At 34.3% G+C, this 288,358-nt stretch overlaps 19 protein-coding genes, 1 long non-coding RNA gene, 3 other non-coding genes and 2 pseudogenes across 35 annotated transcripts in view; 9 read left to right on the forward strand and 16 right to left on the reverse strand.

The window, feature by feature from the left end:
* The window catches only part of LOC132640173 (protein ALP1-like), a 7,972-nt gene extending 7,565 nt beyond the window's left edge, over positions 1-407 (forward strand). The window contains exon 2 of one of the 3 annotated variants that reach the window (XM_060356652.1): positions 1-407. This exon is cut by the window's left edge and continues 963 nt beyond it. In XM_060356652.1, coding sequence (XP_060212635.1) covers positions 1-83 — 83 coding nt within the window. In that variant the 3' untranslated portion in view covers positions 84-407. The other 2 variants (XM_060356651.1, XM_060356653.1) reach the window with 2 other exon arrangements.
* A 13,658-nt stretch (positions 408-14,065) lies between these two features.
* Positions 14,066-15,037, forward strand: LOC132642202 (zinc finger protein ZAT11-like). The gene has a single exon (XM_060359459.1). The coding sequence runs from the start codon at positions 14,176-14,178 to the stop codon at positions 14,677-14,679; it is 504 nt and encodes a 167-aa protein (XP_060215442.1). The 5' UTR covers positions 14,066-14,175; the 3' UTR covers positions 14,680-15,037.
* Positions 15,038-31,765: 16,728 nt separating this feature from the next.
* On the reverse strand, positions 31,766-32,868 carry LOC132640174 (zinc finger protein ZAT11-like). Its single transcript, XM_060356654.1, has one exon. It carries the CDS (start codon positions 32,766-32,768, stop codon positions 32,265-32,267), a length of 504 nt encoding a protein of 167 aa, XP_060212637.1. The 5' UTR covers positions 32,769-32,868; the 3' UTR covers positions 31,766-32,264.
* A 6,587-nt stretch (positions 32,869-39,455) lies between these two features.
* On the reverse strand, positions 39,456-39,615 carry LOC132642935 (U1 spliceosomal RNA). The gene has a single exon (XR_009583413.1). It is a non-coding gene; the product is annotated as a U1 spliceosomal RNA (small nuclear RNA).
* A 726-nt stretch (positions 39,616-40,341) lies between these two features.
* LOC132640175 (uncharacterized) lies at positions 40,342-48,624 on the reverse strand. Its single transcript, XM_060356655.1, has 9 exons — positions 48,467-48,624; positions 44,933-46,584; positions 44,512-44,738; positions 44,108-44,440; positions 42,600-42,846; positions 41,751-41,879; positions 41,457-41,672; positions 41,069-41,192; positions 40,342-40,816 (listed from the first exon to the last, which is right to left on the reverse strand). The coding sequence occupies exons 2-9, from the start codon at positions 46,478-46,480 to the stop codon at positions 40,578-40,580; spliced, it is 3,063 nt and encodes a 1,020-aa protein (XP_060212638.1). The 5' UTR covers positions 46,481-46,584; positions 48,467-48,624; the 3' UTR covers positions 40,342-40,577.
* A 3,124-nt stretch (positions 48,625-51,748) lies between these two features.
* On the reverse strand, positions 51,749-51,820 carry TRNAC-GCA (transfer RNA cysteine (anticodon GCA)). The gene has a single exon. It is a non-coding gene; the product is annotated as a tRNA-Cys (tRNA).
* A 721-nt stretch (positions 51,821-52,541) lies between these two features.
* Positions 52,542-59,341, reverse strand: LOC132640177 (elongator complex protein 1). Of its 2 annotated transcripts, XM_060356656.1 has the most exons (6): positions 59,028-59,341; positions 57,827-58,148; positions 53,898-56,931; positions 53,449-53,547; positions 53,042-53,360; positions 52,542-52,898 (listed from the first exon to the last, which is right to left on the reverse strand). In XM_060356656.1, the coding sequence occupies exons 1-5, from the start codon at positions 59,187-59,189 to the stop codon at positions 53,051-53,053; spliced, it is 3,927 nt and encodes a 1,308-aa protein (XP_060212639.1). In that variant the 5' UTR covers positions 59,190-59,341; the 3' UTR covers positions 52,542-52,898; positions 53,042-53,050. The 2 variants fall into 2 exon arrangements, with proteins under 2 accessions (XP_060212639.1, XP_060212640.1); XM_060356657.1 differs by lacking the exon at positions 59,028-59,341 and having other exon boundaries at positions 57,831-57,970.
* Positions 59,342-68,521: 9,180 nt separating this feature from the next.
* Positions 68,522-78,233, reverse strand: LOC132640178 (uncharacterized). 9 transcript variants are annotated; one of them, XR_009582176.1, is made up of 9 exons: positions 78,071-78,233; positions 76,744-76,799; positions 76,126-76,384; positions 71,799-71,908; positions 71,594-71,666; positions 71,088-71,494; positions 70,799-70,976; positions 70,400-70,521; positions 68,522-68,772 (listed from the first exon to the last, which is right to left on the reverse strand). XR_009582176.1 is itself a non-coding variant. In XM_060356658.1 (8 exons), exon 3 carries the CDS (start codon positions 74,680-74,682, stop codon positions 72,457-72,459), a length of 2,226 nt encoding a protein of 741 aa, XP_060212641.1. In that variant the 5' UTR covers positions 74,683-75,450; positions 76,744-76,799; positions 78,071-78,233; the 3' UTR covers positions 68,522-68,772; positions 70,400-70,521; positions 70,799-70,976; positions 71,088-71,494; positions 71,594-71,671; positions 71,799-72,456. The 9 variants fall into 9 exon arrangements, 1 of the variants encoding a protein (XP_060212641.1); XR_009582175.1 differs by having other exon boundaries at positions 71,594-71,671; XR_009582179.1 differs by lacking the exon at positions 76,126-76,384 and having other exon boundaries at positions 71,799-71,902.
* Positions 78,234-84,226: 5,993 nt separating this feature from the next.
* LOC132640179 (histone H4-like) lies at positions 84,227-84,817 on the forward strand. The gene has a single exon (XM_060356660.1). The coding sequence runs from the start codon at positions 84,295-84,297 to the stop codon at positions 84,604-84,606; it is 312 nt and encodes a 103-aa protein (XP_060212643.1). The 5' UTR covers positions 84,227-84,294; the 3' UTR covers positions 84,607-84,817.
* Positions 84,818-87,553: 2,736 nt separating this feature from the next.
* LOC132640180 (histone H4-like) lies at positions 87,554-88,083 on the forward strand. Its single transcript, XM_060356661.1, has one exon. It carries the CDS (start codon positions 87,628-87,630, stop codon positions 87,937-87,939), a length of 312 nt encoding a protein of 103 aa, XP_060212644.1. The 5' UTR covers positions 87,554-87,627; the 3' UTR covers positions 87,940-88,083.
* Positions 88,084-90,585: 2,502 nt separating this feature from the next.
* On the forward strand, positions 90,586-92,496 carry LOC132642203 (amino acid permease 6-like). Its single transcript, XM_060359461.1, has one exon. It carries the CDS (start codon positions 90,762-90,764, stop codon positions 92,205-92,207), a length of 1,446 nt encoding a protein of 481 aa, XP_060215444.1. The 5' UTR covers positions 90,586-90,761; the 3' UTR covers positions 92,208-92,496.
* A 12,718-nt stretch (positions 92,497-105,214) lies between these two features.
* Positions 105,215-110,210, forward strand: LOC132640181 (ACT domain-containing protein ACR9). The gene is made up of 6 exons (XM_060356662.1): positions 105,215-105,500; positions 106,346-106,564; positions 106,916-107,021; positions 108,190-108,538; positions 109,335-109,619; positions 109,697-110,210. The coding sequence occupies exons 1-6, from the start codon at positions 105,347-105,349 to the stop codon at positions 109,841-109,843; spliced, it is 1,260 nt and encodes a 419-aa protein (XP_060212645.1). The 5' UTR covers positions 105,215-105,346; the 3' UTR covers positions 109,844-110,210.
* A 2,838-nt stretch (positions 110,211-113,048) lies between these two features.
* LOC132642204 (amino acid permease 6-like) lies at positions 113,049-115,727 on the reverse strand (annotated as a pseudogene).
* A 1,801-nt stretch (positions 115,728-117,528) lies between these two features.
* Positions 117,529-118,046, reverse strand: LOC132640183 (histone H4-like). Its single transcript, XM_060356664.1, has one exon. The coding sequence runs from the start codon at positions 117,982-117,984 to the stop codon at positions 117,673-117,675; it is 312 nt and encodes a 103-aa protein (XP_060212647.1). The 5' UTR covers positions 117,985-118,046; the 3' UTR covers positions 117,529-117,672.
* Positions 118,047-121,882: 3,836 nt separating this feature from the next.
* LOC132640182 (histone H4-like) lies at positions 121,883-122,415 on the reverse strand. The gene has a single exon (XM_060356663.1). It carries the CDS (start codon positions 122,347-122,349, stop codon positions 122,038-122,040), a length of 312 nt encoding a protein of 103 aa, XP_060212646.1. The 5' UTR covers positions 122,350-122,415; the 3' UTR covers positions 121,883-122,037.
* A 5,328-nt stretch (positions 122,416-127,743) lies between these two features.
* On the forward strand, positions 127,744-143,359 carry LOC132640185 (methionine--tRNA ligase, chloroplastic/mitochondrial). The gene is made up of 12 exons (XM_060356665.1): positions 127,744-128,282; positions 132,601-132,744; positions 133,300-133,449; positions 133,947-134,114; positions 134,713-134,837; positions 135,259-135,352; positions 136,052-136,150; positions 136,769-136,949; positions 137,054-137,169; positions 142,020-142,175; positions 142,757-142,885; positions 142,983-143,359. Exons 1-12 carry the CDS (start codon positions 127,965-127,967, stop codon positions 143,145-143,147), a joined length of 1,845 nt encoding a protein of 614 aa, XP_060212648.1. The 5' UTR covers positions 127,744-127,964; the 3' UTR covers positions 143,148-143,359.
* Positions 143,360-144,525: 1,166 nt separating this feature from the next.
* LOC132640186 (UDP-glucuronic acid decarboxylase 6-like) lies at positions 144,526-149,744 on the reverse strand. 2 transcript variants are annotated; one of them, XM_060356667.1, is made up of 13 exons: positions 149,591-149,744; positions 148,435-148,534; positions 147,904-147,990; positions 147,736-147,823; positions 147,211-147,302; positions 147,030-147,094; positions 146,863-146,951; positions 146,124-146,201; positions 145,925-146,018; positions 145,760-145,826; positions 145,523-145,586; positions 145,345-145,385; positions 144,526-145,067 (listed from the first exon to the last, which is right to left on the reverse strand). In XM_060356667.1, the coding sequence occupies exons 2-13, from the start codon at positions 148,513-148,515 to the stop codon at positions 144,882-144,884; spliced, it is 1,032 nt and encodes a 343-aa protein (XP_060212650.1). In that variant the 5' UTR covers positions 148,516-148,534; positions 149,591-149,744; the 3' UTR covers positions 144,526-144,881. The 2 variants fall into 2 exon arrangements, with proteins under 2 accessions (XP_060212650.1, XP_060212649.1); XM_060356666.1 differs by lacking the exon at positions 149,591-149,744 and adding an exon at positions 149,008-149,063.
* A 7,620-nt stretch (positions 149,745-157,364) lies between these two features.
* On the forward strand, positions 157,365-157,436 carry TRNAH-GUG (transfer RNA histidin (anticodon GUG)). The gene has a single exon. It is a non-coding gene; the product is annotated as a tRNA-His (tRNA).
* Positions 157,437-158,166: 730 nt separating this feature from the next.
* Positions 158,167-166,751, reverse strand: LOC132640187 (uncharacterized). The gene is made up of 7 exons (XM_060356669.1): positions 166,593-166,751; positions 164,336-164,715; positions 163,292-163,404; positions 161,822-161,914; positions 160,889-161,145; positions 159,585-159,805; positions 158,167-158,833 (listed from the first exon to the last, which is right to left on the reverse strand). The coding sequence occupies exons 2-7, from the start codon at positions 164,684-164,686 to the stop codon at positions 158,435-158,437; spliced, it is 1,434 nt and encodes a 477-aa protein (XP_060212652.1). The 5' UTR covers positions 164,687-164,715; positions 166,593-166,751; the 3' UTR covers positions 158,167-158,434.
* A 16,978-nt stretch (positions 166,752-183,729) lies between these two features.
* Positions 183,730-186,184, reverse strand: LOC132640188 (CASP-like protein 4C2). The gene is made up of 3 exons (XM_060356670.1): positions 185,765-186,184; positions 184,621-184,756; positions 183,730-184,008 (listed from the first exon to the last, which is right to left on the reverse strand). The coding sequence occupies exons 1-3, from the start codon at positions 185,980-185,982 to the stop codon at positions 183,787-183,789; spliced, it is 576 nt and encodes a 191-aa protein (XP_060212653.1). The 5' UTR covers positions 185,983-186,184; the 3' UTR covers positions 183,730-183,786.
* Positions 186,185-187,979: 1,795 nt separating this feature from the next.
* LOC132640189 (ubiquitin-conjugating enzyme E2 7) lies at positions 187,980-193,269 on the reverse strand. The gene is made up of 6 exons (XM_060356671.1): positions 192,851-193,269; positions 191,725-191,827; positions 190,615-190,712; positions 190,404-190,504; positions 189,061-189,138; positions 187,980-188,384 (listed from the first exon to the last, which is right to left on the reverse strand). Exons 1-6 carry the CDS (start codon positions 192,903-192,905, stop codon positions 188,307-188,309), a joined length of 513 nt encoding a protein of 170 aa, XP_060212654.1. The 5' UTR covers positions 192,906-193,269; the 3' UTR covers positions 187,980-188,306.
* Positions 193,270-215,280: 22,011 nt separating this feature from the next.
* Positions 215,281-219,076, reverse strand: LOC132642129 (mitochondrial import inner membrane translocase subunit TIM44-2-like; annotated as a pseudogene).
* Positions 219,077-219,192: 116 nt separating this feature from the next.
* Positions 219,193-221,294, reverse strand: LOC132642205 (uncharacterized). Its single transcript, XR_009583067.1, has 3 exons — positions 221,109-221,294; positions 220,231-220,287; positions 219,193-219,482 (listed from the first exon to the last, which is right to left on the reverse strand). It is a non-coding gene; the product is annotated as an uncharacterized LOC132642205 (long non-coding RNA).
* Positions 221,295-228,408: 7,114 nt separating this feature from the next.
* On the forward strand, positions 228,409-229,938 carry LOC132640190 (uncharacterized). The gene has a single exon (XM_060356672.1). The coding sequence runs from the start codon at positions 228,791-228,793 to the stop codon at positions 229,748-229,750; it is 960 nt and encodes a 319-aa protein (XP_060212655.1). The 5' UTR covers positions 228,409-228,790; the 3' UTR covers positions 229,751-229,938.
* Positions 229,939-233,486: 3,548 nt separating this feature from the next.
* Positions 233,487-240,499, reverse strand: LOC132640191 (geranylgeranyl transferase type-1 subunit beta). The gene is made up of 11 exons (XM_060356673.1): positions 240,091-240,499; positions 238,673-238,748; positions 238,513-238,571; positions 238,263-238,402; positions 236,400-236,455; positions 236,242-236,318; positions 235,628-235,673; positions 234,617-234,741; positions 234,230-234,300; positions 234,064-234,151; positions 233,487-233,948 (listed from the first exon to the last, which is right to left on the reverse strand). The coding sequence occupies exons 1-11, from the start codon at positions 240,298-240,300 to the stop codon at positions 233,799-233,801; spliced, it is 1,098 nt and encodes a 365-aa protein (XP_060212656.1). The 5' UTR covers positions 240,301-240,499; the 3' UTR covers positions 233,487-233,798.
* Between the last annotated feature and the right edge of the window lie 47,859 nt (positions 240,500-288,358).

Raw genomic sequence — 288,358 nt, forward strand, 5'->3', positions numbered from 1 at the left:
AAATTGGCGATGCTACCGATAAATCTGCTTCAATTCAAAGAGAGAAACTTGCTCTCTATTTAGCTAACAAGCTGCCATCTTAAATATTAGCATGTCCTAGGATATGCTCAACAATTCTTTGTAGTTCCAAAAGCTGGCAGAATTAGTCAGTTTATGATCCATGTAGTTTTTAAGTCAAGAGAAAAGTACCATCTTATGAAAAGACACATACTGTTAACAACTGTGAATTTTCATTATCTTAGTTATACTGCCCAAGTTAATAGATCTTCTCTAGATACATGATAAGACCTCTGAAAAGGAGAAAAGACTAGATTTGCTCACTACTTCAACATATATGTTGGCCTTTCTTTGTCCTTCTAAAATGGTGTGTCATTTGCCACAGTCAATAAGGTGGGGAAGATGATTCTTTTTCTTCTTATACACTAATTATAAGGTGTGAATTTATGTTGTTTTAGTTCGATATAAGTTATTTCAGTTTGCGTCTATTAAGTTATATACACTGATAGTGTAAGCATTTAGGACAATTTTATTGGTTATAGCAGGTTTTCACCCTATTGTTAAGGTACCATATCATACTTGATACGAAAAGTTACCTATACAAAATTTGATCAGTGAATCCAAATATGTTCCTCTTTTCAGTTTATGCCTCTTTTGGGCTTCTATTAGTATTTTTTTTTCCTTACATTTGGACTACTAATTTTTTTTTCTTTTGGGATTTTATTTTCCCTCTTGTACTAAGGCGTTTGGCCATGAAAACCAAATATTTTTTACTTCATTTGGAATTTTGAAGTTGGAGTTGTAGTTGGGGATGAAGTTGTGTTTGATTATAGTTTTTGCAAAGAATATTCGGTTGTTTGAATGTATTAAAAGAGAAAAAAGTGAAAACATGATTTTAGGTGTTTTCAAATTTCAAATATAACTTCAGGTTGTATTTGGAATTTTCATGGCTAAACACAGATTTTCAAATAAAGTGAAAAAGATTCTCATGGCCAAACGGGTAAGTTTTTCCTTTTGGCCTTTTTATCTCCTAAATGCTTGGTTTGTTGAACTTGCACAACTGACAACCCCTATGCCAAATGGATACGTAGTAATGTGAACTTAAAAAGTATAAGATATATGAATTTAATTTATAGATATCGATAGTGTAATGAACTTTTTACATCATCAATGAAATTTAACTTATTACAACGAACATATTACTTACTATATTTAATTTATTGTAACGAATCAATGCTATTAAATAGAATTACTCATGACTACTTTTTAAGTTATCTAATTGTGTAAGTATCTTTTTATATTTTCAGTGCATAAAACTTGAACTTTAAATATGTACACATAGTTTCACATTGTTTAAATACATATATGTATGTAAGAGTTTGTCAAATTTTCCAGCGTACGCCACAACGCCTAAGTATATTTAAATTGGTCAACAAAGTATTATATTTGTAGAATTATGAACACATTCTAGACTTTAATTTCTCCATTGGTATTTGGTACAGCTACCAAATTGAAGTTTGCAACACTCATTTAAGAAATTACTACTACTACTACTTTTCTCGTCCAATTTTCAAAGTCTTTATCTTGCCAAAAATATTTTTCTCATGTGCCCTAAATCACATTCTAGAAAAGATATATCTGCATTACCATTATAAATTTTGTTTATATTATTAGTGTATTTTGACCTATTATAGAATATTACTTTTTCTTTTAGATTATCAATTAATTTTATATAGAGAATCATCTGTATTTACTAAAAATGATTTGTTGGTGTATTTTTTTTTTTTTTAAACATTGGTGAGGCATCAAATTTATATTCAGAAAGAAATCTACTCTTTTTATTTTGAACCAAAACACAATCTTCAAAGACATTTATAGTAATTGCCCTGCTGGGAAGTAAGGAAAATCCATGATCGAATATGACTTTTCTTTCTTTTGTGTCGTAATTGAGCTTGTAAAGTAAATCACGATTCATGTATATATTGACAAATAAATATTTATACACGTAAGAATGTTCATCGAGAAACCTTGAAAAATATACGATGTGTCTTGTCATAAAATCAGTGGTAGTTATAACTCCCCGCTCTTTGGAGCAGCTATTGAAGTCCCTTAAACATTTGATATCAAGTCAAAGAATCTTTACCTCATAAGTATAACATTGAACTAACTTAACAAAAATTAAGAAAAGGACCATATCTATTCTATGATTTGCACAATATTACTGACTTTAAGGTGAACATATCTTTGACTTCCAAGCTGATTGATGTTGTGTGTACTAGCAAGTCATGTCCATCTCCACCTCCTCACCCCCTCCCTCGTGCTTCCGATCCAACGAAAAAATTAAAATCTTTATTTATGTTCCGTGTTTATACTAAATTATATTAATTTATTATAGTAGAGTAATAAAATGAGATAAACATCCAAGAATATGGCCTAGTTTTGCCTAAGTCTTGACAAATGTGAAGTCAGGATTTAAACTATATATATTCTAAATTCTAGGATGGCTATGTACATCAGGTGTTAGTAACTCGATTTGATATGTTTTTAAACATATTTAGTAAATTTCTTAATGCAAATACAATATATGGATTTAAGTTATTGGGCTTACCCGAACCCGTACATAACCTTCTATCTCCGCCCCTAAAATTTTGGTGGACAGAGTTATAACCTTCTAACTCTGCTCCTGAGGCTTTGGTGAACTGATCGTTGTGCCGGCGTAAGAAGTATCCAACATAATAGTCGAGGTGTCCGCTAGCTGGCACGGACACCACCTTTAATTATAAAATTTAAACATCAAGTACGTGTAAATATTTTTAGGGCATATAGTCTCTAGTACACAAAGAAAGCTTCCTTCCTTTTTTTTTTTTTTTGGTTTCCGATTCGGTATTCAATACTCGCATTGGGTCCAAATTACAGCTGAATCCGTGTTAAAAGTCTTATATTAAGGGGTAAAACACTCGCTAACAAAAACGATTTCATGCTCAAAATTCAAACTCAAAACCCTTTAATTAAGATGAAGGGAATATATACTTACCACTTCACCACAGCCTTTGTCCTCTTTACTTGTTGATGAGGTGTAAGTAGAAGAAGAAAATGTGTAGGGGTGACATATTGATGCAATGATTCTGGCTCCGCACTCTTTTATCGTCTTTGTGCTTCCTAATGCTTATAATTAATTCAAATCACAAGAAAATAATTTTGTCAAATTTATTACATTCTCCGTCCCAATTTAATTGTCATATTTTGTTTCTTGACGGTCAAATTACGTTAATTTTGATCAATAATTTGATATGTATTTTTCATCATACTAACATGAGAATAATTTTAACTTGTAATACTTTTCATATAGTTTTTGAATATTTAAATTTTAAAAATATTGAGTTAATCTAATCCAATTTAGCATGACCGATTAGTGATATTGACTCTCAAGGAGCGAAATATGAAAACTAATTTGAGTTGAAATGAGTATCCGCTAAACATGAGATTAAAGTGACGAGGGGTGGCATTTGCAATACAAAAGTCGTATCTTAATTTTATTTAATCTTCACAAAAAGTCAGTATAATTAATATATGGGGAGCATTAATGTCAAATTGAAACAATATGTCGAGAGTGTGCTTTTCAACAATTAATGGCGTTGAAATAATTAAACCTGCCAAGAAACAAGACATTTTTCAGGTCTTGGTTCGTATAAGAAAAATTGGCAATCCCTTGATTGGATTTTTCTTATATACACCATTGTAAACCAATGGGGAAAGCCAAAAAAAAAACGATTTCATCGTTATGAATTCAAATTAAGCTCTAAATTATTTGAAAATATTGGTTTAAAACTATACGTACATACATTAATATTGTAAAATAATTTTTACTCTATCGATTACTTAAACGTTAATTATACGTAATTGTTCACAGTGGGATGAATAACTTAGATATCAAGTATGTTACTTATTAAAATATATTGATAGTGCAAAAAGATTCTCATTAATGAATATGAACTAAATCTAGAGAAAAAAGTCTTGTTGATGATCAAAACTTAAGCATGCTTGCATCCAAGTCAATGTCACGTAGGAATGGCTAAATAGAGATAACTATTTCTAAGTTGCTTCTTGAAGAACCAAAAATACAATTAATAAAGTTGAAACCTATATCATGTATTTATTTGACTAACTCCATAATTTGGATCTAATCTAATTTCTAAGCATATGACAACTAAAAAACCTACGACAATGACTTGTTCTTTTTCTAAGTACACATTAAGTGACGACTTAATCAATAGACTATGCTTTTAATGTGATCACTATTATTAGTCAAAGCACTTCAAAATCACACAAATACGTTCTTCCAACTACTTTTGGCTAAAAAAAAGAAACAGTCAAATTCAAGCAAGTTGAATAATAGCATCTTGTGTGAAAAAGATTGTGAAACGCAGAGCAATATCTTTCCTACTATGTAATAATGTCTTATGTCGCCCTGATACATTTTTATTTTTATGCGTCAAATACGTGAATATTTTTTTAAGTTGTTTTGTGGCGATGAAATTTTTGAATTCAAGACCTCTTGCCTGTTTTAATATATCGAATTGTGTGATCACCTTATCTGAAAACATGTATTTCTTACAATGGCAGAGCTTGAAGCTCGGATACGTGTCAGCCGAACTCAATAGTTTTTGCTCAACCAGTGTACTTGTGTTAGGAAGTTCTTGAAGTATATACAAATATTAAATTTAGAACCCAATTATTACCACTTGAAGTAGTCTTTCTAAAATTTGTAACCCGCAAAGTTGAAATCATAGCTCCGCCTTTGCTTTCGTATGTGAACCTGATTTATTTCATGGGTCAAACACATGATTTTTTTGCTTTTGTGACAGTAAAATTTCAATCCAGGCCTCTTGCCGGATTTAATACGATATTGAATCGTGTAATTATCTTATAAAGAAAAAGTTAAACCGTTAGAAATAACATACTTTCAATTAGTAGCTAAGTATATATATACATGCATGTCTTCAACATGTCGACATAGTTTCTCAAGTTTCCTTAGCTAATGCATAGGGATAAGGCATCATTACCCCCTCACCTAGTAGCGTTTTTGCTACGACACACCTTACCTAATTTTTGGTCCTATCACCCCCCTAAACTATTTAAAACCGTAATATTTTGCCCCCTTAAGGCTGACGTGGCAAGGAGAGGGTGTTTCACTTTCCTTGAGAGAGTGAGAAACATAAAAAACGGGAAAACTTAATTTTTTTCTTAAAAATTTGTATTTTCTTAAAATATGAATATAAATCTAGTTTTCCACATTTAAAAAAATAATTAATTTTTTCAAAATTTTATAAAAAATCAGTTTTTTTCAAATTTTGACAAGAAAAACACTTTTTCCGGATTTTATTTGAAAAATAAAAGTGTCCTAAGAAAATGAAATCATGAAAATCAAGATCTTTTAAGACATTTTAAAAAAAATAATCAAGCTTTCCATATTTTTAACAAATCCATTTTTCCATGTTTTTAAAAAAATAATGTTTTCAGTTTTGTTTTTTTAAAAAAAAAAAAAACGTATGGGTTTTAAAAAAAATCAAATTTTCAAAAAAAAATTAAAAAAAGGGTTTTAAATTTATTTTTTTAAAGAAAATTCAGTTTTTTAATTCGCGTTTTCAGTTTTTTTTTTTTTTTTTAAAAAACTGGTTTTAAAAATAAATTTTTTAAAAGAAAAATCAGTTTTTTAATTCCAGTTTTCAGTTTTTTTTTTTTTTAAATGGGTTTTAAAAATAAATTTTTTAAAAGAAAAATCAGTTTTTTAATTCGCGTTTTCAGTTTTTTTTTTATTTTTTAAAAACGGTTTTAAAAATAAATTTTTAAAAAAATCAGTTTTTTATTTTTTTTATTCTTAAAAATTGACACGTAAGCTGAATTTTAAAAAAAAAAAAAATGCACATGTGGCAAGGAGAGTGTATGTCACTCTCCCATATGAGAGTGGGCATCAACGTTTAGGGGGTAAAATATTACGATTTTAAATAGTTTAGGGGGGTGATATGACCAAAAATTAGATAAGGTGTGTCGTAGCAAAAACGCTACTAGGTGAGGGGGTAATGATGCCTTATCCCTAATGTAAACCTGGCAACCGGTTTAACCGGAACCGGACCGGTAACCGGTTAGGGAACCGGCCGGTTTCCGATTAAAAAACCGGAACCGTTTAACCGGTCCGGTTCAAAGTGTCCAAAACATGTTTTTTTTTTTGTTTTTTGTATTATATATATATATATATTATAGTATTTATTAGTATATTGTAGGTATATTTACATATGTTATACAAGTTTATAAGTAAAGTTTAAATATTTACTGACTAACAGGCTAACAGCAAGTCAGCAATACAGAATATACGTATACATATATATATATATACCTAAAATATAGTAAGAATATACTTATATATATATATATATATATCAATATATGTATCAATATACTTAGGTTATATAACTTAATATATATAAATATGTTTAAGTTATATATATATATATATATATATATATATGTATGTATTAATGTATATATGTTTAAGTTATACTTATAGTATACTATACATTACAAGTATATTTTAGTTATTTTTCAAATATATAACTTTTTAGTTTTTAATTTAAGTATATTCTTAGTATATTTTAGGTATATTCCTAACTTAATAAAAGTAAAAATATGAACACAAGTAAATAGAAGAAAGTTCAATGAGCCATATATTTTATTCATTCTTGGATAACATTTATTTGCAAGTTGTAGTTTTTTTTAACTTGCAAATAATACATGAGTTGTACAAAAATAGTAGAATAATAAAATCACCAATTTTGAACCATTTCGTTAATTTTCCCCCACATCATATTCGGTCATGGAAATATCTTCAAAGTCTTCCATTTGGTCCGGTCCACTAGCTATCAAATCTTCAATTACTTCCTCTTCGCCTTCCTCCGCTTCTAAGTTTTGGTTGCGTCGCTCCGATCTAATCCAATCGCGAATGCACACTAGTACTTGCAAGCTAAAGACGGATAATGAATGTCTATGGTCTCCAATTTGCTGTCTTCCTTGGCTAAATGCGCTCTCCGAAGCCACGATTGATACTTGAACCGTAAGGATATCTCGAGTCATTCTTGAAAGTACCGGATAGCTTGCCTTGTACTTCTTCCACCATGCTAAGACGTCCAAGTCATCCAGTTCCTTGATATCCACATTTGGCTGCATCAAATAAAAGTTATATTCATCAAAGTTTGCAGTAGAAGAAGAAGTTGGCTGTGAATGTAAAACTTTTAAACCTGACAAGCCCTTTTTGCTACTCTGAGAAGTAGTAGGGCGTGGAGCAACGGGTGTAGCACGTTCTTCCAAACTAGAATAATGTGTAAAACTTTTCTAAACTCATCATCAATAGTGAGTTCGGCTTCAGCTACAGATGGTTGAACTCCCTCTTCAATTTCTAAAAATGTATAAATTTGACTAATCAAATTTTTAGTATAAGACACTTTTAAACAAGGATTTAAAAGAGAACTCAATATAAATAAAGTTAGGATGGGAAAAAAATACTTCTTAAATTTGATTATCATTTCAAAAATAGCCACTTGATAACCGGGTTTATATTTATACTCTTGTAAAACTCTAGCTATTTCCGCTAAGTAGGCTAAAATTCCGATTACCGTGGGATAGAATTGTCTAGAAAAAGCAAGCGTTGCATTATAAAAAAATTCTAAGAGGTCAACACATTCTTTAACATCTTCCCAATGCATAAAAGTTAACCAATCCTCACTATTAATATTATATTTGTTGTGAACTTGTTGTATGAGAATCCTATACTCATATGCTTGTTGTAGCATAATGTAAGTGTAGTTCCACCTAGTCTCAATTTCTACTTGAATTTTCTTAGGTCTAAGGTTATTTTCCACACAAGCATTCTTAAAATCTCTAATTCTTCCCCTATTAGCATTACAAAAAAAAAAACGCAACCGCATCTCTAACTTTTTGAACAAAATCTTCAAAATGCACAAGACCATCTTTAACAATTAAGTTTAAAATGTGACAACTACATCTTACATGAAAAATATTTCTTAGCGGAGGGTTTAATTCTCTTTTTATAAGACCTATCGCCTTTGTATTATTAGAAGCATTATCTAAAGCAATACAAAGTGTTTTTCTATAAATGTTAAAAAATCTCATAATAGTAGACATTGAATCGGCTAAAAATTTTCCATCGTGACGACCTTTTCCTTCATCATATAAAAATGCTATAATTCTTTTTTGCATAACCTAGTTGTCATCAACCCAATGACATGTAATAGCAAAAAAATCTAACTTGTTAAGACTAAGACTCAAATCAGCGGTAAGACAAACATTATAATTTAAAAAAATAAATACATGGCGCAAATAAAATCTATATTTTTTAAACAAATCTATAACATCGGCTCTACAAGTACTTCTAGGAATACCCTCAAATAACGGATTATAACAACGTTGAATGTAAGTAACAAACCCCAAACCTGAGGGAAAGGAAAATGGTAAACAATCATAAGCTACCATTTTAGCTATTTCTACAGGCTCTTTTTTCTTGTCATACTTAAAATTTCTACCGGTTCGTGGGTCTATCGTCATTTGAATCCCCCCCACATTTGAACCCGTTTGCTCTCCCCAAACATCCATATGTTTAGTTCTCATATGAGCATTTAGTGTACCCGTTCCACCATCCTTACCAGTTCCTTGCTTAAAACTAAATACTTGTCCACATATGGTACATGTTGCTGATTGATTTTCCCTATTCTTAGTCATAAATTTCCAAACTTTAGTTGTTGGCTTACGAGTTCTAGGCGGTTTGTCTTGTGTATGTGATTGTGCAGGACATGTATCTCCTATAGGATTTTCGGAGGGTTGCGTTTCATCATCATCATCTAAGTCTTCATTAAAAGTGTCGGTAAAATGTTGTTGCATTTCCTCATGACCTAAAAGTGAATTATTTCCACCAACATCAATACCTAAATTAGGTGTTTCTTCCACAAATGTTTCCTCATTAAGCCTACCCCTAACAATACCACTACTACTACCGGCACCACGTCTTAATCTCTTTGACATTATTAAATAGAATTAATTTAAATCACAATCAAATAAATCACAAGAAAATAAATTACAACAAATTAAATTGCTAGAATTAAATTGCGTAAATTAAATTGCGAAAAATAAATTGCTAGAATTAAATTGCGAAAAATAAAGATAGAGTTGGAACGAAGGTACCAAATTGCCGGATTAATTTCCAACAAAGTGAAGGCGGCTAGAGTTGCAAATCCACCAAAGCTACTTCAGATTGTTGCAAAATCACCAATTCCACCAACAATATTATAATTGCAAAATTAATAATTGAAAGTTGAAACTATAATAAGACTATGTGGCTAATTATTGCAAAGTGACTATAATTGAGAGATTGAGAATTTGAGAGAAAGATGAAGAAGAGTGAATTGGTGTGAATTAAAATGAAAATGAAGAAGGGTTTATATAGGGGTGGGGGATGGGTTAAAGTGTTAAAAAAAAGTTTGAGGGGTTGGGGGGCCAAAAAATCATTTTATGACCGTTTGGCAACGGCCATTTTGCAAATGTACAGTTGCCAACGGTCCATTAACGGACAGGCCCAACCGCCCAACGGCTATTTTTTATTTTTTTTTAATTTCACCGGTTAAACCGGTCCGGTTCCGGTTTTACCGGTTTAATCGGTTCCGGTTTCAAAAATATCGGAACCGGACCGGTAACCTTTTAAACGGTTAATCGGAACCGGTTAATCGGAACCGGTTCTACCGGTTCCAGTTTTACCGGTCCGGTTACCGGTTTTAACCGGTTTAACCGAACCGGTTGACGGGTTTACCCTAATGTATATATCCTCTTTCAAACCTATTAAAAGGCACTTACAGAATATATTATGCATAATATATGAATTAAGAGATCGATACTTAAGAAATGAAGATTTATTTGAAAATGTGTATTTAGTTACATCACTGCACGCAAGCGATTGCATCATAATAGTTGACTATATGTGTTCAATCAAATCCTAACCCTTCTAGTATTGTCAAAATAAGGAGAATAATAAGACTTACATTAAAAAAAAAAAAAAAAAAAAAACTCTTCCATAAAATAATAATATTATAGTAATCCATCTCTGTACGGCAAGTACATGAACAAGTACGGATGACTACCCCAATTTTTAATTATATATACACAATAATTTTGCTGATTTAAAGTAAAAACAACCAAAATAATTAAAAATACATGAAAGGGCTCCATAAGAGCTTCAACACCAAAATATTGTTAGCGCTTACTGCATTTGTTTACAACATTTTAATTAATGTCAACAAGTATCATATACAAAATCTATGAGCGGCATTAAACACCCTACGTCTAATATATTTATTACATACAGTCAAAATTTACCCGCATGCAGTATTTATACTTAATTGTATTAATATATTGTGATTAATCATAAAGTAAAGTATAAATATGTATAAATTAATTATGATTTAGTGATGGATCAAAATATATATATATATATATATATATATATATATATAGACACGTGGCATGTACTCATTATACGTACTTGATATAAATACCGAGTATAGATAAATTGTTATTATTCAAAATATATAATAGCCACTCAATAATAGCTCTAACATATGTCCCCGTGGAATTGATGTGCTTAATTATGATTAATTGATTTTCTATTATATATAAGTGGCGAAGAAGGACCAACACAGCAATACTTATTTGTATTCAAAGCTTTATAAATTGTACATGCAATGAATGCTTGTACCAAAGCCTATATAACTTGTACACTTTAACCAACTGCATTTTTATTCCACGTGGACATATGTCATTGTGTTTAATATTTATTCCCTTCTCATGTATAGATGTGTGCACTTCAATTTTAATTCTCCGACACATTTATTTCCTCTGTGCACTTTTACTTGTTCACTTTTGACTTTTCACGTTCTTGCTGAATATTTATTCTTTTCTCATGTATAGATGTATGCAGTTCAATTTTAATTCTCCTACACAAATTTATTTTCTCTGTGCAAAACTTTTTCACTTTTAACTTTTTAGGTTCTTTAAGAATTAATAAATCTCACGTGGACATATGTCATAGTACTGAATATTTATTCTCTTCTCATGTATATACGTATGCACTTCAATTTTAATTCTCCGACACATATTTATTTCCTACGTGCACTTTGACTTGTTCACTTTTGACTTTTCACGTTCTTGCTGAATATTTACATATGTCATAGTACTTAATATTTATTCCCTTCTCATGTATAGACGTATGCACTTCAATTTTAATTCTCCGACACATTTATTTTCTCTGTGCACTTTTACTTGTTCACTTTTGACTTTTCACGTTCTTACTGAATATTTATTCTTTTCTCATGTATAGACGTATGCAGTTCAATTTTAATTCTCCTACACAAATTTATTTCCTCCGTGCACTTTTACTTGTTCACTTTTGATTTTTCACGTTCTTTAAGAATTAATAAATCTCACATGGACATATGTCATAGTACTAAATATTTATTCTCTTCTCATGTATACACGTATGCACTTCAATTTTAATTCTCCGACACATATTTATTTCCTCCGTGCACTTTTACTTGTTCACTTTTAACTTTTCACATTCTTGCTGGATATTTATTCTCTTCTCATGTATACATGTATGCACTTCAATTTTAATTCTCCGACACATATTTATTTCCTCCGTGCACTTTTACTTATTCATTTTTTACTTTTCACGTTCTTTAAGAATTAATAAATGAAGTACTCTCACCGTCCCATATTACTTAGCCACATTACTTGACTTTTCACGTTTTCAAGAATTAATAAATGAAGTACTCCCTTCGTCCCATATTACTTGGCCACATTACTATACTTGACTTGTCACGTTCTTTAAGAATTAATAAATGAAGTACTCCCTTTGTCCCATATTACTTGGCCACATTACTAAAAATATATGTCTATTTTTCTATTATATATTTTTCTTATATTTTTTTATATTTCTATTATATATAAACGCCCAAGGTGGACGAACACAATAACAATAAATTTTACAAAAAGTAACTGAAATTGTACTCTAAGTAGGGACTAACGTGTGTACATTTTAGAAGTTGAACATTAATTCTACCTGTTGTGTGTTTATTTTTTAAGTCCTAACGGGTTTGCAGTGTCTCAATTGTCCTTTCATTTCCTTCATTTGGTATATACTCCCTCTGTCTCAATTTAAGTGTCTGTATTTGACTAGATATAGAGTTTAAGAAATAACGATAGACTTTCAAATCTTGTGGTTTAAAAATATATATAATATAATAAAATATCCTTTGCATCTTGTGATTATAAACATGATATGTAGGATATTTAAATTGTCAACTTACTAAATATAAAAAGAGGCGGACATAATCAAAATAAGATAAATTTTAACAACAATTGAGAAATTAAGGGGAAAAATAGGAGGAAAAGAAAAAAAAAATGAAGACTCGCTAAGGAAAATCGCAGTATCTTTTGCAAAATATACAAACCATAAAGACTAACTAAATTAAGTAACTAAATTAATCATGTTGGGTCATGTGTATCGCACCCATAGTTTGCTAGTAATTTATAATAAGCCCTTACCGACCCCCAAGAGATGATTAGTGACAAGTGATTAGACTTATCAACTTTTATTTATTTTATTATTTTATCCAAGTAACTGATGAAACTGGCCAGGTCGGAAAGGATAAAAAGAAATATTCTAGAGGAATGAAAGCGCCACGAATTTACGTTAATATTAATGGCCAGTCACGACTCACGACCTTTACAACATGCAACTAGTATAGTTGATAACATAAATTTTTAATGAACATCTTAATAATTCTAAAATCATATACAAGATTTGAATTAATCGGACATATTCAATTGAAAGGAACTTAAAGGGCTGAAGTGATTTCTACCAAGAGGTTACTATTTTCAGGTTTCGAAAATAAATTTCTATTATGGATGGAGAAATTTCAATCATACAAGTTGGTACTCCATATAATAAGACAATGAATACATTCTCAGCAATTTATTTGTGAATCATATATAAGCTTTTAAACAAACACAAGACTAGTATTGATCATGTTCACATGGAGTCAATACATTCAAAAGAGAAAAGTTTTAGCTACGATGGTTCTAGCAGATTAGTTTTTTTTTTTTGGTCCAAGTACTAGATGAGTAGTAGTTATAAATAAAGAAATAATACTTGTAGTTTTTGAGAAGTCATACAGTCATGTTGCCTACTCCATGATGGCTCACCAAATTCACACTTCCAATTGCCCAAAAGACAATAATTATTCAAATTAGCAAATTTTCTATCCGTTTGCACCTACTTCCATCTAAATACACATCCATTTCTAGATAACAACAAAAAATTTAAAAAAGGATAAATCGTTTTAATATTAGCATAATTATTACCATATCATGGATCTAAATTTTCTTTTTTGTTTTATTAATCAATCAACTTTGTAGCTAAATGATGAGTTGCGATATATACACATGATGCAATAACCCTTTCCATTCAAAATAAACTGCTACAACTTGGCCAAACTCTTTTAGAATAGTTGTTTTGGTCTCTATATTTGAACTTGTTATATATTATAACATAATATTATATTAAGTTGGTAATGTAAAAAAGTTTTCCACTACCAGTGCGTATATAAAATGTTTAACTAAAATTCACCGTAGTGTAAAAAACTCATATTATTAGATTACTTTCATATTTTATAGCAGATAATATGCCTTATTTAAAGGATTATAAATCCATTTTTTATGAGGGTTACATGTAGATATTTTTTAGGTAACTTGATAATATAAAAGTTTCTTTACGGTTGTTGTGTATATAAATTAAACGCTAAGCTAACTAGTCCAAACAAAATAGATCTTACTTAAGCCACAAGAAATTAAATGTGTCCAATTTGATCATAACAAAAAAGTCAACTACTCATAGTCAAACTACCCAACTAGCAACCCTTATAAATAACCTAACCGCCATGAGATCCTCATTTTCATTCTTTCTTCTCCAACCAAACCTGAAATTAAACCAAACTCTCCCTTTTCACATCCAAATTCAACCAAAAAACAAAACATCCCATTTCTCAAACATTACAAGAAATCATGGTAGTTCTACCAATAAAGAGAGAAAGAGAAGGTGAATTTAAAACCATAACAACCATGGCAAATTACTTGATGTTGCTCTCACACCAAGAAAATCTTTCTGACGCAATCACAAACAGTTCTCCTGATCGTGTTTTTGAGTGCAAAACTTGCAATAGACAATTTTCTTCATTTCAAGCGCTTGGTGGTCATCGAGCAAGTCACAAGAAGCCAAGATTAATGGGAGAATTGAACTTTCAATTGCCAATTTCTCCTCCTAAACCAAAAACACATGAGTGTTCCATTTGTGGGCTTGAATTTCCTATAGGACAAGCTTTAGGTGGACATATGAGAAGGCATAGAGGTATTATGAATGAAAATAATAATATTCAAGTTCCTCATGTTGTGAAGAAATTAAAAAATACTCCAAGAGTTTTGTGTTTGGATTTGAACTTGACTCCATTGGAGAATGACTTAGAGTTCAAGATGAAGAAGCAAGCTCCAGTAGTTGATTTCTTCTTGTGATAATTGAATATACTGGACAAATAAATCCTATCTAGACCCCAAGTTCTTTTTTATCTTTTTCCTTCTTTTTTTCTTCTACTTATGGATCATGTTCTAGATAAGGAATTTTATTTGTTTATCTGATCGAAGCGGAGCTATAGTTGGTGAAGGATGACTAGTTGAACATTCTTTGCCAAAAAAATTATACTGTATATATACAGACTTTTTATATATACTTATTAAATCTTTAATGCACTCAGCGAAATTTCTTGTATAGGAGTCTTGTCTTGTGGATACTTTCTTTTGAAATTTCTTGTATAGGAGGCTTCCCTTGTGGAAACTTTCTATTGAATGATATGGATTTATTTTTTCATTTATACTTTCAACTTGGGCAAGTAGATTTTTTTTTTTTTTACCTTGGGCAAGTAGATCGAACATCAATAACTTTCAATCAGTTCTTCTGGTATCGAATTTTTCATTTTCCTATTTCCATTCATTAGTAGAACATCAATTGTGGTAATTAGATTGCTTTTGCTCGCTTGTTTACATAAATGGATTGAAAAAAAAAAAAAAAAAAAAGAGAGAGAAACACACACGTACATTAGAAAGAAAGTAGTATATGTTTCAAATTAACTAAACCAAGCATGTAGTAATATATTATATTGGACTTAGTTTATACTCTCTTTTTGTTCCATTTTATATGAAACGTTTGCTTGAGTACGAAAGTTAGAACTTAACGAAGACTTATTTTTGTCAAATTCTTTATAGTAATTCTAAACGATTATTAACGTGAGTTTGAGGTGACATTTAGGAATGACTTCTGCAATATGAAAGTCGTACCTTTTAGTTAATCTTCTTACAAGGTCAATAATTATTAAATGAGGAGTAATTTGTCAATTTTTTCGCAATTAATAAGTTTGCCAAGAAATAACAGGCATTTTCTAGGTCCTGGAGAAGCTGTTCATTGGAAAATTCAGCACTATCGTTTAATTTTAAAACCGAATGACGAACTGGACCAATTAAGTGTTAAATTAGAAATTTCGCCAATTATCCCTTTTTGGAACAACTATTAAATGACCCTATTTTTATTTCTTTTGTAACTTATAGATCTTATACTACGGTTTAAATATCTGTTTTGAGAAAACTGAAAATTTTATGGGAAAAAAAAAGTTAGAACATAGAGATTAACCCATTAGTGGGAGCAAATGAAATTATTGTACAGCAACATACTTAAAATACTTATATATTAAAATAAGATACAATTTAATTACTTTTTCATTTTTCCTTACTCTAATAAATGTGAAAAGAGATTAATGTCATAAAAGAAAAAATAATATTAAATGGAGATCAAATAATAATTAATAAGGTAAATTAGTGAAATTCTAATTCTAATTGACGTTTCCTTAAAAAACCGTGTAAAAAACAACATGTCAAGTAAAATGAGTTAACAAAAAATATTTACTAAAAATTTTTGCTCCTTTTTCGTCGTTCGTTGTGGGCCCCATAAAAAAATTGTGGGCCCCATATATATTAAACAACAACTAATATTAAAAAAAATGTGAGCCCCATATTAAACACCAACCAGTATTAAAAAAAAAAAAGTGGAACCGCCCCCATATTAAACACCAACCAGTATTAAAAAAAAACAAAAGTGGAACCCACCACATCCAAACTCACAGGAAAAAAAAAGTGGACCCCATATTAACAAAATCAAACAATGTTAAAAAAAAAGTGCTTAGAAAATCAAACAATTAAATCAATAATGATTGGCTCATTGCCACATGTGTATCAACCCATTAGTGGGAGCAAATGAAATTATTGTACAGCAACCTACTTAAAATACTTATATATTAAAATAAGATAAAATTTAATTACTTTTTTATTTTTTCCTTACTCTAATAAATGTGAAAAGAGATTAATGTCATAAAAGAAAAAAAATATTAAATGGAGATCAAATAATAATTAATAAGGTAAATTAGTGAAATTATAATTCTAATTGACGTTTCCTTAAAAAACCGTGTAAAAAACAACATGACAAGTAAAATGAGTTAAACAAAAAATATTTACTAAAAATTAAAAAATAGAAGTTCTTCATGGCCCCATATTAAACACCAACCAGTATGAAAAAAAAAATGTGGAACCCACCACATCCAAACTCACGGGAAAAAAAAGTGTACCCCATATTAACAAAATCAAGCAATATTAAAAAAAAAATGAATCCCATATTAAAAAAACAAACAATATTAAAAAAAAAAAAAAGTGCTTAGAAAATCAAACAATTAAATCAATAATGATGGATTCATTGCCACATGCGTATCAACCCATTAGTGGGAGCAAATGAAATTATTGTACAGCAACATACTTAAAATACTTATATATTAAAATAAGATAGAATTTAATTACTTTTTCATTTTTTTCTTACTCTAATAAATGTGAAAAGAGATCAAATAATTAATAAGGTAAATTAGTGAAATTAATAATTCTAATTGACGTTTCCTTAAAAAACCGTGTAAAAAACAACATGACAAGTAAAATGAGTTAAACAAAAAATATTTAAATAGAAAATCAAATTTCTACTTTGTTTTATTTTAAACATGTAAAATTAATATAATAATTTGAATTAGAATTATCCAAATCAAAATTTGATAAAAAAATTTTATATGTATTACTTTACTATTACTACTACTATATAGAAGAGCCGGTTTATAGAGGGAAGATCGTCGTCCGTGTTCGGTCCTACTTTTTTATTTAAGGGTAAAAAAATCCTTTGTGGTCCCACCCACTTTTTTATTTAAGGGCAAAAAAATAACGTTTATACTTTATATTACCAACTTTCTAAAAAGTAGATAGAAATATTTTATTATATTCTATTTTTCTACTATATAGAAGCATCGGTTTACCCATGCTTCGTCGACAGTCACTCTTAAAAAAAAAAGGTGGACCCCACCCTCTCCAAACTCATTAAAAAAAAAAGTGGACCCCAGATAAAAAAAAAAAAAAGGCAACGTCAAAAAAAAAAAAACGTGCACCCCATATATTAAAAAATCAAAAAATATTCATGTAATTCCCAAAGTATCCCCATCAAGTCAATAATAGTGGATTCATTGCCACATGCATATTAACCCATTAGTGAGAGCAAATGAAATTATTGCACAACAAAAAACATGGACCCCATATTATTACTTTTCTTCAAAATATTTAATTGTTGTATTTGTTATTCCGCCATGTCATTTATTTGTTATGTTTACTAAAATATATATATGTAAAAAATAAGATACAATTTAATAACTTTTTTATTTTTATTCTTACTCTAATAAATGTGAAAAGAGATTAATATCAAATGAAGATCAAATAATGAATAAGATAAATTAGTCAAATTATAATTCTAATTCACGTTTCCTTAAAAAACCATGCAAAAGACAGCATGACAAGTAAAATGAGTTAAACCGAGAATATTTACCAAAAATTAAAAAAATAGCATTTCTTCGTTTAAATAGAAAATTAATTTCTACTTTGTTTCTTTTTAAACATGTAAAATTAATTTAATAATTTGAATTAGAATTATCCAAATTAAAATTTGATAAAAAATAATAAGTATTTTACACTTTTAAATTAATCGAATTAAAATTGAAAGTATCAACTAATGCTTAAATATTGCTATTATTTTATCTCAAAGAGAGGAAAATAGTTTTCTTTTAAACAAGTCTTCTCTTTTAAAAAATATTACTAAATTTTCGTAGCAAACACGAATAAAATAAAGTTTTAGATACGGAGCACAAACTACAATGTTATATTAATCGTATTTTGAACATAGTATATATATATATATATATATATTATCATTATCTAAACACAATTACATATACATAAATACATTATAATCTGAAGTGTTGGGCCCGTACGCAGCACGGGCATAGGCCATCTAGTAATTAATAGAAAGGGTTTGCTCTTGCTCTTATCACTGTTATTAGTCAAGGCACTTTAATTATTTGATGAAAAATCACACAACTTCTTCCAACTAACTTTTGGCTAAATTCTAATAATTGAATTAAGCAAGTTGAAATTTACAATAATATATGTACGATCGTGGAACCCATACAGCTATTATATCTTTCTTACTCACTAAGAAAGAAACTGTTGTACACAATTGCACGGAATGACAATTCAAAAACATAATTAAGGTTTACTATGGAGGTGTGAGTTATAGTATAAACATTTATTAACATCTGCAGATTTTGAATTATCTAATTATATTCTGTCATTAATATATATATGTTACCTCACTTTTGGCATGATTTATCTTCATGGGTTAAACACGTGAAATATTTTTTTCTATGATGATAAGATTTGAACTCATGACCTCTTTGCATTTTATAATAAACTTGTATATTAGAAAGAGTACATTTCTAAATATCTAATTATATCACTCTTTAACAATACATAATTTCTCAAGAAATCTTTTAATTATATAATTATGTTGTCTTAGTAACAGTGATGGAAAGAAACTTTTATCAGTAATAATAATTTCAGTTACTTTCAGTTAAATAAAACATAAAAATATGCACCACTACAAAAACAATTAAAAAAAGGAAGAGTTGCTTGAAAATGCATGTTTATATTTAGTAACATCACTACTCGCAATGGATGGCATCATATTATAGTTGACAAGCCGCCTAATAGCTGTGCAATTTATATTTTATTGTTAAAATCACCCTACTAATTCAATATATACCAATGTACCTATCCAATAAAGCTGGCTCCATTCAATCCTATACTAATTAATCCTTCTAGTATTATCAAAGTAATTTTTAGAATAATATATGACTCTTCCATTAAAAAAATAAACTCCAGATAATATTATAAGAACCTATCTCCGTACGAACGAGTACGAATTGAGTATACCAATGTAGACGTGTTATTTTATTTCATATTTGTGAGAATATACTTCATATATTTGTGTTGATACCATTTAGTGTGAACTTATCCTCTACATAAGCAAATGTAGACATAATAAAGTTGTTGAGTTCCAAGATAACTCTATTTGATAACTACTTTTATTATGTCTCAACTCTCAACCTAACATAGATTATATTTTGAAGGGATAATAGCACTTTGGCCCCTCAGCGATCATGATAAATTTTAATTCCAATCTTTGTGATATTTATCTGATTAAGAATATTCAGTTTTCAATTAATTAAAATGTGTATTTTTTATCCTTTTTACGTAGGAGTTATGTTATATCTGGACTATTTTAGAACTATATTACCGTCAAAATATAGGGTAATAGTACAAACTTAATATAATACAAGAAATTAAGTGGTCAAACAACTGATAATTAGAGTAAATTTATGAATATTCACAATTAAAGAGATCAAAAGTGCACATTTCAATATTAACTAAAGGTAAAATGTATGTAGTCAGATATCACAAGGTCTAAAATATGAATTCATCAACAATTGAGAGACCAAAAATACTAATAACCTTGAAATTGAAGCTGGATATATACCATTCCTTTAGCACCTCTATCCTAACACATTGTCTATGTAATTTAAATGAGATGACACATTTATATGGTTAAATTAACTATTTAATAGACAAATAAAAATCACGAAAGGATGTGGTATAGCAGATGGGGTTGCTCCTCCCTTAACCTGATTTCTCGAATTCAAGTCCTGGGTATGAAAAATTATTCCTTGGTAGGGAGCGCTCCTCCCGAATGGAACCCTACGCGAAGCGAATTCCAATATAGTCGGGCTCCAATGCGGATGCCGGATACCGAATGAGAAATCAAAAAAACAAATAGACAAATAAAAAAGCACAAGAAAAAATTTCAAAATTTAAACTGAAAGTGACTAATAGGAATTGAGGTGTTCAATTTAAATATAGGTAGTATATAATGTCAAACAAGTGATTCATGAATGAAATGTGAATAGGAAGGCCCACGATGAATTAATGTGAATCACGGGGCCGAGGGGAACGCGTACGGTTTGCACACAAAGTTCAGATATAATTATTCACGGTTTTAATATCTTCTCCCAATAAATTAAGCTCACATAATATTTCCTTCGATACATAAAATCTATGAGTGGCAGTACTTAACAACAGCAGTCAAATATATTTACTGCACACACTCAACATCAATCAATATATGCCTCGTGCAGTATATAATTCGATGTGCTTCTTAATTTATTAGGCCCCGTTTGGACATAGTTTGAAATCATGATTTCAAATCATGTTTGGACATATAATTTAAATATTTTAAGTTGTATTTTTTTTATAGACATAAAAATCCTATAAATTGTGAAAACTATCAAAATATTCTCAATTCTTATATAATCTTACCAAATGAGGAAATCATAGTTTATAACAAAATTAGTACACTACTAAAATGCTTTTCTAAAAAATGCAGCATCAATTAATCAAACTTTAGTTCAATAAAAACGAAAATTTAACATGAATAGTAATGTAACTACTCTTTAATATAATCTTCCCACATAAATTAAAGTTTGGTAGATATAAATAAAGGTTGGTGAAAGTTAATGAGATTGGTAAATGATTTATGGGGGTAATTATTAAAAATATCTATCAACTTAAGAATTTTTTTTTACAAAATATAAACTTATGAGTTAAATTTTATATTTTTAAAAGTTGAAACCATGATTTCAAACCTCAAATCATGCCTTTTTGAATGATTTAGAGTTTGAAACCATAGTTTCAAACCATGGGCCGGCTAAACGCCTACTTAGTAGTGATAAACCATTTACGACCCCCCAACAAATGATTTATTGACAACTCATAAGACTTGTCAAGTTTTAATTATTATTTTTTTCCACGTAAAGAAAACCAGGTAAGAGGACCAAAAGAATTTCTAGAAGAAAGAAGGTGCCACGAATTTATGCTAATATCATGGCCAATCACGACTTTTTAATTTTCGGATAAGAATAGAGTCAGGAAAAGTTGGAAAATAGAAAAATGGAATTTCGGAGGTGTGTTTGGCACCGAGGAAAATATTTAACATGAAAAATATAATTTGAAAAATAAGTGATTTGTCTTTTCAAGTATTTGGTAAGTAAATAAAAAATATTGTCTCATAGATATTTATATATCACTCAGACTTAACACTATGAGAGTGCACGTGGCATGAGTGAGTTGGGGATGGGGTAGGGGATAAGGGGTGGGGTTGCGGGAGGGTGTGGTGGGACTGGAGTAGTGTTACGTTGAAGGATGAAAAGTAAACAATTAACGTGAAATGTCATTTATTAAACTTATTTCCCCGCAGAAGTTAAATTAATTCTTTCGTAAAAAATTATTTTATATTACATAATGGATAGGAGATTAGTAGTATTCATCAAAACACAAAATGACACTAGTATTGTTCGTTATATCACCAAATTCACACCTTCAATTACCCAAAAGACGCCAATATTCAAATTAGCAAATCTATCATTTTGCACCTACTTCCATCTACATATATTCATATTTACCTTCCTAAGAAAGGGATAATTCGATTTAATACAAATTATTTGCATTGCATGACCTCTTTTCTAGGCCTGCTCTTTAATTGTTTTGACTCCGTTAGCTCAATGAGTTAATTTTTTAACCCTTAAAAATAGTTTTAGTTGTAAACTAAATTCCTTTCATTAATTATCTCTGTTTTCAACGTGGCAATTACTCAAAAAATGTAACCTATTTTATCATTACAAAAAAGTCAACTAATCGTAGTCAAACTATACCCAACTAATAACCATACATCTATTATAAAAAATAAAAAAATAAAAAGAATCTATAAATAACCTACCTCCATGAGATCCTCATTTTCATTCTTTCTTCAACCAAAACCAACTATAACCAATTACTCTCCTTTTTCACACCAAAGAAAGAAAGAAACTCATAATTTTTCAACATACATTTTATGAAATTATTGGTCATTCTACCAATAAAGAGAGAACGTAACATCCATGGCAAATTACTTGATGCTACTGGTCGAGATGTGTATTTAGAGCGAGTTCTGCAAGTTTAGCTAATCTCATTAACTATTTGTTGTTCCGTGTTCAACTATGTAAAATATATAAAATAAAATTAAACGTGATTAATTACCATTTATTTTTTGTGAATATATACTTTCTCCTTATGTATTATATATGTATATAATATTGTGGAAAGATAATTATGTGATTTAACATACACCAATAACTTGAATGCAATATGACTGCAATTAACACACACACACACATATATATATATCTTAGTCGTTGAATTTTCAGATTATACGAGCGACTAGCGTCATAATAGTAGTATTTACTATAACAGATAATTTACTATGCAGTAAAGAGAATTGTTTTAGTTTATATAAATCATGTATATATGAATGTCAAAGCCAGTGTATATATGCTGTTATAATTTCTAATTAAGTCAAGCGTTACCTAGAATTGATGTTGACATTGTATTTGTTTGTGATATATTATTCACACTGTTGACACCCAATTTTGTCCCTCCTTAATCTTATTCACTCGGGCGTCTAAATTTATTAACGAGCTAAATACTTTATTTTCACTATTATTATTTTCGCTACTTTTTTTTTATTATGAGCATTACTTTATCACAAATTTTAAATGTTCATCATCGTTTTCGTTTCGGGTTCGGATTCGTTAAATCAATTACAAGACAACACCTTGTAAAATCCTTACTTTCTATATACTAATTACTATTTATCTTCACATAATAAAACATTGTACTATTTACTAAATTAAAAGCCCAGAAATAATTAAAATAGCGGAGGAAAGACCAATATTTGTTAGCCAAATTAATGGCCCAAAATACGAATACAATGTTAATTCCCCTACTCAAATGATCAGCCCACATTTTAAATACCAGCCCATACCTATTTTCTACACTAATGGACCAGCCCAATACCCGTTTAAAATTAACCCGACCCGGTCCAAGCCCATCCCTTTATTTTCTAAAATACCTAAACCTAATCTTTTTTTTTCTCTTCAGCCGAGCCGCCCCTGCCCTTTTCTCTCTCCCTTCCCTTTCTCCTCTCCCTACTCTCATCGCCACCCCCTTCTGCCGTCTTCCTTTTCCCCTCTCTCTCTTCCCTCTCTCTCTTCGTCATCGTTCTCTTCCTCCCCCTTCACCCTAAACCCTAGCCGCCGCACACACACCCCACTGTTTTTCTCCACCACGCTCCTCCATCCCACGCGTCTGACACCACCTCCACGTTATCCCCACTTCTCCTCCTCTCTGACACCTCCACACTCCTCTGCTCACCCACGCCTCTGTCGCTTCTGTCCTCTTGTTCCCCACGCCGATTGTCTCTCCCCCACGCTCCTCTCTTCACTTTAACACACACAAAACCCTATAAATAAGACGGGTCTTGAGACATTTTAAGGGGGAGATTGTTTAGAAGAGAGAGGATTTGATTAGCAAGAAACCCGAATCAACGAAGATTTGTGGAACCACAAAAAATTCCCTACAAAACCCAAGTTTAATCATCAAATATAGGGAGATTCCAAGAAAGCAGCCAACGATTACTCTATCTGTTGGTTGAAAACTTTAGTTTCTTTAGTCGATTTCGAGTTCGTCGCGTTCGAGTGTAGATTCGAGACATCGACACCTAGTTCACTGCACCAACAAAAGGTCAGTGCAATCCCTTCCTTCCACTTTTTGGTTCTCTTGATTTTCTGATGTGTGTTTGGATTCTCTGTTTGCATATTTGAAGTGATTTTAATTTCAAGTTGGTGCTGCGATAAAATTTGTATATCCGATGTCGTAAAATAGAAAGTTATATTTATCTTTTGATGATGGTTGACGCTCATTTAGTATATTCAGTGTTTCATTTGAAAACATGGTTTAAGATCTCTATCTGATGTTCATATGAATTATTTTCTATGGTTAGCTAAGCTTAGCTTAATTCTGTTCAGTGTAGCTCTATGCTTGTTTAGTGCATTAATCATGTTGTTTGTTGATAGGTTGGTTTAGATTGGGCATCAAACCTGCTTATATGTATGATCAAGTGCATCAGTTATTAACTAATAATGACAGTCTTAAGATCACATTATTAGTTTACGTGTGTGTCCTACTTTGAAGAGTATGATAAAATCATATTCAGTCAACAATGCTTTCACGAATGCAAATCTGGTTAAAGGAGCTGTTTGGTATGTTAATAATGTTATTATCCCAATTTAAGTATGCATATCTTGAATTTAGTCCTGTCCAGGTTTTGGTTTATTGAAAGGTCCAAATTTGTTGGCAAAAGGTTCTGTAGAGTCAATATATGATCATGATGACCTAAAAATGTGATTTTTGTGACCAAACTTATCCTGCATGCTTGAGAACTAAAATTGAAAGGGAGCTGTGAGTCATCATATTGGAAAAAATAGGATTTGCAAATAATGTATGCTCAGTGTGATATCCTGTAATTCCCCTCCTCATCTCAGTTTATCTATGCTTAACAAATCAGTCTTGAAATCCTTTAAAATGTTTCACACTTGGCTGTTGGTTTGTTGGCAATTATTTTTTGATTCTGCCCAGAGTTTGTTTGATTAAACACAAGCAGTGCGCTTAAATTTTAGTTCATGTTTCTATTTAGATAAGATCATATTGATGTTTATGCAAATATGCTACATGTGTCTTGCCTAGAATAAAATCAAGAACTGTCTGAACCTTGTCTGCTGTAGCTGTACATGTTTCTTCTTCAGAAAAATTCCCTTGTTTGCTGTCTTAAATACATTGAATGAACCTGCGAAGAGATCGTTTCCCTTTAAGTCATCAAAACCAAATTACTCAGCTCAGATTCATTCTAGAACTACAAACAGTAAAACTGAAGCCATATTCCTATCCAACCGAGCTGCACATTTGAAATTAACACCAACTGTGTTCCTTTATGTTAGCTCATGGGCTCTAGTCTATGTAAGTAAGGACTGCTGAGTTTAAAGGGATTTAATCACTTGTTGATCTGCTGTAAAAGAATACTTGTAAACACCAATAAGACCCAGGTCGACCTGCATTCTTAACATGAACTTGGCTTTTGTTATTTTTAGTTTGGGCTGCCACTGTTTTTACTCTTTGCTCAGACAGAGTGAGATTTTTGTGTTCTATATCTATTTTAACTACTTAATAGTCTTCTTCTTCGTAAACTGTAAATCTTTGTTTAACTCCTGAGTTGGGATTGTCTACTTTAAGGTTGAAATTCATTTAAATATGATCTTGCTTGATTGGCTAAGTTTGAGCTCAGACTGAGCCTTAAAAATGATCATTGAAGTTTGATAAATACTTAAGACCATATGAATGTGTGTAAGAACAATTAAATGGGCAACTGCTGCCTTATGAAAGATACTGTTGCTGCATTTTCAGATAAGCTGTCACTGCACTTTGAGGTAAATAGTTGATGCATTAAAATGAGGCATTTTGGTGAGAATAGGTGCAGTTGCTTTGGGCTGAATCCTGTCATGTTTTGATTCTAGATGATAGCATTAATAGAACGCCGCAGTTTAAGATTTAATTGCCTACTGATCCTTTGATGATACTCTTTATGTTTGGCTGCCATAATATGACATCAATACCATACTAAGTGAACCACTGACTTTAAAAGGAAGCAGATGCTTTCATTTGATGAGAACGCAATGTTAAGCCCAGCTGTTACTGTTTGAAATAATCATAAATTGAGTTTTTCTATGTTTAGCCTAATCAGCTGGTTAGAATGTTTTCAGTGCACCTACAATTGCTTCAATTTTTGTTAAAGTAGTGAGGCTGTATACCAATGCATACATGAGGTATACTTCAAATATACGTAAAATATATACGTTCTGTTTTTTTATTTGAGTTTATATCTCACATGTTTAACGTTATCCATTGATTGTATACTAATCCTTTCTTTTCATTTTTATGCATGAACATCGCATACGAGTCTAAGGGGACTCGTCCCCTTCCGCATTTTGACGTTGGCTAAAACCCAACAAAATCCTCCTCTCGAGTCAGCCTTCTGTCCGCAGCCCAAGTGGGAAACAAAATCTGGACCAAAGCCCAATAAACCAGGACAGCCCACAGCAGCAAAAATAAAGCAATTTACTGGGCCTAAGCCCAATAGCATAAACAGTTCGCAGCAATTGGGCCTTCATAAATGGGCCGTACCCATTTACTCTTTTCCTCTCTTCCTTATTTTATTATTGTGTGTTCTTTCTTGTTTTTTGTATGACTAACACTTTGTCCTATTCTTATTAACTTAGATGAATTCTAATAAATTAGTGGGTTTAATTTTAACATAAGGGATAGTTTAATTTAAAGGAGAGACTCACGATTAGCCCATAGATTTCATTCTCCTTCTATATTATAGTTATTTATGACATCTATAATATTTTTACATATTATAATTGATTCTTAAAAAAATAATATGACTACATTTTCTAGCTGAGGGAGTCATAATTTATTTTCATTATCTTAAAGAATTCAAACGTAATGAATAGACCAATATGAATTATAGCATACGTTTGTAAAAAATGCCCTTTTAGATTTATCCAAATTGCACATACTTTGATCGAGTATAGTTTCTAAGAAATGATAAAAGAGATAAAAGAAAACTCACATTAACTATTTTCGTACTTTATTCATACTCTTAAAATACAAAATCATTAATATCTCACCATTTGATTTTTTTTTTCAAATATTTATCAAAATGCTGCATTAATTCATATTTTTTTCTACTCATATGTATCTTTGGCGAGCTTTTTATTTTAAAATAACATCATTAGTTGGAATCTGAACAACATTTATAAGTCGTATTACGAAATAGCATTAAAGATACTCTTTTTATACAAATTATTATTTTTCTACAAGTTCTATTTTAAACGGCATTCTTACATGTCTATCTATAACTTTAGCCATATTTCAAAGCTACTTTCTTTTTTCCATAAATACTATATTTACACTTAGCCTAATTAATTGTAAGTCCGGTCGGTTAACCATTGTTAATGGGTCTTAAAGGGTGCCTCATACCTTCCCTTTAGACTAATTGAACCCTTACCTAGAATCTTAAGTTTCGCAGACCTTAAACAGAGTTAACTTTAAACATAACTATAATAAACTTTAGGTGTCCTAATTCACCATAAATAATTAGGTGGCGACTCCTTAAAACAAACAAAAAAAAAACAGGAATCTCCAATACGTCATACTTCTACTCTAACTTTAACTTAACTCCCGGGGTTAAAATGGGGTATGACACACACATAGACATTATATTTGTTTGTGATATATTATTCACACATACTGTTGGAATGCAAATGTTTCATGACCAGGGGCGATTTTATGTACTAATTTTGGGTCACGTGAACACATGGTCTCTCTATAAAACTAGGTATTTTATGTTTATATTTTTAAAAATTGGTATAATATTAACTGACACATGCTACAAGAAGGCTAAATGGTGCATTTGGTTAAATGTTGAGTTATTCACCTAGAGGTCTAGGGATCAATTCCCACATAATACATTTTTCCATTTTTTTTTTTTTTACTGGTGAACTCATGCTCTAGAAATCCTAGATTCGCCTATGTTCATGACCACCTGATCGAGCTATTGAAATGAAATACCTTATGATCTTCAGTTATTCAATCGGATACTTTAACATAAAGTTTGACAAATAATCTGCTTATATGTCAGGTAAATATTATTTCTTTGTATATAATTGTCAAAAAGGAATTGTTCTAAGTTCAACTTGCTTTTGTCACTTCCATTTTTTACGTGCAGAATCTCTAGTTTCTCCCTCCATGAAACTACCAAAAGAAAATCACATTGTTGACGTTCAATGTCTTTCTCTTGTGGCAAACGATCTTGTATTAACAGTCCATGGTTTTAATCCAATTCAAGATTTTTTTTTTTTCCCTGTCTGTGTTGTACCAAAACATAATTCAAAGACATTTAATATAGGGCAAAGGTGCAAATATAACCCTTAACTTTGCGATTTAGAGCAGATATACCCCTCGTTACAAAAGTGATGTATATATACCCCTGCCATTACAAAATGGTGCAAATATACCCCTGCCGTTACAAAATGGTGCAAATATATCCCTTTCGCTGACGGGAGTTTTTTTAAAAACCATTTAGGCTATTTTTTAATTAAAAAAAATGCCACGTGACTTTAAAAAAAAAAGTCTACCTATTTTTGTTTGAGTACACATACTTTTAAAGCCGCATAGTAATTTTTTTTTTTTATGGGTCGGTTCTGGTTCGTTTAAAAAAATATCCCGTGACTTTAAAAAAATAATTCTACCCATTTTTTTAAATGAACCAGAGTCGACCCATCAAAAAAAAAATACTAGGTGACTTTAGAAAAGTATGTCTACTCAAAAAAATAGACTTTTTTTTTTTTTAAAGTCACGTGGCATTTTTTTAATTAATAAATAACCTAAATGATTTTTTAAAAAGCCTCTCGTCAGCGAAAAGGGTATATTTGCATCATTTTGTAACGGCAGGGGTATATTTGTATCATTTTGTACCGGTAGGGGTATATTTGCACCATTTTGTAACGGCAAGGGTATATATACACTATTTTTGTAACGAGAAGTATATCTGCTCTAAATCGCAAAGTTGAGGGGTATATTTGCACCTTTACCCTTTAAGAAATACATTGTTTCTTCAACTTCCCACTTGTTTCTTGCTCCTTTAATTTTATAAGACTCAAAAGAAGTTAAAGTCACCGAGCATTAAGCATTAATCACGGGTCAAATTACTATACAAACCATAAGAAGGGGTTGTTGTGAACCACGTAAAGTATAGATAACAGCATACACTTGACTTGATGTTCACACGTGATATCTGAACTAATACAAATCTCATGTTTTTCACATACCAACAGTTCTAAATTGAAATTTATGAAGGAAATATGATCTAAAATAATCCGCATGCATTAACTAAATGACACCAAAAATGTAAAACAATCATCAAGTATATATCACACTAGTGAACTTGTCCGTGCTTCGCGCGGTCTTATGAGGCATATATAATAGTACAATTTATAAAAGAATATACAATCAAGCTAGAAGAAATAATCAGACAAAATAAATTTCTAGTAAATAAATGAATCACAAAAAAGAGTTATCGCAAGTAGAGCTAATTAAAAAGTCCGTTCGCAAAGACATATATCATTCAAAAATCAATTACCATGTTATCTTGCAATTATTTTTATGAAATATCTTTAAATTTTTTAAAAAGATTAACTAAATATGCATTCCACTTGGTATTTTTAGCAATATTCCATTAAACTTTTCTCCCGTTTTTGTAAAGGCATAGACATATAATATTGACCGGGCAAGTTGCTGTGCGGAGCTTGAATAAGGTGGATTTTTCACAACACAAGCACCCCTTTTCCATTCATTCTATCTAAGAAAAAGAATTTAGCATAGACCACGACCCCCACCATTTTCTCTCCAATTGAGGTCCCAAAACCTATTTGTTTCAACAGCATGGAATAAATCAATGTTTGTTTAAGTATAGCTGCAAAACAAAAAAAAAAAGGATTATCATTGTAATAAAGTATTGGAAAGTAGACCCAGAGAATAAACGTAACTCTATACAAATCTTTCTTGTTTAGTTCCAGTAAGTTATTGATCCCTTTTTTATCGTATCCTACTGGTAACCTGAATTTGTTCACGTTATTGAGAACAACATTTTATATATTTTTTGTATAAAATGATTTGATATTTTTATCCCGTGAGGGCTAGGCCGCCGCTCAAAACATCCTTAAATGCTAGCAATCATTCATCGAACAACTCTTAAAAATAGACACAAAAAAAAACTTTTTATTATAACAAAAATAAAAGTAAATACATAATGTAAGTAAATTAAGCTGACATCACACCAAAATAGAAGGAACATTAAAAAAATGCCAATAATACAAAAACAAAGTTACCAGCAGGTTACCTGCTCATTGTTAGAAACAAAGACCAATATCAAGAGAAAATTAATTAGAGAAGCAATAATAATAAATGCCCATGTATAAGAAAACTTTAAGAAGAGACCATAGGAGCTTCTACTACTATGTATAACCAGGAATCACACTTGAGTAAACCAAATCACTCTCCGAGCAACAACAATTTTGGAAGAACATTGACTTTAAAGAAAGTATATAATACTCACAGGCAAATCCTAACCTCAACTTCATAGATGTATGGAACCAACCAATTTGATTTAGTTCTATCAACGTCCGAAGAGATACATCTCAATATCTATCTCTCTCTTTTTTTTTTTTTTTTGCTTTTCCATATATAAAACGGCATTATTGGTTTAGGTGAGAATTGTGAGATAAAAGAATGAACTTCGAGTTGTGTGATATAGAAAAGCATAGAAGACTCCGAATATTGTTACCAATCTCCCCTGAAAAATCCAATAACGCTGCTCCACCACCTCTGCTTAAAATAAATGATTTTTGATATAATTCTAGGTACTATTGCATGTAATGTATGTTTAGCCATTTTAGAATCATCAATGATTAGTTAAAAAAACATAAAGAAATTTCACTAATTACCATAACTGATCAACATCCAAAACCATAAAATATTAATTAACAAAATAGTAGACTATAAAGAAGAAAAGCAATCAAAACTAATTTCGTCTAAATTATAAAATTAAATAAAAACTAATTACCTACCATCAGGTCTACAATTAACCAAGTCCATATCAACAGAGGCATTCAGGTGGCATTTTAAAAGGTGTGCGGGAGTTAAATTTGAACACGGGGATATATATATATATATATATATATATATATATATATTGGCTGCGTACATAGAACCTGAAGAGTGAAGCCTAAATATCTTCACTAAGAGATTAAGAAGTTACAACTGGAGAAAAATGGAGGTTTCTAAGTGAGAAAAAATTCTGAACAATATATAGCGAAACAAATAGCCTCAAATTGGTGGGACAAGGCACGATCTAAGAAGTTAAAAGCTGATGGTGGCTTTTCAATTCTCCATTAGTATATACAATAGTAATGAACGATGTATGCTGTAACTTATACCCAGCACACTATATACGTTGAATTATTACCGTGATTTATCTTTTGAAATGGTTTCTTTGCCTTTCCTTTTTCATTATGAAGCTGCAATTAATACCTCATTTTTTAATTTATAAGTGATATAGTGTTGTATTAAAATGACAAAAAACCCCAAAATCTGAAAATTTAGATAAATAGTTATCATAGCTTGTGAGAGTATCACGTCACCATTTTCATTCCCAGCTTTATATTATATATAGATTAAATATAGTATATGTTACATACAGGCTAGCTATGTATGAAATAATCACACATACTGCTTATTTTTTTACAATCTCAAATAATCTATCTGTAACCAAAAAGAAAACGCACATGAGGTGGGAGTCCTATCCCTCGTACAAACGAATGAATAAATGCATACCTATAGTACGAGATACATAACATGAAAATAGAAAGAGAAAAATAAACTAACAATAGTGTCTAGATAGGATATATATGTTCAGTACAGAGAAGAATCCAGAATCTAGAGTCATCAGCGAATTCAGCATGCCAAAAATAATAAATTCATTTGAACTAACAAAACCCGCCCTAAATTCACGATTTGGACCAATATTCAATAATTCACAAAAAGAAATCAACTATAGGAGTTGCCTTCTTCAACTTGAACTCTAAATCATTCTCTAATGGGGTCAAGTTCAGATCCAAACACAAAACTCTTGGACTATTTGATGATTTCTTCACAACATGAGGAACTTTAATATTATTATTTTCAGTCATCATACCTCTATGCCTTCTCATATGTCCACCTAAAGCTTGTCCTATAGGAAATTCAAGCCCACAAATGGAACACTCATGGGTTTTTGGTTTAGGAGGAGAAGTTGGCAAATGAAAGTTCAATTCTCCCATTAATCTTGGCTTCTTGTGACTTGCTCGATGACCGCCAAGTGCTTGAAATGAAGAAAATTGTCTATTGCAAGTTTTACACTCGAAAACTCGACTAGGAGAATTGTTCAGGATCGTGTCAAAATGATTTTCTTGACGTGAAAACAGCATCAAGTAATTTGCCATGGCTGTTATGCTATCAAACTCACTTTCTCTTTCTCTTTTCATTGGTAGAACCACCATAGTTTTCTGCAATGTTTGAGAAATCGTATGTTTTTTTGTTGAATTTTTGGTGTGGAAAAGGGGAGTTTGGTTAAATGGTCTTTGGGAGGAAGAAAGAAAAAAGAATGAACTATTTTTAGGTTCTTATGGTGGTATAGGTTATTTATTTATAAGGGTTTTTAGTTGGGTGGTTTGACTAAGATTAGTTGACCTTTTTGCCATGACGAAATTGAGCACGTTAATTTCATGTGGGATAAGTTAGATGCATTCACTTTCTCATTAGATGGAAATGACAGCGGGGTTTATTGCTATGATTGATTTAACTTTTTTGCTACTTAGGGTGCGTTTGACATGGAGAAAAATATTTGTTCGAAATTGTTTCTAATTTTCTCATATTTGGTCGGAAAAATATTTTCTCTAGGAAAAAATGATCCTTAAAAATCAAGAAAACGGCTTCTCTGTGGGAGGTCGAAAAACAAAATCCATAAGTGGCATTATGTGTTGATTGTCTCTTTTCCCCACCCCTTCGCCCTCGCAAGTAGAGGCGGAGTCAGAATTAGAAACTTATCGGTTCTAAATTGATAATTTGTACATATTCAACGGACTCTTTATAAATACAGGATTTAGACCAAATTAAAGCGACTCCGCCGAACCCATAAGTTATTAATTCTCTAGTTCCCTCTCTGCCCACAACCACCCCATCACCCCCAACCCCTGTAGCTTTCGTCTAGATTATGAATAAATGCTCGAGATAATATTTTTTTTCTTACATACCAAACACCAAACAATAAATAAGAAATCACTTATTTTTCTATCATTTACCAAACACGCCCTTAAATTGAGGTGCGAAAAAGTGAGGCGTCATGGAGCACGCAAGCGTGACAATATAATTAGCAAATACTACTTGTACTAGAAGTCTAAACTAGCAAAGTTGACTAGTTAACCAACATTAAGATATATATATAGATATATTACGTAAATTCTTGGCACTTCCATTTTTTCTAGAAATTCTACTAGTCCAATTCACACTCTGTTTCTGTAATTGGAAAGAATTAAAATGTATGTAAAATCAACAACTGTTGTTATCACTAGGGGTGTTCATGGATCGGTTTGGGTCGATTTCAAACCAATTTAGTCAGTTTTTTAATTAGTAAAACCAAATCAAACCAAATATAATATATATCCATCGGTTTGGTTATTGTCGGTTTAGGTCGGTTTGGATCGGTTTTTCGGTTCTTAAGAAGCCTAATGGTATTTCTCTCTTTCATTATTTTTCCCACGACTGGGAAAGACTTTTCCGTCCTTTTCTTTTAATCCGTTATTACCCTTTTATTGTGGAAGCTATAATTTTCCTGAATTATGGAGAAAATATCCTAAGATCTATAAATTTTAATCAAGTGAGTCTAGTTTATAAGAAAGACAACTTCTTTTTAGGTAAATTCTCATAGTTGTTTCTTTAGATAAATGAGTTTGGATCATGGATTATTACTAAGAAATGAGCTTAAGTGGTAAAGTTCATTAGCCTAAAAGAGATAAAAAAAAATTGATGAAAAAGTAAACAAAGTATTTAAAATTATTTATAAAACTAATATTATATATATATATATATATATATATATATAAATTGTGCATATTATTTTATCAGTTTGGTTCAATTTTTTCTTCGGCTTTTTCTAATAAAACCAAACCAAACCAAATATTGTCGATTTTTTAAAATTTAAAACTAAATCAAACCAAACCCAAACAATTATCAGTTTATTTAATCGGTTTACTGTTCGGATCAGTTTTTAACCAAACCGTGAAAACCCCTAGTTATCACTAGAAAGCATCTCTCATTTTTCTCGTGAGTGGGTGAGGGGGTGGGGGGAGACATAAAGATATTAGCATGGAGCCGGGCAGAAACACTACTAAAAAATTTCTATTTTTCCACTGAAAAATGTTCAGTGGCTATTTCCCACTGAACGTTGGTGGGAAAAAACTAAATAGTAGTGGTTTGTCCGAGAAAAATTAGGAAGTTTTTTAGCGTTTCCATGGAAACCTGTTTCCCACCATGCGTTTTCCCAGTGTGCTGGTTCGGTAGCAATGAGGTGGGAAAATCATTTTTATAGCACAAATTTCCCACTGAACGTTGATGGGAAAAACAAAACTACTATCACGATACAAGATCAAAATTATTTCACTTATTAAGATAAATTATATTGTATACTAATCTTAATGACAAGCTTTAAGTAGTAACTCGATAAAAAAAATACCTAAACTACTACCACGATTTAATTGACTATACTTATGCTGTAAAATATTTTTTACTCTGTCGATATTTTATGGGTGGGGCCAGGTGGAGCCTAGGGGTTCGAACCCCTTCAGCGAAAAATTACTCTGTTTATACAAGGTAAAAATTATGTTTTATGTATTTATAATAGATGTTGAACCCCCTTTGCTTCTTCGTGTGTTTACTTATTTATATTTTTGAACCCCCTTAGTGAAAACCCTGGTTCCGCTCATAATTGTATAGTAAAACTTAAATCCAATAGCGTTATATAGTCATTGCTTTTTTATGACAATGAGTGTGGATTTGGTTTTTTGGAAAGGTCACGCCCACAGCTCAAAATTGTTCATCCACCCATGTAAACATGATGAGTGTGGATATATATATTTGACTGTGTTTTTAAATACTCCGTAGATATTTGATGTATCAAACAAAAGATTACGTGAGATCATGGGAACATATTATCAATTAATTGATTGACTGAACTCTGTGTGCTTATCGCGTTTAGCATTCGTCTGTACCACAGTTTGATTGCCGACCTTCTAGTTTATTTTCAATAATATTTTATGTTTTCCAAAAATAATATACACAATTCATTTTTATTTGAATTATGAAACTTCCAAGAACCTACATATGTTAATTAAAAAAAAATGCAGCACTAGAAGATAACCTTATTGAGATATACTTATGTGAGTAGGTCTGAAATGTACTTTTGAGGGAACCTTTGGACTTATCTAAATCTAGAACGTTATTATTTCAAACATAATTAGTTCATGTACTTCAGTACTTGTTCGTACATCTTGAATTTTTAAATCATCAGTTGACAAAAGTACAAAAAATATCGTTGTGTGTTTGGAAGGGACAGAGATATGCCTTTCTAAAAACTATATTGTGTATAAAAAGGTCAAATTTGCCATTTTATTAGTTGAAACGGTCAAAATTTGTCCCTGAATCTTTCGAGATAATACAAAGTTAACCACCATGTTGCATCCCTCTAAGTTAATCGCCACCATATTTGGTTGTTGACAAGTTGAAAGATATATTAAATTGTGTAAGGATGAGAAAAGTAGCTCATGAAAACATAGTCCGTGCAATTTGCTTAAGTTTGAGCGAATTAATGACCCAATTATCCCTTCTATTGTTAATAAATCCCTGACTCATTTAAATGTTGTTATTTGGGCTAAATATGCATTCAAATTGTCTCACGAGAAACCTTGTCAAAATATTGTTAAAAGACATTTTCTGGTTTAATACGTTATATAGCCATAAAAAATTATTAAGTAATTAAATAAATTTTATAAAAAAATATATTTTGTAAGAGTTGGGCTATAATCATTATTTAGTTCATCTTGACCGAGCTCATCTCAAGCCAAGTAATCTTTGAGTGGGTTAATGATCCGTCCATTTACGAGTTTATTTCATTTTAACGGGTCCAAATTCTATTCAATCCGCTCATTAAACCTCCCTAAATTACGTGCACGTGTAGGGCAGATAAAAGTTCACGTAGGGTGGTAGCCACCCTAAAAAATATCCGAGATATTTGTGTTTTATGGTCTTCCTTAGGTTTTGGTTGAAGGAATAATTTTCAAAAGCTATAATTAATTTTAACATTAGCCTTTAGATCTTAGCCTATGCACATAATTTTCCACAAATATTCATGAAGATCTGAATTAAGATGCACCTTAATTATATTCCAGAATTTTTCTTCTTCTCTTTCTTTTTTGGGTGAAAATTTTCAAACTAAGAAAAAGTTTTTTGAGAATATCTTCATTTGTTTTCTACAAACGTTTCATAAGTATATTTCTCCAAAAACTTTTTGGGAAATTGCCAAAACTCCTTTTAGTACAATACAAGTGTGGATACGAACACATATCCATGGACTCATAGAGAAATTGTGGAAAGTGTCGTAGCCCCCCATGGTAATTTAATTTGTTTGAAAAGTACTTTCTTGTTATAAGAGTTCAACTATACCAACATTCTCACAAAGAGTTTAACTTCTATGCATGTGTTGAAATTAAGCGTACAAGATTCACACTATCGAATCACTTAAAAATTAATAATTTTAAGTAATAAAAATGTTCATGATAAATGTTACGAACAAAATAATTTGGTGATTTCTTCTCATCTGTCCAAGTATTGATGGACAAAGTTTTCTGGTACATGTGATGATGGGATCAGGTGGCAAGTGCCCCGTAAATTAATCGACTTGTGCACAAGTTAGTCTTAACTTCATGGTTATTACAAAAAAGATGTGATTAATGACTTTAAAAATGAGAAAGATAACATGCTACGACATGTAAAAATACATTAATAATATAATTTACAGGGTATATTCCTAAAATAAACCCAATCAAAGTTTTTTCATTATAGGTTGCTATATATGTTACGTGCAGTTATGTACAATAGTTTTATCTTTGACCTTATTGCCTAGTGGGGAAAGATTGTTTGTCTACGTTCCAAAATCTTTTTCAAACTACTTATACTGTTTCAACTTTGCTTCACTAATCACTAGTAACAAACTTTTAGCCATGCATTTGTTCAAATAACTTGTTTGTCTTTTCATCAATAATAGGATAGGTGTTTTGACTAACGGTATTGATCATATCATCAAGACTAAACTTTTTTTCAATTAAGTCCTCCCTGAATGTGTAATGGGCTTAACTTTTGTGTATTGCATATACAATTTTATAAAACGTGTATATCTTGATTCAATAACACACACACACATATATAGAAAATCAGCTAGCTAGTTAAAAAACAAAAAAAAGTTGGATTTTTCAACTTTATTACTCGTCGTCTTAATTTGTTGGTTCTTTTAGAAGCTACTTTGAGATGATTATCCCTACTTAGCTCTTCCTACGTAACACTGACCTGGATACACTTATATTTTTCTATGTTTCATCCTTAGCAAAATAACTACTATTATTTAATTTAATTTTTATTTTTTGTCTTTGAGAGTACCAACTACTAAGAGGCAAAAAACTAAACTATGAAAAGCACAATGTCTTATCTTTCGTTCAGTTGAACATTTTTAATGCTATTGACTTTGTTGTGAAGATTATCTATAAAAGGTGCGACTTTCTTAATCATTGGGCGGTCCATTAGAAAACTAATTAGTATAGTAAGACAAATGATTTTATTGAATCATTGAAGACAATACTCTAGTTTTGTTACTTTTGTAAGTGAACAAAGTTCCACTTATTATATAGGTAGAGAACTTAATAAACAATCAAAGAAAATATCATCTTTACTAAAGCCTTTAACTACTACTTGTGCCATTGCATTTGGGGCACTCTATCGGGTAGAAGAAATTTGGGCTTATCCATTAGTTCTAACCTCTCTCCACTTAAGTGGACGATTATTTTTCAAAGATAAGATCAAAAAGTGGTTGTTAGAAGTTATTTTTGTGATTGTTTTTCCATAATTCACTTTATAGTTAACTGTGAGGGGGACAAAAAAACTATGAGAAACATATATGAATTCCATATTTTACCTTTATCATGTTCACAAAATAAAATCTACCATCTTCTCAATAATTCATTTCATAACTATCAAACATATTTGATATTTACTTCCATATTTTTCCTTTCTTCTGCTCGCATAAACATGTGAGTATGTAACTTTGACAAATAAAAGATAAATGTCACGAGTAGAAAATATAGACCCTATTAGAGCAAGTAGTAAAATTAGCACTCCCCTTTAACTCATCAATACAACATTCTTTTCTTCTGGATACTGTTTAATTTACCAAATATAATATGCTTTTTCTTTTGGATAATGTTTCAAGATGTATGGCCTAATTTGTCACAACTAATGTTAGGTCACTAACAATCTATTCCGATTGTGAAAAAGTTAGTACATTTTCCCAAACCAATATTCTTAAATTATAAAACAAGTACAATTTAGTTGTCTTATTTCTCTGCAGGGCCTACATGATCCAAATTAATTAACATTAATTTCAAAAAAACCCGCAATTCACTGCATTATTTTCCTATTCAGAGTAACATTTTCCTTCGCCATATGGATGCACCTTTTGACACTTCTACCTTCTTTTTTATGCAAACGTTTTTTCCTTTATAAAATAGAGAACCCGCAGCCGCTATGCGTTGTGGGGTAAAACCCCGTTCCTAGTGCAATAGTCCGCAACTCCCACCACTTGGCTTCATGTCTTCCATTGGAATGTCAGCACTATGAATTATAAGTAACCAAATACAAGAACAAGCAACTATCTGGGGAAAAAAATTCAAATCAATAAGCAACATAAACCAAGACATACAAATAAAGGCCTATCAATTATTTCTCGTTATGTTTTAAGTCAATAACCACACAAGATCGTGCTTTCTTTAATTTTTCTTACTCTGTTGCCTCAAGCGGATCCCAGTGCGAGCTTTCCTTAACTTGGAAAGCCCAGATAACAAAAAAGGTTTGGATTAAGATTTGGATAGGGGCCGCGCGAACGCAGGCCCCCGCTGCCACAAATTATGACGTAGGCTCGACCACTTGGGTCGACCTTAGACGGGCACCCCTCCAAAGTGCAATGGAGGTCACCAACCTAGGCCGTGGGTCTTATTGATCGCCCATTGACCCCGTCCAGGTAAGTATGTTTCATTGTTGCTCCCTCCTATGGTTTTGTATCCTGCCAGCTCCTTGCTTTCTTTGTTTCCCCCGATGTGGGATCTTTTATCCACTTAAGCATTTCCCTCTTATATACTTTCTGAATGTATGCAGTCTCGTGTAAACAGAAATTTCTTTTTCCTTTTACTCTCTGAAACAAGTTACAAGCATTCTTAAATGCCATTCACCATACTCCTTTTGTTTTTATCCTTCTATTTTATTGGATGTGAGATACTTTTAGTTTCCATCCCGTGTCCAATATCTACACAGGGACCTCGACTCATTCAGGTTCGCACCCGGATATGATGTACGTTCTTTTTTTAAAAGTTTCCTACCCATTAAGGATGTAAGAGCTCCCTATTGGGATTTCTCTCATATACTCAGAGATCGAATCCGAGATCTCTGGTTAAGAAGGTAGAAATCTTGTTTATTGCACCACAAATCTTGATGGTATGATACATTCTTAAAAAACCGCCCCCACCACCCCCGGTTAGTGAATATGCGAGTCATTTTATATGAGATATAATTCTCTAATGTACAACCACCCCAATCCACCCACCCAACAACTCTATTTACTACTATTTGTTTTCCATATATATTGCAAAGAGAAAAACAAAATAAAAAGCACACGTGTACACATAACCCAGAAAGCTGAGGGAAAAACAAAAGATGAGTAAAAGAACATAGAAAGGAAGAGACAGCTGGACAAGTCTGTGAGCGAATTATCTTTACTGATCAAAATTGTCTAACCAACTGAAAACGTATACGTATAAAAGCATCAGTTTAACTGTTTAGCCAATCGAAAACTAGCACAAACAAAAAGGCCTTATTTTTTCCAAAGAGCAAATAAAAACTCCCACTGGCCTATACCAGGCACAGAGATAGCTAAAAATTCTAATATCCCGTCATATTTGGAGGCCAGTGCTATGGATACATGAACAGTTTCAGCTTCAGAATGGATAGTTAATTGGATCCTGTTGCAGCGCCTTGTGAACAAGCTCTGTCTGCTCTTTCACGTGAACCTGGAAGAAACCAGTGGCCGTGGCAGCAGAAGGAGCACGACCGACATACTTGATGTCATCCATGTTGCCTCTGCCAAGTGATTTCATGGCAGTACAAAGGCGTGGTGCAATGTAATGGAATGCACCCATGTTCATTGGCTCTTCTTGGCACCAAACTATCTCTGCATCTGAAAACATGAAAGTCGAATTACCAGAAATTAGTGCCACGACATTGCTAACTCTAACCAGATGACAGTTGGTCTGTCTCTCTCTATGCGGAGACCTGGTTAGATGTATGCATGCAATCAGATGCTGGTTGTGCATGTTGTGTGTTCATCGTTTTAGTTATGCAAATGCAATTTCTGGATAAACATACATAAACGTAGATTGTCATTTAATTTCACGAGCAAAAGGTAGACCAAATGTTTCAGAGAACATACTTGGATATCGCTTCAATTCACGCTGGATAAGGTCATACGGGAAAGGACAAAGCTGTTCCACCCGACAGAGAGCAACGTCTTTCCCATCAACTTTAGTTCTTTCTTCGTCGAGCTCGTAATAGACCTACAAAAACAGGCATGAAAGAATAACTTAACTCTGCCAACTTGTGTGAGTAAAAGAACAGTTTTATAATTTAGTCTTTTATATTGCATCTAAAGATGTTTGTATCTGCATGGTGAGAACGGAGAGAAATACAGCATGTCAATATCAATAGAAAATTTTAACTCATCCTGTATCAGTAATGTGTTTAAAATTCCATGACACAAACTTAGGAAGAACATGACCATAAAAATGGGAGCAGATCAAAAGAAAGAAATATGTACACACCTTTCCTGAGCAAAGGACCAGCCGTCTGATACCCTCTTCAAGATCTGAGTGGTCATTCTGATCTTTTATCAGGCGCTTAAATCTGGTACCTTGTTTGTCAAAACCTGGGTGTCCTTGGACATCGTCGAACTCAGATAGATTTGACTTGCAGTTTTTGTGACGGAGCAAGTTCTTTGGGGCCATCACAACAAGAGGCTTACGGAAATCTCTGTGAATCTGAGAAGGGAGTTACAAATGAGAAAACAAAGAAGGCAGAAAAGTTCAAAATTAATAACAAGTTTATAGTTGACTTACTTGACGCCGCAAAACATGGAAATAGTTTGCAGGAGTTGTTACATTCACCACCTGCCAATTACATTCCTGAATCTGCTTCCTTAGTGTAGGTTCCATCTCCGGGATAACAAAGGGGTTGTCATCACTCCCCTGCCATGGAAAATATCTCATTAGATTGAGCAAGATACGAAAGTAATCATATTTTGTTGAAGCAATAAAAGGAACACAAATATTTTGTTGAAGCAATAAAAGGAACACAACTTTCATAATGCCTTCCAGATCTAGTGATAATCCTCACCCATTTATTGGCGAAAAAAGTGAAGACACATAAGCAAATGAACCCGAAACTATCTAGGACCATGCAGTTAGAGTTCAATTGATTCAATGGTTAACTAACATGCAGCCAGTCAGAGAGAGACCAACAACCTCATTCTCATAACCGTTAAAGTAGAAGATGCAGGACCGTTTTGGAAATTGTTCACTTCAGTGTAGTACATAAATTGGACCGTACATCCTATACATTAACCTAGCACACTTCTAGGCACAATTCCGTTCATTAAATTTCACATGGTTACAACTTCTTGTATCTTTTCTTTCAACCATGTCATATCAATATTCACTTCACTTCACTGTAATGCATAAATTGGATCTCATATTCTATATTAACCTAGCACACTTCCTAAGCACAATGCCATTCATTAAATTTCACATGGTGGTTCCAACCTCTTGTATCTTATCTTTTCTTTCAACCATGTCATATCATATTCATATTCATGACTGAGTCAATGCTCCTTATTCAACATGGAAAGCGAAACTTCCTATATGTCACAAAGTTCAGCTTTCTATCAGTGAGAAGAATAGCTGATGTACCTGGAGGAAACGTTCCAAACGTCCACTGGAATGTTCAGGGCCCTGACCATCATAGCCATGGGGCAAAAGCAAAACCAGCCCAGTCTGGCGCAACCACTTTGCCTCTCCACTGCTCACGAACTGGTCAAATATTACTTGAGCTCCATTAGCAAAATCACCAAATTGAGCTTCCCAAATTACCAAAGAGTTTGGATTTTCCATTGAATAACCCAATTCAAATCCCAGAACACCAAATTCTGAAAGGGAGCTGCATAGAATACAAGAGCGAACACAGAGTTATTTACAGATCTGAAGGGCTCTTATATTATATATTGTTGATAAATAACCACATTCCAGAAACAAAATAATCCACAAATTTACTCTACAGATTGCTGGAACTAATCATATTCATGAAAGGGGATAAAAAGCTTCCCACTCTAAAAACTTAATAACTCTTCAAGAGTTACTCTACAGGCGTATTGAAACTTGGGAAAAGGCGCAAATACACCCCTCAACTTTGTGATTCAGAGCAGATATATCTCTCGTCAAAAAATGGTGCATTTATATCCTTTCAAATGGCCCAAATATATCTTTTCGCTGACGAAAATTTTTTAAAAAATCATTTAGCTTGTTCTTAAATTTAAAAAATGCCACGTGGCTCTAAAATAATAAGTCTGCCCATTTTTTAGTAGAATTATTTTTTTAAAGCCACGTTGTAATTTTTTTTTGGTGGTTTGGGTCTAGTTTGTTTAAAAGAATGGGTAGACTTATTTTTTTTAAACGAACCAAGCAACCCACTAGAGAAAAAAAAAAAATTGCCACGTGGCTTTAAAAAAATGGGTAGACTTATTTTTAAAGCCACGTGACATTTTTTTGATTAAAAAATAACCTGAGGGTATATTTGCACCATTTGTGTAACAGCATAGGTATATATGCACCACTTTTTAAACGGGGATTATATCTGCTCTAAATAGCAAAGTTGAGGGGTATATTTGCACCTTCGCCCTTGAAACTTGATCATACTCTTGAAAACATAAGAAAAGACCACTAACCTAGCTTCTGAGTGAAGGAACAAAGCATACTTTACACCATAAGAAAGCATAAGAGAAACCAAGACTTGAGAAAGGACGTAAGACAGACATGAGTGACTAGCTCAGAAAGAAACATGTACACACACACATTTTCTGTTGAATAAGTAAACTAAGGAGGTAAATGTTTGCTCCTAAAGTGAAGCTGGATATCAAATGTGAACTTTTGAGTAGATTGATCAAGTTCTTCGAAAGAAAAGCTTTCACTAACAAATACAAGAATCAAGTTAGGCATATTCTGACAGGCATTTGGAAGTAAATTTACTCAGCCAACAGACTATCTGCCACGGAACTAGCATCATTCAGCAGAGATCAAATGGAAATTCAATATCCCAACAAATAGAAAGAATATACATGGAAAGCTGACATACATACAGGTGAAACACCTCGAGAATGCAACCTTGTAAACTGGATTAGAAATAAAAAGCTATTAGAATATACCTGTTGCTCACAGTGAACATCTCCTCATTTTGGTTCATCATAACATGATCAAGAGGACAGTATTGTTCCCCTGTCTCCTGATCATGAATAACAGAATGTCTGTGACTGAAAGTACCTCTCTCTACATCCTGACCACTCAACCTAACATGATTACCTTCCACAAGCAATGTTGCAAAAGCAAGTGCTTCTCCAACCGCCCAGTCAACACCCTCCCCTGTCTCAATCATCTTTCTACGGTCATCAAAAACCCTTTTTAACGCCCTGTGAGGCTTAAAGCCCTCTGGAAACGTTGTGATTGCTTTCCCGACATTCTTCAAGATCTCAGGTTTGACACTGCAGAACAGCATCTATCTTGAGTCTCATGATTCAATCTTAAAAATAAACCATTTAAGGGAAAATCATACCCGGTGTTTCGAACACGTGAAAGCTGTGAAGGAGACTTAAAGCCAGACCAAAAAGCAGACAGCCAATCTCTCTTTTGAGGGACATAGTCTTTACTAGCAATGAACTCTTCATTAAGGATTCTATTGATCTTGCTATGTATCTTTTCCACATCATCTTTTGTCACCTGACCGGAACTTAGAAGTTTGTTTTGATAGATCTCCAACGAAGAAGGATGATTTTTGATGATCTATTGCAAGACATAGAACGACAAAGATATCAGTGCTTTCATACAGAATATAAGATCCCTGATTCAAGTAGAAGATAAATGGATTTCTATCGCACTTGGCCACAATTCGCAGTAGGAAGGTAAACAGAATTACTTGTGCCCCAAATCTAAAATTCTAAATACAGTAATAGTTATCTATAAAGCACAAAACTAACCTTATACATTTTAGGCTGGGTGAAGGATGGTTCATCAATTTCATTGTGTCCAAATCGACGATAACAGACAATATCAACCACAACATCAGAGTGGAATTTCTGGCGCCATTCTGCAGCAAGTTCACACACATGAGCAACAGCCTCAACGTCATCACCATTGACATGGAAAATTGGAATATTCAAAGCCTTTGCAACGTCAGTACAGTACTGAGATGATCTTCCAGCCGTTGGATCAGTAGTGAAGGCCACTTGATTATTCACCACAATGTGAATGGTCCCTCCGGTTGTGTAATTCGGAAGAGCACTCAGATGCAATGTCTCATATACAACACCCTGGCCTGCAAAGCTACCATCACCATGGAGCAAAATACCCAAGCTTTTTGTTCTATCCTCGTCATTAGTATAATATTGTTTTGCTCTGGTTTTTCCAATAACAACTGGATCCACAGCTTCCAAGTGACTTGGATTTGCAACCAAAGATAGATGAATTCTTTTCCCACCCCTAGTAGGCCGATCATAAGAAGTTCCCAAGTGATACTTGACATCACCAGTTCCAACATAACCAGCATCCTCCCCAGGTTTTATACCACCGCTAAACTCGCTGAAGATCTGCTTTAGTGGCTTTCTAACAACATTACCCAAAACATTTAATCTTCCTCTATGCGGCATTCCAATAACTATGCTCTCAACTCCAAGATCTGCTGCCCTATCGAACATCTCCTTCATGCCAGGAATCAAGGTCTCACAACCTTCAAGCCCAAATCTCTTGGCTGCCGCCCACTTTGTAGCCAAGAAGTTCTCAAACTGAGTACTCCACATCAACCGGTCAAGAATAACTTCCCGTCGCTCACGATTGTACTCCATAGATGTTGGAGTTTCAATCCGCTCTCTCAGCCAATTGCATTTATCACGATCAGATATATGCATGTACTCATACCCAATGCTTCCACAATAAGCCTGCTCGAGCCGTGTTAATATTGCCCTCAAAGTTTGCACAGGACGATTCTCAGACAAGAATCCAGACATCTTCCAAACACCAAGGAAGAACTCTCTATCAAGATCAGCTTCAGAGAACCCATATAATGCTGGATCCAAATCATCAGGTATTTCCCTCGCCTCCAAAGATAATGGATCCAGTTTTGCTTTCATATGACCATTAACCTGATAAGCTCTCACGAACAACAGAAGACGCATACTCTCTTGAATCGTCTGGCCTGAAATTCCGGGCGACGTGGCAGCTTGTCCAACAAAATTCCTGAAGAAGTTATCCCATGACTCATCAACGCTGTTTGGGTCTTGCTCCCAGGCTCGCTGAAGCTCCTCAAGGTAGACGCTGCTCGTCCCATCTAAGAAGCTGTCAGTCAACTTAGAAAGCGGTACTGGTCTAGGGACAGGAGCAGCTTGTGCCTTTGGCCTGACAACTGTGGTATGAAAATATCGACCCTGTGATGGAAGAACGCGAGTTCTTGGGACATAAGAATGACCCTGCGACAGAGCCCTTCTAATAGCAAGTTTTGCCACACTTGAGCCAGCTCTAAACCACGTCATTGCTGTGACTTAAATTCTGAAATCTAGATGAACTCTTCGAAAGCTTTAATAATCTCTTCACTTAATTCAAACCTCAACAACAATCATTATACATGGATAACAACCTAGAAAAAGAACATGGAAAATACTAGAATGAGTAATTATCACCAAACAGCACATGTAATCAATCAACATTTTTCGATTATAAAGCTTTCAATCAATCAACATATAAAATCAATTAGTAGAACTTCAAATAAACTCAACAGTATATTTATGGAAGAAACCAAAGCCCTTAGAGGTGACAATTTAGCAGTTCCTTTTCCCTGAAACAACAATTCAACTTCCATTGGATCGAACAAAATATGGCTGAGAAAGAAGAGATATCCAACAAGCAGCTACATTAATCGAAATTCAAATCCTCATATTGTAAGTCATTCAACTAAACCCCAATTCCATACTAGTTAGAGTCAACTACATAAATCCTATATATCCTTTCCGCTGCAAAATTAAGCATCTAACTATATTTATGCTAACCATCTCCCTTACACGTGCTATGTATTTGTCAAGTTCACATAGGCGGTTTAACACTGTATCACAAACGTAACACCAAATTTATACTGAATTGAAGAACAGCAGTGAAACTGAATTCTCCTAAATGAACAAAATACTTGGAAAAGACGAGAGATCCAATAAGCAGCTTCAAGTATAGAAACTCAAAATTACACCTCAATTTCATGCTAGCTGGAGTCGACTATATAAATCATATATATCCATTCAGCTGCAAAATTAAGCATTCGACTATACTAATGCTAACCATCTCATTTACACATGCTATGTGTTGTCAAGTTCACATTGTCGGTTTAACACTGTATTACAAACGGAACACCAAAATTATACTGAATTGAAGAACATCGACGAAATTCAAAAACCTTGTATTGTAAATCAATCAACCACACCTCAATCTCATACTAGTTGGAGTTTACTATATAAATCCTACTCCCTCCATCCCAAAAAGATTGTCTTAGTTTGACTTGGCACAGAATTTAAGAAATAAAGGAAAACTTTTGAAATGTGTGGTCCAAAACAAATCTTAGATATTTGTATGGCCGTAAATCATCTCATAAAGTTAAATTGTTTCTAAATATATAGAAAGGTGTCAATCTTTTTGGGACAGACTAAACAGGAAACGAAGATAATCTTTTTGGGACGGAGGGAGTATATATATAGTCCATTCAGCTGCAAAATTAAGCATTCAGCTATATTTATTACACACCCAAAACCATACTAAATTGAAGAACATCAAAGAAATTCAAAACCTCGTACTGTAAACCAACCAACTACACCTCAATATCATACTAGTTCGAATAGACTATATATATATATATCCATTCAGCTGAAAAAATTAAGCATTTTGACTATATTTATCCTAACCATCAACATACCACAACGCCTCTCCTTTACACGCGCTATGTGTTGCCATGTATTACACACCAAAATTATAATGAATTGATGAACATCAGCACAATCTCATACTACTTGGAGTAGACTATACAAATCCTATATATATATATATATATATATATATATATATATATACTCCCTTTGTCCCAATTTATGTGATACATTTTCCTTTTTACTCTGTCCCAAAATGAATAATACATTTCTATAAATATTTAACTTAAAACTTCCCCTTTTACCCTTAATGAAACGAATTACAGTCAAACAAATATCTATGACTTGTTTTAAACCACAAGTTTTTTTGTTTTTCGTAAACTCCGTGTCTAGTCAAACTATATCACATAAATTGGGAGACGGAGGGTGTATATACATATAGTATTTGTATAGGCGGTTATAGTACTAAATTAACGAACAGAATCGAAATCGAATACAAATAAATGAATATATACAGCTCAAAATATAACAGATCTATAAAAATAAAAAAGATATAATGTGTAAATTGAATGGTAAAATGAATTAATAGTAATGGATAAAGATATTTAATGATACCTTAGAGAAACCCTAGAGAGGACATGGCTAATGAATTATTTTTTTTGAAGGGGAAATGAAAGGATTTTCAATATTAAGTGGCCGCTATAAACGTGTTGATGAGGTGAAGAAATGTACTGTTTCCACTACCGTCACTATAGGACTAGGAATATTTTTTTATTATTATTTTTCCTTTAATGTAATAAGACCATATGGAAAGAAATTTATGAAAAAGTGCTATTAAAAAGTGCTCCCTCTGTTCAAAAAAATTATCCTGCTTTTTTTTTTTTTTTATTTTGTTTAAAAAAGATTGTCTGTTTTCTATATTTAGAAACAATTTAACTTTATGAGATGATTTACAGCCACACAAATACCTAAGGTTTGTTTTGGATCACAAATTTCAAAAATCTTTCTTTATTTGTTAAACTTTGTGTCAAGTCAAAAGAGGACGATCTTTTTGGGACGGAGGAAATATATTTAAGAATAGAAAAGCCTATAATCTTTGTTAAATTTATGCTAACTTTAAAAAAAAAATATTCAATAACAGTAAGAGATTATATTACTCCCTCCGGATCAAAAAAATAGTCCACTTAGCCTTTTTTTCTTTGATCAAAAAAAGAGTCCACTTAGCAAATCAAGAAAGAATTAAGCTTGCTTTTTCATATTTGCCCCTATTAAGTGTTATATGATTAAATCACAATGCCTATTTAATTATGGGTAGTTTAGTCAAATTACCTATTTTTGTCTAGGAGTTAGTATTTTCTTAAGGCGTGTGCAAATGGCTAAGTGGACTCTTTTTTTTTATCCGGAGGGAGTAACATATCAACTAGTTGAGATAAAGAGCCCGTTTGGCTTAGCTTATAAGTTGCTGAAAACAGCTTATAAGTTGTTTTCAATTTTTTTAGTGTTTGGCTGGTCAACTTATAAGTCATTATGTGCTTACAATACCCAACTTATTTTTTTAGCTTATACGTTATTTTCAGCTTATAAGCTATTTTTTTTAAGCTAAGCCAAACGGGCCCAAAGACTTATTAGTTGTGATTAGAGCTGTCAATATGGGCTTGGGTCGCGAGGCCGGCCCAACCCAACCCTTTATTTAAGTAGGGTTGGGCCTAGATTTCTTTGGCCCATATAGAAGTGAGGCTCAAAAGCCCAGCCTCTCTTAGCCCGCCGGCCTCAAGGGTGAGGCCAGAAAAGAATAATAAATTAATTAATTTTTAAAAAAATATAAGTAAATTAAACAAAAGGATAAAAAGTAATGATAAAAAAAATGTACTTAGTACTAAGTAGTAATTAGAAACTGGAGTAATACTTTTTAGTCTTAGAATTTATATTATGTTTAATTTCTTTTGAACGTGATATGAATTAGTGATTAAAAATAATAATTTATATTTGTTCTCTTGAATTTTTTTCTTCTATGATACGGATTCGCGCAAAAATGGGTGGTAGAAGATTCTATTTCATATTACAAAAGTTTCTTCTATTTCATATTGCAAAAGTTTCATGTTCAAATTGTATAAAAAATTACTTGTAAAATGTTATTTCGGAAGACGAAAAAACTTAAAGGGCTGGCCCGTCCTAGCCCGCGGCTCGCCTAGGGCTGGGTTGAGCTACCATTTTGCAGGCCCTTCAATTAAAATGGTCAGCACATCCTAACCCATTTAATTCTTTGGCCCTTTAGAGCTGGGTTGAGTTAGGCTGGGCCAGCCCATTTTGACACCTCTAGGTGTGATTGTACGTTCTCTTGAATTTGTTAACAATGTATATTGATAATGAAAGATTATGGAAAATTTTGTCTTTAATTTGTTTAAACAAGTATATTGATTATGAAAGATTAGGGAAAATTTTGAAGTGCTCCATTTATTGAATGTCGGCGCTTCGTACAATTATAAAGAGATTAATGTTACCAGGAAATTGAAATTTTTATGGAAAAGGCATATAGGGTATGTTTGGGATGGAGGAAATCTGGAAAATATTTTACATTTTTTAATGTTTGGTTGGTCAAAATATTTTGAAAAACATTTTATCTAGAAAAATAAATATTAAAATAAGGAATATGACATCCTAGGGGAAGCGAGGAAAATAAGTTTCATAAGTTACAATTTCATTGTCTCCACTCTCCTCCCCATCCCCGGCCCAACCCCCACCCTTCACAATCCCCGCTACCCCCAACCCCCCACCCCAAACTCCCCAACGCATCCACCCCCATAGTGTCTACATATAAATGTTCTTGGACAAAATTTCTTTGCTTACTTACCAAAAACTAAAAAAAAAAGTAAAAAAAAAAAAATTCACTTATTTTGCAAGAAAATGTTTTTCTGCGTACCACACACATAGAGTCTTTTAGACCTCATGCTACTTTACTAAAAATTAAATCCAATAATTGTAAAAGATTTATAGTGGCAAATCAACTAGTTGGGGGACTTGGGACTAACACTTTGTTTGAATGGTTGTTACATATTGTTTCATAATGTATAGTATTATATTGTAATGTGTTGTATTGTATCGTATTGTATTGTTTTGAATAACACAACGTTTGGATAGATTGTATCGTTTCTCATCGTTACATAATCTAAGACATCAGCAATTTGAAGGATAAACCTACGAGAAAATTAGGGTACAGGATAGAGCTGCCATAAAAAGGTAGGATAATGATAAATAAAATTATTAGATAATAAAAATGAGAAAAAAGGATAAGGTAACGATGCGATAACACCAAATCGGTCCTTACATAAAATGAGACTTTTTGTCATTACGTAACAATGAATTTAAGGATACGATAAATTTAAATAACAATCAAAGCAAATATTATATTTAAACTAACAATACAAATACAACAGGTAACAACCATCCAACCATCCAAATAGAATAGATATAATAAATAGAATTATATTGTAATGTGTTGTATTGTATCGTATTGTATTGTTTTGAATAGCACAACGTTTGGATAGATTGTATCGTTTCTCATCGTTACATAATCTAAGACATCAGCAATTTGAAGGATAAACCTACGAGAAAATTAGGGTACAGGATAGAGCTGCCATAAAAAGGTAGGATAATGATAAATAAAATTATTAGATAATAAAAATGAGAAAAAAGGATAAGGTAACGATGCGATAACACCAAATCGGTCCTTACATAAAATGAGACTTTTTGTCATTACGTAACAATGAATTTAAGGATACGATAAATTTAAATAACAATCAAAGCAAATATTATATTTAAACTAACAATACAAATACAACAGGTAACAACCATCCAACCATCCAAATAGAATAGATATAATAAATAGAATTAAAAAAGAGGGCCCAACCGGGTTCGAACCGGTGACCTCTTGATCTGCAGTCAAATGCTCTACCACTGAGCTATGGACCCTTTGATGTCAAGCTGACTAAATTTATTTTAATGAATACACTGTAAATAGTGACTTATCTTATTGAAAATACTAGTGAAGACTGAAGTTACGGTTGATTAAATATGATTGTTATCACTTTGAATGATTCTAAATATCAGTCGTGCTGATCTATATAGTATGATTATTGTTATTGGGGCGATAAAAGAAATCGATGTCAATTAAGAGTGAAAAAATACAACTATTTGTACTATAAAATGAAGAGAATGAAATGCAAAGATGCTTCAGGTGAGCTCTTCAGCCACAACATAAACCATTTCATTTCTTTAACCATCGTAGACTTGTCTTCATATGTATATCTGACCATGATACCATTCCAATCTGCAGCACTTGTTGAATTTAGATAACTAGATGCTCACCTTTTAAATTGGAACTTTAGGTGGTCCTTGAAAAAAGCTGAGCGATTTTTTTCTCTCTAGGATGTGTGTTTTGTAGAATAAATCATTTGAATGAATTAGGACCCCTTAGGCCAGTAGACAAGTTTTAATATGATTAACTGAATAATATCACTTCCAGACCCCACTTGTGGATTACACTGGGTATGTTGTCGTTTTTAACTGAACAATATAACAAGCATTAAAGCAAATTTCCAGTGATAATGCAGTCCAGGACGAATCGTTTGTATGGAAATGTCATATATTCTTCCCCTTTTTCTCATAACCGAGAAATCCGCAAGAACTGGTGTGACAAGGTCCAAACAATTTGCCTTATATTCTTCACAGTGATAATTAGCTGTATTTTTAAAACAGAGAACATATTACTTGCATTCCGCATGTTGAAAACCATAACCATTTAAAATAGTTAAGAAGAGCCATCACTCTGCTGAAATATGCAAGTACACAAGATACATAACTAAAATAAGTTGAAACCTACGATGTGAAAATAAGTAACTCATTCTGTTGGGAGACAAGACAATAACTTGGAACTCCTCGGCGATTACTGAGAAGAAACTTTTAAGAATTTCTGCCATCTCGTATGTTCACTAGTTACTTTCGAATCACATCAGCCATAGGATGACATCTCAGATTATCGACGACATGCCTGCTAACACAGTAAAGGTTGTGTTACTAAAATGTACCATCACCATAACAAACTACAGGCCCATTGTGAGCCCAAACCAGAACCGTACTCCCCACATTATTCTAACAAGTGTAATATAAATGAGAGACAACCAAAGGGCATACCTCTGCATTTCAAATCAATACTTTTGACTGCCAAGAGAAAAGCTCTGAGTGCTGCATTTCTTCCTTTATTTTCGGGATGTAATTCTCCAGAACATAGAAATGTTCATTGATTCTATCATTTGACATGGCCTCATCAGCTAATTTTACAGCTGCCATTTGAGACAGTTGAAAATTTGTAGCAACATGTTGCAGCTTCCTGGCAATATCTTCCTTTTGCAGCATTACAAGGCATATCAAGAGAGATTTAAGTTCACGCTTAGCTCCAGTAGTCAGAGACATACCCTTTAAATGATCTACCAAACCCATCTCCTCACCAGGACTAAGTTGCAAATTACAATAAGACAGGGATCAGGAACTAAAATAATCTTAGCATTAGAAAGAAATATGATATTTGCATGATAACATACCTGCCGGCACGTATTTTCCCTCTATTCCGTTGACGTCTCATTTCTCTCGCTTTTGTGCTAGCTTTGGAGTTTATAGATGCAGCTGATCCCTTTCTTGTCCTGCTTATGAAAGAGAGTAATTAGGAAGCTGAACTTAAAAAAGAAATACTTTCGTGGAAACAGAAGAAATTGGTTAGTCATTTCCTATTGACAAATTCCGGAACATTTTGCCCATCTTAGTATGTGATAGTTAGTAAAAGGTTGAAGGGCATAGTAGCTCCTACCCAGAGGACAACAGGAAGATGCAAGGAAACAACATGTCAGAGGGTTATCAGTTCATATATGAGAGTATATATCCACAAAATGAAAAAATGAGAAAAGTAATATTTGGAAAGGATGGCATGACATATGCTGTGACAACAACCAATTATTTAATAGAATAAAAATCCCTAGATTGTAAATTCACATACCCCAAGGTGTATGCACTCATTCCACTGAAATTGCTACTGGTTTCAGAAGCAGTATCATCATCAAGGTCATTTATTGATCGCTCCTCCGACTGTAGCGTTGCAGCAAGTAATAATCTCCTTTGTCGAACAGCTAAATAGCGAGTCAAGTACTTTCCCACTTTCTCCAAACCTTCCTCATATTCACTACCCAATGAGCTGGCACACTCAAGTGATGCAGTCGTCACTTCCAGGACCAGATCATCTCTCCTGTGAAGAAATACAATTCTCAAAGCTTCTTCCCATTCCCTTGCACTGACCAAGAAACTAATACCAGCACTAACATCTGTGCAATACTCCAAAGCTATTTTTGCAGCATCCCCTGGTTTACCAAGTGCTTGGAGTTCCTCACAAAGCTCCTGTGCTAGTTGCAATACTTCCTCCTTCCCAAGTTTAATGAGACCAGCTACTGTCAGAACCCCACCCCAATTACCACACTCACGATAAGCCTTCAAAGCTTTATCCAAACAAGAAGAACACAAATATGTTGCAGCAGCATCCTCGAAGCATTTTGTGAAACTAAGATGATCTCCCCAGGCCTCAAGTACTTGGTTTCTCTTGACAGAGTCGGTGACTAGTCGGAGTCCCGAGGGGAAAAGTTGAGGATTTTTCTTCATAAGGATCATCGAATCCTCAAAGTAAGCATCTCCTGCAGAAACAATGTGCTGAAGCGCAGCCTCGAACCTCTGCAATCTAAGGTCTATATTGTATCGCATTAATACTATAGGCATGTTTTCTAGTTCTTGCAGATAGGGAAGAAATTCTTTCGGATCCTTTTGTGAATTTAAGGCGACTATAGCTGCAAGGTTCAAATCATAAAGACCTAACGCAGCTTCAAAAACTGCCTCTGAATCCGACAACCACAAAAGATGTTTTAAAGCTTCCTCAGCAGAAGGGTAGAGTTCCCTTCTCAGCTCATCTGAACCCGACAATTCCTTTTCTCGGATATTTTTTATTCTCTCTAAAGCTTGTTCAAGAGCTGGAGGGTCACTTCGAGCTAAAGTGGTCAAAATGCAAAGTTCCCTTGCAGGACTTTCCGCTACATGCTCCTCGAGAGCCTTCCTTATGGCCAGCAGGACAGAGTGGATCTTGCTATCGCCATGTTCTAAAACTTTAGTTTCACTGTCATGAGGTAGGGATATATAGTTTCTGTACAGTGTCTCCATGATGTTTTCATTCTTTATTGAGCAGACAAATTCAGTTATATAACTTAGATTGTTCACCTGCTTGACAAACTCAGCAGCTGACTGAACAAAGTTTTGCCAACCACAATGGTCAATAATAACATTGAAATCAATTCTTTGCCTTCTTACCATGAGTAATGCATCTTTGTAACGCCCCTGGATCAAAGCATTGATTATTGAGGCTAGGACCAATTTTCTGGGGTAGATGCACTCAAGATTCCCTCGAACTGTTTGAATTATGATAGCAGACTCATCGCCGTGCAGAACACCTGCAATTCTGGCACCTCTTTCCCATATTTGAATATAGTTTCTTTCGTCATCTCCTTTTCTGTGCTTGAAAACAGGCAGGAAGTTCCCATACTTAACCTCCAGTTCTCCTTTCAGGATATCACTAATATCGATGATAAACAGTAAATCCTGCTTAGTTGCAAGAATCAAATGGGTGACAGTCTGATCAGCAGAATTCGAGTAGAAAGAGAAACTGCTGCAATTGTTGCACAATGTCCTTCCACCAACAACCAACCTACCACTGTCATCGAGACCAAAAAGCAAAGCTTTCTGCGGCAAGCAGCCTCCAATTTGCACAAGATTCATCCAGGGGCAAGATGAAGGAAAACTCATATCATCACGTTTCTGATGAAGCCCTCTGGCATCAGCCAACTTAAACGCATACTCAAACACTTTCCCGCCATCAAACTGGACATACGCTGAGTAGCCGTTTCCCTGGTCAGGAACTATACCTATTACAGTACCTTCAAGAGATAATCTATTCAAAACTTTAGCTTGCCAACCAGAGCATGTCACTGAACTAGGAATACGATCTTCAGAACACACAAGCTCAATTTCTTGAAGGCAATATACAGAAAGCTCATCCTTAGAGGACTCTTTTATTGCGTTGCTAATTTGATTATGGCTAACACCAAGAAGCTTATGTGAATCCAACCATGCAAGGTGAATGAAAGATTTATATCCTGAATCAAAAGAAGCAGCCTCAACATCAAACTCTTTACCTTCTAGCTCCTCCCAACAATCAATTGCAGGAAGCTCTATAACACATAATCTGCCATCTGCCAAGGATGCAGCCAGGTGATTCATAGAACTTTTAGAGCAAAATGCCATACTCTGAATGGCAGAGGGAAGATTCAAACAAAAGAGATACATAGGTGGTGGGATGAGAGATAGAGAAAGAGAGGATATTAGTATCTTGGAGTCATCAATTACAAGTGCCACTGAGTTATTCATGACAGCAGTATTCCAGACAAAGTTGTAGGTTGTGATATGCCCACCAATAGTCCAAGAAACCAACTGTAGAGGCTTTATCGGATCCCACATGAATCTGACTTTATCACCCTTCGTGTATCTGATATCTTGCTTTACGTACCAGTGATTGTTACTTAAGAACCAGATCTTCAGAGAGTCATACTTTTCACCTCTGACCACAGCAGCTAGAAGGTCTGAGTTACAATTCCACTTCACAGATTCTACAGTAGCACCAGTTTCTACGTTGATGCAAAATGAGCTTCTTTGTAAACCATTCCTCTCAAAGAAAACTATAGATGGGCATTTTCTGTCTTCCTTTCGGTCATAAACTGCAGCAATTTTGGCTCCACTGGGCATCCAATCCAAAGTTGATCCCATGAAAGGATTTGATTCTGAAACAGAATGGAGTGCTCCTGAGTCGCGTTCCCAGATTTTAAGCTTCTTATGCAAGAGCTGAGAATTATTCACCCTGCTTAATGTTGCAAAGTATTTGCCATCTCCCCGCCATGAAATTGGGCTCTCCGACGAATAATTGGAAGAGTAAGTATCTTCATCTGAATCAACAGCACAATTATTTTCAGTATTTTTCTTAACAGAAGCATAATTAGAAGTTCAAGCATCAAATGTGTGCAAACAAATATGACAAGGTACATTCAAGTTACACTCTTGAAAGAAAATATGTTTGCAATAACCCGAGAGGAGGCAAGACTTCAATAATGGCGTTAGTATACTTAGTGTTAGAAATAGGCTACTGATACTATCTTTTTCGAGAGGGAACTATAAATGGAGGACTTATTCACTTACTTGCAACTGAAAATCAAGAGTTAACACAGTGATCTTTGCCTGAGTCAACGTTCCATCCGAGTTAAAACAACATGCTAAGGTTTAATACCACAAGAGCTAATGTTTTCACATGCAAAAACCAGTGCATTTTAATAAGAAAACTAGCACATACATTGAAGAACTGGACATGACTACCAACCAATTAAAAATCCAGTAGAGATTCTTGTTACCTGCAACTACTGTACACGTTTATCATATTAAACAAAATTTCAAATACTGTCGGGAAAGTACACATCATTTTCAAATAATTTTGAACACTACCTGAAGTCCTAAACCATACTAGTATTATCAGTTTCCGCAGTTCAACTTTCTTCAAACATAAGAACATGGGTATACATTAAATACAACCCTCTTAACATTATAGCTTCCACCTAGAAAAGACAATAGTAAAATTATCTCAATGGAGGAAAATGTGCTAGTTTGTCATCATTCATGGGTATATAGCAAGCAAAAATGATGTTGTGCTTGTGATTTCAAAGAATTTGATCTTCAAAACTATTCCAGAAATGCAGACATAATCATCAAAAGGGCATTTTAAGAATGACAGAACTTCTTTGAAGAGGCAAACGCAATTATTAGTTCAGATATATGGAAAGAAGTCCTTACGTACGTCAATATCTTCAGGCAGATCATCAAGTGCCATCTCATATAAAACATCCCAGTCAGGTGTCATCATTAATATCTGTCCAAAACCAGTAATTACACCAAGAAGATCTCCATCTGGACTAGGTGAAATACACTTTACTCCACCCTCTAATCGGCCAACTATTTCTGTCATATTATCATCTGCAGTATACAGCAATAGCAGTCCATACGAAGTCCCAATAATCAATGCTTCTTTTTCCATTAAATAATCCATGGAAGTAATGAAATCCCCAGGCTCTAAATCAATAAGGTTATCTGATATGGAATTCCAAGCTCCTGCATTCTGCATGACACCAAGCTAGTCAGAAAAAAGATTTTTCTGTAAGGACAAACTTACATGCGAAGAACTCACTCAAAAATCCTGGATCCACTCAACAACAACATACCCAGTGTAATCCCACAAGTGGGGTCTAGGGAGGGTAGAGTGTATGCAGACCTTACCCCTACCTTGGGAGGTAGGGAGGCTGTTTTCGAAAGACCCTCGGCTCAAGAGAAAGCATGACAAAAAGGGGTCTGATAAGAAATGCCAAAAGAAAAGAAGCAATGACAAAATACTATAGCTAAGCATTATGAAGAAAGTAACAGTAACTGCAAACTAATACAATAAACGAAGTACAAGAGAAAGCAGATAGTCGAAATACTAGGATACTACTACAACTACTTGTATGAAAGGGCAAGTAGGACAACACTCAACTACATACTAACCATCTACCCTAATTTGTGTCCTCCATAAGCACCTATCTAAGGTGATGCTCTCGGTAAGCTACACCTGCGCCATATCCCGTCTAATCACCTCCCCCAAATACTTCTTCGGCCTACCTCTACCTCTCTTAAAACCGTCCGTAGCCAACCTCTCACACCTCCGCACTGGGGCATCAGTGCATCTCCCCCCGTACATGTCCTAACCATCTCAGCCTCGCTTCCCGCATCTTATCCACAACAGGATTATTTAGATTGTTTATCTTTTTTTTTTTTTTGGGTTGGGGGGGGGGGGGGGCAAAAAGGATTTCAGGTATTCAAACTTCGTTTTGGCTGTTTAAAAAAGCAATCTTTTCCCAAATTATTCACATAGTCTAAATCTTGAAAAGCGAAGAGTGTCACGTAAATTGGGACACAGGATTAATGATTATCAAATGCGTTCAATAATTTGGAAGAAACTTACATGAGAAGAAGATGGAAGGTGTAAAGTGTAGATGAAGTTTGAAGAGGAAGCTAAGAATAGGCGATTGCGTTCCATGTCAAATGCTGCAAAGCTGATAACTTCATCTTGGGAGTGTAATTGAAGCTTCGAGAATTCTTCTTTCAATATCTTCAAATTCTTCATCTTCTATTACCGCGTTTGTGTAGCAACTGAATCCAATAATTTGGGAAGAAAATTTATTGAGCAAAGATGAAGATGGAAGTGAGCTTTTTGGTTTTAGCGGTTGTTGAACCCTATGCAAAGTGTTTTAGGGTTTAAGTTCGACAGAGCTTTTTTCTTTTTTTCTTTCTTTAAAGAGAAAATTTTGAGTTCTTAATTATTATTTTTTTCCGGATAAAAAAAAAGTGTCCACTTAGGATGTGTTCGGTAAGGACAAAAAATGTTTTTCATGAAAAATGTGTTCTTGGAAAATAAGTCAATTTCTACTTATTTTCTTAAGTTCGGTTGGTTAGTAGAAAATAAGTAAATTTCTTATTAATTTTCTCATGTTCGGCTAATTGGTAAAAAACATTTTTTGAGAAATACACTCTTAAGCCCCACCATCCCATACCACACCCACCCATCTCATTTCTATCTTCACTCACCCCTACCTTACACCACCACCCACCCCATCCTAAAGAAAAAAAAATTCAAAAATTTTGACCAAACGAATATGAGAAAATTGGAAAATATTTTCCTTCATACCAAACACACCCTTAGTTATTTGCACACTCCTTAAAAAATACTAGCTCCTAAAAAAATAGGTAATTTGACTAAATTGCCCTAATTAAATAGGTATTGGGATTTGGAATTTGATCACATAGCACTTAATATGGACAAATTTGAAAAAATAAGGTTAATTCTTTCTTGATTTGATAAGTGTACTCTCTTTTTAACTCAAGAAAAAAAGGTTAAATAGACATTTTTTTTATCTGGAGGGATTAATAACTCAAATGACAAACTAATAGAAATGTCATACGTACCCAAAAAAATTAGGTGAGCGTTGTTGAATAAATTACTTGATATTTGTATTGGCAGAAGGTAATAAGTATTTTATGAAATTAATCGAGATGCGTGTAAGTTGATCCGAAGATTACAATTATAAAAAGAAGAAATAAAAATGTTATAGAGTATGTATTATTCCTTGCGCAAATGCTATATAACAATCATGATCAAGATCTTATGTTCAATTTCATTTTTTTCTCCAATCGTGACTTATTTTCATTTTCATTATTGATAGATGGGAATACTGCAATGATTTTCTTGTCGAAATTTATGTTTTTGTGTGACTAGCCACGTGAAAAAAACACGTGATATTTTCATTAGTTCAGATTCTGTTTTTGATGTTCCATCAGTTTGACTAAAAGTGCTCAAAATTTAAGAATTTGTAAGTACATGTAATACCCAATATAATATAATTGGACGAAAATAGACGTGGTATTAAACTTAAGGGACCATTTGAGTTAAACACGATAAAGATTAAACTGAAGCGGAAAAATCATTAAGGTATGCTTTTTCCTCTTCAGCAGGGGGCTCTTATCGGTCAGTTCGGTCCGATTTTATGTATTACCGATTCAATTTTTTGTAAACACGCTAAATCGATAATCAAACCAATAAGATATTCATTATCGTTTTATGATTAATCAGTTTTTATCCTCTAATTTTTTTTTGTTTTCATCTGTTCATATAATCTTCGATTTACTTTAAAGGGATATGTATGTTGAAGACCTAAAACACTCTTTATCATTTAACTTTCATAGCTTAGCAGCATGAAGGCAACATGTAACCATTGTACGTAACCAAGGATTAGATTGTAGAAGATGAGTAGTAAAGTACTGTCTAGTGATGTTTAGCAGGTGATACTGACTTGTGTTCTGGTCAATAGGCTTAATAGCTAATTAGTGTATATTGTTTGTATGTCAGCCATATAAATCCATTTGGGCATCACTTCAGTTTGAGAGACTGAACGAATGTAAGAATTTAGTAAACATGATTTGTATTTCAAATCCAAAGCCGCTATTATATAGTTAGAGATAAAAAAAAAAAAAAGTAAGTTTAATATAATCTTATTGGGTTATCGGTTTAATCATTAACTAAAACCTTAAAACCGGAAACTGAACTGATAGCCCAATTAAAAAATTTACAAACTGTTTAGAAACCGTTAACCAAGTAACTCGCTACCGATAAACCAATTGCATTTTTTCTTCAGTTTATCGATTAAACCGATTTTTGCACACCCCTACTCTTCAGTTCAAATTTATCTTATCAGTTTCAAAGTTCATTACTATCTAATTTGTTTCACATATACACAAGCAGCGGCGGAGCCAAGTGGTGGTCAGGGTGTTCACCCAAACCCCCTTCGGCGAAAAATTACCATGTACACACAAGGTTAAAATTATTTTTTATGTATAAATAGTGGATGTTGAATCTCCTTGGCTTCCTCGTTTCTTACTCTTTTATATGTTTTAACCCCCTGGTGAAAAATCTTGGCTCCGCCGTTGTACACAAGTAGGTTAAAAGGTACAAATTGTCTGAGCAATGATCCTCACAACACTACATATTCACATCAAATTAAATAATGGTTGAATCTATCGGAAAACATTTAAAGTTGGCACGATTTTTCACTTAGACACCTAAATTTAACGGTGTTCCTATAGAGCATTTACAGTACCCAAAATTTATTCCAATTAGACACTTTTTGCTTAAGATATTCTTCAAGTCACCGGCCACAGAGATGAATGGTCTCCCAAAACGGCGAGCATGTGAGCAGCTATCACCTTCATAGTTGTGTCGGAGTGAGAAGATGGTGCTTTGAATCTATCGAGGGAAAGAGTATAATAAACACATGATGGTTCAATATAAAGTTAGGGGTCGTTTGGTAGCTGGTTTGGAGGTGGTTCAATATCATACCACATTTGGTAGCTCGTTAGGAGTTAAGTTATTCATGTATAAAATTAATACGGTGTTTGGTTTGTAATTTAGAAACCCGCAGAACTGATACATGTATAGATTGTGAGTGAATCTATGTGTTATTTACGAAAAAGAGTCATATTTGCCCCTCTATTATAAAGAAATATGGTATATTTGTCCTCCGTTATATATTTTCACTAAATACCCTACAGTCAAACTTTAGAGATATGTTACCCCCTCACCCGTTAAAACTAGTTATATTTACCCTCACCTACTTATTTTTCAGCTTTTAAAAAGGCACGTGTCATATTTTAAGGACCTGTTTGGCCATAAGAATTTTTCATTTTTTTTTCCAGAAAACGTTTTCACTTTATTTGGAAATTAACGTTTGTCCATGGAAATTCCAAATATAACTTGAAATTGTATATGGAATTTGAAAAACACCAAAAAAATTGTTTTCACCTTTTTTCACTTTCAGCACATTCAAACAACCAAATATTTTTTGCAAAAACTATAACCAAACACAACTCCATCCTCAACTCCAACTTCAAAATTCCAAATAAAGTGAAAAATATTTGATTTTCATGGCCAAACGCCTACTTATTAAGCGAAAAAATCAACCTCATTTAACCCTAAATTGTCCTAACCCACTTTTTACCCACGTCCAATCACTCTCATTTCTCTAGCTATATCCAGAAGATGTTATTAAGCCTGCAAAATCAATTATTGGTCCAAATGTTAGACCCCGTATTTTATACGTCGAATTATTCGTGAAGAAATCGATGCGAGTTAAAGACGGAACCCTTTCCGGACCCGAAATAAGAACCCTTAATCCTAAATTTCGAAATTTGGACTAGGTGTTTATAGATTTTTACTTAGTACAAATATTAGTGGAAGACTTATTACACATTTTAATATTGGCAAAGCATGCTAGTGGTATACATTTTAATATTGACAACTCATTATTTTAAGAAGGCATGCTATTACATGTTGGAAGACTCATTACACACACTTAAATATTAATTCATCTAATGCACATGCAATTGTAAAATAGACAATTAAAATTGAGAAGTGGGAAAGTGAGTCTCGGCCATGTAGCCGAACTAGTGGGATATTTCTTGAAATTTTGCTCAAGACCATGTGATTGGCTCAAAGCCATGAGGGGGACATGTGGCCAACACATGTGCATCATATTTAAACCCATTTGTTGACCAAAAATCAGATTTTTCCTTCACTCCATCTTCAACACAACAAACTAGAGAGAGAGAGAAAGCACAAGCCATGGCATTCGGCCATGGCTAAAAAAAAAAATAGAAGCTTGAGTTGTTGATCCAAAAATCAGATTTTCAAGTTAATTCAACCCTTTAGAAGTCCCTAACAACGTGAAGGTGATCATTAGATAGCAAGAGCAAGAGTTAAGTTCAAGACTCAAACCCTAGCCAAGTGGAGAAGTCAAAGTGCCAAGGTAAGGTTTAGCTTCTTTTGCATGTGTTGAGGGTGGTGTAAAACGTGTACTTGAGGTGTAAATATAAGTTGCATGCATGAAACTATGTGTGTTGATATTGAATCATGGTTGTAACTTGGTAAACATGAATTGCATGCATGAGATTTCGAATGCCGGTGTTGGAATGTTGTTGAACCGTGTGGACTATTTTAGGACGAATTTTGAGGTGTTGTGAATATGTAAATGTACATTACATGTATAAAATTATGAATGTTGGTGTTGAAACATGGTAATAGCCGAAGGGGCTGTTTTAGAGGTGATTTGGATATGTTGTGCATATGTAAATGTGAATTGCATGTATGAAATTGTGTGTGTGTTGATGTTGAGGCCTTGTGGAAGTCGTAAGGGACTGTTTGGTGTGGGATAATGGACTAATTTTATTTATTAATTATGGTTGTGGCTATCCTAGATTGCATGGCAAAAGAGTGAAAAGAATTGGAAGGTTAATGGTGAAGTTGTGTTGATTTGAACTTGTTGTTGTTTTGTTGAATTATGGCTGGTGTAGTGGACTGTTTTGTGGAAGACAGTGAACTGATTTTACTTGGTATTTTGATGGTTTTTGTCATGAATTTTATGATGGGAATGAAGGTATTTGATGGTTAGAGTTGGAAGTAAAATTGTTTATAGGTTGTTGTAAGGTTATAGTGTCGACAATGTAGCTATTTGCGTACGAATTTGGTGATATATTTATCGTGTGACTGCTGGTCGTATTTTACTGAAATTATATGAAAAAAGAGACATGAAATAATGTGTAAGAATCATATGTGGTTTGCTTGGTATGTTCGTAAACGTTTGCAAGAATTCCGGGCACCTTTATGTTGTTGGTTAGGGACTGTTTTGGGGCGTGTTGTTGATTAGGGACTGTTTTGGACTTGTTGTGGCTAGGAACTGTTTTAGATATGTTGTCTTCTTTAAATTGGAAATACTAATGATAGTTAAGAATATATATTGTATTTACGTTGTTTGGGTTGTTGTAAAGTTGTTACACGAAAACGTTAAGGCTACGGATTATTAGGAGCAACTTGAGAATGTAGTAGCCATATGTGAATCGTTATGGAATGTTGTGAATGTGGGCTATTTGGAATGTTATGTGGGCTGTCCGGGTTGGTATTGAACATATGATTATTGATTTTGGAATTGGTTGTATGTAGTTGGGTTGCATATAAAGAAAACGTCGTCTAAACATCTAGAAAGGAGTTACTAACGTTAGAATACGTTTTAATCTCCCCGTAGCTTAACCATAATTCTTGACGTCTTAATATAGGTTGAGACTTTGGGCAGCGTATACGTGTTGTGTTACGAATAAACGCTAAAGGTATGTAAAGTTGTCCCTTCCTTCTTTTGGCATGTCTTAGATATAAGTGACATATGATATGAGCTTTGGAGTAATTCTATTCATAAGTTCGAGTGTGATTCAAGATTCTTATTCACTTCTTGATGTTAGAATTCTTAAGGTAATTGAGCTATTGCCTTTCAAGTCTTTTGTACGTTGGATAATAGTCGATATATATCAGCTTCTATTTGTAGTAACTCTATGATGACTCATGTCTTGACTTCACTACATATTCATACTGTACATCATATATGTTGTTATTGTTCCACCCGATCAGCTGGATTATGATATTCTTAAGCCGGAAGCGGCTGCCCGAAGGGGCCATCATTCTTATTAAGCCGGAAGCGGCTGCCCGAAGGGCCCATCATTATTATGCCGGAAGCGGCAATCCGAAGGGACTATTGTATTATTGTGTATATTCTATATTTATATTATGTATGCTAGAGTTGTGGAAGGGACCATAAGGCACGGTTCAAAATACTGTTCCAGGTTATCCCCGGGTTGCTTTCTAAACTTGTTTATTGTTACGTTTTTCCTTGTTTATGATTCAGTAAGGCTTTACATATTCAGTACATATTCCGTACTGACCCCCTTTCTTCAGGGGCTGCGTTTCATGCCCGCAGGTTCAGGGACGCGGTTCGACAATCCAGCCACCTAGGAGGAGTCAGCACTGAGAGTCAGACAGCTCCACTTGCTTCGGAGACTGTTCCTGTCTTGGTATGATTTTGTGTATATATTGTGGGCACGACGGGGCCCTGTCCCGTCGCTTATGCATGGTCATACTCTTCTAGTAGTCTGCGAACAGCGTGGGTGTCATGGTTACTGTTTGGCCTTGTCGGCCATTGTTTTGTTGTACAGAAGTATTGGTAGCCTCGTTGGTTTGCCTTGTCATACGTTACGTATATGTATCAATATGTTTTGGGATGTTTTAAGTTACAAGTCGACTTGGTTATTCTATTTACAGCTTTCAAACTTAGTTAAATAAACCCTATTGAATGCCATGAGTGAGTACAGGTAACATAAGTTGGGTTATCGGGCAGGTTAAGCTCGATCACTCGTCATGGCCCTAGGTTGGGTCGTGACACCAAAGCACCCTGATCTTTTTTGGGAGAATTAATTAAGGGTGACAAAAAAAAAAAATTCAAATTTAAATTGTAGTAACTCAAGTTATTTTTATTGAGTAGGGGTGACAAAAATTAGATTAGTGATTAACGAGTTTTCACTCATTTTCGGACGCGCCTCCAAGTTTTTGTTTTTCCACTTTGGCCCAACTTTATATAAAACCCTAAATACCTAATATGGGTGGAAAAATAAAAGCACTGTTTCTACCACCAACGACCTCTTCTCCTTCTTCAGTCATCTTCTTCATCTCCTGCTTCTTTCTTCTACTTCTTCTCTCCTCCTCCTCCTCCTGCTTCTTCTTCTTCTTCTTCTTCTTCTTCTTCTTCTTTTTCTTCTTCTTCTTCTTCTTTTTCCTCCTCCTTCTTTGTGTCTCCTCCTCCTCCTCCTCATTCTTCTTCTTCTTCTTCATCATTTAGAAAACATTTGCTCAAGAAAAAGAAAAAGAAAAAAACCCACTTGATTTACGTAATTTCTAAACCGAATTTCATTCGTGCAACACTAGCATTACTTCATAGGTGATTTTCGCTCATTTGGTAAGTAAAATAATAGTGTTTTATTTCAATTATTCGTCTGGGTATAGTTGCTAATTTTCCAACAATTTACAGTAGCAGTTATAGTTGTTACAACAAGTGCAAAAGATGTTGTATAAGAGCTTCTGAATTTATTGCAACAACTGTTGTATTTTTCTGCAACACTTGGAACAATTTATACAGTTGCAACTTTTGTACTAATCTGTTGCAACAACTGCTAAAAATGTGTATAAATAATTTAGAACAGTTGTCGTACTTTTGCGACAAGTAGTCCACTTGTTGCAACAACTGTGAAAGCTATTGGATAACTTCTACTCTTTCAAACAACTCACTGACTTGTTGCAACAGCTACATTAGTTGTTGGACATATTTTACAGTTGTTGGATGAAACCGAAACTAAAACTGAAGTTCAACAATTAAGTGAGTTGTTGCAGCAAGTGGCCTACTTGTTGCAACAACTCACTTGGTTGTTGGACATATTTTTACAGCTCAGACAAACTGAAGCAGTCTTCAACAACTAATGTGAGTTGTTGCAACAAGTAACCTACTTATTGCAACAAGTAGGCCACTTGTTGCAATAACTACATTAGTTGTTGGACATATTTTATAGCTGTTGGATGAAACAAGACTAAAACTGAAGCTGTCTCCAACAACTAAGTGAGTAGTTGCAACAAGTAGGCTACTTGTTGCAACGACCACTCCAGTAATTTCATTTTGTAACTATACTGTCATGACTAATTTTTTTAAAACAAATTATGTTCAGGTACCATTAATGGGGGACTAAAAAACAATAGGGGTTTGGTGAAGACTTTAGTAAAGACTTCGTTGAAACTTGTAGCGACTCGAGTCCAATATGGTGAATACTTTGGAAGGCGAATATATGAGTACTCATCTCCATATTATAATTCCAAGTCCAATCCGATTATTCGCGCCTATCCCCTATAAGGTGGAGAAATACATAATTGCATACTATGAATCATGCGTCTTCTGAAGAGTCTTGGGTAGTTCCTTTGGAGTTGTTAGAGAGAGAAATACCTCCTCCACATGTTGATCCGAGCAAAGCAGGAAGAAGGCAGACAAAGAGGAGACGTAAAATCGGGGAATCATTTCCAACGAGGAAAAATAAATGCTCCATATGTAAAATAGTTGGCCACAAAAAAATTACATGCCCAAACCGAAATACTCCATAGTAGTTAATCTTGCACTGTTTTATAATAATAATTACTGTTGTTGGTGTTATTGAACTTGGATTTCATGACATTTTAATTTTGTCCTTTCTTGCAATGGTAAATTATGTTGTTGTTGCTTGTTAACTTGATTTATATTAGATCTTGATCTTGCTTATATCACAAATGTATGTTATATTGTAAATTCTATTGTTAATAAATTGCTACACAATTTCCAATAAGTAAGAAATTTGTTGCAACAGCTTTATTACTTGTTGGTGTTTTTCCAGCAAGCGATGGGCCTTGTTGCAGAAACTAGTGAGTTGTTGAACATATTATAACAGATGGGAGTTTCTAAGAAGTACCAAATCTGTTACAGAAATTAGGTAGCGTGTTGTGTTTTATCCAACAAGTGGAGCGACTTACTGCAGAAACTAGGTAACTTGTTGTGTCGTGTCCAACAAGTGTAATGATTTGTTGCAGAAACTAGGTAACTTGTTGTGTTGTGTCCAACAAGTGTAATGATTTGTTGCAGAAACTAGGTAACTTGTTGTGTTTTATCCAACAAGTGGTATGACTTGTTGCACAACTATGTTAGTTACTGCAACAGATACTACTAGATTCACCCATATATAGTAATCAACAAAGGAAGTCAATTATATTTAGTAATAAACAAAGGAAATCAATGATATTTAGTGATCATTATATATACTTAATCAATTTGGTGGTATTTTGAGTCAGGACAGATGATTAACTAAGTCTCTATGCACTAAATCAATTGATCTTTAAAGTGTTTTGATGGGAACTACTTGATTCACCTATATTTAGTAACTAGATGGCCCGTGCCCGTGCTATGCACGGGCGTACGACTGACATCATTGTTTGTATTATTTGTGCAATTATTACAGGAATACTAAAAGGATCATAACACTAAGAAAATAATTCTACGTGTTTCAGGTTTTAATACTTCATAATATTTACGTGCACTAAGCAACAAAAGTATACAATATTGTGAAATCGTACATTCTTCATTTTCAATGAGGAAATCTGTTTACATTATGGAAAAAAGAAGCACCATGCCTTTTGAAATTTGACCACTCCATAAAGCTTTGTTGTCATAACTCATAAGCCTTTTTTCCCAAGTTGTCAAAGATATTAGAACCTGCCATTAGAAACCATAGGGATGAGTACTTGTCTACCAAAATAAAAGAAAGATTTTGGAAAGCGTAAGAAATGACGTGGACACAATGTGAAGTAGGATGCAAGTAAAATGTTTGTGTCCTGTTAAGGTAAAGAGAAATACTATGATGCTATTATAAAATCAATAGCTCTTGGAACTATAAGTTGGTAGAAGGAACCCATGGGTGCAAGTTGGCATAACTTTGAGTCTACTCTGTTACCGATGCATTAAGCAGCAATCAATGAAACAACAAGCTATATTGAGTGAGGAATGGCAGTTTGTTACTTGAAAGCCCTTCTAAGGCTAACTAGCACTTTAGTAAAAAACTAAGTAAGAAAACAACTTCACATCATTTGTGAGATTTTGCTTTGCAAATATATTCAGATGATGACAAAGGACTATAAAGGAAAAAATCAAACTTTTATTCTATTGTATTCTGCTTAACATAGTAGTCAAAAATCATGAGATGATAATTTTTAATCCAAACATAGTTTTCACCCGGATTGATCACGTCACAAACCTTATTCGCAAGGGGATCTTGTGCTGATACATAAGCCACCCACAAAGACTTATCAGACCAGAAATTGTGAGTTGGTGTCACAAGTAGCATGTAATGAAACAAAGGGCACAAGAAATGCTTGCAAAAGTCATGATAATACTTGTTTATCAATGATAAGATAGTTGGTACATACTTAAATTTCATTCATAAGAATTTTACTACTTGCTCTTGTTTATTGAATTCTAAATCTGATGCCTTCAAACACCCCACATAAATAATCTCCAAATCTAGTCTTTCAGCTGCAAAATTAGTGTATGTAAAGCATATTTGTCCCATTCAAAACACCACTTTTTTCCTCCTTATCCCTAAGCCTTCAGTTGATACTAATTTGCTACAATTACTTTCATTATAATAATTAGAGTAATCCGATCAACACCAGAACTGTCATCAATAATTCATCAAAGACCTTGATCAATTGTGTTTCTTTAGTTCCATGCAAGAGTGGTATTTCATTACACCACAGATGTGGTATCTTGAAAGTGTGATTTTTCATAAGATTGGAAGGAGAAACATCCAGCATAAACATTAGATATTTAACATTGCAACAAAGGATAGTTTTTTCTTACATGGCAAACAAATTGGTACTAACAAAAAGAGCAGCGAAAGCAACTCAACTTACATTGCAATCAACCTAGGTCAAGTCAAATTTCAAAAACCTCATCAGACAGAGGATGGTATTAAACTGTACACCTTTTCACCATTCCAAATGATATTAAAGGTAGTTGTTGGTTTTAAATATTTCGAAATGTACAGTGGAAGGGCTCTTATAAACATAATAATTAAGCTGCTCATTTTCTAAAAAAGTTAAAGAGTGAAGCAATGAAGGTTTGTCTAAGTTTGGATCAAACTATTATGTGTATTACTAAAGAATTACGAAGTTCTTGATTCCATGTTCAAATGCTAGCAACTGCATTTTTTTTAAAAAGGAAGAAGAAGATAGACTGCTCAATTTATAGATGAAAGTTGGTCAGTACATAACTTGGTATTTGTTATTATTTTTGGTATATATAGATCTCACGCAAGATAGCCAAGTAGGAGGTATCAGTTTACCGCTTTACAAATTTCTTCACCCTCATTTGATGACGATCTTAAAGATGCTGAAACTTGTCTTTAGCAGTTCCATAGGCTCTCATTACATTCACTTCCTTCAAGTTAAGCACCTTTCTACTGTCCTACAACCCAAAAGAATAAGGTCTAGTTTTCTATATCAGTGGGGAAATCTCTGCCAAATATTTTTGCTAGAATAGTTTTCAATCTATCTCCATGATGGAAACCAATTGTAATTCCTAAACAGACACAAGAAAGGAAAGATGTATTACATACACTATCCCTCATCTATCTTTCATTAATCACACTGTTAGCTGTTGGAGAAAATCAAAGGCACAGAGAAGAGCAATGAACAAAATATAAGAGAGATGAACAAATATTTTGCAGACATCGAAGACATACCTGAAGTTCGATTCACACGCCCAAATCAATTTGGAGCAAACCACATGCATCTACTTTTTGGAGAATAACAAGTTCAAATCTTTCTTCAGATTGAGTTGCAACCCGTGAACATCAATTCCTAAAGTATCAGCGAGACATGCTACCATAGCTGTATTTACACACTTATAAAGTGTAAAGCCTGCATATGGTAATGGAATTTTGACTTCGAAGTGAATAACATTTTCAAAAGTCTTATGCACAATGAATTAAATAAAAGAAAGAAACATAGGTGTGACATATGAATACTTACCTAGAGTGTACTCAAATACTACTTCAACTACCATAACAACCCACATAGTATTCCATCCAACAACTTCAGACAGAGGTCTCATGTAATAAAACACAGACACAAGGGAAAGAGCCAATCCTACTTTGAGGCAATGAACAACCTTTTTTTGGGAGAATTAGGTGCAAAAAAAATTGCCACTTAAGTGTATTGTTGAAATTTGTAGAATATGCAAAACAAATGCTTTTGGTTTCTCTGACATATATGTCGTCAGCTTCTTCATTGCAATGTTATCATACGACTAAGGAAAGGAAGCAAAGTTACTCTGGAAGCACTCTATCATTCAACTCCAGTTCTTGTTGGGCCCATGCTTCAGTAATTGAAGAAAAGATAATCACAGGCCAACCGAGTAATGCACTTACCTTTAAGATCTGACACATGAAAATGTTCAAAAAATAAGTTAAACAAGATGAAAGTCACATCATCCCCAAAGAGTAATTGAAAAATGAAAACGGAAAAACAGAATACACCTGCCACTAAGGTAAGAATCTAAGGCAGCCAAAGAGGTGTCATAGGTAAATTCACCAGATGTAGAAGCTCCCCCTGAACTACAATAACTATGATTAGCAGCCAAGTAACAATAAAAAACATTTGTTCATTGGTACTTTCAGTAAAGAATTCTTAATTGATAGAGCAAGCAAAGAACAAAGTATATGTTGAAGATGGAAGACTTACTTTCTCTATAGCGCCTTTTCTTCAATCAATGCATGTACGGAATTGGTTAAAAGAACAAATGCCACAGGAATTTCAAGAATAGCTAGACAAAATTTGGTAATTAACTTCTCCTTGAAAAATAATTAAAGTGGGTTAAACAATGGAATAGTATGATAAAGGAAGTAAGGTTGATGAAAAATGTAAATGAAAGTAATAACTTACATATGTTATATGAATAGTTAGTAGCTTTTTGAAAGTCCTAAGAGAATGCTTTACGGATAATTTCATTATATACTATATTGTAGGTAGAATGATCATCGGGATCGTCTACTGTTGCGGGTCGGATTAATATTTTTACACAGTCTGAACTTCTTGCTCTTGATAAAGCAACATAAAGTTGACCGTGTGAAAAGACAGGTTCACGTAAATAAATTCCTACGGAATCTAGTGTTTGACCTTGAGCTTTATTTATAGTCATAGCAAAACATAGTCGAATAGGAAATTGTGTTCTTTTAAATTGAATAGACAATTTTTCGTCTTGTGAACATAACAATGGTATTCGAGGAATAAAAACATGTTTGCCTTTAAAGTCACCACTTGCAATTTTAGAACTAATAATATGAGTTTTGAAATCAGAACAAATTAAGCGTGTACCATTGCATAAACCTTCAGAAGGATTTCAATTGCGTAGTAGTATAATTGGACAATTTTGCTTTAGAACTAACTTATAAAGAGGCAAACCAGTAGGATTCAAAGTATGGAGGAAGTCTTCAAATTGGCTTTGGTCTTTTGGCTCTATAGTTTCAACAATTCCAATGAATGTCACAGCAGTTGTGGGAAATTCATCTATGAACATCTGATTAATTTCGTTTACGAAATCATTTTTGGTCGTTAAGATAACACGTGATGTTACGGAGGATGTATCAGACATGAGCATCTGTAGATTGGGATAAACAGTTTTGAATAAAATATTTAATGAATCTTTCTCATTCGTAAAAGGAATAAGAAATGATTTTGGAACCTCAATTTTATCATGTTCATTAACTTCTTCTCTTCCATCTCCAATTCTTAGTAAATACTCACAAAATGTAGGATCTTTGCATGCACGCATATTTTGTGTCAAATGGAATTTTTGAAGATGATCCCAGATATTTGAATACAATAAACATTCACGTATGAAATCCTTTTTTGTTCCGCTTTTCACAACAAGTAAAGTCTGTCTAAAATCGCCTCCAAAAACTACGACTTTTCCACCAAATAGTGTATTTATACCCATAAGATCTCTCAAGAGTGAATCAAAAGTCTCAACAAGTTTTTTCCTAGCCAGTGATACCTCATCCCATACTATTAGCTTTGCATCTTGAATTAAAAATGCAAGTGAACTCTGTTTACTTATATTGCAACAGTAATTTTCGCCTACATCAATAGGAAGTTTAAAACGTGAGTGGGAAGTTCGTCCTCCAGGGAGTACTGAAGCTGCAACACCAGAAGTTGTTGTGGCTAAAGCTATAAATCCTTTTGATCGTACAGTAGCTAATAAAGCGCGGTATAAAAATGTTTTTCCTGTTCCTCCAGGCCCATCAATAAAGAATGCTCCTGGTTCATTTGAGAATATTTTATTAAGTATGGTGATGTACGCTTGTTCTTGTTCTTGTTCTTGTTCTTTATTTAGTTTTTTATATAGTAATAAATCTTCTTCAGTTACAATTATGTTTCTTTCTAAATGGGTGTCTCTAGCCTCTTGCATTATACTAGAAGATGTAAAAGATGTAATATTTTCTGATGTGAGTTTAAATTCATTGATATTCCGTCCAATTGAATGCAATATATCATTTATGTGGCTTAGAACTAAATAACGAATGTTTTTTGTTTGTATGTTTGGCATAGCTGTAAAGTCTTCAGACATGGAGCTTTCAAATCTTTCCCATAATTCTTTTGGATTAGCAGGACTACAATATACTAATAGTGTAGCAAATAAACGTCGTAGACTATAAGGAATTTGGTAATTTGAAGCTTCTAACATACATTCAATTAAGTTATTATCAGAAGCTAACAATCCTCTTTTTTCTGCAGATTCTCTAAATGTGTTATAGGATTTTCCGTTTACAGTCTTGAGATCTTCATATGATTTTGGTCCTCGTATGTTCATCAATAATAGTCGAAGGTAGTATCTTTCTCCTTCCGTTGGATGACAACTAATAATACGTCCAATAGCATAACCTTGTCTTCGACGTGACCACATTTTATCAGTCATCGACCAAACAAAATGTTCTGGGAATTCTTTGTACAATAAGTTAAGTTCTATGGCATGTTTATTTTTTTCGTTCATTGAAAAAAATTCTGTCAACATTGTTCTTCGATTTGTAGGATTTTTAAGTATTGAATTTAGATTTGTAGTCGTTTTAAAGGAGACAAATTGTTGATTTTTAAGATGTAGCTGAAGTTGGTATACATTGGGATTCATCTCATTGATATGAAACGCAAACAAACGCCACATAGCTTCTGGAGGTGATACCCATCTGCCTGATCTATATTCCTTTATTTCATCTATGTCTGTATTATTAGTGTTATTACTTTGTAGATTGAAAGCAATTTTATCATTCCCTTTACAAATGTATTTATAGAGATATTTAACAACTTTAATATCTGCACAAACTTCAACATTTATGTGACAATTAAACTTGCTTAGTAGATATGGATTGTAAGGAACTACCCATGAATTGTCAAGATATTGGGCTCTAATTTTTACAAATTTTCCAGTATCTCGTCTCCTATATATTGGATATGAATTTTGACCTTTGGATGTTTCATTGGCATAACTTTTGTGGTATTTAAATTTACAATATCCCTTTTTCTTCATGCACGAATTTGTAGGATTTAAAGTTCCACAAGGTCCATGCATCATATGCTTAATAACCAAAGAATGTAAATATTAATTTGTATCAGAATTTGGTAGTTCGGCACAAACAATTCTATCATAAGCCTCAGGTGTCAATAATTTATACTCATCTTCAAGTATAATAAGGAAATGTGCATGAGGAAGACCTCTTTTTTGAAATTCTATAGAGTACATAAAAGCAGCAACTTTACCGAATATACGTTTTTTAACTATATCAGATTTTAGTTCTTCTAGTTTGCTTTAAATACTCGGCTTATTAAATCGGGTCTATTTTGTATTTCATCAGTTGGTAGTAAGAAATCTTCTATTTCTGGCCATGAAGAATTACATGTCATGGTCAGAAAGATATCGGGTAAAACTGTTGGAATACTCTCCCAGAATGTAAAGTATCATTTTCTTCATCATCTCTAATTTGAAGTTTGTAACAGTAATATTCACGACAAGATACAGTGTTCTTTTTCTGTCTTTCTTTCTGCAAAATTTCTTGTTCAATATCAAGAAATCCATCAATTGAAGACATGTTGGATACACTTGGAATGTTCTGATGTTTGCAAGAAGAAGAATTTCTAGGGAAGTTTGATTTTTGTATAACTCTTTGAATACCACAATGCCAACCATTTTCACCATAGGGAAACAACAAAGGGTACTGTAATGCATCGTAACAACCATAGTAATAGTGAATCAGTTGGTTAGTGTTACTATGTGTGTAAACACGAATATGTGGTGTAGAAGCAGGGTTGTCTAATTCTTCATCAGTCCATATAGCTGCAACTTCTGAAACATTGGGTAAGTTGTATGTTTGTTGGTCCAAAGCAGAATCACATTTAAGTGCAATGTAGAAGTTGGATAAATCTGGAATATGTCTTAGAGATTTTAGAAAAACGGAGTATGGATTAATTTTTAGAATATTGACTAATTTCGCAATAACAGATCTATTGAGGTTTTCTGAAAAGGTCATTCTATTAGCTATATCATTCTCATTATCGTAAAAATAAAGTTGTAAATTTCTTGCATTGTTATCTGTAGTAGTGAGGCTATTAAGAAAATGATACATTTGTCATTGAACTTTAAATGTGTAGATTCCTTGAGTTCTTTGTGCCAATTCCTTATCGTACTTTACTCCAAGTGAAGTGAATGCAAACATATTATTGTATGTTCTAATATAAGTACAGAAATGATTGGATTCATCGGAGTTGCCATAGTAGAAACTTTTTAATTCAGGAGGTAGTTGGTGTGAAACTAATTTTACTGAACCATTACTACAGCAAAAGCTTGGGGTTTCATATTGAAATCTTTTGGCTTTGCAGAATCTACAATTTGGGACCTTTTTTAAAATAGTAGAATAGGAAGGTAGTGGATTGATATTCCAACAACCTACATGTGTTGATTTGCGGCCTGATCTAACATAAATAGAGCGGCGAAGTAAAAACGAAGTTTGATTTAACCAACCAATTCGAGAAGAAGAAGGTGTCTCTTGAATGAACAGAGCAGGTTGTCCCAGAGCAGGTTCTCCTGAAATCATGCTTTTCTGAGTAGAACAGTTAGGAGTAGAATTTTCTAAGAGAGTATGTCTTCTCGCAGCATATTCTACCCGACGCCGTTCTAGACGTGCTGCCTTTTGGTCAGGCGGCATTTCTTTATAGGCAATACGACGTCTAAGATTTTTTTCCATTTGGACGTTCTTCGTCTTTCTTTTTTTGTCAGACATCTGATTTCAAAGTACTCAGTTAGAACCCATTTTTTTTTGTCATAGTTAAAATTTAATATATTCTTACAACACACGCACACATATAATTAAAACCAAAAAATAGTAATAAAATATGAAGATAAACAGTTACAGAAATCAGATTGGTGGTATCTCTCCCCAAAAAATTATACTCACATTGATGGTATCTCTCCCTTGAGATGGCTTTTGACATGGAAGTTACTAAATAATTACTCTAATAAATCTAAATCAAATAGACTCTTAATCTCCTGACATCTTGTTAAATAAATAAACTGACGAAATTTGGATATATAGACCAACTCAGTAATTTAATAATAATGTGAAACCAAAGGCAAAATTACCTTTAAGTCGTAACAGTGTTCGTCTATGCCGCTGAAGCAACTTTACTTTACAAACACTGCGCAATCAAAATTGTAGGACCATTATATGCCAATTAAATGGATGGAAAAAGTAGGTGATTTTATATAATATAATGGATTAAATAAAATACAAATTCACGAAATACACGTTATAATCCCAATCATAACACCAGTCAATTTCTTTCTATGACAAGAAATTGTTATTAGGTGTGTATGTCTGCAAACTTAGGTGCAACAGATTTAGAAACAGAATTTCACAGCATCCTCAGAATTCATTTCAGTCATCAATTCAGTCTTACCTGTGCACTAAATTAATATTGCTGAAGAAGCTACAGGAAAAAATTGAAAGAAAATTAAAAAGGAAAGTTGTGGTCTGGTTTGATAACGTCTATGAAACTCTAGCCCAAGTTTAGGAGGTCTAAATAAGCTCAGCAACTATTTTCTTACTGATCATTGGAAATCAAAGCATATTATATTACCATTTCATGAAAGACCTCCAACAGGGAACACTATCTTTGAATTTCCACTACTAAATTGTTCACAGTTAAAAAGAGTGCTATTTAATAAAAGCAATGAAATTTTTAATATATCAACATATACAGGAAAATAAGGACAAAGGGAAAAAACCTAATTTCTTAAATTGGTGTTGCCCTTTCTTTCGTTCTCTTCATAAAATAAAATTGAAAAATTGGAAGAAACCAAATTGCTATGAACCCCAAATTGCAAGTATAAAATTGTAGATACTTTATTATAGCCATATAATTCAGAATTTAAATTGGGTATCTTTTAACTTTGAATTTTCCGGAGAAATTTATTGAAAGATGATGATGGGACAACTCACCAAACATAGAGATGGCAGTGAAGAAGAGAGGAGTTGAAGTGTAAAATAAACCTTACCTAGCGGATGCAGATGAGCATAAGAGAGAGTTGGTTGTGACCCTTTTTTTTTTTCTTTTCTCGTTAATAGAGATAGGCAGAAAGAGACATGGATATACAGGAAGAGAAAAAAAAAACGAAGCAGAGAGAATATAAGCACAAACCCAAAAGTGAAGGAGCACTTGAAAAATCCAGGATTCACTTTGAGTAGTTAACAGATGTCCATAAATAGAAGAGAAAAAACCCCCAAACACTCTTGACCCCCCGACCTTAATTTATCAACAGCGACAATCAAAGAATTGGAAACCATAATACAACCCTTGCATTTATACAGAGAGAAGCTAGAAAACCAATGAACAAATAACAATAAACTGGGTGTGCTCGGATTCATATATTCATACCAAAATTAAAAAGAGCGGAAAGAGGGACTTACCAGAAAACCACTAATAAAATGAGATGTAATTCCAAGTAGACAGATCTTGAACACTGGAGGAAGATTTTCAATGGAGTGTCTTTGATTTGGGGAATAAAGAAAGAAAGAGATGAGGAAGGAGGAAGAGTCAAATGGAACGAAGTAGAACCTTCTATGTGTGTTGAAAAAGTAAAGGAATGGAAGATGCAATGACAGATACACTAAAGTTTAGCCATAAAAGAGCACATATTTACGATAATACCCTTCGTCGTCCAACAAACCCTCACTTATTAATAGTAGAATAAACAATGGAAATCAATGATATTTACTGATCATTATATATACTTAATCAATTTGATGGTATTTTGAGTTAGGACAGATGATCAACTAAGTCACTATGCACTAAATCAACTGATCATTGGAGTGATTTGATGAGAACTACTTGATTCACCTATATTTAGTGATAAACAACGAAAATCAATGATATTTAGTGATCATTATGTATACTTAATCAATTTGATGGTATTTTGAGTAGGGTTGGGCGTTCGGTATTCGATTCGGTATTTTCAAAGTTCAGGTTCAGTAATTCGATAATCGGTAATTGAAAGTATATACCAAATACCGAACTTTCAAACTTCGGTTCGGTAATCGGTAAATCAAACTTCGGTTCGGTACGGTATTCAGTAATACCATATTAAAGTCGAAGTCCACTGTGAGATTTGCTTACCTAGGCAAGAGTCATACTGATACTTCACAAACATCACAATTTTGTTTGATGTCTCGTTTTCCTTATAGCATTAGTGTAGGACAAAAATGATTGTTTAATCACTAATTGGATTAAGGCAAGATGCACATTATTTTAGAAAACAAGACATAAAAACTTGACGTGATGCTACATAAAAACAATTTAATGCTAACTCAACATTACAACCAATTGCATTTCAGATAATCCAGCTATCTGTCTAATATACCCAACCGTATGCCAAAATTTCAAATCTCCTAATTAGCGTTGTCTGAAATATAAAAAGAAATAAAAGATTCTACTAGTATTTAAAATTGATATAATAGTCGAAAGTTACCTTTTCTCTGAATCATAACAGCATAGTTATCATATCCATCCAACTGCAGCAAAGAAAATTAATAAAGTTTATCAAGAAAGTTCCTAAGCAGCTCCATCCATCTCTCTTTCTGATCATTTCAAGTTTTAGCTAATAACATATTAGAAAACCAAAGGCATAATTCCTAAGCAACTCTTTAAACTTGCATCCTCTTTTAAAGTACCCCAACTCTCAAAGAAGAGTACCTAAACTGTTTATGCCAGTTGCTAACTCGAATAAATGAGGTGGAATATAGTAGTTGACAACCAAGTTAAAGATGAGCCATAATACAATGAATTGGAGAACCACTAATTATCAGTTCGATTAGAAGGGAATATATAATAGATGATTCACATGACCGACTACAACTAATTTTGCAAGAAACATAGTACATTAAACTATTAAAGCAAATAATCATTGGAGGTGTACCTTGAAATTGTAAAAGTGAGAATTAGGGTTGTTGGAGACTTGGAGCCAGAGGGATTAAGGATTTTGTGATTTTGTTAGAGCTTTTGTGTGTGTGTAATCTGTTAGGACTTAGGTCATTAGGGATTTTTAAGTGAAGTGAGTAGTGACAGTGTTGTTGTTGATTTTGTGATTTTAGCATTTTAGATTGAGTGATGGCAACCGGGTAGGCCTAGCCTATTGGGAATGGGCTGGACTAATAATTTAATTACAATGGGCCTTTAGGCTTTAAGTGTATTTATTTCGGTATTCGGTATTTACCGAATTACCGAACGGTATATTTTTAAATACCGAAACCGAAATACCGAATTTTATATTTTATTCTCGAAAACCGAACCGAATACTGAAATACCGAAATAGCCGGTTCGGTTCGGTAATTCGGTATTTTATGCCCAACCCTAATTTTGAGTTAGGACAGATGATCAATTAAGTCACTATGTAGTAAATCGATTGAGAATTAGAGTGATTTTACGAGAACTACTTGATTCACCCATATTTAGTGATAAACAAAGGAAATCAATGATATTTAGTGATTAATATAGTTAAACTTTTACAACAACTAGGTACATTGTTGCAACAAATACGTAATTATTGCAACAGTTGGGCCATCTGTTGCAACAAATGGGTAACTTGTTTCAACAACCGATCCATCTGTTGCAACAGATTAGTAACTTGTTGCGACATCTTCAGCAACTGTATGATTTGTTGCAACAGCTGATACATCTGTCGCAATAGATTACTCAGTTGTTGCAACAATTTACTCTGTTGTTTGATTTTTATCCAACAGTTACAGAAGCTGCTGCAATTGATAATGAATTTGTTGCAACAACTTTACTTTTCTAATCAAACATTTATAACAGTTGTTTTATTATTACCAACAGATGCAAGATCTGTTGCAACAGATTTGTGACTTGTTTGAAACTACTGAACATAATGTGAAAATCTAATGACATAACAAAAACTGTTTGATTTTTATCCAACAGTTGCAGAAGCTGTTGCAACAATTGTACTTATCTGTTGCAACATCTGCAGTAGTTGTTGATTTTTACTAACAGATTTGTGACTTGTTTGAAACTACTGAAATAACTTAAATACATACTGAACAAACAATATACTGCTACTGAACACCTAACACACACACACACACACACACACACACACACACACACACACACACACACATATATATATATATATATATATATATATATATCATAATTTCATCAACATCCACCATATTTCACCAACAACCAGAGGCGGATCCAGGATTTAAACTTTATGGGTTCAACCTTTTAAGATTCTTAGTTGAATTCATTGTCATTTTAAAACTTATGGGTTCATGCCTACTACTTAATGCAATTTTAATAAATTTTTATACATAAATTTATGCTCCACGTCGAAAGTTAGGGGTTCAATTGAACCCCCACCTTTAAGGCTGCATACGCTCCTGCCAACAACATAAACTAGAAACTTAAAAGAAATTATTCAACAGCCCATAGGGCTCCAAAAACACAAATTAAAGTTAATTGTTCCACAACAAATCCACCACCACCATAGTTGTGATGACCACCATCATTATTATCATCTCTTATTTTTTCACCGGCAAGACCTGCCACAATATCATTAACACCAACAACACCATCACTAACACCACCAGTTGATTCCCTTGTGATGACTGTCACTCCAATCAATTCTAATTTCAAGCTATCAATCAATCTATCAGGCACAAATTCTAAGGGTACGATGGAAACAAGACATGGCATCTCCAACTCTCATGCACCGGTCTCTGCAGGCAAATCTAAATACAACCTAAAATAGCTAGACCTAAACAAATCCTCCAACCCTTTTATTTTAAGTGTGATCCTAAACTTATCGAAGCTCCTGCCTATGCTTGATTTGACCACAATATCACCGATCAAATCACTGTGTACATCCATCGGCATGCTCACTCGGTACTTGTCAATTCTAAAACTTTTGACGACATCGTTGCTGGAAGGTCTGTTAGGATCTATGCCCATACTAGAACACTCAACGAGATTGGCTTAATTTTTCATTATAGTTGTTATGATTGTTTAGGATTCTCTGGAAGTCGTTGCTCTTATGAATATTCGTTTTTTTTTTGTGAAGTAATCGATTCTATTTAAGGCATCCATAAGATGCAAATAGTTACAAAAGAGTGAGCACAAAATTGTTAGCTCTTAGTTTCTAACTTCAGCTACAGTCGTCGACCTTTCATCTGTATTTTCAACTTCATCTTCTTCATTATCCTTTTCACTTTCTTCATCTACTTCATTTTCATCATTTTCTCCATTTTCTTCACTTTCTTGATTTTTATCTCCTGCTTCTCGGCCATCTTCATGCTGTTCATCATGGCCATCTCCAGAACTTCTACTTGAGAGGTTTCCTTGAACTCTGAGCCCTCCTCTCTATCTGAAGATTGTTTATCAGTAGGAGTATCACTTGGATCTACATTTGTTGATTCAGACATAACATGTTCAGCAAGTTCTTCTAATGGTGTTTGCCACTTAGACCTTTTATTATCTCTTGATGCCTCAGTTGATTTCTCTCTTTTCTTTTGGTTAGAGCCATTTTATCTGCACACATGAGATAAACAAAAAATAGTTTCAATTAATGTGTGCATCAATCAAAGTAAATAGGGAAAAAGAACTGCAGCAGTTGATCAAACAAATACAACAAGTAATGGATTTTTCCAACAACTTATTAATCTATTGCAACAACTGATTAAGCTGTTGCAACAGGTGTATAAGTTGTTGCAGCAGATTCTTAAGCTGTTGGAAAAAATCAAAACACAGGTAAAAAGAACTACAATAGTTGACCAAACAAATACAACAAGTAATAGATTTTTCCAACAACTTAGTAATATGTTGCAACAATTGATGAAGTTGTTGCAACATGTTTAAGTTGTTGCAGCAGATTCTTCAGCTATTGGAAAAAATCAAAACAGTTACACCATATTACTAAGCAACTATTTTGATTTTTTCCAACAGCTTGTGAATATGTTGCAACAGCTTCTTCAGTTGCTGCCACAACCTCAGCAACTGTTTTGATTTTTACCAACAAATGAGGAATATGTTGTAACAACTGACGAAGTTGTTAGATAAAATCAAAACAAATGCAAGACCCTTTTTCGTAAACCTTACAAGAATAACAACAAAAATATTTATTTCACTATCAGTATACGATATTTACAAACACACAACCATCACAAGTTAAACAAAATACACCAAATAAAGGTTTTTGAAGCATGCAACTTTAATAGATGTTTGCTTTTGTCAAACAAGTGCTCAAGCTGTTGCAACAACCACTGCAGTTGTTGGAAAATATAATGATAAAAATATTACTTAATTATTTTTAGACTAATAAAATATAGAAAAGTTAAATAGCTTGTCCTAAATAAAATCTAACTAAGAAAACTATTAAAAACACTAGCTTTTTATTAAAACCTAAATTAGAAGGAAACATATTTATTGTAATTTTTTTTTTCTTTTGAAAAATAAAGACAAATTTTTTCCTAAAGTGTGACTCTATTTTTGTAGCTTTCGATCTTTAAATGTAAGACTTAGTAAAAAATGAGATAAAAATTAAAATATCTAACTAAACCTAAAAGAAATATTTAAACGCTAAAAATGGTGTAAAAACTTATGTTCGGTCAAAAATTAGGTGTTCACACTGATGAAGTGGGTGAGCTTTGAATTTGAAGTTTGAAATGGGTTTTAATTTTGATATAAATGGGTTGGGGCTTTTTGTATTTTTTAAAAGTTTAACAAGTTTTAAAAATTACATTTTGAACCCAATTAACTCAATCAAATTTTTAAGTAGGTTTTGACCTTGGCTGGTCAAACTTGTCACTGTTTCTAATTTTGGGACTTGTTTGGTACCTTTAGTAAATCTTCTCATCTTTCCTCTCCCCCAACTCCTTCGTCTTGTTCTTGTGCAAAAAATAAAGTTTTATTAGATATAATTTACTAAATAAATATAAGGTATATTTTTTTGAGAATTGAGCAATATTAAAAATAATTGTCAATTTTATTCTTGAATTTCTTAGTTATAATTATGTTGCAACAGTTCTTTTGAGCTAAAATAGCTGAAATGGATGGAGGGAGTATAATGGTAAGCCCATATTTGTTGAAAATTTATAAAGAAAGACAAATATAGCTTATTTTCGATAGTAAATGGGTAAATATGACCCTTTTTCGATTATTTTATACCGGATAAAGATGGAAAAATTAATAAATGATAACTAAACCTTGTATAAAATAATACATTTAGATTTTTTCATAACTAATACTTGCATAATTATAACAACTGCCAAACACACTTTAGTACATTATTACTATTGCAGAAATTTCGAAATAAATGGTTTCTTTTTTGGCGAAAGAAGATGCTTCAACAGTCCACGTCACCGATCCGCGTGCTTCTGTCTACGCATCGATTCACGTTTAAGCAATAAATGATTCTCCACCGTAGATAGGCACTTCATCAAACGGCTCCCAGCAAAACAAAAATTTCATCCCCAAATAATTCAAATCCTACCGCCAAAACCAAAAAACCCCAAATCCCCAAACTCGGCCCCTTATAAAACCCTAACCCAATCCCCATTTCATTTCCATCACAAATCAATACAAATATTCTCTCTTCGTAGTTCAATTTAATCTCTCAAAAATGTCTGGACGTGGTAAGGGAGGCAAAGGTTTAGGAAAAGGAGGAGCAAAACGACACCGTAAAGTTCTCAGGGATAACATTCAGGGAATAACTAAGCCAGCAATAAGGAGATTAGCGAGGAGAGGCGGAGTTAAAAGAATAAGTGGGTTGATATATGAGGAGACACGTGGCGTGTTGAAGATATTCTTGGAGAATGTGATACGTGATGCTGTTACGTACACTGAGCATGCTAGGAGAAAGACTGTTACTGCTATGGATGTTGTTTATTCCTTGAAGAGACAAGGAAGAACCCTTTATGGATTTGGCGGTTAATTTTGCTGTGTTACTAAGTTGTTTCTATTGTTGGGTCAATGAATCGAGATGGTTTCGGTGGTTGATTTGGTATATTTTAATTTGTTCTGTTGTTGGGTTGATGAATCTAGATGGTGTTTTGGTTATAATATTATGTAGGTGAATGTTATGAGATCATTGTAATTGATGGGTTTGTGTTTAATGAAATGGATCTCATTAATTCTTCTGTTTATCTTCTATGAATGGTGCAGTTGTTTGTGTTTTGCTAGTATTTTCTTTGGCTTTGTTATATATGGACTTGTAACATGTCATAAACATGCAGTAAAAGAGTTTAAAATAAAATAACAAAATTCAATCTGTTAAAGCAACTAATAACTCAGATCTGTGATTGATTACACAAATTATATATTTAGAGTTTGAAGAGGAATTTCATTCTTCCATTTTATGACTGTAAATGACACTTTATTCTGTATCAGAAGCTTTATTTGTACATGTTTCTTGATTGGTAGTGTTATTACATTTGCAGTCTAGTTGTTTGAGAGAAAGTGAAGGTTCCTTAAATATCCTTACCAGTCCCCTAAGATTTTAAGAATGCTAGCAATGTAGCATACTCCCATCATGAAGGCTAAACGTCTTGGATTTTTGAGGGACAAAGTAAAGGAAACCAGGATTAAGCAAACTTCTTTTATGTTCACATGTTCTATTGGTAGTTGCTTTTGATGACATATAGGTTTTTATCCGGATGATGATTCTACCGGAAGTATTAGAAATGTTGCCTTTCTTGTCGGACTAACAGCTTGTGGTGGTACAATCATTCTTGTAGGAGATTCGGACCAATTTTTTTCTGATCCTTTGAGAAAAAGATTGATCCATAATGAAAGCACCTGTAGATAGAAGCCCTTTGTCGACCGGTGGACGTGTTTGCTTTCGTTCCACTCCTTTCCAACTCAGTTACTTTGTAACCTCAACCTACTTTTTTGCTTACTGTAACATAGGCCTTCGCCACTTCAAGATCGGACTTTCCAATAGTGGCTCTCAGAGAGAGTATTACCGATTACTATGGTCATAATCAACAGTTTAGAGTAATGAATTTCCTTTCACCAAAAAGGTTATCTGAGATAGTATGAGGAAGTAGATATAGCTGTTTGTAGATACAAGTTTAGTTTTATGGTGATTCTAGTAATACAATAATTCAATGTCAATTGTTAACTATATTAACACAATTTCAGGTAGTAGTAGTTGTTTGCTAGTACATTTTCTTGAACTTTGAGATGTTTTGTCACAATTTCATTATGTAAAAGCAACAAAACTGTCCTGCATCCTAAGATGAGATAGTGCAAGTAGACAATCATATTTTTTTTTTGTTGGTATAATCAGCTAGTATTCTGAATCCACTAGTTCAACTAATTCATATTTGTGCTGAGTAGAGTTCATCAAAGGAGGAAACACTCTTTCAAGAGTTTGTCCATCCACTGGCTCGACATGAGACCTTCAGTTAATGATAGCAAATCTCATTTCAATACTTTATTTATCAATGTTCTGAATATCACAAGCATTTGCTCACTAATCTAATAGTACCTCCCATTTGAATTTAGTATACAAAAATATCGGAGGAAAATTGAGTTTGACTCGGTCCATGGACTTGGAGATCGTAAAATGGGTAATAAAAGACGTGGAACCACGGTTATGGAATTTTAATTAAGTGAAATTTTACTCTGCTTAGTTGAAACATGAGATATAATTTGCAGGCCAAAAATACCACTCTGAACCCAATTGGCCTCATAGCTGCTACTGTCTTGTTGAACTAAGTAGGCGTTTGGACATGCGATTTCATCTCATGAGATGAAATCAGCGTTTGGACATGCGATTTCATCTCTGATTTCATCTCATGAGATGAAATTTGGGATTTGAAATCATGATTTCAAAAAATATAAATGTAAAATTTGATCCATACGTTTATATTTTGTAAAAAAGGACCTATAAGTTGGCAGATATATTACCAATCATGTTTACCAACCATTTGTATTAAATATTAATCTGCAAGTTGGTAAAATATATTTATCAATCATGTTTACCATGTGCGAAGATTATATTAAAGAGTAGTTACATAACTATTCATGTTAAATTTTCTTTTTTATTGAACGAAAGTTTGATCAATTGATGTTATATTTTTTAGAAAGGCCTTCTAGTAGCGTATTAATTTTATTATGAACTATGATTTACTCATTTGATAAGATTGTATAAGAATTGGAAATATTTTTTATGGTTTTTCACAACTTGTGGGGTTTTTATGTTTATAAAAAAAACTGCAACTTAAGAAATCCAAATTGCATGTCCAAACATGATTTCATCTCAATCATTTCCAAACGGCTCCTAAGAATATGTGAAAAATAATAATTCAACTAGGATATGAACTCTGATTTATATACAACAACAACAACCTAGTGAAATCCCACATCGTGGGGTCTGGGGAGGGTAGAGTTAGGATGACTGTTTCCGAAAGACCCATATATCAACTCTGATTTATATATTGGGTATCAAATTACGATCTTTTGACTAGGATTGATTAACCTAATGAAATTTTAAAAATTAATGTCAAACCATAGTTAAAAAAGCTGTTTAATATTATCTATAATCATAACGTGTTTTCTTACTAGTAACCGGAGTAACATAATACATACTTCACGAGTCAAGTACTAATTACATTTGGTGCAAATGGGCGGGCAGCAAAAAAATGTTCGGCCAAAAATTACAAAACACAGGGCATGTCATCAATCCGCTTAGAATACACAAATAACAACTATCCGTCGATTGTAGTGATCGACGGTCCACAATGAGCTAAGACAACTTACACGGATCGCAATCTTAAACCGTCCATTAAAATTTCATAAAATTCAATCAACCGCCAAAATCATCCACCCCAAAAATTCAAAAGCCCCTCCAAAATTTTCCATTATATAAACTCCCACCCCTCCACATTTCCTTTCACCATCACTTCAAATCCTAGAAACTCAATCTTTCTCAAATCAATTCATCAAAAAAATGTCTGGACGTGGTAAGGGAGGCAAAGGTTTAGGAAAAGGAGGAGCAAAACGACACCGTAAAGTTCTCAGGGATAACATTCAGGGAATAACTAAGCCAGCAATAAGGAGATTAGCGAGGAGAGGCGGAGTTAAAAGAATAAGTGGGTTGATATATGAGGAGACACGTGGCGTGTTGAAGATATTCTTGGAGAATGTGATACGTGATGCTGTTACGTACACTGAGCATGCTAGGAGAAAGACTGTTACTGCTATGGATGTTGTTTATTCCTTGAAGAGACAGGGAAGGACACTTTATGGGTTTGGCGGTTAATTTTGCTGTGTTTCTAAGTTGTTTCTATTGTTGGGTCAATGAATCGAGATGGTGTTTTGCTTATAATATTATGTAGGTGAAGATTGTGAGATCATTGTAATTGGTGGATTTGTGTTTAATGAAATGGATCTCATTAGTATATCAGATGTAATTCTTCTGTTTATCTTCTACATCTTATGTCCTAATTTATGATACACCGTTTGAATTTGGAGAGTCAAATTTCTTTAGACTGTTAATTCGGATATACAATAAGTTATTTTGAAAAATGATTTATTTATTGAGAAATTACATTAAAAGTACTATTATAAGTCACAATAATTAATAATTTAAAATATTTAAATGGCATATGAGTAAATAAAAAATTTCTTATTTGACTTTTGAAATTTGAATTGTATCACATAAATTGGGATAGAGGGAGTAATTTGAATTGTTCAATTGTTTGTGTTTTGCTATTTAAGAGCTCACTTCCTCATATATTTGATGTTTGAGATATAAGTATGTTGTTTATGACTTGAAGAGAGAAGGCAGGACACTTTATGAGTTTGGTGGTTGATTGGTATATTTGAATATGTTTTGTCGTTGGGTAATCAAAAGGGTTCTGTCAAGGGGATTGGAATCTAGCTTGTGTTTTTAATAGGTTAAGAGTATGAGGTCATTGTAATTGATGAGATTGTGTTAATGGAATGGATCTCATTAGTATCTCATTACAACAACAATCCAGTGAAATCCGACACTCATTAGTTTCTCATTAGTTAATGAAATTGGGTTCTGTTAAGGGGATTGGGATCTAGGTGGTGTTTTAATTATAGTATTAGTAGATGAAGATTATGAGGTCATTGTAATTGATGAATTTGTGTTTAATAAAATGGATCTCATTAGTATTTCAGATATAATTCTTCTGTGTATCTTCTATGATTTATTCAATTGCTTGTGCCTTAAAGAGCTTTACTTCCAGATATATTTAGTTATTTGTTTTTTAAAGAAAATATATAAATCTGTTGTTTATATACTGTAATGGATGTTGTCTATGCTCCGAAGAGACGAGGCAAGACCCGTTATTGTTGGGTTACTGAAATGGGTTTATTATGGTGAATTGAATCTAGTTGGTATTTACTTATATTTATCTGCAGGTGAAGATTATGAGGTCATTGTAATGGATGAATTTGTTTTAATGGAATTGATCTCATTAGTATTTCAGATATAATTTATTTATTTTTTACTTCTTTTGAATTGTTCAATTGATTGTGCTTTGTTATTTTAAGAGCTAATTTCCTATTTACACTTGTTCATTGGTATTTTTCAGAAATAATTCTGGGTTTTAGTTGTGATTGCTATTTGAAACCTCTTTATAATTTGTGATTTAAAATGGTTTTTTACCAATTGGCCTTGTCGTATATGGACTTCAGATTAGTCACTAGCATTACAGCAAATAAGTTTAAAATTGTAGACCTAATTCATCAACGTGTTAAAGCTATTAATGACTTAATCAGTAATGATTGCATAAATTATAGGAGTATGAAGAGTGTAAACTCAAAGTTTCATGTTCAAGACCTTGTAAGAAATTATGTGGAAACCTTCTAGTTGTAAATGTTTTTCTATTCTGTTATTAGAAGCTTTATGGTGTTGCTATATGGCTGTATGCTGTTATTTTGGAAATCAAGTTTATTTGTTAATGTTTACACAAGCGGACATCTCAACTTGTCTCTACTTTGTAAGTTGAACTCTCTAACTTACAAATTGATCATCTAGACACCTTCAAAATTTATGTGCCATGTTAGCATTTGTGTTCACGTGTTCAACTTTATACAAGTTGAGGTGACTACTTGTGCACATTCAAAATTGAAGGGTGTACTTATCAGCTGAGACTAAGTTTGAGGGCCTGTTAATTTTGCAGTAGGAAGCTCTTCCACTGTCTTATAGTTTGATTTTCTTGTCGGCCTTCCTGTCAAGTATCTTCGACATGCAAATTGTGCTAGTAAACTTTGTTATGAAATCATCTTCTTTCAGACGAACATATACAGCTGAAGTTTTCAATATTATTTCAGAAGAATGTTAGACTTGGGAAGGTTTCGTCCTTGCAAACAAAGCCAGGCAGGGGCGGCTCAAGCAATTTGGTAATATGAGGCCTTAATTTATTTTGTCACTTATTCCAATGACAAACGTAGATGACTCAAAAAAATCTATATTCAAATCTAATTTAGCTTTGAATTTGAATCAAATTGACTCTTGAAAAGTGAAAATACCAATTATTTTGAAATGGAGGGAGTAAATATTTCATAGTTTATACACTATACTTTTTAATAATTAAAAAAAAAATCTATATGGGGCCCCAAATTATGGGGGCCTAAAGCAATGGCCTTACCCTCTAGCCGGCCCTGATTATTACTATAATCCGTTGAATTTGGAAAAGCTTTGAAAATTTAACTTGAAACTGTAATATAATTTGGACGTAGGAACCTTGGATGTTTGTTTAGTTGTGCTATTAATCTGGACTGGAAAAGTTTCTTGGACTTGTGATTCAAATTATTTTCCTACAAGGATTGGGATGTGCTATTTTCCCTAGGAAAAGTCCATGAAGTTTATTTTTGGAATTAAACTTCTATTCCAAGTAATCCTTAATCAAATAGAAAAAGGTTTATAGGTGATGTTACAAGTAATTCTAATCCTTAACCAAATAGGAAAAAGTTTTATAGCTGATGTTATATAAAGGGTTCCATGGCAAGTATTATAATGTACTACACCAAACCAAGACTTCATAGTGTAAGAAATTCTGGATTTAAGACTCCTGTTACCAGACACAAACTTGGAAGAGCACTTTGAATATGACGCTTGAGTTTCAAAAGAACACCATGTACGTGCCAACAGAGCTCGAAAATGGAGACGTTCAAGAAAATTTTGACGATGATGGACGGGAAAAAAGAACAGGGACTTTATTGACTGCGAGTGCACATATTATTACGGCTGTGATTGGTTCTGGAGTGCTATCTCTAGCATGGGCAATAGCACAATTAGGATGGGTGGTTGGTCCTGTTGTTCTCTTTGCTTTTTCGTTCATCACTTACTTCACTTCTACACTTCTTGCTGATTGTTACCGCTCTCCGGGGCCTGTTTCTGGCGAGAGAAACTATACTTACATGGACGTCGTCCGATCTCACTTAGGAGGCGTGAAGGTGACACTCTGTGGAATTGCACAATATGCTAACCTCGTCGGAGTTACCATTGGATACACAATAACAGCATCTATAAGTATGGTGGCGGTAAATAGGTCAAACTGTTTTCACAAAAATGGCCATGAAGCTAGCTGCTCAATTGACAACTATCAATTTATGATCATATTTGCAGTGATTCAAATAATTCTTAGCCAAATACCAAACTTCCACAAGTTGTCATGGCTATCAATTCTTGCTGCTGTTATGTCTTTTGCTTACGCTTCTATTGGTCTTGGTCTCTCCATTGCGAAAGTTGCAGGTGTGGGGCACCATGTAAAGACAAGCCTAACAGGGGTGGTAGTTGGGGTGGATGTATCTGAATCAGAGAAGGCATGGAAAAGCTTCCAAGCCATTGGAGATATTGCATTTGCCTATGCTTATGCCACCGTTCTCATTGAAATACAGGACACACTTAGATCATCACCACCAGAAAGCAAGGTAATGAAGAGAGCATCACTAGCTGGAGTTTCCACCACAACCTTGTTCTATATACTATGCGGTACCATTGGCTATGCAGCCTTTGGAAACAAAGCTCCAGGAAATTTCCTCACTGGTTTTGGTTTCTATGAACCCTTTTGGCTTATTGACTTCGCCAACGTCTGCATTGCCATCCACCTTATCGGAGCTTACCAGGTTTTCTGCCAACCTTTATATGGGTTTGTGGAGGCTCGATGCAGCCAGCGATGGCCAGACAACAAATTCATCAACTCTGAACATGTTGTGCAAGTTCCATGCTGTGGTGCTTACAACGTCAACTTGTTCAGGTTGGTGTGGAGAACAACATATGTTGTAGTGACAACCGTGGTTGCCATGATATTCCCCTTCTTCAATGACTTCTTGGGTTTAATCGGGGCAGCATCGTTCTATCCATTAACTGTCTACTTCCCAATAGAGATGCACATTGCCCAGAGAAAGATACCGAAGTATTCTTTCAAATGGCTATGGCTGAAAATACTGAGCTGGACTTGCCTCATCGTATCACTTGTTGCAGCTGCTGGATCTATCAAGGGTCTTGCCACTGATGTCAAGCATTACAAGCCTTTCTCAACACAACAATAAGTTCTTAGAGCTGTTCAAATCAAATATGTAATGTTTTCAACAAGAAGTGTAACCCAAGCTGATTGGTTGTATTTTATGCTTTCCTTTGAGTATTTAGATTCTAGTTTTTAAATGTTGTTGAGCAGACTTATCGGGATTCCTGAGAATTGACTGAATATACAGCTTTAGTGGCATATGAATGAATATTGTTGATAATCTGCTTCTGCCTTCGATGAACAAAATTTAGAAGATCGAAGTTGCATGGCTAGAAGATAGTCCTTGCAATATTTTGTTCCCATCTATTTAGTATTGAAACCTGAAAGTTTGAGCACGAATCTGATTTGTATTTTTGTTTGTTTCGTTTCTTTATCCATCATTTGGATTTCTATTATAAGAAGAGAGCAGTTTTAGATATCCTTTATGTAGTAGGTCTTCAAAGGGTGTCTTAACTGTCAAATAGCACAGATGCAGAATTAGATTCATTGAGATCCCTTACTAGTTCAATTTACTGATCAGTTTATTTTCCCGAGTAATATAAGTTTTGTGAGAGCACGAAACAGTAAGCTTATTTGTTTCAACCTTCTTGTTTCTGACTTGGCACTTCGTTTACTCCTTTTATGTTCCAGCCAGCATTGTTATATATTGTTACAGCTGTAATTTGATTTTTGGTCGTGCACCGCATTTGGAACGGGGAAGTTAAGCCAGTAAAATTTTCATTTAACAATCTATAATTTCCTCACTCTATTTGCTTCTGTCTTACTGTTTATGGGCCATGAATGTTTGTTTACTCTTTACTCCAAATTATTGTGTACCACAGGGGATTATAGATATTTGAATTCAGTCCTTGGTGTTTCAGTCAAAAGAATAATACTCTAGTAGGTTAGTTTAGACTTACCTAGCACCACAATCAGAAATTGATGAGTGAGTGCATTACTTCAAATAACTAGATAGAAGGAAGCAACGAACCGACCTTCTGTTTCACTTTCCTGAAATCGAGCACGTGCAAGGACTTCAACTCGTAGATGACATAAAGGCGATAATTGAGTTTCTTTTCATTATTATTATCAAGCAGAATAAGGAAATGCATCTTCAGGAGAGATGCATGCGGATCAATTTCTACCAAATTTGTAAGTCTGTTGCTTATAAGAACCAAAGTATGGAACTCCGCCAGAAACTCCTGGAAATAAAGTCGTAGGAGACCTGCAGGGAGTTTTTAACTTAAATTGTTCCCCCTGTGCATTTGTCATCCTATTTTCTTCTTTGTTTTCATAATATGCTAATAGACTAAGGAATTAATAGCGCCAGCTGATTTTAAGGGGTATATATTGTATCAATGTGTAAACTTTTGTTTCATTCCTTTTAGAGTTGTGAATTCAGGATTTGTGGATATGTTTGAATATAATGGTTTTACAAAGTTCAGTTTCGTTTTTCTTTTTAAAATTCAATATGAGTGGTGTATGGGTGGAGCAGAACGACACCGTAAAGTGGATTAGCGAGGAGATTAACATTCAGGGAATAACTAAGCCAGCAATAAGGAGATTAGCGAGAAGAGGTGGAGTGAAGAGGATAAGTGGGTTGATATATGAGGAGACACGTGGCGTGCTGAAGATATTCTTGGAGAATGTGCTACGTGATGCTGTTACATACACTGAGCATGCTAGGAGAAAGACTGTTACTGCTATGGATGTTGTTTGAGCCCGTTTGGATTGACTTATAAGTTGCTTATAAGCTGTTTTCAGTTTTTTTGAGTATTTGACTGGCCAGCTTAAAGTCATTTTGTGCTTAAAATAAATTCAAAAAAATAATTGGGCCCATTTGACTTAGCTTATCTAAAGCAGCTTATAAGCTGTTTGCTTATAAGCTGAAAACAGCTTATAAGCCAAAAAAAATAAGTTAGACTATCCAACTTATTTTTTTTAGCTTATCTGCAAACAACTTATAGGCATAAGCCCATCCAAACAGGCTCTTTATTCCTTGAAGAGACAAGGCAGGACCCTCTATGGATTTGGTGGTTAAAATTTGTTAATTTTGTTGTTGTTTGTTTCGTGTTGTAAATGTAATTTACTGGATTGTCGTATCAATGAAATGGTTTGCTATCACTTGCATTCTTCTTTCTGCCCAATTTTGAATTCCAGTGATTCTTAGCTCCAATTATGCATATATATATATTTTTTGGAAATGCACCTAAATGTACCTTTTGACCATCTAGTTTACTAAACATAGTTGAAATATACATTACTTATATACACTTTGGCTGTATAGAGTGGCAGAGCCACATGCATTTAGTGGCGGAGTCAGGATATCCGCCGAGGGGGTTCAAAATATAAAAAAGTAAACATACGAAGAAGCCTAAGGGGGTTCAACATCTACTATACATACATAATAAATAATTTACCTTGTAAAAACAGTATTTTTTCCGCCAAGGGGGTTTGGATGAACACCCTCGGCTTTATGTGGCTCCGCCACTGCATGCATCCAAGGGGTGTCAACCGATACCTTTTTGCTGAAAAATTACACGGTGTAAATACTTAAAAGGAACTTTTTTATTTATATTTACTATGTATTGAACCTTCTTAATTTCATCGTACATTTATTTTTTTATATTTTGAAACTCCTTGGTATAAAAAGTAGTTCCGTCACTGGCTGTATAGGTAGTGTAAATGTATGTATATTATATGTATAGTATATGTATATTTAGTGTACTTTATATACTTCTTACACTATGTATGATTTTTGTAAACTAGATGACCAAATGGTGGTTGACCTTTTTTTTGGTGAGCTTGAGCAGTGTTTCTTCACAATTGCATATAAGAGAGTTGCTTCAAAAATTGGGAAAATCACATAAAACTTCTACTATTGTTTCGAATCTTTCAGTGATTACTATTTTTCCAGGATTTTTGCACTAGATTTTAATTTTTAATTTGAGTCTTATTGATTATAGTTATAATCCGTTCAAGCCAACTTTAGTGCCTATAATTTTTTTGAAAATGTGAAAGTCCCACTTATCAGGGCATTAGATTATTAGAATTTGTCTTGGTAATGCTAAAGGTTAAGTAACATGTTATCTATTGAATGATTCTGGAGATTATGGTTTGGGCAATTTCTCCATTTATTCGTGTTATCCTTTTCTACGAGTACTGTACTCTATAAAATATACTTCCTCCGTCCCATAATAAGTGTTACTTTAGCCAAAAATACGCATATTAAGAAACCAATAATGCATTGTGAAGCTTACCAAATTACCCTATATGATAAAAATAAACTATTTTTACCTTTTGATTAGAGCATGCACAAGAAGCTACCTTTTGACATTGAGAATTCAACAATACCAAGTTACTATATGACTTTTTCAATTATCATTTAAATGTTAATTTATTATCTAAGGATAGAATTGGAAAAAACTAATCAATTTATGTTTTGGTTTCCTAAGGTGACACTTATTATGAGACAAAAAAATTTGGCTAAGGTGACACTTATTATGGTACGGGAAGAGTAATAGATTGTTTCTATATTATGTCAGAATCGCTCACGTATACATAGAGTCATATGAGTGCCATTTACCTCTACTCATTTTTGTAAGATCCCTTTTAACTTATTTCCTTGCTTATGGGCGGAGCAAAACGACACTGTACAGTTCTTAATATTTCGAGCGTATGAGCATTTTGTTGCAAAATTGGGGAAATCCCATAATATTTAAAAACATTGTATTGAATCTTTTATCCTTTTTTTCATTTTTGGTTGTTAATGAAATCTTTTTGTCACACAAACATACACTGATTTTGAATTAGAGTCTTTATTGAATGTGAATTCCAGCGATTTACGCTCCTTTTTTTGCATTTTTGAGTGATTAATAACAGTGTTTCCTCACAATTCAAGCATATAAGCGGGTTGTTAAAAAATTGAAAAAATCCCACGACGTTATTAATAGTAGCTCAGTTGGTTGACTACCCGAACTTTCACCTTGTTAGTGAAGGTTCGAATCCTCACATTGTAATCTTTTTCCCATTTCCCCTTCCTCTACCCCTATGTAATAAAAACAATTTAAAAAATAAATAAAAATAATACTATTATTTTCCAGGCAATCTGCCTTAAATTTTCATTTTGAATTTGGGTACTGTAGTTCAGGGTTTTAAAAGGCGGGGGCGTAAGGCGGGGCGTTTTACATACGCCTCGACGAGGCGAAAGCCTCGAGGCACGGGGCGTAAGCCCCATGAATATTTAATTTTTAGTATTTCTTAAAATAATATAATTACAATAAATATTTTTAAATAGGTAAAATTACATTAAAAAATAAAAGAAAACTGTAAATAAATGAAATATATATACATACATACATATATATATATATATATATATATATATATATATATATATATATATATGTATATGTATGTGTGTGAGCGCGCGCGCTTGATCTTCACAAAAAAATGATCAAAGCCCATTATACACCGCTTATAACTTGTAATTATATATAACATAATTTTACAAGTATAAACAATACAATGAAATAAAAGCTATTATGAAATGCAAAACAATTCTAACATTTAACTTTCAAACACGGAAAAAAACACAGTTTCTTAAAACACTATTACTATCATACTATTCATTTTATCTCCCTATAAGCAAATAATCTATAAATTTTATCAATATTACAATTAAAACATAACTTCTTCATGAACAAAAAATAAAATTATATGATAATTCTAATACATAGGACTTATGACCAATGACAAGTGAAAATGTACAATTCCGCTATGTGTGTTTTTTTTTAAAATAAGTGATATTCACCCTCACGACGTTCTCAAATAGTAAATATCCAATACTACGACTTGTTATATGAGTTACACCCAATCTTCTATTTCTACAGATGAAAAACTATTAAGTATCATTATTTTGTTAATAATTATGAGGGTGAATGATTTTAATTAAGGAATTTAAAATATAATTTGTGTAAGAACTGTTAGGCGAGCCCTGGGCGTTAGGTGTGTTTAGGGCGTACGGTTGGGCGCTTAGGGCGTAAGCCTCATAAAAACTAAGCCCCGCACGTTAGCCCCAGGGCGTTTTGCCACTGCCCTGCCCCGAGGCGAGCCCCGGAGCGAATCCTGACACTGCCTTTTAAAACAATGTGTAGTTTCTATTTATTGTACATATCCAACAAATTAGTACAGTCCCATTAGGCCACCATTTTGTTAGATTTTGTCTTAATACTCTTTATGTCCCACAAAAATTATCCTCCGTTCTTTTTTAATCTGTTTCACAAAGATTGTCTTCTTTCTATATTTAGAAACAATTTAACTTTATGAGATAATTTATCGTCACAGAAATATCTAAGATTTATTTTGGACTATACATTTCAAAAAATTTCCTTTATTTTTTAAATTTTGTGCTAAATTAAAAAAAAAAAAAAATTGAGACGGAGGGAATATTTTATAGCGAAAGTAGTCGTCTTGAAAATCAAGTAGTTCAAATAGTAAAATCACGTGCCACTAATAAGCTTTAGTCAAATCAACTAGTACTACTCAATTCTTATAGACTCTATGCAATTTAAATAACTAGTACTTAATAGATATATGAAATCATGATTTTATATTTTAATTTTAAATCAGTATTGGTTTATATAATTTGCAGAAAACTTTAATTTTAACTTCATATTATCATTTTAAATTTTAAATTCTCCAAAAAGGTATTATTTGAAATTCCAGATCGTGATTTCATTTTTTTTTAAAGTAAAACTTGACCCATGGATTTATATTTTATAAAAAAAAATTATAATTTGATAGATATATTTACCAACCATATTTATCAAATATTAAAAGATCTGCAAGTTAGTAGTATATTTATAACAAACCTACTCTTACCAACAATGTGAGAAGATTATATTAGAGAGTAGTTAACTATAACTTATGTTCAATTTTTCCTTTTTATTGAATTAAAGTTCGATCAATTGATGGTGTATTTTTTAGAAAGGTCTTCTAGTAGCGTATCAACTTTGTTATGAACTATGATTTGTTCATTTTCACCATCCAAATAAAAATACAAAAAATAAATAAATCAAATTTGGGTTTGAATTTTAATTTGCCCAAACTATGCTCACCCCTTCCATGAAATAATTGAATTTTAATTTTGCCCAAACCATGCTCACCCTTCCGTGAAATAATCTATGACTAGTGTTGGAAGAGACCAGCACCACTTTTATTTTTATTTTTCACTAGATGTCTGATATCTGCTTTAGTATTCGACTAATACTAAAATTTCTAATTCTAACCCTGCAAAATGAGACTTCCCGACGCGCAAGACCAGTATCACATATTTGAATTGGTTATAACAATTTTTTTTTTGTTTCCCACTTGGTGAGGTATCCATATTGGAGCCTGACTATATTCTGATTCACGCCGTGTAAGGCTCCATGTGAAAAAAAACCGTTCCCAATTAAGAATTTTTTTATATTCAATGCTTGAACTCGAGAGCTCTAGTAAATGAAGGTATAACTCATCCGCCGCACCATATCCTTTCACGACAGTTATGACAAACTTATCCTTGTATCAGCATGATCTTTTCACGTTGCGTTGGATCCACTCAATTCATGTCACTTCATGTTTCTCCTTTTGCTAATTTATTTCTCCTTTTTTGTGTGCGTCTGTTTTTACATCAATCACTCATTAGGATAAGGTTCATATGAAGTCTGTAATGATCGAGATAAGTAGGTGTTCATATGAGACCGAAAAATCAATTTAAATTGGTGAATCGAATTAAATTGACTTAATAAATTAAAAATTAGCTTGTTTGACTTGATTTGGTGTTGAATGTAGTAGCTCAAGTGTGGAAAAGGACAAGTGCTCACATGTTTTCAACTTCACAATATCTTTATCTTGTTTTAAATTTTAAAAAACCGATAACATTTGGTTTGGTTTGGTGTTAAATTAAAAAAATTCGAACCAAAACCGAACCAAACCGATAGATACATATATATTTAAAATGTTATATATATATATATATATATATATATATATCTTCTTCAAAATTTTGGCTCAGACCAAGTCCAATATAAATTCAAATAATTAGAAAGAAAAGTGTAGCCCATTTAAGTTTAAGGTAAAATAAAATAAAAATTTGCTAAAGGTAAAATGAAAAATTTCCCCTTATCCAGTTTTACGGTTCCCTCTTTTACATGCCATCTGAATTACTACTAATAAACTAGCATTTTATCCGTAACAAAATAAAGGGAAGAAAATGACAATTGAAATTTAAAAAGATTTGGTAGATGACTTTGTCTTTCTGTTTATCATTTTCCGTTTTAACTTCTGTGCTTTCTTCTCAATGCTTCATAAACACGATGAGTCTAGATAACAAAACTTTCGGAGGGCTGCATAATATCAAAAGACTATATGTAGGGAGGTAACTAGAATCATGAAAAGTAAATGTTATGTTTCTGTAATTCCTATACCCATAGCCATAGGCCTATACCTAAATAAAGTTAATGGAATAATAAAGAAGATTCTTAGATTTGAATAGATCACGTCAAAGCTGTATTTGGTTACCATTTAATTCAAAGGGTCTTTGTATTAATACATTCATAAAATACGAAAAAACCGCAAAAATCGAACCAAACTGATAAAACTGACGGAACCGAAAAAGCCGAAACAGATAGAATTTATACTATAATGATTTGGTTTGGTTTGAATATTAAAAAAAACTGACTTAATTGGTTTGGTTTGGTTTTAACCAAAAATTGAGTCAAACCGAACCGTGAACACCCCTAAAGATAAGGGGTGAATAAATTTATTTACTTAATTTTAGAGATTTAAATGTTATATGTTAGATGTTACTCCTACAAATATCAGGTGACCTATAAATGGAAAAAACGGCAAAAAGAAAACTAAAAAAATGCCTAAACAACTTCTTAGATCACTTGTATATAAGAACATCAATGATTGTAGTTGGATGGATAGAGTCTATCTGTTTTTGCTCCGAGGTGTCGTGTTGGATTCTTAGAATAAGAAGATACTATCCAGATTAATTAGTATTGTAATGCAGACATCGAATATCAAATGAAAAACTTTAAGAACCCATAAATTTAGACATAAACACGAAAAACATATTAGAATTAAGAGTATTGTGTGTTTGTTTGGAGAAATGCTTTTCCTTGAGCTGCTTCTCTATTAAAAACAGTCTCTCTATCTTTCATGGTAGAGATAAGATCTGAATATAATTACTCTCTGGGGACTCCACTTGTGAGATTACACTGAATATATATGTTGTTGTTGTTGGGTGTATGTTTGGAAAATGCCTTAGGAAAACTTCTTTAAGAAAAATAAAAAATAAGGAGCACTAATCAAAATTGTGTTGAACAATTCTCCAAATAACTTGTTCATAATCTATTTTTAAAAAGAAATGCTGAAAACGCATGATAAAATAAGTAAGTAAAAGACACCCTTTCTTGAGACAACATAACTAAACAACTTTATAACGTAATTACCATATTAGGGACTCTAATAGTGTTTGGTGGCTCTCAGATTTGTCTAAAATCTTCTCCAGTGTCGTATTGGAATTGTTTACTACTTAGCAGCTGCCTAATACTTTTCCGGTTCCAGTTTGCGACACTTTTCTTTTAAGCCCGTTACAAAAGAAATTGCGTATTTTAAAATTTGAAAACAATTAAATTTATACTTCTCATTATAACTTTAATAAGAAGCTTTAGTAACAATGTTATGAAATAGCTACACATTTCAAAAGTTGTTGTAGCCATACAAATGCTATGCCATGTTTAATAATAACATTTTCAAAGGATAAATCTTTATATACCTAGCCGGTCGAATTTACATTTCTTTTTTTAGTTTGTACGCATAGATTATATGCTAATTATATACTGAATTATACATATGTTATACATCTGACGTTCATTTTTAGTTTAAATAATTGAGTGAGCCGCTATCTAGGTTTATTTTTTATTTTCTATTTTTCTTCTCTCTTTTAAAAGTTGTTGTATTTTAAAATTGGCCAAACCCATCGACAAACACATGTGGTCGTACACTTCTTTCACTTGAGCACCTAAAGTGACTTTTGTTCCATTTAGACACTTCAGGTAGGCCATTCTTATTCCACTTAGACACTTTTTGCACAGTTATCGGAGCAAAACCAACACCAGTCGTCTCCTACGTGGATTAAGTGACCAATTAAATTGTGTCAGCTCATTTAAATTGTGCCGACTCAATTAAATTGTGCCGACTCATTTTAATTGTAAATTCACTAATTTGTAAATTCGTGGATTTTTGAACATTAAAAATTGAGACTTTTGGGCTGGTTGGATGTGCAATGAGGTGGCGCCCCCTTTGGTGTTGGTTTTGCTCCGATAACGGTGCAAAAAGTATCTAAATAGAATAGGAACGACTCACTTGAAGTGTCTAAATGGAACAAGAATCACTTTAAGTGCTTAAGTGAAAAAAGTAAACGATCATAAATGTCTGTCGATGGATTTCGCCTTTAAAATTTTATGACACGTTATGTCACATTAATTAGAATAGAGTACCGTTTTTTATTGCCTTCAAACAAAGACAAGTTGCAAAATCAATCCAGGGCAAAGGACAGGTCAACTTCAATTATTGGATAAGATTGTACAACCAAATAGCAACTACATGTTGAAGTTTCTGGAAATTAAATTAATTAATATATTTGCTTATATTTTTGCACCATAAAAAATGTAAAAATTTCGTTAAATTCCATGCAAATATAACTACGTTGATTCTACTGAAAAAAAAAATTAGATTAATAAATTTCCGGGAAAATATTTTCCATTACATTTCTCATAGGTTAAGACAATTACCGAAAGTCCCTTCACATTTTATAGGAAATAATGAACTACCAAAACACGCCATCGACGATTATGTGGATATAAAATTATGTTATTAAAGTGAAATAAGAAGTTAAATTAAATTCTCTTTAACTATAAAAATGTCATTTTCTTGGGATAGGTTAAAAATTAAATAGTTCACATAAAATGAGACAAAGAAAGTAAATATTATTTATGTAGATAAGTTATTTAAGCAAATCCTCATTTTTTTAATTTTTTTTTAAAAGGATTCTTGAGTTTGCGTTAACATGTTCTTTTTTTTTTTTATGAAAATTATCAATGCCCCAATGGTTAGAATTATAATGATTTTTAGAGCACCTACCTCCAACTTTGTTATAGGTTGTTGTTGAATTGATGACACGCCCTCAATGATTTTAATAATTTATATGAGCAGGACAATTTTGTTGTACACAACCCGTGGAGATAATAAAAAGAATTGCATAATTCTCCCCATCACTTATTAGAAAAATCAAGTTTCCATATTGGATAAACAAATGTTGAATATAAATATTGACCTTGTACAACAAGTGGAAACATAATCGATTATCTATGAATTTAAAAATAATATCTTTCAAAACATGGCCCTTCCAATACAAATTAACAACATAAATAAATTTAAGTAGGTTCATGTAAAGTGTATCGGAATATAGTACAGTCAGCAGTACTTCCTTTTAATGGTGAAATGTTGCTGTCTCAAAATGAGCTTTACTTTAATTTTAATTATTTAACTTTTTTTTTTTTTTTTAATTTAGTGTCCAATATCACTCAAATTAGTGCTACTAATCAGGTCGTTCCTCTTTCTATAAAGTTAGCTTCTTGATTAAGGTGCCTAATTGTTGGTAATGACTGCTCTTCCTCAAAGGACTTATTTTAAGGCCCAAGTAATATGAGGAGTCTCATTTTGAAGTAAAAATACTCTATGGCAAAAACAAATTTTATTTCCACAACTCAAACTTGAATTAAATAGTTTTGAAATCAAATTTTTGTGTAAGTTGATTTGAAATTGATTAAATGTGTAATATATTACTTCAATTCTACACAAAGACACATTTCTTTAATGTGCTACGCTCTTTCTCTCTCCATAATTCGATTTAATGTAAACATTGTAACCAAATATAGTTAATCAATTACGCTTTAACTAATAGTAACCTAATTAGAGGTAGTAAATCATAATCTAGAATTTAGAAAAAGTTGGAGTACGTACATGAGCCCGTTTGGATTGACTTATAAGTTGCTTATAAGTTGCTTATAAGCTGTTTTCAGCTTTTTTGAGTGTTTGGTTGGCCAGCTTAAAGTCATTTTGTGCTTAAAATAAGCTCAAAAAAATAATTGGGCCCATTTGACTTAGTTTATCTAAAGCAGCTTATAAGCTGAAAACAGCTTATAAGCCAAAAAAAATAAGTTAGACTATCCCAACTTATTTTTTTTTACTTATAAGCTGCAAACAGCTTATAGACATAAGCCCATCCAAACAGGCTCCATATTTTAAAGAGCAAAATTCTTAAATATCATTGATAAATGATAACGGTCCGTTTTCACTTGCAAAGCTCATAATATTATAATCTTGTGTTTAAGACGGAATATGCTATAAGAAGAATCACTAATCACTATATATTTGAATAACAAAAACATATTAAAAATAATGATAACAAACTAAACAATGTAAAAATCACATGGTAATGATCTTCGAATCTTCATTAATTAAAAGATGGATCTAAGATGTAAAGGCCAAAAGTATACTTATTATACTCCTAATAAAGTACTACTGACAAACATATTTTTATATGGTTAATAGCATTTTCGATCACTGAATCATTTATAAATTTTAGCTTTAGCTCTTATAATATTTAACTAAACACAATTAATCTTCACGAAATGTGTGATTTTAGTCCTTTTGCTTGTGAATATTCATTTTTTTTTTAGAATTATTAACTTTTTCATCATTTAATCACTCATCTAGTAGCTTAGTTGATTGACTACCTGAACTTTCATCTTGTCGGTGAGAGTTGGAATCACATGTTGTAATCCTCTTCCTCTACCTCCTAAGTAATAAAAAAAAAAAAAAAAAGGGTCTGGTACATATAACGAATCCTGAAAATTATAATGTAATCGGAAATTTTGGATTTGAGATTTGAAACTAAAATTGCCTTTGCTAGAGAACTCTATACCTTTGAAACCGAGATCTTTTTCGATGTGAATGCGGATTGTTAGATCCAAAATCAAGGGTGGAGCTATAGCATTCATACCGACTAACCTAATAATTTTTGCTTAGATCTTCCATTTGTGTTAAAAAAGTTTATTAAGTATGCACAATTATTCAATTATGAATCCAATAACTAAATGAATTATGTATAGAACCATACACTTCAAATCTCGACTACTTCGTCTCTTTCCAAATCAAATACTTCCTCCGTTTCAAAATTTTTGTCTTGTTTTATCTTGGCACGAAGTTAAGAAAGTAAAGAAGTTTTTTGCATCTCGTGATATTAAATCAAAGATGTATAGAATTTATCAGAATGCCCTTCAATTTTGCGGTCTTAAACATGACCCGCGGAAAATTGAAACTAAAAATTGCCAGAAAAGGAAAGTGACATTCTTTTTAAATGGATCCAAAAAAAAAAAGTAAGACAGACGGAGGGAGTACTAGATACCGAGTAAGAGCCCGTTTGGATTGGCTTATAAGGTGCTCAAACCAGCTTATAAGTCATTTTTAACTTATTTGAGTATTTGGTAAAATAGAAAACTGCTTAAAATAAGTCAAAATCAAGAAGTTGTTCAACCTCATTTTTTTTTTTTTTTGCTTAATAACCATTTTGGTTTGACCAACAACTTAACCCGTTTATCTCTTATAATTTCTGTTAATTCCAATACTATCCTTACTTCTAAAACCCTTTAAGTACTTTTATCCAAACACATAACTGTTTATTTTAAAATAACTTTTAACACTTAAAAAAATACTTTAAACATTTAAAAGTCACTTTTTTTTTTCAACTAATTCAAACGGGCTCTAAATCTCACAATTCTTGTTCGTTCCACCAAAAAAACTACAAAATTATTTTATTTGCTAGTGAAAAAAGCCAAAACACATCTGACGTGTATACGATGTGTCTGTGGGTCCCATTTTCAAACAACATCTTCAACAGCAACAATTATAACATCACTGAAATATAACTAAAACCATCGAATTTGTTTACGGAACAGGGGGCGGCGATTTTTTTCTTAAAAACCCCCTCAAGGTTTCTTATATTATGTATTCGCCCGGATAAATTTTCTCAAAATTCCGGTACCGGAAAAAAAATCCAGTCGGGTCAAAATGGGTATTGCATGGGACGATGTCGTTTTGATTGAACATGCTGTGAAAACGGGTGACCCGACTGTTATAACCATAAATTGCCCCGATAAAACTGGCCTTGGATGTGATTTATGTAGAATTGTTCTTGAATTTGGACTTTATGTTACTCGTGGAGGTAAACAATTATTATAATTTTCTATTTTTTTATTTATTTTTAGATCTATCTTTTTTGTTTTGAATTTGTTGGCCCTTTTTTTTTGGTTTTTAATGATCTTGTTTTGGTTATATGGAATGTATTTGCTTGATAAGTTGATGGTTTGTGGTTGATTTGTAATTTTGTATGTGTGTTATATGTTGTAATAGCACGAGGGCGGAGCCAAGATTTCAACTTTATGGGTTCTGAATTTTAGAACGAGGATTTTAAGGATTAATAAATGGGTTCTAATTTAATGTGTACGTATTTATGATTTGTATGTATGTTATATGTTGTAATTGCAGGAGGGCGGAGCCAAGATTTCAACTTTATGGGTTCTGAATTTTAGAACGAGAGATTTCAAGTACAAATTTTATGTTATGTACATATTTTATGAATTTTTTTAATACAAATATACTGTTTGAGCAAAGGTTACTGGATTCGGACGAACCTGTATCTGGGCTTCTATCTCCGCCCCTGGTAATAGCAAGGTATTTCAATGTGTTGAAATGGTGGCTAAAAGTTGGTGCTTTTTGTGTAAATTTTGGATTTAGGTTGTTAATCTTCTGTACTATTAACAGAAAGTTGAAAATATGTTAATGGATAAGCTTTGATCTTCTTGTTTGCCTATCTTTGTTTAGTACTCAGTGTTAAGCTAAAGCTGTTAGTGGGAGAGGAAAGGGAAAAAAAAGATTAATGAACCATCGCGTTGCTTGCTTCCAACTTATGTGTTTTCAAGTTCTTGCATTTTCCTGATGGAATGTGTGTTAGTTCCATTATTTGCCGTCATTGAAATTAACGCCTTCATGATGAATAAATTAATGCAGATTTTGCCACCGATGGGAAATGGTGTTACATAGTACTATGGGTTGTCCCACGTCCAAGCTCACTAAAGGTTGATTGGGGAAGCTTGAAAAATAGGCTTGTGTCTACATGCCCCTCATGCATGATTTCATTTTACCTAAGTCAACAATCTACCGCTTCTCCACCTCCTACAGTTTACCTATTGAAGGTGTTTTGCCTAGACAGGAAAGGGTTGCTACATGGTAAGTATAATGCGTCTAAGAGTCTGTTTGGATGGGCTTATGCCCATAAGCTGTTTGCAGCTTATAAGCTAAAAAAAATAAGTTGGGATAGTCTAACTTATTTTTTTGGCTTATAAGTTGTTTTCAGCTTATAAGCTGCTTTAGATAAGCTAAGTCAAATGGGCTCAATTATTTTTTTGAGCTTATTTTAAGTACAAAATGACTTTAAGCTGGCCAGCCAAACACTCAAAAAAGCTGAAAACAGCTTATAAGCAACTTATAAGCCAATCCAAACGGGCTCTTAACTCTTTTTGCTTTTTTCACTCGCACATGGCTTTGTAAAGTTCTCATGTGGTTATTTTTGCTTTTTAGATATTACTAAGATCCTTTGCGAGCTTGAGCTAACAATTCAAAGAGTAAAAGTTATGACAACACCAGACGACAAAGTTTTGGATCTCTTCTTCATAACAGATGGCATGTAAGTCTCTTGAAGTTCTCAACAGGTTTACGCCGCGTTTGATCTTTAACCTAATTGGCTTATGGTGCTCTATTTAGTGTAAGATTGTTTTTTCTATGGCCTTGCTGCATCTTTATCGATGCTGCTAATGCCATAAGATGATAACATCTGTGATGGTCGAACGAGAGTCACAGTGATCCAGAGATGGATGTAGCCCTTTTGGTTACGGGTTCATGTGAATACATAACTACACGGAGTTTAAATGTATATGTAAAAACCTACTAAAATCTTAACATATATTGGGTCTGAACCATAATTTTAATAGTGCAATGAGTACAATGCTAAGAATCTTAAAAGTTGAACCCTTTTAAGTTTAAATTCTGAATCCACTTATGCACTTATCCGGCTATTAGATTGAAAAAAGTCGTTTTTAAACTGACCAGAATTAACTAAACCCAACAGCCATTAAGGTAAAACTATGATATCAAACTCAATTTCAAAGCATTATGTGTCCTTACACTTGTATATCGAACCAACACTGTAAGATCTTAAATGTTAACGACAAACGCGGATACCCTTTAGTGAATTCTCTACGAAAATGTAGTAGTAATTTTTTCTTGCCCCTATAGAGCAACTCGATATAGAGGAATCATATAGCCGACCCCAACTAGTTTGAGATTGAAGCTTAGTTGATTGGTTGGTCTTTTGTTCCTTTAGCATCAAATATATTCACCGGGTTATGCAATATTTTCAGCCAAAGTAGTTGTTAAATAAATCTTTCTTTTCCTTCTAATTATCGGAAGTATTTTATTCATTTTCGCAAGCCTCTATTGACTGGTAAACCAAACAGTTGACTGGGAACGGAATGCTTGATATTGTAGCCTAAGTTATGCTGCGACTCTTCGCCAATATTCACGTGTTTGTTGTAGAATACTACAATGTCTGTTGTTGATCCTTTTAGCAATTCAAACCTCATTTCCACCGTATGATTTAACCGTTGCCCATTGGACCATTACTAATGTGCTTGGGTGATATTCATCTTCTCTGATCAGATGAGAAAACTACTGTGGTTGGATGATATTCATCTTCTCTGATCAGATGAGAAAAAAACTAAGAATTAAAGGTTATCACTAATTTGACTGTTATATGGTAATATTTTTACATTTGTGCTTGCTATTCTTCATATCAGGGACTTGCTGCACACAAAACATAGACGAGATGAGACATGTGAACATCTAAGCGATGTTTTGGGAGAATATTGCATTAGCTGTGAACTTCAGTTGTCGGGGACTGAATGTGAAGTTCAGCAAGGATGTCCTTCTCTTCCACAAGAAGTTGCAGAAGAATTGTTTAGTTGTGAATTGTCCAAGGAAGCAGTTCCCATGTCATCTGCTTCTGATACGGCAAAATTAAAGAAGGCAACCATCACTGTGGATAACTTATTGAGCCCCGCCCATACGTTGCTTCAAATACAATGTGTTGATCAAAAGGGCCTCATCTATGACATTTTGAGGACTTCAAAGGACTGTGATATTCAGGTAAACATATATTTACTTAATGAATGCCCGTTCGCTGGAATCAATTTGTGTTGTGAGCAAAACACTTTCGATGTGGAGATGGATCTTAAATTTTCTGTCTTGTGAAATATTATGTGTTAAAGGGGTCTATTAATTACAAACACTGTGTGATTCCTTCCCATCTGTCCAAATCTATCCAAGCCTTGGTCGATTGAGTTACCCGGTACCTATGTTGGTGGGAAGGGAATTAGTCAAGGTGCGCACAAGCTGGTACAAACACCACAAGTATCAAAAAGAATAAGAAGTCTACTACTCCCTCCCTCCCAATGTATGTGGCTTCTTTCCTTTTTAGTCAGTCCAAAAAAGAACTCATTTCTATATTTAGTAACAATTTGACTTTAAGCTTCTAATTTATCGTAATGAGATGATTTATAGCCACATAAATATCTATGGCTAATTTTAGATCACAAGTTTCAAAAGTCTTCCTTTTTATTCATAAACTTCGTCCTAGTCAAACACAACAACAACATACCCAGTGTAGTCCCACAAGTGGGGTCTGGGGAGGTTAGGATGTACAGCTTACCTAACTTCATATCTAGTCAAACACCTTCGCATCAATTGGGATAGAGGGAGCATCTTATTTGAGCTGGAGTACTTGTCTAAATTGTCAACAAAGGGAAAAAAGAAGGTTGGGACTATCGAATGAATGTGATCATCTATACTTCACGTGTTCATTGGTGCTTTTAGTTCGGAAGTGCCTCTCGCATTGTCTTAATTCAAACATTAATACATATGTGCTTGTTACTTTGACGTCTAGATTGCTTTTGGAAGAATCCAGTCTACCGCCAAGGATTATCGCACTATAGACCTATTTATCCAGAGAACAGATGGGAAAAAGATTATCGATGATGAGAATATAAAATATTTGTGTTCTCGCTTGAAGGAAGAGATGCTTCATCCACTTCGAGTCACTGTTGCTAGTCGTGGCCCAGATACAGAACTACTGGTTGCCAATCCTGTTGAGTTATCTGGAAAGGGAAGGCCACGTGTTTTCTATGATGTCACATTTGCCTTAAAAAAGCTCGGGATCTGTATTTTCTCTGTAAGTAGCCGTATGCTCAATTTCTCCTCAGTACACGTTTTTGCTTCCATAGCTCTAAACGATACACGTTTTTGCAGGCTGCAATTGCAAGGCATTCAACAGCAGAGCGGCAGTGGGAAGTTTATAGGTTCCGTTTGGATGAAAGGCCAGAGTATCCGTTAGCCAGCAGGCGAGCTAGAACCGAAATCGTGGATAGAGTGAAAAAAACACTAATGGGCTGGTGAAAAGTCAAAATGTACCATGGCACCAAGTCTTTAAACTCAGTTCAGCAACGTCCAACGGTCACCATGTATATATATCTGCAAGAAAACTAACAGAAGCTTAAGGAGAACCCCGAGCCATCGGATAACCATCGCCTCTGAGAGCTGATTCTGTGACTTATCTAGGCTTCTTTGGGTTAACAGCTGTATGAGCTCTATGAGAGGTTGCAATATAATACCTCTGCTCTAATCTTATGTTTCTCTTACTATCTTGACATAATAGAATCTCCTTTATTTCACCATTTCTTTCCCTTTCTGCATATTCTGTGGTTATGGGTAGTGTGTATGGTTTATTCCGAGATAGAATGTATATATAGGTAATGTTTTTCTATAGTAGGTGCCTGATGAAATAGTCGACTTACACACGAGTTGACTCGTATGTCACAGTTATAATTTTTTCTTAAGAATGTTTTATAATAATTTTTAAGTAGGTAAGTCGTCAATGATCAAAAGAATTGTCCAATAAATAGATAAAATGGCAATAGTCAAAGTTGCCCTTGAACTATGCATAATAGCATGATTTTGCCCTCCGTTAATAGTTGGGGTTAATCATGTCTCATCGGTATGCAATTGCCACATGTTTCCCTTTTTATTGCGAAATGATTTAGTTGAAGTGCTCGGATTTGAGTTTTAGTATGCATAATAGATATTGAGGCTTCTAAATGAAAATCATGCCTCCATTACTAATTGAGTCCGATTCGAACTCGGTTTTTTTTTTTTTTTTTTCCTCCTCAAAAAGAATAAAATTGTAACGAAATAAAAAGAAGAAAGCTACTACCTAAAACCTGTGTTAGCGGAGTTGATACTGAGATAGGCCACTAGAAATCATTGAGAACAAGAAGAAAAAGCTGATCACTCATCACAAGATTCCATTTCTTAAGAGTTCGTCTTTTAGAAAATACCCTGCTAGGATATGAGAAATCAACAACCCATTTACTTCCCAATCTTATCCAATTTGATAATTGTACTAATAATACTTACTAAACTTGTTTTATAAAAATATAATTAGTCCCAGTAGTCGAATCACATTTTATGCCCTCGTCCTTCAGTGTGATGCCTCTAATCAGCACAGTGTATGTTGTCATGGTATTGGTCATTTCGACGAAATTTATAAAGATGACCAGGCCTTCAAATAATCGGATTATGTAATATATGCTGACCTGAAAACTTAGCAAGGATGACGATTTCATACCAAAGTTTACAAGCATAATTACAAGTCTGAAAAATGATGTGGAAGAGCTTCCGGTATAGCAGTATCGCAGAAATGTCAATGTCCAAACTTGCATATATGTAAACATGAACAAATATAGTTTACGTCAAGACAAACAGTTCACATCCACGTGGAAAATACCAAACAACTTTGAGTTTATACTCTTCATAACAAAGTATAATTTTTGTAATCATTTCATATTTAATTCATTAATTACTTAACATATTGATGAATTAGGTCTACAGTTTTAAACTTCTTTGCTGTATGTTTATGACCAGTTGCAGTTAGAAGTCCATATATAACGAGTCAAACAACATTGAATCACCAATAATAGACACTAATATAGCTAACTAAAACCCCAACCAATTTAACCATTCACAGAACCAAGGGAGGAAATAGAAGGCATTTCATAATACAGACAAACACCAGCGTATAAATGGGAAGTGAGCTCTTAAAGTACTAGCAAAACAAACAATTGGACCATTCATAGAAAATAAACAGAAGAACCATATCTGAAATACTAATGAGATCCATTTCATTAACAAAACTACTCAGTTACAGTGACCTCATAAGCTTTCCTCTACTGATAATACACTTCACAGTTTTTCTCCTAGTGTGCTCAGTATATGTCACAGCATCACGAATCACATTCTCCAAAATATCTTCCAAACCCCTTTTGTCTCTTCATAAATCAGCCCCCTGATTCTCTTCACTCCACTTATTCTCGCCAACCTCATAATCGCCGGCTTGGTGATTCCCTGAATGTTATCCCAGAGAACTTTACGGTGTCGTTCTGCTCCACCCATACACATAACTCATATTGAATTGAAAAAAAAAAAAAAAAAAAGGAAACTGAACTTCCTAAAACCATTATATGCAAACATATCCACAAATCCTGAATTCACAACTCCAAAAGGAATGAAACAAAAGTTTACACATTGATACAACATATACCCCTTAAAATCAGCTCGCGGTATTAATTCCTTAGTCTACTAGCATATTATGAAAACAAAGAAGAAAATAGGATGACAAATGCACAGGGGGAACAATTTAAGTTAAAAACTCCTTGCAGGTCATCCTATGACTTTATTTCCAGGAGTTTCTGGCGGAGTTCCATACTTTGGTTCTTATAAGCAACAGACTTACAAATTTGGTAGAAATTGATCCGCATGCATCTCTCCTGAAGCTGCATTTCCTTATTCTGCTTTATAATAATAATGAAAAGAAACTCAATTATCGCCTTTATGTCATCCACAAGTTGAAGTCCTTGCACATGCTCGATTTCAGGAAAGTGAAACAGAAGGTCGGTTCGTTGCTTCCTTCTATATAGTTATTTGAAATAATGCACTCACTCTTCAATTTCTGATTGTGGTTCTAGGTAAGTCAAAACTAACCTACTAGAGTATTATTATTTTGACTGAAACACCAAGGACTGAATTCAAATATCTATAATCCCCTGTGGTACACAATAATTTGGAGTAAAGAATAAACAAACATTCATGGCCCATAAACAGTAAGACAGAAGCAAATAGAGTGAGGAAATTATAGATTGTTAAATGAAAATTTTACTGGCTTAACATCCCCGTTCCAAATGCAGTGCACTACCAAAAATCCAATTACAGCTGTAACAATATATAACAATGCTGGCTGGAACATAAAAGGAGTAAACGAAGTGCCAAGTCAGAAACAAGAAGGTTGAAACAAACAAGCTTACTGTTTCGTGCTCTCACAAAACTTATATTACTCGTGAAAATAAACTGATCAGTCAATTGAACTAGTAAGGGATCTCAATGAATCTAATTCTGCATCTGTGCTATTTGACAGTTAAGACACCCTTTGAAGACCCACTACATAAAGGATATCTAAAACTGCTCTCTTATAATAGAAATCCAAATGATGGATAAAGAAACGAAACAAACAAAATACAAATCAGATTCGTGCTCAAACTTTCAGGTTTCAATACTAAATAGATGGGAACATAATATTGCAAGGACTATCTTCTAGCCATGCAACTTCGATCTTCTAAATTTTGTTCATCGAAGGCAGAAGCAGATTATCAACAATATTCATTCATATGCCACTAAAGCTGTATATTCAGTCAATTCTCAGGAATCCCGATAAGTCTGCTCAACAACATTTAAAAACTAGAGTCTAAATACTCAAAGGAAAGCATAAAATACAACCAATCAGCTTGGGTTACACTTCTTGTTGAAAACATTACATATTTGATTTGAACAGCTCTAAGAACTTATTGTTGTGTTGAGAAAGGCTTGTAATGCTTGACATCAGTGGCAAGACCCTTGATAGATCCAGCAGCTGCAACAAGTGATACGATGAGGCAAGTCCAGCTCAGTATTTTCAGCCATAGCCATTTGAAAGAATACTTCGGTATCTTTCTCTGGGCAATGTGCATCTCTATTGGGAAGTAGACAGTTAATGGATAGAACGATGCTGCCCCGATTAAACCCAAGAAGTCATTGAAGAAGGGGAATATCATGGCAACCACGGTTGTAACTACAACATATGTTGTTCTCCACACCAACCTGAACAAGTTGACGTTGCAAGCGCCACAGCATGGAACTTGCACAACATGTTCAGAGTTGATGAATTTGTTGTCTGGCCATCGCTGGCTGCATCGAGCCTCCACAAATCCATATAAAGGTTGGCAGAAAACCTGGTAAGCTCCGATAAGGTGGATGGCAATGCAGACGTTGGCGAAGTCAATAAGCCAAAAGGGTTCATAGAAACCAAAACCAGTGAGGAAATTTCCTGGAGCTTTGTTTCCAAAGGCTGCATAGCCAATGGTACCACATATTATATAGAACAAGGTTGTGGTGGAAACTCCAGCTAGTGATGCTCTCTTCATTACCTTGCTTTCTAGTGGTGATGATCTAAGTGTATCCTGTATTTCAATGAGAACGGTGGAATAAGCATAGGCAAATGCAATATCTCCAATGGCTTGGAAGCTTTTCCATACTTTCTCTGATTCAGATACATCCACCCCAACTACCACCCCTGTTAGGCTTGTCTTTACATGGTGCCCCACACCCACAACTTTCGCTATGGAGAGACCAAGACCAATAGAAGCGTAAGCAAAAGACATAACAGCAGCAAGAATTGAAAGCCATGACAACTTGTGGAAGTTTGGTATTTGGCTAAGAATTATTTGAATCACTGCAAATATGATCATGTATTGATAGTTGTCAATTGAGCAGCTAGCTTCGTGGCCATTTTTGTGAAAACAGTTTGACCTCTTTACCGCCACCATACTTATAGATGCTGTTATTGTGTATCCAATGGCAACTCCGACGACGTTAGCATATTGTGCAATTCCACAGAGTGTCACCTTCACACCTCCTAAGTGAGATCGGACAACGTCCATGTAAGTATAGTTTCTCTCGCCAGAAACAGGCCCCGGAGAGCGGTAACAATCAGCAAGAAGTGTAGAAGTGAAGTGATGAACGAAAAAGCAAAGAGAACAACAGGACCAACCACCCATCCTAATTGAGCTATTGCCCATGCTAGAGATAGCACTCCAGAACCAATCACAGCAGTAATAATATGTGCACTCGCAGTCAATAAAGTCCCTGTTCTTTTTTCCCGTCCATCATCATCGAAGTTTTCTTTAACGTCTCCATTTTCGAGCTCTGTTGGCACGTACATGGTGTTCTTTTGAAACTCAGGCGTCATATTCAAAGTGTTCTTCCAAGTTTGTGTCTGGTAACAAGAGTCTTAAATCCAGAATTTCTTACACTATGAAGTCTTGGTTTGGTGTAGTACATTATAATACTTGCCATGGAACCCTTTATATAACATCAGCTATAAAACTTTTTCCTATTTGGTTAAGGATTAGAATTACTTGTAACATCACCTATAAACCTTTTTCTATTTGATTAAGGATTAGAATTACTTGGGATAGAAGTTTAATTCCAAAAATAAACTTCATGGTCTTTTCCTAAGGAAAATAGCAAATCCCAATCCTGGTAGGAAAATAATTTGAATCATAAGTCCAAGAAACTTTTCCAATCCAGATTAATAGCACAACTAAACAAACTTCCAAGGTTCCTACGTCCAAATTATATTACAGTTTCAAGTTAAATTTCAAAGCTTTTCCAAATTCAACGGATTATAGTAATAATCAGGGCCGGCTAGAGGGTAAGGCCTATAAGGCCATTGCTTTAGGCCCCCATAATTGGGACCCCATATAAGTTTTTTTTTTTTTTTAAAGTATAGTGTATAAACTATGAAATATTTACTCCCTCCATTCCAAAATAATTGGTATTTTCACTTCTCAAAGAGTCAATTTGATTCAAATTCAAAGCTAAATTAGATTTGATTAATTCAATATATTAAAAGTTAGATATTCAAAAGTTATACGAAAAAGTATTGTAAGTAGTAATTTTTCTAAAAATACATCTTAAAAATATTGATCAAAATGTATACAATTTGACTCTTTAGAAACGAAATATGACAAGTATGTTGGGATGAAACAAGTATAAAAAGGAAACTTTTTGAAATTATGATCGATATTAGTGTTGAAATAAAAAACTAGGTAATACGAATAACTCATATAGATCCTTACATTACCTTTGAATATAGATCTTTTTGGGTCATCTACGTTTGTCATTGAAATAAGTGACAAAATAAATTAAGGCCTCATATTGCAGTTTGGCTTTAGGCCACCAAATTGCTTGAGCCGCCCCTACCTGGCTTTGTTTGCAAGGACGGAACCTTCCCAAGTCTAGCATTCTTCTGAAATAATATTGAAAACTTCAGCTGTATATGTTCGTCTGAAAGAAGATAATTTCATAACAAAGTTTACTAGCACAATTTGCATGTCAAAGATACTTGACAGGAAGCCTGACAAGAAAATCAAACTGTAAGATAGTGGAAGAGCTTCCTACTGCAACATGAACAGGCCCTCAAACGTACGCCCTCCAGTTTGAATGTGCACAAGTAGTCACCTCAACTTGTATAAAGTTGAACACGTGAACACAAATGCTAACATGGCACATAAATTTTGGATATGTCTAGATGATCAATTTGTAAGTTGGAGAGTTCAACTTACAAAGTAGAGACAAGTTGAGATGTCCGCTTGTGTAAACATCAACAAATAAACTTGATTTCCAAAATAACAGCTTACAGCCATATAGCAACACCATAAAGCTTCTAATAACAGAATAGAAAAACATTTACAACTAGAAGGTTTCCACATAATTTCTTACAAGGTCTTGAACTTTGAGTTTACACTCTTCATACTCCTATAATTTATGCAATCATTACTGATTAAGTCATTAATACATTTAACACGTTGATGAATTAGGTCTACAATTTTAAGCTTATTTGCTGTAGTGCTAGTGACTAATCTGAAGTCCATATACGACACGGCCAATTGGTAAAAAACCATTTTAAATCACAAATTATAAAGAGGTTTCAAATAGCAATCACAACTAAAACCCAGAATTATATCTGAAAAATACCAATGAACAAGTGTAAATAGGAAATTAGCTCTTAAAATAACAAAGCACAATCAATTGACCAATTCAAAAGAAGTAAAAAATACATAAATTATATCTGAAATACTAATGAGATCAATTCCATTAAAACAAATTCATCCATTACAATGACCTCATAATCTTCATCTACAGATAAATATAAGTAAATACCAACTAGATTCAAATCACCAGAATAAACACATTTCAGTAACCCAATAATAACGGGTCTTGCCTCGTCTCTTCAGAGCATAAACAACATCCATTACAGTAGATAAACAACAGATTTATATATTTTCTTTAACAAACAAATAACCAAATATATCTGGAAGTAAAGCTCTTTAAGACACAAGCAATTGAATAAATCATCGAAGATACACAGAAGAATTATATCTGAAATACTAATGAGATCCATTTCATTAAAGACAAATTCATCAATTACAATGACCTCATAATCTTCGTCTACTAATACTATAATTAAAACACCACCAAGATACCAATCCCCTTAACAAAACCCTATTTCATTAACTAATGAGTGGGATTTCACTAGGTTGTTATTGTTGTAATGAGATACTAATGAGATTCATTCCATTAACACAATCTCATCAATTACAATGACCTCATACTCTTAACCTATTAAAAACACAAGCTAGAGGAAGTGAACTCTCCTTCTATCCCAATTTATATGATACAATTCAAATTTCAAGAGTCAAATAAGAAAAAAAAATTACCACGACTTACTCATATGTTATTTAAATATTTTAAATTATTAATTATTATGACTCATAATAGTACTTTTAATGTAATTTCTCAATAAATAAATCATTTTTCAAAATAACTTATTGTATATCCAAAATGACAATCTAAAGAAATTTGACTTTCAAAATCTGAATCGTATATCATAAATTAGGACATAAGATGTAGAAGATAAACAGAAGAATTACATCTGATATACTAATGAGATCCATTTCATTAAACACAAATCCACCAATTACAATGATCTCACAATCTTCACCTACATAATATTATAAGCAAAACACCATCTCGATTCATTGACCCAACAATAGAAACAACTTAGAAACACAGCAAAATTAACCGCCAAACCCATAAAGTGTCCTTCCCTGTCTCTTCAAGGAATAAACAACATCCATAGCAGTAACAGTCTTTCTCCTAGCATGCTCAGTGTACGTAACAGCATCACGTATCACATTCTCCAAGAATATCTTCAACACGCCACGTGTCTCCTCATATATCAACCCACTTATTCTCTTAACTCCACCTCTTCTCGCTAATCTCCTTATTGCTGGCTTAGTTATTCCTTGAATGTTATCCCTGAGAACTTTACGGTGTCGTTTTGCTCCTCCTTTTCCTAAACCTTTGCCTCCCTTACCACGTCCAGACATTTTTTTGATGAATTGATTTGAGAAAGATTGAGTTCCTAGGATTTGAAGTGATGGTGAAAGGAAATGTGGAGGGGTGGGAGTTTATATAATGGAAAATTTGGAGGGGCTTTTGAATTTTAGGGTGGATGATTTTGGCGGTTGATTGAATTTTATGAAATTTTAATGGACGGTTTCAGATTGCGATCTGTGTGCATTGTTTTAGCTCATTGTGGACCGTCGATCAATTAGCAATCGGCTGATAATGTTGTTTGTGTATTCTAAGCGGATTGATGACGTGGCAATTATTTTTAATACTCCGCTGTTTGCTGGTTGTCACATGTAACCATCAGCTAAAATATTGTGCTTCCCGCCTATTTGTGCTAGATGTAATTACTACTGTACTATTTAATTCGTGAAATATGCAGTATATGGAGTAGTATTCAACAACAAAAAACATTATGCTCGGAGAATACTCTTTCCGTCCCATAATAAGTGTTATCTTAATCAAAAACACGCATATTAAGAAATCAATAATGTAATGTGAAGTTAACTAAAATACCCTTATATAATAAAAATAAATTACCTTTTTCTCTTGATTAGAACATGCACAAGTAGTAATCCTTTTGACATTGAAAATCCAACAATATCAAGTTATTATGTGACTTTTTCAATCATCATTTAGATGTTACTTTAACTTGCTATTTTTTGTCTAAGGATAGAGTTGGAAAAAACTAGTCAATTTATGTCTTGGTTTCCTAAGATGACACTTATTATGGGACAAATTTTTTTGTCTAAGGTGACACTTGGACGGAGAGTATTAAACAGCTTTTTAAGAAGGTGGTACTTTTTTTAGCTGTGGTTCGATATTAATTTTTAGAATTTCAAATGTTGAATCAATCCTTAGTAGTATTAGTTTTTAATGTACAAAACATGATGCGAGTAATACATTTGGTTTGTTTAGCAACATTCGTATCAAGTTTTCCATTCAATTAGTAGGGGAATTATATTCTTAACCAAAATATCATAAATTGAAAACCGAAAGATCTTCTATTAACCATTCGACAATCTCCAAGTCCATGAAGTCAAGGGCAAAGCTAGGGGAGCGAAAGGGTTCATCTAAATTCTCTTTGCGGAATATCATATTATATATATAAGGTCAAGAAAAAACTATATTGTATACACGCATAGTAGATGCTGAACATCCTAAATGAAAATCATGTCTCCACTACTGATGGAGTGCTATGTACACTCAATTTTTTTTCTCAAAAAGAATAATATTGTAACGAACTAAAAATCAAGAAAGGTACTAATTAGAACTTGTGTTAGTGGAGTTGATACTGAGATATGCCACTAGAAATCATGGAGAACAAGAAGAAACACTGATCACTTATAATGAGGATTACATTTCTTAAAGTGTTATTCTGTTAGAAAATATCCTGCTAGGATATGAGAAATCAAAAACCCATTTACTTCCCAATCTATCCAATTTGATACTTGTACTAATACTTACTACTAAACTTGCTGTATAAAAATCTAATAACTCATGGTATCCCAGATGACACTCTTGGTGAAAGGCGATTCGTGAATCATGACTGTAAAGTTTGAACTGTTGACATGTCTAATTAAATATCGAAAGCTTCAAGGTTATGTTCATTTGATCATAATACAACAATTTTTGTGACATTCTATATCACCCGCTACTTCTGAGCATGGTCTAATAGGACTTGCATATTCTTTTAGAAAAAGGTCTTTTGGTCACACTATTTTAGCCACAATGGCCCAAATGGGATAAATTCATATGATTATTTAGGTCAATTTAATAATTTATGCTTACTTAATGTCATTTCTATTTTTTCTTCTCAAGGTTTATCTTAATTTAAAATTGTATAATAGAGGTTATGGTGATTTTTACATAAGTGTGGCCAAATTTGGGTCAAATTGATGTGGCAATTTAGCAATTCCCATTCTTTTACCACCATCAGAACCTAAATTACATTGGCCACCTTGTACTTAAGAAGCATTTGCATTTTATAGATTCAGGAAAACCGATGTGACCAACTTTAGACGTTATAATTTAATAAAAAATCTTTACCAAGAGGGGACTGGTAGGGACATTTAAGGAGCCTTCACTTTCTCTCAATCGAATAGACGGCAAATGTAACAATAACATACGCTGCAGAAAACGCTGTTTAAGCACCACAAGAACAATGTTATGGTCATTTTCCGAAATCCATCAAGATTACTAGGTCTTCTATCGTATGAAATATATGCATCCCTGTAAACATAGCAAGGAAGATGATTTCATAACAAAGTTTACTAGCACAATTTTGCATGTCAAAGATACTTGTAGGGCTGAACACAAAAAATTGAACCAAATCGTAAAAAAAAATCGACATTTATTTGGTTTGGTTTTTAAATTTAAAAACCGACTATATTTGGTTTGGTTTTGGTTTCAAGTATAAAAAAACCGAACCAAACCGACTTTATATATACATATTTTAAAAATTATATTTGTATATATATGTGTGCGTATTTTAATTTTTTTTATGGAAAAATTACAATTTATATTATGTTTTTATACTCTTCGACCATGCTTTTGAAAAAAATTACTTTGGCATATTTCCATGTTTATAGCAAGCTCTGACAAGGAGTATTATATCTATGGACCAATGAGTCACTAGTACTATTAGCTGCTTTGGCATGTTTCCATAGTAAAGATGTGGCAAGTTTTTATTTTTACAAAAGTAATAACTAGTAAAGATGTGGCAAGCTTTTGTGGCAATATTCAGTTTTCTATTTCAGATGAGTTTAGTTTCAAATAGTGACTACACTGTATTTTAACAGATAAAAACCAACAAAAACCGATATAGTTTGGTTTGATAATTTGAATAATCAACTTAATTGGTTTGATTATTTTTTAAATAAAAACCGATCCAAACCGAACCGTGAACACCCTAAATACTTGATAGGAAGCTTGGAAGAAATCAAACTAAAGAGCACATAGAAAACTTCTGCTTCTACTCAATGTTTGTTTCTGTCACTTATAGCACAAATTTACTGACAACAAAACTACTCTTTCCCTCTTACCAGTAATCTATGCGATTTACAACAACAAGAAAAAAAACTTATTTACAATCCCAAAAAAGTGAATGCTCAAACTTGTATATCTGTACACATCAATAAATTAATTTTACTTCCACAAAACAGCTCTCAACCACACAGCAAACACCAAACATTAGTGGAGCTTCTAATAAAAGTGCAATTTATTCCAAGTAGGTTTCCACATAATTCTAACAAGCTCTTGCACATGAAATGGAAGGATGAATTTATCTTCATAGTCAAAATTATAATCCGTGTAGGCAATTACAGATCTTAAGCATAAATTGCTTTAACACGTTGAAATTGGCTATTTTATTTTAAACTCCTTTACTATATGTTTGTGACTTGTTAGAAGTTAATATGTATAAAAAGGCCAAATGGAAAAGAAACAAGTTTGAATCACAAAATATATCTTAAATAGATCACAACCAGAATATATCTGGAAAAAAAAAATACAAACAATTGAACAATTCATAGACAAAAAACAGAAGAACCGTGTCCAAAATACTAATGAGATCTATTTAATTAAACACAAATTCATCAATTACAATGACCTCATAATCTTCATCTACTAATACTATAATTAAAACACCACCTAGATCCCAATCCCCTTAACATAACCCAATTTCATTAACCCAACAAAAAACAATTAAAAAAAAAATCAACCACCAAACCCATAAACGGTCCTACCTTGTCTCTTCAATGCATAAACAACAAAATTATATCAAAAACACCAAATATATCCTGAAGTAAGCTCTTAACATAGCAAAAAACAATTCATAATTGAACAATTCATATAAGATAAACAGAAGAATTAATATCTGAAGTACTAATGAGATCCATTTCATTAACAAAAAACTACTCAAGTTACAAGAGTTAATCTACTGATACTATAATTAAAACACCACCTAGACTCCACTTCCCTTAATAAACCCATTTCATTAACCCAAAAGTAAACAAGTAACTATATTTCAATCAACCACCAAATCCGTAAAGGGTCCTGCCTTGTCTCTTCAAGGAATAAACAACATCCATAGCAGTAACAGTCTTTCTCCTAGCATGCTCAGTGTACGTAACAGCATCACGTATCACATTCTCCAAGAATATCTTCAGCACGCCACGTGTCTCCTCATATATCAACCCACTTATCCTCTTCACTCCACCTCTTCTCGCTAATCTCCTTATTGCTGGCTTAGTTATTCCCTGAATGTTATCCCTGAGAACTTTACGGTGTCGTTTTGCTCCTCCCTTTCCTAAACCCTTTCCTCCCTTCCCACGGCCAGACATTTTTGATAGGCAGAATTGAAATGAGAAGAGTGAATATTTGTTTTGATTTGTGATGGAAATGAAATGGGGACTGGGTTAGTTTTTTATAAGGGGTCGAATTTGGGGATTTGGGGTTTTTTGGCGGTAGGATTTGAATTTTTGTTTCGAGAAATTTGGGGATGAAATTTTTGCTTTGCTGGGAGCCGTTTGATGAAGTGCCTATCTACGGTGGAAATTAACTGTTGCTTTAAACGTGGATCGATGCGTAGACAGAAGCACGCGGATAGGTGACGTGGATTGTGGAAGCATTGAGTTCCAACTTAAGAACCTAATGGGATTATTTCTTTCGAGTTTCGACTAAAAACAAAAACAAAAAACCATAATTTTTATTTCATTATTTGTGCTCCTATTCAGAAATTACAAAATTCAGATTAATTCTCTTTTAAGGCGAGATTTAAATGTTCTAATTCTAAAGCAAAATATAAATATATAGAATTTAGCTCCTAAATAATTCGCAACACTATTATAGCGGTTAAGGCGTGATTTTATAGTAATTTGGTTGAGGTGAAATGGTGATTGAAGAAAGTGGTACAAATAAACATGTGAGAGAGGCAGTTTGAATTGGGCGATTTGATATTGAGTATTGTGTGTTTTTTTTTTGTGAGTGTTGTGGGGGTGGGGTGAGGCGGGGAGGGGGGAGAGTGATTGAGGTTATAACGCTCCTAAAAATAATTGCTAAACTTAATACTTTAAAATGTGCTAACGAATATATAATTATCGTCTTACGTGGTAAGGATAATCACATTTGAGGAAAACATTATATGAGCATGGTATAACCTATATTGTAATGTTTGAGCAAGCTAACATGTGACCCATCTTTAAAATATCACAACTCCTAATATATAAGGAATTTGTCTATGTTGTGTTGCATTGCTGATAAATATGAATTTACATATGTAAATTAAAGTGGTTGAGTGTCGTGGGATGAACAACGACACTTTTAGCTATTTTATAACGACTTTGAAATATGCCGGGCTTTACGCTAACTTACTGTTACACCTCATAAATTTTCGAGTCATTTGTGTCATAAGTAAACTAACGTAAGTCCGGAGAGGCCATGGAACCCCTATAAGGTTAAGAAAGACTTTTAACAAAATTAAGCATGTACCATAACGTTTTAGGGTTAAACGAATCAAAATGTGTTATAACCCGTACTTTCGGGGTTAAACTAGGAGTGCTTAATATGCTAAGGAGGTTGCGTTTTAAGGTACTTAAATCATATACTATTCGTATGTTAAGTTTTGAAGTCAAGAAAGTTGTAAAATAAAAGTCGGCGAAAAGCATTGCAAGTCACGTTCATAAATTTTGCTGAAATTTGGGTCTAATGTCATTGTGCTTTTCTCCCAATATACTTGGAGTTACGAGAGTTCCAAACACCAAATTGAAGGGCGACGAGTCTAATTTCCAACGCATTAAACCGTTCATCGATGCGACATCGGAGTAGAGAGATATTCGCATTTTTGTGAAACTGCAATGGCAGCCCCTTTTGGGACCCACTATGCCAATGGCCGACCTTTGAGGGTAGAATGTTGATTTTAAGTCATTTTAGCCTCAAATCAGTCCCTATACTTCCTAAACAATCTCCTAAAGGTTCTATAAGGGTTTCAAGGGTTGCCAAAAAGATTACACCATAATTCCACATCAAAGTTGAAGTAAAAAAAGGATATGCTCTCTTATGGTATTGTAATGGTATCAAGGCATCAAGGGTGATTGAGAGCTTAAATAAGCTTAGGATTCGAGATGTAGTTGATGTATAAGGTGAGTATATTATCTTCTTGGTTGTGCTTAAGGTTATTTTGGTGTTGGTTATGTTGTTTGAGTAAAGAATTGCAACTCAACACTTGGAAATGGTATGAAGTGTTGTTGTTCTTGTTGGACTGTGTTGGAAGCTATATTTATGAATAGTTGTGGTTGGAAAATGAAGAGAACAACTTGAATATGGCATGCTTGATATTGTTATGTACGTCTAGGTATTTATGAAGGGGATTGATGGAAAAAATATGTATAAACTTAGAGTAGAAAGTAAAGATTAAGGTGCGGTGCATATGGGCTTTTTTGAAAGGATTTATGAACTAGTTTTGGTCTGATTTAATTGTGGTGACTTATATATATTATTGTTGATGTTGTTCTGATTGTTCTTATGATAGATAGAGTTGGAGAAGTCAATGATATAGGGGAGATGCTGCCCAAATTTGCTTAGACGAGTTACTAACGTAATCTCTATTTGGTATTAATCATGAGCCTCATTGTGCTATTGTAAATTGAATTGTTTTGTGGGCTGCTTAAGAGGTATTGAGGATTCAAGGAGATTAAGGTATGTAATGGCTATCCTTTATTTTCTTGGCGTGATCTGTAGATAATAAGCGTTTATCGAATCCTAAAGAAAGAGAACTATTGTTTAGAGCTGTCATAGAGGTGTAACACTTCTAGATGTGATATTGTATCTTCCGAGGGATTCCTATCCGCTCCTTAGTCCATTGTTAGTAGAAGAGTTACTAAGAGACATGTTGACGTCTTCATAAATGTCAGTTTACACATGATATATATATATATATATATATATATACACACACACATTTTCTTTAGCCTGGCCACTTGGTCAGCTGGCCACGGGTCAGTGAGATAGACATGCCTGGCCTCCGGGTCAGTGAAACATATTGGCTGGCCTGATGGTCAGTAATATTACACACACACACACACACACACATATATATATATATATATATATATATATATATATATATATATATATATATATATATATTACAGTTGTCTGGCCACTTAGTCAGTGAGATATATGATATTATTATATTGCATTTCATATGAGTCAGATCAGGTGAGATGTTCGGGGCATTCTTTAGCCTCCAGATTGTTATGTTTTCGGTTCAGTCTCAGTTTCATTTATCTATTGCCTTACATACTCAATACATTATTTCTTACTAACATCCCTTTTGCTAGGGTGCTGCATTCATCCCTGCAAGTACAAATAGGCAGACGGTCAAACATCCACAGTAGACAGGATCTAGTATCAGCTAATTAGTGAACTCCCTTTGTTCGGAGTTGCCAAGTCTTTTGGTGTCTTTCTTTGTATTTACAGTCTTGATGGGTAGGCTAGGGCCCTGTCCTGACCATGTTATACTTATGTTTTCCTTAGAGGCTTGCATACGAGTCATGTATATAGTATGTCAGTGTTGCAACCTTGCCGTCCTTATGTATGCCTATTTTGATATGGTGGATTGAGTAAGGTTATAGCAGCCTCGACGGCTTGCTCAGTTGTATATATATGTTTGGGGTGTGTGCGCCCAGTTCAGACGAGATAGCCAATGTTTAAGTATATCCAGATTGTGGCCTTACCGGTTTGTTGGTATTGTCTGTGTGCAGGTAGGCCCTATTGGCATAAGTTGAGGGTTACCCTCCAGAGTCACAGATTCAGAGTGCTTCGCTCGGCCCGAATGTGGCATTAGGTACCTGGTCACGCCTCTCTAGATTTGGGGTGTGACACTTACAAGCTTTCAAATTACTCCACACTTTTGAACTACGTATCAAAAGAGATTTTATGAACATGCATGACAAGTTTACATGATTTGCTTTGTGGTTTGACTTAAAATGATGAAATCACACTAAAAGGCTGAGTCTTGAACTTTATAAAATGTTTATAACTCATATGCAACCATTGTGTTAATTGTGTGACATGTCATATTAGTTAAGTATCTTTTCTGTATTTGTTGATTGTGAAATTCATGGAATGCTTTCAAATGATGAAACAATGATTCTTCATCTCTTGATTTTTATTAAAGAAATGAAGGAGCCTTTACTATTATTTTAGATAAATATATATTAAATTTAATTAAAATATCAAGACTCTGAAATAAAACACATTTGTGAAGTAATTTATAGTTGGCCTAATTGGTTGGGAGAATGGGCAATCTCATGAGTTATTACTCCAGTGTATTGCCTTTGCCTAACTGGTCTGGAGGATTGCTAGTTTCGTGAGTTTTACTTTGGCGTATTGCCTATTGTTTGAGGAGGCACGACGATCGTCAAGGATGACCTCATGATGTATTATGAGGAAAAAATGATACGTTAATATTGGGGTATTGAACTACATTTTCATTTTGCGTTATGGCATTTTCCCTCTATAAACACAGGCTCACGTATTGGGTATGTGGCATTGCTAGGAGCTAGACATTTTCATTAGATATTAAACTTGTTTCGTGATGAATAAAGGCAAATCTAGTTCATTTATACAATCACGAAAGTAAATTTGATCTCAATTATTGCCGGAGAACACAAGTATGAACCATTATGATAGTATATTAGTCTTTATTACAGTAAAATTTTTTAGTTTACATACAAAACATCACACAAAAATTCAAATAGTTAAACAATTTTCCTTGTTTTTTATGTTTCCCATCCCGCATCATTTTTTTGCGCGGATTGCCCTTCTTTTGGGGTGGTCTTTAAATTTTGGCCCTCATATTTGTGGTCTTTAAATTATGCCCCTCATATTGCTGGTCTTTAATTTTTGCCCTTCGCATTGCAACTCTGAGCGTTCACGCAGAAATCATGAGGTTCTGAGTTCGAACTCCCGCTCAAGCATAAATTAAAAAAAAATTTGCAAGGCAAGGTTTGGGTCGCGTGTATGCCGGACCCGACATACTCTTGTTAAGGAATTACCAAATTTATGCCGGACCCGGCATACTCATGCCTTATGGGTAGAATTGGCATGAGTATGCCGGGTCCGACATAACTTTGGTAATTCCTTAACAAGTTTATGCCGGTGGGGGCATGCTTTTATGCTGGACCCGGCATAAACTTGTGAAGAAATTACCAAAGTTATGCCGGACCCGGCATACTCATGCCAAGTCTGCCCATAAGGCATAAGTATGCCGGGTCCGGCATAACTTTGGTAATTCCTTCACAAGTGTATGCCGGTGGGGGCATAGCGAAATTTAAACTCTGCCTTGCGATTTTTTTTAAAAATTTTAACTGTGTGGAGGTTCGAACCTGAAACTCATGAATTTTAGTCAAAGGGTAAAATTTAAAGATTTCAAATATAAGGGACAAAATTTAAAGACCACCCAAAAGAAGAAAATTTAAAGACCATCCCGCATTGGAGTCCGATAAATCCGGATTCGTGCTGTATAGGGTTCATTTTTGCTAAAAGATTTTTCATATTCACAGCTCAAACCCCAGAGTTCTATTAAGGGCCATGTGGTGTCAAAGAACTTTTAAAATTAACAAATTTATGTAATTAACACATATACTATATTAATTATTAATAAAATATATCAAAATAGTCCACTTTTTTTTTTTTTTTTTAAAATTCCTTTTTTTAGGTTTTTTTTTTTTTTTTTTTATCGCAGAGAAAATCCATCCCTAATCTCTGGCTCGTCTCCTTCCTCTTCACCTCTGCTAAAAACTGGAGCTCACCCCAAATAAAAACACTAAAATTATTCTAATTTCTACATTACATACACCTTAGTGAACTCAAATTAAAAAATACCCAGAACCACAAATATCCACTACACTTCACACACAGTCATTTTTTTTTTTTTAAAAAAAAGAAGAAAAAAATGGCGTGTAGAGTTCAACATTCAATTCAAAACAGTATTTACTTCTTATCTTCAACCCCTTTACTCAATTCTTTAAACCCAACAACGAAGTCTTATTTCAAGAATCAAATTAGTTTTGGTAAAAAATTGTTTTCATCTTCTTCAAGAACTGCCCTTTACTGCACTTGTAGTACCAGTAACAGTGGTAATAAAAATAGTTTTTCTTCAAATGGGGTTGATGAATTTGTACTCACAACTCCACTTTATTACGTTAATGCCCCTCCTCATATGGGCAGTGCTTATTCTACTATTGCTGCTGATGCTATTGCTCGTTTTCAGGTTACACCCTTTTTTAAGATTTTAATTGTTGGTCTTAAAGATTTGACCTTTATGCCCTTTTATTGAGTCCTTTTTAGTTTTGTTTTAAACTTGTATGTTATACTTTTGGATGGTTGTTACGTATTGTTTCATAATGTATCGTATTATATCGTATTGTGTTGGTATTGAAGATTTGACCTTTATGCTTAAATCTTATAGTTTTATGGAGTATTTTTAGTTTGATTATAGACTAGTATGTTGTATGCAGGGAGAAGTGTAGTTTTACATGCTCTAGTTTGTGTAGTATTATAATGAAATGGGACCGAACGAAGAGAAAGAAATATAGTTCTTGTAGTTTTATGGAGTGTTTTTAGTTTGATTATAGACTTGTATGTTGTATGTAGGGAGAAATCTAGTTTTACATGCTCTAATTTGCATTAAAGACAAAAATTATAGTAGTATTAGAATGAAATAGGACCGAACGGAGAGAAAGAAAAATATAAGATTCACATCAAATAAGTTGAGATTGAGGGTGTAGTTGATTGATTATCTAAATTACACCCTTTTAAGATTGTAATTTTTGTCTCAAAGATTTCACCTTTATGTTTAAATCTTGCAGTTTTATGGAGTCTTTTTAGTTTGATTATAGACTAGTATGTTGTATGCAGGGAGAAGTGTGTGAATTTAGAGAATCTTCAGTTTTACATGCGCTAATTTGCATTAAAGACAACAGTTTTAGTAGTATTAGAATGAAAAGGGACCGAATGGAGAGAAAGAAGTATATATAAGATTCATATAGCTAACCCCAATGTATGTTTGTACAGGGAGAAGTGTGTGAATTTAGAGAATATTTAGTTTTACACATCCCTAATTTGCATTAAAGACAACATTTTTAATAGTATTAGAATGAAATGGGACCGAATCGAGAGAAAGAAGTATATATAAGATTCAAATAGCTGACCCCAACTAAGTTGAGATTGAGATATAGTTGATTGATTATCTAATTTTAAAGTTTTTGGTTCTTATCCTCAACCCCTTTACGCAATTCATTGAACCCAACAAGGTCTCTTTTCAAGAATCAAATTAGTTTTAGTAAAACAGTGTTGTCATCTACTTCAAGAACTGCCCTTTACTGTACTTGTAGTAGCAGTAAAAGTGGTAATAAAGATAGTTTTTCTTCAAATGGGGTTGACGAATTTGTACTCACAACTCCACTTTATTATGTTAATGCCCCTCCTCATATGGGTAGTGCTTATACTACCATTGCTGCTGATGCTATTGCTCGTTTTCAGGTACACCCTTCTTAAGATATTAATTTATTGTCTCAAAGATTTGACTTTTATGTTTAAATCTTGTAGTTTTATGGAGTCTTTTTAGTTTGATTATAGACTAGTATGTTGTATGCAGAGAGAAGTGTGTGAAAGTGTGTGAATTTAGATAATATTTAGTTTTGCACATCCCCTAATTTGCATTAAAGACAACATTTTTAGTAGTATTAGAATGAAATGGACCCAAACGGAGATGAACGGATATAGATGATTCATATTGCTGACCTCAACTAGGTTGATATTGAGGTGTAGTTGATTGATTATCTAATTTGACGGAGTCACCATTGCTCGTTTTCAGGTTACATAAGATTCATATAGCTGACCCTAATTAAGTTGATATTGAGGTATAGTTGATTGATTATCTAATTTTACAGTTTTTGGTTCTTATCTTCAACCCCTTTACACAATTCTTTGAACCCAACGAGGTCTTATTTCAAGAACTGAATCAGTTTTGGTAAAAAAAATGTTTTCATCTTCTTTAAGAACTGCCCTTTACTGCACTTGTAGTAGTAACAGTGGTAATAAAGATAGTTTTTCTTCAAATGGGGATGATGAATTTGTACTCACAACTCCACTTTATTACGTTAATACCCCTCCTCATATGGGTAGTGCTTATACTACCATTGCTGCTGATGCTATTGCTCATTTTCAGGTTACACCCTTTTTAAGATTGTAACTTTTGTCTCAAAGATTTCACCTTTATGTTTAAATCTTATGGAGGATTTTAAAATTTTAACTTTGTATGGAGTATTTTTAGTTTGGTTGTAGACTTGTATGTTAGTGCAGGGAGAAGTATGAGATTTTAGAGAGTTTCTAGTTTTACAAATTCTCTAATTTGCATTAAATACAACATTTTAAATAGTATTTGGCCTTTATGTTTAAATCTTAGGGAGGATTTTAAGTTCTCAGTGTAATTTTATGGAGTCTTTTTAGGTTTGGTCATAGACTTGTATGTTAGTGCAGGGAGAAGTGTGAGATTCTATAGAATCTTTAGTTTTATAAATTATCTAGTTTGCATTAAAGACGACATTTTTAATAGTATTAGAATGAAATGGGCCTGAATGGAGAGGAACAGATCTAAAGGATTCATATAGCAGACTCCAACTAGGTTGAGATTGAGGTGTAGTTGATTGGTTATCTAATTTTACGGAGTGAAGTTATCTTTGCAATACCTCTTTAGGGCAGTGCATACACCACTATTGCTGTTGACACCATAGCTTGCTTTTAGGTTAGACCATTTTTAAGATTGTAAGTTTTGGGCTCAAGATATGACCTTCATGGAGGATTTTAAATTCTTAGTGTAATTTGTGGAGTCCTTTTGAGTTTGGCTATGAAACTTGTATGTTAGTGCAGGGGAAAGTGTGAGATTTGAGAGAATCTCAAGTTCTACAAATCCTCTAATTTGCATTAAAGACCGTAGTTTTAGTAGTATTAGAATGAAATGGGCCCGAAAGAAGAGGAACAAATAGAGAGGATCCATATAGCGGACCCACCTAGGTTGAGATTGAGGTATAGTTGATCGATTATCTAATTTTACGGAGTGAGGTTATCTTTGCACTACCTCTTTAGGGTAGTGCTTACACTACCATTGCTGCCGACGCAATTGCTCGTTTTCAGGTTACACATTTTAAGATTGTAATTTTTGGTCTCAAAGATTTGACCTTTATGGAGGATTTTAAATTCTTAGTTAATTTTATGGAGTCTTTTTAGTTTGGTTATAGACTTATATGTTAATGCAGGAGAAGTGAGAGATTTTAGAGAACCTCTAGTTTTATAAATCCTCTAATTTGCATTTAAGACAGTTTTTAGTAGTATTAGAATGAAATGGGCCCAAACGGTGACGAATGTATATGGAGGATTCATATAGCTAATCCCGAATAGGTTGAGACTGAGGTGTAGTTGATTGATATCTAATTTGACCAGTGAAGTTATCTCCGTACCACCTCTTTAGGGTAGTGCTTCCAGCATTGCCGCTGACGCCATTGCTCGTTTTCGGGTTACACCCTTTTAATATTGTAATTTTTGGTCTCAAAGATTTGACCTTTATGTTATGTTCTCAGTATAATTTTATGGAATCCTTTTAGTTTGGTTATAGACTGGTTGTACGTTAGTGCAGGAAGAAGTGTGAGATTTTACAGAATCTCTAGCTTTACAAATCCTCTTATTTGCATTAAAGACAATGTTTCTAACAATATTAGAATGAAATGGGCCCAAACAGAGACGAATGGATATGGAGGATTCATATAGCTGACTCCAACTAGTTTGAGATTGAGGTGTAGTTGATTAATCATCTAATTTGACGGAGTAAAGTTATTTTCGCACTACCTCTTTAGGGTATCTTAAATTCATTGTCGGTTTTGTTCCTACTATGGACTCACGTATATTTGCTTGTCTTTCTTTGGGCCACAAGGTTATAGCCTTTTTTATGTGTGATATCTTATCACAATCTGTAGGGCCGGATGACATAGTTGACCTAAGCCATCTCTATTTATGTTTTTGGTTGTCTATTCGAATATGAATTCAAGAGTCTTGTACTCTTTCATATACTTTGTTTGTTAGGCATAGATGCTAATTGGAGCCTCCTTTTTCACTTTAGCATAGAACTTCCTTGTAGTTATGATGTGATTTCCATGCCTGAAAAAAGAATTCAAATATATTTGTTTTCTTGCATCCATTTTCTAAGACCCCTTTAAGTTCTGAGATCAAAATTATTTTGTGGATCGGTAGTCCTACTATGAAATGGACAAATGGAGAGGATGCATATGCCGACCCTAGCTACTTTAGGATTTAAGTGTAGTAGCACATGTTGTTGTTGGTAGTCCTAGTATGAAATTTAGAAGCACTTAAACTTTGAAAATATGCCTCTTCGAGTAAACTGCCACAGTATATGGCTTTAGCTTTTTAAGGAGAAGGGAGGACATATTTAAGACAAAATAATGTGAGCCTCCTCTAAATATGCTCTGGTGTGCAATTTTTATAGGCTGATGCTTCTAGAGTTCTTTTTCTTGCAGAGGCTACTTGAGAAGAAGGTTATATTCATCACTGGTACAGATGAACATGGAGAGAAGATTGCTACTGCAGCTGCAACTAATGGTTCTAGCCCAAGTGAACACTGTGACGTTGTTTCACAAGCTTATAAAGCTCTCTGGAAAGATGTATATTCTTCACCTAGTGCTTATTCATTTGTTTTTACTCTCAAGTACAACATCTGGGATGATCTTTTTTGATTGGGCCGGGAGGGAGAATAAAGAAGGTTAGGGGTCAGAATTAATAGCCTGTTTGGCTAAGCTTATCCAAGTTCAAAAGTGCTTTTTCTTTTTATAAGAAGGCTGAGGTGTTTGGCCAAGCTTTTAGGAGAAGAAAAAGTGCTTTTGAGTAGAAGCCGAAGCTGTTTTTGAGAAGCTAAAAAATAGCCTCCCCTCAAAGTACTGTTTTGAAAATCACTTCTTGAGAAAATACATTTAGAAGCATATTAAAAGCTTGGTCAAACACTAATTGCTACTCAAAAGTGCTTTTGAAATTGAATAGCCAAAACACAAAATGCTTCTCAGCAGAAGTACTTTTTGAAACACTTTTGAAAAAGTACTTCTCAAAATAAGCCAATTTTAGAAGCTTGGCCAAACAGGCTATAAGACTTTAGTTCTTGTAGGAGGAGCCCTCATCAATTGAGCTAACCTCATGCTTTTTTATTTCTTTAATTGTTACTGCAGTTAGACATAAGTTATGACAAGTTTATCAGAACAACTGATCCAAAGCATGAAGCTGTTGTGAAGGAATTTTACTCTCGGGTTCTTGCCAATGGTGACATATACAGGGCTGGTTATGAGGGACTTTATTGTGTCAATTGTGAGGAGTACAAGGTGAGAACTCAATTGTTAATGTTTCAAAGATATCTTGAACTTTCCCTTCATATGACGTGCTTGTCCACACAGTCTATTAACCAGGATTATAAAATTTTACTATTTTTCCTATGCCTCAGTAGTCATTCTAGGCACGAGGCATTAAAGTGATTATTGGTTCTTTCATATAAAATTTCATGCATGGGGGAATATGTTAACCTAGTTACATAGTTTCTGTTGAGAATATAATTAAGTAAATAAAAGTGTGCTCTTATGAGATGGTCACACACTTCAGCAGTTTCTATAAGAATAGTCCATTACTTACCAAAAAGAAAAAGAAGATTGTGGATAATAGAGACAAGATAAAGTATGCATGATTTTATGAGAATGTCCAATAACTCGAAGAATTCGAATTATGCAATATCCAACTAAATACATGCTTCTTTGGCATTTATGCATGGCTGAATCTAGTTTGTTTATTATTGGACAGTCCATTTGTAACATTGGAAGAGTTGCAGGACGAGAAGGATTTGCTGGATAATAACTGTTGTCCTACGCACTTAAAGCCATGTGTTAGAAGAAAAGAAGATAATTACTTCTTTGCCTTGTCAAAGTATCAACAACAATTGGAAGAAGTTTTAAGGCAAAACCCTGGTTTTGTGCAGCCTTCTTATCGTCTAAATGAGGTAAGCAGATTAGAATATCTATTTGGGTTTTTATTTTACACTCTGCACCGTATTGGTTCATCTGTGGCATTCTTCGCTTCTCGAAATTAAAATTGTGTGAACTTTGACTGACATTATAAACTATATTTTTTCACTCTATTGACATGCAAAGAATTGCAACTTATAGTACTAATCATATAGCTTTTGAATATCTAAATTTATATTTAAAATATTGAGATGATCTAATCCAATTTAGCAGCAAAGATAGTCAAATTGACTCTCGAGAAGCGAAAAATGGTACATAAATTGGGACGAGGGAGTAAATAATATGAGCACTAGCTAAGTTTTCCAAAGCATCAATTTACCTGAAGGTGAAAATTCATTTTTTTTCACTGATATGACATTAATTCAGTCAAACTAAGTCCACTAGAGATGAATTATATTATTCAATAAATGAGCACTGCACTATTGTCATTTGCTCTATGTGATTACTGTTTTCTGAAATATTATTCATATTTGTTGTCTTAGTTTACACCCTCGTAATCCTTGTATTACTCACAGGACATGTTTGTTTTGTTTAGAAACAATATGAAATAAAACTGATATAGGCTATTTAAAGGTCCAAGGTTGGATTAAAAGTGGCCTGAAAGATTTCTCCATTTCCCGAGCGTCAGTAGATTGGGGTATTGCTGTTCCTAATGATTCAAAGCAAACTATATATGTGTGGTTTGATGCTTTGTTGGGGTAAGTCTTCTACTTCTTTAGCACTTGGAGCAAATATTTTCTTTTTTGAATTCAGTTCAATATTTCAATAGTGTTTGTATCATTTCCCTTTGTGAGAGTGCCTGTGTAGTTCTTTATTACTTTCTCTATCCAATTTATGTGGAACACTTTCCTTGTTAGTCTGTCCCAAAAAGATTGTCATTTTTCTATATTTAAAAACAGTTTAACTTTAAAATTTCCATTCATGGTTAATGAGATGATTCATAGCCACCCACACAAATATCTAAAGGTTGATTTAGAGCACAAGTCTCAAAAGACTTCCGTTATTTCTTAAATTCTGTGCCGAGTCAAACAGTGCCACATGAATTGACGGATGTTTCATTCTTCCGCTGTCTTATGTTAATCTCCGTCGTCACTTTTTTCTCTTTTCTGGGTCAAACAGGTATGTATCTGCACTTTTGGAGGATAATGAGCTAGCTAGTTTAGAAACTGCAATTTCATCTGGATGGCCTGCCTCGCTCCACTTAATTGGCAAGGTATGCTGTGCTTTACCGTCACATTTCAAATTCGGATGAGCTAATGCTTAATTGTGTTCTTTTTTTTTTTGGGGGTGGGGGGGTGGGGGTGGGGGGGTGGGGGTGGGGGGGTGGGGGTGGGGGTGGGTTTGGTTGTTATGGATCTTGTTTGGACTTATCTTAATTCCGTAGTAGTTTCTTACAAGAACTAGTGACATCAACAGATAATGAGATTACGTGTATAAAAGGGAAAACTAAGGACATAGTTGGGCACATAAATTACTTTCTTATGCTATTTCAAGTTTCAATTCTGAGGCTAAGTAGTAAGTGGCGCTGGTGCTGTGCGATTCTCTTTTGGTGTATTCCAATTAGTATCTTCTCGATCGTTGATCTTAGTTGTTGTTCCTCGGTTAACCATGAAAAAACTCAAATGTTTGATATTAATATCTTTTTTATACGTTCAAAGTTTTAATTTGGATGCTTCTTTGGTTACACCTAAAAGTATCTTGTTTTCATGACTTAGCAGCCTTGGCAAGCTAAAGTTCCTTTACGTTTAAATGAAATAAAATGAAAAAGTTTATATAATTCCTGTACTTTTGTTGCTAGAGAACTTTCTCAAAATCCTTTTATTGATGAAAAAGTAGTAGTACTAGTATGCATATTCCTTTTTGTTTAGTTGAATTTCATCTAATCGATGTGTCTCCTTAACAATTTTGACAGGATATATTAAGATTTCATGCTGTTTATTGGCCAGCGATGTTAATGTCAGCAGGAATTGGCCTCCCTAAGATGGTATTTGGCCATGGATTCTTGACCAAGGTATTCACATTCAGTTGAAATTTTCTCTTTATTTGTCTTGATCCATCTCCTTACCAACCACCCGTCCAAGAAAAAGGAAAGGAAAAAGCACTAGAAAAAGGAAAAAATAGTAGATGAAGTTTTTATATGTTTGAGGAGTTTCTTACTGCTATACCAATATTATATCTGCTAACATAGCTCTAATTCTTCCTTCATATGAAGAAGCATGCAGCAAAATGTTTCTATGACTGATAAAAAATCTGTTCAAATGCAGAAGTCTTCTTCAATCGAGATAATATTGTAATTTTCTCTCTGGCTGCATTAACATTAGAAAAATTGACATAAATATCCTCCCACCAAAATAATAGCCAGCAAAGGTATATTTTTTGTGGATTAATTTATAATATACTTTGATGATACATAATAGTGTATATTATCTTGTATATTTGGCTTGCGAATATAATTATTTTTGGCCAAACGACCAAATGCATAACTTGCCCTTAACATCATTCCATACTTATACTATTTTAAGCTATATAACTTTGATTAAAACATACAGGCAAGCATGCAGTTATGCTAATCAATCTTCTAGACCTATTTTTATATTTGATGCAGCTGTTTTTATTTTTGAATTCTTAGGATGGCATGAAGATGGGTAAGTCACTAGGAAATACACTCGAGCCAACAGACTTGGTTCAGAGGTTTGGACCTGATGCAGTGAGGTACTTTTTCCTCAGGGAGGTAGAATTTGGTAATGACGGTGACTACTCAGAGGAACGGTTCATCAGAATCATAAACGCACATTTAGCTAATACAATTGGTACTTAATTTGTTTTGAATACGTTGCATTGTCATTTCTTTCTCTTATAACTTTTGGAGCTTTAGGCATGGATATTAAGTCTGACCTTAGGATTATTAATGCAGGTAATCTTCTAAATCGCACACTTGGACTTCTGAAAAAGAACTGCCAATCAACTCTGGCGGTTGATTCATATGTTGCGGCAGAAGGAAACAAATTGAAGGCTGCAGTGGAAAAACTGGTAAACACATTTCTCCTTTCATGCATTGAAATGTATACAACAACAACAACAACAACAACCCAGTGAAATCCCACATCATGGGGTCTGGGGAGGGTAGAGTGTACGCAGACCTTACTCCTACCAAGGTAGGACGGCTGTTTCCGAAAGACCCTCGGCTCAAGAAAAGCATAAAAGCATAAAAAAAGTCAGATAAGGCTAAGAAATTCAAAGCGACATGGAAAAGCAATAATATAAAATAAAATAATGCAATCGGCACAGATACCACAGGATAATCAAAGCACAGGAAATAGCAGATAATAGCATAAATCCGAGCATACGAAATTATATTGCGATACTGCGACTACTAATAAGAACGGATAACGAGACTATCTACTAATTTTCTACCCTAATTTGGGTCCTCCAAACCCTCCTATCTAAGGTCATGTCCTCGGTAAGCTGTAATTGCGCCATGTCGTGTCTAATTATCTCTCCCCAATACTTCTTCGGCCTACCCCTACCTCGTCTGAAACCATCCATGGCCAACCTCTCACACCTCCGCACTGGGGCATTTGTGTCTCTCCTCTTCACATGCCCAAACCATCTCAATCTCGCTTCTCGCATCTTGTCTTCCACCGAGGCCACCCCCACCTTATCCCGAATATCCTCATTCCTAATCCTGTCGCTCCTGGTGTGGCCACACATCCATCTCAACATTCTCATCTCGGCAACTTCATCTTTTGAACGTGAGAGATCTTAACTGGCCAGTACTCCGCCCCATACAACATAGTCGGTCTAACCACCGCTTTGTAGAACTTGCCCTTAAGTTTTGGTGGCACCTTCTTGTCACATAGCACTCCGGAAGCAAGCCTCCATTTCATCCACCCTGCCCTAATACGATGTGTGACATCATCGTCAATCTCCCCGCTGCCTTGCACAATAGACCCAAGGTACTTAAAACTACTTTTCTTCTGGATGGCCTGGGTACCAAGCCTCACTTCCACGCCAGCCTCCTGAGGTGCTTCACTGAACTTACACTCCAAGTACTCTGTCTTGGTCCTACTCAGCTTAAACCCTTTAGCCTCCAGAGTATGTCTCCAACCCTCCAGCTTAGCGTTAACTCCGCTACGAGTCTCGTCGATCAGGACTATGTCGTCCGCGAAAAGCATACACCATGGCACCTCACCTTGAATTTGCCGTGTCAATCCATCCATCACTAAGGCAAATAGAAACGGACTAAGAGCTGATCCTTGATGCAACCCCATCACAACTGGAAAGTGCTCTGAGTCTCCTCCTACTGTCCTTACTTTGGTTTTGGCTCCCTCATACATGTCCTTGATCACCCTAATGTACGCCACAGGTACACTTTTAGCCTCCAAGCATTTCCATAGGATCTCTCTAGGAACTTTGTCATAAGCTTTTTCTAGGTCGATGAATACCATGTGTAAGTCTCTCTTCCTCTCCCTATACTGCTCCACTAATCTTCTCACAAGATGGATGGCTTCTGTAGTTGAGCGTCCCGGCATGAATCCGAACTGGTTCTCTGAAATAGACACACCTCTCCTCACCCTCATCTCCACCACCCTTTCCCACACTTTCATAGTATGGCTTAGCAGTTTGATACCTCTATAGTTGTTACAACTCTGGATATCTCCCTTATTCTTGTACAGAGGGATCATTACACTCGCCCTCCATTCTTCGGGCATCAATGCCGTCTTAAAGATGACATTAAATAACCTAGTCAGCCACTCCAGACCTGTCGGCCCCGCGCTCTTCCAAAATTCCCCAGGAATCCCGTCAGGTCCGATCGCTCTTCCCCTGCGCATCCTACGAACAGCACCCCTAACCTCCTCAACCTTAATACTTCTGCAATACCCAAAATCACGCCGCCTTCCTGTATGTTCTAAATCTCCCAACACAATGTCTCTGTCCCCTTCTTCATTCAAGAGTTTGTAGAAGTATGACTGCCATTTCCGTCTAATGAGAGTCTCCTCTACCAATACTTTGCCATGCTTGTCCTTGATGCACTTTACTTGATCCGCATCACGTGCCTTTCTCTCCCTCGCCTTGGCTAGCCTGAACAATTTCTGGTCCCCTCCTTTCTCTTCTAGTTCAGCATACATGCGTTCAAAAGCTGCCGCTTTTGCCGTCGAAACCGCCAACTTCGCCTCCTTCCTCGCCATCTTATAAAGCTCCGTGTTTGTCCACTTCTCCACTTCATCCTTGCTTTCTATCAACTTCGCATACACCACCTTCTTTGCTTCCACTTTCCCTTGAACTTCTCCATTCCACCACCAGTTTCCTTTATGCTGGCCACGACTACCTGTCGAGACCCCCAACACTTCCCTTGCTACCACCCTAATGTAACTAGCCGTCTTGTCCCACATACTGGTCGCATCCCCACTACTATCCCAGGCCCCAATATCCTTCAATTTCTCTCCCATCTCCAGTGCACTAATCGTGGTCAAACTACCCCATCTGATCCTAGGTCGGTCATCCACGACCCTCTACTTCCTCGTCCTCTTGATCCCTAAATCCATCACCAAGAGCTTATGTCGGGTTGTAAGATAGTCGCTCGGAATGACCTTACAATCTTTGCACAGACCTTTATCATCCTTCCGAAGGAGTAAAAAGTCTATCTGAGTTTTAGCCACCGAACTACGGAAGGTTACCAAGTGTTCCTCCTTCTTTGGAAAACTCGAATTGGCTATCACCAACTCAAAAGCTCTTGCAAAATCCAAAAGTGAGACTCCTCCTCCATTTCTGTCCCCGAAGCCAAAGCCTCCATGCACATCATCATAACCTCCCGAAATAGGCCCGATGTGTCCATTGAAATCGCCTCCCACGAATAGCTTCTCAGTAGGCGGTATGCCTCCCACTAACTCGTCCAAATCCTCCCAAAAGCGCCTCTTCTCCTCCTCACCTAAGCCCGCTTGCGGCGCATATGCACTAATAATGTTCAAAGTGAGTCCTTCAACGACCACCTTAATCGACATCATCCTATCAGTGGCCCTCCTAACCTCTACCACCTGATCCCTTAATTCACTATCCACTAAAATGCCCACCCCATTTCTATACTTCGACCTACCAGAGAACCATAGCTTATACCCGTCTACCTCCTTAGCTTTAGGACCTACCCATTTGGTCTCTTGGATACAAGCTATATTAATGTTCCTCTTCTTAAGAATCTTAACTAGCTCTATGGACTTCCCCGTTAACGTCCCAATGTTCCAAGAACCTACTCTCAACCTAGACGCTCCTTTAACCCACTTACCCCTCCTAACCCTCGCCCCCGTCCCCGAACGAGAACATGACCCTAGTCTACCATCACTAAGCAAAGCCACAAGAAAGAGTATGAACTAATAAATTCAAAAGTCTAAAGTTAGCAAAATGTTACTACAAATGTATGGACAAATAATGGATATAGCAACCGGAGGTACTAACTCCAGTTGAACTGAACCTGGTCGCCGCCGGAAAACACTGTTCAACGTTCGAGTTACTGTTCACTGTTGAAATTCTGTTCCCAAATACCTGGAACAGGAGAAGAGAAGAGGGGGGCGAAAGAAAAAAAAAATGAACAGGAAAAGAAAAAAAAGGAAAAAAAAAAAACAGTAGGGAAAAAGAGGGGGCTGCCGGAAAATTCTCCGGCGATGGCGCGACTGAGTTCTTGCAGCGCCAACAGCAGCTAGGAAAGAAAAAAGGAGAGAAGGGGAAAAAAGGAGAAGAGAAGAAGAATAGGAGATGAAGAAAAGGGAAGGAGAAAAAGTAAACTTGGCCGGAAAAGTGGCCGGCGTTACCTGATCGCCGGAGTTACCTGGTCTCCGGACGCGGTCTGGTCGCCGGACGTGGTGGCAGGTGGGGTGGGGGGGGGGAGAGGCAATGTTACCGTTGAGGGTAGAGGGGGAGAGGAGAGAGAAGAGAAGAGAGAGAAAGCAGATCAGATCCAAAAGCTAGGTCTTGTCCAATTGCCATGCATTGAAATGTATATGATAGTTTAATTTACATTGTTCATCTTGTACGTTATGTCATACTAGCTCCTCTTACTGCGTGCCTCTTAACCTCTAGCTCTACATAGACTTCTATTCACGTAAGGCCCTTGTGGCTTAGACTAAATCCATTATTATAATTAATATTATGGGGAGGAGGTTATTCCCTGCAGCTCCTTCATCTCTTTAAACAAGGAATAGTAATGCCATCTATGCGAGGATGATTGTACATAGCCATTTTTCCCATGAAGAATTTATCTCGCTGCATGGGTTTAGTTTCTCAGTTCTGCAATATAAGAGATGATACATTGGTGGTCAGTACATTTCTATTCAACTGGTCATGCTGGTCAGCTGATTGTGCTGGCGTGCTGTTCCATTTAGCTTCTTGCCTGTTAGGAGAAGAATATAAGTCACCTTTAATTTGTGTAAAATCCTAAGATGAGAAATCTTGAGACTTGAAAAATGTCTCTTGGAACCTTCTCAAAAAGAAAAAATGTCTCTTGCATGATCTGTTGCTGAAAATTCCATTGCTGACTAGTCCTTTTCTTGGCTTTGCTGGATCGCTTTCGACTATCATGTTTTAAAGCAGATATTTATTATCTTCAGGAAAAGTCCCTTGAGATATTATGCATGGTGGCAATCAAAATGTTGCCTGAACTGTGAAAAGTGTTGTGGTCTATGCTGGTTGCATTAACAGTCGGTATACCGAGCTAAATCTATCAAAATCTAGAACAGCACCGCAAAATCTTCGATGAAGCTAGACGATTATATGCAGTTCTTACTTCTTAGGACTTCTATTCCTCGAATTTGAAGTAAAATGAAAGCAAAGAACAACAAAGAAACCTCCTTTTTCTTCAATTTTGATGATGTAATGTTTTGTCTTTATAGGTTGAGAAGGCACGTGTGCACTATCAAAATTTGGAATTATCAGCAGCTTGTGAGACCGTGCTGGAGATTGGTAATGCTGGAAATTTATACATAGATGAACAAGCACCATGGAGTCTTTTCAAGCAAGGGGAGGCAGCCTTTGAAACTGCAGCAAAGGTATTTCTCCAAGTGTTTTTGGTCTTGGAATTCATCTTTGGTGTAGTTTTAAAAAGCGCAATCTATTTTTTCTTTAGTACAATCACAAGGAAATATGAGTTCCTTGTGTGGCACTAGGCGATTTCTTCCCATCCGTCCTATCCTTGGTGGACAGAGCTACCTAGTACCTGTTGCTGGTGGGAGGTGGCAGGATACCTGTGAAAGTAGTCGAGGTGCACCCAAGCTGGCCCAAGGTCTAGTTTCCTTTTTCTGTTTTGTTGGGATAAGGTAGTATTCAAGTTAACTTGCATGCACTTATCTCCCACCAACACAGGTGCCGAGTAACTCTACCCACCAAGGATTTCAAAAAATTAGAGAAAATCACCCAGTCTGTTTTGTCTCTTCAGAATTTGGATCCTATTTTTCCATTAACCGCTATGTCACATCCTTGGGCACTAAAGAAGGGCTAGTTTCCGGTGATTGTTATGTGTCCATTTCCTTCAAGTTTTTTCCTTAAATTTCTTTGGTATAGAACTCATTGAAGTTATCGTCATTGCATTCTAAGATGCTTATTCTTCTTCTTCCCTTTGATTATTCATTAGGATCTCGTAATCGTATTGGAAGCAATGAGAATCATATCGGTCGCGCTATCCCCAATTACACCAGGCTTGAGCTTGAGTATATATTCCCAACTTGGCTTCACCGAGGAACAATTCAACGCTATTAGCTGGGTACATCGATCTTTCTTTTGTTATTTCTTGCTGATTTTCTAGCTAAACCCGTTTTTTTTTTTTTTTTTTTGAGAGTGATCGATTATCTTGTTTTCAGAGTGATACAAAATGGGGCGGGCTGAAAGCCGGTCAAGTAATGGCGCAGGCAACGCCTATCTTTGCCAGAATAGATGATGGAACTGAAGCTGAGACCAAAAGTGCAGCAACAAAGAAAGTTAAGAAGGAGAAGGCACCTAAAAATAAGAGTCCTGTGGAAGCTTAGAACTTTTTCATGGTAGTTTTTTTAATGCCTTTTTACTCCCCCCCTCTCCTGGAATGTAACATATTGATTCTTTACTACCAATAAGTATTTTGTCATATTCATTTGCATAATTTTTTATGTGAAGCTGTTATTCTAAGATGTGTTGAGTTTTAACCAACTATTGAATCCAAGAATCTTACTGATGATTAATAGATGAGTACATTACTTTCAAATGGTACGTTGAGTGGCATATTTATGACGATTCCTTTAAATTGTTTGGAACTGAAAGCACATATGGATGTGATCTAACGGTCAATGAAGTTGGATGAAAATCATGGGAGATAAAGAGTTACAAATCCAAGCAGAGGCAAGAAGTTAGGTGATTTCTTCTCATCTGCTTAAGCCTGATGTGAGAGTTACACAGTTTCTGTCCTGAAGGAAGATAACCGATACCCGTTGATATTGTCGGGGTGTGCATAATGTAGTCCGGACACCACCATCATAAAAAGAATGGAAGTGCATCAACATTGCACGTGTTCTTACGGGAAAGAGTAGCTTTACCAGCAAATTAAGAGAAAATTTGGATAGATAACTTGCAATGTAATTCGAGTCAAACTTGCATCTTAATGTAATTTGAACTACAGACAATTTTGAAGTATCTTACAGAAGGAAACTTATATATCAACGTTGAAGCTTCTGCTTTAGGCTGCTGTTAGACAATACTGCTTGCAACTCCGCACTTATATTATCACAATACTGTTTGCAAATTTCGGATTCATCAGAACCTAGTATTTTTGACACGGTATATTAGTACAAGAAATATTACAATCTGAACCCAAAATTTAAAAGTACAATTAACTCAACCAGGGGCGATTCTAGGTACTATATTTGGGGCACGTGAACACATGGTCTCTTTGGGAAATTAGGTATTTTATATATATACTTTCGAAAATTAGTATAATACTATCTACTGGAACCCGTACTATGACAAGGCTAAATGGTGCATTTGGTTGAAAGTTTAGTTATTTACCTAGAGGACTAGCGATCAATTCCCACTCAATACATTTTTTTCTTCTTTTTTTAGTGGTGAAATCATGTTTTAGAAATTTTAGATTCGCCACTGAACTCAACAACAAGTACCTTAAAAGTTTAAATTTAGCATGTTTAATTCCTCTTGTGAGCCCCTGCGTGTGGTGCCCCCTTACGTACACATCTCTTTTTGATCATCAAACAAATGAGGTACTTGACAAGTGAACTGAGAAGTACATTATCACCACTCAACCTGTATATGTACGTTTGTTGGAACTATAGATTCTAGAGCTTTACTTCGCATTATTTTTAAGAGGTAACAAAATGATAAAGAGTGCACCGCTGCAGATACACTTCCGTACCAAGAAAATAGTTAAGAAGGCCCAAGTCATTCATATTTTCATAAGCATACAAGAACAAAAGAAAAACAGGTGTTTTTGACAATATTTCAACGAAGTAGTGTCGGATGACACCTCTTGTTCTAGTGGAACACAGAAAACCAAGCATCGACCAATCAAAAACATGGGAAAAAACAAATATAATAATAATACAAATAAGCAAAAAGACAATGCCGGACAAAGTTTATTCTCCATTCGAAAAGACAAAGCAACAAAATTTAAGAAACAAAAGCTGATATCTCATGTATAAAATGAAGCCAAGATGCAAAACATGTATATTTGAACTCTCATTATCCACCACTTTCAACCATGGAAGCTTTTTCTGTTTTTACTTCTTTCTTGAAATTCCAAGCCTGCCACGGAAATCTTCCTCCATGAGAGGAAGACCATCGCGCAACTTGACCTTTGGTTCCCAGCCTAGCAACTCTTTTGCCTTTGTGATATCGGGTTTTCTCTGTCGAGGATCATCTGGAGTGTTCTCCACAGTAATAATTTTCACATCCGGATTGATGAGCTGCAGGATAACAAAATTTCTGTCAAATTCCATCCGATCCACATTATCCGTCTTTCAAAGTTTTTCACAAGGGCAATTCATAGCCTTAATCATAAGAGTATTTGTCTAAATTATTCTTTATCTCTCCTTAAGTACTTCCCTAATTGGAACGATGAGAGTCAATCTTAACCGTCAACTATTTTAATACAAATTCACTTAGATCGAAGGTAGTACTAATTAGTATGAAGTGCAAATTTTGTCGACATGGCCCTATAAATCGTGGAAATAGAAAGATTACCTCCTTCACATTCTCCGCGAGTTCAAGCATTGTGAATTCACCTGACGATAGGGAATCAAATTAGTAACGACCGATAAAGTATAATTTTTTTAACGTTCTCAAAAATTAACCGGAAAGGAATTGGAAGAATGGTTTAATTTACTTGACAAGAAAGAACAAAAAAAAAAAAGAAACCAACCTGGATTTCCAATGTTAATTGGTCCAGTATTATCTCCCTCCATAAGCCGAATAAGGCCATCAACCTACTCATCAAGAACGGATGGTAAGGCAAAAGGCAACAATTTTGATTACCAACTTCAAATCAAATGGCTCAGAGAACGCTATAGGTGATTTTTTTCCATCTGCCTAAATATAGAAGTAGGCTTGGACATAATCTCTATAAAAATATTCAAATCGCTCAAAGATTATTTCTTACCATGTCAGAAACGTAACAAAAGCTGCGTGTTTGTGTTCCTGGCAACTGGACAGTCAAGGGTTCATCACTGCAAGTATGCACAATTAAGGTTGGCCCCTTATTATCAAACTAAATTAAGGTAACAAAGTTGAAGGGAGCTGTTAATAAAAACATTCGGAGCATTACCGAATTGCCTGGGCAATGAAGTTGCTGACAACACGACCATCATCAATGTTCATTCGGGGACCATACGTGTTGAAGATCCTAGCAATCCTTATTTCTGTGATGAAACAAATGCATAAAGTAAAGTTTCAAAAGCACAAAAAATGCAATAACTTTGATGGAGAAGCAACACAAACATATGCTAATGGAAGAAAAGTTTTACCTATTCCATGCTGCCTGTGATAATCAAACATCAAAGTCTCGGCCACTCTTTTGCCTTCATCATAACAACTTCTAACTCCTGAAATTTGCATACAATTGTGAGCACACGAAATGCTTGCAATATTATACGCTTCGGAAAAATAACACTAACAATGTATCGTGCTGAAAAGGTAAATAATAATAAGTAACCAGTAAACTAAAGAAACATATCTCTTTCATTTGTCTAACTCTTAATTGGCATAAATGTCAAGCACATGTGGCACGGTGGACCTTATTATCTTATCTCAGTTAAAGAATGATACCATATCAATTTTTCAGTTACATCTTTATGAATTTCTCAGAGAAGAAACAGCTCTATTTTAGATGTAGTTTCAGACAAATGCAACTTGACCTTCAGTTGAAGCCTTTTGAATGAAGAGGTTCAGTGTTAGATTAAAAAATCTGATGATGCAATATCATAAACGGGTGGGTCAGATCGGATATGGGCGGGTAAAAAACAGGTAAACAAAACGGATAAAATATCCGACCCGCCAAATAAGCCTGGACTCCCAGAAAGCAACTCATGAAAAATAACAAGCACACAAATGAGTATTAATAATATGGATATCCATATTTTAGTGGATAATATCCATAGTTGATCCATTTTAAAATGGTTAATTATCCAACCCATATTTAATGGGTCGGATTGGATGGTTACTGTTTTTTTAAACCGTTTTGCCAGACCTAAGTTAAAAGCTTACCAATTGGGTTAACATTGCCCCAATAGGTCTCATCTTGAGGGTGCATGAGTGGATCTCCATAAACCTCGGAAGTTGAGGTGAGTAAAATCCTGTTTTGCACAATGCACATATGGTGAGATGAGGATCTACATTACCAAGAACAAGTACTAAGAGAAGCTAATTCCGACCTTGCCCCAGTTCGCTTGGCAAGTCCCAACATGTTCAGCGTTCCGATTACATTTGTCTTAATCGTCTGCAAATAAACCAACAGAAACCATAAATGTACTTCTTCGAGCAATCTAACTTCACAGGAATGTAACAACTAACAAAGGGAACTTTTGCAACAGAATAATAATGTCGATTACTAACCTTAACAGGATTATACTTGTAAAAAATGGGGGAAGCAGGGCAAGCAAGGTGAAAAATTTGGTCAACTTCAATCAACAATGGATCAGTAACATCTGGATAAGAAGAAAAATGACACAAGGATATAAACAAGATGGTTCATGAAAAAGCCAAAGCGATAAGCACTATGCTTATAAAAGAGAGTCGACAGCAATTTAGACTGTATTAAACTACCGGCCTCAATACAGCCCGGTAATCTTCATAGCTGTTGTTCCCAGCAACCAAATTCATAGTAGAAGTTACTCAAATATACAGTCAAACCTCTTCATAACAACATCATTTGTTCCGATATCTTTTTGCTGCTATAGCTAAATGTTGTTATAGAGAACATATAGTAATTAAATAACATGAAAGATTGGTTCCACAAAAAACATGATTGTTATAGTGAAATGTTGTTATAGCGGATGACTGTTATAGAGAAGTCTGACTAATCCGAAAACAAGTTTGGATAAACAAAATTCGAAACATATCTACAGAAATAGACTATACCGTGGCGAATTAGCTCAAATCTTGGATGACCTATCCATTGCTTTAGATTATCCTTTGATCCGGTGAAGTAATTATCTACAACAATCACCTGAACATATTGCAAATAAAGTCACATTTCAACTCTCCAGGCCAAAACATACAACACTAAACGAGGCCAAAACTCTGTACCTCATTCTTCTCATTTTGCATCAGTCTGTCAACAAGGTGAGAGCCTATAAATCCAGCACCACCAGTCACCAGAATCCTCATGTTAGCCTGTGATTCAGGCAGAGTTAAATAATATTAAAAAAATCGATCTTTTTCTTTTCATGTTTAACCATCCAGTAAATGAAACCCACTAAAGGTCAACCCGGTGCACGAAGCATCCCACATTCACGCAAGCTCTGGGGAAGGGCCGTACCCCAAGGAGGTGTAATGTGGGCAGCCTACCCTAATGCTAGTATCAGTGACTGATTTCATGGCTCGATCTCGTGACCTATGGGTCACACACAGGAGACAATTTACCATTGCTCCAAGGCTCCCCTTCTATCCAAAATCCTCGGACTCAACTAACCCCGAACTAGTAAAAAATTATCGACCAATAGCAATAAACAAAAGAAGTCCACCATAAACAGGAGATGTAAAGCTAATTGAGATCCAATTGAACACCATCCTACACTAACTGGATTACCACATTACAATGAGGCTTATCTATAATACCTGGAAAAATTTCGCCTTTCGCAACGGTGAAGGCTCTGGTGGTTGTTTTGTGGATGCATGATTGTTCCCATTGGAAGCCATTTCTCAGATCACTTCGATTCTGTATACAAAATCATACAAACAATAAGATTCGAAAGAGAATCTACTCTAAGCTGAATTAAAGTCAAGTGAAGTAAGGACTATACAAGCATTTAAAGCAAACCATATCAACTCCTTCACACAAACCAAAAAAACCATAAAAAGTTTAATTTTTTAAATATAGGCAGATTTTACAAAACCAAACTAAAACCCATTTTCCCGAAAAACGCGCGCAAAAACGATGTTGCTCGGACTCATAAAAAATGACGATGGGTGCGTGTCGGATCCTCCAAAAATATTGCCTTTTTTGAGAATCCGAAACGAGTACTGCAGCATTTTTGTAGAATCCGAGCAACATAGTGAAAAAAGTCCTTTTCAAGATTGGCAACATGCACAAACAAATTTCTAAAGCAGAAAAAGAAAAAGCTGATATCTTGATTCACTAATTGAGAAGAGGAACAAAACTAAAATTCAACTAAATTAAACTCCAATCACCTAATAGTTTAAAAATATTGTAATAGAAGCAATTGCAAAAGGGAAAAGGCTGAATACAAATATGTCAAAAAAAAAACAACACAAATATATAGAACATGAAAATGCAAAACCCCACAATCCACATCACACCAAACATTACCAGCAAGAGAGAGAAACTGAAAAAAACTCAATTTTTTTAATTAAAAAAGCAATCTTTAAACACACTCCAAAAAAAAAAAAAAAAAAAAAGACAGAGAGACAAACAAGGTGAAACTGATAATGAAATCAAACCTTCTTAGACACAACAAAACAGACCCACAAATAATTATTACAGATCTGAATCTAATTTTTTTGAAGATCAAACTATTACTGCCAATCAAAAATAGCAAATAATTAATAAATTGAGCAGAAACAAAGCAAAAAAGAATAAAAAAAAGGATCTTTTTAATACCCATTACCTCAACAAACATATCAAACAATTTTATTTGCTAATACTTAATGAATTCAGTAACAAAAAAAAAAAAGATCTTTTTCTTATACCCATTACCTATTATAAAATTTGAAACTGAAATCTTTTACAATACAAAAAGAAAAAGGGAGGTACCTGTAAATATATATATATATATACACACACAGAGAGTGTAAGGAGTAATTAGAATCCAAGATTATGTTAGGATTTTTTGGATTATAAAAATGTGGGGTTTTATAATAAAGTTGAGATCTTGAAATTAATTACTTAGTCTTTTTGGATTGATTTGTTTTGAGTAAATAGTTATATGTGCTACGTAGGTCACAGGTCAGCTGTTTCCTACTAGGAGAAATTTACGGTACTAATCCTATATGCTAACGTAGTACTAATACGTAACGTAGACGGCATCTTATTGGTCAAAATCTATATCTATATATATAAAAGGAGAGGTACAACCAATGTGATTAAGTTAAGTGGTAAGCTAATAACAAGCCATTTGGTAATTTTAAGACAAAGTTAATGAGAATTAGGACAAAGGTTTTTATAATTATTATCAAATTCCTTAATTGATGAATTAATTTTATAACTGAAAATAAATTTTAATTTTTTAATATAAAGCTAGCATAATTACCTAAAACAACTACTCATCTTTATCATTAGCATCGTAATTTTAGGACTTTTCAAATTCAAACTATCTCTTTTAAAAACAATTATTTATTATCCAATGAAATTCTGTTCTTTTTTTTTGTTTGTTTTTTTTGTTTTTTTTGCTATTGGTATAGTAGAATACGTAAATATATATTTTCACGGATATGGAGACAACTGTGATAGAAATAAATACCAAATTTATGGCTTTTACGTTTATAACTAAATAAATATTTGCTTGAGCTATGTGATTGAAAATTTAATCTTAAGCAATTCAAAATATTTACTGTAAGTATCAAATGTATTTCAATAAGCCAATTAATGATATTTTATAAATAAGGAAAAAAGGTAAAGACAAAATAAATAGAGTGGAGAAAATTCACACTTCATAGTTAAGTTGGTCTTTCAACGGAAAGACATAATTAATATAACGGACAATGATAAGGAAGAGTGGAGAAAGATAATGATCATTGTTTAAAAGATAAGTTTGAATAGATAGGAAAAAGAATCAGTTTTCAATAAGAGTGTTTCTCTATTCAAATTCAAAAAAATTGGATGTTTATATCTTTTTCTTTTTGCCGTTACCTTTTTTCAAACCATCATTTAATAATAATTCAAAATTAATATTAATAATGTAATAATGTGTGTGTGTGTTAGGCATCACATAAATCATATATGTTATTTAATCAAACTTTTTGTAAAAACTACTACTTACAAAATTAAATATTTATGAAGCTACTGTCTAAATATTTGTAAGACATACGAGTATTTTGATTTGATTTAAATCCATCCAAATAGTATCTCCAACATAATTTGCACAATTGTTTTAGAGAGAATAAATTTACGTATACTTCTAGAATTATGGTTTATTACTAGATGAATGTAAATTAAAAAAAAAATTAAGATATTATCTGAAGTCAAAGTATATCAAGTACTCCGCATACATAAGTTACGAAAAATCTGGCAGCACTCCGTGCGTGTTAATATATTCCGTATTTGAATAGTCAAATATGAAACTTTTGTTAATCTTAACAGGTTTGCTCTACCTATCTAAAACTTATTTGCTATCTAAGTTTGAGCTGAGAAATAAATCTTTTGTGAATTTAAATTGCAAATTTAAATCTTTTTAAATTATTCATCATTATTGTACTTATATCAATTTGAATTTAATTTAAAAGTAACTTTGTTCCTTTTAAATTGAAGATAAATATATTTTCTTGATCCTTTATCATACTTATATGCAATTTAAATTTGAGTTGGAATTTTAATTGAAGATGAATATCTTTTAAATTCTTTATCATTATCGGACTTATCTATAATTTGAATTTGAATTGAAAAATAAATCATTTATTGATAAACCTACTCTTTTTTCCTCCACTATTTAAGAGTGAATACATTTTCGATTTTGAATTTTTTTTTTTTTTTGAAGGAAGACTCGCTGGAAACTCATTTAGCCAAACTAATATTTTGTTTTTTGTGATTAGACATTATGTTGTGGAAAAATGAGTTTAACATGAGGTCACCCTCCATTCTTTTACTGAGATTTAGCTATCATCTAATTTTAGTTTAGTGTATTTAGTGAATAGCATATAATCTGCTTCCTTTCTACAGCTCAATTCCAAATGCAAATTTATAACTGCAGTGCTTGAATTGTAATACAATATTTTTAACAGTTACAATAAATTATATGTACCGTGTTTTGATTTCAGGAAGTAGCCGATCGGAAAGGCAAAATAATTACATGTTAGATGTACAAACAATCTCTTTTGCTTCTGCCCAAAATTTGAAATATTGCGGAAGTTAGGTTACCCTACATGAAGAGTAAGATTATGATGATTGCTCTAATTATTTTTGTGATTTATGCAAAAATTGATATCACCGTATGCACATAATTTTCAATATTTGTTTTTCTTCATTTAGAAATTGTGTTTATATAAATCAACTGCATTAGCTTAAAAGTGTAACACTAACATATTTATGAATACAAAATACTCGAATAATTTATATGGTTTCACAATGTTAATAATTACTCCTTATACCAAAAAAATAAATATGAGAGTTTGTGAGCCGTGGTAATGTTTAATGGCACAAGCAAGGTGGATAGATCGGTGTAAATTAATATGCATCAAATTCAAGTAAGTTTTAAAATTTCATCTTCCCTCTTCAATTTTTTTCACCTTGCTATATTGACAACTTTTTCAATGTAATCTTCATTTAATAAAAATTAAAAAAAAAAAATTGGATCAACTTCGATTCTTAATAGGAAACTCAATTTATATATTAATTGTTTCCTCAAAAGCTCTTATTACTTTGCTATAACAATGACTTACTTCTAAAAATATATTTTTTCATAAAAATGTACTTAATTAATTAAAATTGAAAAATAAAAGGATTACGTATCATAAAAAATGATGATCTTTCAAGAGTGAAAATGCCTTGAATTGAGCAGTACATCCAAGCACGTTTATATGGTAAATTCTTAATCTTTAACATCTTTAATATTTAGTTTAACAAGTATATTGGTAATTATTTAGGAAAATAGTAGGATAATTAGCTCGATTCATACTTATAAGTTTTCCACATTGAATGAGTTATTACTAGCCGTGGTATAAGAAGGGGTTTTTTTTTTTTTCTTTCTAGCCGTGGTATATCTTATTTTTTGTTTCATTTTATTTGTTGTAATCTTCTCTCTATAATGCTAATATTTGTATGCATCTTACAAGTGTATGCATGTCTTTTCCTTTATTATTACTTTAAATAAGTTTTTTCCTAAAATAAATTGTATTTGCTTTGGTAAATATGACGTGATTTTAAAAAAAAAAGTAAAAGAAGAAGAATTGCATGCAATTAAAACCTATGTGTTCTTGAATGTACACGAGTATATATGAATTAAAAAATGGTAATGGTGATAATAATTTGATGAAAAATATGTCTTGCACGTATGAATATGTTTGTGTGGATTTAAAATCAAGTTCAATCCGTCATTTTGCTTTCAATTCCTATCACTCTATTAAAATTACAAAATGAAAATGCCAAATTAGAAATGTGAAGGACTTATACCGTCATTTACAAGGGGAAGTGACATAAAATAAAATCCATGACTATTTGCTGGTCCATTATTGTTGCAGTCCATTATTGTTGCAAGAGAATAAGCGAATAAGTAAATGTTCGGAGATCATGCAAACTGGAGGAGGGGGATGCGGGGTGGGGGGTGAGGGTGTGGGAGTTGGATTAAATGATGTTATTTATTGAGAAAATGCGTTAAAGAGATATATATATATATATATATATATATATATATATATATATATATATATAGAGAGAGAGAGAGAGAGAGAGAGAGAGAGAGAGAGAGAGAGAGAGAGTGTGAGAGAGTGAGAATGAGTTATTACTCAAAAAAACTATATTATGAATAAGACCGCGTAACGGAAGACTCAATAAATAGAGCCAAAATTTAAAACATGGAGTATAAAGAAATTCAATTACCACATTAAAAATTTAGAATATAAATAATTAAATTTCTCATGTGGGTAACTCTAAAACATAACAGTAATAAGTTCTTTGCTGTTCAAATAATTATATAAAATAAAACTTTTTTTTAATAATCAGATGATTTTTTTATATGTCATATAACAATAATTAATTAGGATTGTGTAATGAACAAGGTTAATCATCACAAGATGATAATTAACTTTTGTTAAATTAATATAATCTAATGTGTTCAAATAAGTAAAATTCTAATTTAATATTTCAAAAATTTATTAATTTTAAATATGTCAGTGATATATGATAATTTTTTATTATAACTAACAAATAAGCAAATAATTTTCTATGATTAACTTCATTCGATACCAGACGCGCATCGCGCGAGTACGAATACTAGTATTATATAAAGAAAAAGGTTTATTTTTTTTGAAATAATTACTTGACATAGCTAACTCTAAGATGTAATTATTGATAATAACTGCCTTTTAATTTATTTATATTTAGTAGCTACAATAATTTTGTAAATTATCATTTATAGATATACCAAAATATATCAAACGGTTGTGGTTGGAGTGGTTATTGGGTGTGGGCTCCGCTCCTGCCAGCCCAGGTTCGAACCCAGCCAACCACATTATTTTTATGAATGGTTATTTATGTAAATTGTCACCCGGTGTGTGGTACACGCATTGGAGCCCGACTACATCCGGATTCGCGCCCCCGTAGGGCCCCATTCGGGAGAAGCGTTCGCTACCAAGTATTTTTTCATACCTAAGGCTCGAACCAAAGACCTCTGATTAACAGAGGAGCAGCCTCATTACATTAATGATATATATAATTATTTTATTTTTATTTTATTACTTGAGATTGTTTACCCTCAAAAGAGAGCAACAATTGAATTTGGACGCGGTTTAAAGGATCTGTGACCAAGCTTATTAACAAAGATAAAATGGACGAGCAAACAGTACAGGATCAGCGGAAAATAAATGAGATATAGCCTGAGAATATGGAACGGCTGGCCCGACTGGAGAAGCTGCTTGTTCGGACTGTGCCTAATGGGTCCGACTGTGAGAAACTTATTCTTTGGACTGCTTAAACGAAGATGATGAACGGACTTAAATGAAGATAAACTTATAATAAACGGGGTTTCGCTATTTAGAGAATTTAACAAGTAGATACAACTGAGTTGAAGTTGATTCTGATGCCCTCTAATGGGGCTGATACATATGCTTTTATAGTGTTAGTATCCTACTCTCACTAGAAGACATGAACTCCCACATAGGTGAAACGATTCCTATAATATCGGACACGTCCGTTGATGGCGTGATCTTCGGTGATGAATCTGTGGAAGATAACCTTCCACTGATTTGGGCTTATCTTCTCGAACCCACCTCGAACGTATCTTCTCGGACTCATTTTCTCGGACACATCTCGAAGGTTCGCTTGTCGGACTTATTTCTCGGACCATCATTGATAACACCACACGCTCCTTCGATGAACCGGAGAGAACTTTTCCAATTTCTCATCGTACACAGAGATTAAAAAAAAAATGCTCAGTTGGGATTGGCATGATTTAACTTATGTATATCGATGATGTAAATAATTTTTGCATTACCAGTATCTAATTTAATATGTCATGTGCAACATGTAAATTGCCTTAACTTCTAAAGAGATGCCCATTGGATTTAAATCTTACGGGTTCAAAATTCTACGACAAAGACATCAACCTATTAATTGGGATCTTTTTTTAAACTTTTTTTTTTTTTTTACATATTTTAATAAATTTCTAATACGCATATAAATTTTAGGCAAACTTTCTGGATTTTGTCAAACTCGTAAATTAAGGCCTACATCCATCCTTGTTTCTAGATAGATAATTGAATATTATGTAGAATTATTTATTGTTATCTAGTACTCCCTCCCGATAAAAAAAAAAAGTTCACTTAGTCATTTGCACACCCTTTAAAAAACTACTCACTCCAAGAAAAAATATGTAAATTGACTAAACTACCTTATTAAATAGGCATGAGGATTGATCACATAACACTTAATAGGGGCAAATCTGAAAAAATAAGGTTAATTGTTTCTTAATTTAATAAGTGGACACACTTTTAATTCGGAGGGAGTAACTGACTTGATACTACAATTATACACTATATATAAGGTAAACTCAATTTGAAAAAAAAAATCATTCCGCATCTAATATCAAATCAATACAATAATATATTATGTGTCATATTTTTAAGTAAATCTGTACACCGTGGTTAATTATGGACTATATATCTTTTGGAGATAATGTTAAATGAAATCGTAAATATAAAACCTTTTATTGTTTATTAATCATATTTATTTTATGACTAGATGCAGTGTCATCATACAATCATAACAACATACCCAGTATAATTCAATAACTGGGGAAAGAGGATAAATACCCTTTTTTTTTTTGTTAAAATTTTAGAAATATCATTAATTCAGATTACCGACAATTGTAAATTTATTTAATAGTTGATTCAAATTTAACGTGAAAAAGGAATTTGTTGTTACTAGAATTATAATGCATCTACTTTTGGACCAAATTTTGTATCAGTCAAAGAAAAGAGAGGTCAAGTGAAAGTGAATAATCTAATTGAGTTTGGTTCAAAACAAAATTGTTAATCAACACGAGATTGTATTATAATCCCCTTTTATAATTCAATCCAAAGATTATTTTAATATTCAATTCTCTATGCTAACTACTCTATTAAGTATTTTTAATAGCTTTCCAGGCATATGGAGGTGTTTAAATATTTCATAATCGTCTACATATATATTTCTATAACCTTTTTAGACAGATATTTTTGCGAAATATGACACTTCAATTCTTTTAAAGAAAAATATCTAAGCCCTACGATATTATAGTAAGTAATTTATTTAGTCCGTGAATCTTTTATTTTTTATTTTTTTTATTTACATTTTGAGATACAACACTCAATCTCAAACTATATAAACAAATTTTAGAGGCATTTTAATTAGAACGTAGAAGTATAGGATTATCATTAAAATACTATGGAAACGTCCACATTAATATGCAATAATTCTTGTTTCCAACCTATTGGCTTAATTTTTAATAGTTCTTTTAGATAACGTTGAAACTTCTCGATCAATAGTTGGTACTCTCATAATTTCTCCTTCCAACTTAATTAGTTAACGCATTTTATCGAGCACATGCATGAATAATAGGTCGTTAAGACTTAGTATCTGTCATAATTAGTTATTGCAACCAAACATATAACTTGGTTTAATTTAGACGTAGACAAAAAGGCATGCTTGTTTTTTATTCAATGCTAGGTTCATCAACTTTCTTCTTTTATTGCTTACATTTTGTAGATAATGCCCTTCTAACTCAATAAACCTTAGAGAATATAGAACATATGTGAAACTCATAAATTATATGTCTAGCAGATCAAAGACAACATATGATATAATTGTGTAATATATATTGCGTTTCACTTTATACTTAAAAATATTCTTAATCATCAAATATAATAAATATAACAACTGAACTGAAATATAAAGGTTATATGCTATATCTACACTCGACTTGATGAATGTACATACGTACGCCTATTGAGTTGTTATATTTTGATCCTTATAACAAAAAAAAAATCATATAAGAACACAACAACAAAAAGCTTTAAGACAAGTTTCAATATGTTCCCACATGAAAGTTTAAGCAAAAAACAGCATGATAAATTATGCGATTGCGCAATAAATAATAAAGATAGGCCAACCAGGACATCTTGTGGCTGTAGTTTAGTGGTAAGAATTCCACGTTGTGGCCGTGGAGACCTGGGCTCGAATCCCAGCAGCCACATTCAAGCTTTTTTGTTTTTTCTATAGCAATCCTATTTTTTAAGTATTTTTATCCATTTCTGATTTTTGTCCTTTTCTCCTCTGTTTATTAGTAATGCTTTTTTTTTTTGGTTTTTCTGCTTGGTTCTAAAAGTTCAGTGCTTTTCATTTTTTGTTCCTTGTGAGTGGGATTTTATAACTTCATTTGCATCCTATATCACTGTGGAACTTGTTAATGTAATTTGACAAAATGTAGTGATTTTCATTTGGTTCTAACTCATTTGGGTTCAATTTTGTTGTTGCAGATAATAGATGATGAGAATTGGTACTCTTTGCTAATTTTCATGGCATCTTTGTTTTAATAGTTCTCCTTACTCATCCTTATGTCATAAAACAACAATTACGCCTCAAATCAAACAAGTGAGAGTCGGCTATATGAATAGGTAACTGTCTATAGTAATCTAATTTGGAACCTAAGAATGAAGAAAATAACTTGTTATAACAGGTTAATATACACGGATAGATGCAGATATCCGGAATTTGTTCCTAAAGAATATCATTGGCAAATCTTAGCAAACATAGCATTAGAGGTAACAACATCAGATAAAGGACATTAACTCCCATCTTTATCCTCTCCTACGGACCAGACTCGGTACTAGCACATAATTCTAAGAATTTCTTCCCCAACCCCAATTACAATAAACGGAGGAAAAAATTAACCACACCTCAATCCCAAATAGGTAAGGGTCAGCTATATGAATCTTCACTGCTTTATTGACAAATATTCATGTAAATCCTCTACGAACACCATGTGGAAATCTATCATGCCAGTGCTTTCCAAATACAGTACTATACATTGATAAGTAACTACGCAAATCCTCTACGAAAAATACTACTGTATAATGTATACCGATGTCTAACTAGAAAGTACTAATATGACATTACAAAGCTAACGACAAATCTATTGCCTGAGTGCAGATTTATGATTCTGCATAGGAAGCACACATTTTATTATCTAAGTCAATGCAAAAGAGGCAATCTTTCTGGATAATGCATTGCCACAATCACAGCAACAAATATCCACACCATCAGTATACCAATGATGATGATCTTTATCAGTTCTCCCTTGTATCCATTCGTGTGGGAAACACTATGTTGATTAAACTCGGGGCTATCATTCATATGATCAGGGGCTAGTTCTGTCCGAGTGAGCTCATCGGATTTATTCACATGATCACGTGTTGGTTCTGTCCTCGTGGCTTCCTCGGATTTACCTTCTCCATTGCTCCGGCCTGAGCATTTTGAGCACGAGCAGTTTCCACCAAGAAACGGAGGGACTGAATCGAGGTGATTGGATAGAAACTCTAGATGGTTTCTCCCAATAATCCTCACTTTTTGGCGTGTGGCGGGTTTAAGCACCTGCAAGCACAATGTTAGTTTGATGTTGATGACAATGCAGCCATACATTTTTTTTTTTTTTTTCATGTGCCTAATGTGGACCCAACATTTGTACACATTTGGGTTCACTTTTTTGTGAGACAGAAAGGTGCCTCACACAACTAGTATCGGTTGTATGAGACACATAATGTAGTTTTTCCACCAATACATACAAATCAATGAAATTATGCAGTTCTGACAAGTCAATTTTTATTTCCGCACTATTATTAGCAATTATGATTAGGGAGCTCAATTAGAACCTGCAAAGGTGCACATTAATCAAATGTATTAATGACTAACCAACCAAAATCCAAACCACGAGATAATAATCCGGGCAGTACCAACAAGCAAAATTCTTAAGAGGTCATTTGCTATGAAGATGAGATTAGATGAGATAGCCCTCCCCTTCATGTTGGATTGGACGAAAGGATTAGTTAGTCGAGAGAAATTATTGTGTGGTTACTATAGTGGATTATGTACCGGATAAATGAACATTTGACTTTTGATTCCCAAGTACCCAACTGAGTTTACAAATAATTACCCCACAAACTATAAGCAACCCATTTTTTTTTTTTAATTAAAATGTTAAAGCAAAAAACAAATTGCTAAAAGGGAGAAAAGTGAAAGGAAAAAAAAATTAAACCAAATTCCATGAAAATAAACAAAAAGAAAGAAAGAAGTCTTTTTCTTAGGCTAGGCGCAAGATCTTTCAGTGCATCAAAAATGGATTTACCTGAAGGAAAGTTTGCATTAGAAATTGGGCAACTTGAGGGAGCCGTACTATAATCAAAGAGCTCAGACGATTAGGATAATGATCTTGCAATAACACAGCGCAAGATCTCATCATGTTTATGGGAAAACCAAATGGAGAGAGTCCTTCACAGTCCATCAAGACAGTAATTTGAGGATGTTCCACATTGACCAATCTCAGAATACCGTGCTCAATCTGCGAAACTGTGGAATCAAAACCTCAATAAGCATTCTATCCAAAACCAGCATGCAAAATGAAGAAGTCTACTTGAGAAACTGAAACCAAAAGGCCGACAATGAAAGAGCAAAAATTAGACGTCCGAATAGCAGACCACAAAAAATCAGTGTTTTCATGCCATATTGCCATGCAAATTTGACAAATAACTCAAAGAGCAGTAATAGAGCTGCTTAACAGAAAATCCTGCAACGAAATTCTCATTGAAGCAGCTTTTACTTGGGTACCATGAATGATGAAACTAGCAACATAATTAAAACTCAAGATTGGTTAACCCAGCGATACCCTAGACCCTGATTCCCAAGCTAACAAAGCATATTCAGGTTTCTTATATTGGCGTAGACCAAAGAGGTCTATTCCGGGTCAACCCAGTTTAATTAACGGAAAAAGTTCAAAATTTTCTGTAACGATAACATACCGACAGCAAAGAGGATAGATTCTCTCTGAGTACAAATTAAATTTTCTATGACAACTCCAAGGGGCCATTTGGTAGGGTGTATTAGGTAGAATAATGCTGGTATAAAATTGTCAAATCTCACATTTGTACAACTAATACCAGTATTACTTCAACGCCCTATACAAAACTATTAAACCATGGCATTAACAATACCAGTACTACTCTTATACTTATACACCCTATTCAGTACTGTTCTTGATAATGCAATGCATATTATTTTTAATACAACAAACCAAACAGTCGATAAGAAATAATGTCAGCATAACTAATCGCAGCATTACTAATTCCAGCATAACTTGTCTTTGGACCAAACGACCCCTAACTCATAGGTTTCATTTGCTTACTTACAAAATTATGCACCATCCAAAATTATGCACCATCTGTTAGGACATAAGTTTCTTGCATGATCTCTGACAAGAGACAACTTCTTTGCATGAAACCTGAGTTATGACATCACTTGCGCGGTTATACTATTCTAGCCTGATGAAACTTTCCTCAGCCTCTTATAGCATACTTGACTAAGATTAAAACTTAATATGATATTTTCGAGTTATCAGTGACACAGTGTTACATGCACTCCTGATGTATAACATACCAACTGCTTTTATCAAGAGAGATTTGCCATTGAATCTCAGGTTGGAGCAAGCAAGTCCAAGGCGAATGATGAGGCAAGGCCGTCGATTGGCATCGTGGCCGTGCCAAAAAATGAAAGGAGACCAAGCCTCAAGCTCTTCTGGCGAAAGAATCGTGTCACCCTGCCTCCATTTAATGGTCTTCTTAACTGATGAAAGCAACTTTGCAAAATCACCATTTGCAGCAGCATAAAATTGGCGAAGCTCATCATCATTCAACCTGTTGGCAGGTTACACAGAACATCGAATTCCAATGTGACATGAAAGTATCAGTGACAAATTAGTCAAATAGTATTTGAAATTGTTAAAGAAAAGGAATACTTACTAGTGCATCAAAAGAGCAACAAATTTGTAGATAAATGGAAGTCTGACTTAGAGCATGTTTGGCCAAGCTTTTGGGAAACCAATTTTTTTCCCAAAAAGGGCTTATTTTAGAAAAATGAGGTGTTTGGCCAAGCTTTTTTTAACAAAAAAAGTACTTGTGTAGTAGTAGAAGAAGTTGTTTTCCAGAAGCTAAAAAGAGTAGCTTTTCCCCAGAAGCATTTTTGGAACATTGATCAAGCACAAAGTACTGCTCTACTATTGGCAAAAGAGTTTTTCAAATTGATCAGTCAAACACAAACACAAACTGCTACTCTTCAAAAGTACTTTTTCGAAAAGCACTTCTAACAAAAAGTACTTTCAAAATAAGCAGATATTGGAAGCTTGGCCAAACAGGCTATTAGAAAGCTTTATTATTTTTTAAGGCTCTCTTTTTCTTGCTTACTTCCTTTTTTGGCAAGCATAACTAAATAAAACCTACTAAAGTAAAAATATGGGACATCGAAGCAACATTCCCCCCACCAGTACTACCAATCTAGCATTGAAACAGCTAAAAACGAGGGGAGTCATCTCACCTCTCAGGTACACTAATACCCTCATCCCTGAGTTCCTTATGGAGTTCTAGCAACCATCTTTCAGGTTGACCATCCTGTACTTCATCATGAGATCTGTAAGGCAAACCATGTTGAATATATTAAAAGTAATAACCGTAATAAGAGCCCAGAGAGCAGAATTTTCAAAAAGAAACAACGAAAATCAATTTCACGAAGAAATCATGATCACACAAGCAAAATTGCTAGGCCTCATATCTTTTAATTTATTGATGTTGTTGTTAACAGCACATTTCAATACTTACATTTAAAGCTGAGTAAAAATTTTGAATTTGAGAACAGCCCAAGAAAAGTAAAAAATAAAAATTTCTGTTGAATCTCATGAATGACCTTCTTTCACGTTGTCATTGTTTGTTTTTTCTTTTTAAAGTTTCACGTGGTTATTGTTGGGAAATTCATATTTATTACAGTTCCCATACATCACAACAAAATTGGACAATAAAATGAATTAGGTTTCAGTATTGGACTAGCTAAGATTGTAATCCTCACTCTTATTATAGCTTTAATTTCATAAATCCTAATAAATTATTTTATCTGTTTTGTGGTTGAACAAATAGAAGCTTAAGATGTTATTATGACTTGCATATTATATCGTTTAGAGGAGAAAATTAATATAGCGTCTGAAAAGTTAGTTTGATAGAGAACATTATATCAGGTTTAAAATTTTCATACTTAAATATATGAAAAATTATGAAAGTTGAATAGAATATTATTAGTGGTGGTGTCAAACATTTTGAGACCTCCCAAATTGAAACAATGTGATATAAATTGCAGCGAAGGGAGGAAATTAATATTTTGTTTTTTATAAGTAGCGAAGGGAGTAAATGAATCACTAATTAATGAAAGCAAATTGAGCAAGGATATAATTTGAGTATTATAGAATGCTCACAAAGATTTAGAACTTAGTAGGATATTAGTAGAAAAATTTGGACTGTCTGTCCTGAAAGGGAATAGAAAAATATCTAAAGGAGTTAAGAAGACCCACAGAGAAGGAATAATAGAACATTCAATGGAGCAGAAAGGTTCATCTGAAGTGTTAAGATCTCTCCCTTTTTTTTTCCTTTTTTTTTTCTGTACTTTGGTGTACATAGAAAATATACATTTTTGTATAAAGAGAGATTCGAGAACAGAAAAAATATTTACATATTTTTTGTCTAGATAGCTGACTAAATATTTTTGGAAGCTAAATGCTAACATCTATCACCATCTTGGAGTAACTATAACATCAACAGAATCACTTTTGACTAATCCAACAAAGTTTCAATGACTTAAAAGTCCATAATGGATGAAATTTGGAGTTATTGGCGCTTTTTTTCTTTTCTTTGGGTGCCATACCAGGTAGTATGAGCAATATTCGGCTATATTTTAAACAACCACAGTGGTCCAGGAAAGGAAAAACTTCCGAAGAAAATATACTTCGAGCGGTAGACCTACCTTGTTTGTGGATATGCTTGAGAATCATCATTTGGTGTTGTTTCTCCCGCAGATGATGACTGATCAGAGAAAACTGTTGCAATTGAGAGCAATAGCATTGGCCTAGACAATTTCTACCAGAATAAATACAGTCATTATGATAGACACAACCAATCAATTTGAAGGAAAAAAAAAAAGAAGAAGATTAAACAAAAGTGTAGAAAATTAATCAAGCATGCTAGATCTTATAGCAAATAGCCAACTAAACTAATCTTGGCTGCCAACTGTTTATCTTCTATGAAGTGCTGCAGCAATAAAACATATACATCTTTTCTCAAACCAAAAGAAAAAATTTCATCTACCATTATCATAAAATATTCCTTGTATTAAAAACCTTCAAAGATCACATCTAGAGTCCAACATTTAAGGTGATCTTAAGTGAGCAATGACAACTTACAATTGCAAGGAAGCGTAAGTGCCAGAAGAAATTCGCTTTCTATGCACTAAATCAAATAAGAAGTGCTTTCCGAAAATCAGAAAACAGTAACCACGAATAATATAATCTAATAAAAGAGAAACATATTCGCGCAGAAAACCACAACCTGGATTTAGTGGCCAAGATGGTTACAACTTACACTAAAGAATTAGCATCTGAACTCACAAATATCTTTTGCTTGATATTGTGGCCAAGATGGTTACAACTTACAACCATGCTTATAATGAATCCAAAACCTTATGCAGCATTTTTAACTCAGGCGAATGTTTAGAATCATCCTGTAATTTTGTGGAATGTAAAACACAGATAGGTTGTTCGCTGTGTAATCTTCAGAAAAAAAAAAAAAACCAGAAAAGAAAAGATAGATAGCCAATGCAAATGCCACACTCCTCGCATAATTTATGGAAAAACAGAAGACATTGCTTGTTTTCACCAATGTTGTCAAGCAGACAAGCCCCAGAAAAACTGTTTTTTTTTTTTTTCATTTTCACACCAAGAGGTATATAACAAAGTCAAAATGTGAATGCAAGTATTGCCAGAATTGCAAGCAAAGATGAACAGAAACTCACTTGCAACTGTTTGACCAGTGGCTTCAAAGGGGCCCACTTCTGGATCCACTTAAACGGTGGAAAACAAAAAACTTGCAGGGCCTGCAAACCGCTCCAAATAAAAGGACATCTAGCTTTGCTCAGCCTACGCACAATCTCTAGAACAGCAGTGGTAGCCAAAAATATGACAGCATCACCAGCAAAACCACTAGTCTGTACACTTTGTTTCACTTTAGTTATACATTTCAAAGTCTTTGCAGAGAAGTGCTTTGTAGCAGACGCAACTAAACAAATCTTCGGTAGCTTTTCCCTGCTAATTATCCGCGCCTCCAATCTTTGGTTAGGATATGGTGGACATGGCAAGTCTCCCATATTGATGGACTCATAAATCTCGGTCACATCTTGAATCAAAATAAAAGAAATGCAGAAAGTCAGAACACACACCAGTGTTCCTCAAATGAATAGCTTAATTCTTGGAATGTTTACTTTCACATAAGGCAATCAGGTAACTCAAATGGATACAACATTCCAGTCACAAAAAATAAAGGCTATGGATATCTAAAGCGACGATATCATTATTGAAGAAGATAAATGGGATGAGGAAGACCTAAAATTACATGAAAGAAAGTTTTCTTAAAAGACTAAAACCTCCCTATCAATGCAGTCTTTAGGCATAACAAAAGACAATGGACGCAAAGTATCTATAGATGATACCAACCAGTTGGGATTAAAGCATAGTCATTACATCTAAATCGGTTGTGATGTTTGTCAGGAGTCCTTACATTTTTATTCTATTTAGATATTTATATTTTCGGGCTGGGACAAATATGATATTTAGATAATACCTAGTTTTAGAAAAGGGAAAATTACGCTCTATGTCTTTTTTTGAAAATATTTACGCCACTTAACCCAAACTAACTTTGAGTTTGTTACCCGATTTAGCTCATATAAACACCTTTTATACACTTTATAAAAGGTTGATACATTATGTATAATGCTTTTCCCCCCAGGTGTAATGTTGTATAATATTGTATGTTGGGCTACATGGTGTAATATTTTTCAAAAGCTATATAGCATTTGTTTAGTATTGCAATAAAATGAACATATACAGTTTATTCATATAACAGATCCTAACTAATTTTGAATTCTAGCGTAATCAATTGATATATACCTGGCCAGGTGAATATCAACCAGTTTTTAGACTTGCTAGTAGGACAAACTTATAAAGAAACTGCCAATATAAAACAAAATTCAGCTCAATAATCAGGATTAGTTAACTCACAGCTCCTAAAGTAAATATTTCTAGTCACAAATTTCTTTGTATATTCTCTAACCACTATGATTGCAAGCTAATTTCTCGTCATGTATTCACGAATTAAGCGGCATAAATGCCTAAATGAACTCATAATCATCATCTAAAACACAGTAAGCAAGTGAGAAACAAGAGAGAAAACACCAGCAAATGAAATGCTCAATTAGTATCAACAAAAATATTCTTAAATTCCAAACTAATTAGAGCCGGCCTTATGAATCCATATGCATTCCACTCGCTAAATTTGCACTTGTTTCAGTACAGTACCAAAATGAAAAAGTGCCTTCCAGGCTATATGTTCTATAACCTTTACGATTGTAAGCTAATTGGCCTCAACTAAAAACTCCATCTTTTATAATGCACATCTAGACACCTAAACTCGTCCCCACTATGTCACGTGGTACACCCGACGCTGACGTGACACATAAATTTTGAAGGTTTTGGAAGACACAGATTAGAGTAGAAGAGCAGTAGGTAGTTGAGTATTGTCCGACTTATCCTTTCATCCTAGTGGTCGTAGTATTACTCTTGCAGTTTCTTGCCCTTCCATTTCTGTTACTATTTGTTGTTTCTTGTCCTTTGACTGTATGGTGTATTCGTTATTTCTGTTTCATCCTGCTTTGAATTGCTTGTTTCTTATGCCGAGATCTACCGGAAACAGCCTCCCTATCTTGGAGGTAGGAGTAAGGTCTGCGTAACACTCTACCCTCCCCAGACCCCACTTTGCGGGATTTCACCAGGTAAGTTGTTGTTGTCGTCGTCCTCGTGTTTAACTAAGTTTAAGTGTCTATATAATATGTATTATGCCTTTCAGGAATTATAAGCAGCTTAAATGCGAAAATGAAATCATAATAATTATCTAAAACAGATTAAGCAAAATGAGAAGAAGAGAGACAAAACACCAAAAAATGAAGCGCTCAATTAATAACAACTAGTTAGGGCCGGCCACATAAGTCAATTAATTACCTGGAAAATAAAAATCGAGCAGGATCACCAACGTATATAATATCCCGTAGAATTTAACGGCGACAAAGTTAGGTGAATTGTGTGTGATATAATAATAGGGGGTTTATACTTTGCTTGAGGAAGGGGCACGTGATATTCACGCTCTTCCTAATCTGGTTTCCCCTAGAAGATGCATACATTACATGCCCACTGGCTGGGTGGGTCCCACTGGATACTCAATGGTTTTCCTATTGGATTGGATTGCGACCTTGTCAGGCCCAGGCCCATTCATTTCCTTAATTTTCGTCGTTTACCCCGTTGTAATCCCCTATCTCATTTCTTCTTTCCTCTGTACTTATGTAATAAAAAAAAGAAGAAGGAATAATCTTCTATGAATGACAATTTTTTAATTCCTCTTCAATTTATCAATATTTAAAGGGAAAAGAATACAAATGGTCATCCGGTCCAAACTACTGATCGGATGGCTCAAGAAGCTTAAAAGATATTTTTAGCCTTTTTAAATAATTCTATTTTTAGCCTTTTTTATCAACTAATTTGAGTATATGTATGGAAATTGTATCATTGTTGTATAGAAATATCTATCATATGTATAGAAATTGTATTATTGTTGTATAGAATATGTATTCTTACAATATGTGTTTAGAAATGTATCATTGTTGTATACGTTATGTTTAATAAGTGTATACTTACTAATTAAACACACTTACTAATTATACATGTTTTGGGTACTTCTTGAAGGCTCAAACAACGTATACGTACTATTTACACACATATTATACATTTTTTTTGATATTTTTTGAAGGCTCAATATGAATTTTTGTCAACCTTTAGTAGCGACTTTTTGATCTTTCACAAAAAAAGTCTCATCTTTTTGTAGTGAACCTTTAGTGGTGATTTTTTTATCTTAAAGTCGCCACAAAAAGGTCTGATCTTTTTGTAATGAACCTTTAGTGGCGACTTGTTGATCTTTTATGGCGACTTTAGTCACCAACAAAAAAAGTCATGATTTTTTTATAGTGAATCGGCTGTTGCGCTAGCGCATGAAAATAGTTTGGGCTAAAAGACCAAATCACAGTATTAAGCCCAAACATGGGCCAAAACAAATTCCTAATGGCTAGGTAGTGTCGTTTTCCCTATTTTTAAAGTAATGCTTTTGAACAAGCCTACTCTTAATGGCTAGGTAGTGTCGGTTTCCCTATTTTTAAAGTAATGCTTTTGAACAAGCCTACTCTTAATGGCTAGGTAGTGTCGGTTTCCCTATTTTTAAAGTAATGCTTTTGAGCAAGCCTACTCTTAATGGCTAGGTAGTGTCGGTTTCCCTATTTTTAAAGTAATGCTTTTGAACAAGCCTACTCTTAATGGCTAGGTAGTGTCGGTTTCCCTATTTTTAAAGTAATGCTTTTGAACAAGCTGAGTAGGCATTTGGCTAAGAACTTTAAAGATTGAACCCATAAAATTTAAATTTGAATAGAGAATGTAGTAATAAAAGAAAAAATAAAGTAGTCACCTCACTTTGTCCGACAAAGTTATAGTTAAACTTATTAGAGTCCGGAACCAAAATAACTCCAAAAAAAGGGGTATGAACCAAAATACCCCAGGAAAAAAGAGAGGTACAAAAGTACCTTTAACGCATGAAAATCATGCGTTATTGGATGGTCTTTTTCTTTCTTTCTTTCTTTCTTTTTTTCTTCCTTTCTTTCACACTTTTTTACATACTTTAGCCATAGATTAATCATGCTTCGAGACTCCAAAACTTGAATATTTTATATAGAACCCTATTTATTTTTGTGCGATTAATAAGGTAGGCTCAACACATCAAGGATACACAAAACTTCGGATTGTCGTTTTAGTGGTTGAAAAGTGCTCGAAGTCCATTTTTGTTTGAAGACTTGTTGTCATTAGCTTTAAGTTATTTATGTTTTAGGGTTTCACGTTATTTTTATATTAATGCGTAACTTTATTTTTAGTGATTATAACTTTATTTTTATAATCAATTAACAAAATATCAATTCATGATCAATTATTTATGTGTTTTTTTTTTTTTTTTTTTTTTGCGTTATACCCTTCAACCCCCAACTAATTGGAGTCTGCAACTTAAATAACCCATTAACAAACCTTTTGCGCACTAATTTATTTGTAAGTTGGTGAAATTTTAAATGGTCATAACTTTGCGCTCGGATGTCCATTTGATGTGTTTTTTTTTTTTTGGGTATTTTTTCGAGATCTATGCGTCTGAACTATCGCAAGGTTGTTCGCCCACCCCAAATTTTCCAAAAACGTCTGTTATCCCATTCAATTTCAATTTTCCCCAAATTCGTGCGCAATTTTCATTTATTTCTTTTTTTAAATCTAATGGCGAAAAATATATTTCAATTCCATAATCCCGTGATAATGATGTTTTCAATGTCAATTTCAAGGTTCCAAATTCAATTTAAGAAAACAAGTTAGTTAGCATTAGTGAACATACAAAATAATAAAAAGTGTCTACATTGTTACTTTGACCAACTTGGCTTGGTGGTAAAGCCTTTGGCTTTTGACCTTTTTTTTTTTTATCTCATCCACCAGGGATCAAACCTCGGCGGGAGCGTTGAGAAGATATTATTAGTGAAAAAACGAACTAATTTATTTAACGATTAACATGGGATAAACAAGTAATTAACATGGGAAAAACAATTTCAGAAATAAATATATTAGCAATGCCATAATTAACAAATAATTAACGGAGATCCATGGAGGTGTCGTATTTGTAAATACTAAATTATTCATTATTCTTGAAATTAACTAAATTTTTTTCTCTAATTAGAACTTACTTAACTAGGATAAATTATGGAGGATTTAATTAGTTATTTTGAATAATCCATGATATTGTATTGTTGATTATAATTTACTTAACTCATGTAGTTAAAGTAATAACGAACAAAATTTTATATTAACTAACTAATCCTTCATCAAAAAATTATGTTAACTAACTAATCCTTTTCGGAAATTCTGTTAATGATGTTCAATCCAAAACTAAGGATTTAGCTTATCGTTTGTTATTCAGGATTTAGTTTATCGTTCGTTATTCGGGATTTAGTTTATTATTCGTTATTCAGGATTTAGATTATTGTTCGTTATTCGGGATTTAACTTATTGTTCGTTATTCGGGTTTTAGTTTATTATTCGGGATTTAGCTTATTGTTTGTTATTCGTTAATGGATTATTTTGGTACCCAAACCCACTTTTGAAGTTATTTAAGTTGCGGACTCCAATTAGTTGGGTGTTGAAGGGTCTAACGCAAAAAAAAAAAAAAAATTACACAGAAATAATTGATTATGAATTAATATTTTGTTAATTGATTATGGATTATTAATTTGTTAATTTTTTATTTATTGTTAATTTATTTATTTGGTAAATTGTCAAAATAAAGTTACGCATTATTATAAAAATAACACGAAACCCTAAAACATAAATAACTTAAAGCTAATGACAATAAGTCTTCAAACAAAAATGGACTTCGAGCACTTTTCAACCACTAAAACGACAATCCGAAGTTTTGTGTATCCTTGATGTGTTGAGCCTGCCTTATTAATCGCACAAAAATAAATAGGGTTCTATATAAAATATTCAAGTTTTGGAGTCTCAAGCATGATTAATCTACGGCTAAAGTATGTAAAAAAGTGTGAAAGAAAGAAAGAAAAAAAAGAAAAAAAAGACCATCCAATAACGCATGAAAATCATGCGTTAAAGGTACTTTTGTATCTCTTTTTTTTCCCGGGGTATTTTGGTTCATACCCTTTTTTTTTGGGTTATTTTGGTTCTGGACTCAACCTATTACTACTTATCTCAGATTTAAGCTACTATGTTGAGATGATACCTTCATGAATCCCAAAAGTTAAACATGAATATTCAACCATCCACAAAATGTAGTAAAAAATATGGTCCTCTCACAAAAAGAAGTATATTTTTGTCGACAAAATATATGAAAATTCGCCTAGCTAGAATTATCTTCAAGCATAAGTATCTTGACATAATAAAGTTTTTTCTTCTAGGAAAAAGAGAACATTTTCCTTGTTGTGTGTTGTAGTTTTTTGTTTATCAACTTCATCTTCTTCTTTCATTTATTGGAATAGACTCAAATATGTCATCGAACTATCGGAAATGACTCATTAATGCCACTCGTCAATAATTTGGCTCATTTATGCCATCGAACTATAGGAGATGACTCATTTATGTCATCGAACTATAGAAAATGGCTCATTTATGCCACTCATCAATAGTTTGACTCATTTATGCCATATTTCATTAAAACTAGTTTTACAATACCATTTATAACACGTGGCCTCCAACTAGATTATGGTTATGGGTAGTCAGGGTGTATGGGTCGGATTTTTTCTTAATTTCATATTTAAAATTGGGCTGGTTTAATTAAACGACGTAGACCTCTAATTGGAGGCCTCGTGTCATATCTTGTATTATAAAACCGGCGTTAATGAAAAATGGCATAGATGAGTCATTTTGGTAACGAGTAATGGCATAAATGAGTCAAACTATTGATGAGTGGCATAAATGAGCCATTTCCTATAGTTCGATGGCATAAATGAGTCATTTCCTATAGTTCGATGGCATAAATGAGCCAAACTATTGACGAGTGGCATAAATGAGCCATTTCCGATAGTTCGATGGCAAATTTGAGCCTTTTCCGTTCATTTATTTATCCTCCCTGTCATTGATGTTGCTTTCTCAGATGGTAGATTCTGATTTACTCTTGATTCATTAAAACATGATAGACAACACCTTTAAAGTTCTCAGATCCAATCTTCATAGTAATAATATATCCACCATGAAATGTGTCATCAATAAAACCAGATACTGGGGATGGTGTTTCAGGAAATGTTATTTTTGTCCTCTGTAGTTGTGGCATGACCAGGGGTGGATCTATAGCCCATTGAGGGTGTTCGACCTTCGGCAAAAAATTACACTGTATATATAAGGTATTTTTATATGTTTTATGTACATATATAGCTTTTGAACACCCTGAACACAAGAGTAGGGGTTGGTTCAGTGGTTTAGGGGGTTCAAAATTCATCTTGAGGTTCCAAGTTCAAGCCTCAGGATGGACGCACGGAACCATGATGAGGTGGACGTGAGACTTGCTGCAGCACATGATTATAAGGCGAAGGAGTCCAATACTTTCCCTTCAAATAGTAGACTTTTTCGTAGTGGAACAACAATGAATTATAATGTTTGTGAAGGAGAAATGAAGCATTTTTGGCTGAAGAAGGAAAGCTAAAAGCCAATTTTACTTTCTTCCATCTTTTCTCCCCTCTAACCTTTTCGATACCACCACGAGTAGTTACCTCGACAAAGAGGCGATGCAAATCTAACAGTTCTCCCCGCATAATAGGGATCACGAACTTGGACCTCATGGCAGCATGGAACTCCTGCAAAGTATCCATGAACACTTGAGGAGAGGCCACAAGATTCGCATATATGGCCATGGGAGGTGGATATAGATATTAATGACTTGGGGGTGCTACTCTCAGTGGCACTGCACTGTTTCGATCAGCAGACACCATTTTCTCAAGAATCTCTAATTAAGCTGCAGACGAAGCAGAGAAAAAGAAGTGAGTGAGTGAGGGTTGAGGGGTAGTGTATTTGTATCAGCATGAAAATGCCACTGTAAAAATTGAATGAGGAACTTGTTTACCTCGAGAAAATACTTTTACAGCAATTTGACCAACCAAACATGAAAAAATTGAAAAAATTAAATTCCTCCATACCAAACACAGGACTCTTAATTATAGTATATCTTTTCATCTTGGTAAGAGTAAAAGTTACTTCGTCAAAGAGCTAGTACGAAATCTCCCGTAAAATTCACATGAATGAATATTCCGTTTATAAATTGGATAAAGTCAACGTTTATAATGGAAAATCGACAAAGCAAACACCTACTTATATTGCTCTTTGTTTTGTTACTTTTTAGGGATAAAATTTAGAGTGGCCTAAAAGAGTATATATATCGATGAATGTGATGAACCATTCCGTTAAAGAACAAAAGTTTAATCAGTATAACATCACTTTTATGGAGAAATCACATTGATGGTAGATTAGAACAACACATTGATGTTTTCAAGTGCAATTATGAAAGGAGAGAAAACCAAACCTACAGTATTTAGATTATTTGAATCTTCCGTTCTTATGTTAAAAAAGGTATAAAACTAAAGGATCCTTGTTATTTAATACATGAAAAAAGAAGTATATAGTTGAAAGAATATTTAGATTAATTAATTAACAGCAAACCCCCTACTTCATAGTCACATCACAATGGTTTTTTTTTTTGTTTTGGTTATACATCACAATGGTTATACATGAACAGCTACCTTAATGTGGTGGCACATGTGTCTCCTCTTTGAAGTGATTTAAGTAATATACCTTGTCTTTTCTCTACTTTTTAACGCTGGCACCCCCTTGACTCTAGTTATAAGAAATTATACTAATGACTTGAAAATGAGTGGTCTTATACTTTTGATCCCCCGCTTGCCTCATAGACAAACTTTGAAGGTGAAAAGTCAAAACTTGTTAAACTTGATAGTTTGTCCATCGAGCAAGCGGGGTCAAAAGTTCCCGACCACTCACCTCCAAGGCCATTCTTGTAAATCCCCCCCCCCCCCCCCCCTCCCCTCCCCAGTTAGGGTGTCAATTATTTTTTGTAATACCAACCAAGCTGAACCTAATATTTAAATGATCTTTTAGGGTTGTATAAACAAATGTATAGGTTTAAGCATAAGTTTATGATTGTACGGAATAATCAAATTAGCTCATTAATTTCATATAAAAACAATCAAATAAAATTCAATTTAACTAATATATGTATAGAAATATTACATATATATATATTAAGCATATAACAAATTAGTATTTGATAATTTCATAAAACAATGAGAATGTTAGTAAAATTAGTATTATTATTTGACATCTTAACATAAAGTATCGAAATAACTAGACAAAAATCGAAGAAAAATTGAGATGATAATTGGAACTATTTTGAAATATTTAATTTGTGCTATACATGATAAATTAGTTGAATTATCGATTTTTTTAATAAACAGACGAATCGATCTATTGCCACCTAGATCTAGCCCAAGCCATCTAAAAAACTAAGAAATAACATAAAAAATAAAAAAAAATGGAAAGTTTTGTCCCTAAGACGATATGGGTCATGCTACAGAAATCAAATCGATATTCTTCAAGCTATTAGAAAGGAGAGACAACATTTTTTATATCTCCATCTATTTAAAATAAAAATTCACGAAAACATTAAAGGAGAATTTAATCTATACTAGACATGATTATCTCGATACATTTTCCAAGCATTCATCTATTTCAACATCATCAAAAAATAGAAAATCGAAACATCAGATAATCAAAAGAGAGAAAAACAAATACAAGTAGCCTTAGATATATTGAGTAATTCTACAAAATGAAATTCCAAAGATTTAAAGAAAAAAAAAATCCTTACGTATCTCGGCTCCACCAGATACTAAGTTGAGTTTCAATGAAAATCAGTATTCTGCTGATAAAAAAAATTGTAAATAATAATGAAGTTGAGAAATGGGGAAATGTAAGTAACACCAACGCTATTTATATTGTTGTGTCAACTTTTTATTTTTGGTCAGGAATTCAGTGAATTTAACAAATAATTCAGATTATGGTAATCACTTATTTAATGTGATTTCTTCTACATTTGACAATTTTGTAAAGATTTTTTGTTAGTTCTTTCATCGGTGCAATAATAGAAAATAATATCGTTTTTGAATATCTCAAAAATAAATAAATACACTACCTAATCAATGGATTAAACCCTAAGTATTTACACATCGCTCCGTATTTGGTGTTGATATTGTAGCCATTTGGAGAACATTGTTGTAACTCTTGTTGATTATTAGTGGAGCTTTTGTGGGCCAGAGCTTTTCGTGGATGTTTCCTCTTTACTTTGAAGGGGTTTTACCACGTAAATTTAGTGTCTCTTGCATTTGATTTATTTTTGCTTGCTTTGCTATTTTATTGCTGGTATAGTTGCTGCCCGAATTTCTATTTGCGCTAGTGTTTATTGTCTTCTCTTGATTCAAATAGTGCGAGAAGTTTTGACTTGGGTATTTCTTCCGATGTTACCTTGTCGTGCAATTTGGTATTTGCTTGTTTCTTCCCAAAAAGGTGGTATCAGAGCCTGTGGTTATATTTGGTTGTGTTGATTGTCTATTTAAATGATGGAGGCAAATATGAGCAAGATAACAACAACAACAACAACAACAACATACCCAGTGAATCCCACAACGTGCAGTCTGGGAGAGTAGAGTGCACGCAGACCTTACCCCTACCTTAGGTAGGGAGGCTGTTTCCGGGAGATCCTCGGCTCAAGAAAAGGCATATGAAAGGTCAGATACGGGCAAACAAATCATGAAAATGAAAACAATGAAAGTAAATAAGCCATTATAAACCAACAGATACTCGCAGAAATCAAGAGACAAGAAACTATAGAGCAATATAGCTACTCGTAAGAAAGGATAAACGCGACTACCTACTAGACTTCTACCCTAATATGAGTCTTCCATACCCTCCTATCTAAGGTCATGTCCTCGGTAAGTAGGAAATGCGCCATGTCATGTCTAATCACCTCTCCCTAATACTTCTTCGGCCTACCTCTACCTCTTCTGAAACCGTCACTAGCCAGCCTCTAGCACCTCCGCACTGGGGCATTTGCATCTCTCCGCATCACATGCCCAAACCATCTCAGCTTCGATTCCCGCACCTTGTCTTCCACTGAGGCTACTCCAACCTTGTCTTGGATGACTTCATTCCTAATCCTATCGCTCCTAGTGTGCCCACACATCCATCACAACATTCTCATTTCTGCCACTTTCATCTTCTGAACATGAGATTTCTTGACTGGCCAACACTCCGCCCCATACAACATAGTTGGTCTAACCACCACTTTGTAGAACTTGCCTTTAAGTTTTGGTGGCACCTTCTTGTCACACAACACTCCGGAGGCAAGCCTCCATTTCATCCACCCTGCACCAATACGGTGTGTGACGTCATCATCAATCTCCCAATTTCCTTGTATAATAGACCCAAGAAACTATCTCTCTTCTATATGACCTGGGTGCCAAGCTTCACTTCCACGTCAGCCTCATGCACTATATCACTGAACTTGCACTCCAAGTACTCTGTCTTGGTCCTACTCAACTTGAACCCTTTAGACTCCAGAGTTTGTTTCCAAACATCCAGTTTAGCGTTAACTCCACTGCGAGACTCGTCAATCAGGACTATGTCATCCGTAAATAACATACACCATGGCACCTCACCTTGAATTTGCCGCGTCAATCCATCCATCACCAAGGAAAATAAAAATGGGCTAAGAGCTGATTCCTGGTGCAACCCCATCACCACTGGAAAGTGCACTGAGTCTCCTCCCATAGTCCTTACCCTGGTCTTGGCCCCATCATACATGTCCTTGATCGCCCTAATGTACGTCACAGGTACACCTCTAGCCTCCAAGCGTCTCCATAGAACCTCTCTCGGCACTTTGTCGTATGCCTTTTCTAGGTCGATGAATACCATATTTTAAATGACAGTAATTACCTCACTACAAGAAAGTATAGAAATGGCAACAAAAAATTTAATATTTGGTAACAACTTAGTTTTATTGTTGGCAAAGAACTTTTTTGTTGCCAAAGAATTTAATTTTGTTATCATAGTATTGATTATTGTTGCAAAAAGTACTTTTGGCAACAAAAAAAAAGGTTGTTTCACGTTGTTGCAATAACAGCCGTTAGAAAAAGTCTATGCAACAAAAAAAAATTGTTGCCAAAAGTACTTTTTGCAACAATAATCAATGTATGACAACAAAAATAATTTTGTTGCCAATTTTTTTTTTCTTGTAGTGCATATTTGAAAAAGCAAAAATGAAAGATCTTCTATTTGTCAAGAAATTACATTTACATATGTTTGCTTCTAAGAAACCCGAGTCTATTGAAGATGAGGATTGGGAAATTGAGCACTTACAAGCTTGTGGCTATATTAGGCAATGGGTTGAAGATAATGTTCGAAATCATATTGTGAATGAGACAAATGCTAAAAGCTTGTGGAAAAAGCTCGAGACACTTTATGCTTTGAAGACTGGCAATAATAAGTTGTTCCTGCTGAAACAATTGATGGATATTAGATACAAAGAGGGGAGTTCTATTTTTGATCATATAAATGATTTTCAGGGTGTCCTTGATCAGCTATCTGGAATAGGTGTCAAGTTTGATGAAGAAATACAGAGACTTTGGCTTCTTAATACTCTGCCAGACTCTTAGGAAACTCTTCGAGTTTCTTTGACTAATTTTGCTTCCAATGATGGTGTAAGTATGGAGTATGCTAAAAGTGGTGTTTTGAATGAAGAGATGAGAAGAAGATCTCAAGCTTCGTCTTCTTCTGCTTCACATTCCGATGTTTTAGTTACTGAAGACAGGGGGAGAAGCAATTTCAGAGGTCAAAATGACAGAGGCAAAAATAGAAGCAAGTCAAGATCCTCCAGGTACAAGAATCTTACATGTGACTACTGTCGCTTGAAAGGTGACATCAAGAAACATTGCTCTAAGTTTAAAAGAGACCAGAAAAAGCAAAAGAAAGAAAGCGATAATGAAAATCGTGTTGCTGAAAATGATCTTCTTGTTGCTTGTGGTAAAAATGATATCAATCTTATTTGTGGATTCAAGTGCCACTTCTCATGTCACACCAAAGAAGGAATTATTTTCTTCTTATACTCCAGGTAATTTTGGAATGTTATGAATGAGCAATGATAGTGAGGTTGAGGTATTTGGCATCGGCACAATTTGCTTGAAAAGTAAGAATGATTCGAGGTTGGTTCTTAACATTGTCAAGCATGCTCCAGATGTTCGTCTGAATTTAATTTTTGTAGGAAAGTTTGATGATGAGGGTTATGATCAAACCATTAGTGGTGGCCAGTGGAAGCTTCTTAGAGGTTTAATGGTTGTGGCTCGAGGTAATAAATAAATACACTACCTAATCAATGGATTTTATACCCTAAGTATTTACACATCACTCCGTATTTGGCGTTGATGTTGTAGCCATTTGAAGAACATTGTTGTAACTCTTGTTGATTATTAGTGGGGCTTTTGTGGGCCGGAGGTCCCGTGGATGTTTCCTCTTCACCTTGAAGAGGTTTTACCATGTAAATTTGGTGTCTCTTATATTTGATTTATTTTTGTTTGCTTTGCTATTTTATTGCTGGTATAGTTTCTGCCTGGATTTTCATCTGTGCTAGTGTTTATTGTCTTCTCTTGATTCAAATAGTGCGGGAAGTTTTGACTTGGGTATTTCTTCTGATGTTACCTTGTCGTGCAATTTGATTGTTTCTTCCCTATGGCAGCTGGTTAGCTTCAAGGACAGGTGTGGTTATTGTCATAAAAGAATTCATTTTTTCTGACTATAAAAGGAAATACAACACTAAGGGTTCATTTGGTAAGAGGTCTTAGCTAAAATCGTCATGGAATTAGATGTGGTATTATTTTATACCATGTTTGGTTGACATTTTGAGGCATGTATAACTAATACATGGATTATCTTATCCCACCACCACCATTGGATAACTTATCAATGGATAGATTATTCATGGATAAAAAATTAAAAGGCTTAATACCTAGATGGACCCTTAAACTTGGCATGTTTTGTAAGATAAGCATATAAACTTATAAGGTGACCAGATAGACACTTAAACTTACTCAAAGTGTATTTTTCAAGTTTTTCAGTTGTTTTGAAAACAAAAACTATATTTTTCAAACACTCACAATTTTCATGGCCAAACAAGCCCTAAATATATCACAAAATATATTTTTTAAAATGCAAAAATAAGGCAAACGCATATACATGAGACTATAAATGTGCACTTAAACCAATAAATACTCGCTAATCGCAATTTTGCAGCTTTCAATTAACTCGGATTTGTTTTTACACTTGAATAATTAAAAAACAATAACTTTAACCAATAAAAATCCTTAAAAAAAGAAATTTCAAATTAAGAAATTTCTAAGTTCAGTATTTCAAGTGTAAAAGAAATTTCAAATTAAGAAAACTGTAAAGCCGAGAAGAAAATCCTTAAAAAAAAGAAATTTCTTAATTTGAAATTTCTTTTTTTAAGGATTTTTATTGGTTAAAGTTATTATTTTTTAATTATTCAAGTGTAAAAAAAAATCCGAGTTAATTGAAAGCTGCAAAATTGCGATTAGCGAGTATTTATTGGTTTAAGTGCACATTTATAGTCTCATGTATATGCGTTTGCCTTATTTTTGCATTTTAAAAAAAATATTTTGTGATATATTTAGGGCTTGTTTGGCCATGAAAATTGTGAGTGTTTGAAAAATATAGTTTTTGTTTTCAAAACAACTGAAAAACTTGAAAAATACACTTTGAGTAAGTTTAAGTGTCTATCTGGTCACCTTATAAGTTTATATGCCTATCTTACAAAACATGTCAAGTTTAAGGGTCCATCTGAGTATTAAGCCAAATTAAAATGACAAAATTAGCCTTGTTTTTTTTCCAAGAAACCTATAAAGGTCAAGCATCCAAGTCTATAATTATAACAAATTATTTTTAAAGTTTTAAAAATGAATAAATATTCAAATGGTATCTTTTGTGTCCAATTTTAGTGCAATGAACCTAACACCCAACAAAAATGATCCCTGTATTACTAATCTCTATATTACTAATCCCTGCATTATTAATCCATGTATAACTTGTCTTTGAACCAAACGACCCCTAAGAGCCTAGTTGTACAAGCTGATAGTGCTAACATTAAGGTGAAGCCCTAAAATACCCTTGACCAAGTTTAAATAAAGAGCTCAACTATCTTTTCTATATAGGTAGTAATAGTTCATTTTTTTAAAGCGAGACGGTACAAAGTGCAGAATTTTTAAAATACACGGTTTAACACAATACTTTGCACCCAGTAATCATATTATTCAGTTTACATTCGTATGACAAATATTTTCTTGCAATAGTATTAATATAACCTTATGTTATAAAACTAAGCTAAAATAGTAACAATATTAAAGGATGAAAACAATAGAAATAGGGACAAGAGAAGAGAACATCTCTTATTTCTTCCAAGTATATATATCTCAAGTTTAGGCACCTCACCTATCATACCCCTATTTAACTACTACATAGAGGGTAGTCAAAAGCTGGCCATAAACATGGCAATAACTATGAGAATGTGGGGAAGAATATGGGGTTGTGAGAGATCAATGAGGAGGTAGTGGAGGTGTGGGTACAAACGCGAATTCAGGATTTCAAGAGGATGAATTCATCATTTTAAGATAAATTATATTGTGATATTAATTGGCTAGCAAAAAATAATTAATTACATTTTTATGAAGTAAGTTATTTAATAATCACAACGGCATCAATGGCAATTGAGCATTTATTTTTCAGGGTCCCACTGTCTGTTGCAATCTGGGAAAAGTTGCTTCAATGGCAAGGGTACACAAGACCAATCCTGGCATGGAAGGATGAGCAAGAATGTCAAAGATTATATGCTAATGGCAAGAACTCCAAAGATGAGATGTATAGGGTGACATTGGCTGGCTACATTTATATGTTACGGCACGAAAGGAATTGCAGAATCTTTCAGCAGAAAATGAGGACAGTAGATGTGCTAACAAAGTTGATAATCCAGAAAGTTATATGTCGAGGAACCGCGAAGCCTAAGTTAGCTAGTATAGTTATGCAATTGAATACTTACTTGTAATGTGCTAGCTTTGTTCTGTTCATAGGTTACTGATATCATGGGGCTCTCTGTCCATGAATCAGTCTGAGTTTTGTACATACAACACATTTGGTAAATAATAATACAATTAGTTATCCAAAAAAAAAAAAAAAAAGCATCAAAGAGATTCATAGTTATAAAAGAGGAGGAAATATGTCTAAAGAGCTAACAAATTCAAGGGCCTATCATAAGACTAAAAAGTAATTAGAAATAATAGAAGAAAAAGAGTTTAGAACTGATATAAAAAAGGAAAGTTAAAGGCTGCTTTAGAAATAAAACAAAAAAAGTTCAAAAAGTCGGGTGCGATCTCTTGAGGAATTAAACTTAGTCCTAACCAGTGCTTCACTCGACCTGATTTGACCATGTGTTCCTTCAGTTAACATTAGATATATTTTTTAAATTATACACATTATATATTGAGTTTAGTTGAGTGACCATGAATTCACGTGACCCAATTTTAATACATAAGTTCGCCTTTGTGTGGATATTACTACACATAATGGTGGGAATTACACCTACGAGTTATGAACATCCACATAATAATATTTACAACACCTTATATATTATTATAGTAGCAGTATTTATATACCTATCAAACAATGTGTCTATACCTTGTATAAAATGTTTAAAAATGTATCTACTTTGTAAAAAATGTATACAAGTATATAACATGTTGTTAGCTATAGAAACAATTTTTTTTTCCTACGATTTTCAACTGCAAATTCTTGTTCAAAACCAATCCGAATATCCAACATAGACGACCTCCTTAGGCCAACACTTCAAAATTCTCATAAAAATCATATTTGAAATTCAAACAACTTCTTCAAACTTGTTCAACAATAGTGGGTTATCTTTTCGAATATAATTTTCATCATCCAAATCTTACAAATCAGCACTCTAACCACCATTTAAGCTCCAAACACAACAACAGATCGAATTTCTCAAATAATAATCAAGAGGCAACTTAATTGAATGTCCACATCTTTTATCATCATCTTGAAAGTATTAGTATCACCTTGTTTATAATGAAAATTGTGAAACATTCATTTTTGGATTTATCTCATTAACTTGCAAATTTATTGTTAATATCGTGATGCAATTCATGGCTTTTAAATTGCAACTACAAATTAGTCCATCTTGAGGGTAATTGCACTGAGAAATGCAATTAACAAAGATCTCTGCATCAAGAGGAAATTTAGATGCAAAACTATCATGCCATGAGGAGCCTTAAAGCACAACAATAAAAGGTTATTGATGCTTCGATTAAACTATTTGATTTTAGTGTTCAATAGACGAGATTAGGATGAAAGAACTTTTTACATTAACATTCATTTAAATCGCATAGCTTCTCTAAATGCCTCATTGATTGACTATTATATCCTGTCTACTCAATATCCTTGTACGAGTCCACAATGGCTACATGATATGAACCTTGGTTTGGTGAATTGAAGTTGGACTTAGGTCTAATAGGACTCTCAGTTACTGCGCACGATCGTAGGGACGAGAATAATCCTGAATTGCTTTGCTAGGACGCGACAGAGGAGCTTCACGCGAGGTACTCTTTCTATGCTCTTTCAATTATAAGTTACTCGATGCTCGTTCTACCTTTCGCTTTGCCCCGTGCTATTTTTAGAATAAACGATGTGTATTATCTTGTTTTTCAATATATGAAATTCACTGAACCAACTAATTTGAATTCACGCCGTGTATCGATATGATCTATTTAAGAGGAAAATGCTCTCTACCAGAAGTTTCTCCGTTCACAAGACTTAAATCTGAAACTTTTGGTTAATGATGGACAAATTTCAACTAATTCACCCCATACGTTGGTGATGCTTCAAAGATAGTTAGTGCATTCTTCATTCTTCACTTGAAATGGGGATAAAGATCATGAAGGGTAATAGCTCATTATATTTATTTGGTACATATGAAACACATAGAACATATTCCCTAAATAGAAATTGTATAAGTATTTTTTTACTTATTTTTTCCTCTCAAAAGGTCACTATAAAGGAGTGTGACCTTTAAGATTTTCACTTCATTTGTCTCGATTAGAAGTTTTGCTTTCAATAGAGTAATTGTTTTGGTTTTAAATAGAAAGCCTGTAAGGTCATAAATTATTCTTTGATTATTATTAAAGAAATTATAAAAAAAAAGGTATAAATTTACTTGATATAAAATATAATATCATAATATAGTAGAGGTGAGCATTCAATACTTTCAGTCGATTCTGAATTAATTTCAGGTTTAGTTCACTTTTATATTAGTTCTCTACTTTTGTTAGAGAGGACAAAAGTGGAGTCAATTTTTCTGGAAGAATAAGGAAAAGGAAAAAATGTGCAAGACATGCCAAGATATTTTTGCCAAAAGGGTACCAAATCAACTAACAATCAATCACTCAATGTTCAGCTATTTTTTTTTTCTTAAAAAAAAAAAAAAGTTCAGTGTATATATTCGATAAAATCGAACAAATGCAAAGAATCATAGCATATAATTGCTATCTTAACGTAACCATGAAGCAACATCATTGAGGAATAAGAAACTATCTAATCTGAATTGCTTTGAGATCCAATTGATTCAGATTTGCATGGTAAAATCTCACATTGATGGTAAGTTATTTCTTATTAAAGACAACTTCATTTTTAAGTTCGAATCCGAGACCTCTGATTAAGGATGAAAGGATACTTACCATCCGACGACAATCTTTGATAATTCAAAATCCATATTTAAAATTTAACTTATTATTAAAGATAGTTTAATAAAAGGGATGTTGTATATTTGGTCTCTCAATTGTTACTTAACCAAGATTTTGGTCCCTTTAATATCTACCTGAACATATTGAACCTGTGTGTTCTTTATTCATTTACGTAGAAATTATATTATATTTACACTATTTTTAAGACTATATTACCATCAAATAAAATTACACATCGATAATTAAACATTGTAGACTTGTAATGGCTGATAATTCAGTAAATCTTAGTCGCAAGCAGCAGGACAAAAAATGCACCACTTCAATTAAGTGAAGGTCTACTCTTAGTCAGATACACTACTCATTGATTCACATTGGACCATTTGACTGTTTCATATTATATTACTCCCTCCATCCCAATTTATGTGAAACTTTCATTTTTTAAGAGTCGATTTGACTAAACTTTAAGACTAAGCTGAATTAGATTAATTTAATATTTTAAGATTAAATTTAAAAGCATCACTTCAGTTAAGTGAAAGTCTAATATGCTTAGTCAGATATTAGAAGAATAAAATTAAAATTAACTTATATGAATAATTGGTTGTATTTAAATTTAAATGATGCGATATTGTAAAGACTTTTATATTTGTGCAATGAAAGCTAAACTCACAAATGATTACTATAGTTTATTACATATGAAAACGAGACCCGTTAAGTATGAAACAGACAACCCGAAAACCCGACAACAAAGAAGAAAAGCCCAAGAACATAAAACCCACAAAGCCCAATGCGATTGAGATATCTGATTGTATACAGAATGCATTATTAGCCGTACACGTGTCCCTCTCTCTTAACGTCCGAGCTAAAGCCGCTCCCGCCGAATCTGCCGACAATAACATGTATGCAAAAACCTACACACAGAAACAATGTCTGTTTTTACACACTCTTTGTCTCCGACATTCCGTACTATTACAATGAACATTGAAATTGAAACACAACTGGAGTATCCTTTACTTTAACCTTTTTAATTGAATTATATATATAGATCGTCGTGATAATTCAGATAAAAAAAGGAAACAACTAATAATTTGGGTATGAATTTACACAAAAATGATTGTTCAATGTGTTTTTGACCATTAACTATTGAATAACTTAGGTGTTTGAACAAGATTCAACTGCATTTTGAAAAAAGTGTTTAAAAGTAAAAACTTAAACATTAACTTCACGTGAAAAGACGAAGTTTTGTGAGTAATAATTCGATCTACTTTATGAGCTTATTCTATCATGTACCTATTATCTCTATCTCCACCAATACATATATCGGGTAATTTGGCTTATCAAGACTTTGAACAGATAGAAAAATCACCTAATATTTTTTGCCGCCGTAAGAATATGAACTTTGAACCTCACGATTCTCCTCCCACTATATTAACTACTAATCTACACCCTTCGTGTAGAACTTTTTTTTAAAAAAGAACCTTTAAACAAACAATGGAGTAACTGGAAACTGAATAATTTAGAACCTGATCATGGCTAAAATCGAACCAAACTTGGACAACTTCGGGAAAAACAGTGGCGCCTCTTGAAATTTCCCAAACCGAAGCTCCAACTTCAAACAGTGAATACAATGCCACAATAGCAGCAGCAATAGCCACAAACCTATCCAAAAAAAAATAAAAAATCTTACTATACTTTCCAAAGATTCTTACAGCAAGAGATTGAGACATAATTGATTGTCTATTCATAATTCAACCCAAGCCAGCTGCTAAAATTAGATTTAGACATTTAAATGTATTTTTCTGTATTCGATATTTATCAACTATTTTTAATTAGCTAATCACAAAGAATTTTGGCTGAAAACGAAGAGGAAAGAAGAAATTTCATCCAGAAGACTCAAATTAAGGTCGTTTATAGCCTTTTTTGGCCTAGTTTCTGAAAGTTAAAAGTGCTTGTTTTAGAAAGTTAATGTGTTTGACCAAATTTTTTAATAAAAAGTTTTAAGTGTTTTTGAGCAATAAAAGAAACTATTTTTCAAATGTTGCAAAAATTAAATTTTGTAACATTGACTACAAATTATTCCTCAATATTAATAAAAGTGATTTTCAACCAATTAACCAAACACAAATCCAATACTTTCTAAAAGTACTTTTTCAAACAAATAATAACATTCAAAATAAGCAAATTTTAAAAGTTCGGCCAAACAAACTATTAATCAGCTAATCCAAACAAGCTCTATTTTAGCTAAAAGTGAAGGGAAAAGAAGAAGAAGAAAATGATGATGAACAACGTAACAAAGTTCATCCGAAACTCTCAAATTAAGGTCTTTTTATCAGCTAATTGAACTAGAAATTACTCCTGATTAAGTTCAAGTGAAAATTTGTCACCTTGATAATAAGACAAATTACTTGTTACAACATATAAAAATATTTATATCAATGGTATATATAACTTTAAACTCGTTCACAAACTCAAGCCAGCTGCTAAAACTAAATTGGTTTTCCAGCACTTAATGCTTATCAATTACTTTTAATCAGCTAATCTTAATGGGCTCTATTTTGGCTCATATTTAGGTAGTTTTATCAGTTAATTAAACTGCAAAATTACTCCTAATTAAGTTACACTTGATACATTTTCTCAAGAAAAACAGAAAGCTTATAATAGTAGTACCTGAACGCATCAAAGTGGTACCACCAAAGTGAACCGGAACCCGAACCGGAATCAGAACCGTGAGAGTTAGCAAACATGAAAATAGCAGAAGCAAAAGAGAAACAAAAAGCAGCGAACCGGAAAATAAGTATTAAAACATTGAACCGCCGGTTTTTTTGCAATGAAACGGTTGAGTGGAACTGAGATTGATTTCTAGACCGGGGTGATGGAGTCATCATTTAATTTCTTAGAGAGTTGAGAAAATAATGAGGAATTAAAGTTAGGTAAATTTATTTATTGTTTTGGAAAATTTGTTTTCTTGGGGAGTTTGAAGTCACGGCACATGACATGATTCTCATGAGAGGGATATAATGGAGGAAGAGAAGAGAGAACTTATTATAGTTGGAAAAATAATGACAGATGTTGTTTTTTTGTAACTATTGTGTTGGGTAGTACTTTATTGGAAAAAAGTATTTAACTGAATTCAGAGTGTATGCAATTAAATTAAATCAGTCTCACCATCAAAGATTATACTCTGCAATTGAGATGGACGGGTAGTTGGGATACCATTTCAGAAGCGGATTTAGAATTTAAATTTTATATATTTGATTTTATAAATTTTTTGTATCAAACTTGCTATATTTTTAAAGTTATTAACTTATGTCTACTATTTATTGCAAGTTTAATAAATATTTATATATAGATTTATGCTCTGTATCGAAAATTATGAGTTGAATTGAAAGTGTGGTGATGTGCGGATGTATGAGATCCGTCAATCCTTAATTGGAGCTAGGTAATAATGACTTTTCCTTTACAAAGTTGTTTCTTTAAGCCATAGGAGGAACTAGGTAATAGATAAGGGTTCAATTCAATCTCCTTCGTTAGAAAATTATATCGTACAATTAAGGCAAAAAAAAAAAAGACTTTTTTCTGTGTAACTATTCAAATTTTAGTGAAATAGTAAAGGCATAAAAAAGTTAATCTAAGCCGCAAGTTTGGACCCTAATTATGATATTTTTGAATCCCATCGCATAATTCTTTGGAACTATTGTACATATTGCATTCAACAAGAATGGCCATGAGTCAACTCCAGTCTTCGTTATTGTATGTATTGATCAGCTGTCTATATTAGACAACATTATTGTCATGGGCAATTTGCAGGATTGGCCTTCGCTGGGTGGTCTTTAATTTTTGACCCTCTAATTGGTGGTCTTTAACTTTATGTAAAACTAAGGTGCAGTGGACGTGACTGCTCCTCCCTCAACTGTAGGTCTCGAGTTTGAGTTCAGAATATAGAAAAAACTTTGGCAAGGAACCACTCCCCTGAATGGACCCTACACGATGCAAATCCGGATTGATCGAGCTCCAATACGGGTAGTGGACACCATATGGAAATCAAAAAAAAAAAAAAAAACCGAAAAAGTAAAAGAAGAGAAGAAGACATCAAAATATTTGTTTTCAAAACAGCAAATTTCATCCTTCTTTCCCACTTCTGTTTCCTCTTAAATTCATTTTTTCTTTCTCTTTCATAACTTGTTCTTTCTGCATAGCTTCTTGTGCACCCCTTCCCTCTTATTTTTTTCAAAAAGAATTAATGATCTTAAATAGACAAGTGAAGATTCATATCTGATTTGAAATGACATAGTTATTAGTATTATTTTTTTGAAAGAATTGCTGACCCTACTTTTATTTGTTGTGCGCTTACTTTAATACATTACTCATATTCTTCCTGGAAACAAATACTACTCATAACATTATTTTGGAGAGTTACAATACCAAGATTGCTACAGAAAAGTTACATTCTGTTATCCATTTAAGAAGAAGCCCTCTCCTACAAGTCCTCCAAATTTATGGTTTAAAAAAGATTTAAAAAAATAAAATAAAAAATCTTTTACCTTTGGGAGGAGGCGCGAAGGGAGAGGGGAGGGGCACATTTATGAATATATTCATGATTAGTATCGGAGGAGAATATCTGATTATAATATAGGTTCAACAAAGAGTTGTCTAAATTCACTTTAGTATGGACAGTTTAAAGGGCAGCCTGATGATGAAGCATTCACGTGCACGCCGGGTTCAAGGAAGGGCGACCCTTAAAGGGGTGTGATGTAAATAGTCTACCCTGACGCAAACATTAGTGGCTAATTTCATTACTCGAACCAGTAACCTATAGGTCACACACATACAACTTTACTGTTGCAAGGTTTCCTTTGACACTTCCTCAACAAAAGTGGAAAGCTGTGAGCAAACCTATGAGCTAGTATGAGTTGTAAAAATCAGCTCATGTTCAAGAACTGTACATTGTGCAGTTAACATAGTAGGCTACCAAGAAAATACAGAGAGGCCAGAAAGATCATAATGTCCAGCAGTCAACACCTTTACTGTAATCAAATAAATCTCACTTAATGCTAAGAACCTCATAAGTAAGTTTAACAAAAATGTAAACAATGACCGAACACAAAACAAAGGGCGTAATAATACAGAAGGTATGACCTAGACAGAAATTCCACATTTGTATCGATCAGCAGCTGATGATGAAAGAAGTCTGTTTTTGGCATTCGCGCCTTTACGTCCATTCTTGAGACCTTCTTACACAACGACTAACCTTTTTTTTGAATTCATCTCTATTGTCTCTCCATTCCTTCTGCAATATGCCAGAAAAAAGAGATGTAAAAAAAGGCGTTAAGAAGGTGCTCACAGCAGAAAATTAAATTATAGGCACATGCTGGCCATGGTCTCTTCTAATATCAGTTTGAACACTCAATCGGTATTTGGGCTTGGACAAAATTTCGAGTGAGTTTGTGGCATGAGATCTATATATCCTTGAGTTGAAAACCAAAACATAAGAAACATCGTAAAACACCTTAGAGGTTCAGAAAGTAGAGAATATAATGATCTTCCTCAGTGCACTTAATATTCATCAGTTAGACAATCAAAGGAACCATAAGATGTTTGCATGAGTTCATTTTGGTATGTCCCTATTCATTCTTTTTAATAACTGTGGTTTCCGGGATAGCTTGCGCACATGTCGACTAATTCCACGGTGTACCTGCTACATCTTACCAGTACAAATAGCCGGTAACTCTATCCACCAAGCCTTGGACAAATGAGAAGAAATCATCTAGTATTCTTTGCCTCTGCTAGGATTTGAACCTGATACCTCATGGTGGTACGACCCTATTGTTTTTTAGTTTTATGGGTTGGTTTGGGGAGGGCTCAATATCAAATAGCGTCTTAGCTTTAAAGAGTCTCCAGGGATATTGCTAAGCAGAAAGCTAACTCAGAAACCACATAAGAAGTCGATAAATTGGATTACTTACAGCTGCTTCGACATTAGCAGGAGACTCATCATTAGGACTTGAAAGCATTGATATGATGCTCAACATTATGCTCTCCACCTGCATATCACACAGACATTTAAATTTGATCATAGAGAAGTTGTGTTGAAAGAAAAGTAGCTTACAGCAAACGAACTTAAGCCAAACAATCAGGAGCAACAATCACAGAGGAAACATGGTTGGAACACGGAAGTGTAAAGAAAAGTAAAAAAGGTAATAGTTGTCACTTGTCAAAGCTCGTGAATTGCATTAATCACCACTCAGGACTGTTAGCAATGTCGGTCAAAAGTAAGTAAATTATCCATAAGATGATTGTCAAACGTCGATGATATTCTAATGCACTTGAAAATGTAGTTTGCACCTACATATGTTGCCTCTTACAATTAACCATGGCTGTAATGGCTGTGCATTAGAAAACATGTTACCTTATTTTTTAATAACCGTGGCGTCCAAGCCAGCTTGCGCGCACCTCGACTAATTCCACGGAGTACCTGCTACTTCCACTAGCACAGGTACCTGGTAGGTCTATTATTTGTGCCTCTTTAATAATCTTTTCGGCAGATCTTATGATCCAGTTAAAATTCACTGAAAGGCCTTTGCTTGCAACTAGGTGTCATAAAGAAAGCTTCATTGATCTTAATTTATGGACCTATGTTTCAATTTTGACAAAGATGTTGATATATTCAAAGTCAAGTTAAAACCAATTTATTGTTGTTTAAATTTCAAAAAGGTGTCCAACTTGTACTAGTAATTGGATATTTTTTTAGTTGTAGGACACCAATCACTTTTGGAATTGCTACTATAGATCTACAACTTATATTACCATAGATCTTCATTTTTGTAAAGTTAGCTTGAACCACAAGATAAGTTTATGAGAACCAGCTCCACAACCATTTTACCAAATGAAGTGGAACATCTACTTTATCAATAAAAAGGAAAAGAAGACGGGAACATATTTTATGTATATATGTAGGGAAGAAGGCAATGAACATGCTGGTTCTTCAAAATGGACTTAAAGTCGACGTCATCCTAAAATTCCATGAGATTCTGAAATGGAAAAGTACCAGATGTTTCGAAAAAGTTGAAAATCAACTGGAGTATCATAGAAGAGAAGGCCAGCAAATGGTACAAAATAAAACTAAAATTGAGATCCTAGGTTCTCAAGATCTATGTTGCCCGGACTCTTCAAAAATACCGCCTCCTCAAAAAGTAGTGTATTTTTGAGGATCCTACACGGGTGTAACAACATTTTGGAGAGTACGAGCAACATAGCTCATGATTATTTTCTTTTCATTGGTACTTGAAATAATGAAATATTTGCATACCGTATGGACGGGAGACCAACGCTCACTAGCAAGCTCATACCCATTCGGATCATCACCAGGCGGGTGAAGAATTGAGATGCAAACCTTTCCATCAGAGTAAACTGTATATCAAACCAGAATTTCAACATAGAGCCAAAATTAATGAGACGATGTTGGTACTGAAGATCAATCACTTCACCAATTCTCCAAAATATTTATGTAGCTTACACACCATTAGGATGCCACACCTCCGAGGTAAATCTAACAGTTGGCGGACTGTTGGGATAATTTTGAGGAAAGCTCATGATAGCATTAAAGAAACCCCCGTCACTGCACTCACAACAGTTACACATGGTTAGGAGTTTTTTCAAACCCAACCTACAGTATAAGAAAACATCGGAGATGATTAAATCTCCTCTTAACTAAAAGGAAATATATATATATATATATATATATATAATTACTAAACCGCTGATTCAACCAAGAATGAGCATTGATTTTCAGTTCGGCATTCTAAGGAAAGGATAGGGTAAAATCACTTCAATCATCAGAGGTTCAGAGCTACATCAACCACAGATAAAAGAGGAAACAAATGTGATTGGAAACTTTTGGGACAAGGAAAAAAGTGGTGAATATACTTAAAAACCAGAAACAGGATAAAGGTAATGTACACAATATCCAATCCTGTAAGAAACTTCAGTGATTTTTATGCTGTCAATAGAGCGGAATGTATATAGAGAATATAGCCAATCACAACTAGTTTGGGTCCTTGGGACTAAGGTGTAAGTAGATTGATTTATTCTTATCTCACAATTCACATAGGTTCTAAACATAACAGTGCAGGAAAAGACAAACACAACAGTGCCTCATTTCCAAACAAGTTTGGGTCGGCTATAAGAATTCTCACTAACCATCTCGCTCCATTTAGCTCATAATGACCAATATTACAAAATAAAAGATAAATCTACAAATATGAAGTACTTGAAGTTCTCTACTAAGGTTCTAAACATAACCCAGAACACAAAAATGCTATATAGCCTACGACACAAACTGGATCAAGATTACAACTTTTCCCAGTTAGACCTACAATCATCCACAAAAAAGTTGTCAGACCTTAAATCACACATCTAATCAGAATTATAGCATCCACAGAATCTGGGCAATTCAAGACCCAAAATTTGCATAAAAGGTAGCAAACACAACTTATTCAATCGATCATACATCCAATCAAAGACAAGACCATCAACAACCAAATTAAATTCAAAAAAGGAAAGAGCTTTCAGATCAAATTAAAACGAAAAAAAATACAATCTTTAGACTAATAGTATTAGTAAACACTTACTATAAAGTTTCCGGGGGTCCAATAATGGTGACACTCCATTCGAATAAGTTGCTTTCATCAACCAAACCAGCTGAAAATCCATCAACTGGTTTTTTACAGAGATCTGAAAAGCAGAGAGAAAAAGAAAGGATCTTTACATTCACATTAGAGCAAACAACAAAAATGAAGAACGCCCAATTAAGCAAACAGTCCATAGAATGAATATTAGTACAAAAAAGGAAGAAAAAGCAAGGATCTTTACATTCAAATTAAAGAAAACAACAAAAATCAAGAACACCCAATTAAGGAAACAGTCCATAGATTGAATATGAGTACAAAATGAAGTAAAAGCAAGGATCTTTACATTCAAATTAAGGAAAACAACAATTAAACAAACAATCCACAGAATCAATATGATTATATGAATACAAGAAAAAGAAAAAAGCAAGGATCTTTACATTCAGATTAAAGGAAACCACATAAATCAAGAACACCCAATTAAGCAAACAGTTCTTAGATGAATATGAGTACAAAATGAAGAAAAAGCAAGGATCTTTACATTCAAATTAAGGAAAACAACAAAAATGAAGAACATCCAATGAAGCAAACAGTCCATAGAATGAATATCAGTACAAAAAATTAAGAAAAAGCAAGGATCTTTACATTCAAATTAAAGGAAACAATAAAAATAAGGAACACCCAATTAAGCAAACAGTCCATAGACTCAACAGGAGTGCAAAAAAATGAAAAAGCAAGGATCTTTACATTCAAATTAAATAAAACAATAAAAATTAAGCAAACAGTTCATAGAATGAATATTAGTACAAGAAAAAGCAAGGATCTTTACACTCAAATTAAAGGAAACAATAAAAATAAGGAACACCCAATTAAGCAAACAGTCCATAGACTCAACAGGAGTACAAAAAAATGAAAAAGCAAGGATCTTTACATTCAAATTAAATAAAACAATAAAAATTAAGCAAACAGTTCATAGAATGAATATTAGTACAAGAAAAAGCAAGGATCTTTACATTCAAATATAAGAATCAATCCATAAAATGAATATGAGTACAAGAAAAAGAAAAAGCAAGGATCTTTCCAAAACAAGAATAAATTATGAGTACCAAAACAAGAAAAAAAATCTTACCTTTGAGTTGTTTCTGAAGTAAGAGACTACCTTGCGAAGGAGAAGCTGAAGCCATAGACTTCAAAGAGATTCTTGAAAGAGAAATTAAAAAACAAAAAACAGAATAGTAGACTTATACTAAGATGTTTTGTAAGTATCAAATTTATACAAACTGTTCAGTGCAGAGGTTTCAATTTGGAAGTCAAATAAGTACTAATTTTTCAGACCGACAATAGTTGTGATAAAGTGCTAAGAATTCATTTCTACTTAATTAGAGAATTTGAAAACTAGAATGTTAATATTTAATTAGAGATTAGTGTTCAAGCTCGAGCTATGAAATTTTGTTTGTTAAAGAGTAGTTTAATCCAGCATATGAAACTTAATAATATAAAGTCAAATTAATTGGATCCTAACACAAGTACTGAATGCTAAATGTGAAATTAAAAACAAGTACTCACTCTGTTGCCTCTGTCCCAATTTATAAGATACATTTTTTTATTCGATTTTGAAAAAAATGATATATTTTTTATTTGATAATAATTTAATTTTAAATTTTATATTTTACGCTTAACGAGATGATTTATAATTTTAAACTTATTTTGAGACCAAATCTTCTTTTATTTTTTAAATTACGTGTCCAATTAAACTATATTACATAAATTGAAACGGAAGGAGTAGTCATATTTAGACAACTGTTATATGTAAAGTACAGTATACATGATCAAGTTGGAGAAAGATTGAAGATTGAGACTTTGGGAGCAATCCAAAGGCAAAAGTTTGTGGATGAGATTGGATTTGAAGAGTTTTGATGTTTTTTTTCAATTGTTATTAACGGTTGAAAATGATAATAATATACAACATAGTGGTCCTTCATATATTTCTTTTCGGAGATTCTCTAATGCATATAATTAGGCTTTTTATGACAGTTGTTGTCGGATTCTATATAGGTTCACCTCGACTAATTGATCTAGGCCCGTTTGACTTAGCTTAAAAAGAGTAGCTTATAAGCTAAAAGCAGCTTATAACAACTTATAAGTTAAAAAAAAAAATTGGGCTATCTTAATTTTTTTTTAGCTTATTTTAAGCACACAATGGCTTATAAACTGGTCAGCTAAACACTCAAAAAACCTGAAAACAGCTTATAAGCTAAGCCAAATGGGCTCCTAGTATGTTGTAATCATATACTCTCTTGTCTCAATTTATGTGATACAGTTTGAATTTAGAGAGTCAAACTTCTTTATTTTAATCATGAATTCAGACATAATTTTTAAGTTTTTCAAAAAATAATTTATATATTTAGAAATTACATAAAAAGTACTTTAAGTCATAATAAGTAACAACTCAAAATATTTAAACGGCATACGAATGAATCGCGATAAAAAAATTTCTTGTTTGACTCTCGAAATCATAAATTGGGACAGAGGACGTAGGTGTTATAGACAAATATAAATTTTAAATTTTATGTGTTTAATTTGAAATTTTATTTAGTTTATTGAATTTAAAATTTATTATTTGGTATTTATTATTGAATTCTCACATTCGTGTGAAGATAAAAAGTTCGTTTTCTTATATGGTTTTGTACAGTCTCATCTCACGAGTCACGAGCTAGGTTATGGAGTTAAGTTAAGCTTAATCTCTAGTTATTTTTATCATGGATCAAAAATGGATACATCCGGTCCTAGGCATGCAAGTCTTCACAACAATTCTTGCCTTAAGAACTAACTTTTGAGATTGCCCAATATCTATCTTATTAAGTGGTTTAGTGAATATTTTTAACACATAAAGAGGAGCTAAGCTAAAATAATTGAATTTAGATGAACCTGTAATTTATTCCCAAGATTCATCCTGGGGTAAATTTGTCGAAGAAAACTTGGCCACTTGCTAATGCATACATGATACAACTATTGCCCCAAGCACAAGTGTTGAATAAACTTGTCTACTAAGACTAGCAAATGCGTTCACATTATTTGTTATAGCTGTGATTTGAACATGTGGGATATTCATGTTGTTCTTCTTTGCCTCTATCACTCAACTGTCTCCTTGGGACTCTAATGTATAATTGAGAGAATAAAAGTCTTTAAAATATTAGATGTGGGTGCATGGGCTAGAAGTCACTACCTGCCATACTATTTTAAAACGAAAAGAATAAAATTACAATTGGTTTTAATTTTACATGTTATTTCATCATCGGAGATCCAAATGAGCACTTGCAAAGATCTCTTGATTCCTCATAATTAGGTCGGCTTAGGACAAGTTACCTCTTGATTGTCTTAATTACGTCTTACCTTCAGTTGGTGAAAACCTCGTTTTTTTAAAATCATCCCTTGTATTTTTCATTTGATACTAAAGAGGGCTATATATAGCAGAAAAATATTTATACTCTAATTTGGTAAGATCTACTCTATATCGATTAATGAGTTACGAAAAAACTTAATGCAAGGTGAAACAATATTTAGGTGATATGAGCAATCGTCTATAAGAGCTAGTGGAAGTGAAACCTACTCATCATAAGTAAGATCAAGTGTCATTTTTAACACAATTATAATATATGTTTTAATTTGAAATTGGAACTTATCTTCTTGTTTGGAATATAATTACTTAGACCACGTGAAATTTCAATAGAAAGAACATTAGCTTTTGAAACTAGGTCATACTTCAACATGAAATGAGTTAAGTAATAAAAATTTGAAAATTGAATCCATTAAATTTAAATTATGAATCCGTCTATGTGCCTGACCAATCTCTCTTATGGAGAATATAAGCTCAAATAATAGGATGGTCTAGAGAACCAAATTCTAGCATATATCTTCATGGGCCATATAAATCTGCAGACTTATATTGGGACGTCTTTATTCCACTCTTTAAAGCTATTTATAAAAAGAAGCCATTTTGACCAATATTCTGGTTCAATAATATCGTATTCCAACATTGCAATTGTCTCTTTCTTGCATACCTACAAAAGGAAACTGAATCATATTCAGAATTAGAAATAGATTAAGATGCAAAGACCATACTCTTAACTTCGACCATATATGACCTAAATTGAAGTCTTAGTATATATTGTTGCGTAATGATTCCACTACTCTTCCGTTGAGTTTCCTTAATTTAAGAAAGAAAAAAGAGATAATGGTCAAAAACACACTTGAACTATCACTTTTTCGTGAGTTTCTATCTAAACTATCAGGTGTGCGAGTCTCCGAATTATCACCAACTATTTATCATAACACGCCTTAACGATTGGTTATTCCCTTTTCCTACTTGAACATAACTATCATATGCTTGTTGTAAACTTAAACTTCATGTCTTGTAAAATCATTATTATTATAAATAATAACATTATTATGTGAAGTTCAGGGCTCTTTTTCTGTTAAGTATAATATATTAATACACAAGTATGAAAAAAGAAAACGATATTGGTAATGACGCAGGAATGACTGGTGATAACACAACAACAGAGGCGAACAATAATGTTACTCTTGCTAACACGGGACTCGAATGCAATCAGAATATCTGATATACTAATTTCACACAGCTGCCGAGACAAGCTAAGGGGAGCTCAACTTGGATAAACTCAGCCTCCCCTCTTTTAGGACTAAACAGATCAAAAACTCTTTTATCATAGATAGACAACTACAAAGACTTTATCTTTTTGATGTCCCTTAGGGAAGTGTATAGTCGTCTATCTTTTTATCATAGATAGACAACTACAAAGACTTTATCTTTTTGATGTCCCTTAGGGAAGTGTATAGTTTCTACTAGGCCTGTGCACGAATCGGTTCGGTTCGATTTTGGCCATCATCGAGTTGAAATTTCGAATTTCGACTTTCTAAAATTTTCAATCAAACTCGATCCATTCTAGGTTCAATTCGATTCGTTTTTTATTATTTCGGTTCGATTACAAAAATCGATTTGTTCGGTTTATTCGAAATTTAAACAAGTAACTATTTCATTTCAATTTTAGAGTAAACATAACAAAAACTCATGAGATCCTAAATTTGCAGCCGTATAACCAAGATATTAACCAAGAAAAAATCATAAACTTGCAAGCATAATAGCATATAAATAGCAAAACAAGAGCTTGAAAACTTGTGCAAGCATACAAATCCGCCAACACCACATTACATATACCAAATTAGTCATATTAGTCACTTGTGGCATATAAATTCGGTTTGTTCGGATCGGTTCGGTTGATAATTGCAGCCAACCGTATCCGAACCGTTAAACCGTAATATTTTACAATTGCATTTGTAAATTGAAATCGAATTGTATTATCCAAATTGAATTATCCGAATTGTTTCGAATCGGTTTGAAAATTCGAATTGAACCGATTTGTGCACAGGCCTAGTTTCTACTGGGGAGTTTGTGTATAAATTACCATCTCCCCTTTAGTTGACCTATTTTTGTGAACTTAATTGCTAATCTACTACCATGGATAGGTTGGAGGCTGTTCCACCTTCCGTAGGAAAAGGAGTATATGGGGAAATCTTAACTCCCCTCTTTGTATGAAGTTTCAATAAATATATGCGGGTCCACGCTCAATGAGCACAGATGGACAGATTTTCTTAAAAAAAAAAAAAAAAAAAAAAAAAAAAAAAAAAAAAAAAAGGGGGGCAAAAGGTGACATGTATTCCACCGTACACATACTTTGATTTGCAATATATGACAATAGGCGCTTATCCACCTAATGTGGTTCTACTTCTAGAACCAGTCCCACGTATGTCAAGAGGAGAAGTAGTACCAAATGCTGTCCAGAAAAGTCGAGCGACATGACAATATCATCCTACTTTTAGGATCCCCTTGATCCTCGGAGGAAGAAGATTTGCACACTTCCAGCCACAGTGAATGGGTGTAGTCCATAACCTCAACTGTGGATAAAGGAGTGAAAGCACTGTCAGGAAGGGTGTTGTCCATGGGATCAGCTATGAAGGACGGGGATCAATTATGTAGGAATGGGTTGAGAAGGGTTGCCCACTGGATGTAAAACACCACCTCAATCGTGGATAAACGAGTGAAAGCACTATGAGGAAGGTTGGAGTCCATGGGATCAGCTATCAAGGAGGGGGGATCAGCTATTGAAGGGATGGGTTGAGAAGGGTTTCCCACTGGATGTAAAACACCACCACCGTCCTTGGTGAAAATAATTAGAAACTATATAGATATAATTTCTATGTTTGGTTATTTACCACAGTAACTTTCTTTGGTGAAAAAAAATAATTAGAAACTTTGTAGTTGTAATTTCTATGTTTGGTAATTTACCCCCATAACTTTCTTAGGTAGTATTTGAAATATATTAAAGGCAAGTAGAGTAGTATTGATACTCTAATTTAGAAAAGGAAAAAAATAGTAGAAGACAACTTGGACTCTACATTTATTCGGCCATCTGTGTTTACCAAATATACAAAGAAAAAATCATGTCTTTTTCGTTTTATTCTAATTCTTCAACTCTAACAATCTGCAACCTACACCATTAAGAAATCCAGCTCTATTCTATAGGTATGCATTAATATGTAATAAAGTACTACTGTATTATTATTATTATTATTATTATTATTATTATTATTATTATTATTATTGTAGTTAAGTCTTAAGAAGAAATGTCCCACCACGTAAAAATCCAAAGTTTTATGCACTCGAGGTTGTGGCTCAGTGGTCAATGAAATGGGTTGGCGAATGCAAAAACACTAGGCGGTTTCTTAGTTACCCTGTACGGCTGTATGTGTGTTGGTGGGATAGCATAACATGTTTTTAGAATTCAAGGAAAGTTTTTTTTTCTTCTTTTTTAACAGTAGAAATATTTTAGAACTTGAATTAAAGTACTCATATTAGTAAATAAAGTTTCTTACAACAAATTCAAAGTAGTATATCAAATACATGCTAACATCTTATTAATTTGAATTAACCTCCCCTTATAAATAATAAGCCTACTCTGCATGTAGGCGTCGTCTCCAATCAAGCTGCAAGATAATAAGAGCAGTTTCAGCATGGTTCATAATACAAGGTTCCTAACATGTGAAAATCTATGAGCTTCATACTTTCATATGAGCAACCTGGCCACTAACAGCTCAAGGCAAGAGAGATGCAGTACACACAACCTAGAGACTACAGGGGGCAGAGACATCTATCCTATTTTCTAGACACAAAGAAAGCAAACCATAACAATTTAAGGGACAAAACATCAACATTTAGGTATTTAAAAGTGTGGCAAATTCAGGAAGAAGTGCATTATCTACGCAATGGTGTATTTTGATTTATTATAGCAATTACTTTCAAGCACAAAGACCAAATAAGGGCATGATATGGTCATATTGACACTAACCGAGCCCTGAGAAAGGTTAAACATGACCAATTGATCCATGAGCCACAGAACAGAATCAAGTACCAGTCCAAGCGCAATAGAAACAAAGGCATACATGATATTCAGAACTAGAGAGCTACAACCGAGTAAGAACATAGACCTTATCGTATCATTTTAGAGCAGGGTTTATAGTTAACCAGGTTTGATTCACATAGAAGGAGGCAATTCAGGAGGAGTTTAAAAGAGGGAAACAGAATCCAAACTAGGTGGGCTTTTAAAGAAAACTTGATACAAGCAAATTCAAACTTTAAATCTAGGTATATTCTGTTGACATATGATCATTATTTAATCTTATGTGGTAGAATTTAACAAGCACTAATACGACTTATATCTGACGAACACTAGCTCAACCATACAGGGAACCCATTTGCTGAACTTTTAAAACTCTTATGAGCTCATTAAGAGTGTCACGACCCAACCCCATGGGCCGCGACCAGTGCCCGAGCTGGGCACCTATACATACCCGATACCCCAAATTAGCATATTAACAGAATAATAATATAATAATAATATTAGTGGTCGCTACAGAACTTAGCAGAAAAGCAGACTTGGCACACATAGGCCGATAAGGCCATCACAGAACAGAATATCCCAAACATATGTACAGAACCCACACAGTTGTATCCACAGACCTCTACAGAACATATCATAATCATAAGACGGGACAGGGCCCCGTCATACCCTGAACAAAGTACATATCCAGATAGCAGTGACAGACTGTACCAAAAGATGGGCTATGTAGAAGAGAGCGCCCCAAATAGCAGAAATAGGATCCTAAACGTGTGGATCAGCGAACCTGTCGTCAGTACCTGCGCGGCATGAAAACGCAGCCCCCGAAGAAAGGGGGTCAGTACGAAATATGTACTGAATATGTAAAGCGGAATCACAGAAGTCAAATCATAATGGTTACAGAAAATGAGTACAGAATCCAGAGTGTCAAATGCATATTTCCAAAACAGACAGAATGCGTACAGAAACATATGTCATATCATATCATATCCGGTCCCTGACACGGGACTCGGCAGACAGAATGTGGCCACCCTCCCGACGCTGGTGCCACTATACAGAGGAATCAGAAAAAGGGGCGTGGCCCCGTATCATATAATGTCATATCAAAATGGCCATACAGATCAGATCAGAATAGGCGAACATGGCACATCATACTCCACAGACCCATGTACGCGTATACCTGCCCCCTCACATCGGGACGCGGCGAACAATGCAGAGAATTACGCTTGACAACATATCCTGGCCCCGGGCTCAGTGTGGGAAACATTGGGACATCCACGAGTGGAGTAGTGAGAGACTAATGCAATTTAAAAATATAATAAATGTTTTCAAAGACTCGATGAAGCGTATCGAAGACAAACAAATCCAATGGGGTCGGACGGAATCATAATAAATGTATTTCGGATATCATAATAAATTACAGAAGTATAACTTTCCCGAAGTCATTCCGAGTGTCAAAATAATTTATAATATTTAACAGAATATTTAAAATAATATTCGTTAAGCGATTAGTAGGGTAATAAATCGCTTAAAAAGGAAGCTTTAACACATTAGGGGCAAAACCGTAAATAGCGGGCCCGCCTTGGGACAAACAAGGCGGCGGGCTCAAATTGTGCCATCTAAGCATATAGTATCACCTAAAAAGGTTATACAAACATTCTATGATTTTCTGAATAATTTAGAGCAAAATTGCATAATTTCAGAAAAAGCGTATCAAAATGGTTCAATTCTACTGAAGGAAAAACTGAAATTTTGTCTTGCGGATTCCGAGGGCCAAGAGGTCCTTCGAGGCCCGGATCCGACCCTAACACACTAGGGGCATGCCAAGGGAAGAATTGGGGTTGCTTTACATACCTTTCGCGCTCCTTAAGCCTTTCCAAACTCACTTCCCGTTTCGTCGAAAAACTGCAATTGGTCAAGTTTACCAATTGTGAATTATTAATGCCATTATTTCAACTTTAAGCATATTTGGCTACCGAAATTTCGGCAGCACTTCCCCTATACATATGACACCCCGAGAATTCAACTCGGCTATAAATCATCAACAACAACCCAAACGACAACAACAATATCAACAATGAACATTAAAAACACAAATATCCTTCAACTAGTCATTTTTCTCACAAGTTGACATAATCTTCAATTCAACCCAACTTTCAACTAAGATCAATAATTTCATATTCAACAACCATCATGATCATCACCATATAGTTCTAGAAACATTTCATATCGTTTTCCTTAAGATATACACTCGATATACATGATATACAATCTTCCGCCAAAATCATAACTTATGCAAAACATCAAATCTTTGGCATACAACTTCATAACAAGTTTCCAACTTCCAAATTCATCAACCATAATCATAATTCACATCTTAACAACTTCATTTCCATAATATCACAAAATTATTCTAAAGTGACATAATCATCTACATTCCAACTTCAACCAAAATTCATTCAACTTTCATTCCCAATATAATTTCCATCATAACCACAACTAGAATGCAACATAAAATTCAACTCATATATGTATACAACATATATACACCCATGGCTACATATATATATATACATACCCACTTTGCAAACTTCCTTATTTCCATAATTTCTACTCATTTCCACATACCACAACATAAACAAACCTTCATAACATAAGAAAAAGGAATTGATTCTTACCTTTTTCTACAAACTTCTTCACTTGAACAAGTTGTCAACTTGAAGAAATAAGTGCTCCTTCTTCCAAAACAATTACACCAAGTTGTAGAGGACACTTAATTTAGTAGGAATTCAACAAGAAAATAATTTTAGAGGCAAGATTTTGAGGGGTGATTTTTCTATGGCCAAACCCGAAATGCCCTCTTTTTGTTCTTGTTTTTCTCTTGTTTTTCCTCCTATTCTTTCTCTTGAAAGTTCTATGGAATTTGGATGATTAAGTGGTCTTTTATTCATTGACCACATGACTTAATTCCATGGGCTTGGATCCTTTTTATGGACCATGGCCGAATGGCTCCTCACTTGGGCCTGAATTTTTTTTCATTTTTTTTTTGGGCCAACTCGGTTGGTCCCGAGTTGGGCCTAGCCCACTGACCTTTCGACCTTAAAACGTTCATATCTCCTTGTACCGACGTCACCTGGGAACCCACGACCTATGGATGGAAAGCTAATTCAATTATCTACAACTTCTATTTCAAGGTATTTTCGAAATTCCAAACTTACAATACAGTTTTTGCCCCCCAAAGTCAGGTCACCCGAAAACGTTTTCTTAAAAATATTCGTTTGGAGGGTTTCCACTTTGATTTGGTCCAAAGGTACTTCATGAGTTGTGTTTAACTTTACATATGTGATTCATATGACTTTTCAGATGTTCCAAAAAAAATCTCGGTATGTGGGCCCCACCCCAGCAGATGCTCCGAGGTTCAAAAATACGGGATATAACAAAGAGGGCAGACAGTTAGATACCTAAAGAAATCATGACCAAATATACTTCTAAAACATGCCAATGAGGGGCTTAGGAAAATAAGACTAAACATGGAAAAACTACAGAACAGAGTATTTTTGTTGTCGAATTCCTATATGCAACATCTAAACCCCAAAACGAACCCTGAATACAGTCATATTATACTACTAACACATAACAGAGACCATTAGAGCTAAAATAGGTATTGACAGATTTATTTCATGAATTTTTATAAACAAAATACTCGGATATGACTGGTATCATGGTCTAAGATATGTTTATTTTCATATAAACATACTAATCAAACAAAAAATAGAACTAGGTCTAATACATGATTGCTCAACAACCAACATCGACATATCATATAATCATTTCATCGTATCTACTCAAACAGATCACATTCATGACAGGGTATATTCTTGAACAAATAGAGTACAAGAGAGACAGTGCCGACCTGTTTTGAGTGCAGTGAATGGGTCTCCGATCTGCACTCGATCTCAAAGTAACAGCAGAATTGAAAGAGTAAAACTGCTTAATATTTCAAATGGGTATATCCAGATATAGTGATTAAAAATATACGTATTTCAAGTGGGGTTTGAGGCGACTGACCGAACTGTCTTTGTGGGTCAAGAAAGTGAGTATTTATAGTAGAATCCCTAGGGTTTTGCTATGGTTCGAATTTTAGGCGGGATTTGAAATCAAATTTGTTTAAAAAAATCAGCACGTTAGGGGGGGTATTTGATAACGTCCAAATCCACCCTATTAATTGGAATGGGCACGGTCGTATGCAAATATAATTTACCCAACTATGAGTCGGGGTCGAATCCCACAGAGAACAATATGTAGGCGATTAGGAAAAGTAGGAATTTTCACCAACTACGCTAAAGCCAAACGATAGATAATGTTTTGGTTTTGTTTGAGAGAATTATAACTAATGCAAAAATGTAAACTAACCTAGAAAGCAAGTAAAATGATCAATGGCCACAAGCATGGATACAAGGGAAACTACGCTCAAGTAACGATCCAATGTACTTCATGATTTACAAATAATGGTGAGTTTATATTACTTAGCCTCGGATAATGACTCTAAATTAGCTTCTTCCGAAGACTAACTAGACTACCTAATTGAATATCCCTAAAGCAATTAGGAGCATTAAGAACACCCGAATATGGCTACAAGTGGTGTCGCCTATTCCTAGGTCGATTTCCATTAGATGAGGGTTAACGCCCCAAATTCTTGTTAATTAATCTTTCCCAATCCCAAGTTTGCCTCTTCCAAGTTTAAACCGAAATAAATGGGCAAGTCTTAGGGTTAGCTACTCCCTTAAGAATCATTCAAAATGAGATTAATTAAAGAAACAATAACTCACTTCATTAGGAATAAAATCATTCAACACATAAGCAAAACAAGAGATTCAATCCAAACTTTAATCAAGAATATTTCCATAAACGAAATTCAAGTATTGAAATGAAATACTACACACATAAATATTCAATACATAGCAAGAGTAGAAGAAATGGGTAAAGAATTTCTCATTGGTGTCTCCAAATCTTCTCTTCCAAGGTGTTGGTGATGAACCCTAGGCTCCAAGAACTTGTGTGTTGTGCCAAAGATGTCTCATGTTTTGCCCTAATTTTCTATTTATATGTACTGGAATGGAAGAAATCGTCAAAATCCGAGTTCTGGTCGAAATTGCCGAAAATCCTTCATCGCGATCGCGCCATGTGTCTGCGCGATCGCGTGAATGACGTCAGCTTCCACTGCTCCCTTCATCGCGATCGCGTGTCGATACTGTGCGATCGCGTGGAATTAACAACGCGCGTAGGCGCGATCGCGTTAAATTCCAGCGCGATCGCGTGGAGTACATTTCCCGCGTGGGCGCGATCGCGTGGCTACTCTGCGCGATAGCGCAGAGTATTTTTCCACGATATTTTCCAGAACCTCCAGTAAATTCCAGTTTTGCAACTTTTTTGCTTGTTTTCCACACTTAGGCTCTAGGGACCTCGTATTACCTGAAACATGACAAAAACTACGTAAAATGACATAGACTTGCTTAAAAACAAGTAAAACTTATAGTTAAAAAGCATCGATTGTGGCGTAAAATCACGCCACATCAGTATTCTGACCTTAATCAGAAACAAGAAGACGGAGACAAAAATTCCTTTGAAGAACTTGTACTCAAGAAATCAGAAAGGCTGATAAAAGCGAGATTTTCCTTTCACAAATGGACGAAAATCATTAAAGTTGTTTCGGATCGGGGGTAGATGACAGTGAAAGAAAACAACACCCGAATCCTTCAACTGTTGAAACGCTGCAGAAAAAGGGCCGTCCATTGATTCCTTTTCCTCAAATGGCCATGCATGGCCTGGTTTTTGCGAAAATGATCTTTGATTTTACCACAATCGTCGGTTGAGCAATGGTGATGGGCTGGATCGTTTGGAAAGGATAATGGGCTACTCTGTTTGGGCAATTTATTTGGCTGAAATTCCTCTTCCATATTAATTATTTTTTGGGCTTCTAATTTAATAACTAGTACAATATATACTATGATAATTAGTGATTAATATGTAGAAAATAAAGACTTAATTTAACGAGTCCGAATCCGAAAATGAAATGATGACGAAACAACGTACTGCTAGTAATAAAAGTAACAATATTAATAGTAGCAAAAAATAAAAATAGTAGCGAAAATAAAATATTTAGTTCGTTAATAAATTTAGAAGCCTAAAGAAATACATAGGAATAAAGGAGGAACGAAATTAGGTGTCAACATATTGTACGTGACACTATGCTTTGTTGATCAATGCGGATCCATTGAGTGACATTGCCATTATTCACATCAAGGGTCCAATTTTGCAATTAAAACCCGCCAAACTCAGAAAAGCCGCCAACTTAGCCATTGGCGAAAAACCTTAATTCCATTGGAAATCCTGTAATAGCTTTTACTTTTCTTTTATGTTTATGAATAACAACTTGTTTCTAATATATATATATATTTGGCAGCATGGATCGACCCATTCTTTCAGTTGCGGAATAGTTAGGTGTTAATATATATGTATTTTCATTATCAATTAATTATATCATAGAGTTAGTAGTTTAGCCATATGTCTTAATTTCATTTAAAGTTTTACAATAATATATTTGATCATTTTATAGAGTTGTGGAGTTATTTAAGATATTTAAAACTTTTTTTCTTTAGGGGTCTTAATAGAAGAATTGACACCAATTTTTTTAGTGGTTTTAATGGAACAACTGAAAGATTGAATGGCCAAAGAATGCATAATTTAATCCAGACAGACCGTGCAAGGAACGAGGGCAGCAGTGGCAAATGCATTGGCATGTGCCAATCTATTCGTACCCTCATCAATGGGCTATGCATGTCCAATAGAGTTGGCATGTTCGAAAAAAATGTTACGCGTCTCAACTTGTGTGTAATTTTTTAGCCAAAATAATTACTTATTAGATGCAATTTAATGGCTGATGCTGGGGTCTTTGTTACTCTAAAATCTTCTTTCTTTGGCATCTGACTTCTGATCTTTGTTAGTGCATTTTGGCTTTCATTTGTTGCATTTGCAGTCAACATGGTTTACTAGTGCATTTTGGCTTTCATTTGTTGCATTTGCAGTCAACATGGTTTACTAGTCATGAATATTTACTTTTGCATCACTTTTCATAGAGAACATAAATGTTCAGTGGCTGTCAAGAAACATGTTTCTGTCTGCATTTGCATATGCTTCTCGTCTAGAATAGTTGTTTTCTGCTTTTCGTCTTTAAAAGACCTTGGAGTTTGTTGACCTCAAGGGTGGATGCACATTGAATGAATTTGTTAGGAATTTTTACTAAATATATAAACTAATATTGTGCTAAAATTAATAGATAAAAAAAAATGACGCTACTTGACAAAGAGTACTTCCTGGCCTGTTGGTTAAGTGCCTAGTTTTGCTCATAGAGGTCGGAGGTTCAAACTTCAATTTGGACTTTCTTTTTGGAAAATATTTGACACTGCGGTCCTTTGTTGTATACAAAAGTGGTAATAAATATAATTTATTTTCTTCTTCTTTAAATATCGATACCTTTTATGATAATCTTGCGTACGTCACTGATTGACCTGTAGGTAGTGATGTATGTATGCATTTGTATAACAAGACACAAATGACACCATTATTGAAATTCAGACTAGAGTTTTTATGTTGGCTTTCTTTAGCTTGATTTGACTTTTTTTTTAAAACTTCTCTTTTCAGTGGAGGAGTTCTTTGTCAATGTTGATGTCGCGCCAAGGCCAATGTCCTCAATCGGATGAAGAGACGTTCTAGTTCAAACTTAGATAATTAAGATCACATTGTATTTGAAGTTAGAATTAAGTCTGTCCTAAAATGCTTATAGACTGATAGAGCTGAATGTTGGAAATTTGGGAGAGCAAGACAATACAAACACTCAAAAACTCACTAGAAGAGAAATAAAGGAAATGTGATTTTCTATTTCAACTTGACTTAAACCAAATGCCTAGATTACATGACTATTTATAGGTGAATTCATTCATGTATCTAGCCTACCATACATATATTACTATTAATAAGTTCGCACTTCTCATCTTCCAAGTACATGAATAAGAACTCACTAGACTAATCTAGAATTTTCCACCAATTCATGTATCTCCTTATACATTAATCTACTACTTTATAAACTAAATTAAATATAATGTCAACAACTTAAATAATGTGAACAAGTTTATTTTTTCAACATCCCCCTTAAACTTGATTCACTAGTCCAAGAGCCATTTGCATCTTCTGAATAATATCAATCTTCAACGGCTTGGTGAAAATGTCTGCAACTTGGTCTTGCGATTTCACGAACTCAAGCTTTACCTCCTTCTTGGATATGCAATCCCTAATGAAATGATACTCAGCATCAACATTGATTTTTAGTATCAAATATGCTTGCTCCCTTAATGAAACACCGGGTTTTTGGAAAATGCAATGGCCGATTTGTTATCAATAAAAATCTTAGTTGCATCTTCTTGTGGTTGGTGAAGTTCTTCTAACAAGCTCCCTAGCCAAATTGCATCACAAACACAAGAAGAAGCTGCTACATACTCCGCTTCACAAGTTGACAAAGTCACAATTGGTTGATTTTTGAAATTCCATGTAAATGTAGAATTTCCAAAAAAGAAAACAAACTGGTAGTACTTTTTCGGTCATCAACATCACCAGCCCAATCACTATCACACTAGCCAACAAGATTGAAGTCTTTGGAAGTTGAATAAAAAATTTCACAATCAAGTGTACCTTTGATGTACCGAAGTATTCTTTTGGCTGCTTTTAAATGAGAAGTTGTTGGAGTTTCCATAAAACGACTGACATGTCCAACACCAAAAAGAATATCAGGTCTCGTACAAGTTAAGTACCTTAAGCTTCCATCAAGACTCTTGAAATATGTGGAATTGATATTTTCTCCATCTTCACGCCTTGACAGTTTACTCCACAGTCCACGGGGTTGCTAACAGGTTTGCAATTCTCCATCTCAAATTTCTTGAGAATCTCCTTTGCATGTTCTCCTTGAGAAATAAAAATGTCATCCTTCTTTTTCTCCACTTTAATGCCAAGATAATATGACATTAGGCCAATGTCCGTCATCTCAAATTCTCTTGTCATTGCTTTCTTGAATTCTTCAATATCTTTGGATTATTTCCTGTCAAGATCAAATCATCCACATACAAATAAACAAGTAACTTGTCACCATTTTCCTTAATTTTTACATAAAGTGCATGCTCATGTGGACACTTTAATAAATCATTTGCCTTGAAATATTTATCAATTCTACAATTCCAATCCCGTGGAGCTTGTTTCAAGCCATAGAGAGCCTTCTTCAATTTCAACACTTTATTTCATGTCCTTTGACCTTATAGCTCAAAGGTTGGCCAATGTGTACTTCTTCCTCTAAAGTCCCATTCAAAAAAGCTAACTTCACATCCATTTGATGGATTTTCCATTGGTTCTGAGCTGCTAAAAAAATAATTAAGTGGATTGTCTCCAAACGAGTAACTGGTGCAAACACCTCATTATAATCAATACCGGCTTTTTGCTTGTACCTCTTTCCTACTAATCTTGTTTTGTACCACTCTACTTCTCTTTTGGAATTTTTCTTTAGCTTGTAAACCCATTTGACTCCAATAATGCTTTTCTCATTTGGAAGTTTGGCCAAGTCCCAAGTGTTATTCTTCTTGATTGCCTTGATTTCTTCATCCATGGCACCTTTCCATTTTGGATTGCGGGCAGCATCTTCATAACTTAAAGGCTCACTGTCAACCAATAAACAAAAGTGAGTTAAATCACTTAAATTTTTTGTTACCTCTTCTGTTGCATCATATAATTCACGAAGACTTTTAGTCTTTTGAGGTACGCTGCTTGAACTTGATTCCCTAACTTCTTGAACTTGCGGTGGACTTGTTGTGTTACACCCCGTATCTTGGAACTAAGGTTAGACTCATATCATTAGAGTTTTAGTGGAAAAACTGAAGATTTGAACGTTTTGCGAAAATGGTTGATAGGCCTACTTCGGGCAGTGATAACTCCTTGATTAGTTGGGAATTTGGGAAAGTACCCTCAATGAAAGTTGTAGTATGTAGAAATACCTTTCTAACGATATAAGGACCAAGCCAATCAGAGATCGGAGCAAGGAGATATGATCGTCTCAATATGGCTAATAGTAAGGCACTTAAAATTCGATAGAATCGGCTAAATTTTTTATACGTCTGTCTTCCAGTCAAATTTGGTGAAAATCCGTTGGTAATTTGAGGAACCCTAAAACATGAAAGTTGTAGCCCTTTGAAATATATTTCCAACGGTATATTATGGAGCCCAAACAGAGCTCTGTACAAGCAGTTATGTCCATTTTACCGAACCCTGTGCAGAACCGACACCCGTCGCTCTTTCAGGCGCGTGGGGGCGCGTGCGATGGCCTCGCATCGCGGGCCGATCGCGCAAGTCTGAGTATTGAGCTACAGAACATTGCGCGATGGTCCCGCATCGCGGACCCATAGCGAATCAGGTCAGATTCGGGTCAAAAAGTCGGGTTACGCGTTTTTAGTTATATCTAAGGTTTGGGGTTTATTTCCCCAGCACCCCATTCACGAAAAATTACCTTAAAGTCAATAAGAACAAGTCCCAAGCCTCAATAACCACACAAGGTAAGTGTTATCATGATTCTAGGTTGAATTCAAGTCCCTAATCTCTTTCTAACTTGAGTAAACCCTTCTAATCAATAGATTTGTGAGTGGAACATTATTGTTGGGCATGGAAACCCTAGAACTTGAATTCAAGAGGATTGAACGTCAAAAAGGTAATGTTTCTACACTCTAATCATTCATAATAGTGAATTGATGAGTTCTTGGGAGAATAGTAAATGGGTTTAGTAAAGAGAATTACACGAACTATAGTAGGGTTTTGAATTGTTGACTTGAGATTGTTATAATGATATGGGTGATGGAGAATGATGTTAATTACATCTAATTGAGATTGTAGAATCACCTAGAAGTAATAGACTGGGAATTGGGTGAAGAAACACCATTAATGGAGATTGTGGAGCTTTATGCCCACTAAGTGTTTGATAAAATGCTTAGATGACCAAAGCATGAATATTATTGCTAATATAGAATCCCTTTGGCTTGTATTGATATAGATCAAAGTTGAAAGGGGTGACGAACATTGTATTACGCTCAAAGGCTGGAATTAAGGTATGTGAGGCTAACTATCTACGTTAGGGAATGTTCATGATTCTCCCTACGCCTCATTCTTCATACTTGTCAGTAATTTGACTCAAAGTAGAGTTTAGCCCTAGTTTTATGATATGTTGTAGAACTGTTATCTTCTAGGTTTGCAGTTACAGAATTCATTCATGGTTATCAATTTGAATATCATGAACTCAGCACGTAATCTTTATAGACTTATGTATTGTTACCACGTGAGTCTCAGTCTAGAAATTCAGTATGCTCAGAAACAGTCAGTGTTTTCAATTCAGTCCAGCATGTCTATTTCAGTTAAGCATTGTTCATTGTTGTTATGGTCTCAGTCCTTATTAATTAACCATAATTATACATATGTGATTTTTCCCGAGGGCACAGCACAGTCTTGTGTATACGTATACATGGCCGAGGCCATTGACTGACGCACTACTAGGCCGAGGCCATAGCGTGCATTTATTATTGGGCTGAGGCCCCACATATACAAACACAGATAATACAGATGATTCAGATACAGTGCAGGGAGTATTCATATCTCTACTTCCTTGCTATTACAGTTACAGTTATCGGTTTCAGTTTCAGTTTCAGTATTTTATTGCTTCAGTTGCTTTACATACCAGTACAATTCAAATGTGTTGATGTCTCTTTTTATTGCTTGGGGGCCTGCATCTCGCGATGCAGGCAACGATATACAGGTTGACGACTCAGCTATTTAGGAGTGCACGTATCAGCTACTGGTGAGCCCCTAATTCCTTCGGGGCGTTGTCAGCTATCTTGTTAATTCAGTTTATAGACAATTTTATTATTCAGTACTCTTAGAGGCTTCATAGACACAGTTCAGACAGTCAGATATTTGTTATGTTAGCCTTGTAGACAGTTATACTCAGTCGTTCAGTTGTTTTGGTTTAGCCATGTTGGCTACTTTCAGATATATTTCAGATTGTCTAAGTATTTCCGCATTATGATTTCAGTCAGACCTTTAGTATATCAGCATGTGTTTAGTTGTTACCACATTCAGTTATGTTTTGATATCACATGTTGATTCAGTCAGCCAGTTGGTTCGCTCGGTCACATGCAGTCAGGCACCGGGTGCCGTGTTACGTCCAGGCCCAGGTTCGGGGCGTGACATGTTGCAGGTGGTGTAGTAGGTTGATCCACAACTTCTTCATATCTTCATCATCAAGGTGTGGACTAAAAGAGTAATCTTGCTCTTTAAGTTTCCATTCCCAAGTACTGTCTTCATCAACTTCAATATCTTTGCTTATGGTAACCTTGTCATTTCTTGGATTATATAACTTATAACCATTAGATCTTTGATCATAACCAATCAAAACATACCTCTCACTCTTGTCATCAAGCTTAGATCTCTTCTCATCCGGCACATGTGCACAATGCTTCCAGACACTCGCAAGTGAGCAACTTTTGGTTTGAAACAGCTTCAAGCCTCTTACGGTGTTTTGCCACAAACATTTTTTGTGTGATGCCGATTTGATAAATACACCGCACAAGCAACTGATTCAGCCCAAAATTCCTTTGGCATATTTTTGATCTTCAACATACTTCTTGCCGTGTTGAGAATAGTCCGATTCTTCCTCTTCATCTCGCCATTTTGTTGAGGCGATCTTGGAACAGTAAAAAAATGACGAATTCCAGTTTTTCCACAAAACACCTTGAATTCATTTAAAGTGAATTTCCCACTATTATCGGACCGAGGTGACTTAATTTGGTAGCCACTTTGTTTCTTCACCATGCTCTTAAAATTCTTGAAGTTTTCAAAAACCCCGTATTTTTCCTTCAAAAAATAAACCCAAGTTTTCCGAGAATAATCATCAATAAAGAGAAGGAAATAATTACTTTTACCAAGTAAGGCTGGCTTGACAGGTCCGCACACATCCATATGAATCAATTCCAAAGGGAACTGTGCTCTTATCAATTACTCTTTGAGAAAGCTTTTTCTTGATTGCTTTCCAAAAAGACATCCTTCGCAAAGTTGATTAGGATGGTTAATGGTTGACAACTCTTTCACCTTATTTTCCTTTTTCATCAACCTTAGACTATCAAAATTCAAATGGCCAAATCTCATATGCCAAAGCCAAGATGAATCTTTGACATCACTTTGAAGAATCAAAACAAACAATTTATTTTTATCCATAGGAACTTTGGCTAACAATCTCCCATCCCCAACGTCAACCTCATTGACTATCACCACCCCTGGACCCCGACTCTCCACCACATTCTACCCCCATAGTGTTTTGCTAGATCACATATAATTGCTCTTGAAAAATATTTTTTTGCTTACAGAGGCGGATCCAGGATTTAAGCTCTATGGGTTCAACTTCTTAAGATTCTTAATTGAATTCATTATATTTTTAAAATTATGGGTTCATGTTTTCTTGTTGTTACAATTTTAGTAAACTTTTACACATAAATTTATACTCTGCATCGAAAATTATGGGTTCAATCGAACCCATAGGTATAATGGTGCATATGCCCCTATTTGTTTGCTTACCAAGCACTAGAAAGTAAGTAAGAAACTCACTTGTTTTCCAAGAAAATATTTCCTAAAAAAAATATTTTCTACCAAACACGAGAAAAAGACATAAATTGTCCTTTAGCTATGAGGGTAGGTTCAAAATAGTACCATAACTATGCACTTTAACAGTTTTGGTCCTTTAAGTTTAATTTGCCACAAGTTAACAAAAATAGTCCATTAACTATGAGGGTAGGTTAAAATAGTCCCTTAAGTATACACTTAACAGTTTTGGTCCTTTAAGTTCGCCAAAAGTTAACAGTTTTAGTCTCCGACAAAATATTTATCAAACTCTGTTTGTTAGATTTGACGAGAACTGTGGAAAAAAAAAAAGGAAAATTAGCGAAAAGTCACATTTAGAGGTACACAATATTATTAAAAAAAATGTCAAATATCTCGGAACAAAACCGACGACGTCCATTGGTTATAGGACGTAAAATACAAAGAGAAAGCTCATGTGGCACCTTCCAATGACCAACAATTAGAAAATTAACATTAAAAACAAAATACGTCAACGGTCTCCTTTCATGACTGTAAGTGCTTTAATCTTCACAAGGCTGAGGATTCTAGCAAATAATGAAAACAATATAGTTGGTAGAGGCAAACACCGGAGGCAATAACGTCATAGATGGTACGTATGTCGTTGTGTGTTGTTAGTACAACTTTTTATTTTCTTCTCTCTTGGTTGATTCTTAGAAACGGCATAATTAGGCATCATCCGACCTTTTTCATGGAGTTCTTGGTTATGGGGTATAAAATTTGTCTGCAATTAACCTTTACAATTTGATTTGCTTCCATGCATGATGAGGAGTCCGGAACCAAAATGCCCCAAAAAAAACACTTTGAACCAAAATACCTCAACAAAAAAAAAATGTTGCAAAACTACCTTTAGCGCAGTAATTTACTGCGCTAAAGCAGTTCACGGAGACGAAGCCGTTAACTGCTTTAGCACAGTATTTTACTGCGTTATAGAAGCAGTTAAAAAAAAAAAAAACTATAACGCAGTAAAATACTGCGTTATAGAAACAGTACAAAAAAAAAAAATGGCCAACTTTATTTTTTGCAACACTTAGTGTTTTTTCCATACTTTGACCAATGATTAGTCGTGTGTCAAGACTCCGAAACGTCAATATTTTAAATAGAACCTGATATTTTTTTCTGCGTTACAATAATGTAGGCTCAATACATCAAGGATACGTAAACGTTCGGATCGTCATTTTAGGGGTTGAAAAGGTGCCCCAAGTAAGTTTTATTTGTAAACTTTAGGTTTAAGTGTTCTATATACATAGACATCCATTTTTGTTTGAAGACTTGTTGTCATTAGCTTAAGATTTTTTATTTTTAGGGTTTAGATTTATTGAAAATAAAGTCGTTGCCAAAAGGTTTTTTACTTCTTTAGCGCAGTATTTTACTGCGCTAAAGTTTTTTTTTTTTTTGTTTGTATAGCGCAGTAAAATAGCGAGCACTAAAAAAAAAATTTGGCAAATTTCTTTTTTTTTTTTGCAACACTTAGTGTGTTTTTTCATACTTTGACCAACGATTAGTCGTGTGTCAAGACTTCGAAACGTCAAAATTTTATATAGAACCTGATATTTTTTTCTGCGTACAATAATGTAGGCTCAAACATCAAAGATACATATACGTTCGGATCGTCATTTTAGGGGTTGAAAAGGTGCCCGAAGTAAGTTTTGTTTGAAAAAACTTAGTGTTTGACTGTAAGGTTATTTTAGTCAACTTTATATGTCGAGAAAATTAGTCAGCTTTATTTTCAAAAATTGAAACCGCAGAAGTGAAATTGACATTCACAGCTACATTACCCCGGGATTTTTACGTTGAAATCTATTGCTTATCATCATCTTATAAGTAAATAAAACTGAAAATTTCACGCCAATTTGGGGGAAAATTGAAATTGAATGGGATAAAAGGTGTTTTTTTTAAAATCGGCTCGGCCAAACCGCCTTCCGGCCGTTTGTCCGCATACGCAAGTTAAAAAAAAACACGTAAATCAGACGTCCGAGCGCAAAGTTATGACCATCTAAAGTTTGACCACTTTACAACTAGTTTTTCTCCCTATATTTTTTAGAATTATATTTATATTCAAAATAAAGTTAGGTCTTGATTAAAAAATAACACGCTAAAATCAAAACCTTAAAAAATAAAACATTTAAACCTTAAACAAAACTTACTTCGGGTACCTTTTCAACCCCTAAAACGACGATCCGAACGTTTATGTATCCTTGATGTATTGAGGCTACATTATAGTACGCAAAAAAAAATAAAAAATTAGGTTCTATATAAAATATTGACGTTTCGGAGTCTTGACACACGACTAATCGTTGGTCAAAGTATGAAAAAAATACTAAGCGCTACAAAAAAAAGATTTATTAAAATAAGATGTTGCAATCTTTTTATGAAAAAAAACACTAAGTTCCTTAAGTGTGTTATTTTTTAATGCGTAACTTTCTTTCGAATATGTTGCAAAAAAAAAATCGCGCAAATCGAATGTCCGAGCGCAAAAAATCGCGTATATTCGAAATAGTGATCTTGGAATTTGTGAACAACGGGACTATCACTCGTTTCCAATTTCTCACGAACATCTTCTGTAAACTGTCATCCAGAACATAAGTATTTAACATAACTTGACATTAAACGCATTCCAGATCCAGCCATGTATATCCTCATAGGATTAAACATAAACAGTGGGAAAAAGTTGAAAATGAAAATCTATTACTAGCACAAAAGATAAAATTACGTTGAGAATCAGATAGTACCTACTCGAACTTTGTTGCAAAAGGTTCATACATTGCAATGAAGCGCTTAGAAAGAGGGTGACCCTGCATTTGAGAATAAAAAAAAATCAGTGCAGATTAGTAATATGCGAAAATACAATTTCACTCGCATCTCAACAGGCTCTAATAAGCAAGAAATTACTTTTTCCTTGAAGGCTTCCCATTACTTAGTCCATTTCGATTGCTTTGATGGTAAGACAAAAACATCAGTTCTTGTGCTCCTCTCAAAGTTTGATGAAGTTTCTTGTGTGGGGGCAGAATACTCGAGGTGCTTTCTCTTAACAGAGGTACCTTTCAACTCGTCCAATATGATGTCATAGCCCTTCTTTGCAAAGTCAACAGGCTTTGCTTCTTTTATTTTCTGAAAGAATGGTGAGACTTTCGATGAAGCAGCAGATTTAACCTTGCTAAAAACTGTTTCCGCACTATCACTGGAACCAGATTGGTGTTCCTGTTGATTTTTTGCAGAGGCAGACTCACTACTTTCTTTGGTATTTGGACTAGAAGTGTCAAGGTGACTGCTTGATCCTGGAGGTTCTTGCTTCCCCACTCCAAAGCTTTCTTTGACCTAAATAGGAATCAGAGTTAACTGTCATCTCCTTAAAGAGTTCACCATAATTGGGCACTTTGCCAAAATGAGTTAGGTACAAAATTACCAACCTCCTCTTTTGTAACAGATATTTTTCCCTCCACATTGGCATAAACCTACAAGACAAATTACACTAACTCAAAAGGAAGTGACTAAAACTTGACAATTTTGAAGGAATTTTCAAGATTTGAAGATTGAAAGATCAATATCTTTATTAGAATTCTATGAAAAGAACTCAGAAAACACAAGATGAAGATACAATTAAATGGAATACTAACAGGATAAAGCTCTACTGCAAAGCAGTGTTATATGAGGCGCTGAAAGTGTTTACGCTCCATAAACCTGAATTTCTACTTAATCCAACTTGTTGCTGCAATTTAAAGTATGTAAATATGTCATGCCTGGACTTCCCTAGCTCCCTTCACTTTTGTACTAATTGCACAGCATGATAATCTCATTCTCAAATATTAGACCAGCACCAGAGAAACTGACAGAGGTTGCACTAATACCTTTTTTGCTGTAGCTTCAGCCTCCGTCCAAACACCATTCACATGTTTGTAAAGCGTCCCAGTTGTCTGCTTCGTTCTGCATTAGGCAGTTCACCATTTCAGGGCCCCCATTGGAAGGTCTGCCAGCCTTGACATACAACAACATGTCTCGGCCCTTTAAGGAAAAGGCTAAAACCGCCTTAAATTTATATTAACAGGATATCTATAAGGCACCTTGTTTTAAAATCTTCTTTCACCCCTTTCAACTCCTCAGCTTTCTCCTTCAGTTGCTTGACAGACTGTTGGAATTCTTGATTTCTGCAGCCATAAGCATTGATGAATAAACCCAATCGCACTAACAAAACCCCAGAGCATATAGATGGAGAGGGAGACACAAACAGCTTAATATTTACTAGTAACGTTGAGAAGTAGTTGAACTCTCTCCCTTCTCGCTTCAAAAGATACCAACATGTCCCCATACCAAGTTACCAACTACCCCCGAAGGAAAAAATGAAATGCTCAGAATCAAGTATGCTGATACTGCATTTCCAAAGATCTTATCACACTATCCCTTTCATCCTTTCAAAGAAATTCTCATCTCCAAAGGCATTCTGGATTGGGAACTAGTAATCAATGTCATTTCTTTGCTTACCGCTACATACTATTTTAAAAGTTTTGTAAATCCATTTCCTACGTGAATAACATGTTAACTACTCATTATTATGAAGATTTTTAATAAAAAAACTAATTATAACAGGTTCTTTCTAAACAGTATTACTAATTCTAAAGTGACATGTATATGCCTTTTTTCTGTAATTTGATGCTTAAAAGCACTTTTTTCTGGAAAGATACACCAAACACCAACTATTTTTTATTAATACTAACAAAATCATTTCTCAGTTTGGCTGAACACCAACTGTTACAGCTCCAACATACTTTCACCAGAGCACTTAAGCAAATTTTAATGTCTTGGCCAAAATGTTAATTAATATTGCGATGGTACCTGCTAAATGCAACAAAATACTAAAAAATAGCGACTCCTCAATCTACGGACTTTGAGCTAGACACAACAAACCTGACATTCATACCCGGAAAAATTGGGGGATAAAACGAACTAAATATCAGAATCAAATTTCACAGCTAGCATAAAATATTTTTTCGTCTTCACTACCATTACAACAACATACCCAGTGAAATCCCACAAGGTGGGGTCTGGGGAGGGTAGAGTGTACGCAGACCTTACGTCTAACTTGGGAGCAGTTGCGGATTCAAGATTTACACTCAGGGGTTCGAAAAAGAAAAAAAAACAAAAGCTAAACATAAAAAAACATTGTCCCTAGGAATCGAATCTTGGACGCTGGAGATAATTTTGAAGACCAACCACTTGAGCTAACCTTTTACATTTGTTCAAAATATTCAAAACATATATATGTATATAAACACAAAGAATCTACCCTCTATATATAGTGAAATTTTTTGCCGAGGCGAACACCCTCCCTCCCCCTTAAATCCTCCCATGCTTGGAAGGCAAAGAGGTTGTTTCCGATAGACCCTCGGCATAAGGAAAAATAGTGCAAAGCAGTATGAAAAAGAAATAACGGGCGCGAATAAGCCATGGCAGAATACTATGCAAGTATGAATAAAGCAGTCTGAAAAAAGAGCAGTAACTACCAAATTAGACGATAAATGAAGTACAAACAAAAAAGTGGTAAAGCTAGAGTCTTTCACACTATAAAATGAAATATAAGTACTGATGCGTTTTCATTTGTCCTTGAGATGGGGGGTGTATCGGAAGCCTCCCTACCCGTCAAAAGGTAGGGGTAAGGTCTGCGTACACTCTACTCTTTCCAGACCCCACTTGTGGGATTACACTGAGTATGTTGTTGCTGTTACCGTTGTCCAAGCAAAAAAAGTGGTAAAGCTAGAGTCTTTCAACTAAAAAAAGAAATATAAGTACTGATGCTTTTTCATCTCTCCTTAAGCCGGGGTCTATCGGAAACAGTCTCCTTACGCGTCAAATGATAAGGGTAAGTTTTGCTTACACTCTATTCTCCCTAGACCCCACCTGTGGGATTACACTGGGTATGTTGTTGTTGTTACCATTGTCCAAGCAAAAAAAGTGGTAAAGCTAGAGTCTTTCAACTAAAAAAAGAATTAAGTAAGAAACTAGAGCACTTTGCATGAAATAGCAAATACATACCTGTCGACTTGGCCTCTAACCTGCTTGGAAAACTCATTGAATACACTATAAGGACGACAAATACCCACGTACCTCTCTACTCCAACCACCTATTGTCACGACCCAGCTAGGGGCCGGACGGGTACCCGGGACTAGCCACCGAGCACCACTCGTTCTAATACTCATCTTACTCATTTAATGCCTTTTTACCAATTTTATACACGAATTGTAGGAAAATCATATTTTATATAAAAACATAAATACTTATATACATTTGCCTCTCGGCCATCAAAATAACATATACATAATAATAACATCTTGCGAGACCATCTGACCCACACTGCGTATCTACGAGCCTCTACTGACATACTAAACATATAGACGGAACAAGACTCCGTCATGCCCAAAATATGCATATATACCAAAAGAAGAACCATAAGCACCTCCGGACAATGGAGTACTCTCGATCAGTTGACAGCTACTAAGGGTCTGGACCAAGCTCACCTTCCTGTCTACCTGTGGGCATGAACACAACGTCCAAAGAAAACAGACGTCAGTACGAACATTGTACTGAGTATGAGAGGCATAAACAATGAAGAAAGACAGTGATAATATAATGTGAACATCAATATGAAACATCTGAATCTGAATGACAATCATAAAAGAAGTAATGCATGCTGTCTTACTCATACTCATCATAATCTCATATATGCATAATATGCAAGCTGCCCGTCCATATCGGAACGGTGTAATAATCAATAACATTAGCCCGCGTCCAGGCCTCCCGCGTCCGGGGTACCATCTCATGCCGCCCACTAGTGGTGTCTGCCCATGCCAAAAGGTCATGGTGTATCCGTATAGCTGCCCGCCTTGGCGGTGACTGCCCGGCCAATTAGGCGCGGTGTAATATGATCATGACATGCTCATAAAAAAATACTTGTAATAATATGCTTATCATAGTACATGCATAAGACTCAAGATCAACTATACTCTATCGGGGTGACGTAAGGTCGTGATCCCCCGATTTCATTATGGAGCAATTATTGACATTCTGCCTCACCTTGAAGGAATTAGTACATAAGGTGAGTGTAAGCAATAAATAGCATCATTATCAATATGGCATCATCATATCATATCTCTTATCTTATATAGACATTTATGGACTTAGGCTTCTAGCTTTCCGGAAAATAGGAACTCATGAAGAGGAAAAGAACTTATGCTATAGGATTCATGCCATTTGAAAGAAAGGACTAGCCTCACATACCTTTGTCGTTTAGCTATGTTATCGTTCACTTGCTCTCCTCCAATGTCACGTCGTTACCTTAACGAGAGAATTCATATTAACACTAGTTAATAGATTATAAAGACGCGTCGTAAATTCTAGAGAAAATTGGGCAGCATTTCCCCTGTAAACTTAACAATCCTCGAAATTCCAACTTAGCCAAACATCAATCAAAATACCAACAACAACAATACCAACAATTTCATATCAAACTAGACTTAAATTCATTCTTAAATTACTCCCAAAACAGCTCAATATACATTCGGATGCCAATGCTTGTATACACTTCTTTATTTCCGTATATCCATAATATAACAACAACAACTACAGCCAATCCCCCGATATTCCAGCCTACAAAACAGTCCATAACGACCATAAAACAGTCCCCAAAATATCATCGCAAAACAGCCACAAATATTATACCAAACAGCTCCAAAATATAGTCACAAAACAGCCACAAAAATTACATAAAACAGCCCCAAAATTTTGTCATAAAACAGCCACGAAAATTATATAAAACAGCCCAAAAATATTGTCAATAAACAGTCACGAAAATTACATAAAACAGCCCCAAATATCGGCACAAAACAGCCCGGTATACGCTTTGTATACAATATCTTTATACGCTTTATTCTCCCAAATTCAAGAACAACAACTTATCAACAACTTCAACAACAATGTCAACAATTATTATACATCATAACTCAGCTAATTCCATCAATTTAATCCACCTAAAACAGCCCCTTAATCCATAAATCCCAACAAAACAACAAACGAGTTTATAATGCTATTTTCTCCGTTCTAATCCGCTAAAACTCTAAATAAACTTGCTAACAATGAAAAATGGACCTTAATCTTACCTTAATTATGCAGCAACCACTTCCACCCTCTCTTTCTTGGCTGATTTTTAGCTCAAATTGAAGGCAACGCGACGTACAACACTTTTCTCTTCAGGAGCTTCGCGATTCGGGGCTTAGATTGTGGTCAAAATTTGGTTTCTTTCTCTATCTCTCCTCTCTCTCTCTACCTCTGAAATTTCTGGGTTTTTTGAGGTCTGAAAATGAAAGAGAAGGCCGAATTTTTTCATTAAATGGCAAAGAAAATGGGCTGACCCGACTTGGAATCGGATTGGGCCGAATTTATTGCCCAGCTTGACCTTTCTGCCTTAAAATGTTCATATCTCCTTATCCCGATGTCACATGAAGACCCACGACCTATGGTTGGAAAGCTATTTCAATTATCTACAACTTTCATTCTGGGAGTTTTCCCAAATTCCCAAAGGACGATAAGGTTATGACCTCCCGAAATCAAATCACCCGAAAACGTATCTTAAAAATATTATTTTGGAGGGCTTTCACTTTGATTTGGCTCAAGGGTCCTTCTTGGGTTGTGTTTAACTTCGCATATATTATTCATATAACTTGTCATATGTTCTAAAAAAAAAAAATCTCGACATGTGGACCCCACCTCAGCTTATGAATAATTCATCGTACGAAAATACGGGATATAACACCTATGCAAACACAAAAAATGTTACAGTACATTACAAAAAGAATAAGCAAAAGCCATTAAATAACCACAAATTCAAGAACCTGTTGTTGTGGTGGAGTTAATATCAGCCTGAAAGTAGGATCTTTATATATAAACCAATCCCTTACAAGCTTTCTGCTAACCATTGGAACCTTTTGTTTCTGACAAAAAGAATATCAAAGATCTTGCTTTATTTAGGGTTAACTAGTAACTGAGAATATTAATCCAACAGGTAACTTTGTTTTAAAAATTAAATTACCCCTCAACTTTAAATAATAGACTTTATTCTAGGAGCCGGTTTGGAATGACTTATAAGCTGCCTATAAGCTGCTTTCAGTTTTTTTGAGTGTTTGACTGACCAACTTAAAGCCATTTTGTGCTTAAAATAAGCCCAAAAAATTAATTGAGCCCATTTGGTTTAGCTTATCTAAAGTAAGAGCCCAACTTATTTTTTTTGGCTTATAAGCTGTTTCCAGTTTATAAGTTGTTTTTTTTTAAGCTCATCCAAACGGGTTAACTTTTCTAAATATATATATATTTTTTTTTTATTTTTTTTTTCGTCTTTCTTAGTAACTGTAAACGGTTTGTCCTTGAAAGTGGGACACAAATTTGTCCATTTGTCAAGTAAAGAGGTGTCTCACGCAAGTATGACTTGGCATGTGAGGCACATAGTAAAACTTTTCATAAACCTATAGCCGGGGCGGAGCTAGGTAGGCTCGAGGGGGTTCAACCTCCTTAGCGAAAAATTACACAATATATACAAGATTAAAATTATTTTCTTATGTATATATAGTAGATGCTGAACCCCCTTCGCTTCTTCGTGTATTTACTTCTTCATATTTTAGAACCCTTAGGTGAAAATTCTGATTCCGTCACTGTCTATAGCTTGTTGTACCATTCTTTATAAAATCATTTCAAAGATCCTTGCTAATAGGGTCTAGAAGGTGATTGCTTTCATCCCTGAAAGAAAGATAGCTGATAACATTATTATCCTTGCACATGAACTTGTGAAGTGGTACTAGGAAGTACATTTCCCCTTGGTGTATGATTAAGATAGACTTGCAAAAAGCCTACTTGGATTCTAGCCAAAATTATTTCTGTAACCAAATTATTTCCTTTTCCAAAGTAATATGTGTGTGTTAATTGGCAACTTATGCCTGTGTAGTAATGTGTCTCTGTTAATTTTTCTTATTTATACAACCCTCATGTTTGGGTAGCCTTGCGTGCGACTAATTTTACACCTCTCATCGGTACATGTACCGTGTAAGTTTATTCACTAATATTTAAACAAATGAAAAGATATTACGCAGTATTTTTGGATCATTTGCACTTTTGCTCCTATTTTGTGCTGGTTTTTAATTTTTGTCCCTCGAGACAAATAATTTTTTTCGCAAGGCATAAATTTATATTTTTGCATTGTAATATCTCACAAATTCTTTAATAACATAGTTGAGTTATAAAAGGAATTTTTTTAAAATACTTCGATTCTACAATGATTTTGTTGGGTAATACACAATGACTATTTGTTTATTTAAAAAAAAAATATATATACATATATATATATAAGTTCTCAATCAAATAAAAGTGCGTTGGTTTGTTCAATGACTAGGTATTTGTTACAAAGTGCGTTGGTTTATTCAATGACTAGGTATTTGTTACAAACCAATCCTAGACATTCTGGAAATTTTCTCAATTATGAGCCCGTTTGGATTGGCTTATAAGTTGCTTATAAGTTACTTATAAGCTGTTTTCAGCTTTTTTGAGTATTTGGCTGGCCAGCTTAAAGTCATTTTGTGCTTAAAATAAGCTCAAAAAAATAATTGGCCCCATTTGACTTAGCTTATCTAAAGCAGCTTATAAGCTGAAAACAGCTTATAAGTAAAAAAAAATAAGTTAGATTACCCCAACTTATTTTTTTTAGCTTATAAGCTGCAAACAGCTTATAGGCATAAGCCCATCCAAACAGGCTCTACATATTGTTGTTCAGTTACTCCTTTTATGTAGTCATTATCTTCGTTTTATAGGCTTCATAGATAGTCTTAGAATTTGATTATGAATTCACATTATGCATATATTGGATAATGATATGATAAGAAAGTGCATGAACGCATCTATAATTTTCCAGAATGTTTACTTGAATTGAGATCCAAATATTATACTACTGTTTAAAGAATTGAATTGAGTCACACGTTTTACTTGAGTAAGAATATATTAAAAAGTCAAGATGGTCCGTTTGGTCAAGTTAAGGCAAGGCACTGAATGCCACTAGTAATATTGTTGGCTTTAGGTCTAAGCCTGCACGGCTTTAAAATGCATCAACTAGGATGTAAGACTTGCTTATCTATATACCCAATATCTCTCCTATGTTTTGTTGATATGGGACTCTTATCCTAAGCTAAGGTGTCACATATATTTCTTATTTGTTGTACGTGATTTAATTTGAAAAGAAAAAAGCATGACCATATTGTCCACAACTGTAAAGCTTGGTTCAGGAGTTGACTTCGGAATTTGTTGAATACTATTATTTGAGTATTGCTAAAAGTTGTCGAAACTAATTAAGTGAAGCTAAATCAGATATTTGGAAGCCTTTGGAGCCAATTTAAGGAGAGTTGATCAAGAATTGAAGCCATAGAAAAATGATATACGACCAACTTTACACATTTTTGTGAAACTCCAGACATTTAGTTGAAACTTAAAGCGAATACTTCATACATTTTGTCTGAAGTTTGATTTCAACAAGCCAAACTTCAGATTTATATGTTTGAAGCTAATCTTAAAACGACTAAACGTACAAAAATCATACTTTTTGGCTATGTTTTAAATAAGGATCCTCAAAGTGGCTATCTGTGTACAAATATACACATGAAGCTCTGGGCCTTTCAAGGCTACTGTTGGCCCTAGTGAAAAGCCCATTACTAGTGTGGGCCAGATGACATTCTAACTACATTAAAGGACCGCTCGTTCCAATCAAATTGCCAACAAACTTCCCATTTGATGAATATTGACATATGTGGGCCTGATAATTGATAAGACTGACTACATTAAGGGCCCACTTGTTTCCCCACAAACTTCTTCTTATCCTTTGTCAAAATCATTGGATTCTTCCACCTACACTTTTTCCTTTAATTGACTTCAATTTAGTTTATAACACTTTGGAGAATATCTATAGGCTAACTTGCATTAAAAAATTGTTTTCTAATTCCATGGGACATTGATTGATTAAGAGTATGTCTTGCAAACATGATAAGAGGGCCCAATTTTGAGAAGAAATTGCACGATTTGTTCTTCAAATGAGCTGGTTTTTAATTTTGGTCCTTCAGGTGGCTGATCTTCAATTTTTGCTCTTTAAAATCGAACTTATGCCTCGCGGCGCATAAATTCTTTAAGGGCGCAGGAGATAACTTGTGGAATTATGATGCGAAAATTTAAACTCATGCTGTAACCCCCCCACCCCCACCCCCCCGACAAAGAAATTGAACGGTTTGTTCTTCAAATGAGCTGGTTTTTAATTTTGTCCTTCAGATGGGCTGATCTTCAATTTTTGTTCTTTAAAATCGAATTTATGCCTAGCGGCGCGTAAATTCTTTAAGGGTGCAACAGATAACTTGTGGAATATTATGATGTTCAAATTTAAACTCATGTTGCGCCCCCCCCCCCCCCCCCCCCCCAAAAAAAAAAGTTATTTGTCTTGAGGGATAAAAAATTAAAGACCAACACTTAATAGGGGAAAAAGTGCAAAGGACCTCAATTTTGAGGGTCCAAATAAGAGCCCATCTAAGTCCGTTTCTCCCGTGAGATAGTCTTCACTTGTCACTTTTCGATCATATCTTTGAAAAATAGTTATTTCATAAAGTTTTAAATTCTGCATGTGAAATTCCATGATAATGTCATGAAGTTCCACCCGTGAAATTTGATATTCCGTGACAGTGACTATTTTTCAATTACAAGAACCGAAAATAGCTATTTGTGAATTTTTACCATTTAGTTTAGATAAAAACAGAATGATCAAAATACACTAAATATCATCTTAAAAATTATTAAATTATTAATTTTGTAATAATCCAAATGGGACAAAACTGACCTAGAAAATTCACCAAGATGATTTAGGTTTAGTTGATTAATTGATTGAAATAAGATGACAGTCACGAGGCTTTAGATGCATGAAGTTAAGTGAGTCATTCCTAGGTATGAAGTTATGCTAATCTTAGTAACAGGAGTTTGGCTTCTAACAAGACCTAATAAAGTGAGCATTTTTTAAGAAAGTAGATCTTTCAATGTAAGACTTTAAAATAGATGATACGATCAAGAAATAACAATGATAGACATGATAAAAGTGAAAATTAGGAAAAATAAATCAATGCAAAATAGAAGATAGACGACAAGATAGCTGGCATAAGGCTTTTCATAAATTTGATTGGTGTAATTAAGCATGTTACTGTATTAATTAGTCTTTGACCGGATTAAAAAAAAAAAACTTTTTGAGGCTACTTACAACTTACAAGCCCCAAATTGAAACTAAAACAGAGGCAGTTAAAGTATTAAAAAATTGTTGGGGTTGAAAGTTGAAAGCTCTGTGCACGTGAAAATGTTGTTCATAAGACGATGTAAATGAGCCAAATGTGTAAATGGCATGTATGTGAAAGCAAAATAAGGTACAAATTAGAAAGAAAAACAGCTAGATCGTGTGGCCCATTTTAATGAGTGTTATAAATGGTGCAACACTAAAGTAACAGCCCCTACCTAAAGTATCTTATGTAGGTCTAATAGGTCTAGAAATAAACGGGTAATTTGAGATTTAAGGTTTGTCCGGGATCTTAACATTTTTAGCCAGCTAGCTAGAAAAACTTTTACCTGTCTAATTATAATGATTTGCAATTGTCGTTGATATATGCTTGGTATATAACAAGTGTATAATATATATAGATTTAGTAATTAGTAATCCCTATTTTGGGAACATCCAGTACAAATGTCATTGAATGAAGTCACCAATTACTAAATTATGTAATACACTTTATTTATTGGGTTACATACAAATATTTCTCTAGAGGTTTATAATTTGCCGTTTGGGAACATTTCAGCCTGATGCATGTAATAGGATCGAGTACTGTACTTTTTTCGAGGCGGGCTTAATAAAAGAACACTAGAAAGCTACGTCTGAGGTAAAGTTGGAGATGAATGGCATTCCATAGCGCGCTAACTAGTAGTTTAGCGGAAAATTTTATCCATCGCTAAATACTCTTCTTTTCATGTGATAAAGCAATCCTCACATATTCAGACCTATCCATTCTATAAATCCTCTTTCAGGTAGAGCCCAGTAAAGAGAACCTTGTACCCTACTTCACTCTTACGATCCTTTTCTATCCCATTTTTTAGCTTTCAAGTATATACTAGTGTGTGTTTTTTGCAATACAAGTTGAACATTTGTCAGAAATCCTTGCATGCTTACCTATAACTTACCCCCATTATTTTTTCAAACACTACGCAAATGAGCTAGGATAACTACTCCCACTAAAAGGGTGGCAATAGGATAAGGAAAAGACCGATTATAGCGAAATAGTAAATATTTCTTTATTTTTAACTAACTCTCGGGTTCAAACTGAAAATGAAGTTGCCTTCGATAGAAAACAATTTATCCTTAAACTGGAATTTCTCGATGCAAATTCGAATTAGACGAATTTCAAAACAGATCTCAACACCCAAAAAAAAAAAAAAGGATAAGGAAAAGGAATGGGTAAAAAAATCAGAAAAGGAAAGGGTAAAGAAAGTAGCAAAAGGAAAGGGGAAGAGAGAGACCATTGATGAAAGACAGGGCACTTTTCTAAGTGATCCCATGTGAACATCTCTAGAGAGATGTGACCTTACTATTATAAAGTATAACTTAGACAATTTATTCAAATGTACCAACAAAAAAAAAACTAGACAATGGTTTTTACCTACTTTTCCCCCCAACTCTGTCTCCAATCCTCACTCTGTCTCCAACTAGTGGTATCAGCAAAGCTCCTCATTCTGAAAAACAATATTAGATAAAAAAAAAATATTATCCACTTAAATTTTGGTGAAAAAATTACTCGATACATGTGCTGATAAAAAATAGCAAGTAATCGATAAAGTAATTTTGATTCACACAAATTAGTTTAGACTGTTATCAACAACAACTATGACTCAATTCTAACCAAATTGGGATTGACTATGTGAATCACACTGACAATATTGTTTCCTTTAAGCGCATCTCAAACCAATACATTTTCTATTGGTATATAAAACTTTAATAGAAATAAAAGACTCTTAGAAGATATAGGACCGAAATAAACGTATTAACAAGATTAAAACACAAGCGCAACTGAAAATATGTATTAGAAGTTCTCTCAATTTTCTGTTGACATATAAATCTCTAACAGCATAGTTATAAAAAAGGCCCCTCATTGTAACAGTGACTGACATGTACTGTTCTTTAGTTAAGTGTTACCTTCACATAAAAACGTTTTAAATAAACCCCCAAAATCAGATTTATTTAGTTCTCTAATTAAAAACTAAAGTTAAAAGAGTTAAAAGAGTGTCCACATCTGCTCACTTAGATTCTATTGGAGTTTTTTTTTTCTTTCCTTTTTTGTCCATGGGTGTTTTAGTAATACCAAAGCTGTTTCTCTATATAGTATCATCATTTAGCAAGTTGATTATCAGCAAAAAGGCAAGATCTTTTTCTTACTTTTAGTCATTTTCTTTATAGTTGGTTTGAATTTTTTAGTAGTATATGCTTTCTCTACAGTTTCAACTCCAAATAAAGATTAAAGACAACTTGCTAACTCTATCTTGTTCTTCCCTCTGAACTATTGTTCTCTTCTTCTTTAGGCTGCCACTCAAAGTATCCATTTCTAGTAATTTTGGAAGATGCTATTCAAGAACCTGAGGCAATTTTGAGGTGAAATATTGGATTTTTATTTGTCAATTTGAGGTGAAAGATTGGATTTTTATCAGTCTTAGTTTCTTGATTTTGGTTCAAATAGATGTAAAGATGAAATCTTTGAGCACTGTTGGACTTGCTCTAAGTATAGTATTTGGTTGTCTTTTATTAGCTCTTGTTGCTGAGCTATACTACTTGTTATGGTGGAAAAATAGGATTGTTAAAACAAATCTTGAAGATGGTAAAGTAAGAGAGTTTTGCTATATGTTTTGTGGGAAATCAAGAACTTCTTTGAATCCCAATGCCTTAAAATCCCAAGAAATTTGTTCATCTGATACACAACTAGTACATGAACCAACTCAACTTCAAGTTCAAGTTCAATCTAATGTGGATTCAAATACTGATTTTTGGTTCAAACCCTTTGGAGATGAAGCAATGGATAATGAATTTATGGGACTTTGTGGACCACCAAGATTTTTGTTTCCTATCAAAGAGGAAACAAAAGAAGATTTGGAGAGTGAAGATGGAAAATCCAAAAGTGAAAATAAGAGTAGAAAAGGATCAAGAACTAGAAGTTTGAGTGATTTGTGTCTAAATATTGAAACTCCTTTTTTAACTCCACTTTCTTCACCTTCTTGTTTTACACCTCCTTTAAGTCCTATTGTTATGCAAAAAAATAGTTTCAATTTCAATAACCCTTTTCTTGAATCAGCAAGTGATGCTGAGTTCAACAAGTTTATAAGGTCTAATTCACCTCCACCAACTTTTCAATTCTTGAGGGATGCTGAGGACAAATTTTGTAGAAGATTTGTGGAGGAAAAAATCATCAAGAATGATGATCATGATGTGTCATTTCAAGTTAATCAAAATCTTGAAGTTTCTTCAAGTTCAAAGTTGTGTAAAGATGAGGAAAATAGTGGTCCATTTATCACACTGATTTTCCCTAAGAACAGAGAGGTACAACCTGATCAGCATCACGTACAACACTCAAGCTCTTCACAAGTACTCCCTTTAGCTTCTTCACCTCCAATAATGAAGTTGCCAATCCAACAGGTGAACCAACAAGAGTAAATTTTGTTTCATCCCCACCCCAACCATCCATTTGATTGTATTTAAAAATGACTCATTTTTCTTTGTTTGATTAGTGTATGGTTTTAGAGCTTATTTTGCTTGCATCATTTTGACTTGGTGATTTTGGAGGTGAAGTTAATGACTAAAAGCCAAGTCATAGTGCAATATTATTGGAACTTCTTAGTTTAGTTTCTTTTTTTTTTTTTTTTGGCTGACATGAAATTTATAGAGTGGCAAAGCGATAACGTGACGAATGGCAAGTCATAACCTGATGCCGGAAAGTAGACCTCCCGATCATCTGTATTTTCTGACCGATTCATGCATAGTTCAACTACTTTAATGTGGTAAAGAATAAGTAGTTCTTTCACTTAACGATTATAGCGAATAAAGTTTTGTGATCATACTTGAAGTAAGTTGAAGGCTATATTATTCGGATTCATTAAAAATATAGTTCAACATGTGTCAAATTCTCCAAAATAGTATATTTAAGAGTATATACTGATATGACAATATTTTTAAAGAATTCAAGCAAAGATCAGTTGTGAAGTTAATGACCAAAGTCTATAGACTCATAGTGCAATGTTTTCTGAAATTTTCTAAGGGGGAACAACATTCTTTGCAGACTGCCACACTGCAAGTGATGACTAGATTCCACTGTGTGTCTGAAGCAAGTGGTTATTTGGGGTGGGGGATGGAGGAGGAGGTTGGTTTGTTTCTATTTAATTTCTGTCTAAATACACCTGTAATCATTCAAGTGGATAATGACAACACAAACTGAGACAAAAGAAGTTGAAAACAAAATATTATTCCACTCTTTTAGATATTGTCTAGTCTAAAGTCACATTTTCAGATTCTTTGAAAATTTGTTAGATTCTTTTAAAGTAATGCATTTCTAATGTATCCAATATGAATGCGGTAATATTTTTGAAAAATCCGAACAACATAAGTCTAAGGCATAGACAAATTCAGAGTACAATATATGAATTTATTAGAACTCAATAAATTTTAATCAGATCTTTTATATATATTAAGATATTTACTAAATATTATATATTTAGACGTGAACCGGATTATTGCTATATATTAGCTTAAAATTCTTATAAGAACTTATCTTTGTAAAGGCACCATAATATGGAGTTATGGAAGTATCAGCAAAGAGAATGAAGCCTCATTTACAAGTCATGATCTTCCCATCTTTTTATGCATGCTCTTGAATCATAATGATCTTTCACTAATTTCTTTTCTTTAACACATGTAACATTTTCATTTGAAAATTGATTGACCCACCACAAAGCAGTCCCTTTTACCCAGACAAAGAGATCACCAAAAGCCTTCCTTTTAACTTTTTAGAATTTTGCCCACTAGTAAAAAATCTTTAAAATGGGAGTGCTTTTTTTTTTTCTTTGAATATCCGATATTCAGGATCGAATAATTTGAATTTGAATCAATAAGTTCACTGTGTGCTAAAGTACCTAGAGGACTTCTTTGTTGCAGAAGTCAAACTCGAAACCTCCGATCAAACTTAAAAAAATTTCAAGTATTATTACATCACTACTCGATGCTAAACAAGCATTTATCTACTTTAAATTCGGGAAGTTCCTAGGTGATTATGATGGGAAAACTTTTTTTCCTCTGATACTCGGTTTTCTAAAGTCTACTTGCGTTGAATAATCTTACTTAGGAGTAAATACTCTCTATCAAAAGATCCTTTATTTTCCAAGCTCAAGCACAATATTTATAGCTAACGATAAAAAAATATTACTATGTTTAGGAATGTTATATCTTTTTCAATAATCCCGACATATTTCAAATGCTTGAATTCTTTTTTTTACTGATGGTGATTGGTCATGATATTGACGACTTTCTTCTTTTTCGACCAAATTCTGATTTCATTTTGCTTTTCCCGATCGTCGAATGCCTCGACTCTTTTCATCACTCCTCTCCATGGATTCATGTGTATCAAAATTTGGAATTGTCGTTTCTTTAAGTTCCCTTCTTAGTGATTATATAAAGTTGGACCAAAGAAAAGGTACCAACAAAAAATAATGACAAAAGCAGGAGAGGTATAAATAAATTTGTGGAGTGTGTGTGATGAAAATTGGCGTTTTCAGTAAAGAACAAACATGTACACTTGTGACTTGCCCGTGATTATATCTCGTGTTGCAGGCCGAAAGGTAAATATCACCTTAAAGAATCATTTGCTCCATTTGCCTTTACATACGAGCCTCTTTTACTTTTTCTAGATTGAAAATATATTATATAGTATCAAAAGAAAATGAAATAAATGGTCAACTGAGTACTGACCATAAAAAATTCTAAGATAAAAGTAATAGATCTCGAGTAACAAAGGGTTGGGGAAAAAGTTTACACCGCCAAACAGGGGCGGAGCTAGCCCTTCCGGTGTGGGTTCGACCAAACCCTGTAGCTTTTATCCGAATCATATATTTATATTAATTTTTTTGTTAAATATGTACAAATTATTAATTAAGAACCCAGTAACTTTAAAGAATTAGAACCCCGAACCCACTAGCTTTGAATCCTGACTCTGCCTCTGCTACCAAAGATCGTGGTAGAATGAATACGAGCACTCTACTCTTAATGAAAGGTCTGCCATTTGGGCCTTGGATATGAAAAGGTCCTAGTGCTTTTCGCCTTAATGATTTCTACACGATCATAAATTGAATTAGTCTAAATGGGTACAGGACATCGGATGAAAATAAAAAATAAAAGATAAATTTCCCCAAAGACCTCCAAATCTTGGAAGAAAATTTTTGAACCCAAGGGTGTGATTTAGTGGTCAACGAAGTGGAGGAGGACGGTGGGTGAGGGAAACAATGAGATCTCAAGTTTAGTGATTTCTTTTCATTTGCCTAAGCTTTCAGGGGCGGAGTTATTCGATGTCTTTACCAGTAGGAGGTAACAAATACCAAGTAAATTAGTCAAAGTGTGCACAAGATACCCAGACACTTACATCATCAAAAACAAAAAAAACAAAAAAAAAGGGGCCTCCCGGTTTAGAAAGATAAACCAACTAGAGACATGACTGCCGGTGTAATTTCCAGCTCTTTTTACACCTTCATGATAATTGCTAAAAGAAACCATATAAAAAGTTTCTAGTACTTTTATTTTATACGATATTGGCTTGACATGAATTTTAAATGGAGAAACATGATTATTGAGGATTCATAGCCGGCATTAATTTGTTTGAAATTGAAGTATAAAAATTGTTGTTATTAAGTAGTCAAAGTGACTATAAAAGTTAAATAACCTAACGAGCATCCTTGCAGGAAAATATTCCCCAAAGACTTCTTGCTGATCTTAGTTTTAAACCACAATGCATGCTAGTCTCATTTTGGTGATTGGAATTTAACGCATATTGCAGATTCCTGGTTTTAAATAAATGGGAAAGAAACTTTTATTGGAGGGATTACTATAAAAGTAAAAAAGTATAAAAACTGTCTCGCGACCCCATAGCAAACAACCATGGCTAACGATAAAAAACGTACACACACCAGATGTTTGCACCGAGTCAATAGATGCATGACGTGTTTGTGCAAACTTTTAACAATTAACTATGGTTTATTAACATGCATTCTCACCTCATTATACCACTTTAACTATAGTAAATTTACATAGTTTGGTGTAAATACCAAGCGCGGATAAGTACTTACCCTTTTACCACAAGACCAAAGCCCCGAGGGCTGAGGCAATCAAATCCTTTATTAAACACCCAGGATAAGTGATTATTTATGACAAAGCCACAAGTATCATTAAAATCTCGGAGCAGAATGTCAAAAATGCAATGCTACAATAATTAGGCGAGATCCCTTTCAAAAATAATGAACATAGCTAGGTCAAAATAAAGTTGTCATCTATGCCAAAAAAATATCTTGAATCAAATATGCTATAGTTTCATAATATTGTCCAACTTCTATCTCCAGGCAACTAAGAGTGCAACTTAATTGTACCTGGGCCTTGAAAACCCTTGTATCATGCGAGTGAGGCGAGATTCGTAGTACTAGCTGCACAGGTCCAAATGACAATTGGATCAAAGTCCTGGGTGGACACCATTTGGTATACCCAGTTCAGTGCAGATTGATCCGAGGCCAGGTTCCTCTAACATACTAAATGCACAATATCCATAGTAGGCGTGATAAAGATCTGGTAGCTGACCCGGAGTTTTACCAAAACCACCATACTGTAGAACCAAAAAACAAAACATGTTCGAACGTTAGCAGCCGAAACAAAAAAAGCCAGTGGAAACGTTCATTGAGTCATAGATGAGAGAAAAGAAAGAGGAGAAGCCATAACACCTGGGATTGACAGGTGAAAAGAAATTTACGTAAACCTTCATAGTTGATGAACTTGTGAGCTCCTAAGATCTTTAAAACTCCTCCAACCCTAATCAAGGGTGTCAACTTATCAGGCCAGAAGATTACAAAATTGATATCTATTGAAGATAAAGCAATTCGAGCTCACCAGAAAGCGTAACAAGTGTCAGTAGCTTTGTTTAGTCTACCTTGGAAACCACCATCAGAAGCTGCCTGTCTCTGCAAGAAGGAATGATTGAGTCACACCAAATGCAAGACAGTAGATCAAGTGACCCATTTCTCAGTCAAAGGACCGGATTTAAGGATTGAATTGGTAAAAATAGTTATCCCAGCTGGATGTTTTTCCTTTTTTCCCAAAGAAGTAGGTGCTCCTGTTTCCTTATTTTGTTCTACATTACATTTTCTTTTCAGGTTGTATCTGACCAATTATTCACTATCTTAAAACCATTACGTTTATTCTTTGGAGGAATACTGAAAAGCATATTTAGCAGAGGAATTTAAGAACATGTTCACACAGTACTCAATGAAAATTTACCTGTAGGCTCCAGTCTAGAAGCAAGGGGACGTTTATAAAGCAAGAGGATACATTCTTCGACAATATATCATCTTCAATAAATCCCATCAATCTGAGAGATGCAACCGCACAAAAAGTGGCACCACCTGTTATACTAAACAATCACCCTCTATGAGCACTATCATAATACCATTTCAAGAAAACTAAAAGATGATTTAAGAGTATGCTATTGCTAGCATATTTTACTTTCAGCTTTCTGTCGACAAACAAACAAAAATAAAATGACAGGTAGATTCATTTGGAGCCCAGCAGAATGTCTTTTTATTTTTTCTATCCCCCCCCCCCCCCCCCCCAAAACACACAAAAACCCCGTGGCTCAAATCAGAGACAACACAATAGCCATTCTATACATCCGATAACTACAACTATTGTCAGGGTTAGGATAATAGATTGATTTGCAACAAAAGCAAGTCTAAAAATAGGAAAACAAACCATCTTTCACTTTTATAACTTTAAACTTTCAACCCACGTTTTAAAAAAAAAAAAAGGAAAAGATCATAAAAGTGATATGAAGGATAAGCAGTTCAAGATATGCAAAATAAATGATCCAATTGACAGGCTGCCCACAGAAGGAAACATTCAAAGATGAGCTTATCTGTTTCCCTTTTTTTTTCTTTTTTCCCTTTTGTCCAGCTGGATTGGGCGATGTTTCCGGAGTCCAAGAAGGAAGATGAGGAAGCAGATCGCATATCATCCGCATAAATGAAAGAAGCCATTTAAGTGCTTGCCTCCTTTTAATTCTATCACCCTTTTTAATTTTTCTCAAATAGACTTGCAACAGTTTATTTGTCTCCCCACCCCACCCCCCACCCTCCACCAAGCAAAAAAGAAGAAGAAAGAAACAGTTTCTAGTAATGAAAATCTTATACCTAGAAGATCCTTATATGAGACTTCTAAAGAGTATGACATTAATTGCATGAATGGCAAAAACTAGGAATCTAAGTAGATGCATCAGAGGGAGTATTCATTCACCATGTGATTCTGAACCAGGAGTTAAACCAAAGCCACCATCGTATGACTGCATGAACCAGACAATAGTGTTTGAGATGAGAAGCATTACCAAGAATCATACCAAAAGAAAACTCTAGCAATTTGAAAATTAAAGTGATGCATCTATAACATTGATTTTCATTAAAAATCTCAGGAATGAGAGAATTATTTATCATAAGGGCATCATTTATAATACTTAAACATTTCTAAGACCTTTAATCCTGAAAAGTTTCGCGAGGTTTTTCAGGTGGCAGTAATAAAGTACAATGAGAAACGCACAAACATTGAATAAAATCTAAAAATTCAAAATAAGGATGTGAATGCTCAAATGCTCTCTGTAAAAGTAAAATTTTCTCCTAATAACAGTGTTGTCTATGACAGCTTGCATGCACCTCGACTGTACAAAAATTAATACTTGACTGGGTTTGTTTGCAACCAATAAACTAAACATAGTAATGTTAGTTAATGGAATGATTTTGTATATGCCAAATATGGGATATGATTAAGTTATTTAAGTTCACATCATCTGAGCGCTAACTATATCAAAAATACAGAATAAGAAGTTTAGTGAAAACGGATGCTCGTACTCTGCATACCTGACAGTTTATAATGTACTCTTTGGCTTTCTCTTTGTCAATGCCAATCCAGTTTTCCAACATAAAAGAGATTGCCGCTGGTATGGAGGTAAGCAATAATTAATTTTCATTCTAAAGTGTTTAAGTGCAATAAGCTCAATAGCAAAGTATCTTCATACCTGCACAATATACAAAGCGGAGGTCTGTCTCTGCCCCACTATGAATGGGCATAAAGCTGGAAAATGAAAAAAAAATAAAAGCAGTCGTAGTTAATTAAAACGAGACTAAATAGGCATAAACACACACCTCATATCTTCTGAGGTCAAGATTATGGCACACTCTTTTGCATTTCAAACTTTTCCAATTTATTGTGATAAGGAAATGGAAGTGGAAGAACAATGACATACATTTTACAGTTGGGACATGTGTACTGGAGCCTTATCAATATTTTTATGTAAAAGATGCATCTAATGGTATAGCTCTCAAGACGTGTTGGCAGAATCAATAATATGCATATAACCATCTGTGTGTCCTAGCTTTCAGTCAGCAATTGATTGATGTCTCCATACATAAGGAGACGTATAATTGACATATAAAAAGGTGTATATACCATGGCTTAAGTACTTTCAGTGCTTTCTTTTTTTATTTTTTAAATCAGTAAGCCTTTGTCCTTTTCTTTGCTTCCTTCTTTTCCCTTTTTGTTCTTGTTTCTTTTCATAGAGGGATTGGGTGGAATTGTCATTGCCAGCACATTCTACAGGATAATTGAATTAGTTTGCACGAAAAAAAAACGACCTTCATAAATAACAAAACAACATAATCCGAGGCATGAAATGCTGAATAAAAGATAGAAGCAATCCTTTTTGGACATCGCATAGTTGTTTCTCAAAGATGTATAATTCGTTCACCATTTAAATCAAGCGCATTCCAGTAGGTCTAAATTCTATTAGATTTTATCATGCTTGTAAATAGTAGATAAGGGGCTGATTCAGAAATTCTATTACACACAATGGTTTGGAGAAATATTAATGTCGTGAGCTAAGAAAATGATAACTCTGTTTCCTAGACCTTGCAGGATACAAAGAAAGAAAGATACAATTTAGTCATTCAGTATGGTCAGTTAATGTTGTCTTGAGCAAGAAGGGTGAAAGAGCGTGATGAAGGCATGAGGCCACACCTCCGAACTTTTAGCTTCAGGAAAGCACTTGGGATAAAGGGCAGAACTCTCACAAATATAGATTCTCTATAAAAGTGATCGGAAATTCGGAATAGGATGAACCAGGTTGGCTGGTTAATCTTGTCATCAATATTACTAATAAAGCTCAAACATGCTTGAGTAACAGCATTCACATGATCTTTACACGCTGAGATGCAAGTTATAGGGAGCTTCAGTTTTAGAAGTCGCTTGGAGCATACAAAGAAATGAAGCTTCACCTGGTGAATACAAAAGTATATTGCATGTAAATGAACGGGGTTTAGACATCAGTTGCAGTAGACCAGTAGGTGGTTCTGTCTGTTTCTGTAATTCTAGCTGTTTTCATCTTTGAAATTGAAATTCTAGCTAGTTTTCTTTGAAATGATATCGATATGAGGCTGCATGAAGCAACGCCCACCTGCTGAAATGTGCTGCTTCACTTTGTGAATGTTATAATAACAGAAGTGGTCATATGTGAAGGTTAGACAAGGGTTATATGGTATACCATTTTCCTGATGTAGGAGTTGTGAATAGTATGGTCCTTTGTCTCTTAAATTTTCATTTTCAACATGCTTTGCTGAGCAAAGTTACTGGTTACTGATTTTTAATAAAAGAAAATGATATCTCCAAATTGAGAATCAATGGGGTTGATGCCTAGGTAAAGATTGCATTTACCATTCTAACTTCTACTATATGTGCGACGAGAGTAAGCAAAGGCGATGAAGTATAGACACAAGGGTATTTGAAGCTTAACGGAGAACTTTGCTCGGCAAGCAATTTTAGATACAGAATGTATCATAGATCAAAGAGTTAAAATCCATAGAAAGAAAAGCCGTAAAAACTGTACCTCCCATCACGTTGCTGAAGATTTTTCATTGATTCGACGATTGATGTGGAATCCAGTAGAGATAAGTCATAGCCAAGAGTCTTCAATACGGATAGCGCGCAGTAAGTACTCGCCAAATGACTGCCATTGGGCATTGCATCCTGTGTAGAGACCATACGATCGGTAAATCCAGAGGAATAAACAAGTTTTTCTAGATCGGCTTGTTTATCCTCAACAAAATTAACAATTAACAATAACTATGTTCTTATACCCCATTGTCATTTGGTCGAAATTGAGAACTTCTAGAACCATGGAACCCATAAAATTGTCCTGCACAAAACCAGAAATCCCCAATAAATTTCTATCATCTTCAACTTAAGGACTGCATGACTAATCAAAGTTACTACTTTACATAAACAACTGAACCATACCTTTGCTCAGTTCAGCTTCGTCTAGCGGATGAGCTTGCAGTGATAAAACCCACTTAATCACCCCTTCTTTGTCAACCTGGCATCAACAAAAAGATTACTTTTGCTAACCAACTTTTCTAAACATTCACAATTAGATAATTATAGTACTTTTAGGCTTTTCAAGTTTTCAAACAGCTCCAAATTTGACAATGGCGCATTCTATTTCATTGTTACGCAATCTCAAAATTAAGGGGAATTTTTGAGTGCTGCATTCGAACATAACATCATATCTGGGTTAGATAACAGAATAAATCGAGAAAACTATATTAAGGCTGTGGAAGATAGATACTTCACAAGAAAAATGAAAAAGTACTCCCTCATCCCAAAAAATAAGAATTCATAATACAAGGCTCAGTGCATCTCATTGTTGTATACTACAATGAAAAGAATTCTTCTGTAACAAAATTTACATATTTAAAAAATACAAAAAAACACTATCCCTCAATCCCTCATGAAAAAATTGATTTAACCAATTTACTCTACTAATGGTGGGAAAAAACAATGCACTGGTTGAGATTTTATATTGATGAATATCACATCAAAGTTCAGAAATTTGATTACTTAAACGAATGAAGCATCCTAAAATTTAAAAAACGAGTAATATAATCAGCAATGTTTTAAAAGGCGGGGGCGCAAGGCGATGCGCTTTACGCAGTATGGGGCGAGGTGTGAGCCCCGAGACACGGAGCGTAAGTCCCATGGATCTACGGGGCGTAAGTCTCATGTATCTTCAATTTTATAATTTTATTACTAAGAAAATAAGCAAAACTAAAATTTTCACTAAAAATCTGCAAATAAATCACAAATAATATAGAAAAATTATTATAATTATTATTTGAAAAGATAACAACACAAAAATGACAATAGCCGAGATAATCTTTAAAATGAAATCATCATCATCATCGATCTCCACATCTACTAGTCCTTCCCACCCTCAACTAATATTTGAACTGATTTTTGTTTATATATTTCAAAGAAGGAGAAAGGTAAAAACTGAAAGAGCAATGACGAAAATTGGATAAATTGCCTTAGGAACATAGTGCTATGGAATTTCTGGGGCAGGGCGTACCCAAAAAGCTCAAATGAATAATTTTTTTTTTTGTCTATATTGAGTAGTTAATTCTACGTTCAGAAAATTGATTATTTGAACGATTGAAGCATGCTAAACTATCATAAACTGTAATATAATCAGCACTGATGCAGTATATAACAAATTTATAATTAAAATCATCTCAAAAGATGATTGAAAAAGAAAATACGGACATAATCTGGGAAAAACAGAGTATTAACTACTCAACATAGACAAAAAAATAATAATTCAATTCTCTGAGAGTAGTGAAAATATTGTTGATATCTAAAGGGACAAAAGGACCACGTACGCGATCGAGAGATCGAAGAATGTCGAGACCGCAAATGACGAAGTAAGCAAGAGTAAGACGATTAATCTCTTGCGATTGATAAGGTGAAGGTAATAACTCAAGCATCATCTCTAAGTAGCAAATATGACTATTTTTATCGAAGAACATAGGGATTGAATCTTCAGAATCTAGATCGGATAAGCTTAGAAACGCATCATCTTCCTCCGCCATAGTCGAGATCTAGCCGCCGGCGAGAAATTCCGGCGAAGTTGGAATTTCAGTATTTTGTGGTGCTTGTTAAAAGCACCCCAAACACGAAGAGTCCTTTCTTTTACTCTCTTTGATGGTATTTTAAACGGGAAAGGGTAAATATAACCATGTACTATCAGAAGTAAGGGAGTTTATGGTTGGTTTGAGTCCATTATACTTTACAAAATGATCAAATCATTTTAGTCAGATTTTTTAAATGTCAGAATCAAATCTAGTCAATTAAGTCTTTTTTTCATTGTTTGGGTTTTTGTCGGGTTTTTTAGTTTGTTATCGGTTTTTATTTAAATATATGACAATATACATCTAAGCAAATATTAAATTGACTATATTCTAGCATATCGCACTAAATCAATTACTCTTATTTGAGAAAAGGAAGAAATATAAACCTAATCAAGTAATATATGCACTCTCTCCAAAAATGTGTGTGCATCATCTAACAATTGAGTAATTTTCAAGGAACATACGAAAAAAGTTCTTATAATGAATTTGTCTTTGTGCAATAAATTAAAGATCTAGTTATGATATATCAAGATATCTTGATGAATAATCAATGAACTCAACAATAAGTTATTTTGAACAAGAAATAGATTCTTAGAATTATCAAATCAAACTAAAAAATGTCATTTCTATCTTTAGTTCGATTCAATTTTCAGTTTGGTTTGATTTTTTGATTTTCCGCAAACACCCCTAATCAGAAGTAGTTTAAATATACCACTCGTTTGAGTTTCGGTCCAAATGTACACCTCCGATATATTTTCGGTTCAAATATACCTCTTTCATCATACTTTGACACAAATTTAACCTTAATTTTGATATATGAACACGTATCAAGCTGAATCAAACGACCCACCACAATTTTAAATAGAAATCCACTTGTTTTATCGGATCAACCCATTTTCTTTTTCTTTTCATCTTCTCCTTCTCTTTTTAATAGCTAAAGCTTCAGCTTGTTCTTTCATGTTAGATTTCCTTTATTTTTTTCCAAAACTTTCGAAACGCAGAGAATTGCAAACTAACCTGAGCTTCTTTAAAACTAATATAGACAAAAAAACTCACTTCACTGAGTACTGAAAACACTGTTAATATCTAAAAGCAACGGTGAATTGAAAGAACGAGATGAACATGTAAGCGATCGAATGATGTCGAGACCACAAACGGGGAAGTAAGCGAGAGTGAGACGATTGACTCTTGCGATTAATAAGGTGAAGGTAACCGGGGGTAGCTCAATACGATCAGTGGCCTAAAGCCAAAAGTTAAATAAGATATCATAAATATTGTAAATAAATTCATGTATTTTTCTCGAAATGCTCTCTTTTAACTTTCTTCCATGCGAAGCTATACATTTATACTTTTAGGGATTAGTTCATTCAAATATTTATTTTAATGAACAAATAAAAATAATTGATTTAGAAAATTGAGTTTAAAACTGAATATAAAACCGTCATAAACGGAAAAAAAAATGAAAACAAATGTACGGGATGAAGGAATAATCAGAATCACCGAAGTAGGTATATATATTAAATAATGACAGATAAAAACTTAACTTAATTTGCGATCATTTGAACAACTCAAACTAAAATCTAAAAAACTGAAGCCTTTTATGTATGATAATTAGAAAAATTATATATTATATAAAATTTAATGACATTTTCAAGTTTCTTATATAAATATTTATTTTTACTTATATAGTGAGGTAGCAATGCATTAAATTTTCTTTCCATATTATCGAGCTTTAATTTTAATATTTCAAGTTTCAATTAATTTTAACTCTTCAGTAAGAGTCTTCTTATAACCACTAAAAATTGCTATATGTATCACAGATACAATTAATATTTAGAAAAATTCATTATTTCCTTATATAATCAGGACATCAGGAATGTAGTAAATTCTATTTTCAAAATTTTAAGCACACTAAAACTCTGTCTGATTTTTTAGAGCCTTGAATTAGACTACTTATATCTTCGTATCTACCAATAATATTCTTTACAACAAGAATCAAGGTATTGTATTACAACGAATGGCTAATGTATACGGTAAAAATCGGACATATGTTAGAGCCGGTAAGACCAGAGATTGAAAGAAAAGAGGGAAGATCATCATCTGGTCCGATTTCTCCATAACCGAACTGATCGTGGCCGCTGGTCCGTTTGATCGTGGTCGCTGGTCCGAATTGATCGTGGCCGCTGGTCCGGGAGACCTTAGCCGTTAGTCCGTTTTGGTCATGGCCGTCGATCCGGGAGATTCGTTGTGCGGTTGCCAACCGGACGTAAGTCAAACCGGTGGAACGAGGAACCGGAGGAAGAGATAGGAATGCGCCGGATACTATTCGCCCTTGACCGGAACAATGCCTGGGCCGAAGCTGAGTAAAGACACCGACTTATCTGTGTCACACCCCATTTTAACCGAGATTAATTAGGGAGTACGACATATTGGCGATTCCTATTTATTTTGTTTTAAGGAGTCGCCACCTAATTAATTTAACGGTGAATTAGGACACCTAGAGGTTAACTAAGGCAAAGTTAAAACTAAACCTCAATTAATAGTCTACTTAACCAGTGTGATTCTAGGTAAGGGCTCTATATTATCCTAAAGGGAAGGGGTTAGGCATCCTTTAGAATCCGTTAACTTACGGTTATCCAACCAAACTTAGGTTAATTAATTAAATTGAATATAATGCCTTAAGTCTTAAGAAAATAGATTGTAAATGCTATTGAGGTTTTAAGGAAAGATAATAATGCTATTTAGACTAACTTGTAAAGATACACAGTAGTAGTCCACTTAAGATAAACTTATAAATGTTATTAAGCTTTAAATAATAACGTTTCTCTAAAACAAAAACGAAAACTTGCAAAGTATAATGATTTACATATAAATAGAAACCTTTAAATAAGACTTAACCGATTTAATCTTCAGAACAGAATTATATTGTATAAATATAATGGTGTAAAAAATCTGGACTTATTTTGAATAGGATAAAAAGTAGATGAGTTTGCTTTCTCTTATACTAATTCTATTTGACTATATTTGGTTTAAAACATGTATGATTAGAAGAATCTTGGAACAAAGTTTATACGATATATTTAAGTTGCTATTTAGTGACGTTTTGAAAATTTAAGATAATAAGAATAAAATATGATTCCTTTTAACTTAAAATATATAGTCATGGCATTTTGCGAACCAATTATTCCAAATAAATATTAGACCTTATAATAGTTTTAACATAAAAAGAAGAGAATAACTTATGGAATTAATTATTAGTCCTCCTAACTACCCATCACTAAAGCTAAGCCTACTAATTCATCTAAATTAAGAAAATAAAACAAAATAAAGAGTTAGTCATACAATACAAATTAAGTGCACAAAATAAAATAGAGGTGTAGAAAGATGTAATGAGATTAGCCCATTTTGGGCTGCTGCCGTCTGCTGTTTTATTTGGGCTTTGACCCAGAATTCCACTTTTATTTCTTTGGCTGCGAGCAGGCCCAACAGGAAACGACCGAGGGGATTAAGCTGGGCTTTTGGCCCAACATCGAACGCGGAAGAAGGAGACAAGTCCCTCGGACTCGTATGCGATGGTCATGCAGAATATGAGGGGGAAAAGAATTAGTATACACTCGATGAATAAGGCAAACTATAAACTCAAACTAGATCAGTAAATGATACATAATATTTATATTTTAAAATATACTTCATGTATACGCAAGTATATATGACTTCACTGCTTCAATAACATTAGAGCGTTTATATCGTAATAATGTAAGCAATTTATCCAACTGCGCAGTGGGCATCGCAAGAACAACTATATAATATACTAAGGCAAATAACAACTACACAACAATAGCAATTAACTTCACAAAAATTACCTAATACAAACATGTACCGAAGGGAAGAAATCTGCCCAGCAGTGGCAATGAACTTCAAAATAAGCATGCTTGTACAGATGAGATAGCATATGATATTCAGTGTACTTGGGGTACTTGAAAAGGGTATAAGAATATACAACCCTGGTATACATGGGTATGCACTAAGGTTTGTATATCAAGTATTTGGGGGGTATACCATGCCACAAAAATCAGACAGAGAATATGAGGGGATAAGCCAACATGAGCAGATTCAAAAATGCAAAAGAAGGGAAATTTATGGGCATCTCATATATTTCAAACCAAGGAAAAAAACAAAATACCAAAGCAAACATAATGAAAGGGTACAAATATAACCAGAAGGAATACCCAAATATCTTGGCATGGTTCGAATAGATAATGAGCAAACCAAACACATTCTATTAACACATGCAGACTTAGCTTTGAATCAGAAATAATCATGCAAGGTAGCCCAACACCTGGAGAACTAAAACAAGTACCCTAAACTAAGTAACATGCTTAGTTTTGAACAGATAATCAGCAAGCCAAACAACAACCCATTTAAGAACAATTCTTGACTCAAGCCACTCACCACAGAGAAAACATTTTGTATGTCAAACACCTAGGTCACAGATGAATCTGACTTAATTTTAAAGGTACAGATATGTCTCAGGTAATCAAAATTAATTCACCCACTAGTTTTAAAAAAGACAAAGAGCTGAATACACTAATCATGGTGTCAAACAGAAAAATTCATATATTTACCTAATATATATTTAACTATACTGATCAAATGCAACAACCCATTAATCCAGATTTGAAATAAGCAATTAGTAGGCTGACCAATCGTAACAAATTTTAACCATATTAACATGATTGGTAGACTTTTAGATCACAACTGAACATAAAGCTCATTAGATGTCAACCAACCCAGATTTTAGAGAACAAGCAAGGATTAATATCATTCTTCCTAATAGTTCATGGAGTTAACCCACATACATGATTAATAAGCAAATCATCCTAGGCCTGACCACATAGTTAGCCTACTGATTCATATTTTCTTTGATTAAATCATATTCGACCATATTCAAACAAGCTAAACCCAAAACTTGAAAGCAGTCATGGACAAGTTTAAATTGAAACAAACCATGCCAAGAGTGTGAGATTATTTAAACAACAAGATAGCAAATCTTAAAGCAAGGCTGAAATTACATTGGAAAATGACATAAATGCTAATCTAATGATTGAGTCAAGCAGTGAGCTAAACATGATGGAAGGCAGGTTGATATCATATTTGTTAACAAACTGGGCATGATACATGTCTAGGTGTAACTAATCTGATTTAAAATATACCAAACCTTATGAGCTAGCATGCCAAAACGGATAATATGATTTAAATAGCTGCACATACTATACTGGGCTTAGTATTTATTAACAACATGATTTAAATGGCACACCTTTGTCAGGCTAGCAACATGCCCCAGCTAAAACGACAAATAAACCCATAGCATTGTATCAAACCAACAAAACCATTAACTACATCAACTAAGGCCTACTAACAGTGTGTAAGGATTAGTTGCTAGATTATACTCAACAAATTTGAACTAAACGTATATGTATCACTCGAACATTTTAGAAGGAAAATCTTGATGACTGTCGGTGCTTAAAACAACATCTTAATTATATTGAAACAGATTCGTCAAAGCCAACACATACTCTATCTCAGATTAAGGATCACATGAAGGAGATTATAAAGTCTGAAATTCAGATTACAACTTCGTATACCAACTTAAATCATCCAGATTGAAACTAAACAATGTAAACGATCACAAACAAACCTTATTAGCTTAAACCTGAACTAATCATCATACATGAACATAATTAACAACTCAAACAGATTAACACAGAAACGTGTGAACAGACTTATCTATTAACCAAACTAATTTAACTAAACTAACATATGGTAATCACAAAATGACAAACTAAGACAACATAGAGCAAACAGGGAATGCAAGCAAAATAAATACTAGAGAATTACCTTCTTCGGGTGCAGCGAAATGAGGCCTCGAATCTCCGATCTACACTCGAAATAACACAAACTCCGAAATCTCGGTACTTATACTCGAACGAGCAAAACAGAATGGATTTAGTATTTTTTTTTGAGGTAATATCGAGGAAATTGAAACTGATATCAAAAGAGAATTTGAACGATTAAAGACTGTATTTTCGGGTATTCAAAAGGGATTGAAATAACTCCTATTTTTCACAGATTCGAAACGGCTATGAGTAATATTTCTTAGGGGATTTCTGCAGTTAAAAACAAATTGTGTTTGGGGAAATTTTATGAATCAAAGATCTCGTTCTTGGGGGGTTCTCCACTATCCGAAAAATCCTCCCCTTTTAAATGATTCAACGCGCGACCATTTATAGGGTTTTGGCTTTTTTGAGTTGAAGAAAAAAGGAGAGTGGAGCGGGGGGGGGGGGGGGGGGAAGACGAAGGTGGGGAACAGAGGGAAGTGGGAGCGGGGTGCAGGCGGCGTGGTGGGGATGACAAAATGATGAAGGAAGGGAGTGGGGGAAAGGAGCGGCGTGGTGGGGAAAAGGGAACGGCGTGGTGGGAGATGAAGATGATGAAGATGATGAATGAGAAGAGAGAGAGAGAGGAAGGAGCGAAGAGAGAGAAAAGGGGAGGGGGCGGCTGAAAGAGGAAAATATGAGGGAAAGATGAAGGAAAAGGGTTTCCTTTATTTTATGAACGGATCCGGGTCGGGTGAATATTGGGTTGGGCTGAAAATATATGGGCTGGGGTATTTAAAATGTGGACTAAACGATTTGGGCTGATAAATTAAAAGGATGGGCTGATTGAATTAAAATGTGGCCAGGTAAATAAAAATATGGACTGTTTTTTGTGAATTGGTCCGAAAATAGTATGAGTTGATTGGGCTATTACATTTAAATAAAAGACCTATTTAAATAACTTTGTGTTAAAATATTACTTAATATAAAATATGCAATTATTAGTGCTCAGATAATAAAAAATGGTGTTGTAATAGCCGTGCAATAATATTTTGAAAAAATCCACAGTCAATAAACACTATTATTTAATTACGCAAAGATAAAATGCGATGCGTGTGCGTAAGCTGGCAAAATGCCGGAATGATAGAATTGTGAATTATAATAATAATAATAATAATAATAATAATAATAATAATAATAATAATAAATGATGATGACGATGGCTAGTAACTATGATGAAATAATGAAACGCCGGTATTGATAAGAGGCTAATAATTATAGTAAAATATAAATATATATTTTTTAATTTTCAAAAAAAAAATATTAGAAGCGTAAATAGGTATTTCGGAGGAGAGGCGGGACAAAATTGGGTGTCAACAATCTGCCTTCTGCATCGTTGAAACGGCCAAGCCTGGGGACTCGGGCATTCGTGGCCGTTGGTCCGTGTGGCCGTTGCAGGCGAGCCACGCGTCAGTAACGTCCAGTCATGGTCAACTACCCACCACGCGTGTGTCAGACGGCGCTGTCAGTCTAATCCCACCAAATCCTTGCAGAGCTGTCCTTGTTACTATTATTTTATTAATTCATATTGTATGAGAACCATGGGAGTGACACCATAAATAGGGCACATCCCCCTCCTTTGTAAGGGTTGGCTCCTTTACCTTCCAAGAACACTTGTAATAGAGAAGCTCATATATACAATCTCTCTCTCAATATCTGATTCGGCCAAGGCCACTTGTTTCCATTTATATTGTGTTTCTTCCATCAAGTATTCAACATAGCTTCTAAATGTCCATGTCCATAGCAAACTAAGCAAATTATCAGTATTATCCGTTTTATTACTACATACTCATACACTTGTTTTCCACTATCAAATATACATCAAGATCCAAGCACATATCCCATACCCGCGTACAAATTCAATTGGTTTCCCGAATCCGGGGTAAACAACTAATATTCTATTAACTTGAAGAAGCTTTCCCAAGATATATAATAAGACATTAATACTGACTTTTTACATACCAAATATATGCCATAAACATATATTAATGACTAGTTATATAATAATAACTAACTTTAGGGGCCTTGAACTATTGGCGGCCTAAAGCGTATGCTTTAGTGGTCATACCCTCGAGCCACCCATGGAAGGTAATAACTCGGCATCATCTCTAAAGACCAAATATGGTGATTTCTACTGAAGAACGTGGGGATTGAATCCTTAGAATCTAGATCGGATAAGCTCAGAAAAATATATCTTCCTCCACCATTGTAGGGATCTAGACGGAGGAATTGCCGGTGGCGAGAAAATCTAGTGAAATCGGAGTATCGATATTTGTTGTACTAGTTGTTAAAAGCACCCCTTGAATGTTGGAATAATTGAACTGCATACTCCCAAACAATAAGCCCTTTTTCTTTTTTAGTTTTTTCTGTACCTTTTTCTCTTTTTGATGGCTCTTATGGTCTCTTTTTTAGGCCCCGTTTTGACATGAGTAATTTCAAATCGCGTTGATTTGAAGTTGAAGTTTTGTTTGAATATGCAATTTGAATTTCGTAAGTCGTATTTTTTTTTCTCATAAACATGAAATCTCATATTTTTTGAAAACTATCAAAACTTTTCGACTCTTATACAATCTTACCAAATTAGCAAACCATAGTTCATAACAAAGTGTAATACGCTACCAGAATGCCTTTAAAAAAATACAACATTTATTGATCAAACTTTAATTCAATAAAAAGAAAAATTGAATGTGAATTGTGTTGACACCCAATTTTGTCCCGCCTCTCTGCCAAAATACCTATTTTTAAGCTTCTAATATTTTTGAAAAAAATAAAATATATATATTATGTTTACTATAATTATTAGCCTCTTATCAATACTGACACTTTATTATTCTATTATAATAATAATAATAATAATTATTATTATTGTTATTATTATTTATTAATATTATTATAATTCACAATTCTTATCATTTCGGCATTTTTACCAGCTTACGCATTTATCTTTGCATAATTAAATAATAGTATTTATTTAGTGCGGATTTTCAAAGAAAAATAATATATATTATTACACGGCTATTATAACACCATATGATCTTATTACCCGAGTCTAATAATCACACATTTTTGGTATTAAGTAATATTTTGTCACCCTCGGTATATTCATTAATTAAAATGGGTCTTTTATTCAAATTTAAAGCCAAACTATTTCTTGCACTCGGTCCGCATTTTGACTTACCGGACTCCAAATTAAAGCCCGATTGACTCCTGATAATTTTGGACTAGTCCATATCCCTTATCTCAATTTTTAGAATAATCCGTGTTTTAATTTATTAGCCTATTCTTTTAATACCCGGTGTAAAAATTGACCCGGTCCGTAAATGAACCGGGTCTGACCCATTTCATTGAAAATAAGGGGAACCCTTTTAGGGTTTCCCCTCATTTCTCTCTCACCTTCCACCAGCCGCCTCCCCCGCCCCCTTCTCTCTCTTCCCTTTCGTCTCTCTTCTCCCACCATCCACATCGTCGCCTCTTTCCTCTCATCTCCGCCGCGGCTCTCCCTTCCCCTCCTCCCTTTTTCGCCCGCCGCTCCTTTCCTTCATCCCTTCCCTTTCCCTTAACCCTCCAAAACCCTAGCGCCGCAACCCTCTTCCCCCCCACGTTCCTCCACCCCACGCGTCTGACATTCTCCACTACGCTTCTGACATCCCACTCCCCTCTGCTCCACTCAACTTCACCACGTTACACCCACGCCTCCACTGCTCCGACACCGTCACACCACTTCACTTTGTCCCCCACTTCGTCACACCACCCGCTCCTCTCTCTCTTCTTTGTAATAAGCCCTAGAATCGCTATAAATAGAGGTTGGATAAGTCATCGGAGAGGGGACTGATAGAAAAAAACCCCCACCCTTTTCCCTCAAAAATACGGAGGCTGGAAAACCCCCCGGGGAAAATTGAGGCTTTCGAATCGCAAAATCCCCCCCTGAAATTAAATTCTGAAACAAGCTCTTTTTTTTCGCTGTTCTTGAAATCCTGAAAATCTCCAAAATATGAGTCTTTTAATCACCTAAATTCCGAGTTCTATTAGCACTTTGATCTTGTTTATTTATCAAATCAGAATACTACATCAATTCTATTCCATTTTCATTGGTTTTGGTATCATTGTGAACCCGAGCATCGCAAGCTCGGATTCGATAGTGTTCGAGTGGATATCGAGACCTTCGCCTCACTTCGCTGCACCCGAAGAAGGTAATTCTTCATTTTTTCTTAGCTGCTCTGTGTTATTTTAATTTGTTATTATGTGATTAAAGCATGTTAATTTAGTTAAATTAATTTAGTTGGATAGATAAGTCTGTTTGCGTGTTTCAGTGTCAGTCTATTTATGTGGTTAAGCATGTTCAGGTATGGTAACTTAGTTTAGTTTATTCAAACAGATAACAACTTTTCTCTAGTTAGTTTGATTACAATTCTTAGCAGTTTGATAAAGGTTTATGTGTTAAGTAAGTATGGTCATTTGTTGTTTATAGTGGTTCATGCTAGTTTAATTGAGTTAAAGCTAATCCAATATGACCTAGTCAATCTGTTATGAATCAGTTAAACAATCGTGTAGTTAGCTTAAGGGTATGAACGACCCATTTATTAATCTGTCCTTGTGTTAGTTAATTCAAATTAGTTAGTTATTGTAAATAACATGCTAAGTAGTCTTCTTCCATGATTATAAGGTGTGACTGGAAAATATGGTCTAAATCTTGTTTGCAGTACACTTGATGATTCACAAGTAGGATTAAAGTATATTATGTCTGATTGCGTCTATGCTTATAAATGTGATAATATGAAAATGAGTCTGTTTGCAGTCCAGGCCTATGTTTAGAGATTCATTTCCCTAGGAAGATGATTAAATGTATTATTACAATAGTGATGTTTGGTCTAAGTTGTGTGCGAAGGTTTGTTTTTCTTGAAACTGAAATTGGAATTGTCCAGTTTTATTCTTTCTGAATCAGTGTGTGTGTGTCAACTTTTTTCCTCTTTTCTCAATCATGACTGTAAAACACTTGTGTTTCCTGGAATCTGAATCTGTATGAATCTGTCCTGTTTGAAAGTGTTCTGTTCATTGTATTCGTTGCTATTCACTTACTAATCCTGCTGAGTTTAATCTGCTTGAGCTCACTTATGAACATTGTGTGAATCATATGAGTAAACATCCTTAGGAGATATTCGTTTAAAATCTGTATGAGTTGTGAATCTGTTGCATCTGGTTTATATGTGGAAATCAGGCTAGAAGTTATTTATGGGTTCATTCTAGGTTTTACATTCCTAGTTAACTTGGCTAAGGATCAGAAGCATGTATAATCATTTGTTGTTTCCCAATTGTCTATGTTTGTTTAATTGAGTCCAACTTAAACCAATATGAACCTGTCTAGGTCATTCAGGTTTATTAAAAGCTTGTTTGGATGTTTTCAGTCTAGCCAGTATTAGTAGTCTGTATTGTTAATTCACTATTGGGTTTAGTATCTGAATATCTCGGAATATGTTTCTTTAAAGGGATACAAGTATTTAAACTCAGTTCTGTCCCTTTTGTCTGGATTCTATATTTAAAAGAAAGAAGTTCCAAATTGTTGAGGTTGTTGTCTTCTTACCATGATTTTTGTCACTCCTCTGATTCGAATGAAACTTACTTGTCATGGTTTTCATGCATGATGTTGCCTTCGTGTGTTTGTATGAAATCAGTTAATTATTTCAATTCCTAAGGAAGATTGCTGCTTGTAGTTTTTCATGCTAACAGGTGGTCTAAACTTAGACTTTGCCCATATCTTGCTAATTTGAACTTCTTTGGTTGAATAAGAGCTGATACTATACCTATAAGTTTCGATTCTGTGGAATAAGGTTATGTTAGTTTTGCCTATTATCTAAATATGAGTCAGTATACTACCATGCTATTTGATGAATCTTAAATGTGTTTGATGTGGGAGCCTGCCAAGCATATGGTTGTAATGAAGTTCCATGTATTTGTTTATCTTGTTGATTGTCGGTTCGTATTCATTGCATTCCAATCTAAAAAAATATTAAGTATACCCAATAATGGTGGAATTATCTCAAATATCTTGGTCTATGTCCTATGTTGTTTGTGTTTCTGTTGAAGTATCCCCATGACATATTTGTTCCTATATTCTCGAATGAAGCACTCTATTGGTTGAATTAGGACTGAACATAATTGGGCCTGAAATCTGTCTCTTAAAATTGAGAAGGACAGTTTCCCCTTTTGTTTCCAAAAGTTAAATCGAGTGCAGTCTAGTTTAAATATGAAGTTCGTTGTTCGACACTATACTGGAGCTTAAAATCAGTCGGAGGATTTTTGAAATGAAATAGTGTATGGTCATTAAACGATGTTTCTTTAATGCACAGTTGAATTCATGCGGTTAGATTTCATAATTTCCTTTTTCTTTTATTCGTTAATGATTGATAAGTATCTTGCTCAAGTGTTTCTGAGAGGTTCGTTTGAGTTTATATTTTATATGTTCAATACAGTTCATTGACCGCTTACTAATCCTTTTTCCTTTCATTTTTATGCATGACCATCACATACGAGTCCGAGGGATTCGTTCCTCTTCCACATTCGGTGTCGGGCTAAGAGCCCAACGAAATCTCCTCCGTGTCCAGCCCATTCGCAGCAAAGAAAATAGAAAAACATAAAATTTTCTGGGCCAAAGCCCACACAGCAGCAGTCCGAAAATGGGCTGAGCCCATTTAAAATATCTACTCCTCTATTTATTTTGTGCATTTAATTTGTATTATGTAACTAACTCTTTGCTTGTTTTGTTTTTATTAGTTTAGATAAATCATAATTAATCAGTAGGTTTAGTTCTAGTAATGGGTAGTTAGTTTAAGGAAGATTAACAATTAATCCCATAAGATTATTCTCTTCTATTCTGGTTTCATTTCTTTGATTTGCAAAATGGCATGATTTTATATTTCGAGTTAAGAGAATCGTATTTTATTCTTACTATCCTAGAAATTTCAAAACATCATTAATATGCAAACATAAATTCAAACACATTTTTTATAACTCTTAAAGTTTTTGAGTCAAAATCACGCATATTCTTCATTAAGCATAGTTGATAAAGATAATAAAAATGGATAAAGGAAATATATTAGCTATTTTGTATTTTTTTTTCACACTTCTAAAACTCAAAGTCAATTAATACCTCATTGCTTAGTCTTTTAAATATTTATTAAAACATTGCATAAATCTGCATCTTCTTCTACTTATATGTAAGTTATCATACTTTGTAAACTTCATTTTATTATGCTACTTCCTTTAAAACTATTAGCAACTGTTATAAATTTTATTCAAATAGTATTTTAAGATTTTCTTTTATACAAAGTATTAGTCTTATTTTAATAACCTTCTTATTTAAAGCCTTAGCAATATGTATAAGTCTTATTTTAAGCAGTTCATATTTTTCTTTTGCAACATTAGCAGCATTACAAGTCCACTTCTTAAAATTTAAATGCTACATCTTTAACTTCAATTAATTAACCTAAGTTTGGCCGGATAATCGTAAGTTAACGGATTCTAAAGGATGCCTAACCCCTTCCCTTTAGGATAATATAGAGCCCTTACCTAGAATCACACTGGTTAAGCAGACTATTAATTGAGGTTTAGTTTTAACTTTCCCTTAGTTAATACTTAGGTGTCCTAATTCACCGTTAAATTAATTAGGTGGCGACTCCTTAAAACAAAATAAACGGGAATCACCAATACGTCATACTCCCTAAATCAACCCGGTTAAAATGGGGTGTGACAAATTGTAGTGTAACATACTCTTTAATATGGTCGATAAATATGAATATGATGGTAAGAGTTGGTAGATACAAATATATCTACCAACTTATGGATCTTTTTCTTTTTACAAATATAAACTTATGGGTCAAATTCTACATTTAAAAAAGTTTGACATAACAGCTTGGGATTTGAAATTCTACTTTGTGGAGAATTCGGAATTTGCAATTGAAGTTGAAATTTCATTCAAATTTCATAAACAAACTCTTATTTCAAATCAAAATTTCAAATTGATTTCTCAAATCCTATGGCCAAACGCCTACTCGTTCTTTCGATTTTCCACCTGAGGATTCCTTTTGGAGCCTTGCTCAGGATTCCCGACATGTAAGGCCCAATATAGGGGAAGATTTTTCTAAAGTGAAAATTGAATTTTTTTCATTAATGATAGAGGGATCATATTCGAGTCTGGAACCTAAATGACCCAAAAAAAAGTGATCAAGTATCTTTAATGCACTAATCGTTAAAGGAGTCCTATGGATGGACCAGGCCTAACGGCCGTTCTGGTCCTGTGGACTCCTTCAACACACAAATTAGTGCGTTAAAGGGGTCCCCTAATACCAAGGCAAACTCCATTTTCACACTTAGTCCATTCTTTCATCTTTTTCATTTTCACTCTCACTCCACACTTTAGCCAAAGATTAGTCATGTCTCAAGAATCCAGAACCTCAATGTTTTCTAAAGAACCCGACATTTGTTTGTGCGGGTAATACTGTAGGCTCAAGACATCAAGAACCCTTAAAAACTTGGGTCGCCATTTTTTGGGGTTGTAAACTGCCTGAAATAAGTTTTCTTGCAACTTTTTATATAGCAAAAAATATGTTTTCCACATATAATTAGGTTTAAGTGTTATTTTTTAGGGTTTGGTTTTAAATCTGTTATTTTTTAGGCAATGAATAATTTTGTTTCGAATATGTAGAGATCTTTATCTTTTACAATTAATTTAGGATGTCACAGAAGTTAATAAAAAGCGAATAATAGAGATTAGGATAATATTTATCATTAAGAAATAGATATGTGAAAAATGTAATATTTACTTAAACTATGCAACTTAAGTACATATACACAATCATCAAAGGGTCCCACGTGGTTTTTTCTTCAGACCAGCCTTCGGCCTAAGGTCAATAACACCCCCACCACCCTCGCCATCATCCCCATCCAACCTCCTCTTAATAGCAGGACGCTCTAAGCAATGATGATCTGCCACATCAAGTCCCTTTCTTTTCTTTGTTCTATTAGTTATAACATGCTTTTTCCGGGGATTTTGTGAGAGTGGTACGCTCGGAGAAAATCAGACGGGATCAGTGGGATCATAGGCATTAATATCTCCAGCCTGATCGACCTCATCTAGAGACGGGACAACAGGCGTCGAAGGATGAACCTGAAAAAACATATAAAAATGAGTACTAATTTAAACAAATGTTAATCAACTGAGTTTTATTAAATTAGGTTTTAAAAAGTTTTAGGGTAAAGTAGTTTGTAATTTATATTGAAAACGTCCGGCCTCTTGTTTCCTCTTTTTAAAGGAATTATGTCATGTTATGTTGCATATATATATTTTTACGAAATTTCAAATTGAAATTCGATATAATTTTCATAATTAATACGGAAAAAGCTCAAATATACCATTAAACTCTGGGAAACGGCTCACATTTATGCCACTCGTCAATAGTTTGGTTCATTTATGTCATCGCCGTTACAAAATGACTCATTCATGCCATCGTCGTTACCAAAATAGTTCATCATGCCATTTTTCATCAACATTGGTTTTACCATATCAGATATGACACGTGGCCTCCAATTAGAGGTCCACGTTGTTTAATTAAACTAGCCCAATTTTTCATCCGAAATTAATTAAAAATCTGACCCATTTTGTAACGGCGATGACATAAATGAGTCATTTTGTAACGTCGATAGCATAAATGAGCCAAATTATTGACTAGTGGCATGAATGAGCCATTTTTGATAGTTCGATGGCATATTTGAGCCTTTTCCGTAATTAATAATGCTCAATCCTAAACTAATTAAGGATTAGCTAAAACATATGCAAATCGGATTAAATACTATCGTAGCTAAATATAAAGTTAACAAATAGCTATATAACAAAAAAGTTAATAAATTAACAATTAACTAATTACTTAATTAACATCTAAACTAATTAACAAATTAATTAATTAATTAACGAGCATCTAAAATAATCTAGTTAATTAATTACTTAAATACAAACAAGTAGTAACAAATTAATGGAAGGTTAATCAAGTAACTACAATAATATTAACTAACAGGAAAAAAATTAATTAAGTAACTACAATTATATTAACTAACTAATTATAATAGGAAATTATATTAACTAACTAATTCTTTTATCGAAAAATATGTTAACTAATAAGAAATAATATATTAAATCTATTTAACTAACTATATAAATTAATAAACAACAACTAAAAACAATGTTGTGCGTTAAAGGAGTCCACAGGACCATAACGACTGCTAGGTCTGATCCATCCGTTGGACTCTTTTAACACATAAAATTAGTGCGTTAGATGTACTTTGGTCACTTTTTTTTTTGTCCGGTACTTTGGTCAGTTTTTTCTCTTTTTGGGTCATTTAGGCCTGAACCCATCATATTCATCCCACTATGAACCTCGATGCTTTCCACCTATGATAAAAGTAGTCAAGTGCGCTTAAAAAGAAAACATCCTTTGTTTTATTCTATGTGTTTTAGTTCTGATTAGACAAGAAATTTAAGAATGTAAAGAAATATTTTCTAATTTTGGGATTTTAGATTAAAGGTATGTTATGTACCAAAGATATCATTTGAATTTATGATATTAAACATCTCTTATATTCATAATTTACTTTAAGAAAGTGTCGTAAAATGTAAATGAGGATATTGAAATTAAAGAGTTATTATTAAATATAAAACTATAAATACTTTTTAAAATAGATTGAAATGGAAGTAAGATAATCAAATTGAAAGGAACTTTTGTGGAGTCAAAGAAAAGCGATGCTTGTTCTTGGCCCAACTAATTTAGCAACAATTGTTGGCCCCAATTTGGGCCGTTTGCTTCAATCCCAATAGTCTTGTGTTTAAGTATGGACAATTTGCACGATTGTCTCTATTCGGGACTGGTTTTTAATTTTTGGCCTCTGCTAAAAATATTTGATTTCAGGTTCGAACCCTCACTCGGTCAAAATTTTTAAAAAAATCTCATGATAGATTTTGAATTTGCAAGGTAGAGTTTTGTTATCTTCAGGTAGAGTTTGACTGCAAACTCTACTTAAGGCAGAGTTTTGCCTTCAGGCATAAGACAAACTCTGCCTTAAGGCATAAGCCAAAACTCTGCCTTAATGTAGAAGTTTGCATTTTTTTTTTATTTTTTTATTTTTTTATTTTTTACGAACAAGAGCGAAGAGGTTTGCATCATGACTTCTTCGCTCTCGTTATTTCTCATGTTAGCATTGCTTTGATATGCTTGTCCGTATTTGACTCTTTTGCCTTGTTTTTCCTTATTTTCTTTTGAGCCGAGGGTCTTTCGGAAACAACCTCCCTACCTTCCAAGGTGGGGGTAAGGTCTGCGTACACTTTGCCCTCCCCAGACCCCACATTGTGGGATTCCACTGGGTATGCTGTTGTTGTTACTCAGTTGGAATTTCTCAAAACTCTAACGTGAGGCCTAGCTTTTACCTGAATAAGCCTATTTTTGCTATGAAATCCTGCCTTTCGATTTTTTTTTTCGATTGAGCCTGGGATCAGGCCTTCAAATCTCATAATATTAGGCAAAGGACAAATTAAAGACTAGCAATTTGAAGGGCAAAAATTAAAGACCAGTGCCTTTGAAAGGAATCCACGCAAAAAAAAATAAAAAATTAAGTATTAGGAAAATTACTATTTGCTTGTATTTATTTGTTGTAAAACATAATAAAGGATCGTTTGCATTCTAATTGGACAAATACAGGTTTATTGCAAATCGATCATCCATTCTTGTGGGAAGTTAAGTACTTGGCTATTGATTTTAAAGAAAATAAATTTTCTCCTCTGTATAGTTACCATTTTGAGTTGAAAATCACTATGTTGAAAGGTGGTAAATATTTACCCGCAGGTGTTACGCTAAATCATGTAAATTTACTATATTTAAGCGATTTAATGAGATGAGAATGCATGTTAGTTAACTATAATTGTGTGCTATAAATGTTCGCGTGGAAAGTACAAACACATGTCATGCATCTATATATGCGCATATGTCATTTCTCAATTGATTAGCAGCATTGCGACAACAAAATCATTTGAGCCCAGTACTTTCGATGTGGATCATAAATATATAAATTCCACTAAAATTACAACACATAGTATATATGTATTAAAATTTTTAGAATACAATAAGTTCAATACTAAGAACCTTATAACTTAACTCCATAAGTTAAATTATGAATCCACCTCAACAACAACCGTCCCCCACCCCCACCCCCACCCCCACCCCCACTCCCCACAAATCATAGGGGTCCTAGACCGCTTGGTGAAATCAAAGTAGAGATGGCTGTCTATTCGTCATTTAGCTAAGAATTAATTATTTAACTCAAGCATTGTGTCTCATTTTAGAATTTGAAAATATTAATTAATTTTTTTCTGATCATGCATGCATGCAAAAGGTTATCAAATCTATTAAACAACATTATCAGGTCATCGAATTTCTAGCCTTAATAAACAAATAATTTGGAAACTGAGGCAGAAGCATCTCCATGTATTAATCACGTGAGGTTTATTTAGAGGATCATGTCTTCACGACTAAGAGCCTGTTTGGATGGGCTTATGCCTATAAGCTGTTGCTAAAAAAAAATAAGTTAGGGTAGTCTAACTTATTTTTTTTGGCTTATAAGCTGTTTTCAGCTTATAAGCTGCTTTAGATAAACTAAGTCAAATGGGCTCAATTATTTTTTTGAGCTTATTTTAAGCACAAAATGACTTTAAGCTGGTCCGCTAAACACTCAAAAAAGCTGAAAACAGCTTATAAGCAAATTATAAGCAACTTATAAGCCAATCCAAACGGGCTCTAAAGCAACAAAGAAAAAAAAAACAAAACAAAACAAAAGATAAGATTTAAATTAAAGCAATAGAATGCACGACATTTGTTACTGCATTGAGCTAATGTGTGTGAACTGCTTTAATATGAATATATGTAATTAGAGTTGGAAACAGTAAAAACATTATATCTACCTCAACCATAGTATAGATTCAACAACATCATACCCAATACTGTAATCCCGCTAGTGGGGTTTGAGGAGTGTAAAGTGTACGTAGATCTTACCCCTACCTTGGGAGGTAGAGAGGTTGTTTCTGAAAGACCCTCGGCCAAAGGTGTCAAGTGGGCCGGGCTGGGGCCGGGCCGGGCCGTAAGTTAAGGGGCCGGGCCGGGCCGTAAGTTAAGGGGCCGGGCTTGGAGAGGGAAAGGGTGTCCGGCCCAGCCCACCTTGGATAGGGGCTACACCTCGGGCTAACCGGGCCCGTTAGTGGGCCGGGCCGGGTTTTAGTTAGTGGGCCGGGCCGGGTTTTAGTTAGTGGGTCGGGCCGGGTTTTAGTTAGTGGGCCGAGCCGGATTTTAATTATTTTAAAAAAAAAATCTAATACTAAAATTTATTAAGTTTGATACTTTAAAATCTAGTTGTTGTCAACTTTATTTTAACCATCAAGTTCCTTAAATTATACTTTGGCCGTATTTTCAATCTATAAATACCATTCATTCCTCTCCATATTATCTCACAATTCCCTACTCTCCTCTTTCTCTAAATTTCCTACTCATCTAAATGGGAACTAAATGGGAACAATGCACATGACTTTTGATACTAAACCAAAGTTTTTAATTTAATTATCTCATCTCATCCTAAGTCCTAATGTCATGTACAGATTGTCACACCTCCATCATCGGCGGAGACATTTCAATACGCTAAAAAATATTTAATTATTATTATATATAAAATATTTGAAACTAATAAGATTTTATTAATATATATATATATATATATATATATATATATATATATAACTAATAGTTTATATTATTATATACTGTATAACCTATTGAAATATTTTTGAACTTGTGTAAGCCAACAACAAGATAGTAACTTAAAAGGAGTATTTGATTTATTTCACGCATCAGCAATTTCGGGCAAAATAATTCCACACTAAGCTAGTTTTTTTCCAGGCGCTAGTTTATTTTTGGGCTCCTTCAAGCAGTGGAGGACGACCCTGAGCCTCAGTTCGAGACTGAGCAATATCATTAGCGGGACTAGTGGGTGTATTATTGTCATTATCATCATCGTCTACTTGTATCTCAACTTCATTCTCATCTTCTATACCGTACGTTTCTTGTAATTCTATATAATGCATATCATGTGCACCCACACCTATGTCGCCTATTTCACTAGGTGGTGCTTGCGGAACACGAGTATAATTTCTAGCGCTAGTACTACCCCTACCACTACCACTACCGGATTTTTTCTTACCGCTACTACTACCACCGGGACATAAAGCTTTACCGATTCTTTTTAGTGATTCCATTATGCAAATTAAAATAACGAAAATTAAAATTAAAATGCAAGAATTAAAGTACTAAATAAAAGTAAGAGATGGAACGAAGGTACCAAATTCTCGGAGATAACGAAATAACAATGCGATCGTAAATTGATGAATTGAATACTTGAAGCCTTCCACTTGATCTTGTTAATTGCAAGTTTGCAAAAACAATTAAAGTAGAATACTAAAATTATAAAAATTGCTGAAAATTAAGAGGGAAAGTGAGATAAAATGAGAGGATTGTAGTAAAAAATGATGAAATGTATGAGGTATTTATAGGTGAAAAATGAGTTAAACTGTAATTTTTTAAACTTAAAGGTCAAAAATAGTTTTACGGGGTTGAGGGGTCCTTTTTTGGGCCAACGGTTGAATTGCCAATCTTTTCGTTGGCAACGGTCACTTGGCCACTTTGTTAATTCTTTGGGGCCCACCTTCCCATTATTAATTGAAAAAAAAAACAAAGGAAGAGCTAGCTAGTTTGAAAAAAAAAAAAAGGAAGAGCTAACTAGTTTTCAAACGTTGGAAAAGGTCACTGCCCACTTTATTAATTCTGTGGAGCTCAGCTGACCAGTGACCACTAATTTTTTTTTTAAAAAAAGGAGAGCTAATTAGTTTTCATTTAGTAGCAATTAAATATTAACGGATCCGACTCCTCTTCATTTTCATCGTCTCCATTTTCCCCAAGTTCTTACTTGAATAAGAGACACATTACATGAGTTAAAATTAATGGTTAAGTTTTAATTAACTAAAGTAAGATTCTAACTATGGTTTGAATAATTAATAAATATTTCATATATTTGCTTCCAAAATTTTAAGAATCCCACAATTATAGCTACAACTATTTTATTGGGATACAATGTTTTTAAAATACTTATTATTAGTAATAAATGTAGTACTTATCTTTTTATTTTTTATTTTTTTTATTTGCAGTGAGACGGGCCGGGTCGAGCCGTGCCCCGGTGGGCCATCACCCGGGCTGCTGGTGGGCCGGGCTGGTGAGCTGTCCACCTTGTCCAGCCCAACCCCCTAATAAAACCCACCTAGCCCAGCCCCTTACACCTCCTAGTGGGCTTGGGCCGGGCCAGTGGCGGGCCGGGTTTACCGGGCTGGCCCGGCCCACTTGACACCCTTAAGTTCAACTTCACGAGAAATAATGTGACCACCAAGCAAGCTACCATTTTTTGGTCTTGTTTAATCTTCTCTCGTTGTAATTCTTGTTACAAATGAAGAAGTTCTCGATAAGTCCCTAAGGTTGTCTTTGCAGAAAAAGGCCATGTTTATTTGCTTTGAGTGAAAATAGAAAAATCGTTGAGTATAGTGATAACAAGAATTTAGTGCTAAATTGCCTAAATCAATGTTTTAAAAAGACGATTTATATGGAGTAGAATGTTCTATTTATCATGCCCGGCGTTAGCCCTAGGCACGAAAGTTCTTTTTCATTTTTTTAAAAGAGAAAAGTCCCAAAAATACTCTTGAATTATTCGAATAGGTTGCTTTTACCCCGTGTTACATTTTTAGCTTAAAAATATCATGTCGTTAGTCAATTAGCTAGAAAATGCCCATCAACTAGTCAAATACCTCAAAAATATCCTTCTTGCTAATGGTTACTTCAAAACAAAGGAAAATAGACCAATTTGCTCTTGAACTATTTAAAATAGGACAACTTTACCCTCTACTTAAAGTTCGGGATAAATGCTCTTAATCATAAAAACTTGAGCAAACATTTATACGAGAGATTATTGATAAGTTGGTATTTTACCAACTTATTTCTTCTTTAATCTTAGATTGTTGCTATGTTTTGATTGAAAAAATAGTGCATTTAATGTCGTTTACTTCCATTTTATAGGTTTATGTGATTTAGAAGTGATCGGAAGAAACCAAGTCAAAAAGAGGCCAAATTGGACAAAAACTGCACAGTTTTGCAAAACTGTCAAAAGTGGACAGTTTTGCAAAAACGGGACAGAACTGCAAAAAACGGGCAGAACTGCAAAAACTGAAATTTGGGGCATATTTTGTCATTTTTGGAACTTGAAAAAATGAGGTAATTACAAAAGAAAGAGAAGGGAGCAATTTTATTCATCTTTTGCCATTTTGCAAGCTTGGAGGCTAGGGTTCATCTACACCACACTTTGGGGTTGAAGATTTGAAGATTTGGTTGAGCATTTCTTAAACCTTTAATTCATTTCTTCAATCTCTTGTTTTGTATTGTATATCTAAGTGTGTAGTATTTCATTTCAATACTTGAATCTTGTTTATGAAAATAATCTTGATTAAAGTTTGGATTGAATCTCTTGTTATGCTTATGTATTGAATGATTTTTATTTCTAATGAAGTGGGTTTATTGTTTTTCTATTAACTCTTCATGCTTAAATATCTCCTAATGGTTGCAAACATTATTTGTGCCTAAGCACTTTTACTTTGCTTGAGAAAGAAAGTGAAAGTTAGGAAAAGAGTTTGATAGCAAGGTTTTGGGTCATTAAACCCATCTAATAACTTGAGCTAGAGATAGGATAGTTAACTTGAGGTTGAATTGATTGTGTTTAACATCACACTCTAAGGCTTGAGAAAGCTTAGAGTGAAATTCATTGATTTGGTTGAGAAACTTTCAATGAGATTTTAGAAATCATTATCTATTAACATAGACCCGCTCTTAGTTGTAATATCATAAAATATATTGGATCGTTACTTGAGTGTAATTTCCTTTGTATCCATGCTTGTGGCCATTGATCAATTTACTTGCTTTCTAGGTTAGTTTATATATTTTCGCATTAGTCATAAATTTCTCAAAAACCCAAAATATCATTTATCGTTTGGCAGAGCTTAGTTAGTAAAAATTCCTTACTTTCTTAATCGCCTAGCACATTGTTCCCTGTGGGATCGACCCCGACTCATAGTTGGGTAAATATATTGCATACGACCGTGTACACTTTCTCTTTGAGGAGTGTATTTGGACGTTACCAAAAATGGCGCCGTTGCCGGGGAACAATTTGGCGTATTTGAGTTAGTTTGGGATTTAAGCTAACTTGCTTTGGTTCAAACTTTCATTGCTTTAAAAAAAAAAAAAAAAAAAAAAACTGACCAGTTTTGCAGAATTGCAAAACTGTCCAGTTCTGAAAAACTGTCCAGTTTTTGCTTCTGCAGAAACTGTCCAGTTCTGAAAAACTGACCAGTTTTGCAGAATTGCAAAACTGTCCAGTTCTGAAAAACTGTCCAGTTTTTGCTTCTGCAGAAACTGTCCAGTTCTGAAAAACTGTCCAGTTTTTGCTTCTGCAGAAACTGTCCAGTTCTGAAAAACTGTCCAGTTTTTTTATTTTTTGCAAAAACTGTTCAGTTTAAAAAAAAAAATGGCATCATATAATGATAATTGGTCGGATGGTAGTTATGCATACTTTGATGACCCTTGTCTTTATTGCGGAGGACCACACTCATGGCAAAATTGTTTGAATTCTTCCGGGGGCGGGTTGTGCGCACAATCCCAAACCTATGAGTGGAGTATATGTGATAGATGTGGTGGTCAAAATGGTCATTGGGATAATTGTGATTATTTGTCCTTCCCTTCCCCGAACCCCCACTATGACTATTCTAGTTGTGATTTTGATGATAGTAGGGATAAGGAAATGGAAGAAGCCTCAAATGCTCAAAATGAGAGGATAATGCTCATGTTAGAGACCATCCTTGAAAAAGTTGAAAAACAGGACTTAGCGGTTAAGGACTTGAGGCAACCACTTGATGACTTGAGGCAAGCAATTAATTGCAATGACAAAGCTATTCACATCTTGGAGGATCAAATGAAATTATTGGTTCAGATTCATAATGCTCAACAACTTGAGGATGTTGAAAGTAGGCAAGAAAGTGACCAAAACATGAATGTCTCCAAGAGTGAATTTCTACAAGCTTTGAATGACTCTCAACTTGAAGAAAGCCTTGACAAAGTGGAAATAGTGAGCCAAGATTGGCTTATGTCTCAAGCTCAACAACTTAGAGCCTATGGGGATCATCGAGAAGACATTTCGAGGATGGTGGAAGAATTTGTAAAAATCCATGTTGAGCAAAGGCAAGAGTTGAAGGAACTTGAAATTGCTATCCGTGACTTGAAAGCCGAATTGAATGCAAAAGTTGAGGTATGCAATACTCAACATCAAATAGTCATGGATAGTAGTTTTAAGTTAGTTTCCAATGAAAAAGTGGTCAACATTGATTTTCAAGAGCTAATGATAAATTGCCAACCGACCAATCCAAATATAATGCAAGATGCCGAAATTGAAGAAATGATACTAGAGTTGCATAAAAAAGTTCATATAATGGTTTTTGAAGACTCTAGTTCATTTTTGGGTGAGGATGTCAAAAATGAAGTGAATTTGAAAATGGAGCGCCTTAGACCACATTCCAACCATTTTTCAACATTGTGCTTGGTTGATGATATGGAAGTTGAACTAACCGAGCCTATGGAGAATTGTGAAAATGAAGAAGAAAGCGTTTTCATTTTGAAGTTTGCTATGCCAAGAAGACAAAATGGCATGCCTCACTTAAGGGCCAAGAAGTGCAAAATGCGATACCCGAAAGTTGGCCTCGTTTTTCTGCCACCGCCCCATGAGCGCCATCATGATCTTGATTCAAAGTTGGGGCGCAAATTCATATCTTCCAAATGGAAGGAAAAGTGGTAAAGGTAACCGTCGTGCCGCGACGTTAAATCAAGCGCTTGGTGGGAGGTAACCCATCGTTTTAAAAGTTTTAAATCGTTTTTGAAATTTTATTTTTTAGAATAGTTTAGTTTATGGTTTTTGACTAATCTACAAAGTTTCAGAATTTTTGGAGTTGTTTTGAGCATGTTGGATATCCGGACAGCCCCTAAAATCAGTTTAAAAAAAAAAAAAAAAAAAAAAAAAAAAAAATAAAAAAAATCTGGTGGCATAACCTGCGAAACGTAGGTAATACCTGCGAAACGCAGGTCATACCTGCGAAATCGCAGGTCTGGTCGCATAGTGTGACAGAAAAAAAAAAAAAAAAAAAAAAAAAAAAAAAAAAAAAATCTTTCGCAGGTCGTACCTGCGACTCGCAGGTCATACCTGCGAAATAATCGCAGGTCTGGTCGCATAGTGTGACAGAGAAAAAAAAAAAAAAAAAAAAAAAAAAATTTCTCTTTCCTTACTGTTTTATGTTTTGTCTGATTATGTGCAGTGAGGACACTACATTGTTTGTAGTTGGGGGTGACATGTGATAGCTAGCACATTATATTTTGGTTATGCTTTATTTGTAACCTTGTCGGGCTTGTTTTGTGACTGTCGTTGTGGCTGTGGATAGACGTTGTTACAAATGGAACTTGCTCAAATTTCTGAAAATGTCGTTCTTTTGGCATGTTGTGGATTAGTCACTTTACTTAATTTATTTTCATTCTTAGTTAGGTAGTTTAGGAGTAAAAATGGTATTGGGATGTGATTTTTTTTTGCCTCTTGACTAACTTTTGGCTTACTTGGTACCAACATATTTAAATCTTGGCATATGAATTCTTGATTTTTGAAAAAGAAAAAAATGATTGAAGTAAGGGTTCTTGTTGTGACTTTTAGATTCAATTTTTGGCTCTTACTTTCACTAATTAGTCTCTTTTGGCTATGAGTGACTTTTTGAGTTCATTTGTTTCAATTTGTTCTTGGATACATATTCTACTTGAGTTTTCATGTGCCATGTGTGATGAGGTTTATTTGTGAGTTCTGTTGCATTATTTGTGGTCTAGAACTTGCCCGGAATGAGTTTCAAGGTGAAATCCTAGACTACACTTGGTTTGAAAAATGATGTTAGGCCTTCATTGAACCGCTTTTGTGCCTTAAATATCCTACCCTTGCATATTCTCCCTAGTCAACCCCTTTTGAGCCTTTAACCTTTTCTTTGGCAACCATGTTACAAACTTTAACCTTTTGTTCTTCATTGATCCATCTTTTGGTACCCTACCTCTTTAAGTGCGTTGAAAGTGCAAATATAGGCTAAAAGCCTAAGTTTGGGGGTGATGGTTGGAAAAAGTTGTTATGTGGGAGTTACTTTTAAGGCGAAGAGGTAAAAAAAAAAAAAAAAAAAAAAAAAAAAAAAAAAAGGAATTGAAGAAAGAATAAAGAGTTGTGAATAATGGGAAGACTAAGTGGTGCAATGAAAAATGAAAAAAAAAAAAAAAAAAAAAAAAAGGGTGGAAAAATTTCAAAGGAAGTGTACTTTGATTGTTGAAAATTGTAGTGCTTAGGGAGGTTTTTGAGTCACCATTTCCAAATTATATCCCTACCTTAACCAAAAGCCTACATTACAACCCTTTAAGTCCTAATTGATTTTGAACCAAGTGTGTCTATATTAGCGGAGAAATACATGAAGGGCAAGCTTATGGTACTACTTGTGCAATTGAACATCTTTGTGAGAGAAGAGAGTTAATTCTTTCCATTTGATATCCCATTTGTGTTTCAAATTGCATTTTTTTTGTGAGTTTGGGATTCTCTCTTGATTGTGAGGGCACATGAGAATTTATGTTGTGAATTTGTTCCATTTTCCAATTAAGATGAATGAACAAAAGAAAATTGTTTTGTGATAATGAGGCAAATTTTGAAGCTTTAGTGTCATGACGTGATTGCTACTTTGATTAACTTGGTGCTTGAGCACTTGAAATGAAAATTTAGTTTTTGAGAAGAAGTTGGTGATTCATATGTTTTGGATTAATTGTTGGTACCAATCAAAGTCATGTGTTTGTGCTTAAAGTAGACCTTTTTGACTTGGTATGATGTTGGTGCACTTTTGAATGGAGTCCTTTGAAGGAAATTATAATTTGATTTGCTTGAGGACAAGCAATAGTTTAAGTTTGGGGGTTTGATAAGTTGGTATTTTACCAACTTATTTCTTCTTTAATCTTAGATTGTTGCTATGTTTTGATTGAAAAAATAGTGCATTTAATGTCGTTTACTTACATTTTATAGGTTTATGTGATTTAGAAGTGATCGGAAGAAACCAAGTCAAAAAGAGGCCAAATTGGACAAAAACTGCACAGTTTTGCAAAACTGTCAAAAGTGGACAGTTTTGCAAAAACGGGACAGAACTGCAAAAAACGGGCAGAACTGCAAAAACTGAAATTTGGGGCATATTTTGTCATTTTTGGAACTTGAAAAAATGAGGTAATTACAAAAGAAAGAGAAGGGAGCAATTTTATTCATCTTTTGCCATTTTGCAAGCTTGGAGGCTAGGGTTCATCTACACCACACTTTGGGGTTGAAGATTTGAAGATTTGGTTGAGCATTTCTTAAACCTTTAATTCATTTCTTCAATCTCTTGTTTTGTATTGTATATCTAAGTGTGTAGTATTTCATTTCAATACTTGAATCTTGTTTATGAAAATAATCTTGATTAAAGTTTGGATTGAATCTCTTGTTATGCTTATGTATTGAATGATTTTTATTTCTAATGAAGTGGGTTTATTGTTTTTCTATTAACTCTTCATGCTTAAATATCTCCTAATGGTTGCAAACATTATTTGTGCCTAAGCACTTTTACTTTGCTTGAGAAAGAAAGTGAAAGTTAGGAAAAGAGTTTGATAGCAAGGTTTTGGGTCATTAAACCCATCTAATAACTTGAGCTAGAGATAGGATAGTTAACTTGAGGTTGAATTGATTGTGTTTAACATCACACTCTAAGGCTTGAGAAAGCTTAGAGTGAAATTCATTGATTTGGTTGAGAAACTTTCAATGAGATTTTAGAAATCATTATCTATTAACATAGACCCGCTCTTAGTTGTAATATCATAAAATATATTGGATCGTTACTTGAGTGTAATTTCCTTTGTATCCATGCTTGTGGCCATTGATCAATTTACTTGCTTTCTAGGTTAGTTTATATATTTTCGCATTAGTCATAAATTTCTCAAAAACCCAAAATATCATTTATCGTTTGGCAGAGCTTAGTTAGTAAAAATTCCTTACTTTCTTAATCGCCTAGCACATTGTTCCCTGTGGGATCGACCCCGACTCATAATTGGGTAAATATATTGCATACGACCGTGTACACTTTCTCTTTGAGGAGTGTATTTGGACGTTACCAATTATGAGATTACTTTGATTATTTTAAATATATTTTTTTTTTTTTACAAAATGCCAATTTATGTGATATAAGGTTTGATTGCCAATATTAATCTTTCAATTAAACGTTTGTTCTATTATTTCCTCTCAAAACTATTAAAGACTTGATTGAAATCTGGGACAACTTAAAGTTACCAAGGTATAATGAAATTTGATTTCTTTTATCATATCATTCTTAGATTTAGTAAAATAAATATAATCATGTTATTATGTAGAAAATAGATTTTTAAATAGTTATGTACAAAAGGAATATGATTTCATGTTGAAAAGTAATAACTCATACCTAATGTATAAGGAACTAGCAGAAAAAAAAACTATATGTCCTCGTTTGTTGATGTATTTGTTAATTGTTAAAATATGAAGTCGTTATACTACTTATTTTCTTATGTTATTATTCCCTCCGTTTTCTTATGTTATTATTCCCTCCGTCACAATTTATGTGATATAGTTTGACTAGGCATGGAGTTCAAGAAAGAAAGGAAGAATTTTGAAATTTATGATCTAAAACAAGTCATAGATATTCGTGTGGTTGTAAATCATTTCATTAAGGGTAAAAGAGAAAGTTTTAAGTTAAATTATTTTTAAATATAGAAATGTATCATTCTTTTTTGAAAAGACTAAAAATGAAAGTGTATAACATAAATTGGGACACCGGGAGTAATTTTTCATACATTCAACACTTTCCTACAACAAAAATTTGGGTGAAAATCATTTCCCCTCTCCAACTTTGCTTTAAAAATCAAACCCCCCCGCCCAACCCCCAACTAAACAATAGACATTCTTCCCCTTTTATCTTATGCAATGTCTATTTTATCCTTTATATTTTCAATTCTTCATCTATATAGTATCTATTTATATTAAACATAATATTTATTTTTCTTAACCTAGGTATTTATATATTTTTACTTAAGTTAACATTTTAAGTAGAATAAACCTTTAATGAATTTGTCACTAAATAAAATGCTATTTTTATGATTATTATTTTAGTATTATGTGCATTAAGTATATTATATGTATATAGATGCATGTTTCAATACTCTCGTATTCTCTATACATAGATAAACAAGTTTTGTTTGTTAATAATGGAGTATTTTCTACATTATAATTCAAAATTAATTCACAATATAAATAGATAATCTTTTAGGAATCTGTCATAAAACATATCTCTATTACTATTAATTATATTTGTATTACCTGCATGTTTTTAAAGTTATTATTACATGTTATTTTCACTTGTATAAACAAATATAGAGTTTTGATTATTATTAATAAAATTAATTTTCTTAGTCTGCTCATTTATTTTATTATAGAACGTCATTAACTTATATACTCAATTAGTATTTTTCACTTTTTTTTTTCGCCTGAAAAATAGTACTATATATATCTTATTTTCATAGAAAATTTGTTACATAGATTAAAAAATAATTATATCATGATTTTTAAAAAGTAAAATAAAAAGACAGGCTGATAATGTGGTTAAAATAAGTATTTTAGAAAGTCAATTTGGAGAAAGGTGTTAAAATCGAGACATGGACGAGAATTTAGAGAGACAAGAATAATGAGAGAATTCTTTTTGCTCTGCATTCATCATAATGACCTCCTTATATAGAATTAAAGTCCTCCTTCTCCTAGTCTAATAAGGTAACCCTATTCTAATAGGTCTACACATCCTATATTACCATAATTACAATTTCACCATAAATAAAACTATTACAATTAGACTATAATAGGGTTCTATACCCCCGCACCCTCAAGTTGGAGTATGAGGGTCTCGAATTCCAAACTTGTCAATCAAATATTCATGATGCGATTTGCCCAAAGCCTTTGTAAACACTGTTGCCACCTAAATTTTGACCTCCCATAATTTATTTTAATTATCCAGGGTCCTTGGATGTAAAACGGAGTAAAATGTGTGTTTCCTACAAGTCAAATGATTTTATAAAACTATTTAGATAATATTTTGCCATTTCATCTGGCAAAATAACTTCTATAATATTATAAATCATTTGGAATTGATTTACACATCTGTATAATTAATTACGAAAATATTTGCTAAATTTAATCAAAAAGGGCAACTTCAAACAATGGCTCGCTTGGGAAGCTATGGCAGAAACCTTCATGGAAAGGTTACAATTAAATGTCGAAACAATGCCTAACCGATACTACCTCGATAAGGTCAAACAAAAGTCAACTGAAAACTACAGAGAGTTCGCCAGTCGGTAGAGGGCCGAAGCAGCCCGTGCGCAGCCACCGATGTGTGTGGGAGAACTGGTCACCGTGTTCATCTGATCACAAGAATCGAATTTCTAAGATAAAATGTTGTCCATGACTGGAAAGCCATTTGCCAAATTGATCAAGATGGGAGAGGCCATAGAAGATGCTCTCAAATCTGGCAAAATCATCAGCGTCTTCAACAAGGCATCTGCCCAAGCAACTGTAGGGGTCTTCTGCAAAAAGAAAGAGGACGTGGCAAGCATATCCCACACTCCAAGCCCAAATCCCAAAAGGCGAGAATAACCACAATCTTCTCATCAAACTCCACCTCCTGTCAATTACTCGACTTCTCCTTACAACCCTACGCCTGTATTCTACGCACAACCAAGCTTCACCACTACTGTACTAGCTTACGTAGCTCCACCGAATGTCCGAGTATCCGCTCCTACTTACCAACCACCACCGCAATAAACTTATCAACCACCACCACAACAGAATTATCAAACAGCAGACTATGCTTATCGACCACCACAAAACAACCCGCTATAGATCTATCAACATTATCCACCTCCGAACTGCCAAAATCAACTACCACCACCAACATACAATGCTCCACGTCCTGCTTTCGAGAGTAAGACAGCAAGAGAGTTCACAACACTACTTGAGCTAGGGACCCGACTCTTTGAAAGGCTACACGCCGCATGCGTCATCCAGAAAATCCCTCAAAAATTGACTCAGCCAGGGAACAGGTTTTTCAGAGCCAATTGATAACGTCCAAATACACTCCTCAAAGAGAAAGTGTACATGGTCGTATGCAATATATTTACCCAACTATGAGTCGGGGTCGATCCCACAGGGAACAATATGCTAGGCGATTAAGAAAGTAAGGAACTTTCACCAACTAAGCTAAAGCCAAACGATAAATGATATTTTGGGTTTTTGAGAAAGATTATAACTAATGCAAAAATATAAACTAACCTAGAAAGCGAGTAAAATGATCAATGGCCACAAGCATGGATAATAGGAGATTACACTCAAGTAACGATCCAACGTATTTTACGATTTTACAACTAAGAGCGGGTTTGTGTTGATAGATAATGATATCTAAAATCTCATTGAAAGTTTTCCAACCAAATCAATGAATTTCACTCTAAGCTTTTCCAAGCCTTAGAGTGTGATATTAGGCACAATCAATTTAACCTTAAGTAACTATCCTCTTCCGAGCTCAAGTTATTAGATGAGTTTAATGACCCAAATTCTTGTTAATTAATCTTTCCCAACCTAGATTTCCTCTTCCGAGCTCAATCTAAGTAAATGGGTGAGTCCTAGGGTTAGCTAATCCCTTTGGAAACATTCAAGAACGAGATTAATTAAATCAACAAAGACCCACTTCAATAGCAATAAGAATCATTCAATACATAAGCAAAACAAGAGTTTCAATCCAAACTTTAATCAAGAATATTTTCATAAACAAGATTCAAGTCTAGAAATGAAACTCTACACACTAAAATATTCAATACAAAACAAGGAATTGAAGAAAGGTTTAAGAATTATCTCATTAAAGTGCTCCAATCTTCTCCTCCAATGGTGTAGGTGAAACCCTAGCCTCCAAAACTTGCAAAATGACCAAAGATAATCTATTACAAACCCTAAAAGAGTATTTATATTATTCCAAAATGGGAACAAAATCTAGACCAAAATACCCTCTTGCACAACATGCTGCACCACATGCTATTTGCATGTTCAACATGCTATTTGCATGTTCACTGGCAGCAGATGCTGCTAGCATGTTCAACATACTGCACCACATGCTATTAGCATGTGGTGCCAGAAACGTTGATTTGTTCTATTTTTGCTCTATTTTGGTCCGTTTTGATCCGTTATGCTCTCCGGGCATATTTTCCTACAAAACAACATAAAAACACAAAAAGTAACAACAAAAGTGCTTAAGGAGTCACAAAAGCTTAAGGAATTAGCGTCGAATATCGTGTAATTTCACGACTCATCAACACCCCCAACTTAAAGTCTTTGCTTGTCCTCAAGCAAACTAAAACAAAAATCTCAATGAGGATCCATTTTAAGCACAAAAACATGACTTTGGTTGGTACCAATAATTAGGCTACAAGCATGTGAAGCTTCAACGAAATAACTCCCTCGTTTCAAAATACAATTTCAAGAATGCATTAGAGATTTAAAACAATCAAGCAACAACACTCAAGCCTCAATAAGTGACTCAAAACTACTAGCTTACTAGTTATGCTCAGTTGACTCAACTTTGGATTTTTCAACATCACCAATCTATCATAATCCATATGCCCTCACAAGAAAGAAAGTCTCAAAATCACTATATTCACAACAACAATACAAGGGACAAATACACAAAGTCACTCACACTCAACAAAGAAGTTCTAGTGCTAACAAATATCACACCATAAGCTTGCCCTTATTTTCAATCCTCACTAACTCAAGAACATTCAGTTGGAGATCACATAGGGACTTTTTAAGCTTGTAATGTAGGCTTAGGGAAGGGTAGGATAAGTATTTGGGATACAAGTGACTACGCCCTCCTTGAACACTACACATACTTTTTGTCCACTTTCCTCTTCATTTCAAAACATCACTCCTTCCTTTGCATACTAGTTTCCCCAATTATAATTTTTTTTTTTTTTGCACAAAAAGTTTGTAACCTTTTTGTATTTTCAAAATTTCTTCCTTTCTTTTGACTTTTCCACAACACCAACCTTCACCACTCTCAACCAACACTAACACCCCCAACTTAGGCTTTTGGCCTCAAATTCACAATTTCTTGTTCACGGAGGGAAAGGTTCAAAAGAGAGGCTCTTCATCAAAAAGGTTAAGGCTTGTAATGTGGCAACAAAAGAAAAGGTCGTAGGCTCAAATGGGGTTACTAGTGATATTATTTATGCAATGGTAGGCTAGAAAGGCTAAAGAGGCTTTTTCAAAAATCACAAAGATAGCCCAAGGTCATTTCTCCAACCAACATAATCAAAATTAGCATTGAACGACTAACCGGGCAAGTTCTAGATGATAAAAGTAAACACAAGATTTATTCAACAAACACTCACCACACATGGCATATGAACTAGTCTAGATGGATCAACTTAGTGTAATATCTCATAATCCAAAGTAAACACAACTAGTAGGTAAAGAGTCACCAAATGAGCCAAAAAGTTGTCACAAAGATCATTCTTTCCTATGCACCTTGCTTTTTAACATTCACAAAACAATTTGGAGGGGTATTCGCATTTCAATTTCACATGCAAGAGACTAACTCTATTAGTACCAAACAAGCCAAGAGTTTTCACATTTTTCCTCAAAGAAAATAAAATAATAAGAGTGACTAATCCACAACATGTCAAAAGAACAAAATTTTCAAAAATTTTGAGCAAGTTTCAAAATATAATGCGCTACTACGTGCCACCCCCAACTATAAACATTGCAGTGTCCTCGCTGCACATAATCAAAACAAAACATAAAAAATAATTTTTTTTCACTGGCATGACATGCGACCCCACATGCGATTCGCATGTGATGTCACCATTTTTTGTTTTTTGCTTTCTGTCACCATGTGCGACACTACATGCGAATCGCATGTTATGACACCAGAAAATATTTTTTCGCAACTTTTACTGGTTTTGGGGGTTGTCCGGATATCCGATATGCTCAAAATGACTCCAAAAATTCTGAAACTTTGCAGATTAGTCAAAAACCATAAACTAAACTATTCTAAAAAATAAAATTTCAAAAACGATTTAAAACTTTTAAAACGATGAGTTACCTCCCACCAAGCGCTTGATTTAACGTCGCGGCACGACGGGTATCTTTACCACTTTTCCTTCTATTTGGAAGATATGAATTTGCGCCCCAACTTTGAATCAAGATCATGATGACGCTCATGGGGCGGTGGTAGAAAAACAAGGAGGCCAACTCTCGGGTGTCGCATTTTGCACTTCTTGGCCCTTAAGTGAGGCATGCCATTTTGTCTTCTTGGCATAGCAAACTTCAAAATGAAAACGCTTTCTTCTTCATCTCCAAAATTCTCCATTGGCTTGATTGGTTCAACTTTCATATCATCAAGCAAGCACAATGTTGAAAAATGGTTAGAATGTGGTCCAATGCGCTTCAATTTCAAATTCACTTCATTTTTGACATCCTCACCCAAAAATGAACTAGAGTCTTCAAAAACCATTTCATGAACTTTTTTATGCAACTCTAGTATCATTTCTTCAATCTTGGCATCTTGCATTATTTTTGGATTGGTCGGTTGGCAATTCATCATTAGCTCTTGAAAATCAATGTTGATCACTTTTTCATTGGAAACTAACTTAAAACTACTATCCATGACTATTTGATGTTGAGTATTGCATACCTCAACTTTTGCATTCAATTCGGCTTTCAAGTCACGGATAGCAATTTCAAGTTCCTTCAACTCTTGACTTTGCTCAACATGGATTTTTAAAAATTCTTCCATCATCCTTGAAATGCTTTCACGATGATCTCCATAGGCTCCAAGTTGTTGAGCTTGAGTCATAAGCCAATCTTGGCTCACAACTTCCACTTTGTCAAGACTTTCTTCAAGTTGAGGGTCATTCAAAGCTTGTAAAAATCCATCCATGGTGAGATATACCTTTTGGATAGTTTCATCATCTCCATGTTGAACTTCTTCCCACAATTTGGTCAAGACTTTCCCATATTGTTCATTCCTCCCCATTAAGTGAGGCATGCCATTTTGTCTTCTTGGCATAGCAAACTTCAAAATGAAAACGTTTTCTTCTTCATCTCCAAAATTCTCCATAGGCTCGGTTAGTTCAACTTGCATATCATCAACCAAGCACAATGTTGAAAAATGGCTAGAATGAGGTCCAACGCGCTCAAATTCTAAATTTGCATGAATTTTGACATCCTCACCCAAAAATGAACTAGAGTCTTCAAAAACCATTTCATGAACTTTTTTATGCAACTCTAGTATCATTTCTTCAATATTGGCATCTTGCATTATTTTTGGATTGGTCGGTTGGCAATTCATTATTAGCTCTTGAAAATCAATGTTGACCACTTTTTCATTGGAAACTAACTGAAAACTACTATCCATGACTATTTGATGTTGAGTATTGCATACCTCAACTTTTGCATTCAATTCGGTATTCAAGTCACGGATAGCAATTTCAAGTTCCTTCAACTCTTGACTTTGCTCAACATGTATTTTTAGAAATTCTTCCATCATCTATGAAATGCTTTCACGGTGATTTCCATAGGCTTCAAGTTGTTGGGCTTGATTCATTAGCCAATCTTGGCTCAAAATTTCCATTTTGTCCAGATTTTCTTCATTGTGAGAGTCACCCAACTCTTGTAAAAATCCATCCATGGTGAGATATACCTTTTGGATAGTTTCATCATCTCCATGTTGAACTTCTTCCCACAATTTGGTCAAGACTTTCCCATATTGTTCATTCCTCCCCATTATGCTTTTCAAAATTTCCTCAACTTCTTCTTTTTGAGAATTGAAGATTTCTTCTTCAAGATTATGCTCTTCTTCTTCAAGTTGAACCATTTTTTCAATTTCACAACTTTCGTCGTGGTCACAAGAATTTTCGGGTTCATCTTGTAAACTTGAAATCTCTTCTTCAACCATTTCATTTTGAGGAGTCGACACTTCCATGACAATTGAGGAATTGGAATCCTCAAATGAATCATTCATTCTTTTCATGGCTTCTCCATTTTCTAAACAGATTGTTGGAGGAGCTTTCGCTCTTCCTCCATTTTAGCTTCTCGATCTAAGTATGTTTGGAGCATTGCCATGATGCCTTTATATCCGGCACTTTATCCTTCACTTGTCATGTTGTTGTCCCTGTCAAACTCAAAAGCACAACTAGCATTTTCGTTAGAACAACTTGGGGGAGGGGAAGCGAAATAATTGGGACAATCACCCCAATGTCCACCTTGGCCACCACATATATTACAAATACTCTCATCATAGGATTGAGATGGTGCACACATCTCTCTCCCGGGAGCATATTCACAATCTTGCCAAAAGTGGGGTCCTTCACAATATGGACATAGGTCATCAAAATATGGATTGCAACCATAAAACCCATTTTCATTTTCATTCCAAGATGCCATGTTTTTTTTTAGATAAAATAAAGCAATGAAAGTTTGAACCAAAGCAAGTTAGCTTAAATCCCAAACTAACTCAAATACGCCAAATTGTTCCCCGGCAACGGCGCCATTTTTGATAACGTCCAAATACACTCCTCAAAGAGAAAGTGTACACGGTCGTATGCAATATATTTACCCAACTATGAGTCGGGGTCGATCCCACAGGGAACAATATGCTAGGCGATTAAGAAAGTAAGGAACTTTCACCAACTAAGCTAAAGCCAAACGATAAATGATATTTTGGGTTTTTGAGAAATATTATAACTAATGCAAAAATATAAAATAACCTAGAAAGCGAGTAAAATGATCAATGGCCACAAGCATGGATAATAGGAGATTACACTCAAGTAACGATCCAACGTATTTTACGATTTTACAACTAAGAGCGGGTTTGTGTTGATAGATAATGATATCTAAAATCTCATTGAAAGTCTTCCAACCAAATCAATGAATTTCACTCTAAGCTTTTCCAAGCCTTAGAGTGTGATATTAGGCACAATCAATTTAACCTCAAGTAACTATCCTCTTCCGAGCTCAAGTTATTAGATGCGTTTAATGACCCAAATTCTTGTTAATTAATCTTTCCCAACCTAGATTTCCTCTTCCGAGCTCAATCTAAGTAAATGGGTGTGTCCTAGGGTTAGCTAATCTCTTTGGAAACATTCAAGAACGATATTAATTAAATCAACAAAGACCCACTTCAATAGCAATAAGAATCATTCAATACATAAGCAAAACAAGAGTTTCAATCCAAACTTTAATCAAGAATATTTTCATAAACAAGATTCAAGTCTAGAAATGAAACTCTACACACTAAAATATTCAATACAAAACAAGGAATTGAAGAAAGGTTTAAGAATTATCTCATTAAAGTGCTCCAATCTTCTCCTCCAATGGTGTAGGTGAAACCCTAGCCTCCAAAACTTGCAAAATGACCAAAGATAATCTATTACAAACCCTAAAAGAGTATTTATATTATTCCAAAAACGGGAACAAAATCTAGACCAAAATACCCTCTTGCACAACATGCTGCACCACATGCTATTCGCATGTTCAACATGCTAATCGCATGTGGTGCCAAAACCGTAGCATGTGGTGACATTTTCTCTGTCACCACATGCTGCTCGCATGTGCGACATGCTGTGCCATATGCTGCACTCTGCGAGTAGCATATGGTGCCATTTTCACTGGCAGCAGATGCTGCTAGCATGTTCAACATGCTGCACCACATGCTATTAGCATGTGGTGCCAGAAACGTTGATTTGTTCTATTTTTGCTCTATTTTGGTCCGTTTTGCTCCGTTATGCTCTCCGGGCATATTTTCCTACAAAACAACATAAAAACACAAAAAGTAACAACAAAAGTGCTTAAGGAGTCACAAAAGCTTAAGGAATTAGCGTCGAATATCGCGTAATTTCACGACTCATCACCAATCAAACTTGTGCTTATCACTTAGGAGGCAATGGGCGTAGTACGGAAGATTGCATAAATCTCAAACATAAATCCAAGAATTGATTGACAAAGGAGAGATCATTCTGGAAACTACAGCTCCCAATGTAAACACCAACCCGTTGCCCAACCATGGAAACTACAGCTCCCAATGTAAACACCAACCCGTTGCCCAACCATAGAAACAACAGGGTCCATATGATTGAGAAGAACGAAGACTGGATAGCCTGCGGGGCATTAGTCCCCAAGACAGTCAAGTCCATCGAACAGATAACAGCTTTCCTCACACTCCGGGAGCATTCTAATTTCAATGTCTTCATCCCGGCACCGAAGATTCACCAAGCTATGCCAGTTTTCAAGACTTTAGTCCTAGCGCCGGGTGATAGCCCAGGTGACACAACAGACAGTAGCTGCTCCCAAGAAACCAGTCGCAGTGCAAGAAGCCAGGGCTAAAGGTATGACTCGCTCAAGAAGATGTTACACTCCTGAAGAGTTGACTCAAAGCGCTGCAAGAAAGGAAATCACCTAGAAAAGGGCAATAACTAAAGAGAAGCAGAAGACTTCTGGCGGCGTATGCAGCCAAAGGATTGTTCAATTGTTGAACATCTGAAGAAAACACCGACATAGATATCAGTGGTAGCATTACTGGTCAGCTCGCTACCACACAGGCAGGCTCTTATGAGAGTATTGGATGACGCATAAGATCTGCCAGGGCTAGTAGCTCATGTCATCGGAGAACACAAAATCTACTTCTCCAAAGAAGTTTTTTCGACCGAAGGAACCACCCATAACAAGGCTCTATATATCACTTTAGAGTGTTATGATAAAGTGATAGAAAGAGTACCCGTGGATAAATGGGGCAGGGCTCAATATCTATCTTTTAACCATACAGACTCAACTTGGCTATGATGTTGCAAAGTCCGTCAGAGCAGGACGAATGTCAGGGCATTTGATAGGTCCCAAAGTGATTCTTTAGGAGAGGTGGACCTGCACATCCAAATAGGACCTGCCTCCTTCACAACATAATTTCAAGTCATGGCAATCACCGTCAATTATAACTTGCCCCTGGGAAGACCATGGATACATTCTGCCGGTGCCGTACCGTCAACCCTGCACCAAGCAATGAATTTTGAGTGGCAAGGCTAGGAAATCATGATCGCAGCTAAAAAAGATACACAAAAAAAAATCCTTACAACATCATACCAGTTATTGAACGAAACCCAACCGGATCATACTTCCATGTGGTGGAATACATCGGGGCAGCCTACGCTGAGGAAAAAGTTGAAAAGCCAATGCCTGTAGTCTTCCAAATGATTGCCTCCACGATGCTGAGAAATGGTTTTGAATCTGGGAAAGGCCTGGGAAAGATTTGGAGTGCATAACAGTGCTTGCACCAATCCCAAAAGAAAATGACCACTTCGGCATAGGGTATATTCCTAGCGAGGACGAGCTCACAAAAGCCACCAAAAGGGAACCAACAATGGAGGATTTGCCTCAACCAATTCCAGGGTTATACCAGTCATTTCCCAAATAGATGCCAATACATAAAGACGATGAAGTTGGTGAGGGATTGGAGCTGCTGCTTCAAGAGGAAGGATGCTGCGCAATTATCAAAGAATGCCAGGAGTTACCCACCATACGGATCCTGAGGCTAGGAGAACGCTTGGACAACTGGAAATCCACTCCCCTCTTGGCTCCTCGGTAGAAAGATGGACTTCTTTTAAATCCTTTTGCTAAAACAGTGATGTCGGTCGAGGCCCGGATGATCGCCCTTTTTCAAAAAAATTACCTCGCGATGTTAAAAATTGGGAATGGTCCTATGTAGTTCCGGACCAAGACCACAGCCTGTAATCAATTACTTTCAAATCAATGAAAGCCTGATTTACGCAATTTTTTTTTACTAACAACAATAAAACATTCTTTATAACCATGCATAATGAACAATAATAAAACCTAACTTTACTTTGCCTCGCTTTTTCAGTAATAATAATTAATATTATTATTATTAATAATAATAATAATATTAATAATAAAACAACAGAAAATGTCATGACATGCCGAGAAACGAACAAGGAGAATGATAAATAAGAGTACGAGGAATATGACGAGGAGATGATGATGCCAAACGGCCTGGTAGAAGAATTGTAAGAATCAGAAGACGAGAAAAAACCAAACATGGACGAAACCGAGGTAATCAACCTCGGTGACGAAGAGAATGTTAAAGAGACACGAATTAGCACACATTTGAAAGCGCCACAGAAAGAAGAGCTCATAGCTCTATTGAGGGAATATAAGGATGTCTTTGCCTGGTCATAGGCCGACATGCCAGGACTGAGCACTGAGATAGTGGCTCACATATTACCCATCAATGGAGGTTTTGCTCCGGTCAAGCAAAAGACCCAGACATTTAAACCGAACATGAGTATTAGGATAAAGGACAAAGTGGAAAAGCATATCAAATCCGAAATAGTGGAGGTGACGTCCTACCCCACTTGGTTGGCCAACATAGTGCCAGTACCCAAGAAGGATGGGAAAATCCAAATATGTGTGGACTCTGAGGACCTCAATCAGGTCAGTCCGAAAGATAACTTTCCCCTTCCAAATATCCACATTCTCATCGACAATTGCGCTAAATATGAGCTGTAGTTATTCGTGGATTGTTTCGCTAGGTACTATTAGATACTCATGAGCGAAGAAAACGCTGAAAAAACAGCTTTCATCACCCCTTGGGGAGTCTACCATTACAGGGTCATACCGTTTGATCTAAAAAATGCTGATACCACATACATGAGAGCAATAACTACCCTGTTTTATGATATGATGCATCGACAGATCGAAGTCTATGCGTATGATGTTATCATAAAGTCGAGACAAATTTCAGAGCGTACCACGCACCTGCGTAAGTTCTTCGACAGACTTCGCAAGTTTAATATGAAGTTAAACCCTTCGAAGTGCGCATTTGGAGTGCTTGTGGGTAAACTGCTAAGATTCATAGTCAGCCGAAGATGCATTGAACTAGACCCTACGAAAATCAAGGCAATCCAAGAACTGCCGCCTCTTAAAACCAAGAGAGAAGTCATGAGCTTCTTGGGAAGGCTGAATTACATTGGGCGATTCATAGCCCAGTCAACTGTGATTGTAGAACCGATATTCAAACTACTCAAGAAAGAAGCTCTCATAAAGTGGATGGAAGAATGCTAAGAGGCGTTCGGAAAAATCAAGAAATACCTTTCCAATCCTCCCGTCTTAGTGCCACCCAAGCCAGGGAGCCCACTGCTATTGTACCTGTCAGTATCAGAGAACGCTTTCGGGTGTGTGCTAGCCTAACATGACGAAGAAGGCAAGAAGGAACATGCCATTTATTGTCTGAGCAAAAAGTTTATATCTTGCGAGTCGAGATACACACTTGTAGATAAAACATGTTACGCCCTGACATGGATCGCCCAAAAGCTAAGGCATTACTTGTCAGTGTTTACCACTTACCTCATCTCCAGAATGGATCCATTAAGGTATATCTTTCGGCAAATGATGCCCGTTGGGAAGTTAGCCAAATGGCAGATGCTACTAAGTGAGTTCAACATTGTGTATGTAGCACAACAGACAGGTAAAGGACAAGCACTGGCCGACCTGCTGGCAGAAAGTCCCATCGATAATGAACTCAAACCATTACGAACTTTCTTTTCGAATGAAGAAGTAATGGCTATAGAAGAAGAAGAAGAGGCCGAGCCATATTCGGGATAGAGACTGTTCTTCGACGGAATAGTCAACTGCAGGTTCTGGCATTAGAGCGGTGTTGATATCAGAAACAGGACAACACTATCCGATGGCCGCAAAACTCAACTTCAGATGTACCAACAACATGGCCGAGTACGAAGCATGTATTCTTGTCTCAAAATGGAATTGGACATGAACATATGAGAGTTATTGGTAATCGCAGATTCCGACTTGCTCATCAATCAAGTGAAAGGAAATTGGGCAACCAAGAATGACAAAAAATACTGCAATATGTGAATGTGGTACAGAGACTGTGCAGGAGATTCACAAGCATGGACTTTAGGCATACTCCCAGGGCTCAGAACGAGTTCACTGACGCTTTGGCTACAATAGCCTACATGATTCAGCACTCCGAGAGTACTCATATTTATCCGCCAGAGATCACTCTGAAGGAAGAATAAGCTCACTGTGCTCACGTCGAGGCAGAACTAGATGGCAAACCATAGTACGCCGACATCAAGGCATACCTAGAGAAAGGAGAGTACCCGCCGGAAAGCTCGAGAAATCAAAAGAAAACCATCAGGAGCTTGGCTAATGGATTCTTCCTGAACAAAGAAACATTGTACAAAAAAACACCCAACCTCGGGTTACTCAGATATGTGGACGCCGAAGAGGCCACAAAATTGCTGCTCTGGCAGGGACCTGCGGACCTCACATGAATGGATTCATCCTGGCCAAAAAGATCATAAGGACGGGATATTACTGGATGACCATGGAGCACGATTGCTGCAAATTTGTGAAAAAATGCCATCAGTGTCAAATTCACGGAGACCTGATCAAAGTTCCTGTGACAGAGCTATATGTAATGAGTTCATTTTGACTGTTCATGGCATGGGGGGTGGACGTCATCAGACCCCTTGAGCCACCGGCATCCAATGGATATCGCTTCATTTTAGTCGCCATCGACTATTTCACCAAATGGGTGGAAGCAACTTCTCACAAATCGGTGACCTAGAAGGTCGTGGTTGACTTCATTAAGAACAATCTCATATACTGCTTCGGTGTGCCCGAGTCCATCATTACAGATAATGGATCCAATCTAAACAGCCAATTTATGAAACACATATGCGAACAATTCAAGATAACTTACAGGAACTCAACTGCCTATCGGCCGCAGATGAATGGAGCCATAGAGGATGCCAACAAGAACATCAAGAGAATCTTGCGAAAGATGATTGACAACTATAAAAATTGGCATGAGTAGCTGCCTTATGCTTTTTAGGATACCGAACCACAACCCAGATGTCTACCAGAGCAACTCCCTACCTTCTTGTCTGTGGTACCGAAGTGGTCTTATCCGCAGAGGTAGAAATTCCCTCATTAAGGATCATTCAGGAAGCGGAACTAGATGATGCAGAATGGGTAGGAAACCGCTACGAGCAACTAGCCATGATAGATGAGAAAAGAATGGATGCATTATGCCATGGGCAACTATACCGCCAAAGAATGTCTCGTGCTTTCAACAAATGGGTCATAGCCTGACTCTTTCAAATCGGACATCTTGTACTCAAGCGAGTTTTTCCTCACCAAGATGAGTACAAAGGAAAGTTTGCACCAAACTGGCAAGGACCCTACATGGTCCATAGAGTACTATCAGGAGGAGTCGTAGTCCTAGCAGAAATGGACGGACAAGAATAGCCCAAAGCTATTAATGCAGACGCTCTCAAGAGATATTACGTCTAAGGTTTTATTTTTCTTGTAATCGCACTTTTGATTGTAATCACACTTTGTACGAAGACCATCCATGTAATATGAACTACACAATGACCTGACTTCCCCACAGTGGGATACGTAGGAAGTCCATATCGTACCCGGTCGCATTATTAGTAAAAACCAAAACTCAATTACTTTATTCCAAACTATGTTCAACCTTAACTGGGGCAGAATTCTTAAGGAGACCTCAAAAATTCCCATCGAAACAATCAACAAAGAAAATGATTGACCTAGACCTTATACTGGGGCAGAATTTTTTAGGAGACCTCCAAATTCCTACACAGCGCAAGAGTCAAGCGACACATACTTGACACTGAGGAAGAATTTTTGAGAAAGATCTCAAAAGTTCCACCAATTCAGGAACACGGCAACAGGACCTCCCGGAAGACCTGAAGAGCTCGTTTGAAAGAATGCATGTCATGACATCCAAAACTAAACAAGAATTTTCAAAAGAAAACAACAATTTATAACTTTGTATCTAGATTTTTCAAACCACAATTAACATAATTTCGATTTAAAAAAAACATCTCTCGAAATGCCGAGTCCAAAAGGGGACGACGACACTGATCGGCTACTTAGGAAACTAACTAATTTCTGTTGATGCAGGTTTTTTCAGAACTGAACAGGAAGAAAGCCACATCACCAGCCAGTTTGCCCACGACAAAAAAGGAAAGGCAAATTCAATTAGACATTAATGGCCGAAACGATCAGAAGAGAAGGAACAGAAAAATGTACCTGACCGCGAGGGTCACGGGACAAGTATACAGGAAAGACATAACTGACCACGAGGGTTATGACAAAGGAGAAAAGACACAGCTGACCACAAGAGTCACTGAACGAATAGAAAGAACATATCTGACCCTAAGGGTCATGATAATGAGCAACAAAGGCATATCTGACCACAAGGGTCATGCAACAAATGAATGGCAAAAGCGCATCTGACCACAAAGAGCAAAATGAACGATAAAGACACACCTGACTGCAAGGGTCAGAATAAAGGACAAAAAGACGTAACCGACCGTGAGGGCCATATGAATGGCAAAGATACTTCAGACCGAAAGGGTCATGAAGGAACGACAAAGACACATACCATATCGCAAGGGTCAACAAGACAAATAAATGACAAAGACATATTCGGCCAAAAGGGTCATAACGACAAGCTTAAAGATATATTCAACCAAAAGTGTCAACACAAGGACAAAAGGGCATATCCGACCATGAGGCTCACAACCAACACAATGGATGAAAGAAAGATTATCCAGCCGCAAGGGCCATATTTGTCATCTGAATGCCGTGAGGGCCATTCATACAAACAATGCCACGATTGCCATTCATACAAAAATTGCCACGAGAGCCATTCATACAAACATTATTACGGGGGCCATTCATACAAACAACTGCGAGGGCCATTCATACAAATATTGCCGTGAGGGCCATCCATACAAACATAGCCGCGAGGGCTATTCAAACAACCGCGAGGGCCATTTATAGAAATATAACTGCGAAGGCCATTCATACAAATATCGCTACAAGGGCCATTCAAACAAAAACACTGCCACAAAGGTCATTTCATTCAAAAACAAAGAATACTACCACAAAGGCCATTTCATTCAAAACAAAGAAATACAAACACAACATCTTATCCAAACAGACAAAAAATTACTGCCAAAAGAATATTTTTTCCAAACAAAGTACCACCATAAGGTCTATTTCATCCAAAACAAAGAAATACAGCCACAAAGGCCATTCATCCAAAATAAAAATATTGCCACGAAGACAATTTCATCCAAACAGACAAAAATACTGCCACAAAAGCCGTTTCATACAACAAATTGATCCGAACAAAGAATACTGCCACAAAGGCCATCCTATTTCAAACAAAGGCGCCACAAAGGCCATCCACACAAACAAGCAACGGGCACAAAGGCTACTTATCAAAGAATTATGCTGACACCACGAGGAATATCTTCAATACTGTCAAATACGTGGGAAAAAGTACACAATCGCCAGAAAAGAGCTGGCTTGCTGCACTATATCCAGCCACTTGCGGAGCAAACACAGAACTTTTTCTTACGCAGCCGGTCAAGCTAGGGTGCCCACGAGAGTGAAGCTCTCTGGCCAGGATTTGAAAGCTATCCGATCTCAAACTCAGCCACAATCATGTTCCATATTTTCTTTTTTCACTAAAAACCACACCCGTCAGATACACACCGGAAGGTCAAAAACCACACCCGTCAGATACACACTGGAAAGTCTGAAGATATTCCCGCATAAGGGATATGTAGGTGGATCAAGACCAGAGAGTCGAACTACATGTAATCTGTTTCCCAAAAACCAGGGATATGTAGGTGGCTCAAGACCAGAGAGTCAGTCACGTTCTAACAATCGTCCAAAGATACTTCGGTCACAACACTGAAGATCTCAGGACTTTTCTTCAAATCACTTAAAGTCTTCAATTGAGTCGAACTATAAGTGGACTGAATTCTCGTAAGTCCGAGATATGTAGGAAACCCAGGAACCAAGGTCCAATCACATATTTGAAAAATTGCATAGAAATGAGAGGTAGCATGAGTGGGCTCAGCTAAAAATTAGAGTTAGTCAAATTTCGTTACTCAGGGATGGTCTCGCCATCCCCGAACACCGAAGGGGCAGTTTTTGACACCTACTTTTTGACCTCTCATAATTTATTTTAATTATCCAGGGTCCTTGGATGTCAAATGATTTTATAAAACTATTTAGCTAATATTTTGCCATTTCATCTGACAAAATAACTTCTATAATATTATAAATCATTTGGAAATTTATTTACACATCAGTATAATTAAATACGAAAATATTTGCTAAATTTAATCAAAAAGGGAAACTTCAAACAATTATTCATTTAATTTTTTAAATTAACAGAAAATTAATTAGCAAGAATTTTACTATGTTAGTTTAGGGAATCTAGTTAATTGAATTAATTAGTCAGTTTATCCCTCAATCCTTAGTTTTGTATTTTAATGTGCATTTGCATAATTTATTAGAATTAATCATAATTAATCCAGTATTTAATCATGATTAAATTCCAATAATTAGTTGTTAGTCAATTATGGCCTTGATTGAAATAACCAAATTCATTGATTAAAATCAATTGAGGTCATTATTACAAACTAGCCTTTAATTGCTTTTAATTTTTCTGTTATGGCCACAATTAAAGTAACCAATTCATGGTTTAAGGCAATTGGGGCCATTTTTGCAAAATTAGCCTTTTAATGGTTTAATTAATTTAATTATGATCTTATTTGAAATAGCCAAATTCGTTGGTTCAAATTCATCAAGGTCATTATTGCAATTTAACTTTAAATTAGCTAATTAAGCCAAATATGGTCCTAATTGAAATAATCAATTAGATTAAAATCAACTAAGGCCATATGTGCAAAATTAAGCCCCAGTACAATTATTATATTTTAAATTGTTTAATTGGCCAATTACGTCCTAATTCGGTTATAAGTGAAATATTGTGGCCAATAATCAATATTTTTAGTGTTGCCTATTTATTAATTTGCCCATTTTGCCCTTCAATCATATACATACACTAAATGAATGTATATGTATACATTATGTATATACATATGTAAAAAGGTCCCTTTCTCCTTTTCTAAAAAAAGGGACCAGGGCAGGCATAAACGAGACCTGACCCGGCCCAAAAACAAGTTTAAGGGGCTAATACCCCCATTCCTTGTCTAGTTTTTCCTACTTAATAATGTATAGTTGTTACCTAGCATTGCTATAGGACTGGTAATATTCAAAAAATGTGATTATATAGGTGTTGTGCTTGTTTAGTTGACTTTAGTTTGGATCAGTTAGCCTGAGTGTGATGAGTAATCTAAAATATGTTTAGTCATGTATGAGGATGTTTAAATCTACCTAAATGTTCCAAAATATGTGCCCTAAGGGATTTGGATATGTTTAAACAAGTCTAAAATATGTTAAAAATGCTTAACTATATCTAAATATGCATAGTTGCATTTGAGTATGTCCAGGACTGCCTGAATATCTTTGAATCTGCCTAAACTTGTTTAAGTGTGTCTGAAATGATTTGAATAAGGCCTCTGAATCTGAATCTATGTAGCATAGGTTAAATGGGAATTTTTTGTGATTGACCTTGATAGTTGAATCACCTTAAGTGAAGGAAATTTGAAAACTATCTACTACAAGTTAAAAGGGGCAAAACTGATCTATGTCACTCCTGTTAAAATAGTTACTTAGATTTGGTTCAATGATGATGTTTGGAAAGCCTTGGGTGTATGGGATTAAAAACCACTTGA

Source organism: Lycium barbarum, chromosome 5 (assembly GCF_019175385.1).
Source record: "Lycium barbarum isolate Lr01 chromosome 5, ASM1917538v2, whole genome shotgun sequence".
Taxonomy (NCBI): domain Eukaryota; kingdom Viridiplantae; phylum Streptophyta; class Magnoliopsida; order Solanales; family Solanaceae; genus Lycium; species Lycium barbarum.

Excerpts from the sequence above, each read along its gene's own strand:
- LOC132640175 (XM_060356655.1), bottom strand. The coding sequence starts at position 46,480 with ATGACGTGGTTTAGAGCTGGCTCAAGTGTGGCAAAACTTGCTATTAGA. Across the intron at positions 44,441-44,511 it reads TCACGTGTTCGAAACACCGG|TGTCAAACCTGAGATCTTGA; the intron begins GTATGATTTTCC and ends GCTGTTCTGCAG. Across the intron at positions 41,673-41,750 it reads TCCATGTTTTGCGGCGTCAA|ATTCACAGAGATTTCCGTAA; the intron begins GTAAGTCAACTA and ends CTCCCTTCTCAG.
- LOC132640174 (XM_060356654.1), bottom strand. The coding sequence starts at position 32,768 with ATGGTGGTTCTACCAATGAAAAGAGAAAGAGAAAGTGAGTTTGATAGC.
- LOC132640188 (XM_060356670.1), bottom strand. The coding sequence starts at position 185,982 with ATGATGACTCCATCACCCCGGTCTAGAAATCAATCTCAGTTCCACTCA. Across the intron at positions 184,757-185,764 it reads TACCACTTTGATGCGTTCAG|GTTTGTGGCTATTGCTGCTG; the intron begins GTACTACTATTA and ends TTTTTTGGATAG. Across the intron at positions 184,009-184,620 it reads TCGATTTTAGCCATGATCAG|GTTTTTGCATACATGTTATT; the intron begins GTTCTAAATTAT and ends TTCTGTGTGTAG.
- LOC132640182 (XM_060356663.1), bottom strand. The coding sequence starts at position 122,349 with ATGTCTGGCCGTGGGAAGGGAGGAAAGGGTTTAGGAAAGGGAGGAGCA.
- LOC132640179 (XM_060356660.1), top strand. The coding sequence starts at position 84,295 with ATGTCTGGACGTGGTAAGGGAGGCAAAGGTTTAGGAAAAGGAGGAGCA.
- LOC132640181 (XM_060356662.1), top strand. The coding sequence starts at position 105,347 with ATGGGTATTGCATGGGACGATGTCGTTTTGATTGAACATGCTGTGAAA. Across the intron at positions 107,022-108,189 it reads TTCTTCATAACAGATGGCAT|GGACTTGCTGCACACAAAAC; the intron begins GTAAGTCTCTTG and ends TCTTCATATCAG. Across the intron at positions 109,620-109,696 it reads TCGGGATCTGTATTTTCTCT|GCTGCAATTGCAAGGCATTC; the intron begins GTAAGTAGCCGT and ends ACGTTTTTGCAG.
- LOC132640189 (XM_060356671.1), bottom strand. The coding sequence starts at position 192,905 with ATGGCTTCAGCTTCTCCTTCGCAAGGTAGTCTCTTACTTCAGAAACAA. Across the intron at positions 191,828-192,850 it reads ACTTCAGAAACAACTCAAAG|ATCTCTGTAAAAAACCAGTT; the intron begins GTAAGATTTTTT and ends TCTGCTTTTCAG. Across the intron at positions 190,505-190,614 it reads GGAGGTGTGGCATCCTAATG|TTTACTCTGATGGAAAGGTT; the intron begins GTGTGTAAGCTA and ends TTTGATATACAG.
- LOC132640178 (XM_060356658.1), bottom strand. The coding sequence starts at position 74,682 with ATGATGCATGGACCTTGTGGAACTTTAAATCCTACAAATTCGTGCATG.
- LOC132640190 (XM_060356672.1), top strand. The coding sequence starts at position 228,791 with ATGAAATCTTTGAGCACTGTTGGACTTGCTCTAAGTATAGTATTTGGT.
- LOC132642202 (XM_060359459.1), top strand. The coding sequence starts at position 14,176 with ATGGTAGTTCTACCAATAAAGAGAGAAAGAGAAGGTGAATTTAAAACC.
- LOC132640180 (XM_060356661.1), top strand. The coding sequence starts at position 87,628 with ATGTCTGGACGTGGTAAGGGAGGCAAAGGTTTAGGAAAAGGAGGAGCA.
- LOC132640177 (XM_060356656.1), bottom strand. The coding sequence starts at position 59,189 with ATGAAGAATTTGAAGATATTGAAAGAAGAATTCTCGAAGCTTCAATTA. Across the intron at positions 58,149-59,027 it reads ACCTTCCATCTTCTTCTCAT|AATGCAGGAGCTTGGAATTC; the intron begins GTAAGTTTCTTC and ends GGTGTCATGCAG. Across the intron at positions 53,361-53,448 it reads GGGAAAATACGTGCCGGCAG|TCCTGGTGAGGAGATGGGTT; the intron begins GTATGTTATCAT and ends TTTGCAACTTAG.
- LOC132640191 (XM_060356673.1), bottom strand. The coding sequence starts at position 240,300 with ATGGCGGAGGAAGATGATGCGTTTCTAAGCTTATCCGATCTAGATTCT. Across the intron at positions 238,572-238,672 it reads CGAAGCTGAACTGAGCAAAG|GACAATTTTATGGGTTCCAT; the intron begins GTATGGTTCAGT and ends GGTTTTGTGCAG. Across the intron at positions 234,301-234,616 it reads TTCTAGACTGGAGCCTACAG|AGACAGGCAGCTTCTGATGG; the intron begins GTAAATTTTCAT and ends TCCTTCTTGCAG.
- LOC132640185 (XM_060356665.1), top strand. The coding sequence starts at position 127,965 with ATGGCGTGTAGAGTTCAACATTCAATTCAAAACAGTATTTACTTCTTA. Across the intron at positions 128,283-132,600 it reads ATGCTATTGCTCGTTTTCAG|AGGCTACTTGAGAAGAAGGT; the intron begins GTTACACCCTTT and ends TTTTTCTTGCAG. Across the intron at positions 136,151-136,768 it reads GCCATGGATTCTTGACCAAG|GATGGCATGAAGATGGGTAA; the intron begins GTATTCACATTC and ends TTGAATTCTTAG.
- LOC132640187 (XM_060356669.1), bottom strand. The coding sequence starts at position 164,686 with ATGGGAGACTTGCCATGTCCACCATATCCTAACCAAAGATTGGAGGCG. Across the intron at positions 163,405-164,335 it reads CACTGGTCAAACAGTTGCAA|AAATTGTCTAGGCCAATGCT; the intron begins GTGAGTTTCTGT and ends TTATTCTGGTAG. Across the intron at positions 161,146-161,821 it reads GGTATTAGTGTACCTGAGAG|GTTGAATGATGATGAGCTTC; the intron begins GTGAGATGACTC and ends ACCTGCCAACAG.
- LOC132642203 (XM_060359461.1), top strand. The coding sequence starts at position 90,762 with ATGACGCTTGAGTTTCAAAAGAACACCATGTACGTGCCAACAGAGCTC.
- LOC132640183 (XM_060356664.1), bottom strand. The coding sequence starts at position 117,984 with ATGTCTGGACGTGGTAAGGGAGGCAAAGGTTTAGGAAAAGGAGGAGCA.
- LOC132640186 (XM_060356667.1), bottom strand. The coding sequence starts at position 148,515 with ATGGCTTCCAATGGGAACAATCATGCATCCACAAAACAACCACCAGAG. Across the intron at positions 147,095-147,210 it reads ACAAGTATAATCCTGTTAAG|ACGATTAAGACAAATGTAAT; the intron begins GTTAGTAATCGA and ends GTTTATTTGCAG. Across the intron at positions 145,386-145,522 it reads AATTAACATTGGAAATCCAG|GTGAATTCACAATGCTTGAA; the intron begins GTTGGTTTCTTT and ends CCCTATCGTCAG.